The sequence below is a fragment of the Manis pentadactyla genome, chromosome 12, assembly GCF_030020395.1.
Source record: "Manis pentadactyla isolate mManPen7 chromosome 12, mManPen7.hap1, whole genome shotgun sequence".
Lineage (NCBI taxonomy): Eukaryota > Metazoa > Chordata > Mammalia > Pholidota > Manidae > Manis > Manis pentadactyla.
This window is the reverse complement of record NC_080030.1, coordinates 101,549,687-101,838,044: the sequence shown is the minus strand read 5'-3', so window position 1 is coordinate 101,838,044 and position 288,358 is coordinate 101,549,687. Positions and strand designations below refer to the sequence as shown.

Genomic DNA, 288,358 nt, shown 5'->3' with positions numbered 1-288,358 from the left:
TACCAAATACAAGTCTAAAGATATTGAGATCTGGCAATCTGAAATACTCATTTTAAAACAAGAATGAAAATGGTGTTAGTTGAAAGATGCTCTCAGCATCATAAGCTTATTTCTTTAAAAACACATTAGGCAGCACTTCCTACTTTGCCTGGTAGAATTGTCCCATTTGAAAAGAACAAGAAAGATTTAGCTGGGATACAGAAATCACAAAGAAATGGTGTTTCAACTATTGAAAAGGTCTGTCCTAAGGAAAGTTTCTGCCCAACTTTTAAAGTCTTGTCAGTTAGATCTCCACATCAAAGAATAAAGAAATACTGGGTGTTTATCTGAATAATCAGATAATATCTCTAATCTAAATATGAGATGTGGACATTTTGCTTTGCTTCTTCCTCCTGCAAATTGGGGGCTGAAATAGGAGGAAGAGAACTGATGGGCAAGATTAAAAAGGGGGGACCAGTTTTCAGTAGGTGTCCTACCTGATTTTTCTAAGATTTCCCCTTCCATGCTTTCACTTCCTTACCTTTCAGCGTTTTTTGGAGGGAGTGGGGGAGGAGGGTCTTTTAAAAACTGGTTAGAATTTTCTAACAACATTCTAACTCTACCAGCTTTTTAGAAAATAAATTCAAACAATCAATTCTATATTCTAGAGATACCAAATTCACAAAGAATGGCGGAATCTCAAGATTCCTTTTTCTGGAGCAATGCAATTAGCCGGATTTTCCAGTGATTAAATCAGTCATCTCCTACAAGAAATGACTGCTCAGCGCATAACATTTTACTTCATTTCATCAGAGTGACGCTCAGGTGCAGAGAGCTCCTCACAATGCGCCCTCTGCCCAAAATGAAGGAGAAAGGAACGGAGAGTGAAAACTCCATCAGTTTCCGCTTTGGATTTTTCAGCCCCCTTGCAAAACTGACCTCAGGCGTTAGCAGAAACGCAGATGCTGAGAAGCCCGGCAGAGACCGGGACTCTGGGGATCTTCCGCGGCTCTGGCCGAGGCCCGACCCCTGCCGCCGAGGGCACCGTCTTAGTCCTCGGGCTGGGGCCTGGGGACGCCCGCAGCGAGGGCCAGAGGGGCTCCACCACACGGCCGAACCCGGGCGCAGACGTGCGCGCGGCGCCCCAGGGAACAGGAGCGCTCGGACTCCCGGGGGCTTGCAAAGCACGGGCGCGAGGTCCCTGTGCTCTGCTCCTGGGGTTGGACCCGCGGGCCGATCAGGCAGTTTTCCCGCGAAGGTGGAAGGAAGCGCTCGCTGCAAACCTCGGCGCAGGACCCCTGCCTCTTCCCCTGCACTGCTCACCCCGCCTGACGCCTTCGTGGCGGCTCGCGTCGCGGTGGCCCTGGGACTACGCGCTCGTGGAAAGCCGCGCGCGGTGACCGAAGCGCTCGCGGACGCGTTCCCTGAGCTGCCCACGGAGCTGGGTGGCTGGTCTGTGGGCCCCGCCAGGCCCTGCGCTGCGCTACCGCCCGGAGCGCCGCTTCCTTGCGGAGAGCAGAGCGCAGCCAGCCAGGCTTTCGGGTCCCGAGGCTCGCACAGCCTGGGGATAGAGAAGGGGAAAGGCGGGTACGCGGGCGGAGCGGGTGCCGAAATCAGAGCCCGGCACGTGGCTGTACCAGGCTGGCATCAGACTCCCAAAGCAGGAAGCCTTTTAAAATAATCGCATTCAATCCTTTTTACTTATAAAGACATCAAAAATAATAAATGAAAAGCAAGAGCTCACATTCAACCTGTAGAAATTAGAGTAACGGACCTGTTGGTGTGAGCACGCTGTGTTAATTTCAGGCGTTATTCATGCTTTCCATGAACATGAAGGGCATTATTGGGCAGCTCTGTGGATGCTTCACAAGGATCATTCTAGGCCGTCCCAGGTCCCTTCAAATATAATCTTCCCCCACGGTTTCAGGAGCATTGCAGTAACTGTTACACAGACAGTTTTCAAAGGTCTGTAGAGCTTGGTGACCATTACAAAAATAGGCATGGTCACGCCCAGGGAAAGGTTGTCCAATTCACTCGTGTGGTCTCAGGTTCAAGTTCGAAGTCAGGCCCAGGTTCTGAAGCTTGGGAGTAAAGACACTCAGGTCAAAGGCTTGGCGCCTGTCACTCACTGCCCAAGAAGACCAGGAAGACTCCAAAGACTTTTATTACACTTACAGGGTATACACTTTTTTTTTAAAGGTTTGAATACATAAAATTAATTCCATTTAGTGAAAGATTTACAGCCACAGCTGAATAAACCTATCCATAATATAAATATTCATGTCCTAAGAAAAAATACAGAAACTCTATGACTGATTGTAAAGGGTAGTGATTGGTTTCCTGTGTCCATAGTGGGCAATATGATTCCGTATCTTATGAAACACAAACCACGCTTATCAAGAAGGAAGACCTTTTTCTTTTAGAAAATTTTGAAAGCGAAAAATGTTGAAATTGTTGAAATATCTGGTGAAGTCTAACATTAACCTGAAGGGACGAGAGGGCACAGACGCAATATTCCTCGTGGGAGATTAACGCTTCCTCTGCTAGTCGTCCCTCCCACCCCCGCCCGTACTCGCCACACGACAGTGTGGCTGGCAGCCTCTGGGGATGTCCGGCGTAGTAACTGGTTGGCAGGTTGGCAAAAGCTGACCCTGGGAGAGGGAGACCCACACACCGCGCTGTTCGGGGCCTCTGCTTCCCCTGCCGGATTCAGCGCGGCAGCCACCGTCCCGCCTCCGCGGCTCTAGCAGCTGTTTAGGGTTTAAGATGCGCATTTCAAGTGCTCTCGGGAATCCAGCCCGCGAGGCCGGCCCTGGGCACTGCGGGTTTCTCTGGCTCCAGCTAAAGCAGAGGCTTGGAGAGAAAGCACCGCAGCGGCGGTTTACTGTGTCCCCCCCGAAGCTCGAGGAGGACCCCCAGCGCCGCGCGCAGCGCCCCAGCGGCCCTCTAGGCTGCGCTCCACCCGCTTCCCCCGGCGCCGACCCCCGAGTCCGCGCCTCATCTGCAGAGCGGTGAGGCTGAGGTCGCAGGGAAGGATCTGGGGTTTCCTGAGGCGCGGCTGCTATTCTGGTCCGCAGCCGGGGAGGGGAGCACAGGGCTTCCCGGAGCCCCGCAGGCCTGAGCCGCAGCTGGGCCGACGGGGCAGACAGGTGTGTGCTGCCGAGCCCGCAGCACTGGGGGGCCTCTGGGAGCGGGGGTTCCTCTGACTCGTAAGCCGCTCCCGGGTGCGTTGCTGCACAGCAAGTAGATCTGCGCGGCAGGAGCCAGAGGAGCAGGACCCGGACCTGCATAGGCCCTGCAGACGCGCAGGCCACCCAGCGCCGCCTGGCGCTGCTCTCCGCCGTGAGTGCGGAGTTGGGTAGAGCCCTCCGAGCGTCTGTTTTTGTTGTCTAGCTTCGGCCTCCAGAGTAAGTGCAGTGCCGCCCTTAGCTCCCTAATCTCAGCTTCCTAGAGCGGTGCCGGCACGCAGAAGAGCTCAGTAAAATAATGGTTCCTTCATTTTACAAGTGTTTGTTGAGCGCCCACTGCGTGCCAGGCAGCGGTACAGACGTGTACACCACAGACAAGGCATCTGGCCTCAGCAAGCTTTTATTTCCAGTTGGTTGAATGAGTGAAAAAAGGTTATTAGGAGCAGCTGTGGAAATGAAGATGCCACTTCTGGGCCACCTTTCCACTGTTCACCTCAAAAAGTACAAGAAGGAAAAACAAGGCCAGGGATATGGAACAAAACCTCCCCCCCCCCCCCCGCCACTCTGTGTTTCTAGGGAGAAGGAAATAAAATTAAGGATGACTGGAGGGGTCTCCTGCTGCAGTCATCAGTTCTGCGTGCTATGGGCAAATTACCTACATTCTTACGGTATTTAGTGTGATTGTCTGAATGTTCCTGCCCTCCCAAAACTGATATATTGAAACCTAATGTCCAGTGTGATGGCATTAGGAGGTGGGGTCTTAAGGAGGTGCTGAGGTCATGAGGGTGAAGCCCTCATGAATGGGATTTGTGCTGTAATAGAAGAGACCCCAGAGAGACCCCATCTCCTTCCACGTTGGGAGGACCGAAGGACCAGCTACTAGGAGCCAGGAAGCAGGCCCTCACCAGACATCAGTCTGTCTTGATCTTAGATTTCCCAGCCTCCAGAACTATGAGAAAGAAATGTTTGTTTTTATTAAGGCACCCATTTAATGGTATTTTGTTACAGCAGTCTGACTGGACTAAGATGTTGAGTGTATTTTATATGCGAGGGAGGAAGGTCTATCTCTAGTGCCATTCCAGTCCCATGGAAGAACACTAAAGAAGCCAGACTTAATAAAAAGGTAGGGGTTGGGGAAGGGAATTAGGAGAAAGCAGTCCAATGATTAAAAACAAACCAAAAGAAAGAATGGGGGAGGAGTGCAGAGAGCAGCTCCACAAATCAGCTGAACCTGAAAGGAGTGGATGAGGAAATTAAGGAAAACACAGAGAAAGATGTAAGAAAGACACAGAAACCAAAGTTGGGGATCAGGAAGCCCACTGACCACTGGTGGTGGACAAATGATGCAAATATTTTTGTTGTTGTTGTTGTTATAATTAATCTACAATTACATGAAGAACATTATTTTTACTAGGGTCCCCCCTTCACCAAGTCCCCACCACAAACCCCATTACAGTCATTGTCCAACAAATGATGCAATTTCATTTCTGAGCACAGCTTATATAGACAAGCTAACAATGACATCACTTCCGGGATGATCTCATACCCAGTGCTGTCACTTCCACTTCCAGTGATCTCACTTCTGGTGATCTTCGCTTCCTGGTGCCTGGATCCAGTGATGTCACTTTTGGGGTGACATCACTTCCGGGGTGATATCACTTCCCACCCTCCACAGAGGAGGCTAGGTAATGTTATGCTATTGTCTCTTCTCACAAAGAAAGCATTGTGAGTTGAAAGCAGATGGACTCTTCACTGTTTTTAAAATAGATCAGGGACTGCCAATGAAGGGAGTGAGAATCCTAAAATAAGTACATCCTGACAACCTCACCCTGAAGTGGAAGTCTTAATAATACTAGTTACTCCACTTCTTCCTATACTACTTTAGCTTATGGCTCTGAAAAGACCTGCTGAGTCCGTGTTCTGGGCTGATGTCTCAGTTTATAAAAGTGACTTGAGTGATGACACAGAGAAGTCAGTGCCATTGAAATAAAAGTTTAATGTTAGTCACAGCCCCGCTAGAAACAAGAGGTGGTGCTCACCATACAGGCCTCAGAAGGAACACCAGGTTCTGTCAGGAACAAGTGATATATTTAGGCCAGAATCTTTTATTAGGGTCCTGAGGGAACGGTAAAGCAGAGCACGGTGAACAGTTTAGAACTGGCTGGTTTAAATAATTTTCTGGGATTTTGGGCTTGCCTGGCATGTGGCCCTGGGATAAGGCAGAGGATTATTGCCTCCTAAGGTATATGAGCCAGAAAGAGGAGGTACAGCTCCCAATCAAAGACATGTCAGGGCTGGGCTCTGTTCAACTCTCTAAGAATTGGCTAGTCTTCATAGAGACAAATGTGTCCCCAGCCAGACAGATTTTTTAGATGTCAAACATCATAATAGACAGGAACTTAGAAATATGATTAATATAGCCTAGGGTAGGAAAAAGGGGCAGAAGGTTTACATGTTCTTTGAACAGAATTTTTTGAACCTCTGGGCAGCCCACTTTCTTCTCTTGAGCTCCAGAAAATGACTTGGAAAATATGCTCATTAGTTTCGGTTGGAGGGGTGATGGAATAAAATGAGAAAATCATAAAAATAGGTTCAGAGAAGTAGGATCCAATGAAGGAGTGAAGTTATTAGCCAGACTTACAGTGGGATGTGGAACTAGGTTTACACTCTAATCAAATCTGTGTAGTAGAGGTGGAGCTGGTTTTTCCAAAGGAATGGATCCCTGTCAATGGGCCTCTCTGGACTTAGAATTTGACACTGTACAGTCTTTCATTTGTTCAACAAATCACATTGTCCAAAGAACTTTTCCATGTGTGGTCCCAATATGGGGAAGCAGGCCCAGCAGGTGTTGTTATTCTGATTTTAAAAATGAGCCTCAGTGAGATATCACCTGACACCAGTTAGGATGGCCAGTATCGAAAAGACTAAGAACAACAAATGCTGGTGAGGATGTGGAGAAAGGGGGAACACTCCTACACTGCTGGTGGGAATGTAAGCTAATTCAAACATTGTGGTAAGCAATATGGAGGTTCCTCACAAAACTAAAAATAGAAATACCATTTGACCTGGGAATTTCACTCCCAGGATTTTACCCAAAGAATATAAGTTCTCAGATTCAAAAAGACATATGCACGCCTATGTTTATTGCAGCACTATTTACAATAACTAATATATGGAAGCTCAAAAAGACATATGCACCCCTATGTTTATTGCAGCACTATTTACAATAACTAATATATGGAAGCAACCTAAGTGTCCATCAGTAGATGAATGGATAAAGAAGATGTGGTACATATACACAATGGAATATTACTCAGCCATAAGAAAGAAACAAATTCTGCAATTTGCAACAACATGGATGGTGCTGGAGAATATTATGCTCAGTGATATAAGCCAGGCGGAGAAAGACAAGTACCAAATGATTTCCCTCATTTGCTGGGTATAACAACGAAGCAAAACTGAAGGAACAAAACAGCAACAGACTCTCAGACTCCAAGAAGGGACTAGTGGTTACCAAAGGGGAGGGGTGGGGGAGGACGGGTGGGGAGGGAGGGAGAAGGGGATTCAGGGGTATTATGATTGGCACACATGGTGTCAGGGGGATCAGGGGAAGACAGTGTAGCACAGAGAAGGCAAATAGTGACTGTGGCATCTTACTACACTGATGGGCAGTGACTGCAGTGGGGCATGGGGGGGACACAATAACAGTGGTGAATGTAGTAACCACATTGTTTTTTCATGTGAAACCTTCATAAGAGTGTATATCAATAATACCTTAATAAAAAAATAAGTTAATTAATAAAAAGAAATGAGCCTCAGGTAATTTGTCCAAGGACCCCTGGTTAGGTAATAGAAGAACCCTTGTTAGCATCTGGGGCTGCTGTTTAGCTCAGTGATCTGCTCATCATTCCTGAACGATATAGTTATAGTTCAGCAAGGGCATTAAAAAGAATTAATCAATGTGTATTTATTGAGGATTCACTAGTAATTAGGTGCTTAGTACTATGCAAGGGCCTGTGGGAGTGTGACATTTGCTCATCGCCATGTTCAGTGTTGACACATTGCTGGTTAGTTCCTTCTTAGTGGGCACTATTAGTGTCATACGGAAGCCATACGCACTCCTGGCACACAGACTGATGTTGTGTCCTGGTTCCATCACAACACACATGTAAACCTGGGCTCTTTATTTAACCTTTCAGCCTACATTTTCTCACCCATAAAAACAGTGTAATAACACCTCCATAATGGGCTTGTTAATAAGACTAAAGAAAATAGGTACCTGTAGCTATTATTAACTATGGTAATATTTCAGGTGGCTGACTTTGATTTCACATACATCAGGAGTTATTACCCAGCAACTGAATAAGGATTTCTATATTCGATGACGTGAATTTAAAAGCTACTCATATTAGAAGAGTTTCTAATCATTACTAAATTACAATTTTTGCAAGAAGAGATAGCATAAGAGCATTAGTTCACCAAAATGAAGCCTTTTCTGTTGCAATTTGACCAAACCATAGCTTTCAAATTTTTATTAAAGCAAAATTTTAAATCAACTTATACAAGGCATTTCTCTTACTGGCCATGTGTGCCTGAATATTTTGCCTCCAGAGTTGCCACAAATAATCTTTCTTAAATAAATGGTTCCCAATAAGACCATCTAAAGCCTTTCACTGTAGTCCATATTCCTTGATTTCTCTCTTCCTATCACAACAGAAAGAAAAGAAGAAAAGAAAAATATGATGTTTTTCTTTCTCCATTTTTTTTCCTACTCTAATCTACCCATTTTAACTATTAACATAAAAAGTTATTTTCCAAGTTTGGTTCCAAAATTTTTTTTAAGTTGTAAATTTAAAGAGATCATACTATCTTTCCTTTTCAGCATTTAAAATGTCTTTGAACAGAAAAGTTTTGGAGCTATTACTTCCAAGAATATATTAAAAGTATAGTATGTGCTTCCTGATTTCAAGTCACTTGCAAATAAGTTTTATTCTAATTTCTGAGAAGCAGAATAAAGTCAGTGCAGGTTAATGCGAAGGAAATGCCCAATTGAGCATTTCAACAACACTGTAAGTTATTTTTTGGACTTCCCAGAGCAAGTAGAATTTCAGTAGTGTTTGTACCAGATTGACCATTTTCCTCTGCCTTTAGACAGCCTGTGCTTATAGCCCCACCACATTTTTTGTCCTGCTCCTTCTCTCTCTCTTTCTATGTCAATTAGGATGCTCTTGTTTGTGAGCATCAGAAGTGGCAACTGAAAATTGTTTAAACAATGGAGGGACTTACTATCTCACCTAACAAGATGTCCAGAGGCAGGTGCTGAAGAGTGGGTTAGTTTAGTGGTTCCACTGTGATGTCCCTATGCATCAGTTTTTGCCCTATGCTTCACTTCAGTAAATCCTCAGCCTGGCCACTTTGTCCTCACAAGCATAGCACATCTGACACACGACACTTACCACATACAGCAATTTCTCAGCCTTGGCCCTGTTGGCATTTTGGGCTGGACAGTTCACTTGGGGGGAAGCTGTCCTGTGCACTGCGGAATGTTTAGCAACCTCCCTAGCCTCTACCCAATAGATGTGACAGTAGACAGCACCCTCCCCACAGTTGTGACAAGCACGGATGTCAGACATTGCCAAATGTTCCATGGAGGTGAAAACCAGCCCCAGTTAAGAAACACTGACATACAGACACAACGGTCATCAGCAGCAATGGTACTGATTTCTTTTCCCTCCAAATGCTTCCATTTAAGACTTTGCCTGACGTGTTCCCTGCTGCATTGGCCAGAACTGTCAGATGCCTGTGCATAAACCAACTACATGCAAGGCCAGTGGGATCCAATACTGCCCTTAGACCCAGTCACATGAGATGCTGCCCCAGCCCATGCCTCAGGGGCCCAGAGCATATTTGGAGTATATATATATATTTACAATAAACCTTTTATTTTGGAAGAATTTAAATATACATTAAAGTTGCAAGTTCTTATGTACCCTTTACCCAGTTCTCCCTAATATCAACATCTCATATAATTATGGTATTTTTGTCAAGATTAAGAGATTAATACTGGTACATTACTATTAATAAAAATGCCACACCTCATTGGATTTGACCAGTCTTTCCCACTACTGATGTCCTATTTCTGTTCTGAGATCCCACCCAAACACCACGTTACATTTAGTCATCAAGTCTCCATCATTCTCCCTGGTTTGTGACCGCTTTTCAGTTCTTTCTTGTTTTTGATGTTTTTGATTATCTTGACAATTTTTGGAGAGAGCCAGTCAAGTATTCTATAGAATGTCCCTCAGTTTGGATTTATTTGATGTTTTTTCTCATAACTAGGTATGGGGTTATGGGCCTTTGGGAGGAAAACCACAGAGGTGAATTGTTTTCTCATCATGTCATGTCAGGAGCATATACTATCAACAGGCCTTAGCACTGCTGTTAACCTTAATCACATAGTTAAGGTAGTATTTACCAAAGGTCTCCACCATAAAGTTGCTATTTTCCTTTTCCATGATCTAATCTTTGGAAGCTAGCCACTAAGTTCAGCCCATACTCAAGGGGAGAGGGATTAAGTTCCATTTTATGGAAGGGCAAGTCTTTACAGGTACTCTTTGGAATTCTTCAGTAAAAAAAATTATCTCTTTTTACTCATTTATTTGTTCTATCATGTATTTATATCAGTATGGATTCAGGTATATTAATTTTTAAATTTAGGTTATAATGCTACATTATTTTGTTACTGTTGTTTTTGGCAGTGTTGCATCTTGTGCTATTGGGGTTTCTTTCAGGTTGACTCCTGTATCCTTTTGACATCTTCTCATCCTTTTGTTTTTGAGCACTTCCTTCTTGGTAGTATAAGATGAGTTAGAACCATCTCATATTTTCCCTGCCCAGTCTTAAGTTTAGGCATTTCTCCAAGGACCCTGATTCCTTTTATTGGAGAATGGTATTTAGAAATCATGGTTTGGGTGTGACTGTGCTGCACTGCAACTGGGGTGTCAACGCTTCCAGCTCTTCTCAGCACACAGACCTATGAAATGGATGTGTATACTAATATATGCATACAAATTGTTTTCTGTATCTATCTGTAGATATATATATGAACAGAGTTAATTCTGTAATCTCTGACTCCAATCCATCACTGTAGAGTTCATTCTCTCTTTCTCCCCTTGATGATTTGTAACTTCTTTCTATGACAGTTAGAACTTGGCTCCCATTATCTACTATCCATTTACTAATTTGTTCAACCTCAGTATCCATGTAAAGCAAGTTTATAAGTTTACACCCCTGTGAGAAACAAATTTACAAACCATAGTACAATGTTTATGTACACTCCATTTTGTCTTTAACCTTACAGGTTCCAGGAGAACATTTTTAAATCAGAATGTTTATAGAGCAACATTACATAAACAGAATGTTTACACAAAGAGACCCCACAAAAAATTTTGCCCAAGACTCCACACCCCAGCAGTGGCCCTGTTCTAGTTTTCTCACTAATCCCATTATCATTTTAAATGTCTTGATGCATATTCTTCCACATTTTTCTCCTTGCTCAAACATAAATAAGCACACAGGCATATGAACACAGGTATATGTGTATTTGTTCTACAGAAGACCTGGCAGGAGAGTTTGAGAAACAGAATATTTTAGAAGCAATCCAAGTAACTCTAAAGTATAATCAAGGTTAAGGACCACCACCCCAAGTTAATCATGGCCATTCTATTTAGGGCTGCCTCTCGACAATATTTTTGTGTGTGTGACCTCTTCTATGTAAACAAACAAGCAAAAAAACAGTAGAGAATGAAGTAGAGTGAAATTGACTGAAGTTGAAAGTTCATAATATAAAGAAATGCTGAAGAGCTTACGAACTAAAATTACAGTTAGCAGAGACTATGACTGTGGAGAAAGTCAAAGTTCCTATGGCCAGGATTCTCACCTGACCCTGGTCGGCCGGCTCACTACACACGTGTGGACCATACGTTGTTATTGACTCTGTATAAAAGGATGTAATGGGAGAAGTTAGGCAAGCATCTAGTCCATAGCCAGATGGTGAGATCCATTCCGAGTTTAGGTTTGAAGAGAAAAATATATTAAATCGGAAGACCACAGTTATTTGGGAAGACCAATGAGACAGATGGACTTCCTTAGGATCTGGGGAGCTGGCTTTCATTTTTGCAGACTCAGAAACTTGAGCTGGCAGTTTATCAAGTCTAATACATCTCCCAGGTAGGGACACACAATAATCAAGCCCACAAAAATCCATATATTAAAAACACAATATAAACTTACTGACTTATAAGGATAATAATTGCCAAATTGAACAGATACTTTTGTTCAGTGTTCAGAGCATTATATTTCTATAGACAAATCCATGTGGAAAGCCAACTTATTACTGGATGATTTCTTGGTAAGTATACAATTCAAATAACTAGGACTTAGTTAGGGTTAGTGCTATCAAGTTATATAGCACTCTGATGCCTCCACTTCTATTCCAAAAACATACCTGCTGAAAAGCCCAAGTCTGTGGGCAGAGCCACTGAACAATCTGAAGGCACTGCAGGTGTCAGAATAATGCCACCCTCCATCTGAAGATGCCCACATCCTAATGCCCAGAACCTGTGAATATGTTAGGCTACATGGCAAAGGGGAATTAAGGTTGCAGGTGTGATTAAGGTTACTAATTGGTTGAATCTAAAATAGACAATTCTAAATTATCAGGTGGGCCCAATGTGGTAATCACAAGGCTACTTTAAACATGGAAAAGGAAGGCAAAAGAGTCCATGTCAGAGAGATGCTATGTGAGAGTCAAAATTGGCCATTACTGGCTTTGAAAATGAAAGAGGACCATGAGCCAAGGAATATGGGAGCCCCTAGAAGTTGGAAAGGGTGAGAAAAACCAGTTTTCCTCTTAAGCTGTTAAGAAGGATGTGGATAAAATGAAGGTTCCCATGGCTAGGATTCTCACCTGGCTCTGGTTGGTTAGCTCACTGCACACATGTGACCAATGTGTGGTTATAGACTATATATAAAGAGCTCTGCCCAGTGCTCTGGGCAACACAGTGGCATGGCTGCAAGGCTACAGAGAGCAGAGCAGAGGCTGAGGTGGTGGCAGCACCTAGGACAGAGGCCCAGAGACCAGCTTGCTGCATGCAGACTCGCTCTGAGTGGATGGGATTTTAGTGATTTACCTGCCACCATGGAAATAAAGTTGGATATAACCCTTTCACCCCAAGAATGTTCTACTGTCATTTCTTTGGTCACACTGAATTCATAGTGAGCTTGCCTGGTGCTAAAGCCATTGGCAAGACAAAGGAACAAAGTTCTGACTCCATGATCTTAGCCCAGTGAGACTGACCCATTTAGGACTTCTGACCTCCAGTATTTTAAGATTTTTAAAAATGTTTTTTTAAGCTCTTAAATTTGTCATAATTTATTATAGCAGCAATAGAAAACTCATACAGTCACCTTGTCAAATTCGACCTTTCTGGCCTCCATTTATATACCCCATGAATTTCCCTTCTTTAAATAATTTCTTTTTTAATTAAAATAATGCAATAATTTGAGGTAAACTTTCAGTACAATCACAATCCAGACAGGCTTCCTAACTTGATCACCTTAACTGAACTTAAGGTGTTTACCAATTATTTGGACATTTTTTTGTTGTTCTGGGGAATCTTAGAAATGGGCTGTTTCTTGGTCCTCAGAATCTTCAGACAATAAGAATACTGGACTCTGGTTCAAAGGTTTCTTATTAATATGCTATTTTTTCTCAAAGGCCCTTTCAGACTAATTGAAACCAGTAAGTGAATTCTGGAATCCCCTAAACTGAGGATTCAGACCTAGAAGTGTATAAGGCAGAACAAATGCCTAATGGCATGAGTAAACTGGCACATTGTAAATTAACACATTTGATTATTGTTCTTTGTGGGGTACAAATGCACTAAACTGTCAGGAGCCACTGTTATGAGGTAGAGTATGTCTTTGTATCAAGGTAGCACTATTTTCCTTATCTCTGAAAGCAGAGTTCTAGATAGTCCAAACTGCAGAATCTAAACTTGTTTTAAATAATAAAAGCTAAGAATTATTGAGCTCTTACCATGTACCAGGCACTATTTGAGTTTCATTTAAGGTTCATTTAATCCTCACCTGAACCCTATAACTTAGGAACCGTGATTATCCCTATCTTATCGATGAAGAGACTAAGGTTCAGAATGGCTAAGTAGTTTGACTAAAATGTGTCTCCCACAAATTCATATGTTGAAACCCTATTCCCCAGTGTGATATTATTTGGAGGTGGGGACTTTGGGAGTTAACTGGGTTTAGATGAGGTCATGAGGGTGGGGGCCCCCAGGATGGAATTAATGTCCTTATTCTCTCTCTGTGCCATATGAGGAAGGTGGCCATCTGCAAGTCGGGAAGATGGTACTCACCAGGAACTGAATATGCTGACACCTTGATATTGGACTTCCCATCCTCCAGGACTGTGAGAAATAAATATAGCTGTTTGAGCCATTCAGTCTATGGTGTTTTTTTTGTTTTTTTTTTTACAGCAGTCTGAACTCAGGACTGCTACACAACTGGTTAAGTAGCAGAGTTATTACTTGAACCCAGTCAGTTTAATTTAGAGGCCGAGTTCTTGACTAGCTCTTGACATGTATTGGAGGTTTAGTCATCAATGAATACAGGTACCCAGCAATTAAAACAAATGGTGGCACAGTGAATGACTAGATAGAGGAGAAGATACTTTCACAATAAAGACTATTAGTACCAAAGCAAATTAAAATAATAATCTAAAAGTGAAAAGATAGTCTCTCATAATAGTGTCCTGGAAAAATGTGTTTACAGTTTAGTCATTATAGTTTTATTGAAGCTGTGTACTTGGGTGAAAAGATCACTATATTGGGAATCAGAAGAACTGGATTCTAGCTGTTCCTTCCATTTACTGGCTAAGTGAACTTGATAAGGCCTCTGAATTTCTGGGCTCTAGTTTTCTGAGAAATAGCATTCATGCTGGGGAGAAAGCATTGTAGGAAAAAGGATAAATGCCTTTTTGTCCCAGAAGAATCAACATTACCATCAAGAATGCACTGCTCACATCCCTATTTGTAAAGAACAAGGTAAATGAAAAATTAGAAGGTACAAGACAGATATCAGTATGTTTAAATTACGTGGTAGTGATGACTGAGAAACAATTCTCCTGGAATTGTAAAGAAAAGTTTAAAAAAATTCATCAATAAAATAAGCACACCCACATGGTTTATCATCTTTTGCATCCAGGTGAGCTGGGATATCTATGCATTTTAACAGCTTTTGTAAACTGCATTACTCCACCAGACATATCCTTAAATAAAGTTGACTTTTGGCTCAAGGCAATTCAACTCAACCTATATTTATAAGGTACCCTCAGAGACAATTTACCCTGAAACTAATGTAGCCTAAGCTTCAGATTCCTGACTTGCATGGTGGTTGAGAGCACCAATGGCTGCTGGGCATTTGGAGCTCTGGGTGGGAAGCAGAAACGAGGTTGCAGACAGGAAGCATTTCTACATAGCATTTTCAGTAAATTGCCTAAAAGAGTTCACAAAAGAAAGGGACCCGAATCTCCAAGACTCAAGTAATTTGTTGTGATTTCTTTTTGCATTCTAAATACTCACTTTTCAACCTAATTTTGTGTCCATTCCATATTCTTTTTCTTTAATCACTCTCTCTACCCCAATTATGTAAAAGTCAGGTTCAAATACCAATATGTGCTGTGCCTACTATGTGTTATGCCCTAAACTAATGGAGATAGAAAGATGAAAGAGCTCACAGTTTTGTGGGAAGAAGAGTCAGACTTGGGTATGAAGCAGAATGCTGGTCTAGTTGTAAAAAACAAAGTGTAATGGGGCACACAGAACAAAACTAATTTGTCACAGTATCTTTATCTTCTGGATGATGTCAGGCTGAAAACATCTGAGAGTTGAAGAAATTCTGAACTTCTGTTAAGTAGCCTATGGCCTGGTATTAAACTGCTGCCTTTCAAACTTTTTAGACTGTGATCTGCAGACTGTAGTGTTCATCAAACACACTCCATGCTCCCCTACAATTTCTCAGCCTCTCTTGCAGTTAAATCAGAGGCATGTGCTTATTCTGGTCAATGGGTCATGAAGGGAAGTGCCTGTGTTGTTTCTACCTCAAACAGGTCTCTTAACACTGATTAAGAGTCCGCCAGAGTCCTCTGCACTCTCTCTAAAAGATTTTAAGCCTGGAGGCATAGACCCCCAATTTGGAGTAGTTGAATGACAGAAATATGCTAGATCCTTGAAGATACAGAGGACACCCACCAAGGAGAGCAATCTAATTCACAGCAGACTTTGTGGGAGTGACAATATGACTAAAATACTTTTATGTTAAGCTGCTGACATGCATTTCACATCTTGGCCATATATATGTATATATAAAAAACTTTATCAAAATTTAAAAATAATACCCTCGTTATGTCTGATACTGTACTTCATTTAGGAAAATGTTTATCATACTTACTGAATTTCACCACACCCTAATCGCTTTCTACCAACAATGTGAAAAATACCTTTTTATAAAGTTACCTCAGAACATCTTGATCTTCTATGAACAACTTTGAGGTGTGTTTAATTTAGAAAAATAACTAGATGTTTTACAATAAATGCAATGTCACAATGAAATAGAAATGAGATTATTTCTTCTTGTGAAATTAAACTATTATTTTGGCTGTATGTTTCTATTTGGTACAATATATGTGAATATATATTCACATATACATGTATGCAATAATATATTCACATACATATATGTAATAAAGGAAAAATAGTTTTAGCTGTTCTGCAAAACTGGCAGTTCTCTCGTATTAAGAGAAATACTGCTACTCTGCGTTTCACTCTAAAAGAACTCCATTAATAACGTATTTGGCTTGGTAACGGCAGGTTTTGGTAGGTCTCTGAGGCTAAAGTAATCTCAATTTTTCTTTCTAATCGAAGGAGAAAGAGTTGAAGTCAGGAAGTCTTACACCTTAACACAATGCCATAGTGCTGCTTTGGCGGGCTGGAAGATGGAGTAACAAACCCCGGGCTGGGCTGCTGCCCCCGTTTCATTCCCACTCTGCTAACCGACGCAGCCCCCAGGAGCCCGAGCCGCGCGGGTTCTGGGAAGAAACCCGCGCGAAGCTCTCGCGAGGTCTCCCTCCAGCCGCGAGCCTTCGTAAGCACCAGTTCCCGGCCCGAGCGCCGTGAGCCCACAGGCTGTTTCCTCCCCGCCGGCTTCCTCCGCGACCGCAGGGCGGGCCGGAACTTTTATCCATAGGAACGGGTTTACACAGTAGAGTGTTGCCGGCCGGCGTCAAGGCGACCAGGGTGCCATCCTCTTCCTCTCACCGTCGCCGCCGCGGAGCGGAGCCGAGCACATCAGATCCAGGAGCGCGGTTACCGGGCGGGCTGGGTCTATGGTCGCTCCGCGGGCCGCTCCGCCGGCTGGTGCTTTTTTATCAGAGCAAGCTGTGTTCCATGGCAGGGAACTTTTGGCAGAGCTCCCATTAGTAAGTGGCCTTCCGCCTTCTCGCTGGGGGCTGGCGCTTGGGCGGTTGAGGACGGGGCCTGCCGCTCCCCGTCCTGGATCCCGGCCCTGGCCCGACGCCGCGGGGTCTCCGGGGAGGCGGCGGCGGCCGGACGCGGGATGCGCGTCTCTCCGTCGACACGCGTCCCGCGGTTCCCTGGCCGTGTTTCGGGGGGGGGGGGGAGGGGAGGGGAGGAGATCTGTGCGGAGGAAGGTGGGGGTGCGGGGGTTCAGTCCCCGAGGAACGACGGTTCGGGAGTTTAACTTGGGATTCTTGGATGAGCTAGGCCTGAAGGGGGAGGCGGGTGTCGGGCTGGGCTGGGCGCAGGTAAGTGGGAAGCGTGGCGCAGGGATGTGGAGCTGACTTTTCAGGACAGTTGTGGTTTACTTTTGCCTGGGATCTTTTCAGTGGGCCAGCAACGTAGTCTTTTGTCGTTCATCTATTTTGAGTGGATTCAGTGTTATTTCCAGGAGAGGATTCAGTGTTATTTCAGACTTGTTGATGCTTAACTAACCGCATCCTGCCACTACTTCATGCCTAGATGGGGCAGGTGATCTCAAAATTAATCCATTATTAGTCTGTGCCTTATATTTTGTCTGAATAGTGTATTTTCCAGTGACTTGGCCGATTTCTTTAACCTTTTGTGTGAATAAGTTTTTGTTGGGGGACCATGGAAGAGCTAGAGTAATATGAAAAACATTTTCCCCTAAATTCGTTTAAGGAAGGTGGGACTCACGGAACTTTGATTAGGCTTTCCACTGTGCAGCTGAAAAGATGAGAACCTGATAAAATTATGTTAGTGTAAATAATTTTTAATGCTAAAGGAACATAAGTAACTGTCATTTGAATTCTGATTCTGTGAAGAAGATGGATTCCTATTGTTCATTCTTTTTTAGCCCTCTGCATGAGACAGGAAAGAAACATGGGCTCGGGGACCTATTTCAGAAACGCAGTTATTTCCTTTTGCTGGAAAGTGACTCTGTGGAATAGAAATGCTATAGAAGCTTTACTTCTGGTCATACTTTTATTTTGCACTGTTTCACCCGCTGAAATATTTGCTTGGGCATAATTAAAATACAGAAAATCTGGGTAGTGGAAATGTATTCTAATAAACTTCGAAAGAAGGGGAGAGACTCGACAGGTAGCTAATTGCTGATTGTCAGAAGTTATAGCCATTTTTCGACTTGAAAAACAAAATCCAGCCCCCCATTTGATAAGCGTTTGTATTATACTTTCATTTCCTTTTGGCTTTTATTACTGTTGTATAAAATTTATATTTTATAAAAACAGTTTTATTTTCACTTCAAATATAAAATTATTGTAATATTAAATGTGCGTTTCGGGAACTATCCTTGTCTCACAATTAAAGTAGTTCTGGAGGAAGGGGTCACTTAGCCTTACAAATCCCTTAAGAATCATGACCTGCAAAAGTTAACAAGTATGAAAGACAATAAAATCATTTTGGGAAGAACAAACAAAAAGAATGAATTGCAGGCCATTGTTTCAGGTGATTTTGGTGGAAGTGGAAAATGTACATGAAATATGCTGTATTTTATGGCTTGAAGATTTGCATTTTAACATTTCTGAAATCATGGCAATTTATTTCTTAATAGCACGTGAAATAGGGGTGAATCTTACAATCACTGTAATCTTAAATTTGATGAAATATATTATTACAAGTGTTCTTGGTTTACCTCCATGCTACAGGCAGTAAGGAAAAACTTTTAAATATTTGTGAAATTTATCTTTTTTAAAACATTAAGTGACTGTGGAAATGAAATTGATGATAATTCTGGAACAGAGTGAATCATATTATTTTTTTAGAAAGTTGAAGTAGAGCACAACACGTTCTTTGACTAAGATGCAGAAAACCAGAAGGGCACTAAATACTTGCTAGTTGACTGAACTAAGGAACAGGTAACAAAAACTAAAGGTACAAAACCAACTCTGGATACTTTATTGTATCAAGTAGGAAACAACATACAGTTATATAGTATCAAAGAAATAACATAATGAGATCAATATCCATTCCTATGGGATGTTGCCAAAGCCAAACTTATAAATTAACATCCTGAGTAACTGAGAAAGAATGAAAATGAAATAAGTATTCTACTTAAGGAAGTTAAAAAGGAAAGGAAACAGTGGAGTAAACCCAAGGGGAAGAAAAGAGAAAGGCTTAATTAGGAAACAATATAAATACTATAAGAAAAAAATTGTCAGAAATTAGAACAGCTGGTTCGTTGGAAGTAGACTAGTTCTTTACACTACTAGTTGAATCAGGGAAGAAAAGGAATGATAAAAATAAAAAATTAGTAATGAGAAAGGTAAATAAACCTAGATGTACCTTTGGGTTATTTCCATAGTAATAAATTTGAAAGCCAAAAGAAACTGAGAGCTTCTCCTTCAGAAATAGTAGGCGCATACTATTTTGTGGGTAATATTTTTTCCATTTTGAAGAGGATCTGCTGTTGAAATTACTCCAGTTCACACAAAAAGAAAGCTTTCTAGTTTTCTTTCTGAAGCTATGATAACACTCATAAAGTCTAGCAAAGGTAACACTAAAAACGCTCACTTTTGAATACTGAACATCATAAAGTATTACCAGATGGAGTCTAACATTACATTAAAGTATAAAAATGACAGTGATTTTATTATAGAAATATAGTCAATATTATGAAGTCTGTTAATAAACACTTAAGTTGTCAAAAAGACATCTAATAAAATTAAACATCTATTCTTGACTAAATCTCTTTGTAAAGTAAAACAACTAGGATGCTTTCTTACCATGATAAAAACATATCAAAGCATCAACAGATATTTAGTGGTGAAACATTAGGAAAATTAGGGTGCCTGTGTAACATTGTTAAACATTGTTTATACTACTCAATGCAGTTGATAGAATGAGATACAAAAAAAGGGGGCAAAATTATGAATATGTGAAGATAGAATGAACTAGAAAATTCAGTTAATTGAAAAATTATTAGAAATAACAAAGGTTTAATAAGGTACCTGTAACAAAATGTGAAAATAAAAGGTTTCTTTTAAATTAATGATAGGAAAATATAATTTATGGTAGCAACAGAAAACATAAAATACTTAAAGAATAAATAAGAAATATACAGGACGTATAGAAAGAAAAAATTGTAATTCTGTAATAGAACATAAAGATTTTAATAAATGGAGTTTGAATTAAATTCTAGCATTGTAAAGATATCTTTTCTCCCTATATTGACCTATAAGTTTAGTGCAATTCCAAACAAAATTTTGAGTGAATTTGTTTTTTTGGGACTTACAGTGATTCTAACATTCAGTTCAGGTCTTAGAATCGTAATTGTAATAGAATAGCCAGAAATTTTCTGAAGAATAGTACCAAGGGGATGTTATCCATATTGGATTTTGATTATTTAACTTTAAATGTTTTAAAATAGCATGACATATGAATAAGAAAAATGTTAAAATTCAGAAATTGTGAAGAAGATCCAAATACATTGAGAATTATGCATCAGAAAATACTGCAGGATAATAACATTTGAATAACCACTTGACAAAACATTTAGCTAGATCTCTCACTCTGTACCAAAATTAATTCCAGATGGATCACAAATTGAAAGAAAAAAGCCTAGGGTATTAGAAAATATGAGTGAATGGTTTTCAGTTTTGTTTTCTCTTTTTTTATGATTTTATGTCAGGGAAGGCCTTCCCATCCGTAAAAGAAATAAAATCCAAGTAAAGTATGGGTAGATTTTAATAAAAATGTGATTCTGATTTCTTAATTAGAAGTAATAAAGTATTAAGAGATCATGCTAAATTTGGGAAATATTTGCAGCATATTTGACAAATGATTTATTATCCAAGATACACAAATTTTAGTTCAGAGGAATCTCTTAATCATAAAAAAGGTGACCATTCCATTAGGAAAATTGTCATATTAGAATTAGAGTATACAAAAGAACTATGTTTGGCCAATAAAGGCATAGAAAAATGTTTAACCTCAGAAGTAAATTAAAAACAAAACAGTAAGGTACTACTTTGCCTTTAAGTTGTGAAGTATTTAAAAGATTGACAGTAACCTATAGGGTAAATATTTTAAGGTAACCTCATGTACTGTTAATAGGAATGGAAATTGGTGTGATTATGGAACACAAGTTGACAGTGTGTATCAGAATTACCAGCAAAACTGACTCATCAGTTCTACATGTAGGAAATTATTCCAAATAATTATTAATGAAATATAAAAGGATGAATTACAGAGATATTCATTAAAGCATTATTTGTAAAGTGAGCAAAGAACCTCAGTGCCTATCTATGGAGATTACTTAAATAATGATCCTCCATAATGTTATGGAACTGTTTACAAGGATACTGAGTAACAAAATCATTGACATAAAAAGACTTCCAGTACATACTGAGTAACAAAAGCAAGTTGCAGAATAGTTTTTGGGGTTATGTCAATTTCATATCTCTGGTTATAAATAGTAGATTTGACTTGGCAGGAAGAGGGAGGTTATCAGTGTAATAAATTCTTAAGCAGCTTTTAATATCAGAATTTGTGAGGTAGGGATATTGGATACTTGAGTTACTCATGAACAACTGAGAAAAGATACACTTACTAAATTGAAGGCACCATCAGTTTGGTGCCAGATGATTTCACCATTTTTTTATGTATCACTTTGAAAGAATAAACATACTACCAATTAAAAGGCTATGGCATCCCTGATGATTAGTTCCATTTTTCTTTAAATTGAAGTATAGTTGACAGTATTATAATAGTTTCAGGTGTACAGCTAAGTGACTCAACATTTATATACATTACAAAATGCTCACCATAAGTGTAGTTACTATCTGAACCATCCCAATGTTCTTACAGTATTATTGACCATATTCACCATGGATATACCTTTCATCCCTGTAACTTACCTATTTTATAACTGAAAGTTTCTGCCTCTTGATCATCTTCACCTGTTTTGTCTATCCCTCTCCCTCTCCCCTCTGGCAACCATCAGTTCTCTGTATTTATGAGTCTATTCCTGGGATTTTCTTTATTGTTTGTTTTTTTTAGATTCTATGTATAAGTGAAATCATGCTATTTGTCTCTTGCTGACTTATTTCACTTAGGATAAATACCCTCTGGGTTCATCCATGTTGTTGCAAATGGCAAGATTTCATTCTTTTTTGTATGACTGATTAATATTCCATAATGTATATATACCACGTGTTATTGTCCACTCATCTGTTATGGGCAGTTAGGTTCCTTCCACATCTTGGCTATGTTAATAATGCTGTAGTAAACAGGGGTGCAGATATCTTTTCAAATATGAGTCTTAGAAGCAGTGAAATACAGTTGAGCCTTGAACGATACAGGTTTGAACTGCGTGGATCCACTTATACTTAGAATTTTTAAAATAAATATATTGGAAATTTTGGAGATTTGTAACAATTTGAAAAACATTTTCTTTTCTCTAGGCTGCCTTATTGTAAGAATACAGTATATAATACATATACAGTTTATGTGTTGATTGACCATTTATGTTATCAGTATAGCTTCCAGTTGACAGTAGGCTATTGGTGGTTAAGTTTTTGGGGAATCAAAGTTACACACAGATTTTCACCTGCACAGGGCAGGTTGGGGGGGGTGTCAGTGCCCCTAACCCTGCATCGTTTAAGGGTCAACTGTGCAGTATAAACTAGTGAGAAGGAGAGACAGAAGGAAATAAAAGATGAGAATATTTTTTAGGGCATATTTTCATTTATTAGGTAATTCTCAGTATTGAGGTCTCAAGAAATGCGAAAAATGCTCTCTCAAGGTTACTGTACTTTGTATTTCTCAAAATGTTAACAGCCTGCTCAGTCTTAGAATGTTTTCTGTGACTTTGTTAGTTGATTTTCTGTAGCATGTCTTAACATCTTTGCTTCTTCTAGTTTGCAATGGATTTTGGATAAACAAGATCTGTTGAAGGAACGCCAAAAGGACTTAAAGTTTCTTGCAGAAGAAGAATATTGGAAATTACAAATATTTTTTACAAATGGTAAACTTTTAAAAATTGGTTGAAATGGTACAACTTGTCTCTGAATTAAAATGTTTTTGTATGGTAATTTGTGATGGACTGTTTTAGTCCCTACTTAACATTTTTATTTATACATGTATTCTTTATACAACTTACATTCATTTACCTTTCTTTTTAAGTGATCTAAATAAAGTCTTTTGTGAATCTGATATGTCAGACACTCAAGACAATTTGAAAGTGGTCTTTAATATCCCAAAGTCTTTATATGCATTATTAAGCCCACTTTAAGATTGGCTAAAGCAAAATACTGAATTTTTTTATATGATATAGAGGATAAGTGATTCTTTGGATTGACATTCTGTACTGGTCTTTCCTATCTTACAAGTTTCCTTTGGAGGGAAGGGGATTTGGAGTCAGGAGATCCTTCCTCTGCCCTGTGGTGGCTTTGATCTTTCTAACCCTCAGTTTAGTCTTCTGCAAACGTACCTCTCTGTTGTTTTGATGATTCATTATGGAGTTCTAAATAAACTTTATAAAGCAGTAGTTGTAATTAGTTGATAGATATCTAATATTTTCTTTTTATATTCTAAAGATAATTTGGAAAGTATATAAACTACTTAGAAGATAAGAGGGTAGACACCCATCATTCAACCTCCTTAGTGCAAGAATAGTGTTTGCTATGGGGCAATTTCTGGGTTTTTTTTTTTTTGTTTATGCACACCTGTAAGTTTTTTTTAACAAATTTGGTACTAGAACACTGATCAAAGTAGAGCTTTACAGCATGTATAGGTTTTTCCCTTTGTTGAGAATGAATATAGTCATGATTGAACCATTGAACCACATGGAAATTATTGTTCAATGTTAATGTTGTAATGATACCAGAAGGCACATTTAAATTTTATTATTTTTCTTTTAGTTATCCAAGCATTAGGTGAACATCTTAAATTAAGACAACAAGTTATTGCCACTGCTACAGTCTATTTCAAGAGATTCTATGCCAGGTAGGACTTTTATTTTGGGAATATGTTATGCCTGTTTGAAACTCTTACTTAATGTTGATGAACCTTAGTACAAATGAATTATGTGACTGTCATAGAGTTATCTTGATGTTTTTTTCCAGTGTGTTTTATACATGAGTGACATTTAACTTTGTTTTATCATATTTTAGGTATTCTCTGAAAAGTATAGATCCTGTGTTAATGGCTCCTACATGTGTGTTTTTGGCATCCAAAGTAGAGGTATGAAATAATTTTCTGTTCTTCATCAAAGCATAATCAATGTGTATTGGCTAATCTGCCTCAGTTTTCACATTACCAGTGTAAAAATACTAACAGATAGTGATTTATGCAAAATGCTGAAATTCATATAAAAATCAAAATAAGTAGTACATATGCTTATTTTATATATATATCTATATATTATATATATATGTCATATATAAAGTATATACATATTTTATATATCCATTTAACAGTTATATACCACTTACTATGTACCAAATGTTATTCTACATTTTTTTTATAACTAACTGATTTAATCCTCATAAAACTATGGGGTCCTCATTTTATAAATGAGGAAACTGAGGCACAGAGAAGTTAAGAAACTTGCCTAAGATCATAGAACTGGTAAGTGGCAGAGCGAGTATTTGAACCCTGGGAGTCTGGCTCCTAATCCCATGGCTCTTAACTGCGTTGCTCCGCTGCCTTTAAGACATTATTGTTTGGCACTAAGTAGTATTCCGTAAGTGTACAGCTTCTCTACCATAACCTGAGTTGTAGTCCTTCCTCCCGTGACCCTCTAGCTCCACAGGCTTCCTTTGTCCTCCTGTGTTCCTTCCCTGCCTCTGGGTGACTCGCTACCTGCCAGGACCTAGGGGAAGCCGGAGGGAAGGCGAGGATTGGGTGTGGCTCCGGCTATACAGGTTCTCATGATAGTTCGTTAGGGCAGTGGGGGTAGAGAAATTAGGTGAGGGAGAAAGAGGGGAGTTGGGAACTTGCAGCTGAGACCAAAGCTCTGTTCACCTTTATTTACATTTGCACTATGTTTGAGAGAGCTCAGCTAAAATCCCGACAATAGTAGCAGATACTGACTGGTTTTCATAATAATCCATGCAATCTTTAGTGTTATGAAGCCTTTTATATTATGTTTCTATTTTCAGGTGCCTTTAGAATGGTAATCTTATTCATGAATATCGAGTGTAATTTAAACCTAGTAAGTTTGCATTGTTTTTGGTACTCATTTTGGTTTTGTTTTGTTTTAGTCGTTATTTAGGCTTATTCATGACATCTTTCCCAACTGTTACCTAAAATAATGAGAATTGATCATTAGAAATAATAGTAAAACAAGCTTTCTATAGGTTTAAGGTTTTCAAATTCTAAGTGGTAGTTTAAGGAGGCAAAACCAGTCCTATTGTATGGAAAAGAAGGTGTTTATAAAAGGCCTGAATTATAGGGCAGTTTTTCCAAATATTACCATGTAATTTTCTGTACCTGAAGCACATCCAATATGGGAAACAGACAAAAATCTTTATAAACTTTATAAACGTATACTCTTTTGCAGACTAACTTGGGGATTTTAATTTATCTTGTTAGTTAAATATCTTTGGTTAAATGATTTACTGCATGAAAGTTTTAGGTAAGGAATTATTCAAAAGTGAAAGAATTTTGGATAAAGAATTATTCCTGGAAAAAAATGTACCCTTTCATATTTGGTTATAGCATTTAAAAAAAAAATCTTTATCTGTGACCAAATCTTTTGTGTTTTGTACACTTGTGCAGGAATTGTATAGAAAAGGCATTTAGGAATATGTCAGGCAGTTACTTTTTAGTTTCATTTAATATGATTTGAGTTTTAAACATAAATATAAATATACATACACGTACACACTCCCCCACACACAAGATAAGGGTGCAAGTTGAAAGTATTTGAATAGACTAGTTGGATAAGGAGCCAATTCTTGATTTTTTTTGTTTTAAAATGAAGTAAAGACATAAGTAATCTTAAGACTTTAATCAAGTTAAATGATACAATGTACATAAGGTGGATCACCTCATAAGTTTTAGTTATCTTTACAGTGGTGGCATATAAGTTCAAAGTGAAAATGGGAACTGACATTAGAAGTCTTATACTATAATGATTACAAGATTTGTTCCAAAAAATAATTGTTCGTATGGGCTTTTGAGTTCATTTGGTAATACTAAAGTTTATCTTCAGAGATTCAACTGATTTATTATCAAATATCATAAAGTACCTGTTTGTTAGTCCAGATTCAGTTGAATAGGGAGCACTTAGTACTATTCTTGCAATTAAGTGTAGAATCTAAAAAATCATGGAAATTAATTAGAGTGCAAAAAACTGATGCTGTCACTTTAAGGCTTTGTTTCTAATTTGGTGTTAAATTATAAAATTAGTTGAACATTTGTCTTAAATTGTAGCAGTTGTAGAGATTTAAGTACTTCATACCTCAAGTAAGCAGATGAACAGACCATAAACATGGGAGAACATAGGAAATTCTCCATTCTGAGGACACCTCAGGTACCCTTGGATTCATTGGGTTACTGTGTACCTGATCGTACCCATTTTTCTTTCCCTAGGAATTTGGAGTAGTCTCAAATACAAGGTTGATTTCTGCTGCTACTTCTGTGTGTAAGTGCAAAAAATGTATCCTGCCTTAAGGATGGGATTCTAAAAAAGCTCCGTAAGACCGAAATGTGTTTCAGTTTATGAGACCTGTGAGAGATTAGTTGGGTTTATTATATCTCCTGAGGCCACCTTTATAACTAGTATATTTGGCTAAAAATAAAGTTAAAATACAAAAGTTTAGAAAAACATGGTTAGTATTATTTCTGAGACATTACTTTTAATATTAAAAATGGATTGTAATTATTGACCCCAAAACATCAACTCAGTGGTTCTTAATTTTATAATAGGAGTATAGAAAAACCTTATTTCCCAATTTTATTTAATTGCTTCCTAATGATTAGCCATTGTGTTGTTCTTGTGGGTGGAGGAACCTATTTCTTGAGTAACTGTAATGTATGTCTTAGGGAATTAGAAGTATTTTCCCTCCACATTGAAAAAGACGGTGCTGGAAAGCAGTGCTGTTCCGCAGTCAGTAGAGCTGGTTCTGAGCCCCAGCTCTGTCTCAGAGCAGCAGCTGCGTAACCTTCAGCAAGTTGCTTTACCTTTTGGCTTTAGTTTTTCATCCAGAAAGATGGGGTTTGGCTGCCTGTGAGTCATGACATTAAAGGAAGTGACTTTGTAAAGTAGCAGCTGCACAGTGTTGCACACAAAGAATTAACATGATGCTCTGCACCATCTTCATAGGTTAAGCAAAAGGCAGTCACCTAATGAAAGACGATTCAGATCATTACTATTACTTTTTTACTTCTGTAATCTTGTACAGAAGAGGCAGAGAATGCCTGTCATGTTAAGTTTGTGAGGCAGACTAATTTTCATGTTTTTGAGTCATTCCCCTTTCTGCTCCATACACATCCAGAAGATGTCATAATTTAATTCATCTTTTCTGTGTCACATCTTAATTCTTTCAGGGATAGAAAAGTAATAATCAGTTTTGCCATAGAATTTAATATACCAAATACATTACATTGATAAGTATTGAATTGCCCTTTGGAAAACTGAATTATTAAAAAATGGAAATGACTGGAAAGGGAAATCTACCAGAATGTTAGCAGTGCTCATCTCTGAGTAGTAGGTCATAGGTGCCTTATTTTTCTTCTTACATTAGTCTTTGTTTTCCAAATTTTTTAGGAGGTGTATATTATAAAAAATGTAAAATATCTATTACCAATGTTTATTTCTTATGCAAAGGCTTAAAGGTATATTCATAAGACTGTTTGGTTATCCATGAATAGGAAAATTTTCTGATTGACTATTTTATTTATTTCATAAATTTTGTAGTATATTATATAGGCCCAGACAGCAAAGGTTTCAAATTATAGCTCTGTTCTTTCTGTGTGGTAAATCAAGCAAAATACAACCTCAGTGTCAGTTTCCTTATCTGCAAGGTGAACATACTGTGTCATAGGGTTGTTATGAGGATTAAATGAGTTACTAGTGATAAAGCTCTTGCCTTGTTTAGTGTATGAATTTGGTAAGGCTGCCATAACAAAGTGACAGAGACTGGGTGGTTTAAACAACAGAAGTTTATTTTCTCACAATTCTGGAAGTTGGAAATCCAAAGTCAAGGTTGCAACAGTTTCTTCTGAGACCTCTCTCCCTTGCTGGCAGATGGCCACCTTCTTGCTGTGGCCTCATATGGTCCTTTTCCTGCATGTATGTACCCCAAGTGTGTCTTCCTCTTCCTCTTATAATGTTTAGGGCCCCACCTTTACGATGTCATTTAACCTTAATTACTTCTTTAAAGGCCCTATCTCCAGATCAGTCCCACTGGGGATTTAGGGCTTCCAACATATAAATTTGGGGGTGGGGGGGTGGGACACAGTTCAGTCCGTAGTACTCAGTAAACTTCAGTGGCAGCTCTCATCATCATCAGCAACAGCATCATTAGCAATGCATGCCGTGGTGGATACACAGATACATACAAGGAACTTAAGAACAAGAGATAAGACATGGATATCCAAATATTAATCCCGAAGACAATAGTGGCGGAATTCAGTGATTGTTTTGAGTGGGAAAATATTGTTAGATCAATCCAGAAAGGCTTAAATAGAAATTGGTGAAAAAACAGAATTTTAACCTGGGTAAATGTAGGCAAAAGACAGCCTAGAAACACTGAACAGTTTGGTCAAAAATAGGGAAAACTAATGAGTTACTAGTGAATAATAAGTAAGAAAATAGTGGGAAAAAGCCCTACCTGGCTAAGGCCAGATAAAAGAGTGCCCTCAGTGAGGAATCTGCAATTTGTTCTCTTGACAATGATAGTACCTTTGAAAGCTTTGTTTTTCAACATGAGGATGATGCCATAACTGTGCATTAGGAAGACAAATCTGGCAAAATTAGTTTAAAATGATTTGGAGGAGAGTGTTAGTTGAATAGACACAAATTTTGAAATTTTTCACATGTTCCAACAGGAAGAACCTTGAAGGACATTATGTTAAGTGAAATAAACCAGTCATAGAAAAATACTGTGTGATTCTACTTATATATGAGGCACTAGAGTAATCAAATCATCAAGGTAGGAAATCCACTCTGATGTCTGCCAGAGACTGGAGGGAGGGGATGAAATGGGAAGTTACTGCTTAATGAGTAGAGTTTCGGTTTTGCAAGATGAAAAGAGTTCTGGAAATGGCGCTGGTGATGGTAATGGCCATACAACAGTCTGTGTGTTTACTTACTACTACTGAACTATATGCTTAAAAATGGTTAAAGATGGTAAGTTCTATGTAATGTATATTTTACCATGATTTAAAAATAACCAAAAAAAAAATTAAAACCCTTTTGAAATACATATAAAACTGCAAACTGTAGTGGGTGCTGTCACCACAGGGTGCTATGAGAAATAAAAGCTAACAAATTTAAAGTAGAACAAAAATTTTTTGAAGTTATTGAAATAACCCAGATGAGCACCAATGATGGATTAAAATGTTTTGGCAGCCAGCAAGGAGAACAGGCAAGCTAGGTTTGAATGATCAGGTCAGGAGGACTTTTGAAAAGCAAGGATTTAAGAAGAATTGAAGATGATTTTTGAGGTGTCATGCTTGGCCTTTGGGGAGCTAAAAGTGGTGCTTGATGAGAATAAGTGGATTCTGAAACTAATTAAATTTATCTTGGATATTCTAAATGTAAATGTATCAGTAAAACATCCTCTTAGAAATATGAGGCCAGTGATAGAAATTTAGTACTTGATAAATTTTAAGAAAGAACAGACACATCTCAGGCAAGGGAAACAAAATAAAAAATGAACATATGAGACTACGTCAAACTGAAAAGTTTCTGTACTGCAAAGATACCATCAGCAGAACAAAGAGGCAACCTACAGTATGCAAAAATTTATTTGTAAATGATTTATCCGATAAGGAGGTAACATCCAAAATATATAAAGAAGTCATATACCTCAGCACCAAAAAAAACAAATAACCCAATCAAAAAATGAGCGGAGGGCCTGAACATACATTTCTCCAAAGAAGACGTACAGATGGCTGATAGGCACATGAAAAGATGCTCCACATCACTGATCATCAGGGAAATGCAAATCAAAACCACAATAAGATACCATCTCACACCAGTCTGAATGGCCCCCATCCCAAAGACAAGAAATAACAAGTGTTGACGAGGATGTGGAGAAATGGGAACCTTCCTACACTGTTGGTTGGAATGTAAATTGGTGTAGCCTCTCTGAAAAGTAGTATGGAAGTTCCTCGGAAAACTAGAAATAGCATACAACCCAGTAATTCCACTTCTAGGAAATTACCAAAGAAAACAAAATCCATGATTCAAAAGACATATGCACCCCTGTGTTTATTGCCACATTATTTGCAATAGCCAGGATAGGGAAGCAACCAAAGTGTCCGTCAATAGACAAATGGATAAAGAAGGTGTGGTACAAATACACAATGGCATATTTTTCAGCCGTAAAGAAGAGATCCTACCACTTGTGACAACATGGATGGACCTAGAGGGTATTACACTAAGTGAAGAAAGCCAGGCAGAGAAAGTCAAATACCATATGTTTCACTTACTTGTGAAATATAAAAACAGCACAAAACAAAATGAATAAAGTAGCAGTAGGCTCATGAGAAGTGACTAGTGGTTGCCATGGGGAAGGGGCTGGGGTGGGTGGCTGGGGAAGGTGAGGGGGATCAAAGGGCACAGTAATTCTCAGTCATAGTATAAGTTGGTCATGGGGATGGTAGTGCAGCATGGAGAATATAGCCAATGATTCTGTAATGTGTTTCCTATGTTGACAGATAGTAGCTAAACTAGAGAGGGTGAGGATTTAGAAATATGGGTACCTGCTGAACCACTGTGTTGTATACTTGAAACCAATATAAGATCGTATATCAACAATACTTCAGTTTTAAAAAGTCTATTAATAAAAATAAAAGTTGTAAGAAGTAGAGTTGCATAGAGTCTTGTGCTGCCTTCTGCCTTCTCATGTTTTCATGTGGCAGAGAGATCTCTGGTCTCTCTTCCTCTCTAACTTGCCTTCAATGGCCCAGCAGGCTAATTGAGGGGCATGAAATGGGAGGACTGGGTGGCCCCAGTGCCAGGCTGGCCGTGCTGCTTAGGCTTTTAGGTGATGGAGGACTTGCCCAGGTAGTGGCCAATCGTGTCAAGCTTGATTTGCACCGGGATGAAGGTCTTGCCATTGTAGACGCCCACCATCTCTGGCAGGAGGATCCTGTCTCACAGGTGTGCCCTCACCACCTCAGCCTTCCCCGTGGGCGGCGGCACCTCCTCGGCCTTGCAGAGGTCAAATGCCTCGTACACCTCAACACCAGCACAGTGAGTCCTGCTCCCAGGAGGCCGAGGGTCAGCCGCCGCTGTACGGCTGCATGAGCTGCTCTGAGGGCACGTCCGGCAGCTGGTTCAGGTCCTTCCCGTGGTAGTGAACTTGCTGCTGCTTCTCCACTTACGCCATCTAGTGGGGTCTCAGGCTCTCTTCCTTCTCTTTGAGGACGCTAACCCCATCATGGGGGCCCCACCCTTATGGCCTGTCTAAACTTAACGACCAAAGGCCCCACCTCCAAGTACCTTCACGGGGTGTGTAAGGGCTTCAACATAAAAATCTATGGGGAAATAAACACTCAGTACATAATAGGGGGTATATGGGAAAAGCTATTATCTCCTCACTTTTTCTGCAAATTTAAAACTTCTAAAAAATAAAGCCTACTTAAAAGCAGAAGCATATAATTTGGTGGTAGTTTTATTTAGTTTTGTTTTTAGGGGAATTCAAGCATATTAGTGAGTGGATAAATTTATTGGAGGAGCAATGGTTAAAGGTGTAAAAAAAAAAAAAAGGAACCAGCAGTTGAGTAGATGAAAGCAAATGCATAAATGGTAGGGGTAGCAATAAAGAGGAGGGATGCACCTTCCTCCAAGTGCGAAGGAAAGGGCTAGAAAATCGAAAATCAGAATGCAAAGCAGTATTATCATAGAGTAGGAGGGAGGTTGACAGCATCAGGTAAATCTCATCTCAGTAAGTTAGGTGTCAAAGTCCAAGGATTAGGGATGTAGATTTGTTTTATGTACAGAGATAATTTTACCTTGTTGATTGGTTACCATTATATAAATACCTGTTTTACTTGTACACTTTACATCTTGTTTATATCTGAAAGATTTGTAAAACTCAGAAACGTTAGTAGGTATGTTTTCTAATTAAAGGAGTAGGGAAGGGAGAGATTAAGGATACATTTCCTAATGTCAAGTTTAAATAGTTTAGGTTTCAAATCTTGGTAGATGTTACCTATTTCAATTAGCTGTTAGGATACTCAACTTATAAAACTGGAAAACACAGTGCACAGTGAAGTTTTTAAATATCTCTGAGGTTACTTGGGTTTTGTACAAATGGAAGAGATCACAGCACAGATCCTCTACATAGAACCTGTCAGTAGTCACATGATTGAATGAAATTATACATTGTAATGACTTGAATACAATTTTCTCAAATAGTACTTGAATGTATACACTCATACCATTTTGAGGAGATGGAAGATTTGGTAACAGGTTTTTCTTTTGTATTTCTGTAGTGACTAAGAAGAGTAATAACTGTATCTATGTGTGTGTGTGGTATGGAAAAGTCCTAGAGACCTTTGTACACTTTTTCATGCTCTTAATTAAAAGGTATCTTTTGATAAAGCAACAAGTATTATAGAAAGTACAAATTAGTAAAAATCCTTAATCTCAGAGATAACCATTGTTAACATTTTTTGGTGTATTTATTACCTTTCCAATTTTTATATGTACTTACAAATGCATATGTATATTTGTGAACACATATACAAGCTGTATTCTCCTAAGCTAAATTACTGAAGACTAGAATAATACCATCCTAGAGCTGGAAGACCTTTTAGAGTTGATAAAATCCAGTCGTTTTTTCCCCCCAAATCCCTTTATTTTTAAGCAGGCAGAACCCTTAATGTATTAAATATGTAATCAAAGCTCTCTAATTTAATTTATATGGGGGTCTAGGGCTTCCTGCCACTCAGTCTTTCCACTTGCCTGAAAACAAAAAATCTGGGTCCCTATGTTAAGGTATTTGTGCTTAATTTACTTTCCCATTTTCTTAGTTTAAGTTGTTCTTTGTTTTCTGCAGTAAAAACTAGATTTTCATATGCCTTTCCAAAGGAATTTCCTTATAGGATGAACCATGTAAGTATATAGTATAAAATAAAATTACCTGTCAAAGTAGTCTATAAACTATCTTCATTTTATGTTAGAATAAACTAAATAGTTTCCTAGAAATTGCAGTTTCAAATACTATAAGAATATAGACTTTAATTCTAAATTAAGGCTAAATTGCTTCTTTCGTTTATAAAAATACTTCATGGCAGTGGTTATCAACCCTGGTGCCTGTTAAATCACTTCGGGAGCTGTTTAATAATACTGATGTAGGCTCTATCCAACCAACTCAGTCAGAATTTTCAGTCTTGAGGCCCACGGCCTGGTATTTTCTCTAATGTGCAGCTGGGGCTGATAATTGCTGTTATGGAAGAGTATGAAAAGCATATTTGACATTTTGCATTATTTTAGAAGATGAATTTCTATTAACATTTTAATAGTATGTTCTTTTTCCACCTTGCAAGGGATTTTGTCATTCTGTTTAAAGTGCATTTTAAAATTTCATTTTCAGTATTTGTTCTTCCTGATTTATAATATAAATAACATTTAAGTGGAGATAATTTCATTTTTGCATTTGTTGAGTGGAAGGTGTATTGGAAAATCTAAAGTTTATACCAGATATTTAAAATAAAAATAAATAGTAAGAATGCTTATCTGAGGCTGGATTTCCCTTATAAGGATTAGAATGTTTTATAGTAATAACTGCATGCATTGTGTAATAGTAAAATAATTTTATTGCGTATGTTCATTGTATTATAAGCTACTGTTATTTTCTTAATTAAAAAACCAGTAAAAATTGGTGAGAAATCACTGTAATGTCTGAATTATGTTAGACTTAAGACTTACCTAATCTGGCTTCATGTTGACATTTATAATTTTTTTAACAGATATTAGAATGTGAATTCTATCTTTTAGAATTAATGGTAAGTATATTTCTTCTCTGTGATTAGTAGAGTAAAACCTACTTTCAAATTTAGTGAAGTCAGGAATTATTTTAAAAAATTATTTGTAGGGAGGTGCATTTTAAAACCATCCAAGTGGTACATGATGGTAACATCATAGTACTTAGCATCATCAGCTATATCTTCTCCAAAGTCTGTAAACTTTTTTGTGTATCCTACTTAGGATGAGAAAAATTTTCTGCTCTATAGTAACAATAATAAAAGGATTACAAGCAAACCAGTCAGGACATTAAGCCACTGTAAATTATTTGCACAATTTGTGTATGTGTGTGGTGTTATTTAAAGATAGATTATGTCTTTGGCAGAAATCTGCTCCTCCAGTTGGGAATTACGGATTTATAGGCTAATAAGAGGTTTCAGTGTGTTGCAGATGTGACACTTTGAGTCTCTAAGGGAATGGATGCTGACTGACTGCCAACCGATTTTCCAAGGTATATTCCAGAGAGAGCACTGCCTTCACTATTACAGTAGAGTTTAGGGCTGCCACACTGCTTGCTTAAGAGAATAAGACGGAAGCAAGCATGAGTTAGAGAAATACATTCTGAAATTCACAACTACAAATCAGTTGGTTAATGATAAGGTTTTTGTGTTGTAATAAATCTGTTTTTATACATACACATTTTTTAAACTGTTTCTAGGATTGTTGCTTGATAGTGTATCATCCTTATAGACCTTTGCTCCAGTATGTGCAGGACATGGGCCAAGAAGACATGTTGCTTCCCCTTGCATGGTAATTAGAACAGAAGTTATTCATAGTGTAACATGTTATTAGCTAGGAAGGCTGACAATTAAATGTGAAGTTTAGTATTTCTAAAGTAATTAAACCAATGCCCCAAGATATTTTATATTGAACAAAATATCTTTTGCTGAATTTTAATAACTGTATTAGTATACAAATGCTAAAATGCTAAGAATATCTATTTGATTAGTATTTCCATTAAAATTTGATTCTTATAAAAAGACTACATAAACATTAAGATGTTATCTTTAAAATAATTAGCACTTTTGTTGATATTCAACAATGTCAACTAGTTTTCTATTTGATTTTCTACTTTTTGAAAAATCAGAAAAATGTTTGTAATTTATTGTGGGTTTTAAACTTTAAAATATATTTAGCTGGAACTTTACTCATTAAAATATGCTTATTCATTGCCAGTTTCATGTATCCATCTTTTTTCCTTGCTGTTTTCACCTTTATGTTTGTGCTTCCATAATATGAAAGGAAAGGTGTAGAAAGTTGGGAGATCTGGCCTCTCTGGGGGGAAATGTACACTCGTAGGGGGTGGTCCTGCTTTTGGTAACACTATGATTTACATTTGCACAGGAGGATAGTGAACGATACCTACAGAACAGATCTTTGCCTGCTGTATCCTCCTTTCATGATAGCTTTAGGTAAGTAATTGTGGTGTGCCTTTGTTAGTGAAATCGTCATAAACCTAGTTAGGTCATGCTTAAAGAAATTTCACCCTATGATACTTTATGTTTTTATGTTCCATGAAGTGATAGAGTAATCCTTTCATGTGCACTTTCAATAATATGAACTGCAACTGTTACAAATTGGGATTTTTGTCCCCCCAGTCCCCTTCTTTGGTAGTTTTCTTTTGAAATTATTTGAAATAATTTTAACCTGTGTGTGAATAGAACTTTTTTTGTAGGGGGCAAAGTTCAGAGTTAAATCTGCTAATATCAGTTGTAAAATAACTGGGCCTGTCTTTTATTTTCTAAGCTCAGTTAACCCTTCAGAGGTTCAGTAAAGGAGCTTCTGTGGTCCTTAATGCCTTGCTGGAGGGAGAAATTGACTACCATTCTATCTGTGGAAGGCAGAACTATAACGGGTTAGAACACACTCTTTGGAGCTGTTAGTCCTAGGTTTAAACTTTGCTGCCTTTACAATTGTGGGAGGATTACCTAATATTTCTGAATTCGTTTCCTTAATTATAAAATGTTGAGGATACTAATGACTCCATGCAGAGCTGTGGCAAGAATTAAACGAGATATCTTGTAGAGCACCAAATACTGCCTGCCATGTGTTAGGCACTTACTAGTTTCTGTTCCCTTTCTTCTCTTGATTTCTGTAACATTATCCTCTTGATTTTTCCCCTCATTCTTTTACCAGTTCAGACTATTTTCACTGGTTTCTCTTTTTTCAGTTATTCCTTAAATGTTAGTGTTTCTCAGCCTTCTTACATCAGGGGTGGCAAATAGGTTATACGTACACTTTTGTAATATTAGAGGCTCCCTGGAAGCACTGTATTTGGAAGGATTGTGAAGTGGCATCTGGGGTCAGCAGGAAGGAGTGCTGGGATCTGCGTGGGTGGGACGGAGGGAATGGGCCGTGTCTTTGTCCCTGCTGTCTTTGTTCTTCCTGGGTTGTGTCCCTGGGCCCCAGGACTTCTACTGTCTCTTCTGTGTTGAAACATTAAAATTTCTTTAACCAAGATTTTGCTCCTGAGCAGTGGTTTATATCCACCTGCCTTTTAGATAGCAGCACTTGGCATCTTACTAGTACCTGAGACTTGTGATCAGGACTGAATTCATCACTTTGTCAAAAAGGTGCTCCTTTTAGTGTCTCTGCTAGCTTGGTGAAGAGCATAAGTAGGTCCCTTAGGGAGCCGGCAGTTGGGCTTTTTCATCTCCCTCAGTACCTACAACTACTTGGTACCCAATACCTGTTGTGCCTTCTCTTTGGTTGTCCTTCGGTAGTCTCAGAGCCATCTTCTCGTTTCTGCCCAGGTTGGCCACAGCAGTCTCCTCACTAGCCACTTGGCCCCCAGCAACCCTGTCCTCCGAGATCCAGTGTGGCCGGCAGGCCAGAGCTAGGTCACTGGTTCTGGCTGGGGAATTTCATGCCCAGGGCTCTTTGGCAGTGCTGGAGAGGGTTTGGTGGTCACGGCTGGGGTGGGGTAATGCTGGCCTTCAGCGGGGAGAAGCCTGGGTGCTGCGCATCCCGCAGTGCACAGGGCGGGCTCAAGATGTGTCCAACCCACAATGTCGGTAGTGCCAAGGCTGAGAAGTCCTGAGGTAGAAAGAACTTTTAAAAAGGCAGAATTTATCTCCCAGTTTCTGGGTAAAGTCCGCAGCTTACTTTTACCATTTATATACATACCATTCTCTGCACCTACTCATCTTTTGGTAAGACTTGGCTCAGGTATCCCTTTTCTGATGGTGCCCTCCCCACCCCAGGACTCCCCACATCACTTCAGTCTGTGTGTAGGATGTCTCCTCTGTCTCTTATTTACTCCATGTGTGGCTGTTATGGCAGTTTTCACTGTATTTTAATAACCTGCTATTACAGTTTCAGTCGGTTGGCCTCTCAGTCCCTCTTGGATCTAAATCCTACTTTATAGTCACATTTGACTTGGGGCAACCAGAATGTTGGTTCACATTTGAGTCACTGTTTGCTCAGAATGTCATCCTTAGCAAAGTCATATGGGTAACCAGACCAGGGACATAACTTTTAACAAGCTGGTGTGGGATCAGGGTAGCCAGGCTGCTCAGTAGGGATTATACTAGGCAAAATTATGATGTAGAGTGTCATCTTTGGGCTCTTTTACTATCTCTGTTAGTTTATATTGTATATAAGTACATTTTTCCTAATCTCTGTTTGATTACTGAATTCTGTACTGGGGTGCCCAGTTTTCAGTGATTACTTGCTAAATAATTTAAAAGCAGAGGCAACAATGCTTTTGATTGAAATATGAAAATGGTCAATTTTGTTGAAATTTATCAGCATATTGTTTTTTTTCTTCTTCTTTTGTCACACTCACTTTTGGGTACACTGTTACCACTCCTTTGTATCACTGTTTGGGGATCATTTCCCTACCCTAGTTCTCTTAACTGGATTTTTCCCCTCTAACATGACCTAACTCAAGGCAACTGTACCACAACTAGCACACAGTGAGGAGCAGATGTCAAGAACCTTAATATAGCCTACTAATTTTTTCTCCATATGAGGTCAAATTGATGGGATGGTCAATGGTAACTATTATGTGCATGTATGTAATTTTTAAAAAATAATATTGGAAAATGCATATGAATGTTTTAAGTGGAAATCTTACCTGTAGTTCTGTGTCCAGGCATTCTATATTTACAGTTAAACATGGGCCTTTGTCTCTCATTTTCTTCCCAGCTTGCCTACACGTAGCCTGTGTTGTACAACAGAAAGATGCCAGACAGTGGTTTGCCGAGCTTTCTGTGGATATGGAGAAGGTATTCTTGAAAAAAATTACCTTAGTTGAATACACATGTAAACATTTAAAAATTAAAGTCATTACTTATTTATCCCGAGCCTAGAAGTCTCATGATGTCTACCAGACTTAAGAAGATTTTCAGTAAAAAAATATCAAGAAATGTGTTTGGCAAGAAGGCTTGATGTTGACTACTCAGATTATATTTCCCTTTTCAATTTACAACTAAACAGAATTGTGGACTTCTGGTTTGTTTGCTTGGCTGCAAAGCAACCTCTCTAATTTCCAGGATTATTTTAAAAGCTACCTAATGTCCACCTAACACTACTCCTGTAACACAGCCTATTGCCTGGCAAAGCGGTTTTTGCCCATTTTTCTAACTTTTCTGTTGATCCGTTGAATCGAGCCAAGGTTAGGACTACGCAGGTGAGGAAGAAAGGCTAATTTGGGAACAGTATGGAAGAGATTTGCAGCTGACAGTTTATGAGCAACTTAACTGATGGTGTAGAATAGTCAAGAGTCTTTTAACCTCAAAGTCTTTTCTGCACTACCTCCCATTAAATGGTGTGAAATAATTGGCATTAGAGGAGTGTACTCTATAGTGGCATACTCCTTCATGATTTAGACCATTATTCCTGGTACGTCACTCTTTTGTTTTGGTTTAAGACATCAGCAGATAGAAGGAAGCCAGCCGCAGAGGTGGGTAAGGTTGGACAAGGCACACGAGAGGGTAGGAGCAATAGCCTAGGTGGCAGTGTAGTGAAAATACTGCTTTCATGTATAGCAGGGTTGTCTCACCTGAGTACTGAAGGAGAGACCGTCTTTTCACTGTTTTCTGAGGGATGCCTCGCACGTGACCTGTCTTCTGCGTATACTAAGTGTTGTTTGATATTGCCACAGAACTTTTCCAATATTTCCTTCTAGATTTTGGAAATAATCAGGGTTATTTTAAAACTGTATGAGCAGTGGAAGAATTTTGATGAGAGAAAAGAGATGGCAACTATTCTTAGTAAGATGCCAAAACCAAAACCTCCTCCAAACAGGTACTTTTAGATTTCAATTACTGATTTCATTTAATTATATATTTCATATTTATTACCCTGTTTTTCCATAGATTATGTTGTTTTATCTTCTTCCAAAACTTCATGATACATGTTCGTTTTTTTAAAATTTGGGACTTGATAGAGAATGTCTCATTTAAAAAAAAACATTAATCTGATCTATTAACTTTTCCTTATGCAGTGGAAGGTCTATTACAGGTATCCCTCAACATATGGCTACATACTATACATAAATGTAAACAGAGCAGAATGAGCCGAGTTCACCCGAAATGCAGGGATAAAGAATTCTGTAGTAGTTCCACGTCAGTTTGATTCTGTGCCATCTCCTCCCCTCCCCCCAACTATTGGCTATTATCCTGCTTTATAAGTTTCAGTAGCAGTTTTCAAAAACTTAGATGATGATCTGATATTGGAAAGATAAATAGGTTTGGCTTTTGAGTGACCTGAAGTTCCTTGGCACACAGTAACATAATTTTGCTAATATGAGTCACTTGTGTTAAGAGGGTTTTTTGTTGTTAAAGAGTATCTGTTCATTTAATTCAGTGGTTCTCAGCTCTCACTGTACATCAGATCATTTGGGGTAGGGAAAAAGATCAGAAGGGAAATTAAGAAATGCTATTCATCTTAACTGTTATCAAGAAAAGTAATTAAGCCATGTAATGTTAAGATAGATTTGTAGATCTGATAAGTTAATGTTACCATTTGGAAAAAAATTATTATTTGACTTAAACAAGGAGCTGTTTAAGCAGTCATTCAAACAGCTGCCTTTGGATACATTTTTTTCAGAAATTCCCTGAGTGAGTCTCCACTAGTGGCAGGGCCCGAAGCTGCAAGATGATGATGGACAAGATAAGGCAATAGTCCTGTTGCCACAGTTGCTGGTATTTTCAGTTTTAGTTATTTTTATTTTAATATTCAGTATTTTCCAGGAAATTATCATATTTCTTTCTTTCTAATTAAAAATTACCACATAATATAAAAGTCTGATGTATTTCATGTGATTTTATTATGCCTTTGGGCAGTAATTTCTTTTTGGGAGAACACTTCTTCACTTTCATGATTAGTAGAAATAAGATTTTATATGTAAGATTTAATTTTAAAGGTGATTTGTTCAGAAGCTCTAATCTCTATGTTGAGTGATACCTGTAATGACGATGAAATCCCATACCCCAATTCAAACCTTCTGAGTGTATATGGACACCAACTTCCAGAGTGCTTATGTGTGAATGCGCCAAGTTACGTAAGAATAAAAACATAAAACCAAACGTTAGTCTTTTGGATTTTAATTTTTCCACATCTGTATTTTACAGTCAGGAATGTCTTTGTTTTTTAGTTGTACCACAGAGTAACTAACTTTAAAAATCAGTAGGCTTCGCAGGGTTTTGAAAATGAGTCTTTTAATTGGTATAAAATCTCTTTCTTCCCCACTTGAACAGTGAAGGAGAGCAGGGTCCAAATGGAAGTCAGAACTCTAGCTACAGCCAATCTTAACACATTCCGAAGAATCCGTAGTGGACCAGTTGGAAATAAACCATTGGACAGATTTCAGTAATGTCTTCAGTGGAACACAAATGAAAATGAATAGCTTGTTTCTGTCAAGCATATTGGGAAGTGATTTTATTTTTGCAAAATAAGTTTTTCCTTAACCTAATTTGATTCTAGCACATAATTAATTAAAACCTCTTGATTGTTAAAGTTTGGAAAGGTTCTAAGGGGACCTACAGACAGACATACATAGACATTTCAAAATTAATAGTTTTTGTTTAGTATAATTTTTCTGAATTCGGATAACAGAAATTGTAGCTTTTTATTAAGCCAAGAAACATGAAGCATAATTTGTTAAAAATTCTCTTTGGTCATTGAAGGACCAAAAAAGGACATAAAAAGTCAAATATATGAGGGTTTTTTTCCCTCCTTAAGTTAAACTTTAAACTGTATTTAAGGAATCAAATCTTACAAAATCCTGGAAGATTTTGGTAATGATGTTGATAATTTCAGGGAAATTAATCAAGTACCTATTGATTTAAAAGTATTTTATTCAATAGTTTTAGTATCTTGCCATGGAAGATACTAGCCCAGCCTAGCAGAAAAGTGCAATATGTATAGCATACGTTGACATTTTAAAAGTTATATTAATTCTGTAACCATTTTGAAATGCTGGGCAAACTTAAAAAAAAATCCTACATGAAGTTACTTGCATTTGATTCACAGTTAATAAGGCATTTTGAAAGCTAATTGGATAAAACACCATAATATGGTTGAAATTTGGTAACATTTTAATGTTAATTTTTACTCTACTGTGAACAGTTTTTTATATGGCATAAACACCCTACTTTATTTTTGTGTCTTAGTGTGGATTTACAAATTTACTACAGGTATCCTGAGCCAGGAACACAGTCAGGTTTCAGGCCAGTTTGATACTGGCTATTCTTAATTCTCATGTGAGTATAGGACTTCAGACTCAATGTTATGTCAGTGGGACTGTGCTGTCTGTGGAACTTAATCATTTTCTTCAGACTTGAGGGCGAGTGATAAAATTTGGAGTCAAGGATATTGATGTACAATTTAAGGATTAAATTTTTTTATAAATCAATTGTGAACAGTGGATTATTAAATGTTGACTTCCTAGTATAAAACTGAAAGAATAAAATAAGTTCTCCAGCTATATTGACTAGTGTCTCAAGTTTATCTTTTTGATTCTGCCTTACATTGTTTTCTGAGACTACCACTTTTTTAGGTAAGTATTAAAGCCTCATGTAGTTTGTCAAGTGGATAATTTCAAACAGCTATTCCACAGACTTTTGTGTTCTGCTTCCTTGTGGAGAGTAACAGATAAGCTAGAAAGGCTGATTACACAAAAAGTCAGTACTGATAACAAAGGTCTTCTTGGCTTTATGGGCAGGATAAGAAATAAGAAAAAAAGCTCTCCTCAGGTGTGAAAGAATTAAGGTTGGGTTTGGGTTGGAAGGGCACAATGATTATGTCATAATCATTGACTTAACCCTAATTTTTCCTTTAATCTTACCTATATTATTTTTAAATCTTATTTTGAAAATTACTACATATGACTTGGAGTTTTGTTTTCAGCCTCTTACTGTAGAAAATTTAAGACGTGTACAAGAGTGGACAAAAGTAATGAACCCCTGTCGATGTATCACCCATCTTCAACAGTGATAAATCTCAGTCAATTTCATCTAAACTCCCTCCCACTTGCCCCAACATGCATATTATTTTGAAGCAAATCCAAGACATATCATCTTTTTTTAATTATGGTATCATTAATATACAATCACATGAGCAACCTTGTGGTTACTAGATTCCCCCCATTATCAAAACCCCCCCACATACCCCATTACAGTCACTGTCCATCAGCACAGTAAGATGCTACAGAGTCACTATTTGTCCTCTCTGCTATACTGCCTTTGCCGCGCTCCCTCCCTTTCCACCCACCCTCCCCAGGCCCTTTCCCTTTGGTACCTGTTAGTCCATTCTTGGGTTCTGTGCTTCTGCTGCTGTTTTGTTCCTTCAGTTTTTGCTTTGTTCTTATACTCCACAGATGAGGGAAATCATTTGGTACTTGTCTTTCTCTGCCTGGCTTATTTCACTGAGCATAATACCCTCTAGCTCCATCCATGTTGTTGCAAATGGTGGGATTTGTTTTCTTCTTATGGCTGAATAATACTCCATTGTGTATATGTACCACATCTTCTTTGTCCATTCATCTACTGATGGACACTTAGGTTGCTTCCATTTCTTAGCTGTTGTAAGTAGAGTGGTGCTGCGATAAACATAGGGGTGCATCTGTCTTTTTGATTCTGGGACCTTGCATTCTTAGGGTAAATTCCTAGGAGTAGAATTCCTGGGTCCAATGGTATTTCTATTTTGAGTTTTTTGAGGAACCTTCATACTGCTTTCCACAATGGTTGAACTAGTTTACATTCCCACCAGCAGTGTAGGAGGGTTCCCCTTTCTCCACATCCTTGCCAGCATTTGTTGTTGTTTGTCTTTTGGATGTAGGCCATCCTAACAGTTGTGAGGTGATATCTCATTGTGGTTTTAATTTGCATTTCTCTGATGATTAATGATGTGGAGCATCATTTCACGTGCCTGTTGGCCATCTGAATTCTTCTTTGGAGAAGTGGAAGACATACCATCTTATCCATAATTATTTCAGTAGGTACTCCTAAAAGATAATGGCTCTTCAAAAAAACTTTAAAGTATCATTGTACCTAAGCAAGTATTGAGTCAAAACAATTTCACAGTATTGAATATTCAGTGTCCAAATTTTAAGTTATACATATCATGAAAACTTAAATAATATTTTTCTAGTCAGGATCTAAATAAGGACCCAACATTGCAACTCATTGATCAATCCTTTAAATCTTTTAAAATTCATGGATTCTTCTCACTTTTTAAATTCCCCTTTTTGATTTGCTTGTCAACTAAGAATTTGGATTTACTATATGATCTACTATAAGGATTCTGCTGATTGTATCCTTGAGGTGCCATTTACAGTGTTACTTTCTCCCCTGTATTTTCTATAAAATGGTAACTTGATCTAAAGGCTTGGTTCAGGTTCAGGTTCTTTATATTTTTTCTAATTTTGCTGTATAAGATGTCCTGTCAGGAGGCATGTCATAATCGTTGTCTTCTCTTTTTGTGATTGGCAGCCACTGATGATATATTGTTTTTAAAAATCATTTATCACCATAGGCTGCACTGTCCAATTTGATAGCCACTAGCCACATGTGGCTGTTGAATACTCCAAATATAGATAGTCTGAATTGAGATGTACTGTAAAGGTAAAAATACATGTTGGACTTCAGTACTTAATACAAAAACAAAAGAATGCAGAATATCTAAATAATTTGTAATGATTACATGTTTTAAATGATTTTGTGGTTACCTAGGACTAAATCTACCTTATTAAAATTAAATTCACCTCTTCTACCTCTTTAAGAGTAAGAAAATTAAAAATCACAATAATGGCTTGCATTGCAGTTCTATTGGATAGTGCTGCTAACGACATGAGGAACACGTTAGACCCTGTCCCATTCTCACTCTCACTTCTTCCCACAGCAACGTGTAGCCACTTCTCTGTTACTGTTACTTCCACATTTCCAAATAACATGCCTACAATTAGAGCATTTATTGAGCACTTACTATGTGGCAAGTAGGTTCTAAGCTCTCTGCCTTATGAAGTTATTTAATTCTTAGAACAATTATTTTAGAGATGAGGAAACTCAGGAACCTCAAGTGAAGTAACTTATCAATCACAAGTCAAATAAATGACAAGAGCTTGGATTTGATTCTAATTCTAAAAACCTGGGCAGCTGGGTTCCAAGGCCTATGCTCTTAAATACTTAACCATACTGCCTCTTCTGTTTACCCTCATTTCATTTTTTTTCCAATTATAAGTACTTACCTAATAATTTCCTACTGTGGAAGATAAAGATTTCACTTTCTAGCACACCTCCCCTTTTCTGGCTCTTTGTCCCCATCCCGGTTCTACACTGAGACTACTCCTATCATCTTTCCAATTTTATAACTTTTATGAAATTCATATTCGCCTTATATTAAGGGCATGCATGTAATGTAGTGTTCTGTAGTACACTATGTTTACATTTACTTTCTTTTAGAATTTTTTTCACTTTCTGAAAGTAGTAATTGCCTTGGCTGTAATTTGCTCAATTTACTTTGTATCTTTTCATCCGTTATCATCAGGATCATTCTTTTCTTCCCCAGATAACTCACAGGGAGAGATTCCTCCTCAAGTCCTTCATCTTTTTCTTTAGGTATCCAAGATGTGGAGAATCTACTTTTTCTTTATGGCTTTGTTTTAATGGAGTTACATCCTTTAGTAGCTTCTTGAGAAAAGGGGAATTGGAGGTTCCTTTTTCTTTTAAGTAGCACCTGGTTCTTGTTTGAGAATGCAATGTGTTTTCATCATCCTAAAAATACTAATTTAGTTGTTTTCTTCATGCATGAATTTTTACTGGCGTACTATACTTGTAGACTTGAATTTTTTCCTGAAGTATTGTTGATACACAATCTTACATTGGCTTCAAGTATACAACACAGCGATTTAAGTTACCCATATTATTAAATCCTCACCCCCATAGTGCAGTTACTATCTGTCAACATAGGAAGATGTTATAGAATCATTGGCTATATTCACCATGCTGTACTAACATCCCCATGACCAACTTAAACTGAGAATTTTTGTGCCTTTTTATTGCCCTCACCCTCCCTGTAAACCCACCCTAGCTACTTCACCATGGTAACCACCAGTCACTTCTCAGTGTCTGTGAATCTACTGCTATTTTGTTCATTTAGTTTTGTTTAGTTTTTAGATTCCCCAGATAAATGAAATAACATTGTATTTGTCTTTCTCTGCCTGGCTTATTTCACTTAGCATAATATCCTTTAGGTCCATCCATGTAATCACAAATGACAAGATTTCTGTTTTTTGTTTTTGTTTTTTGTGGCTGAGAAATATTCCATTATGTATATGTACCACCTCTTCTTTATCCATTCATCTATTGATGGACACTTGTGTTGCTTCCATATCTTGGTTATTGTAAATAATGCAGCGATAAACATAGGGGTGCATATGTCTTTTTGGATCAGGAATTTTGATTTCTTTAGTAAATTCCTAGAAGTAGAATTACTGGGTTATATGCTATTTCTATTTTTAGTTTTTTGAGGAACCTCTATACTGCTTTCTACAGTGGCTGCATCACTTTACATTTCAACCAACAGTGTAGAAGGGTTCTCTTTCCTCCATGTCCTCGTCAACACTTGTTTTTTGTCTTTTGGTTGTGCATTCTAACTGGTGTGGTTTTGAGTTGTATTTCCCTGATGATTAGCAATGTGGAGTATCTTTTCATGTGCCTGTTGGCCATCAGTTTTCTTTGGAGAAATGTCTGGGTCCTCTGCCCATTTTTTGATTGGATTATTTGTTTTTATGGTGTTGAGGTGTGTGAATTCTTTATATATTTTGGATGTTAACCCCTTGTTAAATGAGTCATTTACAAGTACATTCTCCTATACTTTAGGGTGCCTGCTGCTGATGGTGTCCTTTACTACTGAAGCTTTTTAGTTTGATGTAATCCCACATGTTCATTTTTTATTTTGTTTTCCTTGCTTAAGCAGATGTGCCTAGGAAAAAAATTGATCATGCTTATATTCAGGAGATTTTTGCCTATGTTTCCTCCTAAGAATTTTATGGTATCATGTGATCCATTTTGAGTTTACTTTTATATGGAGTTAGACAGTAATCCAGTTTCCTCTCTTGCATGTAGCTATCCAGTTTGGCCAACACCATTTATTGAAGAGGCTGTCATTTCTCCATTGTATATTCATGGATTCTTTATCATAGATTAATTGACCATATATATGTGGGTTTATATCTGGGCCTTCTATTCGGTTCCATTTATCTGTGGGTCTGTTCTTGTGCCAGTACCCTATTGTTTTGATTACTGTAGCTTTGTAGTATAGCTTGAAGTCAGGGAGTGCTTTGTTCTTCCTTCTCAGGATTGCTTTGGCTGTTTGGGGTCTTTTGTGGTTCCATATGATTTTTAGGATTATTTTCTCTAGTTATTGAAAAATGCTGTTGGTATTTTGGTAGGGATTACATTGAATCTGTAAATTGCTTTGGGCAGGATGGTCGTTTTGATGATATTAATTCTTCCTATCCATGAGCATGGGATAGATTTCCATTTATTTGTGTCTTCTTAATTTCTTTCATGAGTGTCTTAGTTTTCAGAGAACAGGTCTTTCACCTCCTTGGTTAGGTTTGTTTGTTCCTAGATATTTTCTTTTTGATACAATTGTAAATGGAATTGTTTTCCTGATTTCCTGTTAGTTCATTATTAGTCTATAGGAATGCAACAGATTTCTGTTAATTTTCTGTCCTGAGACTGCTGAATCCAGTTATTAGTTCTAACAGTTTTTGGTGGAATTTTTAGGGTTTTCTATAATTAGTATCATGTCATCTGCAAACAGTAACAGTTTTACTTCTTCCTTACCCATTTGAATGCTTTTTATCTCTTTATCTTGTCTGATTGCCGTGGCTAAGACCTCCAGTACTCTGTTGAGTAAAAATGGTGAGAGTGGGCATCCTTGTCTTATTCTGAATCTTAGAGAAAAACTTTCAGCTTTTCACTGTTGAGTATGATGTTAGCTGTGGGTTTGTTGTATATGGCCTTTTCATGTTGAGGTACATTCCCTGTATATCCATTTTATTGAGAGTTTATCATGAATGGATGTTGAATTTTTTCAAATGCTTTTTCAGCATCTTGAGATGATCATGTGGCTTTTACCCTTTTATTAATGTGTATCTTGTATCACATTAATTGATTTATGAATATTGTATCATCCTTGTATCCCTGGAATGAATCCCACTTGGTCATGATGGAGGATCCTTTGATATATTTTTGAGTTTGGTTTGCTAATATTCTGTTGACTTTTGCATATGTTCATCAGGGATATTGGTCTATAATTTTTTTGTAGTGTCTTTGATTTTGGTTTTATTAGAGTGATGCTGGCCTCATAGAATGAGTTTGGAAGTATTCTGTAGACTCTTCTACTTTTTGGAATACTTGAAGAGGGATGGGTATTAGCTCTTCTTCAAATGGTAGAATTCAGCTGTGAAGCCAACTGGTATTGTGCTTTTCTTGAGAGTTTTTTGATTACCAGTTCAATTTCATTGCTGGTAATTGGTCTGCTGAGATTTTCTTCCTCGGTCAGTCTTGGAAGGTTATATTTTTCTAGGAAGTTGTCCAATTTTTCTAAATTGTCCAATTTATTGTGACTGTTCTGTTATGTTTCTCATTTTATTTGTGTACTCCCTTTTTTTTCTTGACAAGTCTGGCTTTGGCTTGGTCTATTGTGTTTATCTTCTCAAAGAATCAGCTCTTAGTTTCATTGATTTTTTTCTATTGTTTTATTTTATTTTATTTATTTCTGCTCTGATCTTTATTATGTCCTTCTTTCTACTAACTTTTTATTTGTTCTTTTACTAGTTTTGAGTTTAGACTTTATTTGGGATTGTTGTTTTCTCAGGGAGGCCTGTATTGCTAATGTTCTTTCCTCTTAGAACCAGTTTTGCAGCATCCTACAAATTTTGAATTGTTGTCTTTTCATTTTCATTTGTATCCATGTATTGCTTCATTTCTACTTTGTTCATTGAGCTATTGATTATTTAGAAGCATGTTGCTCAGCTTCCACATGTTCATGGTTTTTTTTGTTTTCTTCATGTAATTTATTTCTAGTTTCATACCATTGTGGTCTGAGAAGTTGTTTGATACAATTTCAATATTTTAAAATTACTGAGGCTCTTTTTGTGACCTAGTGTGTGATCATTCTGGAGAACATTCTGTGTACACTTAAGAAATACATGTATCCTGCTGCTTTTGGGTAGAATGTTCTGTAGGTATCTGTTAAGTCCATCTGATCTAATGTTCAGTGCCTTTGTTCCCTTATTTACTTTATGTCTGGTTTGTTGGTCTATTCATGTGAGTGTTGTGTTAAAGTCTAAGGTGAATTAAAGTCTATTTTCCCCTTAAATTCTGTTAGTATTTGTTTGACATATTTAGTTGTTACTGCATTGGGTGCATAGATGTTTATAATGGTTATGTCCTCTTATTGGACTGACCCCTTTATCATCATGTAATGTCCTTCTTTGTCTCGTTACTTTCTTCATTCTGAAGACTATTTTGTCTGATAAAAGTACTGCTCCTGCTTTTTTCTCCTTGTTGTTTGAATGAAATATCTTTTTTTTCCATCCCTTCACTTTCAGTCTGTATGTCTGTAGGTCTGAAATGAGTCTCTTGTAGGCAGCATATGGATGGGTCTTGTTTTTTACCCATTCTGCCACTCTGTCTTTTGATAGGTGCATTCAGTCTGTTTACATTTAAGGTAATTAATGATAGGTATGTACTTATTGCCATTTTATTATTTTCTGGTTGTTTTTATAGTTCCTCTGTTCCTTTTTTCCTTTCTTACACTCATCTCTTGTTATTTGATGGTTCTCTTTAGTGTTGTGATTGGATTTCTTTTTTTTTATTATTTTTTGTGTATCTACTATATAGGCTTTAGGTTTGTGGTTACCATAATGTTCATGGGTAGTTTTCTAAATATATAACAGTCTATATTAAGTTGATCACTTAGTTTCAAACAGTCTAAAAGTGCTTCAGTTTTACTCTTCTTTCTCCACACTTTACAAAATTAGATGTCATAATGTGCATTTTTTGTGTGTATCCCTTGACTGATTTTTGTGTAGAGTTGATTTTACTACTTTTTGCTTTGTTGTAATTTCATATTTGCTTTTTAAGTAGTTGGACTACTACCTTTACTGTGGGTTTATTTGCACTGGTGAAAAATATTTAGGCTTAGGAACATTTCTGTCCACATAAGTTCTTTTAACAAATCCTGTAATGCCAGTTTAGTGGTGGTGAATTCCTTCAGCCTTTGTTTATCTGGGAAATTTTAAATCTTTCCTTCAATTTTGAATGATAACCTTTCTGGGTAGAGGATCCTTAGTTGAAGATCCTTCTGTTTTGATACATTAAATATGTCCATTCTGGCCTGTAAAGTTGAGAAATCTGCTGATAGCTTGATGGGGTTTCCCTTATGAGTAACTTTTTTTTTTCCTCTGGCTGCTTTCAGTACCCTCTCCTTACTTAGTCTTTGCCATTTGTAATTATGTGTTGTTGTTGTTTTCCTGGGGTTCCTCTTGTTAGGGGCTCTCTGTACTTCCAGGACCTGGCTGTCTAATTCCTTCATTAGATTAGGGCAGTTTTCAGCAATTATTTTATCAAGGAGACTCCATACCCCTTTTTCTCCTTCTGGTACCCCTATTATGCAAATATTTTGTTTGGAATGGTCACAGTTCTCTTAGCATCCTCTCATTTCTAGAGATTCTTTTTTGTGTTCCTCAGCTTCATTGTTTCCTGTTCTCTAATTTCCATCTTAGTGACTCTCTGCTGTACTTGGAGCAATCTGTTATTCCTTCCTTCCTTTGTATGTTATTAGTCCTCTCAGCTTTGTCTGGTCTGCTTTTAAACCCATCTGTTATCTACTGACTTTTTAATTTTGGTTATTGTATTTTTAAACTCTAGAATTCCTACTTGATACTTTTGGGTAGTTTTCATTCATCTAATTTTTCCATTTTATCTAAGTTATTGAATCTATAAATCAGTTATTTTAAAGTCTATTTCTGAAAACTCCAATTGTAGATCTTCTGTGGATTTGTTCCATTGTGACTTCCTTTTTCTCTTATTTTTTCCATCATATTGAAAAGGTCCTACTTACTGCTATTTCTAGAAAGTTTTGATAGAATTCTCAACATTGAGTATGAAAAACTGGATAATTTGTGACTCTTGCTCAGGGTTCTGCAAACTATGCCCCATGAGCCAAATCCCACCTGCCACCTGTTTTTGCTTGGCCTTGGGGCTAAAAATGTTTGCTATATTTCAAATGGTTGAAAAAAATAATTAAAAGAATGTTTGGCAACACATGAAACTTGCAAAAAATCAGACCTAAGTAGCCATAAATAGTTTTATTGTAATACAGCCACATTCATTCCCTACACACTGTCTGTGGCAGCTTTTGTGTTATAGTAACAGAGTTGTGTAGTTGCAACAGAGACCTTACAGCCCACAAACCTAAAATATTTACTGTTGCCAACCCCTGCTCCAGCTGGATAATGATACTTTTCTCTAAAAGAGGATTTACTTCTGGTAGGCCCTTAGGTTATTAGGAAGATCAACTTAATTCATTCAGAGATTCAGCTGATTCAAAACTGGCCTTACATTTTTATGAGGGCTGGTTAATTTCTGGTTCACCTCTACCGGGGAATAGTCACTCAGGGGTTCCCTCTGAAAGCCCAGTGTATTACCCAGCTTCCTTGTATTTCACTAGGCCCAGTATTTCAGTGCTGGTTCATTCCCTAAAAATTTCCTTCTCTGCGAGATGTGGCTTTTCAAATCCTCACTACCTTAGAATATTTGTCCCAGTATTACTTGCTTATACAAAGAAAGAAAAACCCATTTAAAGGCATGAAGGAAATACTAAGGCAGTGAGGGTTTGAAGAGCAGTGATCCAGAGAGAAGGAAAGCTGTAGAGGATGAACCAGGGCTGAAGAGTAGAGTATGTGTCTATTTTCCAGCTCTTTTAGTGTTTGTAGGGATTGGCTCTGCTAGGACCCAAAATGAAATGATCAGAAATAGAAGTTCAGAGTGATCACAACACATTCCTACCCCAGATTCTCCAATGGCTTAGGATGAACCAAATACTTCTATTACCGGAATCACTACATTAGCACTTAATCTGAATCACTTCATAAATTAGACTAAAAACAGGTGGGTCTGAAGAAGCACAGATGGAAGAAAGCACAAATTTGTTTTACCACCAGTGTACTAGTCACTAACCGGTGTAGGACTTAACATTATAAATGAATATACTCATTTGCTAGTGGGAGTTATTTAAATTTTTTTCTTTTCATTAATTTTTGAGATATAACTACAGGACATGGATATTCTTTTAAGTGTCCATCTCAATGAGTTTTGATCCTTGTATGTACCTAGGTACCAACACCTCAGTCAAGATGCAGAGCATTTCCATCACCTTAGAAATTTCTCTCCTTATCTTTGCCAATGAATCTTCCTTCCACAGAAGCACCCACTGTTCTGATTTCTGTCCCCAGATATCATATTAATTTTTTAAATAGAAAATTCTAACTGTTGGTCATAACACTGCCATCAATCTGTGGATGCTGTTAATGTATTTCCATTGTTCATATTTCACCTTCATTTCCGGATACCAGGTTCCTGGTGTTTTTAGGTCAAGTCTGTTAATCCATGAGTAGTGCAGAGCCTCTTTGATGAATAGAAGCTGTGCTAATGTAATGGTTATACATTATGATTAAGTAATACATATAGCCTCATCTTTTGGAATACTATTGAACTATACCAAATTATTTAAAATTTAATTCCTTGAATTCCAACCCATGTATTTCCATGGCAAGTCACATTATCTCAATCCTCAATAGCCTTTGGAAGTAAGCAGGGGGAAGTGGTATTCGCACTTTATAATTAGAATAAAAGAGAAAAATACAATAAATAATTGACTTGTACAAAATTCTCTTTCCATTAGTCAGTGGTGGCAGGGCTAGATTTTTATTTTGTGCTCATTCTACTACCATCCTAGGCTGCATGTACACAAGCAAAAAGCCAGCTTGTATTCCAAAATTCAATTTCCTTGTTTCTTCTCTGAAAACTCACAGGTTTCCCATTCCTTCCATCCTCCAGCATAGTGTTGGGCACTGAAAACATGTCAAACAGTTAGTGCTGTTAACATTTTCTCCTGCTTTATAACACAGGCCGAAAAAGGAACTTCACAGAGATTTAGAGATGCAATGGCTGTTTACCATACTATTTAGACTTTGAGCCTATATAAAAGATTAACTTTTGAATAGGATGATAGAAGCTCTTATCCTGCCATTATTCACATAGTAGTTATAAGAAATTCTTTAGTAGACCAATAAAAATGTAATACATACAAAACACTACAATATACATTCCTTAATCCATTTTTATCCTTTATCTACACACCTGTGAAATCCCAGAGATAGTGCTGTGTACAGAGCCTTCTTGCTTCTCACTCCAGCTAAACAAGAAAACACTACACTGTCAGATTTGGATGGCTGTACTTCTTTGTATCTCTGTTTGAAGTCTTCCGCATTCATCTGTAGAGCTTCACCTACCTCATCCACTGAAAGAAAACATTGAGAATTTCAATTTTAGATACAGTAAACTACTGAATATATATTTCTGTAATGAATCAGTTTAAGACAGATGTCACTTACATGGTATATTGATAGACCCAGGGATTTTTCCATACACAAGAATTTCCCATCTCTCTCTGACATCAATTAACATAATTTTTTTGGAATTCAAGAGGTTTTTAAGCTCCTTATAAGTGACATCTTTAAAAGCAGCAGTACAAAAATTGTGGCAGCTTCCTTTGATTGACTTCAAACCTGGAAAGAATAAATTAAGTGCCTTCAAAATGACACCACTATTAATATCTGGAAAGAATAGTTCAAAGGAATTCTAGTTCCAATTAACAAATGACAGTTGATCTTTTGACTGTACCAAGCTGTGTATTCAATGTATATATTTTGCAAACAACCTAACTGATTTGAGGGATGCAACTTTACTTTCCTGCCCTGCATGCTTAATGGCTGGCCCCGTGCCAGCTCCACTCTGTCCATCTTGGACATCTACTCTGTCCAAGCCCCTTAATTAGGGTGAGCTTGTAATCCACGTTCAGCATTTGGTAACTGAATTGTGCGAATAATTTATAAATCTAACCTTAATCGAAGTTACAATATGAGAAAATTTTGATTTCTACTTGCAAGCAAAGATAAGCCATAAATTAGATGTGGGGACCTTATATTTGAAACTACACTTGTAAGTATTTATGGCACTATTTCTATCTCTGTTAAATAACTGGTAACATACTGTGGCACTGAGTAATAACACAAAAATCCATGGGCCCATACTAATATAATATGTGCGTAGAATAGATATGTGCATAGAAAGGGGTTATTTCAATTGATAAATGTAGAAGGGACGATGGAAACAAAAAATCATCCTTAGGTAAACACCCCAGTAATAATTGTTGCAGCAAAAACCATTGATAGATGCTAGAGGCAGTGGATAAAAGTATGAGAAATGGAATAGTATCTCCCCAGGAAACACTAATTACAAAGGGACACACTGCTTTCCCAATACCAAAGATACCAATTTCACCAAGGATCTCTAGTAGGAAGACCCGTTGGTAACGTGTACCAGCTGATAGGATGCAGTGATATGAGCACATCACTTAGTGTTCTTGCCAAAATGCACACCCTGAACCTAATCAGAAGGAAGACAAACTCTACAAAACAACCAACACTTAAAAAATGTTGAGGTCACAACAGACAAAGACTATAGAACTGTCAACAGAATGAGGCAGACCAAAGAGTCATGGCAACTTAGTAAAATCCAAGATTCTGGATCGGATCTGCGACTGTAAGAGACAACAGTAGGAAAATGTGAAATTTAAATAAGGTCTGTTAATCAGTTACGAGTATTTCAATACTAATTTCCTGACTTCAGTAATTGTGCTGTGTAATGTGTTCACATCAGGGGAAGTTGGGTAAGAATAAAGGGAACTCTATTTGACTTCTGCAATTTTTCCATAGGTTGAACCCATTATGTTTTAAAAAATGAAGGAAAACCTAAAAGATTTTAAAATAAAAGCAAAAAAAAAAAAAGTAAGGCCTCATATTTCACAATAAAATTACCACTTTAAGGTAAATAATAGTGCTTCAAATGTTTAAAATATATTATAAATGAAAATTAATTTAAATTGTGTAAAACTGGCATAGGAAAAGGTTTAAAAAAGGTCTAGGTCCCAGAAAAAGACCCACAATATGCCATCTATGAGAATTCAGTATTTGGTAACAGTGACATTTCATATTAATGGGAAAATTACATTTTATTCAAGAAATATGGAGGGCAATGAATGAGCTATCTAGCTAAGTGGAAGAAACTAAGCAGGCTGTTACCTCTTTCCTTAGATGTAAATAAATTCAAGTTTAGAAGCTGGTGGCATCCTGAAAAGTACTAATAGAAAACATGAGCAGATAATTTAAATCATGGGCAAAAAGGCCATTCTAAATATTACAAAAAAATCAGAAGTCATAAAGATGTGATCTCAGTTAAAACGGAATCACTGGGAGAGGGAGTGGGGGAGAGGGCGTTAAGCCAGGGCCGCCGCTGTGCCTCCATACATACAAGTGCTCAAGCACGTGTCAGCATGTGCGGCACAAAGAAGGGACTGGAGGCCTGCCCTGAGCCGCGGACCGAAAGCCCTCCGCCAACCACCTCCGCCTCTCGGGCTTCTGCCTCGCCATCTGTAAAAGGAGCCGCGCTGCATGTGCGGCTCTGACACGTTACGGTCCTAGGAGGCCGTCCGTCAGGCGGGAGAGCGGCCCTCCAGCGGGTCACGTGGATAACCCGCTGGGCCCCTTATCTCTCCCTCGGGCCGGAACCTGCCGTCCAGCTCGCTTCCCTGGGTCGCGAACTGACTTCCTTTACTCAACCAACGCCAGGAACACTTTTATAAACGTCTCCCCAGGCGAGCTCCCTGGCCAATGCTTACCCCTCTCCCCGCGTCCCCCAAGAGCCTCCCCAGGCCCCAGCGGCCCGGGATGTGTCGGAGCAAGAACCGTAGAGGGTGCGGCGTTCCCAGGAGCCAAGAGTAACGGGTCGGCCTGAAGAAGCGAGCACCCTCCCGAGGCCGTGCCTCCCTTGGGCCCGAGGTTGGGCGCTCTGCCAGTCCCCGCGGAGCACCGAGCTCACCCCAGAGCGCAGCCTCCGCGGCCCCGCGGACGGTCGGGCGCGCCTGCCCGCGCAGCAGCCGCTGCAGCACCATCGCCACCTCGCGCGCGCTGGGCACCCGGGGCGCCCGGCCGCAGCCTTGTCCCCGGCCGCAGCCCCGCCCCCGGCCGCAGCCCCGCCCCCGGCCGCAGCCCCGCCCCCGGCCGCAGCCCCTCTCCGCCTCCTGCTCCTGCTCCGGCCTCCGGCCGCCGCTCCCGGCTCCGCAGCGCCCTCCCACCCCGCGCCGGCCCCGCCGGGTACGGCGGGGGCGTCCGCCGGGGACACCCGCTTTAACACGTAACATAGTTGGGAAAGAAACTAACGGTTGGGCTTGCTTTTCTGTTTCTGATGATTATTTCTTTAGGGAAGGACGAAGTTTAAAAGATGAAAGTAGAAAATATACCAAAGATAGCATTTAAAGATTTAAAGTAAAAGAATTTCTCCAATGTATAACAGGACTGTATTGGATTAGTTTAAAGCAAACTACATGGACGCTTTTCTAAGAAATACTCTGAATTCTAACACCTGGTTCGACTGATGTCAATATTAGAGATAACCTCATGTGGTTGTCTGTTCCCCGCAACTTGAGATATGAGAATATTCCATGATAGCTTTGTCAGGGTTAGGGCCAAGTCTTTTATAAATGTGTTAGCTTCCAATTGCTATTGTAACACATTACCACAAATTTACTAGCCTAAAACAATTTAAATTTATTGTGTACAGTTCCTTGGCTAAACTTAAGGTGTCTGAAGGCTCTAGGAGAGAATTTCTTATCTTTTTCATCTACTAGAGGCTGCCTGCATTCCTTGGCTAGTAGTCCCTTTCTCCATCTTCAAAGTCACTTTAGCATCTTCAAATCTCCAACTCTGACCTCTGCTTCTGTTGTCACATCCCCTTCTCTTCCTCGAACCCTTCTACCTCACTTTTTAAAGGACTATTGTGGTGACTACACTGGGACCACTCAGATTAATCCAGGATAAGCTCCCTATCTCAAAGTTCTTAATTTAATAATATCTGCAAAGTCCTTTTGCAAAGAAAGGTAACATATTCACTCACAGGTTAGATTTAGAACACCTTTGGGGTTGGGGGACATTATTTGGCCTATCCCATAGTTTCTTGTTACCTTGTTTTTCATTAATTCTCAATTTGGTTCCCAAACACAATGACAGCATTATTTAACTGCAAATTGATTGACAGTGAAACATTTAAAAAAAATCTAAATGGTATATTAAAGTATATGTCCAAGGAATAATTTCATTAAGCATGTATTCTTATGTTATTCAGTTTTCAGTAGTTTAATAATTAATAAAACCACTTCAGATTTCTATACCAATGACATCACTTATACTTATGTTTTTCCTAATCATTGGAGTTTAACCATAGTCTCTGTGTAATCCATTTTGTGGAGTAATTTTGAAGATGTCATTGTATATTGTAGATTCAGGTAAACCCCATGACATCCCCAAGCTGTCCTGAGTATGCATCTTACACCACAGGCCATATGGACACAGATGTGGAAACCATGTACTTGGCCTCAATGAATCACTTTTAATGTGCCTTATGCTTTTACAAGAGCACATATTACTTAACACTTTTTCCAATGTTCATGACTAATTATTTGAGAAATATTACTCCATAGGATTTTTTTCTGAGGTGACTATGTTCTTGTGTTCCTAGCACAGTACCAAACTTGGTTTATTTAAAAGTCCTTAGAACAAAAGGTCTGTCAAAAGAGGGTCTTGATCATTGCTCTTTGGACAAGTGTCCAAGTTCTTCCTTCAGAGAGAGCCAGCAATGCTTAAAGTGGGACAAAAGTAGAGAAATAATCTCTCTCTTCTGGGAAAGTTGACATGTGTTAAATTTGTACAGATATTTATTTCTTGATGAGATTAATAATTAATCAATTAATTCTTAGCTTACTGTTTGGCAAAATGCAAGTGAAAGGCAATTGGAAAGGAGGCTTTTTTTCCCATTTCTTTCTAAGTCCACTTCAAGCTCCCAGATATTAGGTAAATAAAATGAATAATAAGAAATGTATTAACTTTCATTGAAAAGAATTCATTAAATTCTTCTTTTTTTAAGAATTTCTATCAAAACTTAAAATGAAATTTTGTTGACTCAGCTTTTCCATTGCTAATAGTCTATTTACTGAAAGTACTTACGCAAGAAAGCAAAGATAAAAAATGTATACTAATAGGACACTAATTTACTACAAAGCGATTTATTATGCAAATTAGAATTGCTCATTTGCATCTTTTTTGTCCTTCCATGTTCTGTTTCATATCTGATGTTAAAATAAATGAAAACTTTTAATTTATGTTGTAGGCAATTTTGGCTTCAAAATTACACCACAACACAATCTATTCTTATTTGGGGAATATTTTCTTTTTCCCTTGGAGAAAAATTTGCCCTAATCCAAACATGATTATGTACCTTATACCTAATACAGTGACCATCATTCTTGTACCCAATTATATTTGTTGAATGGTCTCCATATATACAATCTAAACCTCTAGTCATTTCCTTTGCTAAGTTCTCTTTAAGTCTTTTGTAAGAAATGAATTAGTTTTTAAGGGAAAACCAGTTTTCGGATTTATCTCTGGTATCTTTGACCCACAAGCCAAAGATCTTATCTATAAGGCCACACCTGTCTCCTGCCTGAAGAAGAGTGAAAAATAACAGGATGAAAAGTTTATCCATAACTAGTGTTGTTTGCAATATCATTGAAGGAAAACATTTTCAAGCAAACTACTTTTATTGAATATATGTGATTGCAGACCACTTTAACAGATAATGAAGATTTGGAGAGATATAAGTGTGGGTCAAGAAACTTGCTGTCTAATAAGGAAGTGTGAGTGACAGGATAACAGTAATAATGAGAAAATGCAAAGCAATATGGGATGACTGTCAGATGTGGCTTTATTGAACTGAGCGGGGTGGCAGAGGGAAGCCGGAGGCTGTGCCCGCGGGCGCGCAGCAACAGGTGGGACTGATCCCCGACACCCGGAAGACGCCAGCGGCCACCACTCACACCAATTGCGAGTCTATTTGCCGTGACTCTGAGATGAGCAGGGCCTGCGGGCCCAGTCGGCGTCGGGGACGCAGGCGCGACGCGAGCCGCCCGCCCTGTCCACGCCCCACTCCGGGCACGCGGCGCCCAACTCGCCCGGCCTGGGGGCGGACCCCACGAGCCCCGCCCCCGTCGGCCGGCACGACGCCCGCGCAGGCGCAGTCTCTGCAGGTTGAAGACGCGGCGGCTCGACCCGGCCAGGTGAGTCCGGGCTGGGGCGCTGGGGTCGCCGTCGTTTCTGGGTCTTGGCTTCCGCGGCCCCGGCCTGCTGCGGCGCGACTGCCTGGGGAGGGGCTCCGTGCGCGCCCTCGCCCTCCCGATCGCTGGGGCGCCGTGCGGGCACGGAGGGCCGCGTGCCCGGGGCGGTTGGGGCGGTCCGGGCGGGAGGGGATCGCACGGTCCCGAGTCCCCGCGTTACCCGGACCGAGGCGCGCCGGCGGCCCGACACCTTTCTGGCCTCGCTGTAGCGCTCTCTCCTCGCAATGCATTTTCACTTCAGAAACTTGGGATGTTGTTAGTGATCAGAGGAAGCGTGTCTAACCACGGGTTTCTGACAGCATCGCGTGTCTCAGGAGCTCTGGAGACGTACTGGCCGGATCCAGCTCCCCATCCACCACATAGTGGCCTCGGGACCTCTGCAGGTCACTTAACCTCTGTGTGTCTCAGTTTCTTCTACTATAAAATGGGGGAAATCATAGTAAGACCTCTCTCTTACGGTGATTGTGAGGATGAACTGTGTAAGCATCTTTGAAATGCTTATAGCTGAGCGTGATGTACAGATAAAATAAGTGCTGTTCATCTTTTCGAGCTTGGTATCTAAAAGGAGAGTTTTGTCCTTCCTCTCACCCCTACCCTGCCGAAAGTAATTGCCCAAGAGTACAAAGGTAGGGAAAAATGATTGCTTTTTCTTCTTTGAGAATATGGGCTTTGATTGCATGGCCTATTTTTAAAAATTAAATATTTCTTAACGACTTGGTTGCACAGCCTACAGTGAAGAAAAGACATGTTAGAGTAATGTTGCAGTTGAAAACTGAAAAGTTTTGTTTGGAATACCACGTGAGGAAATGAGTTCACCTAGCAGGCCTGAGACTGCTATCGATAAAGGCCTGCTTGCAGGGTTAGCCCTTATTTGGCATCTGGGAACAATATGGTTCATGCTGCACAAATATGGTTTATGTAGAAGTTGCCAGCCCCCCACCCCCACCCCCCTGTAAAAATCCTGAGCCTGCAAGTCTGTAATGGGTTTCCCTGGGCAGGAACTTTTCCAGACATTGCTGGATTTTCCTTATGGGAAGAGGAGTGTGCTCTATTTGATCCTTTCTGGGAGGGAGAGTACCTAAAGAAGCCTACACATGGATTCCTCAAGTCTTGTGTCACTAGTGTCTTTTTCCATTATGGTCACCCTACCACATTGCTGCAGTAAACATTAGCCATTAGTACAACTCTATGTTGAGTCCTGTGAATCCTTCAAATGAATCTCCAAATGTGAGGGTGGTCTTGGAACTCCCCAGACATCATATTGATGATAGATTGAAGCTCTAATAATTGGACTTTAATTTTGTCTCTTTTTGCCTTAAAGGGGAATTGAGAAAGAGACAGTTGATTGCTAAGTGGTGGGTTACTGTGCAAAATGATTTTGCACATTTAGACATACTGCATATGTCCAAAATCACTGGAAGTCGATCTACATTATCAACTTATATTTGAGTCAGTGTTTTTGAAAAAAGATACAGGTCTTTTATAGATTCTAGGTCTTTGCAGATACCTGGTTCCTTCTGTTATTCTGCCAGGATTATCTATGTGTTATTGCCCATCTTTATCAATAGTTTGTGCAGTTGGGGAAAAATATCACCAGTTTTTCATGGACCATTTTTCCTGGATTCTGCTGGTTATTCCTATCTCTCTTCAGGACATCAAGTAAAGCTAGTTGGAGATAAGTCTGGGAGTGGAAAGATCAGGTTTACCATCTGATTATGTCTCTTTTTCCTCAGTAAAGTAGAAGACTAGATATAGCTTGAGAATTAGAGAGATGGAGGAGTTAGAGGTTTGGGAGTGAAGAAGGTTTTAAATGTGTGAGGAGTAAGTAAGTTAGTTTACCAGAAGGTGTTAATAGATAGTGGGATGTCTTGATCCATTTGAGATTGTGATATGAATTTAGTGGATCCAGTTTGCTTTCTTATCAGACTTTCTGCAGCCTGTGTGGATGCAGACATGGAGAAAGTAGTCAATTGGGTTCATCTATGATTGACATCCTGTTAGAGGGGTGATGTAGTCAGTAAGTCTGTACATACATATTCTCTTCTTTCTGGGTACATGGTAGGGTTGTACTTTGTGTAAACAGCTCCCCCCCATGTTTACTTGAAGCTAAATGTGGCTGTATGGCTTGCTTTGGCCAGTAACATATGGGCAGATGTGACCTGTGTCACTTCCACGAGAAGCCATGGGAACCAGCTTTACATCGGCCACTTCCCCTTCTCCCTACCCTGCTAGAGTGATCATGAAAGCAGTTGGTGCGATGAAGCTTCTTGTCAGCCTAGGCTCTAGGGCATAGGAGTGGCTCATCAGGCCAGCTGGAAGAATTCTAAGTTGTGACCAGTGCACATAGCACTTGAATTAGTGATTTTGCAAGGTGAGATTGTAGGGGTAAGTGGATGAGGAAGTTTAGAGGGAAAAGGCAGCCAGGAATGAAGTGGGCAAGGGACTTGGAGGCCTCGAGCATCTCTTTTAACCCCGAAGGCCTTAATTTGTTGCAGCTCAGGTCAAAAGTGAAAACCCCTGAACATAAAAAAGTGGTTCTTAAAATGATTAACTCAGAAGTTCCCTTATGGGGAACATGGTATTACTAAATCAAGACCCAGAATTTATTATTGGACTATTGGAAGATTCTCCCACCTTGATCAATTAAAGCAAATAAACAGATAACCATGCAATTACAGTGTAGCCTAGCCATGGAGAAGGATGATATTAGGTGAGATTTAGGCTAAGCTACTTTAACGGAGACTCCGAATATACAGGGATTTAAAAAAATGCTTGACTTGTATCTAAAATCTTTAGGATTAACTTTCAGTTTTTAAGAAGTATGAGGGATAGAGGTAAATAACCATGAAGAAAGAGACAAATTCGGTGTGGGGCATTATACAACCTTGCTATAGGAAGTGTGGTCTATGAACCCCCAGCAATGGCTTCCTGTTGGGAGCTTGTTAGACAGGCAGAATGTCAGGTTCTGTGCCAGGCTCGCTGAATCACAGTCCACATTTTAACAAGATGTCCAAGGTGACTCAGATGCACTGTTCTGATCTCTTAAAAAAAAGTCAGTGTCTTAGGAAAGCCAAAGATAGGAAGAATGGTTGTAGATTAAAACACTAAAGTGACATAACCAGTACAAGGTACAAACCTTGACTGAATATATGTATTTTTTAATTGTATGGAAGACACTTTTGGGTCAGCTGAAGAAATTAGAATATGATGGGATATAAGATAATATTGGGGAATTATTGTTAATTTTCTTAGATGTGATAATGATGTGATTTTGTAGGAGAATGTCATTCTTAAGAGATACATGCTCTTGCAGCTTACTTTCAAATAGTTCAGCAAAAACAAATATACTTGCATACATGTATCTATGTCTCTCTATATACATACTGATATTTAGATATCCATATGTGGAATGTAGATAGTATATGGGTGTTCACTATACTGCTCTTTTAACTTTTGTGAAGTTTAAAATTTTTCATAATAAAAAAGGGGTAAAAAGCATTAAAAAATGCAGTAGCTGAAAAAGACAGGAATGTGTTTCTCTCTCAGTAGTCGAGCACTAGGTCTCACGCCCAGCGTGGTGGCCCTGCGTGGCTCTGCTCCCGGTCCGTGGAGGCTTTGCCAGCTCCTACTGTCTCCTAGCCGGTGGATGGGCGGCAGGGCCGGGGGAACACATGATCCCGAAGCAGCATGTACACTGCTGACCACAACTTTAGTACTTTGTTCACCTGGACAAAATAGGGAGACGTTAATAAAAGTTGAACATAATGTGCCATTTGTATACTGGTTTAATCAAGGTTTCTTTGGAGTCCTCGGGTAATTTACTAGACCAGTTAAAATTGGAATCACTTCAGTTTTAATGTGCATTCAGTAAAATACATAAAATTGTAATTTTGAGGCACACAGTTTACATTTTTCTTCCCAACCTTCTCAGTAACTAACAGATGCGGGTGAAGGAGCCCAGCAGAGCCTTGCCTGCGAAAGCCAGAAGGAGTAAACGGCCTGCTGCAGCTCAGGATGAAGGCTCCTCAGATGGCCCTGCTGGTAAGCTGTGCTGTCTGGCGTCCGAAACGGTGTTGTGGAAAAGAAAGAACATGTTTTTAATTCATAAATCCTTTGCTCTTTATTTTTTTTACCATTTTCTGCGTGCACTTCAGAATCCACTTGTCTAGTTCCAAAAAAAAAAACACCCGTTGGTGTTTTTAACTTGAGATTGTGTCGAGTTTATAAAGTAACTTAGAATCGGCACCTTTTATGTTAAAGCCAAGCCTTCAAGCCACCGAGTCCGGCAGGTGGCTCGGGGGAGCTGCCGCTGTGCGACTGGCTTTTCTCCGTGGCCTCCGTCCTCGGTTTTGGCCCCGTGAGAATTTTGCTTACTTTCTTACCAGTTCAGCGCTCCACTTAACAGGGTGTTTTTAATATATTATTTCCATTTCTAAGTGTTTTTTAACTTGGCCCCTGTTTCAGGGTAGCTCGATTGCTGCGGTGAAGGAAGTCCGAATTATATCTTTAAATGTTCTGATCTGTGCGTGTGGTTTTCTCAGCGATTCCCGTTATGGTCTTAACTCTCCTTTGCCTGTTGGGTCGTGGTCACTGTAGGTCGTGGTCACCGTTCCTCAGCTCCTCTAACGCTGCTGTTTCCGGTTTGCACGCTCCGCTCACCGTTGGCATTACTGTGTTCTCAGCGGGGTCTGCCTCACCTTACGCCCTTTTTAGTTTTGCCTTCGTTTGGGGGAGTTTTTTTTTTTTTTCCTTTTACATCTTCCCTGATCTCTGCCACTTACCGTTTTTCCAGCTCGTGCCAAGTATTTGTTTCTGTTTTGTGTCCTTATTTCATCGGCCTGATGGCCCTGCCGTTCGTTTTTCCTTTTCGTCCCTTGCCTTTTCTTACCTATTAGCGTGGCATTTGTGGCTTTGGTGTTTCTTTGATGACCCATTTTTTGATGTAGGGCTGCCTTTCTTGGGCCAGTTTGTTTAGAGGATTTGCACAGAAGGAGGGCCACGGCCTGTTGAGACCGAACTGGACTTTTGAATTTGAGCTCATTCAGCCCTTTACTTCTTACCAACCCACAGGATTATAATGCCTCGGGTTTTTTTCAGAGTCCAAAGTACCCCTACTCCCCAACTGCCGTAGAGACAAGACTCTTCTTGGCTGCAAATACTGCTCGCTTTTTTGATTCTCATTAGCGAATGAGAAATCACCTTCTTTTGTTTCTTCTCAAAACACAGTTGGATAGAGGAAAGCTCCTGCCACGTTTGTTGCAGCCCAGAAATTTAGGTTTTGCTGCGTATCTTTGGAGCCTTATGTTGCTCTCTGAAATCTGCAGCCACTGTATTCTCTCCGTTCCCTGTGCGCGCGTTCCTGTTCCGGCGCTGCTGTGCTGGGGTGGGACCCTTCTGTCTTACTCGGGACATGGGGCTTCAGCTGTCTTTTGGTTTTTCTGAAAAGGGACCTTGTGTTTTTGTCTCCTGTTCTTGTCGCACTTGGATAATATCTAGGAGGAGAAAGGGGAACTGTTGGTTTTATGCAGCCATTTGCAAACCAGAAGGACTCCCTTTATTTTTTTAGTATTAAGGTATCACTGATATATGCTCTCATGAAGGTTTCACACGAAAAACATTGTGGTTACTACACTCACCCATATTATCAAGTCTCCCCCACCCCATTGCAGTCACTGCCCATCAGTGTAGTAAGATGCCACAGAGTCACTACTTGCAGAAGACCTCCTGTTAAAGTTTTTATTCATATTCAAAGCAGAAATCATGGAGACTTTGGTTCTTGTTTTTGATCTGTTCATATGAAACACCTAGAGACTTTAATACATTCTTATATTTTATACAGGAATCTCTAGAGGACCTATTTGTCAGATGAAATTTGGACAATTATATTTTTAAACAAATTATAGGAAACTTTTTATATTCCCCCACAAACGACAGTGAATATTTTTTAAATGTGGCTTAGCTCCTGTAGGAAAATGTCAAACTTTTTAATTTACTTAATCACACAAAAAGTATATGTTGTTGAGACATTTATAAGCTAATAGATTTAATTTAGGGGGCTGGAACCTTTTTATCTTGAGTCACTTGTCACTTGAATCATAACAATTTCAGTTTTATAAGTCTGAATTATAGAATTAGAGAAAGGTTAAGTTGGGCAGAACCCACCCCAGAGATGATACAGGTGTGTGGCAAGATTTTTCCCTTAGGATTTTAAAATGCAAAAACTCAGGCAAAAATGACTTCTTCACTCATCTGCGGAGTATAAAAACAAAGCAAAACCGGAGGAACAAAACAGCAGCAGACTCACAGACACCGAGAAGGGACTAGTGGTTACCAAAGGGGAGGGGATGGGGGAAGGCAGGTGGGAAGAAGGGAGAAGGGGACTAAGGGGCACTATAATTTGCAATCACAATACAGGTTGGTCACAGGGAAAGCAGTGCAGCAGGGAGAAGACAAGTAATGACTCTACAGCATCTGACTACGCTGATGGACAGCGACTGCAATGGGGGGCGAGGATAATCCGGTGGATGTTGAAACCACGTTATTGTTCATGTGAAACCTTCATAAGATTGCATATCAATGGTACCTTGATTAAAAAAAAAACAAAAACCTCAGGCAAAGCAGAGACTTTCTGTAAACCATTTCTAGGGCCTGAACCTGTGTGGCCATTTATGAGTCTTCCCCTGAACAACCCTTTCTTTAATGGCATGCCTCCTTACTTTTCAAACATAAGACTTCAGAATGATTCCTTTTATGCCTATTATAATCACTTGCTTTTGGTGTAAAATTAAAAGTTTTAATCTTTTATCAGATTTGCATATTATTTGTGTTGATATTTTACTTTATTATAAATAATTTGTCAGGAATCACATTTTTAGTCTTCAGATTGAAATGGAACTAATACTTAGCCTCTCTCTAGTGAACTAGTAGGTGGAAAGGAATCCTTTGAATTTAGAAAGGAAGGTGGAGAAAAGTGAAACATATGTACACCTTCAGTTTCCCTCGTCAAGGATCCATCTCCGCCTTTGTGGTTGGATTTTGGCGGGAATCACAGTTTCAGGGTTTGGATGCTTGAGGCAGAGCAGTAGGAAGTGTTCAGGTCTTTGGAAGAAATGGAAGTGATTTTGTGCCCTCGGGAGAAGAATATGGTTATCTGAAGAATCAAAAACATATTTGCTGATTTTGGCCATTTGTGTCCACACAATGCACAGAGTGGGAACCTGTTGTAAAACGTGATTAAGGGCCGTGCAGAATCATTTGTTATTTGGGATTATTCATTACGGTGATTCTCAGGATTCTTGTTCCTGTAGCCACTGCCATTGCTTGTCCCTGTTTCTTCCTCCCACCAACGATGGGAACAGCATCATAGCAGAAGAGGTCTGTGTGGAAAGCTTTTCTGTGTGTATCCTCACGGAAAGAAAATACATTCAAGATGCTTGACACATTTTGTAGCTGTGCAAGCTACAATAAATAATCTTAATTTTTTCATTGCACTTTTTATTTTTGAACTGACTGTGTATTAACAAAAGGTGCAGAGAGGTATACAGGGAAATCCCATTGGCTCTCTTCACCTAACCTCTCCTTATTTACCATCTTGTTTTTCAGTGGCATAGTATTAAAACCAGGAAAACGACATCAGTACCATCCTTAGAGTTTATTCAGATTTCACCTTGAGTCACACATGCACTCAAGGGTGTGTGTCTGTGTGTAGTTCTGTACAGTTTTATTACATGTTTAGCTTTGTTTAATCACCACAATCAAGATACCTGACTGCACCATCACCTCCCCAAGTGCTGCCCCTGTTTATACAGCCACAACCGTGCACGCCATCCATAGCCCCTGGCAGCCCCTAATCTGTTCAGCAACTCTGTAATGACTTCATTTCATGGATGTTTTAGAAATGGAACCAAGCAGTATGTTTCCTTTGTAGTTGCTTTGTTGTTTGTATCTCTGTGCTTTTTAGTTACAGAATTTTAATGCTATTGATTTTTGCTTACTGATGGTAGCACTTTGGTTTAGCAGAGAAGTTGTTCAAATTTTGTTTTGTTTCATTCAGTAGGTTTCACTTGCCAGCACGTAAGTCACGCTGTCAGTGTGAACCATGTGAAGAAAGCGGTAACAGAGGCTCTGTGGTCCGTTTGTTCTGAATGTTTAAAAGAAAGAAGAGGCTCTGATGGGGAGCCAGTACTGTCTTCTGATGTTTGGTTGTGCCTCAAGTGTGGTTTTCAGGTAAGAAAACGTTCTTTATGTGCGCATTTGTCTTAAAATATTTTTCCTTAAATGCTTCCTGTGAGTTACAGTGTTGAATGCTTAGAACTCAAGATAACTTTAGATAGAACTCTAAAGTTTAGGTAAAACTCTCAATGCTGAGCTTAGAAATATTTGTTAAGATAAAGTAAAAAAGGTTATGTTCAGAAAGTAATCATTTGTGGTTTATAAATAGGTCAGAAGGGAACACACCTCACTCTCAGTAGTTCTCATTTCTAGACCTGCCTTTACCTGTTTGTAGTCACTTAAGAAACAGATCCAAGTTTTTTCTTCAGCTTTTTAGATTCTTTTTTCTTCTCTCTAAGAAAGGATTTTTATGCGTTTTTTTTTTTTTTTGCAAAACAATTTCTCTTAACAGCTTAGATGCAGTTGTTATTTATGATAAGGGAATTCTTTAATAGGATTAAAAGCATAAGCATTTGTTTAAAGTAAGAGGAATCTTTATTATCTCACATAGACAGCCTAGAAGTAGGGCCAATTCTGGGCTAGTGAATTTAGTGAAAAGAACATTAAAAGATGAGATTTCTGCTGTGCCATCCTCGATTTCATGGCTGCAGGATGGCCAAAGATGTTTCCTGCTTTATGTATCACACAGCAATCCCCAGAGGCCAGGAAGAGGGCGAAAAGCGCATCCCCTCCCTGTTTTCTTGTTTAAAATAAGTACAACTTTTTTGTTTGTATTTCTGTGCTTTTTAGTTATTTAGCCACCTTTGTGGCTATATAAACCAGAAACATGCAGCAGGCTGCTCCTTACGTTGCATTGACCAGAATTGCATCTCATGTCTCTATCTGGTGAGGGGGAGTACTGTGGTGGGTCTGAGTCTCACTGGTTCCCGGTGGGGTTGGGTGGAGGTGTGCTCAGTGGTAGGAAACGTGTGGGGAGCGGGGAGCGCCCACCGGCCCCCGGGGATGCTCAGTGTCCCACCATGCGCAAGACAGAGAGTGCATACATTTTTAAACTACAGCAAAATAAACTTGCCTCATGACTGTTTTAGGGAAATTCTGTATAACAAAAAGCAAGTTGGCCTCTTTGCAAGAAATTAATGAGAATCTACATTGCTTTCCTACGCTCTTCCTTCCTGCTTGAAATTAAAAAGAAAACTTTTCAGTATAAGTTGGAGTTTATGATTTAAGTTCTGATTAGTTTGAAAAAAACCCTACATGCGACTCATACAAATAGCATCCTGTTCATCTTCAGGGCTGCGGGAAAAACTCAGAATGCCAGCATTCACTGAAGCACTTCAAGAGCTGGGCAACAGAGCCTCACTGTATTACAGTTAGTCTGAGTACATGGATTATATGGTAAGTTAGATTTTGTTAGTACTTATGTGCTCTATAAAAATACCTTTTGCCTTGAGCTTTATGAGTTTATAAATATATATATATATATATATATATATATATATATATATAAAATATATAAAGATGTTATACCAGCTTATGCTTTTTAGCCTGACCAACCTATGAAATAATTTAAGAAAATGAACATTACCCATGAATGTAAAATTTAAATAGGAAAAAATTTAGTGATTCCTCTAACAATTCTAGTGTACAAGAAAGAAGCACTGTGGCTAGTTGATTTTGCGTAATAAACTTGCTAATGCACAATTCCAGAGTTCCAGAGGAGGAAACCACTTCAGGCAGTCAGGTGCTTTGGGAAAGGGGAGGCCGAGGCATATGTGGTTTATACAAATTCAGGTGATCCTCCTCTTTAGCCCTGCTTAGGAACCAAGTCCAGTTTCCTCATTTTACATAGTAAGACATTAAGTATCATTTACCTTTTTTGTGGGTTACAAAGTAAAAATCCAGGAACTGAAACAAGTCTTTCGGTCCCCTAGTCTCTTACCAGCGCACCACACTGCTGCTTAGCCACAGTATAAGTGGATACTGTAGGAAAAGTTTTCCCTATATTTTACAATGAAAAATTTCTAACTGGCATTGTAGGGTTCCTTGAGTGAATTCTCAGAAGTTTTCAAGTTTTCTTTTAGACAAAAATATTTTAACTTTATGTTTTCACTTCAGGGTTCTAAAATTAATACAAGGATATTTGGGCTTATGGAAGGGATCACCACTATATAATTTAATTCAGCCACAGGGGCCGGCCACTGGCTATACCAGTTTTCCCTATCTCTGTACTTGGAAACTCCATCACTTAAGTATTCAATCCAGAAGCCTGGCAATGATTTTATTCCCCTTTTTATCTTATATTATTTTGTAACCTTTAACAAAAGTAAACAAAATGGGATAATGAATTTCTGTGTACCCATCACCCAGCTTTAAACATTACCAACTCATAGCAAGTCTTGTTTCCTTTAGACCAGGATTTCTCAGTCTCAGTACTAATGTGTTTGAGCTGATGATTCTTTGTTGTGAGAGGTCACACATTCCTGTACATTGTAGCATCCTGGCCTCTACCCACTGGATGTTTTCCCAATTGTGACAACTAAACTATCTCAAAACATTGCCAAATGTCCCTTCCAGGGCAAAGCTGCACCTCCTTGCGAACCACTGACATACCCTCACCTATTTCCTCTTTCCCATGGCAGTTATTGTGACACTCACCTCCCCCTTTTCTTTTATACCTAATTCTTGGCAGTTTCTACCTGAACATACATAAGTAAACAAATCTATTCATTTCTTTCCAGATCCACCACTTCTTTCCTGATCTGCTTCTATTTCTGATGTCCTCCAATCTGTCAGGGAGATATTTTTAAATGTAAATCGAACCATACCACTTTCCTACTTAAACTCCCCACTCCATTACCCTTAGGATAAACTGCCGAGCTTTAATTTGAATGATAAGGCTCTGTCTGTGTGAGCTGTCCCCTGCTTAAGTCTCTAGACCTCCCTGGTGTCTCACCCTGTAATACCTCTTGCCCGATAATATAAAGACAAAAGTAGGTAAATACCAACTTTATTACCTGATGTGCAACATTACTGAAGATGTTTTCATAATATTTGCTTACATTTTGTATTTTTTCAGGTGTTATGAGTGTGGTGAAAAATTATCAACACATTGTAATAAGAAGGTTTTGGCTCAGATAGTTGATTTTCTCCAGAAACATGTCACTAAAACACAAACAAGTAAGTTAAGCAGTCTATAAGGAAATCTGTATTAAAGTATAGTATTTTTTATTTCATGTAGAGTTCATCAGTTTGTAAAGAGTAGCTTAGGTTTTGCTGTGACCTCTCAGGACTGGTACCACGCCTCCTTAGGTAGCAAACCTGTGACATCATCTTGCTACCCCACCACTATGAGGAGCTGGAGAGGGACTAGGTCCTTGGCTTTTGAGTCAGACAGTACCTAGTTGGAATTTGGCTCCTCTTAAATCACTTACTGTCCATGTGGCTTTTACTCCTTAGTTTCCTTACTTAAAAAAATCAGAATGATAACTCTATCCTGTGGGGTAGTTGTGAGGCTTAGAGATAATGTTTTCTAAGGATCTTGAAATGTATCTAAAACTTCTGAAACACGTGTTTATGAAATACTGTTATTTGTTACATAATTGTAGTACAGTTCTGACACTACCTACCTGGTGTTAGGCAAACCTTGCAAATAAAGGGGTCCATCCACAAGATTGCCCTTACTTCCACAGACACCATCTTCACACTTAGGGTCTCGGACCACCTGCATTTCTGACCAACTGGCTACAAATTCTGGCTTCCCACCACCCTTGTAGGTTTAATAATTTGCCAAAATGACTCGTAGAACTCAGAAGAGTGCTTATACTTAAAATTGGTTTATTATATTAGAAAAAAAAAGATACAAATCAGAATCAGCAAAAAAAAGAGACCCACAGGGCGCATTCTGGGTAAGTCTGAAACATGAAGCCCCTGTCTGCGTCCTATGGAGCTGGGACACGTCACATTCCCTGCCCACTGATGGGCAACAGTGTTCACCAGGAAGGCTCACTGGAGCTTCAGTGTCCAGAATTTGTACTGGAATTTCATTGCACAGGCATGACTGAGTGAGTTATTGGCCACATAATTAAACTGTCCCCAGCACCCCAGCCCTGTAATCACACGGTTGGTGTTTGGGGCGTGGCAGGCTCCCGTCCTGAGTCATCTCAGAGCATAAACTGTCCGAGGGCTCACTCATGTCACTCTGGAAGTCCAGGGAGAAGTCCAGGGTACTCAGGAACCTGGGACAAAGGGTAGCCAAACCCTTTATTGTACATGAGTTTTCCCTATGTACACATTATATGCTTTGTTACCTAACATGTAAGCAGCACATATGTTAACATAAGTTAGAGTATATAGAGAAGCAGTTTCTTGATTCAGAAATATGAGGGGCCTACCATAAGTCAGGTTTTATAGTTTTTTCAATATATAGTGGTAAAAAAACAGTCTTATCTTGCCTTCTTGGGGTTTAGAGTATAGGGGGAGAGACAAGAAAATAAGCAAATATAGAATAGTATCTGATAAGTGCTACAAAGGAAAAGAGCAGATTGCAATAATGGGTAATCTGTTGGTCACAGTGATCAAGAAAGGCCACCGTGGCTGGAGGTGGTTTTCTGGGAAAGAGTAGAATGAGATGAAGTTAAGAGCTGGGTGGGCAGTACCATAAGGAATTCCACAGTAAAGAGTTTTTATTTTATTGGAAGTGTAGTGGAAACTATTAAAGTGTTTTAGCAGGGGAGTAACAGTCATTTCATCATTTTAAAGTAAAGGTTACTCTGCTGCATGGAGAACAGACTCGGGGGTTAGGAGTGGAGGGGGGTGATCAGTAAGAAGGTGGAAGGAGGTTACTGTGCTTAGAGCAGGGGAGGCTAGTAGAGGCATGGTGGATGGTAAGTGGACTAGAGGTGCGTAGGGGGAGTGGGAGGAATCGTACAAAGCTCAGGATCGTGATTAAGCAGGTGAACGGGCGTGTATGGACATGATAACTTTTAAGTGCTTTTAGAGCAGAACTGTACTGTTTAGTAGGGGGCATCCGAAACTGAAAATTTATATAAAAATATGGTTATCGGCTGTACTTTTTGTAGCCCAGTATACAACTGTGTTGGCTAGCTATTGCTCTGAGACTGTCATGGTCAAGAAATTGGAGGTGGAACTGGAGGAGGCGAACTCAGGGTCCTGGTCAGCAGGAGAAATGATTAATTTTATTTCTCATTCATTTATTTATTCAACAAACATTTATTGAAATCCTACTGTGTTCCAAGCACACTACCTATAGCTCCAGTTCTGCTCAGAGAAAAAACCAGAATGATATGGTGGCGATAGACATCTGGCGCTTCAGGGACCTGTATTGGTCTTAATGCATCTCCTGAAAACTGCACATTAAATTTGCTCTGTTGGTCATAATAAGATATGTAGGGATATAATGCCCAGCATGGCAGAAAGCACAGTGGTAGGAACCATTTTCCCTGGGTGTTTTACGTTAGAGTTTCCTTGAGGTCAGGAACAAAGCCAGTCTGATTCCATTCAGTTTTACAGAGCTCTAGGATATTTCTTACTACCCGGCCTGTAAGGTAGGGAGCATGGAATGGTGCAGGAGAAGGAACGTGGGCCTGGAGTCAGGGGGGGGGTCTGGCATTCAGATCTGACCCTTCCATTCACTGGCTGTGTGACCTGGGGCAGATTCCAGTTTGAGCCTCATCTGCTTCAGCACTTTCTCCCTCTTTCCCATGGTGCTTCGGGGACTGGAGGTGAATAAGACCATTCCTAAAGAAGTTGAAGATCTAAAAGAAGGAGTGAGATAAAAAAGTAACGATGATATAGAAGCAGAATAGAATCTGTGCTTTGAGTGGCGTTCAAACAAAGCCCTTCAGATAGTGAAAGAGGGATGTAATATCCAGTCGAAAAGAACTCAGAAGGATTCGTGCATAGCTGGCTTTCCAGCTGACCCTTGAAGGGATGAGCTTCGATAAGCAGAGGTGGATGAGAAACCATTTCTGGTGGTGGGAAGCTTTAATCGTGCTTTTGCAACCATGCCTAGCACCTGGAACTGCCGAAACAGATTTTTGAGGGAGCTTGAGAGTACAGAGAGCCTTCAGCGTTAGGGAGAGAGTTTTGAATTCAAGGTTTCCAGAAGTTCTAGGGCAAAATGTCATTATCTTTGTATTCCAAGCTACAGTATCTCTCAGGCAAGTTTGATTTAAATTCGATCCTTTGGCATTCAGAAGTCAGTTTGTGGGGATCGTAATCTGCTGTATCTTTCTTGCATGAGGCTTTAGCGTCTTTTTATAAAATATTTAAAAAATCAAATATGAAAGTTGCTATGAGGTTTGTAGTTTTACAGCTATTTTAAGTGATAATTCTGAAGGATGTAGAAATGTGAAACTATCGGTATATGGTAATTCAAAGGGAACGTGAAACTGTCTATATTGTGTTTTGGGGGGTGGAATAGAATGATTTTAAGAGATTCATGTTGTGTTTTGCACTAAGTAAAAATAACAGAGGAAAGCCTATAAAACTTAAACATGTTTTCAAGTTATGCAGTGCCTGAGCTAATTTGTTGTCTCCTACATCTAATTCAGCTTTTCTACATGAGAAATAAAGAATCTGGTGCCCCCTCCATCTCTAAAAACAACGAGCTCAGTGAATCTCAACTTTTAATCTCAGTAGCCCTTTAGACTCTTAAAAAATTATTGAGGACTTACAGAGCTTTGGTTAGGTAGGCCACATCTATCAACATCTATCATATTAGAAACTAAAGCAAAATAGTTAAAATATTTATTAATTCACTGAAAAGCAGTAATTCCATGAGATAACACAAATAACATATTTTTAAGAAAGACAACTCATCCAAAACAACACAAACTTAATAAGTGGCATTGTTCCACATTTTGACAGATCTCTTTAATCTCTTAATAGAAACAGCTGGGTTCTCATATCTACTTCTGCATTCAATCTACTGTGACAGTACGTGACAGGTAGTCTCCAGAAAACGGAGTCATGTAATTGAGAATGAATGAAAAATTTTTAAAAAGCAAAGAACATCTTAGCCGTATATTATGGAAATACTTTTGACCTTGAGGGCCCCAGAAGGAGGAGGATATGTCTTCAGATCCACTTTTAGAACTGCTGAGCTCCCACATTTCTGTCTGTATTTTCTTCCTTCGGCCTTACTGCCCTTAGGCTCAGCTCAACTCCTACTTTAGGGACACCTTCCTATTCCTTTGTCTTATCTTTTCTACCATGCAGCATACCTTAGAATGTAAGGACACATGGTTTTGTGGTGCTTAACTGTCATGTGTGTAGGTGTCTCATTTATGAAACTGTGTGTTCCTTGAGGATTGTACACTGGCTTATTTTCTTTTTGATTGTCATGCAGCAAAGCAGTAAATACTTGCTGAATTGAACTGAACCAGCATGTGACCAGGTTTTACTGAGGAAGTAGATAAGCTTTGCATTTTCACCAAAAAAAAATCCTGAATATTAACATCAAACTTATTTTTGTTATTCAGTTTGAGTTTCTACCTTGTACCAGATCCTGTGCTAGAAATTGGAGATGCAGTAATTAATGAAACAGACCTATTTCTCATTTCCTACCCTCATTTAGTGAGGAATATTGACACATCACATTTAATTAGAATTATTTTGTTTAAATAATGCTGTGGCCTAGCACAGAGGATTCTAGAACACTTTGGAGTAGTAGCCAGCCTAGACTGGATGAGCCAGGAAGATTTTATTTAGAGGAAGAGATTTCCAAGCTGAGAGCTGAAGGTCATCTAGGAATGATCCAGGCAAAGAGGGAAGGGGTGTGTTCCAGGCAGAGGAAACACCCTTCAATGAGGGAGCTGGGAACGCTCAAGGAATTCTGCAGAGCTGCAAGGTTGAGTTTTGTGATGTTGGGGGAATGGTGAGAGGTGTGACTCTAGAGGTAAGTAAGAACATATATTGAAGGGCCTTGTAAGTTTAGTTTGTCCTGTAGGCAGTAAGGAACCACTGGTAGATTTTAACCGGAGAAGTGGAAGGTGAGTTTCATGTTTTAGAATGGTCCGTAGGCTATCGTATGGAATTAGAGAAAAATGCCTTTGTATGTATACTTGCCCACATATGCGGCAATATCAATTTATTATAGGGCTAAATAAAGATTTCTAGGGCTGATGGTTAACGTAGGAGTTAGTAAAATTTTGAGAATAAACAGGTGAATTATTTTTGGTTCCAAAGTAGAAAAGTAGTGGGACAGCAAGCTTTTTTCTTATTACTCATTCTTTAAAGATTAAACTTCTCAGCTGTAGAAATGGTCACATTACATTAATACTACATGACTGGTTTAGGTAATTGCATTAAGCAGTTGAGGAAATCCCGGTGCCGGTTCCCAGAAGAATGCTTCCAGCTGTGTAGATTTCACATCTGATGCTAGGATTTGTTTTAGGAAAAAAAAAAAATCCCCTTTGCGCCCCCACCCTTCAAACATTTACCGGAAAACTAAATACAAATAAAATCCCCATGTAATGAAAAGGTTATATATAACACAAGGTTGAAAAAGAAAAGAACTTCCTTATGAGACCCAGAAATATGCATTATTAAAAAGCGTGCCAATGTTCTCTCAAAGGCTGATGAGGTTTGCCACTTTGATAGTCTTATAAATGTCACATAAGTATTCTATAAACACTTACAGAATACAGGAATTCCTGGTGAAATAATATCGTTGAATATTGGTTTGTTTTTTGTGAACTAGATGGATGATTGACAATCCCTATTCTTTTCTAAACCAGTAAATTTGGCCCATAGTTTTAATACTGGTGGGATGCCATTTTCAAAGAGCTCAGAGGGCATAGAATATTCTGTTAAATTCCTTAAGCTTATGCTCTTGATGTAAAAAGACATGAGTTATGTTGGTTATTTTGGTTTTAAGTGTAAGGTTCTTGTATCTTTTTCTGAAATAAGAAAGTAAATAGTACATTTGGGGTCTGAACAATGTATCCGAGGATAATTATTGTGCCCTTTTACAGTAACAATTTGAGTGTGATGTAATTCTTTAACTTTTTTTATAAAAAGAGTAATACATTTTGTTTTTCCATAAAGTGAAAGTCTTATGCCTACGAAATTTGCATTTTCAAAAATACGTACTAAACATAGTTATCTCCATGTGAAAATGGGGTTAGGGACAAAAAGATATTGGATATTTAAAAAGCAATTTGTTGTTTCCTGAGATTTAAATCCAGGGTTCCTCCAATTCACAGATCTGAACTATAGAATAGAAAATTGAGTGACTTATTTTTTCAGCCCTTCTGCTAACTAGGACCCTTCCAGATACATCAGGAGAAGTGAATTACATACAGTGGGTGCCTGGAGCATTAGGGCTTAATTTTTTTAGCATCCCTATGAGAAAGGCTGCTGTAAACTGCTTAATAAAGTTATAAATGCACACACCAAAGATATCCAGCAATTGATTACATCCAGCTTTTGCTTACAAATAGTGGCCTTTTCTTTCAAACCACCACTAGCATTGCGTTAGTGTTTTAAGCCATCATACTTATTAACTTTATCATCCATTATTATATAGACAGATAGTACATAGAGGTTAAGTGTGTGGATTCTGAAACCAGACTTCGTGGGTTTGAACCTCCCTGTCGCTAACTAGCTGTGTGTCTGGATCTCATCATCCCTACAGTGGAGACAGTGCTAACTGGGGAGATAATGCTCTCAAATGCTTTCTTTATTTAATTCATTTTTTATAATCATTATTTTTATTGAAATATAGTTTATATACAATATTGGTTTCAGATGAACAACTTAGTGGTTCGTCAATTACATCCGTTATTAAATGCTCACTGTAAGTGTAGTTGCCATCTGCCATCACACAGACACTGCCCTATTATGAGCTATATTTCTTCATCCCTGTGACTAAGTTATTTTATAATTTGAAGTCAAACTTTCTTTAAATAAGCATACTGCCAAATAAGCTTACTTTCCCCAGGCCTGTGAAAACTCAGGAAGCGCCAGTGTTCTTCTGGTTTAACCCAGGCAAATCACAAATATTTATACTTCTGTGAAGAGAGAGACACGTAAAAATTACTTGGTTGCATCCACTGTTTGTTGTTCTCAGTTTTCTCCCATGATAAGCAAAGCTTCATTTCTGTGTATTTGTGTATTTTATTTTTGTAGGTTAAAATTTTTTGCAATTTCTGGCCAATATATAAACATGTCTTAAGTTTTTATTACTTTTGTTAAACTCTCCTCCAGAAAGATTACGCAAAAGGTAGAGTTGACGAGAATACCCATTTTTTCTGTACTTAACTTTGCTTACAGTTTTAGGTTTTTTTTTTTTCTTTTTCAATAATGAAATTTTTAATGTTATCACTGCCAAGCCTACTAATCTTCTCCGTAATGTTTTTTTTAGCCTTTGGGATCGTGCCTTGCAAGTCATTTGTATTCTAAGGTTATAAAGATATTCACCTAAAATTCATGGTACATTACTTTTAAAAATATTTCTGATTTAATATCTGTAAGCTTTTTTAAAAAAAATGATAATTATGGGATATTTGTATTGGAGTCATTTTTACTATAGAAAAATTTGAGATAGTTAGAATTATTTTTTAGACAGTCTTAGTCTTAACCAGGTTGTTGAGAACATTTTTTCTTTCTTTGCTGGTGTTTCAACCAGTTTCCTGGTTTGCAAGACTAACAGTATGTACAAAACGTGTCAGGTCCACTCAGTTAGCCAGCAGCTCTTTGAGTACTCAAATTAGAGATTTCAAGGTTAACTATGGAGCTAGAAAAGAGCTTTAAAATGATTAAAAAGTTTTCTCTCCATGTTCTTTGCATTCTGGACTCTGTGTTATTTTATTATATAAGTGCACTGTCTGATGACAGTGTTGGTAATATAAAGAAGATAAGTAAGGCGAGATAAACACTGTTTAATAAAAAACCTTCTAACTCTGAAATTCTGTGATTATTCTTTCCAGTTATGGGCATTTTATGGCTTCCAGTAAAACTTGAGAACAAAACAAATGATTGATAATTAAAATTTTGTATAGTTTGTCCTTTTTGTCATTGTGGTAGCCATGTCCCTTTAGTTTACACTATACTCCAGAATATCAGCAAGTTCAGCCCGCAGCACGTCTGGTTCTGTGTTTATAAGGGAAGAGTTCTTCAAGCAAATACGATGTAAAATCACTGCCAGGCTGAGAAAGCTCTGTTGTCCCTAAAAGTGAAACGATCAGTAGTCATTCGTAATTAGAAGTAATACATTGTTTTAAATTAGTACGCACATACCTGCTTGTGTGTCGAATAATTGAGAGACTGATGCACACAGCCTTGTTGTAAACTAGAATCTTAAACTCTCGGCTGACACTTTTCATAGTGAGCAAATGTACATGTGTACCTATTTTCTAAAATTTTACTAAGATGTTATGAATTTAAGGCTTTATATCTCTCTTGCTGTTCACTGTCAATTCCTTGTACTCTAATCATAAATCATCAGCAATGAGGTATAACTAATTACAGATAGTGGTTCATAAAGGACCTGACACACAATGGACATTTGATAAATTGATTGAATTTGAATTGTTATGTTTTATAAATGTGCTATTCAGTAAAATGAAAAGCTTGTGCTTTAAATAAAACACATTTAAATAATTCTTGAACATGTCCTAGTTTTTAAAAATTATGTGAGCTACTTAATATTCAAGTCTAAGGGGATAATTAATTTTGAATATATTCTCCCAGACTTACATGTAAAAGTCAATAAACAGACCCTCACCACTTGTGTGAAGTGGCTATTTAACCATGAAATAAACGATTTTTATTGCCGCTGCCGTGTGGATATGTTCTTTCTGGCAGCACTGTCCATATTTGGTGGCTTTGCATGGAGAGCCAGGTGGTGCTGAAAAGCGTCACACAGTGAAGCGTGGATATATCTGGGTTCGACATTTGTCATCCCTTACTGCTGAAGGGAAGGGCAAAATCTGTTTTTCCATATGTTTATGCTTTTTTTTTTGCCTGCAGGTTTGTCCAGATGGTCTTATGAACATTGTTTACTTTAGGATGCTTTCCCAGATGTTTTGAAAACTGATGAGTAAATATGGTTTGCATGTGACAGTTGAAAAAATACTATTCTTTTAAGAATAAAATACAATTTATTCTTGGAAGTATTTTCCCAAGTGGATTATATATATTCATATATTTATTTATATATAGTTATATAGTCTATATAGTTTATTTCCCCCAGCAATTCTGTTTTCATATAAATAAACTAAAAAATATTAAGGCAACACTTATTTAGAATGTTAACTAAAGGAAATAACTTTTGAGGAGTCATGTATCTTCAGGGTTGCATACACCCAAATCTGTAGGAATCTTGCCTTACTATTTTTTTTAATAATTCTTCTCATTATACATAAATCACCGAAGAGAAATTAAGTGGTAAAATGGCAGTGGACGTATAATCAAAAGGTTATCATGTGACCTTGGGCAAATCATTAGATCTGTTAGAGACGAGTTTTGTAAATGTCAAATCTGAGTAAGAGCCTTGCTCAAAAAGATGGAGTGATGCTTGAATTTACTTACTCTATCATCTTTAATCACTGCAGAATCACTAGGAAACCATCTAGTGCAACATCTACCAGAGAGCCTGACACCTGCTGATTCTAGGCTCCAGTTGGAATCTCAGATATAAGTAAAAGGGGGACTGCTTCTGGGCAAACCCAGCCACACCCCTGTAGGGCTTCCTCTTGTCATGCTGTGCCTTTTAAGCTTCTCCATTTGCTCTGAACGTTTACTTGCAGGTTTGAATGCTGTCTGGCCTTTTCCTGCTTCTCCTTTTTACAATGCCTGGCCTTTGTACTTCAGTGACCTTCTCACTGATTATACCAGCCTCTGCCCCCAGGCTCCAGTATGGGGTTTAATTCTTGTCATTTGTTCTATCTGGAGGACAGGAGAAGAGGTCTATCTTGAAGATTCTTTTCTGTGTTACCTAAGAATTTAAGGGTTAGGAGTTTAAAAATATTATTCAGTATCTGGAGAGCAGGCATCCAGCAACAACCAACAATGTTTACAAAATCAAACAGTAATAAAGGGAAAAAACAGGTAATAGGGTTTATGACAAAGTATTGCATCACAGAATAGATGAAGGGGTAAAGAGGTACAAACATCCAGTTAAAGAAAAAATTAGTCACAGGTATAAAAAGTACAGTAGAGGAAATACAGTCAATAATATTGTAAACTTTGTATGGTGACAGATGGGAACTACACTTACCATGGTAAGCATTTTGTAATATATATAATTGTTGAATCACGCTGTTGTCCACTTGAAACTGATGTAATATTGTATGTCAACTATGCTTCAATTAAAAATAAAAGTATATTACATCACAGAATGAAAGTTAAGACTTGAAAGAAAAATTTTTTCCATGCAACAGATTTGCTTAGTGAGAAAAATATCTTAGAAACCAGTTCACTTTTCTCAATAAGATGTCTCCATGTGTTAAAAAGAAAAGCCAAGAAATTGCAAAGACCTCAAAGTCAGTATAAAACAAAACACAATAACAGTTAAGAGAATCCAATGAGAAATAAAGAGAGAAACTTGAGAAAAAAAAAAACCATAAAGTACAAGAAATGATTAAAGAGAAAAAAAGTGAGAGCAGATAAACAATGGACATGAAGGATAGCTTGTGAAGATACAGGATTTGGGCATAACTAACAGTTTTGGGGGCCTCTCTAGGCTGTTTTCATACTTACATAGTGTGAAAAAGGTAAAATACCAAGAATATGGGACATAGGTACATGTTTTGGGCTTACTGGCTTTGCAAATAGAACTCATTTAATCTTAAGAAAATCTTATAAGAAAATGTGTTGATAGTCCCACTTGATTGATCCTGGAGCTCCGCATCTACATGCCTTTTCTTTGGCAGAAGTCACAGGTGGCGGCGGGTCAGGCCTTATCCGAACCAAAAGGATGTGTGTAACATCCATCCGCTTACACCTGAAACTTGTTTGTCTTTATGGTGTTTGCCCCCGGCTCCTGCCCCTGAGAATGGGGCCACCTCCACTCCTGTTCATCTGAATGCTGTTGTTCAGAAGGGCAGGATGGGGAGGGGATGTCTTATTTCTTCTTAGGAGCTCATCAGACCATAGAGGGCTAAGGTGCTACTGGACCTGGTGTCTAGTCGTGTAGGTTTTCACTAACATTGAATTTTTACTATGGATGTTTTCCCCAGCATCACAACTCCCCTGTGAAAGAAAGAAGTGGGAAGAGACATCTCCATCAATCTGTTGGAAGAGACGGCTGAGCATTTAAAAGTTTTTAGCAATGCAAGGCAATATGTCAGTATTAGATAAATATAACTTAATTGCAGAGAAACTGTAAAATCTGAGAGTGAAAGGAATTTAAAAGAACATTCTGTTTAAAAGATTTGAGAACTTGGGAGTTTCCTGTCAAACTTCAAATTATAATTTTGATTCAGAAAGTAATATGCTGTTAAGTAATCATGCTCATTCATAAATATTAGACACTGTTCTAATATTAAATTCATAGTATAACTTTCAAATCTGTATCAATTACACAAATCAGGAAGCCTAAAACATGTACCTGTGTACCATATTCTTAGGTATTTTACTTTTTATATTATAGTTGTGTTCAATTTTTTCAACTTTTTTTTTTTTCAACTTTTTATATTGACAATTCTAAACTTACAGAAATGTTCAAGAACAATACAGAAAATATTGCCACTCTATGGTGATTTTCTAATTCCATCATTTCTTCTGTTTATTAGTTGGCATTCTCTTATAAAGAAGAGAATTCTCCCCATCTCCCACCTCCCTAACCTCTCATTTTAAAAATCTATTAATTATCGATTCAGGCTCATGCTCATGTTTTTCAGTGAATAATAATCTATTCCTGCCCTTCCTTATTTTGAATTTCAGATTGTCCCAGATTGGACCAGTGGGAACCCATTCAAAGTGGCACCTGTTTTTGACATACTCCACTTTTTTGTGTGTATTTCCTTATAGGCCCATTTTGTCTCCTTGCTGTCCCAGGTTTAGAATTAGCCTTTTCTTCAATGAGTCTTCTTTCCTTTTAGTGGGGAATGGTATTTAGAAACCAAGATCTGGATGTTTTCCACTTTATTCATTTAGATTTAATTTTTAAAGTCATCTGTAATATATTCTGCGATGTGGCATGAGGTACAGATCTGTTATAGTGAAAGGAATTAATTGCTTTAGCCGTAAGGTACAAAGCCAGAGACATTTGTTTGTGTTTGTGTTTTTGACCTTCTGTAACACTAATTCAGGGGGAAATAGTATTTAATTTTAAGTAAAATAGTTGATTATATGAAATGATAAATATTTAATTTTGTATCTCACATCAGTTATGTTTTCTCTAATGTAGGTGCATTTGCTAGAGTCGTAAAGCTTGGGGAAGAAAAATGTGAAACAGGTGAAAAAAAGAAAGGAAGAACAGCCAGCAGTGTGGCTGCTGTGAAAGGAATTATGAATTTAGGAAATACTTGCTTTTTTAATGCTGTCATACAGGTAAGAGCCATCAGAAATATTTGTAAAATGTAAAAGATTATTTTAATTCATTTGTATTTATCAGCACACCTGTAGATGGTCAAGCGACTGCTACACATTCCTGTAGGAATTTCTGTTTTCTTTTTTCTTGTGTTAGACGATCTCCAGTCATTGCCGCACCCATATACACATCTATTTCCACAGGGCTTCGGAAAGGTCTTGTCTGTATTTCACCATGGCTCTGTCAGTAATGCTGGCGCTTATTAAATGTAAAATGTATGCAATTAGATTTTTTTAAAGCTATAACCCTTCCATAAAATCAGAGGCATATTACAACGGAATCAGACGAGTTTACTTTTATTTCCTTTTAGAACTTGGCACAGTCTTACATTCTCATTGAACTGATGAGTGAGGTGAGAGAAAGCGGTACAAAACTCAAGATTGTTCCTTCTTCTGACTCTCAGCTGGTGAGTAGAGCTGTGTCAGTAAGAGCTCTCTGCAGATGAGCCCCTGATGGTGCCAACGTCTATCTTTCCTGTTTTGCAGAACTGTTAGCTGAGGTGGTAGTCAGAATTTGGAAAAATAATGTCAACGCATCTGGTGAAAATACACAGTCAGATTTAAAACTTCTAAAATTATGACTTTAAGCTGTGTTATGGCTCAAACATAGCAGGGGTCAAACACAATACAAAAATGTTGAGGCAGCTTTCAAACAAACATACTGGAAAAAGCAAAAGGGGTTTGACTTTTGTTGAGAAAAATGTCTAGGACTCCTGTTTTGTAGTTACTGATGACATTTGCTTAAATAGAGCATTTTTGTTCCTTATAGATGGGTTTAATTTTAATAGCACTGAAAGGGATTTTTTGGAGCCTAGTCTGATACTGGATTTTTATTCTAGTGAGAAACAAAAAACAAGAGCAGCCCCTGACATTCAGAAGCTGGCCCGGCGCCCACCGCTAGGCCCTGTTGTTCCAACGGTCTCGCAGAGTAGCAGCCTCAGGCTAGGTTATTCTGAGACTGATAAAATGAGACAAAGCAAGCCCGCCTCATAATTTTGTCTGAACACAGACAAAAACAGGATTACTGTACCACTTAGAAACTGCCAAATGCCCTCTCTCTCTCAGGCAAAATGAGTGACTGCTACTTTTTTACAATTTGTAGTTTTGTCCTCATTCTAGTCTCCCCACAAAAGGTAAGATTTATCAAGATACCCAGTCTTTGAATTATTCCACTTTCTAGTAAAACAATGAAGCAAAACTGAAGGAACAAAATAGCAGCAGACTCAGAGACTCCAAGAAGGGACTAGTGGTTACCAAAGGGGAGGAGTGGGGGAGGGCGGGTGGGGAGGGAGGGAGAAGGGGACTGAGGGGTACTGTGTTTAGTACACATGGTGTGGGGGATCACGGGGAGAACAGTGTAGCACAGAGAAGGCACATAGTGACTCTGTGGCATCTTGCTGCACTGATGGACAGTGACTGCACTGGGGTATGGGTGGGGACTTGGTAATATGGGTAAATGTAGTAACCACATTGTTTTTTCATGTGAAACCTTCATACGAGTGTATATCAATAATACCTTAATAAAAATTAAGAAAGAAAAAAGAATTATCCCACTTTCTGACAGCATCCAGTTGAGAGCAGCCCTCGGCTTCTTTAGACTCTCCCCCAGGTTACCCAGCCAAAGCCCAGATCCTTTCCTGGTTCTTCGGATCCCCTCTTCCTGAGATACCCTGTGGTTTCTCCAGGGCGAGTATTCTCTCCATGCAACAGTAAACCCACCTGGTCCGACTACCGTTGAGTTCCTTCTGGTCTTCTTGCTGGAAGGCACTGACACTAGTAATAATGATTTTGGTTAGAAATTGATTTGTATTTGTGCGTTTTAGAGGAAAAAAGAGGGTGTTTAGCTCATGATCTGCCTTGTGAAAACACTTAAGAGAAGTCCCCCAAATTCTTGGCTCAATTTTGTAATCTTAGATTTTTCTTTCAAGGGGGCCATTTTGAAAGACAGTATTGTGTTTTTTTTGGTTTTTGAAAAGTCAGTCTGTAAGCCCATTGCCTGTTCAGCCCCTTAAAATGTTTATGGTAGATCCCAGTGCTGTCTTCTCAAGTGCAGTGAGTTAGTGAAGAGTACGGAACGGAAGTTAATGCTTAGTTATTTGAAAAGAGTTCCTGTTAAATGTGACTGAATGTTAAGTATTTCACGTGTGGACTGTGTCTCAAGATTACTATATGGCAGTTCAGTGTTATAGCCGATCATTTTAGGTTTGTGTCATTCTAAGAGAGAAAGTTTCAGTCTTAGGTCTTAGGTTTTTAGGACATGCAGGCGACCTGAGCTGTGGGGCCGTCCTCGCAGATCCCTGCTGTGAATCACCAGTTTTACTTTTGTCCTTTGTAATGTGCCTTTGGTTTCTCGAAGAGAAACTGTGCTAGCTTGAGCCCCTAGTAGCATGGATAGTAGAAGTGATGAGAGCAAACATACTTGCCTAAACACTCAAATTAGGAGAAAGACATTTAGTCTTTCGCTATGATTAGGAATGAAGTTAACTGTAGGTTTTTCATAGGTGTTCTTTTTTTTCCAGTAACTGCAAATTTGCACTTTTTGACTCCCTTCATCCATCTTTCTCCATCCTCCCATCTCCTACCTCTAACTACCACCAATCTGTCTCTGTGTCCATGAGCTTAGGGTTTTTGTTTTGTTTTGTTTTATTTGTTCACGTATAAGTGAAATCATATGGTATTTATCTTTCTCTGTTTGACTTTATTTCACTTCACATCCAAGGTCCATCGCAAATGGCGAGATTTCATTCTTTCTTATGGCTGAATAATATTCCACTGTGTGTATGTGTGTGGAATATTATTCAGCCTTAAACTGCATTTTCTTTATCAATTCATCCTTCAATGAGCACTTACATTGTTACAATATTGGGCCTATTGTAAAGAATGCTGCTGTGAACATGAGGGTGCAGATACCTTTTTGAGTTAGTGTTTTCATTCTTTTCAGATAAATACCTAGAAATTTAAAAGTTTATAAAGGTAGAGTTTCATCGTGAATGGATGTTGAACTTTGTCAGTGCTTTTTCTGTGTCTGTTGAGGTTACCATATGGTTTTTCTTCTTTGTTCTCTGTTAATGTGGTAAATTACATTGATTTTTTCAAATGTTAAACCTATCTTGTATTTCTGGGATGAACCCCACTTAGTTATAATATATTATTCTCGTATGTTGCTGGAATCAATTTATTAATATTTCCATGCATATGAGCAATAAGCTTGCTTTCAAAAACTTTTCGTTAAACTGAAATATTCACACAGAGAGGTGTATGTCCATCCTAAGTGTATAGCTGATGAATTTTCACAAAACGAACACACGGAAGTGAAACCAACTGAAATGTTCTCTGCTCAAGAAACAGAAGAGCAGCTGGACTTCCCTTCAGGTCGCCTTCCGTTCACCGCCTCCCTAGCCCGCAAGGACCCCTACTCACCTGGTTTCTAGCAGGACAGATTAGTTTTGCCTGTTTTACTAGTATATACAAATAAAATCACACACTATGCACACTTTTGCATTTAGCTCCTTTCTGTCCAAGATGAAGCTTTTTCTTTTCTGATGAACGTGTGTGAGGTTCGTCCATGTTGCATTCCTCATCAGTAGACTTTCTTGTGTTTTTGAAGTTTAAGTGTACTTTTAAAAACCAAGGTTATTTCCTTGCTTGATCATGAAGGTTTTTAATGTTGTCTAAAAATGCTTTCGTTGGGAGTAGGGGATACGGCACCTTAGTGCTTGAGCTTTGAGACTGCTTTGATTTTGCTTTTGACCCTTGAAGTAACTTCTAATTTATTTAACATGGTGAAGAACACTTTTGATATTCAAAAACTATAGAAAATTATAGTCTATCCTTTCTGTGGTGTTAGCTAGATGGTGGGTTTTTAAGGTTAGTTGATATGAAATATGTATATATGTAACAAGGATTTTATGAATACATGAATGACACAACATATTCAATAATTGTCTTAGAAGATAACATTCTGTAATGTTCCAAGATTATATTTGGGATCTGCTTTTTATTCATTTTTCGTAAGGAGAGGGGGTTACTAGTGAAGATAATATTTAGGAAACAAAACTTGATGGGGAAATAAATTCTAGGATAAAGGGGTTGATTCTTCACACAATTTTAGCTGTTTTTGTCAAGCTTTATGTCTATCCTTTAAGAAGGGGAGAATGATGTACCACTTTTGTGACATAATTTCCCATTCTTTATTTTACGAGTTACAATATCTGGGGGAAAGAACTGTATGGAGCTTTGCTAATAAGCATAATTTATGATTACATGTGAAGATGTACAAATATCAACTGGATGACTGATTTTACTTTTAGGAGAGTACATTAAAGGACAGTAAGGAGCAACTAAGGATTGGTGGTTTCACTCTTAAGCTGATAGTTTATTAAGTCCAGGGCAGGGTATATGAGAAAACCTGTGTTTTTCAAGGTAAGGCATTTAATTCCACTTTCCATCTTTATATCATTTATATATGAGGGAATAAAGGTTCTTAGTATACTTGAGGCAATTTACTTGACATCTTTAAAAAAATGTGTTAGATTTTTAATAACATGTTATTTTAAAATCGTGTATCTCTGAAATAGAATTGGTCATGTTTTTAAAGGACCCGTTAGTGGTGGAACTCTTGAGCCCTGGACCACTGACCTCAGCCTTGTTCCTGTTTCTTCATAGCATGAAGGAGACTGAAAAAGGACCACTTTCTCCTAAAGTTCTTTTTAACCAGCTTTGTCAGAAGTGGGTGCATCTATATTCTTAAAATAAGTAATGATGAGTTATCAAACAGTAGTATAGTTTTACTGTAACAGTGATATTATTGCCTAGACTATCAAGAGAAAAATAATTTGTTGCAGCTGTATGCTTTATATAAATTATATCACATAATACTCAGAAGTGTTTGTTTATCCCCATTTTATGTATTAGAAAACTTAAGAGATTCACAAAAGTTTAATAGGGTACCTAGTTCCATAGTGACAAAGCCAGGATTCAGTAGCAGTCTGTCTTGCCTTAGAAGGCCATGATTTCATACCATAGAGCAAGAAAAATTAAAGAATTGTAAAAACCTAAGAGGCTCAATAATAGGGTATCTAACCTAGTTTCCTTATTTTTAGAGATGAACTTTGAGACAAATAGAACTTAAGTGAATTTCTCAAGATATTTTAGTATGTTTAAAAAGAAAATCCTTGTGTGCTTGGAAATAAACACATACCATAAAGGACATGACTTAACTTTAATATATTCATTCATTCCTTCATGTAGAAAAATTGATGAATCTAGCGTACTTATAAGGGTGCTTACTAGGATCCAGGTGTACACAATATATAATATATTAAAAATGGACCCTGTATGGAGCTCATAAGCCAGTTCAGTCCACAAGTACTGAAATATGTAGAAAAAAATTCATTAAATGTACACTTGTATTTTTGTATATCTGCAAACTTTAAAGTTTCATTTTAATTTACACTATTTATCTGTACCATGGCATATTATATTATTGAATTTTATCTCATCGAATTGTTAGCAATGGTAATATCTTTTTTAAATTCCAGTTTTATTGTGGAAAGGACACTTAACATGAGATCTACACTCTTAAAACATCTTCAGTGTGCAGTAGATGATTGTTGAGTATAGGTACAGTGCTGACCAGCCGATCTGTAGAGCAGGTCCACCTTGCTTGACTTCGACTTTACGTCGGGGGTTTAGTCACTCCTTTCCCCCTCCCCCCAGCCCCTGGTAACAACCATTCCACTTTTCAATTCTTTGACTTTAACTATTTTAGGTACCGCATGGAAATGGAATCACGCAGTACTTGTCTTTCCATGACTTACTTACCTTAGCTTAAGGTGTCATGGTAGTTTACATGTAGTCCAAAACATAGAACGTTTATTATCTTTTTCACTTGCTTGGCAAATGCTATTTTTTCAAAGCCTAAGGAACAAAAAAGCCCTTGAGAGTCTCAGAGATATGTGTGCCTCATAGACTTCAACAGGTTTTAGGACATTGTGTGCCTTAGAAATTTGTTTTTTGACTCTGCCCAAAATAGCTTTGTTTTTTATCCTTTTTTCTGGTTTTATAAAGACCTGGAAGGATTTTTTAAATTAGAGTTAAAATAATAGGTGCTCATAGATAAAAGTTCAAAGTACTATTATCTGTTCCTTATTCTTTTCAAAAGTGATTATGCATACACAGATGTGTATACAAAGTACTCGTAACTTGCTTGTTTTGCTTAATGTATTTTTTACATCTTTCCATTTAGGACATGTGAATATAACTTACTTGATTTTACATAAGTAAATTTGTGTGTGAGTGATGTCTATATATGTATATAACTTGTACTTGTGAGAGTACATCTGTGGGATGATAGAATTATTCAATCAAACATTATTAAGAAACACTTAAAATTGCATTTTCTTTTAATTTATTATGTTTATTTTAAAAAAGAGATATATATTGGGAAAATGATTTTATTAAAAAATCAAGTGAAGATTTAAGCCATTTGTGTCAGGTCTATTTTTGGACTCTTTTTCTGTTCCATTGATCTGTATGTCTATCCTTACTCCAGTATTGCACTGTCCTGATTACTGTAGCTTCTAGTAAAGTCTTGGAATTGGATAGTGTGAGTCCTCAAAATTTCCTTTTTTAATTTTTTTCAAGGTCCTTTGCCTTTTTATATGAATTTTAGAATCAGTTTGTCAATTGGGATTGCATTGAATGTGTAGATAAATTTGGAGAGAATTGACATCTTAACAATGTTGGGTCTTCCACTAGTGCATGATCATGACATCTTTTTAATTACTTAAGTCTTTGATTTTTCTCATCAATTTTTTTTGGTTTTTAGCCTACAAATCCTGCATTATTTTGTTAGATTTGCCCTTAAGAATTTCATGTTTTTAATTATTGTAAATTGGTACTTAAAAAATTTTTGATTACCAATGATTCATTCCTAATACATAGACATACACTTGACTTTTGTATATCGACCTTGTTTCTTGCTGCTTTTTCAATTCACTTACATATAGTAGTTATAGTAGTTTTATGTAGATTCTTCAGGATTCTCTATACAGACAATAATGTCTACAGTAATCAATAAATAAAGACCATTTTAGTGCTTCCTTTCCAATCTCTATCCTTTTATATATATTTTCTTACCTTATATCACTGGCAACAACCTCCAGTACAATGTTGGAATGGTAAAGTGGGCTTCCTTTGTTTTGTTCCTGGTATCAGGGGCAAAGCATTCAATCTTTCACACCTAAGTATGATAATAGCTGTAGGTTTTTCATAGGTGCTTTTTATTAGGTTGAGGAAACACCCATTCCCATTTCTGAGAGTTCTTATTAAAAATGGGTATTGGTACACCTTGATTCCTGGCCCAGAGAAACCATAAGATAGTGAATGTTTGTTGTTTTCTGAAGGAAAAAAAAAAAATGGGTATTGAATTTTATCAAGTGCATTTTCTGCATCTATTGAAATAATCATGTTTCTTTTTAGCCAGTTGAAATAGTAAATTGTATTAACAGGTGTTTAGAATAGCTTTAGTGAAATATATTTGACATATAATAAATTGTGCATGTTTAAAGTATATATCAAATAAGTTTTATATACTTTATATACTTACAGTAATATATACACTTGTGACACGATTGCCACATCAACATGATGAATTTACCCATCACCCCCAGAAGTTTTCTTGGTCCCCTTTATAATTACTCTCCCTGGACTCCCTCCCCTAAGCCCTGTCCTTGGGCTGCTGCTTACCTGTTTATCACTATAGATTAGTTTGCATTTTAAAAAAATTCTCTATATAACATATAGTCTTTTTTTTTCTGGCTTCTTTTGCCAGGCAGTCTTATTTTGAGATTCATCCATGTTGTGTGTATATATTGATTGATATTTAAAAGTTGAAACAATCTCTTGAAGTTTCTATATAATGGTGATTATCAGACACATTGGCCACTTGTGGTGAAGTTTGGAGCAAATTCTTCAACTTTTTTCTGGCCTTTTTTTTCCCCTCCAATATCTTGTTATTTTGCAATAGTTTTAAGACTCACGTGAAGTTGCAAGAGGAGTACAGAGTACCTTTGTGCCCTTTATCTAGCTTCCCTCTATGATAATATCTTCTATAACAACAGTACGTTATCAAAACCAGGAAATTGACATTAATGCAATCCTATCAACTCTGGTTCAAATATTACTTGGGTTTTACCAGTTTTTACATGCACTCTTCCTTAATAGGTTCAGAGATGCTGTAGAGTGATTCTATTTCATCATTCTCACTATGTGCTTTTTTGTTCCTTTACTCCTTCTTGTTGCTAACTAATATTGATGTGTTGAGCTTTCTTTGCATTTTGTCCATGAGGAAATATATGTATATTCCTAGTTTTGTGATATTTTGTGGTGTGTGATATGCTTAAGAAGGTACAGTGTACTATAGTATTCTGACTATGTTCTTCAGTATTATCTTCTAATTTACTAATTCACCCATCAGCTGTGTAAGGTTGAGTTTATCCCATCTTTTGTATTTTTATATCTGTGGTTCTATTTTATTATTTCTAATATTTTTAATTGGCTGTCTTAACAATATCTACATGTTTAATTTCTGCTATTTTTCTTAGTATCTAGGATTTTATTAGCAGCTATGCCTTTATGTTCTTGGACATTCTCAACATACTTTTAATGTCTTTAGGATGGTTCCATAAAATTTGGAGTAAAGCAAATTCATTACATTTGTTGATTTTTTAAACTTTAAATTTCTTTATCTGTTTTATAATATTGGTTTGTGGGTTCCTTTGAGGCTGAGGTCTTTCAGGCCCAGAACCCATCAAGTGCAGGTTTTTCTACTATTTTATGTTCTATTTTTGCTCTGTGGGACTTATTTTGTACTGAATCCCACTTATGCCTTTTAGTTTAATTTTCTTTTGTTTTTTCTTTTGTTTATATGTTTGGAATAGAGTTTTTGGATTCTCAACAGACTAATTTGTCTTCACCTAGAAGACACTGCCAGAGGGTCTCTCTTTGTACATTTCTTTTTCTTGACAATCTACTCCTGTTTTATGAGTGTGCGTACATTTTCTTCTTACAACTTGAGATTTTAGAAGTTTCTTCCTCTTTCCCACAGTAACACTTTTCTGAGGTACATTTCCTTTGAATGTTTAGTGTTCCCTTTATTTGTATAGGGTGAATCTTTTCATATGTTTGGTGATTTTTCTCTTTTTAGCCTGTTTATCCTTGTTGGTCTGTTGGTAGCTCAGATAAGCTCCAGTAGAGATTCTGTAAATCATCATACGATTCCCACCCCCTCCCCCGCAGTCTAGGTAAGAAAAAAAAAAAGAATCTAGGTTTATTAAATTTCCTTCAGTGCTTTAGAAGGCAGTAAGTGCTTTGTGCATGGTTGAGATGGAGCTATAGGCAGAGACATGGTGGAGACGGATTCTCTTTTTTGAGGACCAGTTTCCTTCCGGTGTAAATGCTTTAAAAGCCATAAACTCACCTCACCTGGCTGGTGAGGATCTCTGTAGGATTCCCGATTCCCCTTTCAGTCTTCTACCTCGTGACCCTCCTTGATACCTTGATACAGCACAAGTGTAATGTCACACAGTTTTTGGCCTTTCATAGATTCCAGCTGTGGAGGCCCAAATAGGGTTGGAATTTATGTCCATCTTGGCTTCTGTCCTCCCCTCTGATGTAGGAGGTGGGCGCTATCCACCACACGCAGAAGGGGAGGTCCGTCCGGGGATTAACTGAACGTGTTCTCAATGTCTTGCAACTCTTGGCTTATTGGCAGGTATTTGCATCTTGAAATGATGGTTCCAATTTCAGGCTGGATTCACTACCAGTTCAGATAGCTTTTTAGCTTCAGGGACTCACGTTAGTGTGTTACCAGGATGAATGTTTATCATGTGATAATGAGGAATAATACTTACAGTACTAGACTCAAGAGTCAAAACGCCTGGATTTATGTCAGTGGCATAGCTTGTTCTTCAGTTCTTTCAAGGGTAAAATGGATCTCATAGTAGGTATGAGTTCCTAAACAGCACTGTTGTGTATATCAAATGAGATATGTTGTATATATCATAATGAGACCATCATGAACTTATCTTGTACTACCATAAGATATTCTTACTATGCTGACAAAATTCTTTCTTCATCTTGGATCACAGCACTTTCTAAATTTACTACTAGTTTTCATTAAAGGCAAAAATGTTCATTTTACCTTTGGAGTTTATTGCAAAAAGTATTACTTTTTAAAGTTGAAGCTGAAATGGAACTAAATATTTGCTGTGTTGATGTCTCCAGGAATAGCATCTGTTCCTTTTATGTAATTAATACACAAGAAATCTGTCAAATCCTTAAATACATTGACAGATATCAATTTATAGTTCTTTAATTTAGTATAAATAAACTTGCTTTTCTTTTTGTTAAGTTAGGAAGATAATAGATCAGAGTGGCTTGGGTTTGAATGCTTGTTTTTTGCTTGCTGTGTGACCTTGCAAATTGTTTAAATAATCCCTCTGAGTCCTCATATAACCTGGGGAAAATAGTACATTCCAAGTTTATTTGAGGATTATGTGACTTAATATATATAAAGCTTAAGATATGTACTGTCCTTGGCATGTATGGTGCTTAATAAGTGATAGCCATAGTGTTCTCGGGGCACCTGAGATCTCATGCTAATTGGAATGGTAATCACATTTTGTCTTTCTGTTTAGCAGAAAAAGAACTAAATTGAATAGTTGACTATATGCTATTTCAAAGTGGTTTTATTTTTATTTATTTATTTATTTATTTTTTGTAGATTATTATTTTTTTATTGAAGGGTAGTTGACACACGGTATTACATTACATTAGTTTCAGGTGTACAACATAGTAATTCAACATTTATATACATGACAATTCTAGGTGCCAGCTATCACCATACCAAGCTGTTACAATATCTTGACTATATTCATTACATCCCGGTTACTTATTATTTTACCATTGGAAGTGTATACTTTTTTTTTTTTTTTTTTTTTTTTGTGTGAGGGCATCTCTCATATTTATTGATCAAATGGTTGTTAACAATAATATAAAATTCTGTATAGGGGAGTCAATGCTCAATGCACAATCATTAATCCACCCCAAGCCTAATTTTCGTCAAAGTGGTTTTAGTAATAAAATAATAGTAATATATTGTTGATGAAATGATCATTCTTTTTTTTTTTTCTTTCCTGTTTTGTCTTTAAACCACAGGGCCCCTCGATTTAAAAGTTTCCAACAGCAGGACAGTCAGGAGCTCCTGCACTATCTGCTGGATGCAGTGAGGACAGAAGAAACAAAGGTCAGGTTTCTTTATGCTCCTCACATACGCCCTTTAAGAAGAGGGTACAGAACTGAAGGAATTAATTTCTACCATAATCTTAATGTAAGGCTAGGAAGTAATTGTTTTTCTAACTATTCTGTTTATTCTCCCCTTTTTTCTTACTCTTCTTCTATAAGGTTACTTTCCTTCAACCTTTCACAACCCTATCATCCTTTGTTAGTACTGTTTGCTCCTAAATTACAGAAATCAATTCAAATTAGCTTAGTAAAGGAAAGGGAATCTAAGAACCTGGTGGAGGGTCATCTAGCTGGGAGTATGGGGACAGGAGGGTCCTCAGGAGCCCGGGAAGCATTCTTATCCCCCTGCTCGCTCTGGCTCTGTAGATTTCTTTATTCATCTCTCTGTAGACTCAGCAGTTTCTCTGTTTGTGTCTGGACGGTAGCACATGACCGCCGTAGTTAGCATGTTGCAGTTGTGCAGATATGAAAATGAAACTGGCTGTTTGTGAATCTCAATTCTAAATTCCCATGAGAGAGAAACTTCACTGTCCCATCATGTTGGGTTAGGATCCAGTCTGGAAAGGTCTGTCGCTGTGGCTACGGGAGTGGGGTCCCAACCTCCTGGGTCAGGGAGTGTTTCCAAGAACGGAAGGCATAGCTCATGGATTGGATAGATCCCCCAAACAGTGTTTTTTGTAGTTCTGTCCCTTAATCGATTTGTTGTTTGTTGACTTTAGTATTAACATACTTAAATTCAGCTTTTTTGATGGGGTCCACTGCTGATAGGGTACAATTTTTCAGAGAACATGCAAGATATTGAAGATACATAGCACATATCTTCCACTTCCCCCTTTCTCACTCAAAGCAGACATTGCTGACCACTCACAATAGTCCTGATGAGCTCGATTCAGCCTCCAAATCATTCTCAGCATAGCGCTGTGGGCAGCCCTTGTCCATCTGAATAGTCATATTAGGAAAAATCCTATCAAATGAGTTGAATTCAACTTAGGAGGCGTCATTCCATTTCTGCTATCACTCTACTTTTATATATTTTGATTATGAAGTCAAATATTTCTATTTCTATTTAGATGTATGTCTTTTTGCCTCTCTTAGATTGTGATCTCCTGAAGGAATGGTACTGTGTGTTACCTCTATCCTGTGTACCTCGTACATAGTTGGTGCTCAGTTAATGTTTGTTGAATAAGTTGTCTTTGCTTAATCTTTAAGTGGACAGTTTCTACATCATCTGTAAGCTTAGAAGCATCAACATGCATTTACTATTCATAATACAAAGACAGAGTCTCTCTTTTCACCTTGTTATCTTGTATTGACCCCCTCAACAAGTTATCAATATACCATAGTTACTGGATCAGATTTAATACTTTTTCAAGTAGTGAAATAACTATGGTTAAATTTTAAATAGTAAGCTTTAAAGAAAATATTATTTGTACTAGTCACTAATGAAGGAGCATTAAAACTAAATTTGAATAAGCAGTATTGTATAGAATTAGGAAAATCATTTGTTTAGTAGTTAAGATTTGAACTGGGAAGAAAAAACAAACAGTCCCTTAAGTAAGTTATGCTACTTTTTTGGAGACTTGTTATTTTGAGTAATTATAGTTTAAACAAACTGATAAACTGAGTAGATAATACTGTATTATATTTTACCTGTAATTTGTTTTTAAAAATCAATTAAGAGATTCATAATTAGTTAAGTTTTATATCTTTCAGTTGTGTTTTAAAGTTTTCTTCATTTAGATTCTTACACATTTCTTAACTTATTAATGTGTTTTATCTCTTTTACTTGCTGTTTATTATAAATTAGTTGCTGTATAAAGGGCATTTTCTTCCATATCATGTCATTTCTGTGGGTGTGTGAAGGCTTTTGGTTTCATTATATTTATATACCCCATATGACATTTTCTTATTATTAATATTAGTTTTTTATTTCAGCTGGTTCTTTTGACTTTCCCAAGTAAAAAATCTTATCATCTGTAAATAATTTTATCTCCTCTCTAATTTTCATACCTCTGAGATTTATTTTTCTATTAAATGCATTGACTAAACCTTTAATACAATGATAAATAACAGTAGTGAATAGGGAATATCAAGGGATTTGATTTTATAATCTATTTCTCCTTACATCTGTTGATATGATGGCTTATTTAGTGGGTTTTCTAATATCCCTGTATTACTAGAATAAAAATCTCTTTGCCATATTGCACTGTTCTTTTAACATGCTGCTGTATTCTGTTTATATTTTATTTACAAGTTTTTGATAAGTGACATCAGTGTGTGTGGTGTACACTCTGTCAGGTTTCGGTACCAATATTAGCCTTCATGAAAATAATTGGTAAGTTTCCCTTTTTCTATACCCTGGACATAGGCTTAGTGGCATTCCTCTCTGAAATTGTTATGACTTGGAGCTTTTGTAAGGAGTACTGTTGACCAACATTCTCCCCTTCAATCCCCCCATGGAAGCTGAAAGATTTTCTGTCTCTTCTAAGATTAATTTCCTGGGAAATTATCTTTTTTTTTTCTTTTCACATGTATAATATGTGAGAGTTGAGCAAAGTGGTCTCTCATGGTTGCTTAACATGTCTTTAATTTTGTTAGTGGTTTCTTTTCTTAGGTGTGATGTTTGCTTTTCATCCTTATCTTGACTAAGATTAGCTAGTGGGTTTCTTTACCCCCACCCCCCAGTGGGTTGACTTCTACCCTAGCCAAAGAATCAGCTTTTGATTCATTAATTCTCTTCAATTTCTACTTTTATCTTTATTAACTCTTTCTACTTTTGTTCAGTTTTGATATTCTTTTTTCTAAGTTTACAAGTTGGCTGTTTAACTCATTTGTTTTTATTCTTTTCAATTGATTTCAATATTTAAGACTCTGAATTTTCTTCTGAACAGTGGAAAATATCTTGGATTCCAATATGTGATATTTTTATTCTTCTCTGGGAAGCCTGAAATTTGGGTTTAGTTTCTCTCTGACGTAGTAACTTTTCAGCAACAGAATTATGTATCATTTTCACACCAGGAAGTCCAGCTCAAATAGTGGTAAAACATATGAAAACCTGTGATTAGGACTTTACTTAAAAAATCTTTTGAAGGTTAATTAACAAGCTTTCCTCTCACCCCAAGTTAAAATGTGAATTAGAGAAGGTTAGATTCATCCACTAATTAGGGACATAATGAGTATAAAAGATGATAATTTATTATCTTAAGTCTTTATTCTTGGAACATAGTTTTATTTCAATCTGAAAGTTTTTTATAAGGGTGATCTTTTCTAAAACATACGTAAGAGAAGTGGAAACTTAAACCTTGTCATTCACTAAGAGCTGCTAAAGACTTTAATACATTACTATTATTGACAACTAAATGCAGATAAAATGAAAATTAATCAAGATTTGGAAGATTCTTTTTGCTGTGGACATTAGTTGATATTCTGGACTTTAGTCATATGTATATAAGTAAACTCATCTACATGGAGGTTATAGTGACCAGTTTCATAGTTTCTTATATATTAAGAATTTTCTTCATAGATGAGAAATTTCATAATGTCTATGTCACTTTTTCTCCTGATTAAGGAATATGTCATTTTAGGGACAGAGTAGGGGAGAAGAAGGGAAGAATGGGGTAATGGGAAGAGAAAGAAGAGCGTGAACTTACTCTAAACCTATAAGAATAATGGGAAAAATTCTTTGCACCCAGGAGAGAACCTAAACATAGTGGCTTTGACTCTGATTTGGAGGATTTGGCATTAGAGAATTGTTCATTCATGGAATTAGAACTGGAAGAAAGGACATATTTAATTTTTTTAAAAAAACGTAGTCATTTTATAGACTAGGGAATTGAGATCCAACATATCTTGCAGTTGCAAAGTCCTCCTATTATTAAGAGGATGATGCTTGAGGTAACTGTCACTAAACCAGATTCTACTCAGAGGAACACAAAATCTTTGAAAGAATACATTCTAGTATAGATTCTTATTAAATTCTTCTTAACTTTATTTTACAGAGAATACAAGCCAGCATTCTAAAAGCATTTAACAACCCAACTACTAAAACTGCTGATGATGAAACTAGAAAAAAAGTAAAAGGTATGTTGACTCTTTCACTGTTAAAACTTTCCTTTAGAGGAAAATAGTAAAAGTTCCTTTTTAGGGTAAAAAGAATGAGCATTATGTGAACAAATATTGTGGCCTTAAAGAGTAGGGTATCCTTCTTCCAGTAGCTGCAACATAGTTTGGTGAGTCATAAAAAGAAAATGTTAGAATATATCCATGTGAATATTGAAAAACAAAACTAATATTGAATATTCAGGTTGGCACAGATGTCCTTACGTGAGATATTCTAAAGGAGACTTGAAAGGGTGTTCAAAGTAGCAACCTCATTTGGAAATTGAGTTTCATCATATTGTGTCATTTTGTAGTTGCCATTGTGCTTGGATAAGTGGATTTATGGATATTATCTAGTTTTAACTAGACAAAATGCTTAAGTGTTCAGAAGATTTCCTGTAAGGAAACCATCTATTGACTAAAGTACTAATAAATCAAACATATGTGTCTACTTGTACTGTTGGCGTGTCATCGGCCAAAATATGAGGCAGAAACAATGATAAGCTAGTCAAGGCCGGTCGTTTATAATTATTATATTCCACATTATTAGTGATTTAATTTGTCCCAAATGTATGTTTTGTCTTGAGATACTAATGGTAATGTGAAGTCATCATTTTTAGAACACATTTTAAAATGCTCCTTGTATGTTATCTATTCTCTTTATAACTTGTTTGTATAGTGTTATATGTACATACTGCATGTCTATAATTTATAAGCAACTGTACATACACTGTGATTGTACCTTCCAAGATTTCATATGCACATAAGGGTTCAAGATTTTTAAAAATGCAGGTTCCCAAGCATGTTCTTTGTACTTTTGTTTTGACGCAGTGCCATCTAGTGCATGCTTAGAATCACTGCCCAGTTTTTCTTTCACCCTTTCCATTTTGTGATCTTTTCTATTTTCAACCCCTTGTGTAAATTTTTTAATGAAACATCTTAGTTTACCCTAACTTCTAAGTAGTTAGCATAATTAATAAGTGTGTATTGATATATCTAGATATAAGCCAGCTCGGTCATTCAGTGCTTCAGGTTATGTTTTTAAATGATTTTAAATGTTGCTTGTATGAAATTTGAAGGTAGAGACCCAAAAAGGACAGAAGAGAAATTTTAAAGAGGAGCGAATTGGTTTTTTAAGGTATCTGCTGCCCCTCCCCCACTGTCCGGGTTTGCTATGGAAAATGTCAAACTTCTATTAAAATAGAAAGAATAGTATAATGAAGCCTCCTAGGAGGTTATTTATGAATCTACCCATCATCCTGCTTAAACTACATTAAATTCATGGTGTATAATGTTTCATTTATTTTTCTCCCAGGCCCAGATTTTTTTTTGAAGCAAATTATAGGCATAATATAGGCAAAATTATGTCTATAATTTGCAAATTACAAATCCCAGTGTAAATATTTCCCCCAAAGAATAATTTTAACATTTTTAAATATGACTGATCAGTTGTATATATACCTGAGTTATTAATTGCCCGTGTTAGTTTTTTGCTCTATGCTGTGTTTACTTGTCTTTTACTACTCTGTTGTTTACGTAGTGTTGGTCCTGGCATCCATGGCCCTAAAAGTATTAATTTCCTTTCCCATCCCTCTGTCTACCTCCAGGTTAGGCACAGAGGCTTTAAAAGGGTGGAACAGGAGAGGGCTGTATGGTTTGAATAGTGGTTTTTGCTCTACTTATTTTACCTCTTAAGTTGAAGAACTGTTGGTTATTTCTTGGAGACTGCTGTTGTTGACACCCACATTTTCTCAACAGAATTTATAAAGGAGAAAGACATTATAACATCATATAGTAGAATGTATGATTAAATGTTGTACTGGACATCTGCCCCATTCAGATTTCCTTTGAATCAATTAAAAAAACCATGTTACATTGTTAGGTTGATGGTTGACATGTGTTTTGCATTAAAAAAAGTATTATTATTTATAGCATATGGAAGAGAAGGTGTGAAAATGAACTTCATAGATCGCATCTTTATTGGCGAATTAACTAGCACAGTCATGTGTGAAGAATGTGCAAATGTAGGTATTTTGGAAATCACATCCGTTGGAATAAATTATAATCACATCATTTTTATCGTTTCTTTCACATATAGTCATCAGTGGTCATTTGTTTTTATTCATGACTACGTAATATATTTTGAAAGTCTTTTTAAAATATATCCTTTGCTCCTAGGAGGTAATTTATAATTATAATTTACAATTTTTAAAAGTATGTTATTTCATTTTTCTTCTTGACAAACCTGTGAAGTCCTTTCAGCCTATTTTAATGTGTTCGAATGTGTTAGCTACTTGCTCGGATTGAAACAAATGAGAAACTTCTGTGAAGAGAGTAACTATGCATTATCCTAAAATGTGATCCCAGTAAAAATAATGTAGTGACATGACAGGGTGATTTACCACATAAGACTTAAAGTTTATAGTTATGGGACTTATTGAAGTTTTTTTGAAGTAGACTTGACTCATTTTTTAATTTAGTGATAATTTTTTATTGTTATCTGTACTTTAACAACTTTTTTATAGGTTTTTAATTGCTTGGTAAAGAATGTTTCTGAAAGCATGTGACTTAGGCTATGATAGGTTTAAGCTTTGTGAGATGTTAATCATAAAAGAGAAGGCCTTTATGTCCATTTTCCTGTCCTGGATTATGGAATATCTTTCTGTCCTCTCTAGTCTTGCAGAGTCAGGATTGTATCTCCCTCTGGCCTGTCATATTGAAGGATAGAATGTGCCAACATGATATTACTTAAATTTCTGTTATATTCAACACAGAAGTTGATTTCTCTCTCACAAGCTAGAGACTATCTTTTAAAAACAGAATTATCCTAAAGAATCTACAAAATACAGCCAAGCACTCTGGCTTTTCCTTATCTTTCATATTTTATTTGTTATGGCACCAATTTCACCAATATGCTTATATCTTTAGTTAGTTTGATTAAACACAGCTTATTTTGAAGTTACTTTAAATATTACAGGTTCGTCACTACCAACAACATGACATTCAGTTGGGTAGCATTTATTGACGTCTTAGATATCTTGTATTGATGAATAATATACCCACTTAAATCACTGTTGTCCCGGGGACATTTTTTAACTTAAAGTTTCAGGTTGCCCAGGAATTTTGATGTATTTGAGACTTTACAAAAGTACATTGGTTGTATTGGAATTCTAACAGGTTCTCAATATGATTTCCTTTGAAGATCTCCATGGTGAAAGATCCTTTCATTGATATTTCACTTCCTATAAAAGAAGAAAGGGTAAGAAGAAAAAAGCTTAATGATAACTTTTTTATGAGGGCCATTTATTCGTTTATGTGTTTAGATGTTTGTTGAATGTATTATCAGTTATCAGAGTCATTATTTTTCATATACAACAGTTGAGTTTGTACAGTGTATTTAGTATGGAGATTTGCATCTATATGCATCAAGTATTTGTTATTCTCAAGGAATTGAAATCCTATGTTTTGTATTTTGGGAGCTAATGTTAAGGAAGTTATCTGTATTTCAAATGAGTTAGAAGCTTTGAAAGGTAGATGATGCCAGGATGACTTCCTAAAGAAGTTTCTGCATGACATCTGTTTAGATTTCAAAACCTGCTCTTCTGGGAAGAATGAGTAAATATAGAAGTTTGCAGGAGACAGACAATGGTCAGTACAGTGGCCCTGTTACTACAGAAAATTCTCATCACCGCAGAGCCACCAAGAATTCTTCATTAAAAGACAAGGTAAGATTATGTGCATTTGTGGGACATCTCTTTTTTAAAAAGTTTTTACTCAGGAACTTTAAAAAAAGGTATATAAAAATAGAGAAGATAGTATAATTATTCCCTTGTACCCATTTCTCAACTTTCTAGTTATCTGCTCAGGGCTAATCACATTTTTTCTGTATCCATCCTCCATTCTCCCCTTCCCCATCCCAGGTTACTTGGAAATAAATCCCAGATACGTTATATACTTCAGTTTGTATCTCTAAAAGATAAATAATCTTTTTAAAGATATAACCAGAGTACCATTATCATACCTAAAATATTAATGATTTCTTAATAGCCTGAACATCCCATCATTTAAACTTGTGCAGTTGTCTCATAAATAATTGTTTTTGCTTTTTAAGGTGTGTTTGAATTTAGGATCCAAAAAGGACGTTGATTGTAATCTCTCTTAATTGCATGTTTCTTGAATCTTTTTGATCTATAGATCCGCCCTCCCATCCTCCTCCTTTCCCTTTGCCATTTGTTGAAAAAATCAGCCATTTTTTTCAGCAGTTCCTTACATGTCCACATTCAAGGGTAATTCACTTGCTATTGTACCTCATGGTGTGAACTAGTCCCTGTGTCTCCTTTATTTCCTCTAAAGCAATTAGATCTAGAGGCCTAATTAAGTTTCATTATTTATTTAATTTTTGGCAAGAAAACTGGTAAGTGGTGGTATTTACTTTCATCAAGGAGATGCCTGTGTATGATGTTTCCTATTCCATGATGCCACCAGTCACCGATGACCACTGTCTAGACCCATTATTTCACTAGTTGAATTAGTTAAAAATGTAAAGAAATCAGGCTGAAGCTGCACTTCATTGCAAAAATTTTTTTTAATATGACATGATTTGTACTAACTTGGCAGGTGGATATATTATCAGATTTACTCTTTTAGAAGTCTCTCTAAGTGGCAAGGCTGCAGAGAGTGCAAAAGCTTGCAGTTAAAAAGCCTGCTTCACAGCCTCCTTCCACAATAGTCCTGTTCTCTGCAAATACGTAACTGCTGTTGTTGGTTTCTTGTCTAAAGATTTACTTTTAAATTAGAACTACTTGTTAGTATATCTTCTATTGATTGTAGTTTATGTAGATTTAGGAAATAAATTGCAGAGGTGCTAGAAATAATATTTATTTAATAATTGTGGAACGTTTAAAAAAGATTTATTGGCATTTATTTCCAGTAAGGTCACAAGATTCTTTTCTCTAAAAACACTGTCAACTTGCAGAATCAACTAGTTCATGGCAGAAAACATGTAAGAAAATTGTCATCTGAAGAAGATAAGCTTGTCATCATATGCCGGAAAAACGAAGACCTTGAGACAAACGGGGAGTCTTCTGTGCTTGTAAGCAGGATGCACACCGAGTCAGCTCTGACTGAAAGTCCCCCCGACGTCAGTGAGAAAGAAGCCGGCCGTTCCGAAAGCAGTGCTGACGCCGACAGTGAGGCTTCAGAGTCCGAAAGGGCTTCCGGGCAGGCTGTGCCATCGGGGTTCAGCAGGGGCTGCCGTGTGCCCGCGAACAGCCTCCTTTCCCGTCCAGCAGCACGGGCGCCCCCCTCCAGGGACCCTGACAGCGCTGATGAGGGAGTGGCCGGAGCCATGGCTCAGCTTCACTTGAGCAGCCCTGTGAGTGGAGGTAGAGATTTTGACAGAGAAAATAAGCCACCAAATGTTCCAAGTAGTATATGTGTTTCAGAGGAGAAGCAGATGATGTCCCACAGCCCCCAGAGTGCTTTTCAGACCCTTTCTCAGAGCTACGTAACTACCGCCAAAGAGTGTTCCGTTCAGTCCTGTCTCTACCAGTTCACGTCCGTGGAGTTGCTGATAGGGAATAACAGGCTGCTCTGCGAGCGCTGCACTGAAAAGAAACAGAGGCGCCAGAAGCAAACCACTTCTGCAGGTACTTACTGAGCTTAAGGTTGTTTGGTTCAGTATTCATGGGTTATCTGATAGTTGGTGACGAGTGGGTGGTAGGTCCCAAATAGAGGAACCCAAGAGCCTTATCTCCCTATCCGAGCTGCTTGGAGGTGGGGGTTGTCTTTTTCATATTTGTGCCTCATCTTGAAGACATTGACTGGGCAGAGTGAATTTTCAGTAGACTTTTGTTGAAGTAAATTGAAGAACAGGAAGTATTCATCTCTGCCTTGGAAATGCATATCTACATAATCTTATTTCTGGGGACTAGCTATCTGAAATCTTTCCAGAAGAAATTTCTCTGAAATTTACAGTGTGTCTCTGGTGAGATTAATGTGCACATTCCATTTGTCTAGTATGAAGTCATAGCATAAGATATAAGTTTGAAGATTTAAAATAATTGTATGTCACAAAGCTAGCAATGTAGTCACTATGTTTAGTTGGCCAGATAAAAGTGGAAAAAAAGCAGACTTGTCCAGGAAGAAATTTTTAGTATATTTCTAGCCTTGGAGAGAATACTCTGATTCTTAATGATTAGTTGTTACAAAATGTAGATTTTATTATTTCTTAGGCATGGTGAAGCCAGCAAATGATTGCCACTGGAAAGGTAGTTTATTACTTTGATAGTTTGTTGCTTAGAGTTCACAAGATATGGGGGCGAGCTAAGCCATGCCACATAGGGCCACCTGGGGAAGGACCAGGACTAGTTGGGAAGCAGGGGGAGCCAGCAGAAAGCATGGGTAGCAGCCTTTATTGCGGTTTCCATGAGAAGGAATGGGTGAGGTAGGGTAAACTGGTGTAGTACTGACTGGTGTTGAATAATTTCAGCGGGCTCTGGAGCATAGGGGCTGTCTCCTGTCTGGTACCGGACCCTGGTGTGATTAGGGTAGGGGAATAGTGGCCCAGAGTATAAGGGTCCTGGAAAGGAGGTAGTTGGGGCATAGGCTTTCGATTTGTCAGTTTGCATGTGAAGGCGCACTTAGGTTGTTCACTGTGTCTAGGACTTGGCTAGCTCTGGGGTCAGGGGCGGGGAGGGGAGAGGGGGCCTCAAGTGTCAGTGAGGCCCCAGATGTCAAAGCATGAGCATAAAGACAAGCTTAATACACTAGTAATGAAAGAAATGTCCAGATGGGAGGAGAAAATACCAACCTACATTAATCATTAATCCAAGTTAAATATGCAATTGGCCATGTTCAAGTCCTCTCACACGTCTTTTCTAATAACCGCTTATTGAAGTGCTCCGTGGTTCCCATAATATGTGATCTTTCACTGCAGGGAATAATGACTCAACCCAAGTTTTTCAACTACGGGTGTTTCTGGTGTCCTTGGCTGGAGAGTATTGACATAGGTCAGTGCTACTCCATCTGCTTTCCAGCTCCGCAAATTTTGTTGCATGTTTCTCTTCCCCTATGCTTTGTCCTTATCAGTGTGTCCCTTTTTAAAATTCCCTTTCATTTTAGTGGAGTTTTGAAAAGAAGTATAGACACCCTGCAACCATTTCTTTTTAAATATTTTTTAAAATGGTGTATAATACTTCTATATAAATGTTTACTCTGTTATTTGATAGATAGTGTATAAAATGATATTTTATTATATTTTATGCAGGAAAAAAAACAGAAGGGGTTTATACTAATGCCAGGAAGCAACTGCTCATTTCTGCTGTTCCAGCTATCCTAATTCTCCATCTTAAAAGATTCCATCAGGTAAAAGTCCCTTGAATAGAACTACGATAATTTTCCTATTTTGCAGAGCCTTATGTCTTACGAAATACTCTCAAGGATTAATTTACTGAATTTAGAAATTTGTCATATGGGATTTACTGCTTTTTCAGCCATAATAGTTTACAATATTTTTCTAATTGTTTAATTAACAATATTTAAAGATTAAGGTGGTAGGAATCGGAGAGACATGGGTGCATGTGTGTCAGTGGAAAACAAGGTTTATTAGGAACCCTTAGGAGCAGCGAAATAGCAAAGTGCACATAGCTTTCTAAGCTCCCAGGATCCCAGTGAGATGGGTGAGTGGGCTCAGAAGGTTGGCCAGGACTAAATGCGAAAAGGGCTGGAAGGCAGTAGGACTCTAGTGGGGGGAACCTAAATATTTTTCATGTGTCAATTCTTTCTCCAGTTATTTAAAATTTTGATCCAATGCCTGGTCTCCATTTTTTTTTTGCATTTGCTAAAATGATTTTCAAGTTTCTCTGGAAGTTTGAGGAAGTGAAAAGACTTAAAAAGAGTTACAAGGGATGATTTTTTGATACCAGTTTTATATGTAGTGACATTATACAGTATGTATGGTTAGAATCGTCAGTACATAAGAATACATGAGTAAAATTTAAAGCTATTTTGTTATGATAAAGGAAGAATCTCAGATCATTTGGAAAGAGGGCTGGATTATTCAGTATAGGATCCATCACCTGACTTTTGTGCAGAAGATTTCCTAAATATTAAACTCATGAAAGAAATCTCAAGGGAAAAGATTAAGAGCTTTGATTATATAACTGCAACATTTCAGGTGTGCCACAGTTGAGCAAGAAGAGATATTTCTTTATACCCCAATCCCTATTCACAGAAAGATTAGATTATAAATAAATAAATCTTGATTTCCTGTAGCCAAGATTACAAATGACTCAGTGGGAATGAAATGGCCAGGAAAGCAGAAGTAGATGTATTGTATCTCTTTACATCAGAGTGCCTAATGCAAGGTGTACATCTGCAGTGTGTGAACGCTGTGTGTGAACAACAAAGCGTTATGCCAGATCTCAGACACTAATTCCATGATGTACCACAATTATTTTATATTTGACACTTGCATCCCTATTTAGGAACAACTTATAAAAGAATTCATGCCCTTACAGGGAAATGTTTATGGATAGCCTGATCCCTTCTTGTTCTCTAGCTGAATAAAATGTCAGTAAAGCCTCATTTTCATTCCCAGGGACTGAAAATTATAGAGATCAGGGTCTGTAAGCAATGTCCCTGCTTTTAGTTTTTTAATGTGCTGGGCAGCCTTTTTTCCTGTACTAACTTTAGAACTGTATATCAGAAACATCCACAATACTGAAAGGCAAATCTTAGGCAAGATAGAGATCTTTGTCATAAACATGGCAAATGATTAATACCATAAATATATAAAGAGCGCCTAGAGATCAACAAGAAAAATATCAAGACCCTAATAATAAAATGGTAAAGATGAATTGACAGTTCATAAAAGAAGTAAAAATTCCAAGAAAGCATGAAAAAAAGATCTGTTCTTTCCTGCGAAACAAATGCAAAATAAAATGACAGACTCATTTTTGTAACCTGTCCAAGTTGACAAAGATATATTAGTGTTAAGGATGAAATGAGATATGGGTACTCTCATGTACCAGCAGTGGGGATGTAAGTTTGTAACACATAGAAAGATAGAAAGTAGTTTAATAATATATATTGAGAACATTAAGTGATGTTTTGAATAAAACATAATTTTTGAATAAAAGTAATTACTTTTTTGACTAATTCCACTTCTAAGAACCTGTCACAAAGAAGTAGGGATATACACAAAAATGTGTATCCCAGTCGTTATAGATCATGCCAGATCTGAGGCCTAATGTAGCTGTCCAATGTGCAGGACATCAGCTTTATATTTTAAACACATGGGAAAAATACTTAAGGCGTATCATTCTTTCGGTTAAAAGAAAAAAAGAAAAAGGCAGGAGACTGCATATGCCAAATATAAGGCAAGATATTTTCCAAAAGTTATCCCTAGAAAAAGAGATTTATCTTTTGTTAAAACCCTTTACAAAGCCCTCTCCTGTTACAGAGTAATTTCTCAAAGCAAAGTACTGTTAGGGGAGGACAATTAGCTAAATGATCTCAGATAGTGTGGGTATCGGTGCTTATAGAGGTCCCAGGATGAGGAAAAAATAGGCAAACAAATTAAATACAGATTAAGTAATGATTCCTGGGACATCACCTCATTATGTCAGATATCATGTTATACCTTCTATGATTACTTGAAAAAAAACATCAGTCAGTGGCTATATGTTTTGGTCAAAATTTTTTATTTAAAAGGTAAGAAATAGGCAACAGATCTACAGTACAATTTTGTGATTGGTATGCAAATGAGAAGTCTAGTTGTTGACGTCATGAAAGCCTACATGAAAGGTTTTTGTCTCCCCAAACAATTCAGATTTAGGTATCTTCTCATTCCATCCGAGTCCATGGCAGCTTGTGAGTTTTCTATCCAGGACTTGTATCAGCTGTTTTTATTATCATTACATAATGCAAAGTGTACATTTTTCAAGGTCTGCCTTTAGAAATTAAAAATAGAGAAAGAAATAGAGTTTATTTAAGGACATGAAGGTTTATTTTTATTTATATAATATATAACATTTACTTTTATTGATAAAATGATTTGAGTGTTCAGGCTTTTTTCTTGTTAATGAATGAATAGCACTGACTCTTAGAACTGAAAAGGCCCTAAACTTACTGATTTATATCTACGTTCTGCCTTGATCTAGATGAGGTTGCACAGAGCCGATTTAACCAGACATTGAGTCGGCCCAGAACACCAGGCGCCTGACTCAGTTGAGTACATGGTCATGCTGGCCTCTGTGTCAGTAGCTTAGCTCCTATCACATTGAGTTTACTTTTCCTTAACTGTTAAAAAGCTACAGTGAAAGTAATTATTCCCACATTGTTTATGGTAAAAATGCCCATGTAAATAAATGAATGATCTTTGTAGTAACAGTTAATGAAACCTAGTAAAAAGCTTAGTCATGTATCAGTTTTGGACTGTTAGTCATGTTTTTATGTCTGTGAAAAAACTAACTTCCAGGATTCCTCTTTTGGTTTTAATTAACAGTGATATAGATGAACTCTGTTGCATTAAAAGTTTTTTCTCTTGATCTTTTTAAGGCTGGCTTGAGTCTTCGCAAAGTAAACAGACATGTAGATTTTCCACTCATGCTTGATTTAGCCCCATTCTGTTCTGCTACTTGTAAGGTACAGTATATTATTAAAATATTTAAATGACTTGCAAACAATATGCTTAAACATGTCCTATGTATATTAGGCCTTTTTTTTTTTTAATAAGCTTCTCCTCTGGAAGGGATTTTTATAGTTAGTGAAGTTAAATCAGTAACATGTGGGACATTTAACACACTGAATATGACTTTTGTCCTTTGGGAGACAGAGTAAGGGAAAGTCGAAGAGATGCGTAAATCACCAGGCATTGATAATCATGAAGAACAAAGCTACTTGTAAATGCTGCTAGAGGCAAATAGTTGCTGAGCAAAGTAAGCAGAATTTATACCCTCTTCTCTTTGTGAATGACACAATATTGGCAGTAGTTTTAGCACTTTAGTTTTTAGTATTTTAGTTCTTTATTTTTTGTAAATCAATATACCGATGTATTGTTTTTCATGCCATTTCTTGTACACTACTGAGAATAGTGTACTTGTCAGCTGTATATGATACTTAAAATTGCTCATACTTTAATAACTAGGTATAGAAAGTAGACTGGTTTATACTTGCTTATACAAACTTGGTAGGTGAAATTGATGACTTTGTCTTGCTTGAGGGAACCAAACAGCTGTGGACTAACACATGACCCTGTTCATGATTACTGATTGGCACTCTGGGTTTTGTAGTATGAAGCATAACAGAATGCTTAATGGATGTAGCATTTTCAGTACACTGATGAATCAAAACAAAATATCTTGAATGCAAATTTTTAGTGAATCCAATTCATCTGCTATGGGATATCTGTTAATGGCAACACTTATTATTCATAGAATTTGATAATTTGGTAAACGAAATAAAATTTAACAAGCTCTGTATTACGTTTATGAGAACACATTTTTTAAGATTAGTTTCCAACATGCGCAAAAATAGTTAGAATGGTAAAGTGACTCTACAGCATCCATTATCTGAACCTAAAACCTTAGTTACATGGCCAGTCCTGCCCCATCCACGTGCTCATCTCCTTCCTCCTCCTATCTTATTTTGAAGCAAATATCAGGCATCATTTCATTCTTAAATAATATCAAGAATTCCTTCATAGCCTCTAGTGTATATATATTTCCAGTTATCTCATATATGAAGTTTTTAAAATGAATTAATCTAAGGGCTACACATTATGATTGGATAATGACTTTTAGTCTTTTAATATACAGTTCCCTTTCCCGTGCTCTTCCCATCTCTCTCAACTTGCAGCTTATTTGTTGAAGAAACTGGGTCACCTTTCTGGTAGTTTCCACAGCGTGGATTTTGATGATCGTTCCTCTGTCTTCCTTATTTCCTACAAACAGGTAGTTGGATCTAGAGAGGCTGGAACAGATTCAGGTCTGAGATTCCTTTTTTTTTTTTTTCTGGTGACACTCTTTGGTAGGGATTGTCCTGTGCTTTCTTCAGGCGGCACCAAGTGCCTGCTGTCTGCTTTTTTGTGATATTATATCAGCAACCGGTGATGCTCATGCTAGATCCATGAGTCCACTAAGAACTGCAGAATGGTGATGTCCTGATTCTGTCATTTCTTCTTCATCTGTTAGCTAGAATACTTCCATAGAAAGAGGAATTCCTTTCATCTTTGTAGTTATTTTATGATAGAGTTCTTATGATAGAGCTCAGTCCTTCCCTTACCCTCCTTTTAAACCGATTTTCAGAATAACAACTTAATTCACTAGCATCCTCGAAACTGTCATCAGTTAATTTTATCATGAATTCATGGATTGAAACAAATTAGATTTGTTTCAATGTACTATACTTTTCTTTTTATTCATGCTCTAATGTATTAGTCTTGCGGGTCCATAGTTAGCTACTGAAAGCCACTCAGATTGGCTCCTGGGTTCTTCTGAGATAATTTAAATTTAAATTTTAAATATTTTGTGTAATAATGGCATAAAAATATTTATGTAGTTCAGAGTCAACTGAATCAAATGTACAAAACAAGGTAAATTCAAACAAGTGTAGCTTTTTCCCAGGTCTGTTCCACCTTTTCTTCTTTCCCCTTACAACGATTTAAAACATCTTCATTCTTCTATTATTTTTTAATATAAGAAGATAGGTATCTATATATTCCTCTTCACTCTTAAATAAGCTTGGCCTACAATATGTATCCTTTTTGCTACCTTATTTTTAACATTATATCATGGAGATTATTTTATAGCAGTATTTGCAGATAGGATGTAAACCATTATTCAAGCAATGTAATACTCTTTGTACAATACATCATAGTTAATTCAACCAGTTCCCAGTTTATGGACATTTGGGTCAATTCCAGTTAAAAAATTTAAAAAATTTTTTTACTTGACATTAGTTTCAGTTGTACAACATAATGATTCAACATTTATATACATCACAAAGTGATTATTATAATAATTAGCTACCATCTGCCACCATACAAAGTTTTTACAATATTAACAACTGTATTCCCTTTGCTGTACATTGCATCCCCATGTCTCAAGTTTTTGGTATTATACATAATCCTACAATTAATAGTCTGATGCATGTCTTCTAGCATTTTGCTTATGTACCTATGAAATAGAATCCTACAAATAACACTGATTAATCCAAGAGTAATACATATGTAATTAACTATATAACATGAAATACAGGGGTTTGTACCCCTTTGCATTCCCACATGCAGTGTGTGTGTGAGTACTCCTTTCCCATAGCCCAGCTAACAGAAAATTGTCATTCTTTTGTATTTTTCCAGTCTCATATATGTGGAAAGTATTTCAGTATAGTTTTAGTAGGCATTTCTCTTATTTGAACCAGGATGTACATTTGACTCAATTTTCCTTACAATAATATCACACTTTCACTAAGTATTTCTAATTTGGCCTTTTTCTTTGTCTTAAAGAATGTAAGTGTGGGCGATAAAGTTCTCTACGGTCTCTATGGCATAGTGGAACATAGTGGCTCGATGAGAGGAGGGCACTACACCGCTTACGTGAAAGTGAGGACACCCTCCAGGAAATTACTGGAACATATCACTGGAAAGAAAAATGTACCTGGTATGCCATCCTAAGTTTATGTTATTCTTAAAGAACAAATGAATTTATTCTTCCTTTTCTGGAAGAGGTACGTTATTTCATGGATACCTTAAGTGGATTCACTTTGTTCCTATTAAGTGAGATATACCTTTAAGAGTACTTAGTCTTAGAGAGTAGTAAATATCATAAGACTGTACCTGTCAAGATGATGTGAAGTGACATAGTTTTTCAGGGTGTTAAGTCATTGTTGTACTGCAGTGGAACAGCATTTTATTTAATGATACCGAAAGTGTCGGAAGATGTACCGGGTCCTCAGAGAGAGCTGGAGTTGAAAATTTGCTGGCTTAGCTTATAGATAAGCAAGCTAACTTTTTTTTCTTTCTCTTTTAGTGAAAATGATTTTTTTCCTTGAACAAATTAATATTTACAAGACTATCTAATATTTCACTAGATGTTTGAAGTGATTCTAATATTAATGCTTTGAAAGAATTCATTTTGGAAGATGTTTAACCCAAGAAGAATCACTTAGGCAATAAAATGTAGCACTAGGATAAATATAGTTTGTGATGAATGTATTGTTGCTTATAAAGTAGAGTAAGAACTTACCTATTGTAAAATTATACTTCTTTTTGTTTTGTTAGATTTTAAAGAAACCGAGAGTGAATCGGCAGGCGAGTGGGTCCATGTTAGTGACACTTACGTGCAGATGGTTCCAGAATCAAGAGCACTTAGTGCACAAGCATACCTTCTTTTTTATGAAAGAATATTATAATTATTTGTTAAATAGCACTGATAATGATGACTTAGATGACTTTTATTTACATGCTCTAGTGATAACCATAATATGCCAGGTGCCTTGTAGTTTGTCTTCTCCTGTAGGAATAGCATCTCCCTCAATGCTCTTGAACATTTTTTACCATTTTGGTGAATCCTTTTAAAGTAGATTATATTTAGTCAACGCTTTCAAATTTATATTCTTAAAATAAATGTATACACATATTTTTTTTTAAAATATTTGTCCTGGAAAAAAAACCCAGAATTTACAGTGGTAAGAAACCCCTATATGATGTGGCTGATTATTACAAACATCCAGAAATGATAGTGGCCAAGCCAAATCATTCCTCAAAACAGTGTTTCCCAAATAGGAGTCACATGCCACCTTACTGAGCTCATATATATACGCATGCACAGATCTCTTGTGCCATTGTTTACTTATTGTTTTTACCCTTATTTTTTACCCTTTTTAAAACATAGTCTTGTATTGAGCATACTCTACATAATGTGCTAGTTATATTTTTTCTAAGAAACATTAAAGTAGATATATAACTACTAAAGAAAAATTGCTCATCCATTTGCACTCCATTTAACATCATCTCAGGGAAGTTCGGTAGTATATGCGTATTGCTGTGCGGGAAACGTTGCTGTAGCATATGTACAGATGCAATTGGCATAGTGACTTCATCATAGTTTGTATGACTCAGCCATATAAAAAGGTACCACTATAACTTCAGGAATATGGGTTTACAAATAATATATTAATTAGCTTATTGCTTCCAGGTTTTGAGAACTAGAAAAATACTGAAATATTTATCACCACTTTATTTGCGGCCTATTCATGGTAGAGTGAGGATAATTTGCACGTGATTAGCCAAGGTCAGAATATAATTATAGGTCATCATAACATGCAGAATTGGTAAATAGAATTTGTTAATCCATATGGGACCATAGGATACATTTCAAATATAAATTGCCAGTTTTTATTTGTAAATGATAGAGAATTATACTCTTGTACAAAATAGGGAAATGGAATATATTTTCTACTTCCGTAGATCAGTAAATATTAATCATGGTTTTGGAGTTTGAGATCACTACTTTATCTTCAAGCATCATGAAGTTCAAGTGGGTTTAGCTTTTATTTTAATGGAGCATAAAGATGGTATTTCTGATTTTCTTTTAAAATAATTAATAGCACAAATATAATTTTTCCCCTTAAAATACAAATCATTAAGCTATCAAAATACAGCCTGAAAATACTCCTATTACATAGACTTAAAATTTTAAACATAATGGTGGCTTTGGTGTCACATTCTTGAATCAAAACACATAACTGCATGGTTCAAGCACTGTAATCATTAGTGCCAACAAATGATACTAGAGGCAGTGCTGGGTAGATGCCGAGTCCCAGTTCGGTCTCCTCTTGGAAGGCAGGGTAAGACTAGTGGCTGTAGATAATGTGTAGAAATATTTCACCAAGACTTTGACCCTTTTGACATATGGATGAGTGGAATTGTGATGGTAATAATATAGAAATTGCAGAGTTTAAATATGTCATTGCACAAATTCTATTTTTAAGGTTTTAAAATCTCAATAGTAATGCTTTTCTTGATTTTTAACAGTAAAATGATGGGAATATATCTTTATAAATTAATCTGCAAATTCAGGCTGTGTCCTATAAAAGGTAGTTTAAACGGTATTTAAATTAAATAATGTTCTTTGTTTAATTGTAACCTACGAACATTAAAGATTTTAGTACTAGAGCAATAATTTTTTAAAAATACTTAATCTCTTTATTCAAGTCAGCCATCCTAGTAATGACAGTTATCATCCTCTCCCCCAGTGTAAATATTAAGACATCTCATTATTCTCCTAGAAAAGATACTATTAAGAGGCATGTACTTTTCATTGAATGGTCACCTGCTTGTCTCATTGACAGAAGGATAGATAATGTTGTTTTATTGAGAGAAGGATAGACACAGAGAGAGAGAGGGAAGGAGAGGAAGAAACCGGGAGGGGAAAGAAATAAAAACATTCTTTTCTTTTGCCTCTTGGCTTATCCCTTACACAGCTAAAGTCAGACCTGGTGAGTGACAGGGGAGGGCAAGAATCAAGGAAAGTGCCGAGGTCCTCTTCTCATTGATAGGATGCCAGGCAGTGTACCGGGGCCATGCGCATCAAATAGGAGATCTTTTAAGCTTCATTCTGAGTACCAATGGAGACTGGTTTTTCACTGAATGAGTGAGACAGTGGAGCTTCAGAATATTACCTCACCATTTAAGTACTGCAGCCATTTTTATGCTTAACCTCACATTTATTCATGAAATACATATTTATTGAATACCTGCTGTGTATGAGTCAGGCACTGTGCTGACACTGTTTTTAGCATGTTTTAAAATGGAGAGGCCTATGTAAGTTTTAGACATTATTCTAGAAGTAACATGAAGATACTTTTATTTTCATTTTTATAATGTCAAATGAGCTAAGTCTGAAATTTATTTTTTTATGGCCTACAGTTTACAAATGCTTTCTGGGTTGATCATGAATTTGATTTCGATACCTAAGAATTTACTGAAGACAGCTTTTGTAGTAGTCAAAGTATGTTAAGTTAGACATGAGTCTACATTAAAATTTCTGTTTTCATTTTGAATAATTCCAAAGCACATTTGCAGGGGTACTAAATTGTGAAGTTACTAGAATAACAGTAGTTTTCAGATGACCTCAGGAAACACTACAAATAAGTGAGAGTATTTACAGATCCTCAAAACACTAACATAGTTGTTTGGCCAAATTAATTTAAGAAGAAAACATGTTTCACTAGCTTCACTGAGAAACTGTTTTACAGGGTATGTCTAATCCAGTTTCTTCTAGCTTTTCCATATTTAAAATAAAAAATTTTGATTATGTGCCAATTATGAATTTCTGACCTAACCAAATATGTGTCTGTACTTAAGATTTTGTCATTTAATGTTCTTAAAACTGATGTGAAGACCACCTTTTTTGGGTAACCAAGAAGAGTGGTAGTTCGCATCTATTCTAAGAGTAGTTGATACCTGTTTTCTTATTGCAAATGTTCCAACAGAGCTAGTTGACCATAATATATCTAATAGCCCTCAATGCATGTGTAATTATTTTAGTCAGTGGTTTTATATACAATGGCTGAATAAAATTTCCTGAAGATTAAGCTGTGAAATGTATTACCTTCACCTAACTTTTGTAGTACAAAATAACATCTTGCCTAATTTTCTGAAATTCATATTCATAGTTTGCATGTTACTTGATCAATAAGCCTAAACCAAATATATTATGTGCAATAAAACTGAGCTTTTATGTATCATTTAGTGCATTAAGAATTGTATATTTTTAGATATATAAACTTTTGGGTTATGTAGAAATCATCAATTCAAATCTGTTTAAAAGATAGAATACTATATTTTCAATTTTGAGTACTGGTTATATATCATTCCTACTGTTTTATCTTTACTGTTTTTGCAGTGTTTTTAGAAAATAGCTGTGTAACTTATTGAGCATTATTTTGATGTTACTGTATAAACATGCAAAATGATTATTAAATTCTTATTTACTTTGTTTCAAGATTGGTCCTGGAGTTTTTATAATGCACATTATTTACAGAATATTTTATCTGTCAATACTGCATTTGCTTACTTAGCTATATTCAAAATAGCCTTCAGATTTTAGAAATTCATTATTTCAGAACAAAATATCTTCTTTTGGGCCACTTTCACTCAGTTTCCAATACCTACTAAGGGTGGCTCTTCATCCTTTTAGAAGTTTCTCAAATGTTCCAGTTATTTAGGCAGGATAATTCATTAGGAAATATTTTGCTTACCCATTTGTACTTGTCCTTTTTTGCATCATGAAGCTTTTTGAAATTTTGATGAAAGTTACAGACCATCTTTCATTTGTTCAGTAATTTGGTAAGTATTTATTGAATACTGCTGCATGGTAGGCGTCAGTGGTACAGCACTGGACACAAGAGAAATCTGTAAGTGAGGAAATAGATATTCTAAGGAGTGAAGAATAAGGAAAAGATACATTAAATGGCAAATGATATGGACAAGAATCAAGCAGCATTACTCAAAAAGCCGTATAGTAATTAAGGTCCATTGGGTGAAGGCTGTTCTAGGGATAAAAGGTGTCACCATATTAGTCCTGGTAGTCCCAAAGGAAAGCTGTGAGTGTTGGGAAAAGAGCAGGGTTCTAATTCTGTGGCCTTCTCTTTATTCCCACTAAAGGCTGGAAAGGGAAATCTTGACATTTGTATCTTCTCAGAAAAATATATGCTCCAGATTTTTGTATGTAATTTGAGAGGCTCATGGGCCCTGTGAAGCCATTTTCAAACATTTAAAGTTGCTCAATAAGAATTATCCAAAATATTTGCACTCCCGTATGTATTAGGATTGGCTGGATTATCCTGCAATAACAAATAACCCCACATCCCAATGGCTTAACACAACAAAAATTTGTATCTTCCTCACGCAAAGTCCACTGTGAGTCTGGACAACCTGCAAACTATTTTCCAACTGGTGATTGTAATCCAGACTGATGGTCTTGTGTCTCTATCATTTTAACACTAGGCTTCCCCATGTGGCAGGGGAAGAGAGCACTAAAAGATCTTGCACCATCAAATTCATTTTGGATTTGCCACAACCCCTTGGCCAGAAGTCACATGGCCCCAATTGCAGGGAGGGAAGGGTAGGATGGTAGAAAAGAGTAAGTTTCCCTTGGGCTCAGAAGAAAGGAATGGGGTGCACAGTGCACTGGAAACCTCTCACAATCCACCCTCCGGTCCCCAAATACTCAGCTCACTCTGTTCTCTACACACGGGACACAGCGACTCCCTTTTCAAGGGGTCCCATCCAGGCAAAGTTTTATTCTCCAAGACCAGGCTCCATTGAAGTGCTATCAGGTCTGAATGTTGGAAACCCAGAAACAAAAGCATATGTGTTACTTTCCACACTTACTGTGCAGTGGTGGAACCAGTAGAACCACTACAAGAAAAGTTCTCATTCAGAGAGTGGAAGATGAATGGAGATACTGTCGGGATCCCTTGCCCTGGCATGGAGAGTGTTCACGGTTAGTATTTTTTCTGTTCTCTAAGAATTTCATTCTCCATTCTCTGTGACTCCAGAGGCCAAACTCTGGAGTGATCTTTTTTATTGTCCCCTTGACTTGTTATATCCTACATATGAATGGCTACTGAGGAATATGCCATTCTTGGGAGTGGCACAGCTTTTTCCCAGCCTGTTTCCTAGATAATTGGGGCTTAAGTTTGGAATACATTCTTTGCTAAGGTTTACGGTTTCTCTTCCAGTCCAACTCTTAACAACTCGGCAGGCCTCTTACCTGTTTCCAGGTCAGATATATATGCTAGTAACCATACCATTTTGGGGAGACAAGTAGTTCTTGGGCTGCTATATTTTTTGCTATATTTGGTTTCCTGCTTTCCTGACTTTATGGCAATGACTTTCTGTTTATACTGTTTATTAGCTTTGATGAGAGAGCTATCCTCTTATCCACATTTTCAAACTCAGGTATTTTTTCTTCAAAGTGAAAAAAAGATGCACTCTTAATCCATTGAAAAGAATTCCAAGGTAACTATGAAGTCTACCACCCTTAGCTAGGATCTTTGCTGCAAGGCTGAGTTTTAACGATCCTTTGTCACTTAAAGGCTTTCTTCAGTGTTTCTCTACTGTTTGGAGTTGAAAAATTCAACCATGTGAGGCTCAGAATTTATGCTTGCCTCTATTCCCTTGTCTCAGCTTTTACAAGTCAACTATTCTTTATCTTGCCAAATGCACCCAGTAGCACCCAACACATAGCACACACTCATATTTTCCACCTCTCCCCCTAGCTCAAAGTTCGTTATGTACATTTCCTGCCTCCCAGGCTATCATGGGTAACAGTTATGTCAGATGTTTTACCACTGCGTAATGTGAAGTGTCATGTTTCTAGCTTCCAATGTTACTTTTCTACGTATGCCCACCAACTGCTAAGTTATTGCCGCAAATTTAGGTTCTTTGAGCAGCACCCTACTCCTCTTACCAACATCTAAATTTGTCAGAATAGGATAGGCTTAACAAGTGACTCTGTGGTCATTTCAAAGTCTTTTGTGAATTTGGGGCTCTTTCTGGCCACTTTTCCTAAGAAGTAACTCAGTGATCCAGGCTCAGAGAGATTTATCAACCTGTAACGGCATTATCTGAAATGTATTCTTCTTGGTTGACATGACAGTGCATCAGGTCTTGTAACATTAGATCCCAGAAACGATAGTCATCACTAACCCACAGCCCCATTGGCCAGAACTATTCCACCAAGTCCTAACTCGAAGGGGTCTTAGAAATGCCATTTGTGTGTGCTGTTAAGTCTGTAGGGCATCAAATACTGGTGAACCCTGCTACTGTATACCACATCATACAAATAAATTAGTACAGAAAGAGTAGTTGAATGACACGGGATCTTGAGTAAGAATATGCAATCAGTAGCCTAGTGGGTTTACCTTACCTTCTCCAGTCTGGTCTAAATGGCCATTGCCTGCATAAAGCCCAGTTAGGTCCACTGTTAAATAACTGAAGTAATTATTATTTTAGAGCCTCCTCGTATTTCATTATGCCAGATACTCTCACTACTTTCTAGGAGATGCTTAAGTAACAATATTAAGAATTAAAAGTTGTAATTTCCAATGATTTGCTTGTGTCATAATAGCTTTATCTTCCATTGTATTCATTGTGGTAAAATATATATAAAATCTACCATTTTAACCGCTTTTCAGTGAACAATTCAGTGGCATTAAGTGTACTCACAATGTTGCACAAACATCGTTCATCTCTAGAACCCTTTCCTCATTAAATAGTAACTCCAGCCCCCAGCAATCGCTATTCTACTTTCACCTCTATGAATCTGCCTAATCCAGGTACCTCATATAAGTGAAATTACACACTTGTCCTTGTGTGTATACCGTGTTTCACCTAAGCATGTATCAGAATTTCATTCCTTTTTAAGGCTGCATAACATTCTATGATATGCATATATCACAGCTTTAAATCACTTTTATTCTTAAATTTTAAGATGGGTGTGATATGGAATTTAACACTGTAAAAATCCGCATCTCAAGAAGCAGGAATACTTCCTAATCCTTTGTTTTCTACAACTCATTTAGCTTTTTTCCATTTTACCTTGAGAATGACTTGTTTCCATAATAATGCACAGTACTGACTTGAACATATCCTCCCCGTGAATTTCCTTGAAACACTGCAAACAGGGCAAGTTAATAAAAATGTAAATTTATGAAGTCCCCTGATTGTGAGCCATGAAGATAGCGGACTGGCGAGAAGGTGGCTGCTAGAGCACTTTCCCAGCAAGGTGAAGAATGTCCGGACTGCAGCAGGTCGTGTATGTGACGAGACACTTGAACCGAGAACACAGTTTGAGAAAGTTCGGTGTTCAAATAGATATATGTATACCTGACATCTCCTTCAGACCATAACATTATAGTTAAATGCTAGACGATACTGGGAAATTCAGACCATAACATTATAGTTAAATGCTAGATGAAAGGGAAATGGAACTGTAAAATTCGTCAATAGCTTTCCAAAATGGCCTATATTGGTGTCACTGCTCAAAATATTAATTTGCTTGTTGGATAAACGCAAAACTTTCTGTGCAATAAGCAGTATGCTGGCCAGTTGGAGAGCAGAGATGGGGGTGAGGGGCGTTAGGGCTGGAAGTCCAAGGGTGGGGGCTACAAAAAAAATTGCTTCAACTTTGCTAGGGAAACAAGCAAACAATCACAAGATTATTATAGGAAGCAGAAACATGTAACGTTTCATTAGGACAATCAGGCTGCACATTGAAGATACAATGTTTCTCTGATTAGAATGTTTCTGAGAGAGAAAAACTTGAAAATCCACTGGCTATGCAAAAAAAAAAAAAGAAAATTTTTTTAAGAAAAAAATCACACAGCAAAATGTCCTTCCAATTTTTGTTCCATAAAGTGCTTTAAAAAGGCATATTAGAATGTTGTGTAGGCCTTTTTTGCTAAGTGGAAATGAAGGGAGAAGTCGAAGGAATGGAACTTTCCCTTTTCCTGCAGTATTAACTTCATGCGCTCCGGTCACGGTGTTGGCAGCTGTCATTAGTGAATTACAAATGCAGTTTTATTTCGAGGGCCACTTGGACTTGGGATCAGCAGATCCTTAGTTATTGAGAATTTTCTTATAACGCTAATCCAGTAGTTTCTGGGTTGCAGTGTTTTATTAAGGAAGAGTGAATTTCATGCAAACATCTGTATTCTCACATGTCTGTATCTTCTTTATTTAGATGTACTCTTGCTGTTTTATTTCTACTGTACTTGTTACTTTTGCACAATTTCCAGTGAAACAATTTAGAGACGTGGCGGACTCTAGCTGCACCAAAGTTTCATGTTACTCTCCAGGAAGGCACTTCCCCAAAGTATAATAAACAAATGTATCTTTGAAACATTTTTTTCTTGTAACTTGCATCTCCTAGCCTGGAAATGGATACTTTTGACCCTTGAACGTCCTTCCTGTGAAAACACCGTGGAATCAAAGTATTCTATTCGAAGAACTGCTGCCAAAGTCTTCTGGGGAGGCCATCTTGTAATTCAGAGGAAGGAGTAGCAGCACGGAGACCGGACTTCCCCACTTTTCCCAAAGGGTCACGGGGAAAGATCGAAAGATCGAAAGATCGGAACTAACTGTGCCGCCGGGCAAGTGTCCCCGGAAGGAGGCGCGGTGGTTTGCGGGTCACGAGAGCGCGACGGCTGCGGGGTCAGCTGAGGTCGCCGCTACCGCTGCCGTCTAGCCTGGCCGCTAACGTCCGGTCTCGCTGAGGCGGAGGCCCCGGCCGGGCTGTGAGCCCGAATCCCGGAGTTCTCCGCAAGTTCCGACCAGATTCTGGCCTGCCGGACACGCCTCTCCGGGCGCAGCGAGCAGCCCTCAGAGTTGGCTCGGGTTCATCCTGGGGCCCCTCTGCAGTCTGAAAGCGCCGCGAACTGAGCCTCCATTTCCGAAGCGAAAGCATTCCTACGGGAGAACTACCACCTCTTGAAGGAGGACCACGTTGCTAAAGGGAAAAATGTGAGGGCGCTCTGTACAGAACACTTAAGCTCTTGGCTTTTTTCCCCACTGTAAAGGTGAAAATGGGGTGGGCACGGTGCTGGTTATTTTAAGAGGTAACGTACAGGAACATTCACACACTTCCATGATGTTGATTACGCGGTGAACGTGGGTTTGCCCACAACAAAGATGGCGTCCACACATGTTAACCGGGTGCGGTCACGTCCTCATAGACCAGGATGCGGGCCTGTATGGCTTCAGATGACAAGCGGATGTAAAAGCTCACTTCCGGGTGGGACCAATCGGGCGCCATCTTGTCTTGTTCGTGAAGAAGTAGAAGCATCGGAAGGGTTGGAGAGGTGGCGACAGCGGTGTTCGGAGCCAGTGTGGGTAAGTGGTGGACAACAATTAATGTGTGGCGGACTTGCCGGGCCATTACAGTCTTTTTGATGCCTGCGGCGAAGGTAGCATAACTTAAACATGTAGGCTGCGTACGCTGCTTGGCGCGATCGCTGGAACCTCATCCCCTTAAAGCGGTGCTGTCCGCCTGACTTGGGGAATCGAAGCGGTGCTCTCGGTGAAAAGGAAATGTTCTCATTAAAGAGAATGAGCAAGCTCCCTTCCTCTTAAGTATGAGAGTTGCCTCTCATGTGAGTAGAGACTAATTGTTGGGCTCCTGACGGCCGTTAAGCACTGCGCGTGCGCGGTGGGAACCCCCTTATGGGGAGGGGGTCTGGGGCCGCGGAGGAGGTGGGGGCCCGGGGCCTGGACCTCCGCCCTGGGCATCTCCGACTACGCAGGCGCAGCCAAGGGCCAGTGCGTCCTGTAACTACGATTAGGTTCTCTAGTTTGTATTTTTCTTGTTTTTATCCACTAGTGGACCTTGTATGTTAAGCTTCACGAGAGACAGAGGCAGTATCCAATATTTCAGTTGTATTACTCGCTGGTGAATATTATCTGAACTTTACGGGCACTTTGATTGTGGTTAATTCATAAAGGAGCAAAATAAACTTGGAATTTCTGATTTGAGTGCAGTAAGGCAAAACCAACAAAAATAAACCAGAACACTAAAGATTCGCCTGTGGGACTGTTAGTAAAGTGTCCTGGAGCTATAGGGAAAGTCACAGTAAATCAGCTCTTTTAAAATGTTCTTGAGACTCTGTATTTAAATGTTTTGTCAGTAGATATTATATTTTAGAACAATTTTTTTTAGTTTACAGAGAATTTGAGCAGATTGTACAGAGTTCTCATATGTCCCCCCCACATAGTTATTAACATGCATTAATATAGTACATTTGTTAAAATTAATGGACTAAAAGATACATTATTATTAGCTAGAGCCCATAGTTTATTCATATTTCCTGTTTATTTTTTTAATTTTTTTTTTATTTTGGTATCATTAATCTACAGTTACATGAAGAACATTATGTTTGACATATTTCCTGTTTTAACTGTCCTTTTTGTGTCCCAGGGCCTCATTTAGGATGCCATATATCTTAGTTGTCATGTGCCCTTAGTCTCATCTTAGTTGTGACAATTTTTCTAGCTTTCCTTGTTTTCCACGACATGTTGAATTGTGCCCCTCCAAAATCTATATGTTGAAGTCCTAACTTTAGTACCTCAGGATGTGACTGTGTTTGGAAATAGGGTCTTTAAAGAAGAAAATGGGGTCATTAGGGTAGGCCCTCATCTATTATGACTGGTGTCCTTGTAAGAAGAGGTTAGGACACAGGGATGGTCCTGTGAAGAAGGAAGATACAGTCCTCTACAAGCGGAAAAGAGAGACTTCTGGGTGAAACCAGCCCTGCTGACATTTTGATTTTGGGACTTTAAGCTTCCAGAACTGTGAGGAAATAAACTTCTGTTGTTGAAACTACCCAGTCTGGGCTACTTTGCCGTGGCAGCTGTAGCGAACTACTATAGTGTCCTTGACAGTTGGAGGGGAGGGTTGTTTATATTGTAGGGTGTCCTGCTAATTGGAATGTGGTGGTTTTCTCATACGACTGGTCTTAGGGGCTTGGGGGAGGAGGATCACAGGGGTAAATGACTTTGTCATCACATCCTATCAAGGGTACATGTGAATGTCCCTTATGAATGTGACTTACCAGGTTGATACTGACCTTGATCACCTGCTTGTAGTAGTGTTTGTGACGTTTCTCCACTGAAAAGTTACTCTTCCCTTCTACCTTCTCTTTTCCATACTGTACTCATTGGAAGGAAATCTCCTTGCATAGTGCACACTCTGGCTTGGAGAGTCAGGCTCTCCCTCCTTTAGGGGACCTATATAATTTATTTGGATTTCTTCTGCATGAGAAATTTGTCTCTTCCCTCCCCTTTATGTCAGTATGGACTCACAGATACTTACGTCATAATTTGTGTTATGATCCCATACTACGTTATTTAGTTGCTCAGTGTGTTCCAGCTTTGGACATCGGGAGAGACACCCCCGCCCCCCGCCATCCTTTTTGTTGAGCTCTTTCTTCCTTCTTGGCACTACAAGTTGGTCCAGGGTCATTTTGTGGATTTCTTGCACCAGTCCTAAAAATCAGCCCTTTCTTTAAGAGTCCTGGACTCGTTTTATTGGAGAATGGCATTAGAATGAAGGCTGGTTTGCTTGTTGCTATTGGGGTGTCATTTCCTTTTCTATATTTTTCAGTTGTCACTTTTTGGGGAGGGATAGCTATAACCAAATACACTCCAGTACTTTTTGAATACCCCTCTTGATCTGCAAGCTGCAAAGTATTTCAGTGTGTGCTAAATGCAGGTCACATCATGTAGCGAAAACCTTGTCACATTTCAAATGATTACCAAGTTAACCTTTCCTGCTGCCATTTCTAATCTAAACTGAATTGAACAAATCTTCCTGATTTTTAGGTCAGTCACCTGGTGGGTAGGGCTCAAATGGCAGGGGAGAAGAGGATTCTTGGCATTTTGTGGTTTCTGAACTTAGTTTATGTGAGAAACATTTCACCATATGTATCAAAGGATAGGTGTGTTTCTGTAGCTCTGATTTAGCAATTGATGCTTAAGGGCTGTAAAATGCTACATTTTCATTCTCCTCTTTTTGTCAGTCTGTGAGGTGACTTTTGCAAATATTAATGATTGTCATTTAAGCAAGTAATTTTAAGAACCTCAAAGCAACGAATAAAGCTCTCCTAAAACAATCATCTAAGAAATGGGTAATATAAATGATGGTCATTTCTGGTTGTGCTAGTTTCTTAGTGATACTGTAACAAATTACCACAAACTGAGTGGCCTAAAAAGACAGACGTGTATTGTTTCACAGTTCAACAGGCCAGAAGTCTGAAGCCAAAGTTTCCAGTGCCTTGCTTGTGGGTGGGCGCCCTGCTCCCTCCCTCCCTCTCTCTCCCTGCTCCACGGCAGGATCCTTCCTTGCCTCTTCCTGGCTTCTGGTGGTTCCCAGCCCTCCTTGGCTTTCCTTGGCTGTAGACACATCACTCTTGTCTCTGTCTCTGGTCACGCAGCATTCTCCCTGTGTGTGTCTGTGTCTTCTAAGCACACCAGTCATATCGAATAAGGACCCCCCTTAGTCAAGCATAACTTTACATCAGCAAAGACCCTATTTCCAAATAAGATCACATTGGCAGTTTGTGGGGATTGGGTAGGACTTCAGCGTCACCTTCTGGCGGGGGTCACAGTTCAGTCCATGCAGTGGCCATGGTCATAAGCTAGATCTCACTGCCGGGTGTGATAACTTGTATGATCTGAAGCACACCATGGTCACCGATCTTCCTGTTCTTCCCCAGGCCCAGATGTCTCCAAGGAAATAGCCGTAAGTTTAACCCCATAAAGGGAAAGTCTTGCAGCCTGGCTCATCTGTAATAAAATGTCTTCCAGCCTGTGAAGTTGAGCCTAAAGATCTTTAAATTAAAGCTAAAGGAAGAACAATAGGGATTGATTTTGGATGTTTTATTTAAAATCAGAGTAGCAATATTAGAATGTCATTTTCATCATTGAATAGTAATGTATTTACTTGATAATAAATTTCAGGGACTGAGTAAAATATTTCACTACTTAATGTGGGCAAAACACTGTGGACAATTCAAATATAAGACATTTCCTGTGCCTTCAAGAAGATTCTTGTTTGAGCCAAGACAAAAACACATGAAAGTTCAATATAAGTCCCCCTATAACAAGTACTCTGTGTCATCTTTAACTTTACTGTTATGGAAGTTTTCTAACAGTGCAAAAATAGAATATAGTGAACCCTAATGTACTTACCACTCATGTTTAACAGTTACCAGTATTTCCCAAATCATTAGTAAGCCCATGTGTAAATGTCATAATGTATGGTACAAGGCTGTGCTATTTCACTGAACCACAATGAAATTAAAACTTTATTATTGCCAGATGTGTTTTTATATTCCTTTTGTTTTCCAAATTTTGCATTTGTTATGTTTGTTAATCAGTAAAGAAGATTTTATGGTGAAGATGAAGGAATAAAGAGCTTCTAAACCTTTGCCATCAAGTCATAATCTTGTTTGTTAGTGAAACCCTTTATCAAGCATTGTATGCTGAAATATAAAATTTTATATTAAAAACTTGAGTATATCAACTCTTTCCTTAAAATCTATCCCTTTACAAAACTCAGTGTAACTAAATTTCATTGTCATGATCAGAGGTACCTACCCTTTTTGGACTAGGTTACAGAAATGTACTCAGTCTTTCATAAGAAAATGAAAGAGAGATCAGGGAATTTGCCCAAAGTCTCATAGTTATAGTTTGTGTAATTTTGTTGCCTATGCCAGTCATTATGGACTGTGCTCATCAGCTTCCATTTGATGTTCGTATCTTTAAAAACCTATAGATTTATTTTTACAAATACATACTCATGATAAATAATTCAAGGAGTACAGAAGGGTATAAAATAAAAAGTGAGAAGTTCCCTGAACTGTTTTTGCTACTCAGAGAGTACCAGTCTTAAGATATTTTTTTTGTAATTTAGGAATTGTCTATACTATTCTTTTGTGACTGTGACTCCAGTAGGCACTGTATAGAGCTAGTTACCTACACTGTATGATGTTTACAACCTATGACAGAAAAATCTGCATATCACATTCTTAAAAAGAAAAAGACCTGGAGTGCATTTTTATTCATGTTATGTATATTTTATTCATGCTGTATTTTTTTCACTTAATAATACAATTTGTACATCAATATATCTCAACATATAAAAGTTACCTTAATCATTTTGATGGCTTAATAGGCATCCATGGGTGGCTCACTTTTATAAACTAACCTGTTGCCCTTTAATTGAGTGTCACTAAAAGTGGATATTCGCTGTTAAAAACACAGTGCAGACTTTAGTTATATGGTAAGTATACTCATCCATGGCTTTAAGACTGTGAAGTGAAATGGCTGGTCAGAGAGATGTGCATGTACAAGTTGATAACATACTGTAATCCAAAAAGACTCATTTGTTGTTTTACATATAGCCTCATTCAGCACTGATCCTCTGTAGCCAAAAAAGTTTCTCAGCTGCAGATTTAATTGGATCATTTTATTAAATAGTTCCTACCTTCTTACTTGACTTTCACTGTCACCATCTTAGCTGTGTTTTTATTCTGCTCTGCTCATAATTTCACATCTCTTTTTGTATTTTTCTTAGCCTAAGTATATCAAACACTGGATGTGAGTAGTGTCTTCCATTAAAACTTTGGAGAAAAAAAAATCTTTGAAAAAAAATAGTAAAGGTAGAAGTGGTTGGTTTTAAGAAAAAGAAAAATGGCTACAAGTAGTACAAATCAAACTTGTGAAAATATACAAACAAACCCCTTTGTGCATGGGAAAACTGGATTGTCTTAATTTTTTTTAATAATAAACTTCAATACACAGATGAGAAAACCAAGGACTGAGAGAGAGTAGTTGATTTGCCTGTGTTCACATAGCTTGCCAGTAGTGTAGGTAGACATCATGAACCAGAGGTCGTGCTCTGAAGTCTAGATGACAAGTGATTATCAGAAAACCTAAAGGAGAACTGAGAAAGTTGTCCATGACAACCATTAAACATGGGTAAGTGAAGGAAACTTAGGTGAGAGTGATTTCTAGGAAAGTAAATCTGTGTATGGAAGTGACGGTAGTGAGTCAGTACATTTTCATCATTAAAGTCCTTTTACTAAGTGCACGTCTGTCTGTGGCTCCGGTAGGCACTGTATAGAGCTAGTTATGATGCCTGCATTGTATGGGTTTACAACCTATGACAGAAAAATCTTAATTGAACTCTGAAATGTCTTAAGAGCTTTGGAAAACACAGCAAACTGCTCATGCCCGCTTTTTGGTTCTCCTCAGTATAGGTCAGCCGCCTCCTTATCATTAACTTTTATTTAAAGTACAAGGAAGGAGCTACAGACCATTCTGTATTCGTTTGGTGTTGATGCCTGCTGTGTGCAAGAGGCTGTCTTGTATCATATGCAAGGTAAAAAGATGAATAGATTTGTCTTTGTATTAACTTTGAGAAGTTTTTGATCTACTGGGGAGAAAATGAAAACCTGTGGGGGACAAACTGTTCTCTTTGCTGATTCTAATTTTTAAACAAGTCCATAGAAAAATCAGAATTAATACATTTTATCATGTTTTTACCATTTAAACAGGTGGATGAGATCTTTCAAATGTTTCTTTTTTTCACAGCATGTGTGACAATCTCTACATTGTTTGACATTATACTGTTAATTGTTCAGGTAACTAAAAAAGATATTTTGAAGAAAAAAAGGAGAAGCTTTGCCTTCTCATTTCTTATGTATGTTTCCCTTAACTTTCTCATTATTAAGTGATTGGGAGAAAAAGATCCAAGTTCATTTGCAGATGATCACATTTTCATGTTATATTTCTAGAATTTATTTTTATTAATTCTAATAACTTGGTAATCTAAGTGCAAACATACACTTTTTTCTTTTCTTTTTCAGGGCATAAGTAATCTTGTTGCTATGCTTCCAAGCTGTAGCCTGAATCAACCCAAATTTTAAACAGAAGGTGAACCTCTGAGGTCAGTCAAAATAACATTTGATATTTCTTCTGAGTGTTTCCTCTGTTTATTTGTTGCTTTTTAATTAAAGTTTTAAGTGAAGTCACTTTTTAAGGGCTATAATGAGTCATTTAGCTTTTAAAAGGCTTTAAAGGTATAGTTGTAAAGAGGAGAGGGGAAAAAAGAAAAATAACTGAAGAAAGATTAGAAAAAGGAGTATATATAGTTTGGAATTGATACCCAACCCAGCTGTTGGCCTCAAGTATGGTACTACTTAGTGCCTATTTCTCATATTCTAATAATGCCATTATAATAGTACATTAAATGCCTTTAAATTAGTACAACTAATTTAATTATCTTAGTACAACTAAGATAGGTGCACTTGACTAATAAGTAAATCAAGCAAACAAAGGAATATGTCTTCCCTAACGCATAGTGTTCTTCAGTTGAGAGGCCAGGATCTGCCATTGATAGAATTATATAACATTTTGTGAATGCTGCCAAGACTGGAGTTGCAAATTCTAAGAGCCTGAATGAACTCTTACAGCCAATTGTCCTGTTTGAGTTGGTCTCTTACGTCAGTGTTACCTGGCTTTCCTACTTTTTGTGATCCTGCAATAGTAAGACTGGCTTTTAAAATAGAGGAATGGATCAGCTAGAAGGATTCACTTAGTAAACATTTATTTAATGTCTGCTATATATTAAGCGCTGGGTATAATACTGAAAAAATAAGCCCTTCTTACCATGTGTGTCAGTGGTTCTTGAACAGGGCTGTGTATCAGTGTTGGATAAAGTAGGTATTAGCCTTGTAGGAATTTTAACTTTTTTATTGTGAAAGTTCAAACTAGTTTACAGAAAAGTAGACTAGTGTTATAACTCCCCCATACCCATCACCTAGATTTAATAATTAAGTGTTCTCTCCCCCCTTCTTTTCTATGCTTATTTACATGTTAAGTAACCTGGTCTTGTAGACTATCGGTTTCTCTGCTTGTTTCTTTGATACTGTTGACCTCACTCCTATCTCCTGTAATTATTTCAGGCTGGAAGTGAGTTCCAGAAGCTTAACAGATTCAGTGAAACATTTTTTGGTGGAACTATTGCTAGTGATTCCAGGTACATAATTTTGAATAAAGGTATCTCATAGGGAGACACCTAATAATTTGTAGGGGTGATATTTCAACAACCTTTGGATTTGTGATTTCCCATCAACTTTTTTTTTCTAAGATTGCCTGAATCAATTGTTTTATTAAGTTTGGTAATATGAAAGTTTTCTAAATCTATTCTACCTTTTGCATTCATTAGCTATGATTATTTATAATGAAGAGTTTTTCTTCATCAGCTAGAGCTGTTTGGTTACCCTCAAAGAGTCTTGGCTGGGGGAGATTAAATCACTTTTTTCATACAATCTTCAAAATAATTACAATTCCAGCGATTTAAATGGGGAAAATTAGGTTCTCCCCTCCCCCCTTTTTGAGCTAAATTGAGTGGAGCTGTGCTTGTCCCCAAACTCTGACACTGGTATTAACATGAAATTTCTTGCTCTTGGTTGCCAACCGGAAAATTCCAGTTGCCTCTGGCAATCTACTGACTACAATTTTAGAGTTCTGATTGCATAAATGTATCATCATACAATAATTTCAGGTTGGAACTCTAATTTTTTTTAAATGTGTTTATTTTGTTGTAGATAGAAAGTCAAGTATATGTAAAAGTCAGGATGTGGGACCAAGGAGGAGGACAGCCTTGGCAGCAGTGGCCCCTGAACCAGCAGCAATGGATGCAGTCATTCCAGCACCAGCAGGATCCAAGTAAGGACGCATTGCACTTGGAAGGTGGGACACGGGATATAGAGGGATGAGTGGGAGATAAGCGCTGGGGTTAGGGAGATGGGATTGGGATTGGTTTGTTGGATAATTTTATGGTCAATTTAATCATTTCTCATAATAATCTTGCTGTAGTATATATGTTAGGGAATAGATTTCCCTTTGGAAGATTGCCTCAGAGGGTAGAAAACTTTATGAAGATTTTACCTTTTAAAAACTGATTAGTTCTTGTTTTTCTAAAGAAATAGGTCTTTTAGAATGCTTTAGGATGCTTAAATAAAGCATTCTCTTGTTAATTCTGAATTTATAATTCTATATAGATCATAGTTATGCTATATCATTTAAAAAGTTTTCTAATATGAAATATTTCAAGCATACACAGATGTAGAAAACAATATAAGGAGCTTCCATTTATTAGTTAGCTTTAATAGTCATTAACTCATGGCCAGTTTGTTTCATTGATATGACCTCTTCTACTGCCCTGTCTTTATTGGGTTAATCAGCTCCTATTCTTCTTTTAATAGTCATAGCATTCTGTTTAGGACTGTACTATAATTTGGTAAATTCACTTTTGCATGACTGATTGTAGCTTTTTACTTTTTGAATGAATTACAGTTACTGTAAATTATATGCATATATTATTTGTTTGTCCAGTTATTTTCTTAGAAAAAATTCCAAGAACTGGGTTTGTTAGATCACAGTTGCGCATTGGAAAAGTTTTAGATACATGTTGCCAAGTTTTAACTCCACGTGAGTTATGTCACCAGAAGGTATGAGAATACCTGATTCATCTTTACTAAGCTGAGATGTGGAAAGCTGTATCTTATTCTACTTTGCTTCCCTTATTAGATCTTAAAATGTTAAGTATAGATATTTGAGAAGCAAAAGAGGACTTTAAGATAGTGAGGGCCATGAATTTTGAATAAAGAATAGCCACAAAGTTTTTAAGAAGACGTATTTCTAGAAAAGGGAGCCTTAACTGAAGAAGGGTGAGAGAGGAAGACTAGGGATAGACAGCTCTCCTCATCTGAGGTCTGGAGGACCCAGTGTAGGCCTGGCTGGGACCTGTTTGAGGAAGAAATGAGGAAGTTTGATCATTTGTTTTTATAGGTGGTTAAAAAAAAAAGGCTTTTTAAAAGCTCGATAAACTAGTTACAGATGATAAATTTTTATGAGTTAATGCTAGTGTTTTTGTGGACTCTCTGAAAGTCTTAAGTAGTTTGTATTATAGTCTGAATATGGGTTATTTTCTAAGTGTCCTTTCTGTAATATTTAACTGTAACATAATGTAATATTTAAAAATCACAAAGTAAGGAGTAATTGAGATGCTTGTTTTACATAGAGGCACTGTTATTTTAGCGTCTACTTTGTGAATGCTAAATTCTGTGTTAAATTATGCTAGGCCAGATTGATTGGGCTGCATTGGCTCAAGCTTGGATTGCCCAAAGAGAAGCGTCAGGGCAGCAAAGCATGGTAGAACAGCCACCAGGGATGATGCCAAATGGACAAGATATGCCTACCATGGAATCCGGTCCAAACAATCATGGGAATTTTCAAGGAGATTCAAACTTTAACAGAATGTGGCAACCAGGTTTGTTACTTATTTTTTCCAAATTTTAGTAGGAGTATTTTTTTAAATGATTCAAATTAAATTATTTAATTAGTTTAGTTTGTGACTTCTTGAAATTAATGTTCCTTAAGGAATAGGTAATTTCAATTAGATTTGACCTTGAAATTTTGTGGTTAAAATTATTCTGTTCTCAGTCTGCTAGCATTGTGGCACTCGGTTTGATTCTTTTCTTGGTTCTTCATTCCTAGGCTGACAGGGGCTGGGAACACTGGAAACCTCACTTGTCATCTAGGGCAGAGAGCATTCTATGTCTCTCTGTTGCAACCTCTGGCCTTTTCAGAAGCAGCACTTGCAGAGCAAAACATGTGTAGCCTCTAATGAAAAACCGTGTCACTATGTGACAAATTAATCTGTCAAGTATACTCTGCCCCTCCCACCCACCCATGTTTTTCTCCCCTTTTTTTCTGCTAGTGAAGATCTTCCATAAGTTTTATGTTTCATTTTTTGTTTGTTTGCTTGCTTTTTTGCTTCACAAGATGATGTAGAGTCCTTGATGCTAGTTCAGTTTCCATAACTTGTGTTACTGTTTCTAATAGTAATTTCAGATAATTTATAGAGGAATCTTACATTTCAGTATGCTGATGGTACAGGTATATCTCCCTTTCCCTATTTATTATTGCTGTTTCTCAGTGTAAGAATGGAAAACTCAGGAAATAATCCTCTAATACCATTTTTAAAGAAGAATGAATATTCTCATTTCTCATCTTTGATACCTAGAGGTATCAAATCATTTCCGATTTTCTTGAAACTAAACCAAATTTCCCCAAGTTTGAGAATGTTTTGGCTCCCAAGTTCCAAAAATGACCCACCCTAGCATCCCCACTGCCGCAATTACTTCAGTGACTTTCTTTGTGACCTGGGAAAGTGATTTACGTCTGTGTGCCTCAGTTTTCCCTCCTGAGATTGGCAGAAATAATACCTGATTTCTCCCTACCTCACAGGGATGTTGTGAGGATAAATGTGATCATGGAGGAAAGAAATTACATAAAATCTCAAGGTATTATTTTCTGGCGTTGTTACTGAACACAAATAGAAAAATTCAACAAAATTGCTTTGGATTTTGTTATTTATTAAAAATAATTTTGGGCACTTGTTTTCCGTTTGCTTAGGATACGAATTAGACTGGAGTTAGTGTATTTGAATTATTTATTAGATTAATTCATTGCTTATTTTTAAGATATACAAGAGGAATTTGACCAAGAAGTCATAAATTTTAAATCTATTTCTTTACTGAAAAATCTGTCTTGAGATCTTAAAAATTTGTGTTGATTTTGTTATAACCCCCTGTTGAATGTTTTTATGCCTAAATCCTAAATAGAATGGGGAATGCATCAGCAACCCCCACACCCCCCTCCAGATCAGCCATGGATGCCACCAACACCAGGCCCAATGGACATTGTTCCTCCTTCTGAAGACAGCAACAGTCAGGACAGTGGGGAATTTGCCCCTGACAACAGGCATATATTTAACCAGAACAATCACAACTTTGGTGGACCACCCGATAATTTTGCAGTGGGGCCAGTGAACCAGTTTGACTATCAGGTGAAAGATATTTTGTTGCTTTAATAACGTAGATGTGCACGTAATCCATGCTTTGGAAGTGTCTCATCAAGAGTACCTAAGATATGTGTTTCACTTTTCAGTCTTGTACAGATAAGCGCATATTATGTCTCAGAGAAATCATCAATATTTGAGCCTTAAAATTACTAGATTTTTATTTTCTGGTTTTTGATTTGCTTAGGAAACTGGCATGAAGGATTGTTAGGGAAAAATTTGGACAAAGTGAAAAATGTGGAAGGGCAATTGCTATATGATTTGTTTTCTAATTTCTAATTTCAAAATGGTATTTTTAAATGTTAAATAAAGTTTAGAAAATACACAGTAGTTGAATACATTATTTATCTATAATGGATTATTAAGACATGAATAAAATACATGAACATAGATCATCTTCCTAAATGCAGTTCTTCTGCTGTGTAGAGTTAGGACTTTTTCTAGTGTTGTCTATTTTTTCCATTCTGACATGACATGTTAATGGAACTCCACATAATTTCCTTTTAGCATCTAATTCATTCCTAGGGACATAGAACTCTATGGGGAATAGGTTCATTATGTGGGTCTTTATTTTTTCTAAACACTTAGCCAGGGTATCCCCCTAAATTATTATGCTAGGTATCATTTTGAAACAACTCACTACAATTGTTCGCTTGTAAACTGAGCTGTCATAATTTAAAATTTTGAAAAAACCCATATGTTATTTCACTAATTGTATGGATAAGTGACACAAATGTAAATAGTTTTCACCTTGAGGCAGTAATTCTTATTCAAACATATTTAGATACTAGTTATATCCTAATACTAGGTATGCAAATATGACAGTGTTTGGTTGGTTGTGCTTTTGAAGAAACGTAGTAGCAGGGAGCTTCTGCTTACAGCACATTTACATGGTAGATCTCCATGCTAACAAGACAAAAGAGCTCTTTCGGCAACTGGCTTAGAAGAGCTTCTGATAGTGGCAAAATTGCAAAAAATATTTAATGATTCTGTAACTTATATTTGGTTAAAATAGATTTTTCTTGCAAGATTACAGAAACAATTGAAGTTCACAAGTAGGTAAATAGAATTGGGAAAAAAATTCCCTTTGTCTTCTGACTATAGAAAAAATGACTTGATTTTTTGATAGTGGAATGATTAATCTACAAATGAATTCAGAATGAGAAAGTTCATATACATGTCTTTTTCTATGCTTCTTAAAAATAGTGTATCAGTTGGATTTTAGACGTCTTTTTATATTTACATTGGCAGAAAATCTTTATCTTTCTTAAGAAAAGTAAGCCTAGGTTTTTGAGGCTACAGAAATTTCGAAGGATATTAAAACCATGGAATTCTTGGATTTGCTGCACACATGGATTTCTACTGTCCCAGTTCATAACACACGTGTGTCCCAGGAAGTATATTGTATTAATGTGAAGAAAAATAAACTGCAATACTCTTTCAGCATGGGGCTGCTTTTGGTCCACCGCAAGGTGGATTTCATCCTCCTTATTGGCAACCAGGACCTCCAGGACCTCCAGCACCTCCCCAGAATCGAAGAGAAAGGCCATCATCATTCAGGGATCGGCAGCGATCGCCTATTGCACTTCCTGTGAAGCAGGAGCCTCCACAAATTGGTAGCTATTTAAGTTTAGTGAACCAAAATTGGCATGATTTCCTGATCATGTGATAAGGATGTCTGGTTTTCTTAAATTGTTCTGAAACCTCCAATTATGTTAGGAATTGATACTTTACAACCATGTCATTTTATAGTCATAAACTTGAAAATTACAGAAGTACTGGTCCAAAATATTAAAAGTTTTGAATAATTTTCTTTAAACTCCAGATTTTGTGATGAAATAATAAATTTATCATGGCTATAGCTTTGTGGTATTTTTTTCATTGTTGACAGTTTGGTAAATTATGCCAATATGTGCACAGTTTCCCCCTTTAAAACATCCTAGTTACTCTCTGTCTCTGGTCTCTTTCCACTCTCATTTCAACTGAAACATTGTTGCCAGATTAATTTTCTTTTGATTATTTCACTTCCCGTAAGTATTTTGGCAGAAAATTTCAATATTTAAATAACATTTTAGAACTAACCTACTTCAGTGACAAGTTACATATTTATGCTACTGTATATCTGGAAATCCATATCCAATACTTAATGGACCAGGATATTTAAGTCTCTCCTATTTAACACGAAGACATTTTAGGAAGATTACAACTTATTTTATAACTTACAAAATAAGAACCTGTTCAAGTGAATCCTCAGTGTGAAAATGGCATTGTGCTACTCTGTTCTGTGTTCTTATTTCAGGAGGCAGAGTAGTATGAGTTTTAGTCTACATTGCCACTTAGTGGCTTTGTAACCTTGAGCACACCACTTCATCCCTTAGCTCAATATCCTCATTTGTGAAAGAGGGCAAGTAATAGTAGTGATCTTGTAGGTCTTTTCTAGGATTAAGTGAGATGATATTTAATGTGCTTTCATAGTGCCCTGAACATTGTAAGCATTATGACAGTGTTCACTGCTGCTACAAAAAAATGAAGATTTTAAAGAAAAGCATGATGTCTAATGGCTTGTTCTTATTATCATTATCTTGCTGAAGAATGATAGTATTTGTTGTAAGTACTCAAACGGCATCCGAATTAATTTTTTAAATTTACTCACAAAGTTTATAGAAATTGAAGAATAAGGAACTCAGATACTTAGGATTCTTACTTAACTAATGTATTAATATTTTTTCCCATGTGAAATAGATGCAGTAAAACGCAGAACTCTTCCAGCTTGGATTCGAGAAGGTCTTGAAAAAATGGAACGTGAAAAGCAGAAGAAGTTGGAGAAAGAAAGAATGGAACAGCAACGTTCACAGTTGTCCAAAAAAGAAAAGAAAGCCACAGAAGATGCTGAAGGAGGGGATGGGCCTCGTTTACCTCAGAGGAGTAAATTTGTAAGTAGAAACCCCTGACATCAAACTCCATGTGATGGTATCTATGTGAAAAGTTTATTGAAATATATAGGTGTTCTAGCCTGCAGAGAATTATTCATGTTCCTGAGATGATTTTCAGTTAAGTATATTAGGGATTCTGGTTTTATGTATGTCTTACTGAGGGTGGAGTAAAGGGGTAGCAAGTTTATAAAACATTTTATTCCAGAGAGAACTTATTCGTTGGGATGTTAAGATTAAGTGAATATCTGGACAAACCTATTTTGTGTGGTACAGCTGACTCCCTAGTGGTGAATGATAAAACAAAACTAAGTCAGAACAGCAACAGAGATATAAATCTGCCTTTTTTGAACATGTAAATATATACTTATGCCAGAAGCTGTAATAACTAATGGTTTTTTGACATGAGCTCTGAAAAGTAACAAAGTTAAATCTTCAGATCTTCATTAAGATGACATGAGCGGCTTAGGAATTTTTTGATTCAGCAGTAATGTCTCCTAGCTGGTAAGACAGCTGCAGCACTGGCTGGTGGGCACCTCTGGAAAGGGGTCCTCCTCCCAAGACCATTTTCTTCTGTAGATATAAGTTTCAAGTAGAGTGAGGTAACTAGATTTAAGCGAACATTGGTTTTGCTTGAATTCCATATGCCCTAAGTTACTTTTATTTGTTAACAACAAAAAGTTGCCAGAAATGTGTTTTTAGTCTGGTGTTATGAAGATAGGGAAGAACAAACTGCCACTACTGATGTTTAACCTTTTTAAAAAAATTTTTTTTTAATCTTTAGTAGTGGATTTCCAGATTTTTTTTATTTATTTTTATTAACAAAAAATTGACTATCTTGGCTTTTGTAAATAATGCCTCCGTAAACATCGAGGTGCATATGTCTTTTCAAATTGGTAATTTTGTTTTCTTTGGGTAAGTGCTCAGAAGTGGAATTACTGGATCATATGGTATTTTTATTTTTAATTTTTTTGAGGACCCGCCATATGGTTTTCCATAGTGACTACACCAATTTATATTCCCACTGATAGTGTACAAGGGCTCCCTTTTCACCTAAGTGTCCATCAGTAGATGGAAGGATAAAGAAAATGTGGTGTGTGTGTGTGTGTATATATATATATATATATATATATAATGGAATATTACTTAGCTATAAAAAGGATGAAATCTTGCCAGTTGCAACAACATGGGAGGACCTAGAGAATATTATCTATGCTAAGTGAAATAAGTCAGAGAGACATACTATATAATTTTACTTTTATGTGGAATAAAAAAAAGTAAAATAAAAAACAAACAAAATAGAAATAGACTCATAAACAGAGTGAATAACCTGGTAATGGCAGTAGGAGTAGGAGATGGGCAAAATAAATAAGAGGTACAAACTGCCAATTATAGTATAAGTCTTGGGGATGAAAAGTACCGCTTCGGGAATATAGTCAGTGATTCTGTAGTATCTTTGGATGGTGGCAGACGGGAGCTACACTTACCGTGGTGATGATTTTGTGATGTATATAATCATCAACTACTATATTATACACCTGACACCAATATAATGTATATCAACTATACTTCAGTTAAAAAAAAAAACATGAGAAAAACTTGTTTGGAGATGCTCTTCCCTCTCCTCCCAGCTGCCTCTGGGCTGTGTTCCAGGCATTCCTTCCCTGGTTCAGTCGTCTTTGCATAGTGGTAATATTTAAGGGAGCACCTTGTTTTTCACTTAGTAGGGTTGTTAGAGTGTCAGTGGAATACTTCTCTGCCCAAGAAGAACCCACTTTTTACGGTATGCTCTCTGGATACCTAAAACCTGAATACCTGAAAAATGTCTGGATACCTGAAAACCTAAAACCTTAGAGACAAACTGCTAGCATTTCCTTCATCTGAAGTAGATTTCATTTCTTTACTGTCCATTCTGTGGCTAAAAAGAAGTAGATTTCACTGAGTTTTGGGGCCAGCTGAGATCTGCAGACTAACTGCAGAGTTTTCATTTTAATTCACACAGTTTTAGGTAAATAGCTTAAATTTACAGCTGTAAAAGTTATGCTGAATAATATGAATATGGTTCATTTATCCAAAGTTCTACAAGCTGCAGGTTTCAGGACCATCATATACAAGGAATATTAGTTTAATCAGTCTGTGGGCATGATGTAGTTTTGGTTATTTATAAAATAAGGTCAGAATTGTCTAAGAAAAAAAAATAAAAAGTAATTAAAATAATTGATTCTTGTAAGCTGTTTTTATAATCTTACATTCCCCTCAGGTAACATTTTAAATTATGAAATGAAGTCTATAGTACCAAAAGGGAATTTAGAGAGAAATTTCATTTTTATATATCTGTTTCAACGACTTTTTAATTTGGGATTCTGAAATAAACTAAGTGCTTTTACATTACAAACATGAATTTGGGGTACCCACACTACTTTTTTTAGGACAGTGATGAGGAAGATGAAGACGCTGAAAATGTTGAGGCTGCAAGCAGTGGGAAAGTCACCAGAAGTCCCTCTCCAGTTCCTCAAGAAGAGCAAAGTGAACCAGAGATGACTGAAGAAGAGAAGGAGTATCAAATGGTAAAATGTTAAATTTCTTACCATGTACAGGATTTATTTTATTAAAGAAAAAATTTATTGAGGTATAGTTGACATAGAATATTATACTAAATAATTTGAAATATTTTAAACTACTGGTTGTCTGTCTTAAAACATTTAAACTGAGAATTCATGAAGTAGTTACATTGTATATTAATGTATAGATTTGCTGGGCAGTAATGTCTGCAGCCAGGTGGCACGCAATCACTGGCTTATAAAGCAGACCCTGAACACGTCTCCTAATACTGACGCTGTTAACAATGTTTTACTGTATATGAGACCTGAGGGTACATTTGTTGATCTATTATTTTCTAAAGTGTGTTTTTTGAATACTGAGAAAGATTAAAAGACTTCATAGAAGTATAAGTTTAGGAAGCACTGGGTTAAACACAGTTAAACTATTTCTTCAGTGGAAGAATTTCCAAAACCTTTAGTATCTGTAATGTGATTGTCATTTTTTAAGATTGGAAATACAACGTGCTGGTTTCTTATGTTGAAAGACCAGTGGTCTTTGAAAAGTGCTTGGAAGTTGCTGATGGAGTGTACTCGCATTTTAATAGATAAGTAATCTTGATCCCAGAGAGGCTAAGGAACTAGTGGTCTACATTTGAAACAACTATTGGTAGCCAAACAAACCAGTTCTGGAATCCATGTGTTATTTCATTCCTAATATACTCTGTATTATAGTACTCAAGAAAAAAAGGACTTCATCTGATAGACTGGAATAACGGCCTTTTCCTTATTTTCCCCTCTCAAATTTTACGTGGACTGAAGGTTAATGTAAATTCCTATGGGATTTAAAGAACTAATCTGTGCTGCTTACTAATAATATTAAATGAGGGGCTATTCCTTTCAACTTACAACACCTGTGGAAAATTTTATAATAGGAACTTTTTAAAAAAATATTTTCTCTCTAGAATTAGAATTCAGTGTCTACTGTACAGATAAATTCATATTTTTCTTTAATCCGTATGATTTTGAAATATTTTAATGTTTTGATATTTTAGAATAATTTTCAAGATACACTATTCCTTGGAATGGCTGAGCTGAACTCTTTTAAGCCATGTTTTATAATATGGCCTTGCCTTTAATTTTTTTTCAAAAAATGTTCAACTATTAGTAACTATGATAATTAAATTAAGAACAATATATAAAATATCCTCCTTTAGATGATGCTGACAAAAATGCTTCTGACTGAAATCCTACTGGATGTCACAGATGAAGAAATTTATTATGTAGCCAAAGATGCACACCGGAAAGCAACGAAAGGTATATGTGGGTGTTCTTGGTTTTGTTTTTCTGGGGGTGTTTTGGTTTTGGTGGCTATTTTGGACTTTTTTTGTTGTCCTTGGTGAATTACTGGTAGATGCTTGAATATTCTTGCATGTTTGAACTATTTGGGAAAGATTAGCTTGTAGGCGCCATATTAAACTATACAAATATTTTTGTTTTATCCAGCCTTTCTGAGCACACATTAGCTGTTATGCTGGTGTTCTCTAAAATGTATTGTGGAGAATTCTTGATCAATTTATTTCATCTGATTTTTTTTTTAATGGATCCCGTGGTATTGGTGTATGACTTCTAATACAGTTTAGTTTGACTAATGAATTGAATTACAAACTTGCGGAGTTTTCACTTTACCACTTAGACTTCTTGCAGAAGCAAGTGTTATCCTCACCCCTCCTACCCCAGTAACACTTAAAAAATTTATGGAAATCAAACTTTAAATTATGGGCCATACCTCAAAAATAAAAATACTGACATATACTGGTCAACACTTTTTCTCATTATAAACCAATTTCAGCTCACATCAGGGTTATAATTTCAAGGCCAGACATGCTACTAGTTTAAAATGAATGTTATGTTTTTAATGTTTCTTCTCTCCCCAAAAAGCAGCAATAGTAGTAGATTTAACAATACCATAGACTCATGACTATGAAATCGTGGCTATTTGTGTTAACATGTTGTTCCTGTTGTTGATGTGATACAAAGCTCCTGCAAAACAGCTGGCACAGTCCAGTGCACTGGCCTCCCTCACTGGACTCGGTAAGTGTTCTCCTGATTTGTGAGAGGGCCTTAAAGGGAAAATCACACTTACCTTGTCTCTCTGTATGTTCTGTTTTGAAACTGTACTGTTCCTACTCAATTTATAAAACCTAGGCCTTAGGGTTATATCATTCTCTAAAAGGTTTGCCTTTTTTTTTTTTTGATAAAGCATTCACAGTGGGATTATGATAAATGTGGTGACTAATTCATAGTTTATTGGGGCAAAGCTGTCATAGTTCATAATGTAGCCATGATAGTATTTAAGCTACTTTCACAATGGTTGCATACATGCCTTAGGGAAGAACCTAAACAGTATCGCTTTTAGGGACCTTTATTTAGATTGTGTTTCAGCAAGGCAAGTTTTAACATAGAGGAAAGGGTCTGTGTTGTCGTAGTATAATAGTAGTTATGTGTTCATAATTTACTCTTTGCATGATATATTATCAGGTATATGAAAGCTTGAATTTGCCTTTTCCACATCTTCATTTCAAATTAACCTTTGTGAGGATTGACAGAAACGGGTAGAACCAAATGCCCATGTGATTTTCTGATGATTACTGTTTAGAACACTTCAGGGTGGGGAGTAGTTTTAGCACCATATCATTTTTGTGCCAGTGGGAAACACAGTATCTATAATTTTTTTAGGGAAAAAAAGTGCTTAGCATACTACCTTGGATTGAGTAAATTTTAGAAATACTTCCAGGATCATCATAAAATTTTTTAAGTTAGTTGAATTGATTATAATTAGTGAGGCTTTGTTACTACCCTTTTAACTGTTTTTTGTTGGTTAGTATGGACAGTAAAAAAAGCAAAACAATTCCTTTATGGTGAGAAGTATTCCAGAAAGAATAAGATACTAAGTAACAATTTTCATGAGGGTTCTATGAACTCCTTAAGCATTGGCATTTATACTCCTCCCCACCCCGAATAAGCATATTCTTCCAAGAAAAGACAATGAAAAAAATGACCTTTCTTCTCAGACCTTAAAAAGTTTTTAGTGCATAGAATATTTTTCCATATGATAGATTGGGCTTTATGCACACAGGTGGACTGGGTGGTTATGGATCCGGAGACAGTGAAGATGAGAGGAGTGAGAGAGGCTCCGAGTCATCTGATACTGATGAGGAGGAATTACGGCACCGAATCCGGCAAAAACAGGAAGCTTTTTGGAGAAAAGAAAAAGAACAGCAGCTGTTACATGATAAACAGATGGAAGGTATATCTTTGAGAGTCGCTTAATTTTTGTCCAAGTTTGATTATATTTCTTTTTATGTTTCAGTTAACCTAAAAATATCAAAGGGTAGAATTAAGGCAAGATTAAAATATTATGTGATAAAACTGAAATGAAGATTTTTGGCTTATTTTCAATTTTTTATCACTAAAGTAAAAATTAAGTGTAGCATTCAAAATACATAGTTTATAAAAAGGTAGACTGTTTTTTGTTCTTTCTTTTGGGAGACATTAATTCCAGTGGGTATAAGTTAAGCTATCTAGTGTATTTTTATTTCTTGCTAAAGTTCTTAAAAAGAAGACTTTTGAAATGGGGGAAATAAATACATTTCAAAACTATGGAGAAGTAATTTGTAGCTAGTATATTTAAGGATAATACAGGACTTTTTAGAAGTTCTTTTTAATGTAAAATACATGAATGAGTACCAGTCTTAGTTTCCGTAATGATACTAGGAATAAAGAAGAAACTATTAGAATATCTTTTTTGAAAAATCTTACTTGGACAATTTGAAAGATAATGAGTTGGCAGCCAAAAGTTCCCTGTAAATTACTTCTTTTCTTTAAGTTGTTTTGTTGGACAAAAGGGAAGTCTTACTTGCTTCACGTGTACCTCTAGGCTTTGATACTCTATTGCTATATTGACAGCATATGTAGCCAATGAGCATTTGAAATAGTTAGTTAGCCCAAATTGAGATGTGCTGTAGGTATAAAATACACTAGATTTCAAATACTTCACAAGAAAATAAAAGGCAGAAATTCTATCTCAGTATTCTTTTAACTGATTACATGTTGAAATGGTAATATTTTTGATATATTGGGTTAATAAAATGCTAAAATTAATTCATTTTTTTTTTTACTTTTAATGTAGCTACGAGGAAATCTTGAATTGCTTATGTAGCTTGCATACTATTTCTATTGAACATTACTGCTGTATTTTTATAGTTTGATAGCTTTACGTTAGGTAATGTAGGAGTTTTTTTCATTGTACATTTGACTTTTCTTAGTATATTTTTGTCTTTTTCTGTTTCAGAAGAAAAGCAGCAAACAGAAAGGGTTACAAAAGAGATGAATGAATTTATCCATAAAGAGCAAAATAGTTTATCACTACTAGAAACAAGAGAAGCAGATGGTGATGTGGTTAATGAAAAGAAAAGAACTCCAAATGAAACTCCATTAGTTTTAGAACCAAAAAAAGATCATAAAGAGAAAGAGAAACAAGGAAGGAGTAGGTCAGGCAGTTCTAGTAGTGGGAGTTCCAGTAGCAATAGCAGAACTAGTAGTACCAGTAGCACTGCGTCTAGCTCTTCATACAGTTCTAGCTCAGGTAGTAGCCGCACTTCTTCTCGATCTTCTTCTCCTAAAAGGAAAAAGAGACACAGTAGGAGCAGATCTCCAGCAGTTAAAGCCCGACGTAGCAGGAGTAGAAGTTACTCTCGCAGAATTAAAATAGAGAGCAGCAGGGCTAGAGTCAAGGTTAGAGATAGGAGGAGATCTAATAGAAATAGCATTGAAAGAGAAAGACGGCGAAATCGGAGCCCTTCCCGAGACAGACGTAGAAGTAGAAGTCGCTCGAGAGAGAGGCGAGCCAATCGGTCCACTCGCAGTAGGAGTCGAGATAGGCGTAAAAGTGATGATCAACGTGGAAATCTTAGTGGGAGCAGTCATAAGCATAAAGGTGAGGCTAAAGAACAAGAGAGAAAGAAGGAGAGGAGTCGAAGTGTAGATAAAGATAGGAAAAGGAAAGACAAAGAAAGGGAGCGTGAACAGGATAAGAGAAAAGAGAAACAAAAAAGGGACGAAAAAGATTTTAAGTTCAGTAATCAGGACGATAGGTTAAAAAGGAAACGAGAAAGTGAAAGAACATTCTCTAGGAGTGGTTCTATATCTGTTAAAATCATCAGACATGATTCTAGACAGGATAGTAAGAAAAGTGCTACCAAAGACAGTAAAAAACATTCAGGCTCTGATTCTAGTGGAAGGAGCAGTTCTGAATCTCCAGGAAGTAGCAAAGAAAAGAAGGCTAAGAAGCCTAAACATAGTCGATCGCGATCCGTGGAGAAACCTCAAAGGTCTGGTAAGAAGGCAAGCCGCAAACACAAGTCTAAGTCCCGATCAAGGTAGTATACTTTTTAAAGTATTTGTCTGATTTTTAAAAAAATTTGACTGAATTTATTCAAAGTTGAAAGTGTCCTTTCTCTCTCTCTTTAATAAACTCAGTTTGGTACTTGATAAATGATCATAGTCTTAAGTAATCTTAGAAATCCTATATAATAATACATATTTTAAAATTGCAGATTCTTTACTTTAAAATACATTTTTATTTTTATATTTCTCTTTTCCCTTTTTTTTGCAGATCAACAACCCCTCCCCGTCGAAAACGCTGAGGAGTGATGTGGCAAGAATGCCATGATGTTTAAAAAATTCCATGAGTTTTAAGGGCTTGTCTCATTATAGAGGCACATTGTGGCTGTGTAGGTGAAACCAGAATCTTTTTTTTTTTTTTTAATCTGTAAATAGGTGTACTTTTTCCAAATGCTGCTCCAAGTTACTTAATAGGATTTCTTTGTATTACATTTTTTTCAAAAATAGTGCATAATAAGACTATAAACATGCCATTCTCTTTCAGCTGTAATGTTCTTAAAGTTATTCTTGAATGTACTGTGATGTCAATAAAGCTCTTTAGTTCATTTTTGTTAACTTCTTGCACCTTAATTTTGATTTTAATCTAAGGAACGTACTTTTTTATAAAAAGGCAGCTGGAATTTTGTATAACAGGTTTCAAAGGTACTTCCTCTCATCTCCCCCAAAGAAAATGGTTTTAACTTAATAGTTTGTCAAAAGTTTGTAAATTGTACCCATGGATTTTTGTCAAATTCCAACTTTAAGGGTGTGGAAGAGGGCCAGAAATAGATCTTTACTTTCTTGGGGGAAGCACTTGACATATTTTTAGATTTTTCTTCCTATTTTGGGGATTTCAAGTAATATATTCTGTGTGTGTGTAAAGTATGGTTCATCTCCTGTAAAATGAAATTGCTGGAATCAGTCAAGCCAATGCACCATTAGAGTTTTTCATAAGAAATGATTGTGTGTGACACTAATAGTCAAATCTGGAACTATATTCTGCAGTTACCCACTTCTGCTTTAGAAGCATATTTTAAACACTTGGGGTTTATTATAGAAATAAGACTCACAATTCAATATATTTATATTTTTAAAGTTTAATATGACCTCAGCTGATTGGAGGAATGCTGTGTTAGCAGGTTTGTGTCAGTTTCATAACACTAAAATGGTTTTGTCGCTTCTTAAAATCATGGTGAGTGGTCTAGCAATTTAAAGCGGTCATGACTTCTAAGTAAAATGAGGCTTTGCAGGCATTTAAATGCTCAGTTGCTTTGAAGGTCTGTTTCTATATGAGTAATCACTTATCTCACAATAGTTAAATGTCTGAAAACAAGTGCTTTTAAATTTTAATTTAAAAAGAAGAGAGCAGGTGCAGGTCCCAGAAAAGCTCCAAAGTATGTTTTCTTACCAGCAATATTTCATTTTAAAATAAGTCAGATTTTTGCCAACATTAGTGTTTCCTCAAAATGAAGATAGAATAGATTTGTATAGTGTGCTCTTGTACCTCTACATAGGTTCTTAAATAATTTTGAGCAGTTATGCATTTATCTAGAGAAAATGAATCAACTGTGAATAAATGCATGTTTACCAAAAATGGTTGTTTTACAGTGCATTTAGTTCTGATATTTATAAAGATGACATTCACAGAATATCTTTTGAATAGTTTGGAATTCTATATAGTTTAGATATCAGTCACATCTGGAGACAGGAAAATGTGCAATATTTTTTATGTAGGTGAGCTATAATGTACTTAATCGCAGAATTATCCAATTAATTTGTAATAGATAAATTGTATAACATTTTCATATCTTAAAGTGTTTTTTAGATCAATCTTCAGGTAAAATGATATTTTCAAAATAAAATTCTACAGAAAAGTTCTGCTGGCTATGATATGCACATTTTTGGGCAAAATATGAATAGAGCCAAAATTTGACAGTTATTTACTCTGCCATAATATGCAAGCTTCTTATCACTTAAGTCTGTAGATATTTTTTAAAGCACAGCCATGATGTGTGTTATTATTAGTAGATACATCAATGTTAAAATTGGGTGTTTTGGTTTTTTATATTTTTATGGGTAATTAGAGAATTTGTCATTTCATTGACATGTAATATATGTTTACCTTGAGTGGTAAGATTTTTTTAAAATGGGGCTTCCGTGATTGGGGATGTGAATGCTAAAACTTACACAGAAGTTAATTAGATGTATAATATGGTCATTAAATCTTCTAAAATGACACCACCAGAAAAATAATATTCAGTTTTTGAGATAATCATTGGTCTGGCTTGGTTAATAAAAACTGTCTTAAGAGGTTTGCCTTTTGAATATTTCTAGTGTGTTAATCATACTCGTTTTTGTGGAATGGGGTTAATAAACCACACCACCAAGAAAATAAAATGTAATTTGGAAGAGGTAATTAAGATTTGTTTCAGGCCCCAAAATATAAATAAAGATCGGTGTGGAATCTCAGTGTCTATGTGTTCTGCCATTGTAAAATGTCTATTTTAGCATGTTTCTAATGGTACGATACATAGGTGAGCCTCCCATAGTCTCTTTTTAAGTGTCTGGGTTCTTCAAAGAAACACATACCATGTAATTAGTAGGTGAGATTTTTAAATTTCACGTGGTATTTTTACAAAGGAATTGTATAAGGTCCAAAGTCCCTGTAATACTGTTTTATGAAAACTTTTACATTTAGACTTAGTTTTTCTTCTCTTACATACATTAAAATTAATTTAGTGAAATTTCCAAAATGTACTAAGCATGGTTTAATTACATTCATTGGATTGTCCTGGCTCTTATACTTGGTGTGTTTGGACAAATCATTTAACCACTATCGGCCCCAATTTCTTCAAGTCTAAAAGGGTGGAATTAGATTATCTCTAAAGTCTCGAACACTTGTAACCCTTAAGTTCTTCAGTTTTAAGTAGAATTTGGTTGTAATGTCTAAACCTAAATGAGAAGATGGGCTTTTTTTTTTTCTTTTTTTGCATATTTGATAAGGATTTACTGAGAATGAACTCACATCCTGAAATGAGAAACAAGATGGGCTTTTTATTAGCTCTTTAACTCATACGTGATGAGTTTATTTGACCATAAACGTTTATTGGGTGTCATCCAGTTTTCCTATAAAACATATAAAGGTTAAACCTCCACATTCTTATGGTAGTGTAAGTTAAAATTATCGTACGTTACCAGTTTATGTGAAATTTTATAAATAGGAAAACTTGGGAGTTACTCTGAACAGTAGTATATCATTTCAAAGGGGCAAAACTGTTGGCTGTAAGGGAGCAGTTTACCCTTAACTGGAATGAAAATAGTTTATATAAAGTTGTAAAATTGAGTTTCAGAATATTAAATAGACATTCAGTTTTAATAGCAAAGTAGATTGCAGTTATAGGTGACCTTAGTGATGGTTTGGAAAATAAATTCCCAACAATGGCCACATACCACATTACAACTGCTAGTCCCTCCAAAAGAACTCATGTTTAAGTATCATTGGAACAAAAATGGATAGTTTGTAGAGAAAAATGCTATAAGCTAGTTTTGTTTATCTGGACCAAACAAGTGGCTTTTGTTGGTATTAAGGCAAATCATTGAACTGAAAATGGAGTGGGAAGTCCCTGAAGCCCAGTGAGGTGGTACATAAAAAGAAAGTACGTTTATTTAAATGAAGCTCTTAAAGCTTTATTTAATCATACCTGCCCTTTGCTTTTCCCTTGGATCTGTCATTCCAGCAGGCATGTACAACATGCCAAATGTTTGTTTGTGCAGAGCCTTCTGCCTTCAGTTGAAAAAGATGGTTGTATCTTGAGAACTCTGAAGAGGACAGTCTGCAAGTGAAAAATCTGCTGCCGCTCTTAGCAGGAGGTCAGTAGTTTACCAAGAAGCCATAAGTGACTGCTACTGAGCAGTAAATTTCACTAATGAAGAACCCTTCACAGATTGGACACTACCTGTTGAAAAATCACAATTATTTTTGCTTTTAAAGTTGGAAATTTATTACTGTTCTTAACCAAGGAAAGGTTTCCATAAATTTAGAAGTAAAAGGTTACCACCGCACTAGCTTTAAGTTTGCCTAGCCTGAGAGATTATTAGCCACTTGCTGTGAAATACATGCCTTCCGGAATACCGGGTCACTTGGAGAATTTACGTTTTCACTTTAGACTCCGGGCGCTCTGTGACCTAAGTGCCTGGAAAGGAAAAACATTTCTACCTTCAGGGAAGAAGTGCTTCAGTACTTTTCGTGATTCCAAGGGTCATTGGCTTACAGGAGTATAAATGTCCTTGGGAGACACCTATTAAATATGAAATAGAGCTGCATGGGAATAAAAATAGTAGCACTACGTAGCATGACTGATAGCTACTTTGCCCATGAGACGAGGTGGTAGTGAAGGAACAGACAGAGGCTATTGTAGTTTGCATATGATTACAGAAACTCTATAGTTGAGTTACATGCAGAATTTGACATAGCATCAAGAGTGAGTACAGCCACACATACAGAACACCCATTAGCAAGGCAACCGTGATTCGGTTGGATCCAGTCGGTACGAGAGATCTCGGAACCTTTCTGTAGAGGGTATTTTCCGGGAGGGACCGGAAAAGAGGAGGGTCCTTTGTCGCGATGTGGGGAGGCCGCAAGCTGAGCTCCTCCGGGAGTCGTTTCTTAGGAGTGCTCAGGTTTGGGTGCCGGGTTACACAAGCCGACTGTCCTCGCCTCTCCACGTCGGCGGGTGAGAGTGTGTGTGTGTCCGTTGCAAGCAGCTCCCCCGCGCTGACCAGCTGCCGTGCGCAGGCGCGGGAGGGGGCGGTTGGCGCCAGGCCTGCCGCTGCGGTCCTGTCCCTCGCTGGCGGCGGCCGGCCCGCCCGGGCTTCCGCTCTTCCCTCCCCAGAGGCTGGGACACCCCGCTGGGCCCCATGATGTCGGCCGCGGAGAGCGCGCTGTCCCGCTGGGGGCTGAGCTGCTGCCGGCCGGACACCTGCCTGCCGGAGGCCCCCGGTCGCGCGCTTGCCGCCGGCGCCGCCTCCTAGTGCCCGATGGCGTCGTATTTGGGTTTCGTTTTCACAAATTTGCCTTTTTCTTCCAGAAAGAATTTAAGGCAAGTATACTACTTTCTGATTAATAGGTTAAGTCAACAGATTGTTTTGGCGAATAAGATCAAGAAAATAACGCACGAACCTGACGCTTGTAGATGAGTTTGATTATTTAATTCCCAGTATTAGCCAGAAAATTAAGTTCATCCTTTACCTTAAACTCATCTAACAAATACTGTGTGCCAAGCACTGGGAATTTTTTAAATGACTGGTACCTCAGGAATCTCTTTTTAAAATGTTAGGATAGATCTAAGATTCAGGATATCATGAGCAAAAAAGATGGGGAACTTGAAGGCCCACTTACAGAGTTTGTAAGTTGGTACTCTCAGTACAATGAGAAACCGTGCAGCCAATAAGAATGATTTCATGTGTATCCACATGGAAAGATGATTGGGATATAGTGTTAAGAAAGTAAATTACAAATCTGAATTATGACCTTAGGACACAGACGAAGATATCTGGAGAGAATGGAGGTACATAAAAATTTTAGCAGGGGTTACCTGCGGTGAAGTTGGTGCTCTATCGTTTTGTCATTCTTTATACACTTCAGGAGCTTTATTCTTCAATAAGCATATGTCTTTTATAATCAGAAATTTAGAAGAAATACAATATAAGTATTTACAAATTTGGGGAGTGAACATAAAAGGAGCTGATCATATTTGGGATCAGGAAGACTTTAAACAAGGTATTTCGGAGCTGTGAAGAGTTGACAGGTTTTAGAACCAGTGAAAAGAGCCAAAGGACCAGCGAGCCATATGTGCATGATTTCTGAGAAACTGCAGTGTTCCTTGAAGAGCAGAGTGTGGATGGAGGCCCGAGATGCAGGGGGAGACCTGCAAACGATGAGACGGGACACTTTAGGCTGTGCAGATCCATGAAAGGCTATGTACATCTGAGATTGATTTTATCTTGACAACAGTGGGAAATTACTGAAGGAGCAATGTAATCAGAACTTGTGTTTAAAAAATAACACTTGGCAGCTGTGTAGAAAGGGAGATGGAGTCAGGCAGCAGTAGGTTTAGGGAGGCCCTCGAGTAATCCAGATAATAATGACTTCAGGAAAGTAAGGTATTGGCAGGAGAGAGGTCTTGTTCGCTGTCAGCATGGTACCTTATAGGCACTGGGTAGATTACTTCTTGAATGAATTAAAGGGAAAATTTCCACATTCCCCAGTCCCCAAATGCCACAATGATCACAGATTCAAGGTAGAGAAGGAATTGGTTACATTCCATTTATAAATACAAACTCAATGAGATTTTCTCTGGTGTTTTGAGGTGGTTTTTGAAGTGTTTGAGGATTCTGGCAGTACTGATCATTGAGGGACTAATTTTTCAGAAATCAGGGGGTATCTTGCCATTGGGCCTCAGCCCTCCGCAAGTTCACTGTGGATTCGATGTGACCAAAGAAATGACAGAACGATTCTTTGGGGTGAAAGGGTTTATTACCCGTCTTGTTCTTCTGGCAGTAGGTCAAGCACTAGCATCTCTGCCTCTGCCCATAGCACTGGGCTGAGCTTTCTATATAGAGCAATGATAGATTATTGTCTAAAGGTATGGAAGCGATGGTCTAGCAACAGGCCAGTTACATCATCAAGTGGTTTAAGTTCAGTGAAGATCCTGGCCATAGGAACCCCAACTTCCCCACAGAGGGTAAGAAGAAGATGGGGTCGTCACTAAGTAGAGAGCAGGGATTGTGTTAAAGTGTTTGAGGCTCAGTTTCCTAATAATACCTTATATATCACAGTTTGCATAATTCTCAAATAATAGCTCATTTACCTACCTAAACTCATAAAGGAGATGATATTTGAATAGGGTCTAGGCAGTAGAGATAGAAATGGTGGAAGAGAAAATAACATGAGCAAAAGCCCAGGAGCACAAACTTTTTTTTTTTTTTTTTGAGAACATTGGAATGGATTTGGGCCAGAATGCGAAGGTCCTATTAAAAAATAAGACAAATAAACATAAAAAGCTCAAGAGAAAAATGTTCAGAGATTATGAAAAGACAAGAAATAGGAATGACCATTTGTTTTAGGCCATTCGAACTGCTATAATAAAATGCCACAGACTGGCTGGCTTATAAACAACAGAAACTTATTTCCCACAGTTGTGGAGGCTAAGAAGTCCAAGATTCTATGTCTAGTGGGAGCCCACTTTCCGGTTCATAGAGGGAGCCTGTTTGCTGGGTCCTCAAGTGGCCGAAGGGGCAGCTACCTCTGGGTCTAAGGTCACTAACCCCAAGTATGAGGGCTCCATCCTCATGACCTAATCACCTCCCCAAAGCCCCACCTCCTAATACCATCACCTTGGGGGGTAGGATTTCAATATATGAATTTGGGGGGGGGGACACAGACATTTGGACCATAGCATCATTAAATTTAAGAAAGGACAGTTAGCCTCACTCATGATATGTTAAACTACACTGAGATACCTAATTTGCCTATTGGATTGGCAAAGAGAAAAACATTTGATAAAATATTACATGGGTGACTATCAGTGCATTGTCGGTGTGGAGAAACCAGCACTAGAAACTCACATGTTATCCATGGGCTTGCAAATTGGTTCAACATTCATGAGTGGCAATTACAGAGTTATAAATGCACCTGCCATTTGACACAAAAACTTGCGAGATTTTTACTTACTCTCAAAAATAAGTGAACCTACCAGTGTAATTCAATCTCAAGTTTTTGGAATAGCAAAAATTCAGAAATAACCTAAATAAATGTCTATTAATAGGAGACTGCTTAAATAAGTTATGGGATAGCCATACAACGAATTACCATGCAGTCCTAAAAAAAGAAAAGGAAGTTCTTTATGCTCTGTTGTGAAAAAATCTCCCAGATACATTGATAGGTGGAAAAAGCAAGGTGCAAAACAATGCATATAATGTGCTGTATTTTGTAGAAAATAAGAGAAACTGGTACACAAAAATGACATGTATAAAATATCTCTGGGAGCTTACATATGAATCTAGTAACATTGGCTGCATGCAGAGGGAAACTGGATAGCTAGAGTCAGTGGTGGGAGAGGTACTTTGTGACATACCATTTTGTATTTCTTACTTTTTTTTTTTTTTTTTAGATAATTATTTTTTATTGAAGGGTAGTTGACGCACAGTATTACATTACATTAGTTTCAGGTGTACAACACAGTGATAAAACATTTATATACATAATTCTAGGTTCCAGCTATCACCCTACCAAGCTGTTACAATATCTTGACTATATTCCTTATGCTATACATTACATCCCGGTTACTTATTTATTTTACCATTGGAAGTCTGTCCTTTTTTTTTTTTTTTTTTTTTTTTGTGAGGGCATCTCTCATATTTATTGATCAAATGGTTGTTAACAACAATAAAATTCTGTATAGGGGAGTCAATGCTCAATGCACAATCATTAATCCACCCCAAGCCTAATTTTCGTCAGTCTCCAATCTTCTGAGGCATAACAAACAAGTTCTTACATGGAGAACAAATTCTTACATAATGAATAAGTTACATGGTGAACAGTACAAGGGCAGTCATCACAGAAACTTTTGGTTTTGCTCATGCATTATGAACTATAAACAGTCAGTTCAAATATGAATACTCATTTGGTTTTTATACTTGATTTATATGTGGATACCACATTTCTCTCTTTATTATTATTATTTTTAATAAAATGCTGAAGTGGTAGGTAGATACAAGATAAAGGTAGAAAACATAGTTTAGTGTTGTAAGAGAGCAAATGTAGATGATCAGGTGTTTGCCTGCAGACTATGTGTTAATCCAAGCTAGACAAGGGCAATGAAACATCCATGTATGCAGAAGATTTCTCTCAGAATGGGGGGGTGAGGTTCTAAGCCTCACCTCTGTTGATCCCCAATTTCTCACCTGATGACCCCCCTGTGACTGTGCCTGTCTTAGGTTGTTCCTCCCTTGAGGAATCTTACCCGTCTCTGGCTAACCAGTCATCTTCTGGGGCCATACAGGGAAATGTAAAGTTGGTAAGTGAGAGAGAAGCCTTATTGTTTGAAATGGTTAGCTTTTTATTTCTTTGCATATTTATGCCCTGTAGCTTCTATGCCCAGCGTTTGTCTTGAGGTATCTTTACCACTTGGAAGAATTATGATACTCGGTAAATTTGATATGAGGCACGAATTCTATTTAAGGGTTGTAATTAGGAAGGAAGAAGAAAAGCTATAGAAGTAGCAGGCGGAAGAAAACATGGGAAGATTGATTATTTCTTTGACATATCTTCTTGTAGAGTAACTTCAGCATGTATAGGTTTTAAGCTACTACTTAAATTGCGCACACACATTAACATAATAGGAGTATAGTTACATAACCAAAGCATATCTGTAATTACCAGCCATCTCCAGTGAAACCAAGAAAACCTGTTAGGCACCCTAGGCATTTGTGAAAACCCATCTATGATATGGTGGATATTGTCCAACTGAACTTGAACAGTCTGAGAGAAATCAGACAAATTAAAACAACCCATTCCTGGGGAATGTTCACATCCCTTATGTTCTTTTAACAGTAAATAGTCTGTAGTTGTAAGATTTTGGAGCGCTACAACCTGCACCTCTCCCAACTCTTGGTTGAGTTCCAACAGTATAGATCCAGTCAAATTTGTTGTTTTACTGTATGCACAGGCCAGCTTAGATATCTCCTTCATTCCCATGGCAAGTCCAGGAGCTGGTGGGATGAGTGCATCTACAGCTGTAGCAGTGCGTGGATCTTTGTTGGGGTTTTTTGATGATCATCTTCTGGCATGAGTCTTCCAGAGAGTGCCAGTGTTGGAAGTTCTTTTTCATATCGTATATTAGTTCATTTTTGGGGTAGCCCAATTAGGCTTTGATCTTCTGTATAAACACAAACAGACCCTTTGCCCACACTTTTATATGCCCTTTATACCCTTGTGTAGAACTCATTGGAGGTTACCACACAGGAACTGCCCTTTTTTTTTTTTTTTTTTTTTTTTGTTTTTGGTATCACTAATCTACACTTACATGATGAATATTATGTTTACTAGGCTCTCCCCTATACCAGGTCCCCCCTATAAAACCCCTTTACGGTCACTGTCCATCAGCATAGCAAAATGTTGTAGAATCCCTACTTGCCTTCTCTGTGTTGTACAGCCCTCCCTTTTCTCCTACCCCCCCATGCATGCTAATCTTAATACCCCCCTACTTCTCCCCCCCCTTATCCCTCCCTACCCACCCATCCTCCCCAGTCCCTTTCCCTTTGGTACCTGTTAGTCCATTCTTGAGTTCTGTGATTCTGCTGCTGTTTTGTTCCTTCCGTTTTTCCTTTGTTCTTATATTCCACAGATAAGTGAAATCATTTGGTGTTTCTCTTTCTCCGCTTGGCTTGTTTCACTGAGCATAATACCCTCCAGCTCCATCCATGTTGCTGCAAATGGTTGGATTTGCCCTTTTCTTATGGCCGAGTAGTATTCCATTGTGTATATGTACCACCTATTCTTTATCCATTCATCTATCGATGGACATTTAGGTTGCTTCCAATTCTTGGCTATTGTAAATAGTGCTGCGATAAACATAGGGGTGCACTGATCTTTCTCATACTTGACTGCTGCATTCTTAGGGTAAATTCCTAGGAGTGCAATTCCTGGGTCAAATGGTAGGTCTGTTTTGAGCATTTTGATGTACCTCCATACTGCTTTCCACAATGGTTGAACTAACTTACATTCCCACCAGCAGTGTAGGAGGGTTCCCCTTTCTCCACAGCCTCGCCAACATTTGTTGTTGTTTGTCTTTTGGATGGCGGCCATCCTTACTGGTGTGAGGTGATACCTCATTGTAGTTTTAATTTGCATTTCTCTGATAATTAGCGATGTGGAGCATCTTTTCATGTGTCTGTTGGCCATCTGTATTTCTTTTTTGGAGAACTGTCTGTTCAGTTCCTCTGCCCATTTCTTAATTGGGTTATTTGTTTTTTGTTTGTTGAGGCGTGTGAGCTCTTTATATATTCTGGACGTCAAGCCTTTATCGGATGTGTCATTTTCAAATATATTCTCCCATACTGTAGGGATCCTTTTTGTTCTATTGATGGTGTCTTTTGCTGTACAGAAGCTTTTCAGCTTAATATAGTCCCACTTACTCATTTTTGCTGTTGTTTTCCTTGCCCGGGGAGATATGTTCGAGAAGAGGTCACTCATGTTTATGTTTAAGAGGTTTTTGCCTATGTTTTCTTCCAAGAGTTTAATGGTTTCATGACTTACATTCAGGTCTTTGATCCATTTTGAGTTTACTTTTGTATATGGGGTTAGACAATGGTCCAGTTTCATTCTCCTACATGTAGCTGTCCAGTTTTGCCAGCACCATCTGTTGAAGAGACTGTCATTTTGCCATTGTATGTCCATGGCTCCTTTATCAAATATTAATTGACCATATATGTCTGGGTTAATGTCTGGATTCTCTAGTCTGTTCCATTGGTCTGTGGCTCTGCTCTTGTGCCAGTACCAAATTGTCTTGATTATTATGGCTTTATAGTAGAGCTTGAAGTTGGGGAGTGAGTTCCCCCCTACTTTATTCTTCTTTCTCAGGATTGCTTTGGCTATTCGGGGTCTTTGGTGTTTCCATATGAATTTTTGAATTATTTGTTCCAGTTCATTGAAGAATGTTGCTGGTAGTTTCATAGGGATTGCATCAAATCTGTATATTGCTTTGGGCAAGATGGCCATTTTGACGATATTAATTCTTCCTAGCCACGAGCATGGGATGAGTTTCCATCTGTTAGTGTCCCCTTTAATTTCTCTTAAGAGTGACTTGTAGTTTTCAGAGTATAAGTCTTTCACTTCTTTGGTTAGGTTTATTCCTAGGTATTGTATTTTTTTTGATGCAATTGTGAATGGAGTTGTTTTCCTGATTTCTCTTTCTGTTGGTTCATTGTTAGTATATAGGAAAGCCACAGATTTCTGTGTGTTGATTTTGTATCCTGCAACTTTGCTGTATTCCGATATCAGTTCTAGTAGTTTTGGGGTGGAGTCTTTAGGGTTTTTTATGTACAGTATCATGTCATCTGCAGATAGTGACAGTTTAACTTCTTCTTTACCAATCTGGATTCCTTGTATTTCTTTATTTTGTCTGATTGCCGTGGCTAGGACCTCCAGTACTATGTTAAATAACAGTGGGGAGAGTGGGCATCCCTGTCTAGTTCCCGATCTCAGAGGAAATGCTTTCAGCTTCTCGCTGTTCAATATAATGTTGGCTGTGGGTTTATCATAGATGGCCTTTATTATGTTGAGGTACTTGCCCTCTATTCCCATTTTGCTGAGAGTTTTTAACATGAATGGATGTTGAACTTTGTCAAATGCTTTTTCAGCATCTATGGAGATGATCATGTGGTTTTTGTCTTTCTTTTTGTTGATGTGGTGGATGATGTTGATGGACTTTCGAATGTTGTACCATCCTTGCATCCCTGGGATGAATCCCACTTGGTCATGCTGTATGATCCTTTTGATGTGTTTTTGAATTCGGTTTGCTAATATTTTGTTGAGTATTTTTGCATCTACGTTCATCAGGGATATTGGTCTGTAGTTTTCTTTTTTGGTGGGGTCTTTGCCTGGTTTTGGTATTAGGGTGATGGTAGCTTCATAGAATGAGTTTGGGAGTATCCCCTCCTCCTCTATTTTTTTGGAAAACTTTAAGGAGAATGGGTATTATGTCTTCCCTGTATGTCTGATAAAATTCCGAGGTAAATCCATCTGGCCCGGGGGTTTTGTTCTTTGATAGGTTTTTGATTACCGCTTCAATTTCGTTGCTGGTAATTGGTCTGTTTAGATTTTCTGTTTCTTTCTGGGTCAGTCTTGGAAGGTTGTATTTTTCTAGGAAGTTGTCCATTTCTCCTAGGTTTCCCAGCTTGTTAGCATATAGGTTTTCATAGTAGTCTCTAATAATTCTTTGTATTTCTGTGGGGTCTGTCGTGATTTTTCCTTTCTCGTTTCTGATACTGTTGATTTGTGTTGACTCTCTTTTCTTCTTAATAAGTCTGGCTAGAGGCTTATCTATTTTGTTTTTTTTTCTCGCAGAACCAGCTCTTGGTTTCATTGATTTTTGCTATTGTTTTTTTCTTCTCAATTTTATTTATTTATTTCTTCTCTGATCTTTATTATGTCCCTCCTTCTGCTGACCTTAGGCCTCATCTGTTCTTCTTTTTCCAATTTCGATAATTGTGACATTAGACCATTCATTTGGGATTGCTCTTCCTTTTTTAAATATGCTTGATTGCTATATACTTTCCTCTTAAGACTGCTTTTGCTGTGTCCCACAGAAGTTGGGGCTTAGTGTTGTTGTTGTCATTTGTTTCCATATATTGCTGGATCTCCATTTTGATTTGGTCATTGATCCATTGATTATTTAGGAGCGTGTTGTTAAGCCTCCATGTGTTTGTGAGCCTCTTTGCTTTCTTTGTACAGTTTATTTCTAGTTTTATGCCTTTGTGGTCTGAAAAGTTGGTTGGTAGGATTTCAATCTTTTGGAGTTTTCTGAGGCTCTTTTTGTGGCCTAGTATGTGGTCTATTCTGGAGAATGTTCCATGTGCACTTGAGAAGAATGTATATCCTGTTGCTTTTGGATGTAGAGTTCTATAGATGTTTGTTAGGTCCATCTGCTCTACTGTGTTGTTCAGTGCTTCCGTGTCCTTACTTATTTTCTGCCTGGTGGATCTATCCTTTGGGGTGAGTGGTGTGTTGAAGTCTCCTAGAATGAATGCATTGCAGTCTATATCCCCCTTTAGTTCTGTTAGTATTTGTTTCACATATGCTGGTGCTCCTGTGTTGGGTGCTTATATATTTAGAATGGTTATATCCTCTTGTTGGACTGAGCCCTTTATCATTATATAGTGTCCTTCTTTATCTCTTGTTACTTTCTTTGTTTTGAAGTCTATTTTGTCTGATATTAGTACTGCAACCCCTGCTTTCTTCTCGCTGTTGTTTGCTTGAAATATGTTTTTCCATCCCTTGACTTTTAGTCTGTACATGTCTTTAGGTTTGAGGTGAGTTTCTTGTAAGCAGCATATAGATGGGTCTTGCTTTTTTATCTATTCTGTTACTCTGTGTCTTTTCATTGGTGCATTCAACCCATTAACATTTAGGGTGACTATTGAAAGATATGTACTTATTGCCATTGCAGGCTTTAAATTCGTGGTTACCAAAGGTTCAAGGTTAGCCTCTTTAGTATCTTACTGCCTAACTTAGCTCGCTTATTGAGCTGTTATATACACTGTCTGGAGATTCTTTTCTTCTCTCCCTTCTTGTTCCTCCTCCTCGAATCTTCATATGTTGGGTGTTTTGTGCTGTGTTCTTTCTAGGAGTGCTCCCATCTAGAGCAGTCCCTGTAAGATGTTCTGTAGAGGTGGTTTGTGGAAAGCAAATTCCCTCAGCTTTTGTTTGTCTGGGAATTGTTTAATCCCACCATCATATTTGAATGATAGTCGTGCTGGATACAGTATCCTTGGTTCAAGGCCCTTCTGTTTCATTGTATTAAATATATCATGCCATTCTCTTCTGGCCTGTAGGGTTTCTGTCGAGAAGTCTGATGTTAGCCTGATGGGTTTTCCTTTATAGGTGACCTTTTTCTCTCTTGCTGCCTTTAAAACTCTTTCCTTGTCCTTAATCTTTGCCATTTTAATTATTATGTGTCTTGGTGTTGTCCTTCTTGGATCCTTTCTGTTGGGGGTTGTGTATTTCCGTGGTCTGTTCGATTATTTCCTTCCCCAGTTTGGGGAAGTTTTCAGCAATTATTTCTTCTAAGATATTCTCCATCTCTTTTCCTCTCTCTTCTTCTTCTGGGACCCCTATTATATGGATATTGTTCCTTTTGGATTGGTCACACAGTTCTCTTAATATTGTTTCATTCCTGGATATCCTTTTGTCTCTCTCTATGTCAGCTTCTATGCGTTCCTGTTCTCTGATTTCAGTTCCATCAATGGCCTCTTGCATCCTATCCATTCTGCTTATAAACCCTTCCAGAGTTTGTTTCATTTCTGCGATCTCCTTCCTGGCACCTGTGATCTCCCTCCGGACTTCATCCCATTTCTCTTGCGTATTTCTCTGCATCTCTGTCAGCATGTTTATGATTCTTATTTTGAATTCTTTGTCAGGAAGACTGGTTAGGTCTGTCTCCTTCTCTGGTGTTGTCTCTGTGATCTTTGTCTGCCTGTAGCTTTGCCTTTTCATGGTGATAGGAATAGTCTGCAGAGCTGGGACGAGTGAGGCTGGAAGGACTTCCCTTCTTGTTGGTTTGTGGCCCTCCTCTCCTGGGAGAACAGCGACCTCTAGTGGCTTGTGCTGCGCAGCTGCGCGCAGACAGGGCTCTGCTTCCTGCCCGGCTGCTATGGAGTTAATCTCCGCTGTTGCTGTGGGCGTGGCCTGGCTCGGGCAGCTACTCCAAAATGGTGGAGTCGCGTTGGAGGGGGAGCTGCTGGGAGGCTATTTATCTCCGTAAGGGGCCTCCCTGCTCCCTGCAGCCCAGGGGTTAGGGTGCCCAGAGATCCCCGGATTCTCTGCCTCTGGATTAAGTGTCCTGCCCTGCCCCTTTAAGACTTCCAAAAAGCACCCGCCAAAACAAAAGAACGCCCACCAAAAAAAAAAGAAAAAAAATTTTTTTAATTAAAAAAAAAAAAAAAAGAAGGTGGTCGTTCGTTTTTCTTTATTCTCCGGTGCCAGCCTCAGGCCTCTGCTCACCGGTCTTTCTGCCCTGTTTCCCTAGTATGGGGTTCCCTATCCCTTTAAGACTTCCAAAAAGCGCTCGCCAAAGCAAGACAGCAAAAAAGCAAAAAAAAATGGTCACGCGCTTTTCTTATGTCCTCTGTCGCCCAGCCTCCAGTGCCCGCTCACTGTTCTTGCTGCCCTGTTTTCCTAGTATCGAGCGCCGTGCACTCTGGCCCGGATGGCTGGGGCTGGGTGTTCGGCAGCCCTGGGCTCCGTCTCCCTCCCGCTCTGCCTGCTCTTCTCCCGCCGGGAGCTGGGGGAGGGGCGCTCGGCTCCCCCGGGGCCGGGGCTTGTATCTTACCCCCTTCGCGAGGCGCTGGGTTCTCTCAGGTGCGGATGTGGTCTGGATATTGTCCTGTGTCCTCTGGTCTTTATTCTAGGAAGGGTTGTCTTTGTTATATTTTCATAGATATATGTGGTTTTGGGAGGAGATTTCCGCTGCTCTACTCACGCCGCCATCTTCCGCCCCTCCTTGTTTTCTTTTTCTTCACAGAGCAAGAGTTTTTAATTTTTATTAAGTCCAATTTAATCAATATTCTCTATTATTGATTATTGTTTTGGAGTTAGATGTAAGAATTCTCTTCCTAACCCTAAATCATGAAATTCTTCTCGTATATTTTATTCTAAGAGTTGTATAGTTTTGCATTTAGATCAGTGATCCATTTTGAGTTCATTTTTGTAAAAGATGTGAACTTTAGGTCAAAGTTTTCCTTTTTGTCTATGAGGTCCGATCGTTTCAACACTATTTATTGAAAAGACTGTTTAATCCACTGAATTGGTTTTGTACCATTGTTAAAAAATAAGTTGGGTGAACGTTTTTTGGTTTATCTCTGGTTTTTCATCTGTTCCATTGGTATTTGCATCTGTCTCAGTCCCTAACACTGTCTTGATTATTATAGCACTATGGCGAGTCTTAAAATTGAGTATTATGAGTCATGCAATTTTATTCTTTTTCATTATTGTTTTAACTCTTCTATTTCTTCTTCCTTTTCATAAAAATTTTAGAATTAGCTTGTCTTATGTATAAAAAAAGGATGTTATGTTTTTGATAGAAATTATGTTCAATATATAGATCAGTTTGGGGAAAATTGATGTTGAGTCTTCCAATCCATGAACCATTTATTAGGTTGTCTTTGATTTCTGTCAGCAATGTTTCAGATAAATGTGCAGGATACAGACCCTGTACATGTTAGATTTATACAACAGTGGTATTAAATACAGAAGTATTTAATTCTTTTTTGGAATGATTTTAAATGATACATATTTTGAATTTTGCCTTCCAATTGTTCATTGTTAATCTATAGAAACAACTGACTTCTTTGTGGGTTGACTTTATAATCTGTGACCTTGCTGAACCCACTTATTACCTCTGGAAGCTTTTTTTTTTAAAGATTCCCTGGGACTTTCTACCCAGGCATGTCATCTGGAACTAGGAACATTTTAATTTCTTCCTTTCCACTCTTTTATTTCCTTTTCTTGTCTTTTGCACTGGCTCAGATTTTTAGTACTATGTTGAATAGGAGTCATGAGAATGGGCATTCTTTCCTTGTTCCTGGGTATAGTTTTAGGGGTAACACATTTAATCTTTCACCATTAAGTACTATGTGTGCTATAGGATTTTATGGTTGCTCAGTCAGATCAAAGAATTTCCCTTCTATTCTGTTTACTGAGCATTTTAAATCATAAATGGATGTGGATTTTGTCAAATGTTTTGTCCACATCAACCAATAAGATTTCTCCTTTAAATTGTTAATATGGTAGGTTCATTGATTGTCTAATATTGAACTACTTGTACATGGCTAGAATAAACCCCACTTGGTTGTGCTGTATTATTGTTTTTATATGTTATTGAATTCTGTTTTCCAATTGTTAAGACTTTTTGGTCTCATGAGAGACCTTGGTCTGGGGTTTTCATTGCTGTATCATCTTCAGTTTTTATCAGAGTAATGCCAGCTCCATAAAGTGGGTTGGGAAGTGTTCCTCAGTCTTCTATTTTTTTTTGGAAGAGATTGCGAAGAGGACTTCTTGTTTCTTTTTTACGTGTTAGTCGAATTCACCAAGGAAGCTATCAGCTGAGCTTAGAAGTTTAGTTTTCAGAGGTTTTAACTATGAATGTAATTTCTTTAACAGTTATAGGACTATTCAGGCTGCCTATTTCATCTTGCATGGGCTTTGGTAGTGTGTGATTTTCATGGAATTAGTCCATTTTGTCTAAATTGTAAAATTTATCATTTTAATGTCTATTGGGTCTGTAGTGATATCCTCTCTTTAATTCCTGTTATTGGTCACTTAGGTCTTTTTTTGTCAGCCTTGCTAGAATCTTATCAATTTTATTGATCTTTGCAAGGAATTAAGAAAAATTCAAAATCAAGAAAAAAAAAAACCCTTTTGCTTACCAATTATAAGATTGCCAGGTAATTCTGGCAATTACATACATATCAGGGATTCAGATTGTGCAATGTTTTCTCCAAACTGTTAACTTTTTTTTTCAGTTTATACAAAGAATCAACTCAGTTGTGCTCTACAAATTAAACCATGGGTTTTCAATGAATGCATCATGTGGTTCAAGTCCTATAGAATGACTTTTGCTGGCTTGAATACAATGAAAAGTCACAAGTAAGTTTATTCATTACTATGGCAAATATTTACTATAATTATGTGCAATAATAGTTTAGTAGTGATTGTGTTTAACAAACCCCGTCAGTATGTCAGTAGCTCATATGGTTTGATTAAGGTAGCTTTTGTTTATTTAAATAATCTCATTTTTCCAACAACTTTTAAATTTGGAAATCCTCAAACCTAAAAAGTTGTATTACCATGTACATCCTGTGCATACCATTCATCCATATTCAGAGATCACTTCTATTTTTGAAAGACTGTATTCCTTGGAAAAGTACTTTTTACTTCCTTATAATTTAGTGCTTAAAATCGTAAATGATTTGGATGCAACATAAATATGATAAGGTGGATAAGTATATGTTCTAGGTAGTAAGATTGAAACATAGTAACATCTTTCTGTATTCATATTTTATAAACCAATTTCTAACCTTGTGAAAAGTAGTGCATAAGTTAAGGGTGTGAGCTGTTTTTAAGGCATATGCTTCTACTTGTAAATGAGCTAGCTCCTTTAAGATTTGGTGTATGTGAAAGCATTCTTGGTCAACTGGGCAACCACCTACTGTTACCTCTTGTAAGGCAATACTTGATTATCAAGGCTTTGCATGAAGCATGGAAAAGGAGGGTAATATTTGTAAGATAATACTTCAGAAGAGTGACATTTAACCCTTAAAAGGATAATAAGTCATCAGTATAGAGTGTACTTTATGTAGCTAAGAAAAAATATTGTAAAATGTTGAATGGCATTATCTATTCTAATATAACAACCTTATTTGCTTTTACCCAAGAAGGTTTGGAGGATTTTCCTATCATGTACTTGACATGGAACTTGGTGTACTGTCTGTCTGATCTCTGTTTATTCCTAATTGATTGCATTTGATTAAAAAGTTTTTTTAGGTGAATTACATACTTTTCTGGTCCTTCTTCAGATTATTCATTTGATAAATGTTTCCGGAACACTGTGTTCCAGGAACTATGCTAGTCACCAGGCATAAAACGGTAAGCAAGACAGTCCGTGCCTTGCTCTCATAGTGCTTATGTTCTAGTGGGGGATATGGTCAAATAATCACATGGCCCCAGGAAGAAGAACAAACTAGGATAGGAGTTCAGATGGGGAAATAGGATTCACTGAGAGGCAGGGAAGACTTCTTAGATAGCATTCCATTTAAATTAAGATGTAAAGGATGAGAAGGGACCAATTAGGTGTGTAGAAGGGAGGGAGCACGTGAGAAGAAGGGGTGAGGCACAGGAAACAGCATACACAAAGTACCTGAGGAAGGAGCAGGCATGGTCAGCTCAGAGAACAAAAGGGAGGATGAGGAGAGTAGCAGAGAGGGAAGAAACTGGGAACCACAAATTCAGAGCATTGTAGGCCATGCGAAGGATTTCGGTCTTTTTCCTAATGTCACTGGGAAGCCATGGAAGCATTTCAAGTGGGAAAATAGCATGGCCATATTCCGCACAATCACTCTGGCTGCACTGAGGAGAACAGATTGGAAAGGGGATGAGACAGGAAGCAGGCAGTCTAATTAGAGGGCTAGTACAGTAGTTCAAGCAAGAGATGATGGGAGCTTGGATGAAGATGCTAGCAGTGGAAATGGAGAGAAGATGGAGGCACCTGGGTTCAAGTCCCGGCTCCACCCCTTAATCTCTGAGCCTCCCTTGTTTCATCTGTGTATTAGGGATAATAACAGGACCTGCCCTCTAGAGTTGCTGGGACGATTAGGTGAGGTGACATATGACACACTGGAACTCTTAAACAGTACCAGGCATTTAGTAAGTGCTCAGTAAATGGTTACTACTCCTACTCCGACCACTAGTAGTAATACTGTTTATTAGATGTGACCCAGAAGACCAAGTTCTGTTATTGTTGTAACTTAGTTCAAAAGCAAATTAATTTTGTTTCACCTATGAAAAAAATTTACATAAATATATATTTATTTATAAGAAAACTTTTGAAGAATCAAATTTTTTGAAGAATCAAAAATGAGTGATACATGTATTTGGAATAGGAAATATAAAGTAGAATGTCTGTCTGTATCATATAGCCTGAGTTACATTTTCTTTTTTTTTTTTTTTTTTTTTAGGAGAGCAAGGTACAGGCTTTTTATTTAGAGATACAGTGAAAGGATAGAGCTCCCGGCTCACGCCAGGAGGGGACAAGAGAGTCCCTCAGTTTCTTAACAGAAGTAAAACTTTGTTGTTTGGACAAGTCACGAGAAACGTTTTTCTCCATTTTTCCCTCTCTCCGGTGTCTGCTGAGATGAGTTTCCACGTCAGTATGGATGGGACTGCAAAGAGTCCGGTCCTTACAGTCATCTCATTTTGGTTTCTTAAGAGAAGTAAAGCTTGGTTGTTTGGACAAGTCAACGGAAGAGTTTTTCTCCATTTTTCCCTCTCTGGTCTCTGCTGAGATGAGTTTCCACGTCAGTACGGATCATACTGCAAAGAGTCAGGTTCAGGTCCTCAGAGTCATCTCGTTTCGGATTCTTAACAGAAGAAAAACTTTGTTGTTTGGACAAGTCACGAGAAGTGTTTTTATCCATTTTTCCCGCTCTCTGGTCTCTGCTGAGATGAGTGAGTTTCCACGTCAGTACAGATCATACTGCAAAGAGTCAGGTTCATGTCCTCAGAGTCATCTCGTTTCGGATTCTTAACAGAAGTAAAACTTGGTTGTTTGCACAAGTCACTGGAAGCGTTATCCTCCATTTTTACTTAGCTTGGGTCTTTCCTGAGATGAGTTTCCACGTCAGTATGGATGGGACTGCAAAGAGTCTGGTCCTTACAGCCATCTTGTTTCGGTTACTTAACAGAAGAAAAACTTGGTTGTTTTGACAAGTTACCAGAAGTGTTTTCTTCCATTTTTCTTTTTCTCAGGTATTTGCTGAGATGAGTTTCCATTCCACTAATGATCATACTGCAAAGAGTCCGGTCCTTACAGTCTTCTCATTTCGGTTTCTTAAGGGAAGTAAAACTTGGTTGTTTGGACAAGTCACGAGAAGCGTTTTTCTCCATTTTTCCTACTCTCTGTTCTTTGCTGAGATGAGTTTCCATGTCAGTAGGGATGGGACTGCAAAGAGTCCGGTCCTTACAGTCATCTCATTTCAGTTTCTTAAGAGAAGTAAAACTTGGTTGTTTGGACAGGTACAGAAGTTTCCACGTCAGTACGGATCTGACTGCAAAGAGTCCAGTCCTTACAGTTATCTCGTTTCAGTTACTTAACAGAAGAAAAATTTTGTTGTTTGGACAAGACACCGGAAGCGTTTTCCTCCATTTTTCCTTAGCTCGGTTCTTTGCTGAGATGAGTTTCCGTGTCAGTACGGATGGGACTGCAAAGAGTCAGGTTCAGGTCCTCAGAGTCATCTTGTTTCGGATTCTTAACAGAAGTAAAACTTGGTTGTTTGGACAAGGCACCGAAAGTGTTTTCCTCCATTTTTACTTAGGTTGGGTCTTTGCTGAGATGGGTTTCCACATCAGTACGGATGGGACTGCAAAGAGTCCGGTCATTACAGTCATCTCATTTTGGTCACTTAACAGAAGAAAAACTTGGTTCTTTTGACAAGTTACCAGAGTGTTTTCTTCCATTTTTCTTTATCTCAGGTATTTGCTGAGATGAGTTTCCATTCTACTAATGACCATACTGCAAAGAGTCCGGTCCTTACAGTCATCCCATTTCGGTTTCTTAAGAGAAGTAAAATTTGGTTGTTTGGACAAGTCACTGGACGCGTTTTCCTCCATTTCTACTTTTCTCTGGACTTTGTTGAGATGATTTTCCACATCAGTATAGATCATACTGCAATGAGTCCGATCCTTACAGTCATCTCATTTCGGTTTCTTAACAGAAGTAAAACTTGGTTGTTTGGACAAGTCACTGGACGCGTTTTCCTCCATTTTTACTTAGCTCGGTTCTTTGCTGAGATGAGTTTCCACGTCAGTATGGATGGGACTGCAAAGAGTCCGGTCCTTATAGTCATCTCATTTCAGTTTCTTAAGAGAAGTAAAACTTGGTTGTTTGGACAAGGCACCGGAAGCATTTTCCTCCATTTTTACTTAGCTCGGGTCTTTGCTGAGATGAGTTTCCATGTCAGTACGGATCTGACTGCAAAGAGTCCAGTCCTTACAGTTATCTCGTTTCAGTTCTTTAACAGAAGTAAAACTTTGTTGTTTGGACAAGTCACGAGAAGTGTTTTTCTCTGTTTTTCACTCTCTCTGGTCTCTGCTGAGATGAGTTTCCACGTCAGTACAGATCATACTGCAGAGAGTCAGGTTCAGGTCCTCAGAGTCATCTCGTTTTGGACTCTTAACAGAAGTAAAACTTGGTTGTTTGGACAAGTCACTGGAAGCGTTTTCCTCCATTTTTACTTAGCTTGGGTCTTTGCTGAGATGAGTTTCCATGTCAGTACGGATGGGACTGCAAAGAGTCAGGTTCAGGTCCTCAGAGTCATCTCGTTTCAGATTCTTAACAGAAGTAAAACTTCGTTGTTTGCACAAGTCACTGGAAGCATTGTCCTCCATTTTTACTTAGCTTGGGTCTTTCCTGAGATGAGTTTCCACGTCAGTACGGATGGCACTGCAAAGAGTCCAGTCCTTACAGTCATCTCGTTTCACATTCTTTACAGAAGTAAAATTGGTTGTTTGGACGAGTCACCAGAAGCGTTTTCCTTCATTTTTACTTAGGTTGGGTCTTTGCTGAGTTGAGTTTCCACGTCAGTACGGATGGGACTGCAAAGAGTCCAGTCCTTACAGTCATCTCATTTTGGTTTCTTAAGTGAAGTAAAACTTGGTTGTTTGGGCAAGTCACTGGAAGCGTTTTCCTCCATTTTTACTTCTCTCTGCACTTTGCTGAGATGATTTTCCACGTCAGTACGGATCATACTGCAAAGAGTCCGGTCCTTACAGTCATCTCATTTCGGTTACTTAACAGAAGTGAAACTTGGTTGTTTGGACAAGTCACCAGAAGCGTTTTTCTCCATTTTTCCCTCTCTCTGGTCTCTGCTGAGATGAGTTTCCACGTCAGTACGGATCATACTGGAAAGAGTCAGGTTCAGGTCGTCAGAGTCATCTCGTTTCGGATTCTTAACAGAAGTAAAACTTGGTTGTTTGAAGAAGTCATCAGAAGCATTTTTCTCCATTTTTCCTACTCTCTGGTCTTTGCTGAGATGAGTTTCCATGTCACTACAAAGGGGACTGCAAGGATTCCGGTCCTTACAGTCATCTCGTTTCAGTTTCTTAAGAGAAGTAAAACTTGGTTATTTGGACGAGTCACCAGAAGCGTTTTCCTTCATTTTTACTTAGCTTGGGTCTTTGCTGAGATGAGTTTCCATGTCAGTACAGATGGGACTGCAACAAGTCCGGTCCTTACAGTCATCTCATTCCAGTTTCTTAAGAGAAGTAAAACGTGGTTGTTTGGACAAGTCACTGGAAGCGTTTTCCTCCATTTTTACTTCTCTCTGGACTTTGCTGAAATGATTTTCCACATCAGTATAGATCATACTGCAAAGAGTCCGATCCTTACAGTCATCTCATTTCGGTTACTTAACAGAAGTAAAACTTGGTTGTTTGGACAAGTCACCAGAAGCGTTTTTCTCCATTTTTCCCTCTCTCTGGTCTCTGCTGAGAACAGTTTCCACGTCAGTACAGATCAAACTGCAAAGAGTCAGGTTCAGGTCCTCAGAGTCATCTCGTTTCGGATTCTTAACAGAAGGAAAACTTGGTTTATGGAGAAGTCACGAGAAGCATTTTTCTCCATTTTTACTTCGGTTGGGTCTTTGCTGAGATGAGTTTCCACGTCAGTACGGATGGGACTGCAAAGAGTCCGGTCATTACAGTCATTTTGTTTCAGTTACTTAACAGAAGAAAAACTTGGTTGTTTTGACAAGTTACAAGAAGTGTTTTCTTCCATGAGTTTCCATTGTACTAATGATCAAACTGCAAAGAGTCCGGTCCTTACAGTCATCTCATTTCGGTTTCTTAAGAGAAGTAAAATTTGGTTGTTTGGACAAGTCACTGGAAGTGTTTTCCTCCATTTTTACTTCTCTCTGCACTTTGCTGAGATGATTTTCCACATCAGTACAGATCATACTGCAAAGAGTCCAATCCTTACAGTCATCTCATTTCGGTTTCTTAACAGAAGTAAAACTTGGTTGTTTGGACAAGTCACTGGAAGCGTTTTCCTCCATTTTTACTGAGCTCGGTTCTTTGCTGAGATGAGTTTCCATGTCAGTACGGATGGGACTGCAAAGAGCCAGGTTCAAGTCCTCAGAGTCATGTCGTTTCGGATTCTTAACAGAAGTATACTTGGTTGTTTGGACAAGTCACCGGAAGCGTTTTCCTCCATTTTTACTTCTCTCTGGACTTTGCTGAGATTGTTTTCCACGTCAGTACGGATCATACTGCAAAGAGTCCGATCCTTACAGTCATCTCATTTTGGTTTCTTAACAGAAGTAAAACTTGGTTGTTTGGACAAGTCACCAGAAGCGTTTTTCTCCATTTTTCCCTCTCTCTGGTCTCTGCTGAGATGAGTTTCCACGTCAGTACAGATCATACTGCAAAGAGTCAGGTTCAGGTCCTCAGAGTCATCTCGTTTCAGATTCTTAACAGAAGTAAAACTTGGTTGTTTGGACACGTCACGAGAAGGGTTTTTCTCCATTTTTCCTACTCTCTGGTCTTTGCTGAGATGAGTTTCCACGTCAGTACGGATGGGACTGCAAAGAGTCCGGTCTTACAGTCATCTCATTTCGGTTACTTAACAGAAGAAAAACTTGGTTGTTTTCCCAAGTTACCAGAAGTGTTTTCTTCCATTTTTCTTTTTCTCGGGTATTTGCTGAGATGAGTTCCCACGTCAGTATGGATCTGACTGCAAAGAGTCCAGTCCTTACAGTTATCTCGTTTCAGTTCCTTAACAGAAGTAAAACTTTGTTGTTTGGACAGGTCACGAGAAGTGTTTTTCTCCGTTTTTCCCTCTCTCTGGTCTCTGCTGAGATGAGTTTCCATGTCAGTACGGATCATACTACAAAGAGTCAGGTTCAGGTCCTCAGAGTCGTCTTGTTTCGGATTCTTAACAGAAGTAAAAGTTGGTTGTTTGGAGAAGTCACTGGATGCGTTTTCCTCCATTTTTCCTTAGCTCGGTTCTTTGCTGAGATGAGTTTCCATGTCAGTACGGATGGGACTGCAAAGATTCCGGTCCTTACAATCATCTCATTTCAGTTTCTTAACAAGTAAAACTTGGTTGTTTGGACGAGTCACCAGAAGCGTTTTCCTTCATTTTTACTTAGCTTGGGTCTTTGCTGAGATGAGTTTCCATGTCAGTATGGATGGGACTGAAAAGAGTCCGGTCCTTAAAGTCATCTCATTCCAGTTTCTTAAGAGAAGTAAAACTTGGTCGTTTGGACAAGTCACCGGAAGCGTTTTCCTCCATTTTTACTTAGCTCGGGTCTTTACTGAGATGAGTTTCCACGTCAGTACAGATCTGACTGCAAAGAGTCCTGTCCTTACAGTCATCTCATTTCAGTTACTTAGCAGAAGTAAAACTTTGTTGTTTGGACAAGTCACCGGAAGCGTTTTCCTCCATTTTTACTGAGCTCGGTTCTTTGCTGAGATGAGTTTCCATGTCAGTACGGATGGGACTGCAAAGAGCCAGGTTCAAGTCCTCAGAGTCATGTCGTTTCGGATTCTTAACAGAAGTATACTTGGTTGTTTGGACAAGTCACCGGAAGTGTTTTCCTCTGTTTTTACTTCTCTCTGGACTTTGCTGAGATTGTTTTCCACGTCAGTACGGATCATACTGCAAAGAGTCCGATCCTTACAGTCATCTCATTTTGGTTTCTTAACAGAAGTAAAACTTGGTTGTTTGGACAATTCACCAGAAGAGTTTTTCTCCATTTTTCCCTCTCTCTGGTCTCTGCTGAGATGAGTTTCCACGTCAGTACGGATCATACTGGAAAGAGTCAGGTTCAGGTCGTCAGAGTCATCTTGTTTTGGATTCTTAACAGAAGTAAAACTTGGTTGTTTGGAGAAGTTACGAGAAGCGTTTTTCTTTCTCTCTGGTCTCTGCTGAGATGAGGTTTCATGTCAGTATGGATGGGACTGCAAAGATTCCGGTTCTTACAGTCATCTCCTATCGGTTTCTTAACAGAAGTAAAAGTTGGTTGTTTGGACATGTCACCAGGAGTGTTTTTGTCTATTTTTCTTCTCTCTGGTCTGTGATGAGATGATTTTCCATGTCAGTGCGTATCATACTGCAAAGAGTCCGATCCTTATAGTCGTCTCATTTCGGTTTCGTTTTTTTTTTTTAAGTAAAGCAAGGTACAGGCTTTTATTTAGAAATACAGTGAAAGGATAGAGCTCCCGGCTCATGCCAGGAGGGGACAAGAGAATCCGTAAGTTACATTTTTTAAAAGAGTTTCTGCCTGGCTTTTCCTTTTGACCTCTCAGGTACCATTGGGTGAGACTGTACAGTGCTTCTCGAGCCACCGTGGACAGCAGTGAGGTAAAAACGTTCCTGGCCCTGGCCCACAGGTGGTGGGATGATCAAGGGGTGTATGCGCCTCTCCATTCCATGAATGACCTGAGGGTGCCGTTTATTAGGTAAGATTCTAGATAGTCGAGGTCTTTTAAAATGTAACTCTTTTCAGCAGCAGTTCATCTTCTTTTGAGTTCATTTTTTTTCGTGGTTTATACCTAGGCTCAAAATGCTGCATTTGAAGTTTGACTTAAAATTAGGGAGATTCTCCTCAACATTCATTATTTGAAGCTGTTGATTTTTCAATATCACCCAAATTCTAGGCTGCTTTCATAAATTCATTTGAAGCATTTTTAAACATTATCAGGTTAATTAGAATAGAAAAGTAACTAGAATCCAGTGGCATCAGGGGCATTTACAGTGACTGACCTTCAGGCCCTCCTGATAAAGGGCAAGTATTACTGAGACAGTTCAACAAATATTTCCTGAAAACTTACCTTGAACAGTGCTTGGGAGCCAGACTGTGTTAAAGTTACTAAGATGTTCATCATTTGAAACATATCCCAAGTACTTCAAGAATTTAGTTTGCTGTGGGAGATAAAAGCAAGGATTCATCAGACCTTCCATTTATCAGCAAATTTTTCATGTGTTCTTCTGTCCATTCATTTATTTATTCATTAAACATTTTTGAGCAGCTGATGTGGGGAAGGCAATGTAATGGACGTAGGACATCAGACTCAGATTGTCCTCATGGAACTTCCTGGTAGGTTTTTGCTTATTCATCCCAAATCGGGGCAGCAGACGGCAATATGGGCACCTTTCTATTATCACTAAATTAGTGGATCACTGAAACACTAAGGCTGAGAAAAGCAGAAATGTCATTCTGTCATTCTGTTAGGCTTGATCAGTGGTTCTCAAGTCCTAAGGCCCTGGGCTAGCAACCTCAGCATCAATGCAGAATTCTCAGGCTCACCCTGGACCTCCCGTTCTGGGGGTTCAGCAGTCTGTGTTTGAGCAAACTTCCCAGGTGGTTCGGATTCACACTGAACTTGAGAACTGCTCTCTCTATTCAAACTACCATGGCAGTGTTAGACATCACACTAAAACAGATCACTCAGGGAAGTACATGTTCGTTAGAAGGTTAGATTTTATTGTGAGCATAATTGGAAGCTATCAAAGGGGAGTGATATGATCTAAATTATGATATAAAGGAGCTTTTTTGACCTGTGTATGAAGAGTGGATTGGAATTTGTTTGCAATGGGTCCTTCACTTATATTATGACATTCTGAAGTTACCTACTTAACCACTATCTAGGTTGTTCTTAGAAATTAATTTAATAGCAATAAAAGATATCCTAAGATATCCTTATTATATATATATATATATCATCTATTTTAATATAATTAAAATTTATATATAGCCCAACTTAAAAGTTTAATTTACAGTAGAGCTACATAGATCTGTGTGTATGTGTGTGTGTGTGTGTGTGTGTGTGTATTCATATGTGTGTGCTTATGTTTGTGTATGTGGTAAAGTGTTACTATGATTATGTTAGAATTAAGTTTACTTGATTTCGGTGCCTGTTTACATGACCATGAAAACACCACTAACTTAGACGACTAGTAAGGACTCAGTTTAGAAGGAAATGTGAGCAAATTTTGAAAATACAGATCTCCAGCTGCTTTTTCTAAGCCCTGTAAAGTAATCTGTTTGTTGCTGACATGAAATGGGTTTAGCAAGTACTGATAATGTAGCTAATAGATGTCTTTGGTGACGTATCTCAAGCAAATAAAATTAGGTTAATCTAAATTAGATTATATAAAGTTTTCCTTTCGATATTTACTAAAGTAATGTCTGAATTATTACTAGATTATTTCAAGAGCCTTACTTTTAAACTTACGGCTTTTGATTATTAAAAATATCTTATAAACATAAGTCATTTCATGCTGAAAATGTTTACCAAAAAAATCAATAACCCATTTAAAATTAGAGTATAATATTTTCCTGAAAATTATGTACTTTTAGGACTTTATTGATAAAAAAAAATTAATTTGTTTTTATGTTTTGGTTTTGTAAAAAAAAAAGAGACAATCTTTTAAAAATAGTCGCTAATCACCAGCCAGGAACACCTTTGTCTGGGATGAAGATTCTTGATGTTGGCTGTGGTGGCGGACTGTTAGCTGAAGTAAGTGATTTACAACAACTCCTGCCATTTTCATGGGGAAAAAAAATTGAGAAGAACTGGGCTGGGCTTATGCCTCATTTATCCTTTTAACAAATAGTATTGTTCATTAAAAGCATAATACTGTTTATATTTTTATTGATATGCAGTCTTATTTTAGTTTCAAGTATACAACACAGTGGTCCAACAATTACTCATATTATTAAATCCTCACCCACATTAGTATAGCTATTATCTGTCAACATAGAAAGATAGTACAGAATTATTGGCAATATTCTCCATGCTGTACTACTATCCCTGTGACCAACCTATATTATGATTGAGGATTTTTGTGCCCCTTTATTCCCCTCCCCCTCCATTTCCACTCACCCTGGTTCCTCCCTCATGGTAACCTGGACCAGTCCCTCCTCAGTGTTTATGAGTCTACTGCTGTTTTGCTTTTTCTGTTTTGCTTTGTTGTTATATTCCACAAAAAATGAAATCATATGGTATTTGTCTTTGTCTGGCTTATTTCACTAAGCATAATACCCTCTAGATCCATCCATGTTGTTACAAATGGCAGGATTTCTTTTTATTGCTGAATAATATTCCATTGTGTATATGTACCACATTTTCTTTATCCATTCATCTATTGATGGACACTTAGATAGTGTCCATGTCTTGGCTATTGTAAATAATGCAGCAGTAAACATAGGGGTGCATATGTCTTTTTGGATCAGGGATTTTATTTTCTTCAGGTAAATTCCTAGAAGTGGAATTGCTGGGTTGAATGGTATTTTTAGTTTTAGTTTTTTGAGGAATTTCCATACTGCTTTCCACAGGGGCTGCACCAATTTACATTCCCACCAACAGTGTAGGAGGGTTCCCCTTTCTCCACGTCCTTGGCAGTACTTGTTCTTGTCTTTTGGATAGTGGCTGTTCTAACTGGTGTGAGGTGATATCTCGTTGTCGTTTTGATTTGCAGTTCCCTGATTAGTGATGTGAAGCATCTTTTCATGTGTCTGTTGACCATCTGTATGTCTTCTTTGATGAAGTGTGTGTTCAGGTCCTCTGCCCATTTTTTAATTGGATTATTTCTTTTTTTGGTATTGAGGTGTATCAGGTCTTTATATATTTTTGATGTTAATCCCTTATTGGATTAATCATTTATGGATATTATCCCCCATACTCTAGGTTGCCTTTTTGCTCTGCTGATGGTGTCCTTTGCTGTACAGAAGCTTTTTAGTTTGATGTAGTCCCACTTGTTCATTTTTTATTTTGTTTGCCTTGCCCAAGGAGATGTGTCCAGGAAAAAACTGCTATTTATTATTGATATTTATGTTCAAGAGATTTTTGCCTATGTTTTCTTCTCAGAGTTTTATGGTGTCATGTCTTACATTCAGCTCTTTGATCCATTTCAAGTTTACTTTTGTGTATAGAGTGAGGCAGTAATCAGTTTCATTCTTTTGCATGTAGCTGTCCAGTTTTCCCAGCACCAGTTATTGAAGAGGCAGTGTTTTCCGTATTGTATATTCATGACTCCTTTATCATATATTAATTGACCATATATGTGTGGGTTTATATCTGGGCTCTCTGTTCTGTTCCATTGATTTAAGGGTCTGTTCTTGTGCCAGTACCATATTGTTTTGATTACTGTAGCTTTGTAGTATAGTTTGAAGTCAGGAAGCATAATCCCCCCAACTTTGTTTGCTTTGGCTATTTGGGGGTCTTTGTGGTTCCATATGAATTTTAGAACTATTCTAGTTCATTGAAAAATGCTATTTGAATTTTGATAGGGATTGCATTGAATCTATAAGCTGTTTTTGGCAGGATGGTCATTTTGACAATATTAATTTTTCCTACCATGAGCATGGGATAGATTTCCACTTAATTGTGTTTTCTTTAATTTCTTTCATGAGTGTCTTATAGTTTTCAGAGTATAGATTTTTCACTTTCTTTGTTAGGTTTATTCCTAGGTATTTTATTCTTCTTGATGCAATTGTAAATAGATTTGTTTTTCTGATTTCTCTTTCATTGTTAATATATAGGAACGCAACAAATTTCTGTGTATTAATTTTGTGTATTAATAACCTATTAGTTGTTGTTCTAGTAGTTTTTTGGTGGAATCTGTAGGGTTTCTATGTATAAAATCATGTCATTTGCAAAGTGACAGTTCAACTTCTTCCTTGCCAATTTGGATGCCTTTATCTCTGTGTTTGATTGTCATAGCTAGGACCTCCAGTACTCTGATGAACAAAAGTGGTGAGTGGAAATCCTTGTCTTGTTCCTGATCTTAGAAGAAGAGCTTTAGTATTTCACCATTAAGTATGATGTTAACTGTGGGCTTGTCATACATAGCCTTTATTATGTTGAGGTACATACCTTCTGTGCCCATTTTGTTGAGAGTTTTTATCATCAATTGATTTTGAATTTTGTTAAAACCTTTCTCAGGATCTATTGAGGTGATCATGTGATTTTTATCCTTTTTTGTTAATGTAGTGTATGATATTGATTAATTTACAAATATTATACCATCCCCTTGCATCCCTGAATAAATCCCACTTGGTCATGATGGATGAGCCTTTTGATGTATTTTTGAATTTGGTTTTCTGATATTTTGTTGAAGATTTTTGCATCTGTGTTAATCAGGCATATTGGTCTATAATTTATTTTTTCTGTAGTGTCTTGGCCTGATTTTGGTGTTAGAGTGATGCTGACCTCATAGAATGAGTTTGGAAGTAGTCCTTCCTGTTTTACTTTTTGGAATACTTTAAGAAGTATGGGTATTAACTCTTCTTTGAATGTTTGGTAGAATTTGGCTGTGAAACCATCAGATATTGGGTTTTTGTTTTTGGAGAGTTTTTTGATTACCAGTTCAATTTCATCGATGGCAATTGGTCTGTTCAGATTTTCTGTTTCTTCTTGGGTCAGTCTTGGGAGGTTGTATTTTTCTAGGAAGTTGTCTGCTTCTTATAGGTTGTCCAGTTAATTAGCGTATACTTTTTCATAGTATTCTCTAATAATTCTTTGTATTTCTGTGGTGTTTGTTGGGACTACTCTTCTTCGTTTCTGATTTTATGTATTTTTGTATTCTCTTTTTTTCTGAATAAGTTTGGCTAGGGGTTTATCTATTTTTCTCAAAGAACCAGCTCTTAGTTTTATTAATTTTTGGTTTTTTTATTCTCTATATTATTTATGTCTGCTCTGATCTTTATAATGTCCCTCTTTCTACTAATTTTGGTTTTCATTTGTTCTTTTTCTAGTTTCTTTAATTGTGAGTTTAGACTGTTTATTTGGGATTGTTCTTTTTTCTTGAGGTAGGCCTGTGTACTTCTCTTTTAGAACAGCCTTTGCAGTGTCCCACAAATATTGGACTGTTGTATTTTTGTTTTCATTTGTCTCCCTGTATTGCATTTCTGTTTTAATTTGGCCATTGATCCACTGATTATTTAGAAGCATGTTGTTAAGCCTCCATGTGTTTGTGGGCGTTTTTATTTTTTGTGTATAATTTATTTCTAGTTTCATACCATTGTGGTCTGAGAAGTTACTTGATACAATTTCAATCTTTTTGAATTTATTAAGGCTCTTTTTGTGGCCTGGTATGGAATCTGTTCTGGAGAACATTCTATGTACATTTGAGAAAAATGTGTATCATGCTACCTTGAATAGAGTATTCTGCAGATGTCTGTTAAGTCCATCTGATCTGATGTGTTGTTCAGTGCCTCTGTTTCCTTATTTATTTCCTGTCTGGTTGATCTGTGTATTGATGTGAGTGGTGTGTTAAAAGTTTCCTAAAATGAATGTGTTGTAATCTATTTCCCCTTTTAATTCTGTTAGTATTTGTTTTACATATTTAGGTGCTCCTATATTGGGTGCAGAGGTATTTATAACGCTTATATCCTCTTGTTGGACTGACTCCTTAATCATTATGTAATGTCCTTCTTTGTCTCTTGTAATTTTCTTTATTTTGAAATATGTTTTGTCTGGTATAAGTACTGTCACTGTTGCTTTTTTCTCCCTGTTGTTTGCATGAAATATCTTCTTCCATCCCTTCACTTTGTTCCTGTGTATGTAAGTCTTTGGGTCTGAAATCAATCTCTTCTAGGCATCACATAGATGAGTCTTGTTTCTTTATCCATTCTACCACTCTGTCTTTTGATTGGTGCATTCAGTCCATTTACATTTAAGGTAATTATTGATAGTTATGTATTTACTGCCATTTTATTTATTGTTTTCTGTTTGTTTTTGTAGCTCCTTTCTGTTTCTTCCTCTTTTTTACTCTTCTGTTATTATTTGATGGTTTTGTTTAATGTTGCGGTTGGATTTCTCCTTTTAATTTTTTGTGTATCTACTACAGGCTTTAGGTTTGTGGTGACCAAAGATTCAAGGATAGCTTCCTGACTATATAACAGTCTATGTTAAGTTGCTAGCTAATTGCTCTATTTGGAACACAGTCTAAAAATTCTTTTTTTTCTTTTTCCTCCCACACTTTATGTATTAGATGTCATTATCAAAACTATTTGGCCTTAGGAATATTTCTATCTGTGGCAGTCCCTTTAACATATCCTGTAATGCTAGTTTTGTTGTTATAAATTCTTTGAGCCTTTGCTTATATGGAAATAGTTTAATCCCTGCTTCATATTAGCATAATCCTGTTACGATTTTAAAACTAATGCATGCACTTTATTTTCTTAAAAAATTCATTAAAATTTAGAAAGTAATAGTGAACGATTTGTTTTTTTACACAGAGCTGGGGCACTGGGCATTCAAATAGCTTTGAAAATTTTGTTATCTCTTCTGAAGGTGAGGTAGTCTCCACTGGTTGAAATGCCATGAGAAGCTGTCCTTTGCACTTGCATCAGTCTGCAAACCTAACAGAGTTCTGACTGCAGGGTGGCTCTTCCCTTGGTGCTGTAGAGCACATGGAAGAATGCTTGTTCTCCCTGTGCAAAGTATTGGCTTTGGCCTACAGTAAATTTATGCCCTGCAGTTTTATTTTATATTCTTCTATCAACACAGTAATTTTGTTCCAGTGCTGCATCCTAATTTGATCTTTGAAGGAAATATTAAGTAGTAGTATAGGATACAGATGTAAGGAAGTCTCATGGAATGTGGTGCTGTCACGTCCATAACAGCTGAGTTCCAGTGAGGCTAACAGAGGCCTTTGATGCATAGCTAAGTTTCCACAAGCACAGAAGATGTGTTCTTCATATAGCAGTGGGTTGGTTTCTTTGGACATCATTTTAAAATTCCAGGAAATGTAAAATAATGTGAATATACATCCCTTAGAATCAAGAATATGTGGTACATCAAATTACAGATGATTCAGATTTTGCTATACATGTCCTAAATCTTCTCAGTGTGTTGTTACAAGTCTTATGTTTCTGAAATTAAAATAATTTGATTTATACTTTTAATTTATTGACTAAATAGTTACAAAATAAACACTATGCAACCTTTGTTCAAAATTAAGACTGTATTTAAAAACTTGAACATGTCACAGGAAGTGACTGAATTAAAAGTTGAAAGAAGAATTAGCTATGAAGAATCATTTCTAGTCAATCACAGAAAAAATTGAGGAAAAAATTGTTATTTAGAAAATCAGGGTATCAGAGATTTTTGCTGTTTTTACAGTATGTTACATTTATCACACTTAAAATATGCTAATACTGTACTATGTGTATGTAAATGTGCCAAGCGAATATTGACAGAATTTTTTCTATTCTCAAGCAGTTCTTGGTACTGTTTTTGTTGTTATTATTGTTTTCTTTTAAGCTTTTTATCATGGAAATGTTCAAACAGGTACAAACTAAAGAAAATGGTGTAATGAACTTACATGTGCCCATAAATGATCTCCAATAATTACTTCCTCTTGGTTAATCTTGTTTCCTTTCTGATAAGCTTTTTATTGCTAATATGTGTTCTGTTTTCTTCCTGAGGGTAACAATTTTTTATACCATTAGCCTCTAGGGCGGCTTGGGGCTTCAGTTACTGGAATCGATCCTGTGGATGAGAACATTAAGACAGCACAGTGCCATAAATCATTTGATCCTGTCTTGGAGAAGAGAATAGAGTACAGAGCATGTTCCCTGGAAGAGATTATGGAAGAGACTGCAGAAACATTCGATGCTGTTGTAGCTTCTGAAGTTGTTGAGCATGTGATTGACCTGGAAACATTTATACAGTGCTGCTGTCACGTGTTAAAAGTAAGACTACAGTGTTTACTTGTTTGGTTTTTATTTTCTTTCCATGTGGGTATATCCATAGCAATAAATGTTTCATAATCCTTGAAACCAGGAAGTGAGTAGTAGGGGACAGCATCTCTGCTGGAGATTATGTTTACCTCTCAGCTTGTCCTCAATATGGGGGTTTTCCAGATATGGTGTCTTGATGTATAGGGATCTTGAAAAATGTTGGTGCTGAACACTGTATTACAAACAACGGATTTGTAGCAGTGTTTTTCCACTGGTGTAGTCTGGATTAAATACCTAATAGATACTGAATGACAATTACTAAGAAATTTGATTTGGATTACTACTTTAAAAATAAAATAAAAGCCATTATTAGCATAAATTAACCTAGCATTTATTAAGTAATTATGTGATTTGTGTAACAGTTTTTAGCTTATAAAATAATACTTCATACATATGATCTCACTTGCTATTACCTACAACCAGGTGAGGAGGGTAAGGCAGGCATTGTTATGATCTCCTTGGACCAGTGAAGACTAGATGTCAAAGGTTTTTTTATTTTATTTTATTTTATTTTGGTATCATTAATCTACAATTACATGAAGAACATTATGTTTACTAGGCTCTCCCCTACCCCAAGTCCCCCCCAACAAACCCCATTACAGTCACTGTCCATCAGCATAGTAAGATGTTGTAGAATCACTACTTGTCTTCTCTGTGTTGCACAGCCCTCCCCTTTCCCCCACCCCCCCATTATGCATGCTAATCATAATACCCCCCTTCTTCTTCCCCCCCTTATCCCTCCCTACCCTCCCATCCTCCCCAGTCCCTTTCCCTTTGGTACCTGTTAGTCCCTTCTTGGGTTCTGTGCTTCTGCTGCTGTTTTGTTCCTTCAGTTTTTGCTTTGTTCTTATGCTCCACAGATGAGGGAGATCATTTGGTGCTTGTCCTTCTCCGCTGGCCTATTTCACTGAGCTAGATGTCTAAGGTCTTTCACACAGAGGCCCCTAGGCCCTGACGTAGGACTCAGGACTGCATCCTTTGATTTCAAGTCGGCTACTTCCCATTACATTATTGTGGTTACATAATTCCCCATGTCTGAGGGTGGTTCCAAGTTTTCTTTTAATAAATATCCCTCAAGTATTTATCATTATTATTATTACTATATTGGCTCTGTTATTATTCAAGAGATAAGACCCTAAGGTCAAGAGCTAAAAGAATGAAATGCTTAGCCCTTACCTAAATAGAGCTTTTTAAAAATACTTAAAAAAAAAAAACTGCAGACCTATAGAAAATTTGCAAAGATAGTACAGTGTTCCCACTTACCCTTCATTCCATTTCCCCTGTTTGCTAACATTTTACATAATAAGGGTGAGCACCAGTGTCACGAAGTTGAAGGAGGCCCTCACTCCTTGGGGCCAGCCCTGCATTCGCACATCCCACAGAGTGAGGCTTCCTTCAATGTTGTGCCTCATTGGCCTCACTGTAGTCCCACCCCTGTGTATAACCCATAGTCAAAACTAAGAAATTCACATTGACATTATTCTATTAACTATACTACAGACCTGTTAAATTTCATTAGTTTTTCTACTAACGTCATCTTTCTGTTGCAGGATCCAGTCCAGGATCCTACATTGCATTTAGGTGCCATGTTGCCTTAATCTCCTTTGGTGTGTAATAGTTTCTTGGTGTTTCTTTTTAAATGAATTTTATTAGGCTTATCTCCCATTTTCTAAGCAAAGCTCCTCAATGATTACTTTTATGTTGTGTGTATAAATGAGGGTTCTTTCACATTTATGAAGAATGCTGGCATTGTGGAATTTAAAACTAATTTTTGTTTTATAGCCTATTAAAAAAAAAACGACCATTGCTCACAACTATTTCCTTACAATAAGATTTTAGAGAACACACATTGCATATTCATTGTGTTTTTTTCCCCTACCTCTATTGAGAGATAATTGACATATAAGTGATTCTTAAGATACTTTAGGATAGTAGAGTTTTATAGAGAAAATTACAGTGTGTGATGAAAGAGTGTCTGATATTTCAGTTTTAATTTAAGGGCACATTTCAGTATTTCAGGACCTCTTATTTTTTTATTATTTATTTTGGGGTGATATATTTTTTTTTTGTAGATAATTATTTTTTATTGAAGGGTAGTTGACACACAGTATTACATTACATTAGTTTCAGGTGTACAACACAGCGATTCAACATTTATATACATGATAATTCTAGGTACCAGCTGTCACCATACCAAGCTGTTACAATATTTTGACTATATTCCTTATGCTATACATTACATCCCGGTTACTTATTTATTTTACAATTGGAAGTGTGTACTTTTTTTTTTTTTTTTTTTGTGAGGGCATCTCTCATATTGATCAAATGGTTGTTAACAACAATAAAATTCTGTATAGGGGAGTCAATGCTCAATGCACAATCATTAATCCACCTTTTGGGGTAATATTTGAGATATGCTCTCTCCATCTCATTCTCTCATTCTCTCTCTCTCCCTCTCTCCAAATATATATGTGTGTGTATATATATATATATATATACAGTTGACCCTTGAACAATGTGGGGTTTAGAGGCATCAGTGTCCTCTCTGCACAGTCAAAAATCTATGTATAACTCTTGACTCCTCAAAAACTTAATAGCCTACTGTTGACGAGAAGCCTTACCAAAATGCAAACAGCTCGTAAACATCTATTTTGTATGTTAAATGTACTATATACTGTATTCTTACAATAATGTAAGCTAGAGAAAATAAAATGTTAAGAAAATCATAACGAAGAGAAAACGTGTTTAAAATACTGTTCTTTATTTACTGATAGCATAAGTTTATGTTGTCTGTTTACAAGATTGTCAGTACCTATATCAATATTATTTTATATGATACAAAACACTGTAGATGTTATATGTATTACTAGCACTAGACATAAAAATGAAAAGATAATGAAAATGAAAGTCATACTTATTTACAGGTATAAGAATTCATGCACTGATAATGAAGAAACAGAAATAATGATTGCTCTTTGGTAGCCTAGTGTATGCGATACGATTACTTCATGGTATCCTAGCCCACACACTGACGAATGAATTGTCATAAAGTTATTATGGCATATAGTATTACGGTCATATTTATAATTCCAACACAGTATTGGAAACATTGTTACATTTTTTTTAAATCACTTACCTGTGATGATAGGCTAATAGGCAGTTTCTCCAATTACGAGAAAGAGAGGCACATTGTGCAATAATAAGTAATACAAAACAAAGCTTTAAAACAGTAAGGAAACTAACACATTATTAACTTTATATTAAATATCACTCGCCTCATGCCTATGTAAGGCTAGGCTATCCACTTCCATGAAGTGTTGCACACAATGTTCTACACAATGGATACTTGTGCAATGATAGTGATGACCTAAAAAGTCTCACGCAGTTCTCGCAGTAGAGTTATTAGATTTCCACATGAAGACACATACACAACAGAAAAGGTTATTAACTATACAGCATGATGAGGATTTACTGTTCATTAGTGGAAGCGGATCATCATGAAGGTCTTCATCCCCCTTGTCTTCATGCTGAGTAGGTAGGGAGGGGTTGGTCTTGCTGTCTCGGGTGGCGGAGGCAGAAGATGTGGCGGAGAAAGAAGGGAGGACGGGAGGTGGGCACACTGGGTGTAACGTAATGGAAATACGTGATTTCTGTCTTTTTTGCTTTTTCATTTCTTTAAAAACGTTCATTCCTATCTGGGATCAATCCTCCTACCATTTGCTTTAATTTCAGTGCCCGTGTCATGGAAGGGTCCATATCATAAAAGAAGTCAAAAGCAGTCTTGAATCATTGGAACCCTTCTGCCAGATTGTCTAATGTCAATTTTTTTCTAGCTCTGCTTCTTCTTTGTCTTCCTCCTCTTCATCCAACACTGGTTCAGAAGTATTCATCCCCATGAAGTTGTCTTCTGTTAATTTTTTTGGTTGTGGTGTCTTTTATCTTTTTATTAGTATTGGATTTCCTCAAGATGCATATTTTGAAAACCTTCACTCTCCACCTTTTTTGCCATATCCACGGTCTCTCTTATGATTTCCTTAACTGGCTCTGTTGTAAATCTTGTGAAGTCTTACACAACATCTGGACACAGCATTCCCCAGCACAAATTTGTTGTTCTGGGATTCATGGCTTTCATGGCTTTTTTTATAGCAATGATGGCATCTCAGTGGTATAATCCTTCCAGACTTTAATGACATTCTATCAGAGTTCTTGTCTATAGCTTTAACAATCCTTTCCCTTTGAGAACTGTGTGTAATGAGCCCTAAATCTCCTTATGACCCTCTGATGTAGAGGCTGAATTAGAGATGTTGTGTTTGGGGCCAAGTAGACCACTTCAGCACCTTTGGTGTTAAACTCATGGGGTTCTGGGTGACCAGGGGCATTGTCCAATATCAAAAGAACTTTAAAAGGCAGACCCGTACTGGCAAGGTACTTACTGACTTCAGGGACAAGGCATTGATGGAATCAGTCCAGAAAAATTGTTCTGGTTCAGGCCTTCTTCTTGTATAACCACAAGATTAGCAGCTGGTGTTTACCCTTCCTCTTCAAGGCTCAGGGTCAGCTCCTTCATAAACAAGGGCAGCCCTGATCATAAACCCGACTGCATTTGCATGAAACAGTAAACTTAGCCGATTCCTTCCTGCCTTAAATCCTGGCACTCACATCTCATTCTTGCTAATAAATGTCCTTTGTGGCATTTTTTTTCAGAATAGGAAACAAACCTTTCATCTGCATTAAAAACCTGTTCAGGCAGATATCCTTTCTCCTCAGTGATTTTCTTAATTCTGTCTGAGAGCTTGTCTGCTGCCTCTTGGTTGACAGAAGTTGCTTCTCTTGTTCTCTTGACATTTTTAAGCCAAACATTTGTTTAAAGTGATCAAACCATCCTTTGCTGGCATTAAAGTCTCCAGCTTTAGATCCTTCACTTTCTTTTTAAGTTATGATGTAATGACTTGGCTGCTTCTTGAATTATATTGAAGTCTACAGGTAGACTTAGAAAAGCTGTAAGTAGTCTGCACTGTACTACCACACCCACATAAAAGCTGCACTTTCGGTAGGTGAGTAAATGATGGAAAAAGTGCACAGTTTTTGTGCCTGCAGGTATAGCTACAGCAACAGTTTCATGAATTTCTTTTCCTTTTACAAGGGTCCTTATCCTGGATTCATTTATCTTTAAATGGAGGTCAACTGCAGTACCTTTCAAGTAATTCAACTTTTTCTTACAATGTCCTGAAATGCTTCTTGGGAGCACTTCCAGCATCACTAGTGCCACTTGGTATGGGTCCCATGTGTTTTTAGGGTTTATGGTATTGCACTAAATACAATGAAAAATATGGGAGAACCAAGAGAGATGGCTTTTTACTGGGATATGCAGTTTAGTGGAGAGATGAACTACTCAAGTAGAGATTAACATCACATGGCATTTTAAGCGGTTATCTGTAACACTTAAGCTCACTGCAGTACCAACAGGAAGTGGCTATGAAATTGTTACAGTAGAATAGTATTACTACAGCTAATTTTGTGCAGTTGTGATTTAATACTGCATTTGGACATTTGTTAACATTTATCTCCACTGCAGGTGGTACCATGTACAGTCTGTACGTGTTTAAGTTTTGGTAAATTTTAACCTTTTATAATAGACTTGTGTATATTTGATGGTAGTAAATGTTAAAGTAGATTAGTAACTGCATATATTCTATGCCTTCGTGATACACTTAAGTTTTTCTTAACGTCCAGGCTATATGATTTTTCTGCAGTTTTTTTCAAGTTGTTGCAAATCTCTAAAATTTTCTCCAATATATTTCATTGAAAAAAGTCTGTATATAAGTGGACCATGCAGGTCAAACCCATGTTGTTCAGGGGTCAACTATACATAACAATGTGTCTTTTTGGGAGGGAATCTTTGGCATTTCATCCCCCTCAGGCAAATGCAAATGTATAAAAGAGGGAGGAGACATTAATATCCTTAGCCATTTGTGAGAATAAATGTAGGAAACACCATTAATGCAGTCACTACAAAATGGACTAACAGTCCCATAAATGGTTTGTATTCATCTAAGTGCTTATCTTGATCTCTTCATATCTTCATAGTAATAAAATGAAAAGAAAACTTTCCAACTTTAATCATTAATGTTTTTTTGCCAGAGAACAAACACATTTATCGGCATCGTTTTCCTGCACAAGCTGTGGAGCCGTATGGTATAGCAAACAGGTTAGACAGGCTCTGAACTCAAGGAGAGAACAGTGTTGACGTATGTTAGAATGTAAGTGTGGACGTGTAACAAGGAAAAGGAGCCTAATCTCATTTCTGTATTATAAAGTGTTTGATATGTACAAAAGAATGTATATAATAGAAATATGTCATTATAATGTGTGATTTTAAGAGTTGTAAGCACTGTTGCATAAACTCAGTGGGTGTGTAGTATATTGCCTTTAATAATGATTTCCCAGAGAACAAATCCTATTTTGGTAATTTATATTTTATTCATACTTAAGTATCTTAAGTGCACTGACATTCTTTGGAAGGAAGGAGGAGGGTGACAGAAGCCAAGCCTTTACCTGACTGACATTCCTGACATTTAAAATTTTACTTCTACACATATATTTTTGTAGCCCGGTGGTTCTTTATTCATTACTACAATCAACAAGACACAGCTGTCCTATGCCTTGGGGATCGTTTTTGCAGAGCAAATTGCAGGTATTGTACCGAAAGGTACTCACACGTGGGAGAAGTTTGTTTCACCTGAAAAGCTAGAGAGCATTCTGGAATCAAGTGAGTATTAAGAATTTTTCCAGTTTTCAAGGCCTAACTGAATTTGAAATATACTTATAATTTTTAATCACACAACCTAGGACTTAATTAAATAGGCCACTATTCTTTGGCTCTTGGTTCCCCCTCTTCAACTAGATCATAAACTCCTTGAAGTTGGGATAGAGACCTAGACGCTGTTCCCCTAGCCCAGGGCCGGGCAGATGGTGGACGCTCAGTGGGTACCTCGGCCCGTTCAGTGCGGGCTTGAAAATGAGGTACAGATGCCTGCCTTACAGCCTCAGTGTGTCCCATTGAGGCTCTGCCTGTATCAGCTGCTGTGCATATTATTTTTCTTGATTTCTCCATACTCATTTATTTTTAAATTCTTTGCACTTTTTATATTTTATGGCACTTACAGCATACCTGATATTATGGTTATTCTGGTATTTTTAAGCCTCTTTCTCAGCTATCAGCTCCTTGAAGGGAAAACTATGTCTCCTTTTTGTATTCCCTACAATGCCTAGCTCTGGTTTACACATCAGGAGCTCTTGATATATGTGTTGAATTCCTTCAAGCAACAACATTTGTCAGGTCATTTATTTGGCATTTGGTATTCCTGTTGAGTACATAGGCTCATGTAATATTTCTTAAACAACATGGGTTTGACCTGCATGGTCCTATTCGATAAACTTGATTTTTCTTGGAATATTATCAGTTCAGTGCAATGTAGTACTAAGGATTTCTGCAAGTAATCTTATTGAAAATAGAGTAGAAAATATGTTAACGATATAGGCACAGTCACTTGTTGGCAGGTGTTTTCTAATAACAGCTACTGTTCGTTGAGTACTTAACAAATTCTAAGCACCGTGCTATTTTACATGCATATCTGAGTCTAACAATTCTACAATATATGTTCTGTACATGTTTCTGTGAGAAAACTCAGATTCAGAAAAGTTAAGTGACTTGCCCATGGCTCCATCTAAGAGGTGCTAGAACTGGGATTTGAACCCAAGCAGTTGGCTTTAGAGTTTTTGTTCTGCCCTGCAGTACAAAGTGATATTTACATGATAACAAAATATTTTTGCCCATTGAGTTAGTTAGGAGTTCTTTTTTAATATGGAGAGTTGCATGGGACTCTTGGCACTTGGAAGGTAAATATTTATTACATTTATTCTTTCTGATTTTTTTTCAGATGGTCTGTCTGTTCGGACTGTGGCAGGGATGCTCTACAATCCCTTCTCAGGTTACTGGCACTGGAGTGAAAATACTAGCCTTAACTATGCAGCTCATGCTGTGAAATCCAGGGAACTGGACCACCCAGTGCCTGCTGAGTTTGTTTTAAAAGGGGAAACAGAAGAACTGCGAGCCGGAGCCTCCATGAACCCAGGTGTGCGGGAAGAGCTGAAGAAATGAATTGTTTCTAACGACTGTAGTAATGTGGCTTGAAAGTCTGATGTTTACAGATACAAAAAATATACAATTTATCTTTTGAGATAGGATCATGAAGAAAAGAAAGTCAGTGAAAAAAAAGTTTTGCAGCTTATTGTGTGATCTATAAGTTTAAGTTCCTCAGCCTTTGTTATATAAATAGGGTTTGCATATTTCACTTCATTTTGCAGATTATTTATATTTCCAATATGCATGCATATACATATATGATGTATGTTTTAATTTAAAGCAATATGTATCATCTGTGTTCTTTATTTGGTTTTAAAGGCAGTATATACTGCTTATATTTGGGAAGATACAATGTATTTTTTCCTTTACATTTTAGTTTGGATGAAAGCATATGGATTGTTAAATATATGCTGGATTTGGATTCAAACATTAAAATCAGTAAGCTTAGTTCCATAAAGATTTTATGGTGTTTTTTTTTTTCAAGTAGAAAGGGTTTTTTCATAACTCAATTAAAAAATTCAGTTTTAGAAATTTCCTTTTTCAGCTATTTTTTTATAATTAAAGGGACTGACTTGAAATATATTTTTATGCCTCATGAAGTATATGAGTCTCTGGCTTTTTCTGAAAGTCCAGATGCTGTATGAGGACATTCATAGAGTTTAGACCAAATGTGACAAACGTGGATTTAATGCACGTGACCTATGCAGAAGTTTAGCTTTTACTTGCCAACCTTTGTCACTTTTAAGCTCATGTTTTCTGTGTTCCTTTGGCAATATCTGTGGGATTTGGTTCCTCAGGCAGACACTTTCCAACCATCTTAGCTTATCATTTGCTTATTCTCTCTGGCATTTCAGGGGATAAAATTAAAACAAATCTAAAGAATTAGCATAGAGAAGTTTTAACTTCCATTGGTAATGTCTAATTAGAGCGCTAAAAATTGTGAGCTGTCATTGGCTTCCATTTAAAGGTCTGATTCTCAGTCTGAATTCTAATAGTTTTATTATCAAAACAAAGCTTCCTCATTCTCTTTTGTAAAAAAAAGTGTTGATATTAATCTAAGAACCATGTAATAGAATTGATTAAAAAGCAGTGCCCCAAACTAAGTGCATTTGTTTTGGAAGGAAAGCTCTAACTTTTAGCTATTAAATATACATTGTTAAATGCTGGGAATTCAGGATGATTCAAGAATGGTTACATCCGTGTTTTGCTTTTCTTCCTATAGAATGAAGAGATGAAAATGTCATGCCTCTGTGTGTAATCTAATTTGATCTTTCAGGCTATTTCAACCTAATTCCAGGGGAAATAGACTTTAAGAGGACACTACAGATATTTTTAATGTCTATTTGCAGAGTGAGGATTGCCCAGATGAAAATTTTTTATTTTGTGATGTTAGAAATGCCCTCACATTGTTTAGCCCCTAAATCATGCCTGGGTGCTCTGCTCTCAACTGAAAATTTCAGTATCATTGCAGCTGTGATATTAGGAAACTTCCTGATTTTTGATGATCACGTTTGGATTTGGAAAACAGGTGCCCTTTGGATAAATACTAAAGTTGAGCATCTTGTTTGGCTGATTATGATTTAAGAGGCATTCTGTAGATAAGCTTAGACTCCACAAAATCATTTTTTGTCATTGTGTTGCTTTAGAGGATTTGTTAAAGGTGTTCCCATTTGTCCATTTGATTCCACAGTAGATAACAGGAAAGCTAACAGAATGGAGTTTGCCCTATCTTTTCCCTCCCCAGTGAAGCCAAACATATCAAAGACTTGTCCCAGTTTTCTCTCTTTACTCACTGTGGTCTGCCTTCCACCGTCATTGCTGAATTGAAATAGTTCTCATCCAAGTCACAAAGTGACCAAGTGAAGATACCCAAAGACTGTTTTCAGCCCTTATCTTACTCATTTGACATTGCTAATTACCCCCTTCGTTTAAACATTCCCTGTTTCCATGACTGCCCTCTTTGACTAGCCACTCTTGGTCAGCCTAAGGCCCCCTTTTCCTGCCCTGCCCACCCACCTGCTGGCTTTAGTTGGATGGTTCCCTCTGCCCATACTTTGATAGTCTCCTGTACATGAACGTTCATCAAATTGTCTTCTTTTAAATGTGCCATCTGTTTCCTGTTGGGACCCTCACTGATAAACTGACCCACTCCCAACTTTTTCTTAAAACCTCGTGATGGTTTCTTTTTGGTTCTAAGACTGAAGGGCAAAATCCCCTATCAGCTGCCAAGTCTGACACCCTCTGGCCCTGCCTACTTTTCAAACCTCATAGTTTTATAAAATAATTTCAGACTTACAAAAGAAAAGTTCCACAAGTAATCCAAAGGTTCCCATGCAGCCTTCACTCAGCTTCCCCAAATGTTAACATCCGTCACTACAGAACAGTAATAAAAACCAGGAAATTAACTTTGATACACTATCATCTAATCTATTATCCTTATTTAACATTTTGTTAATGGTCTCACTTGTGTGGTTTTTGGAAACCAGATCCCTCATTGCATTAAATTGTCACGTCTTTTTAGTCTCCCTTAATTTGGGACAGTTCCTCAGTCTGTCTTTGTCATTCATGACTTTGACACTTGAAGAACACTGGATATTTGTTTAGACTGTACCTCAACTTTTTTTCTTCTTCTCTGACTTTTCTTCAAAATTAAATCCAGGTAATGCATTTCTGGCAAGAATACCACAGAAGTGATGTTGTGCCTGTCTGCATCCTGTCAGGAGAAGAGCGGTCAGCGTATCTGTTACTGGGGATGTTAAGTTTGATCACTTAGCTAAGGTGGTGTCTACCCTGTTTCTTCACTGTAAGTTCCTATCTTTTTTCTGCTTCAAAGTGAATGAGTCTCTTGTGGTGAGATATGTTGAGAATATGTAAATCCTCCATCAGCATATTTTTGCCCACTAGTTTTAGCATCCATTGATGATTCTTGCTTGAAACCATTATGACTGTGGTGTTTGTTTAGTGGTGATTTTCATACTTCTTTCTACACTTAATAGAATTCTCCTGAAAAGAAGAGCTGCCCTTCCTCACCCATTTACTCATTTGCTTGTTTATATCAGCATGGACTCACAGACATGATACTCTATGGGTTATAATCCATTGCTATCATTTTCGTTACTCAAATTGTCCCAGATTTGGCCTTTGAACCCCTCCTGTATTTTCATGTCCCTATAATTTTTTGAGCATTCCCTAACTTTCTGACATCATGAGGTACTCCAGGCTAAACTTGTGTTTGTCCTGACCCAGCCCTGGAATTCAAGGAGCCCCAGTTCCTTTTATTCGGAGAGTGGTACTTAGAAACCAAGATCAGAACAGTAAGTATCCGCATAACCATTGCCCTAGGCCCCCTGGGTAGACAGCTAGGAGATAGATGAACGCATACACATCCACACATCTGTGCCTGCTTATCTCTCTTGTTCTCTGCTCTCTCAGCCCCCAGGTGGGTAACCATGGATTGTTCATACTGACACCTCTGATTGCAATCCAGCACCAAAGGGCTTATTTCCAGCATTCTTGCGTTCGCTATTTGCTCAAACCTAGCATACTCATAAAGCAGTTTCACCATTGCTAACCCACACCCTATGAGAGGAAAATTTAATTTAGCCTCAGCAGATACAGTTAAAGTGCTGTTTTCTGAAGTTATGTTTGGTTAGTTCTTTTCTGCCCCATCCAATGTGGTTATGTTTTTTCCTTTGTAATGCAGTTAGGTTCATGTGGTTTGCTCCTTTTGGGGTTCCTCCCCCACAACCTGGCTGACATAAATTATTTACTTTTGGAGTCTGATGCTGTTACCTTCTGCTGCTGGAGCCCCTGCTCTGTCCTCCCTCCAGCCCAGCCCTGGAAGCCCCGGCCAGATCCCCTCCCCACCCCTGCTCAGTTCACTCCGCCTTCAGACCTCAGCCCTAGCCTCACCTCCTCTGGGAAGCTTTCTCTGAGCCCCCTGACTGGGCAAATACCCCTGCTGAACTTCATGTCACGTTTCTGTTGTTTGTAGCACTGAACACAGTCACAGGTTTAGGTTTACTTGTGTGACTCTTTGACTAGAATCTCTCATATTCACACCATGTGGGCTGGGACCGTTGTTCTGTTTCACCCAGACCCAGTTCAGTGCCTGGTGCTTGACAGGTGTTTTTTGAATATAAAATGAATGAATGAAGGAAGTGCTGCTAATATATTTGAACAAAATTGCAATACACTCAAGCAGTCTGGATACCCAGCAGACCATCCCCTGATCTTTTTCTCAGTCTGCGGTCTGTTTTCATCTTTCTGAACATTCCCCTGTGGCTACTTCCAGTGCCTGGAGAGCTTCCTGTTTTGTTCCCCACGAAGGGCTTCTCAGCAGCCCCGCTGACCACCTGCCTCTGTAGACCAGGCCAAGGCTGGCGGATGTCCCCTAAATCCCTTCCTCCCTTCTCCAGCCAGACAGCGCCTCACTGGCTGCATTTCTGAAGCTTCCTTGTAGCTAGCTGCGGCCTTGTGACTTCGTTATGGCCAAGGAGATGTGAATGCAAATGGTATGTGTCACTTCCAGGAGGTGTCATTAAACAGAGTGCCCTTTTCTTTCCCTCTCCTCTTGACTGTAGCACAGGCACGTGAGAGAGAGAGGGAGGGAGGGGCTGTGAAGAGAAGGAGAGAATATCAGCTTGTTTGAACTGCTGGTTGGGTTTTCTAGCACTTACAGCCAAATCAGATCTTGATTTATTATGGTTTGCTTCCTCATAACATCCAGGCCCAGAGCCAGCATCACCGCCTGGTGAGTAGGGGGAGAAGTAACCTGAGCGAACATTTGTTGAACCGAGGATCCCACACAAAAGAGAGCAAGGATTTAGGGATCCTGGTAAGAGGGGCCCACTTTAGATCTAGGGAGCCGGAGCTACAGGGGAAAGGGGAACCAGCGAAAAGAAACTTAGCACTAGGGAAAAGCCAGACAAATCCCAAACGTGAGATGTTCTACACATTAACTGACCTAAACTGGGATGTAGGCTAAAGGTTGCCGGCGAAATGCAAGAAGCTAGACTAGGTTCTGGACAGAACATCAAAAATAACGGCAACAGCAAAACAGCCATACAATGTTTTTTAGACAATTGCATAAATTTGAATAGGACTGGATATGAGACAACTATGGAATTACGAGTTTTCTTATGTGTGATAACATGATGTTTATGAAAGAAAATGTCCTTAGTCTTAGGAACTGCATGTAGTTCAGAACTTAGGAACTGAAGAGTGAGATATCTACGCCTTATATTCAAAAGACTCAAAAATGAAAACAGGCCATATTGTTAGAAAAGGATAAGGGGAAAGTGAGGCTAGTTAGATAAAGATAGATTAAGTACTTCTCGGAACTTCAAGGAAAGCTGTATTTATTTAGGTTCCTGGGAGTGTGTATACTTGTGTATAAACAAAGTCACTATGGCAACATTTACTTAAATACTTGGTGAATTTGGATGAAGGGCACACACAGGTGCTCGTTTTCCTATTCCTTTTCTGTAAGTTTGAACGTTTTCCAAATAAAAAGGAGCAAACGTTAGAGAAATTGTGATACTGCATTGGCCTAGAACAGAAATTCTGTATCAGGAAATAGAAAATTCTGTCTCATATTGCTTTTTAAAAATAATTCATAAATAATTATGGCCATCGACTATCCCCCTTTGCATTTATGGGGTGCCAGGCGCAGTGCTAAGTGCTGTGCATGCATTAGCTCGTTTACCTCTCACAGCAGCCTGCAAGGCAGGCACCACCCTTCATTCCATTTCACAGAGACGTTCCATATGTTGAACAGCACACAGCTAGTAGGATGCAGCCAGGATCTGCATGCAGGCAGTCCAATTCCTGATCCTGCGCACTTGGCCACTTTCATATTTGTACCCAAGTCTGGGCCATTGTATGGCCATAGTAGCAGCATCGCCATATACAACTGGATCATCAGCGCATGTTTGAATTGTCTGTATGCACGGTAGCATCTCCAGAAGTATTTACAGCAGAGCTCGAAGAAGCCTAGCATTGGGGCTCTTTGCCTCCATTCTCTTAGAGCTTCATTGCCCTTCGAGGACTAAAACAACCACATGCTACTAATTGCAACTTAATAAAATGCTTCAAAGACCCTAAATAAAATTATATCGTTACTTTATTATAGCTTCAGGTTTTGCTCTAGGATTAATGATCAATTGAAGAGAAGTATTGAGTTTAAAATACTACGCATAAAAAATTATCCCAGGAAGCCAAAAAGCCAAAAATGTTGACGGTTGGTAGAGACCCTTATGAGGGCTTCTGTGCCACCATTGACTTTGCACACACAATACTGAGGTGCATCAAAGTAGAGAGACTGCTTTGTAACCAGGCACAGGGGCCAGCCAGGCAAGTAAAAAATACTACAAGTATTTTTAAACCTGGACTGTTGAGGTCCCTCCAATTCCATAAAACATATTCATATTTACATCATTATAGGCTTATAAAAGTAGGTCCAAAAATCTAAGATCCAAAAAAAATTGTTGATACAGAAATGAAGATGGAAACAAGATCAAATGTAAGAAAGTTTGAATACAGCCAACACATAATTGCCTTTGTTTACTTAAAATGTGACTATTACAAGGGAGAGTCTTGACAGTTACTCATGAGATGCAAATAACATTCAAAAAACATCCTGACATTGACAGCTTGCATGAAAATCAAGCAAAAGAATTTATCGTGAGATCAATAAACCTCTTGTATCCCAGTGAGAAAAGGATACAGCATATATAAATGAGCTACTGTCTAGGAGCTAAAAGGCACCAGTTTCACCCAAGATAAATAAGTTCTCAAGATGATGTGAGCGGGGCTGAGCATGTGGGTGGAGAGTTAACAAGGTAAATACAGATACCAGATATTTCCACTTCTCTAGATCTGGAGCCTTGTTTCTTGTTGAATGGACATAAAGCTCACTGAAATCACGTAAGATCTCCACTCATCTTTCCTGACTCTTAAAACAGGCTGCGTGTTCAGCAACCAGGGACAGGTTTCTGAGGTTCCAGAAACCCTCCTGAAAGAGGGACCAAAACAAGGTCCCAGATTCAAACAGACATATGCACCCCTAAGTTTATTGCAGCACTATTTACAATAGCCAAGATATGGAAGCAACTTAAGTGTCCATTAGTAGATGAATGGATAAAGAAGAGGTGGTACATATGCACAATGGAATATTATTCAGTCATAAAAAGAAAATCCTCCCATTTACAACAACATGGATGGAGCTAGAGGGTATTATGCTCAGTGAAATAAGCCAGGCAGAGAAAGACAAGTACCAGATGACTTCACTCATCTGTAGTATAAAAACAAAGCAAGACTGAAGGAACAAAACAACAGCAGACAGACAGATTCCAAGAAGGGACTAGTGGTTACCAAAGGGGAGGGGTTGAGAAGGGTGGGTGGGGAGGGAGGGAGAAGGGGCTTAAGGGGCACTATAATTAGCACACACAGTATAGGTTGGTCACGCAGAAGGCAGTACAGCATGGAGAAGACAATGACTGTAGCATCTTACTACACTGATAGTGACTGCAATGGGGGGGAGGTGGTGAGGACTTGATAATATGGGTGAATGTTGAAACCACAATGTTCATGTGAAACCCTTGTAAGATTGCATATCAATGATTAATTAAAAAAACTAATCAGGAGGAAATACAGAACACAAGAAGAAAAAAGGAAAATCCATGGGTTTTTTAAAGGTGCTTGCAAAAAAGAACTGATGGAGTTTAGCATTTATGGAAAATGTTGGATGGTAGTTACAAAATTATATATGCATATACACGTGACAGTTATAAATATAAAGAATGGGGGTGAGGGGTGAAAGTTAAATCTCTGTGTTATGTATTTGAAATCATCAAAAGATTGTATACTGATGATACTTCAATTTAAAAAGAAGTGTTGAGATCTAAATCAATATGACAGCCCTATTCGTAAGACAAAACGTCAAAGGAATTATTAACCATCTGTGTACATCATGCCTTATACTGACCCTTACCCAAAAGGTTTTATTAAAACCCAAACTCTAAACTTTTAAGCCCACCTCTCCTCTGAGGTTGCCCACACTCCCCTTTCTTCATGGGTGCACTTGGCTTTAACTAAAACCTTCTTGCTGCTTAGCCTATTGTGTTTTGTCTGAGTCGTTCTAAGCTTCTTGGGAGGTTAGTAAGAGACCCCTTTCCTACAATGGTGGTGTCTGTTACTTCGCTATTTCATTCACTTTTCTAGTCTTAAGTGCAAGTTTTTTCTTTATCCCTGAATAGGAAAGCAGCTGTGGGGACCTCTGATTTTGGGGCTTGCAAGTTCCCGTCGCTGGGGTGACCCAGATGGGACTGCGGCCATAATATACTCTTTGGCAGCCTGGCCCAATGTCTCCTTTTCTTTGTTTTGGGCAGTTATAATAACATAAACTCACTCCATCCAGTGTCCCAGGGCTCCCCCAGTTCTGGGGTGGTAGGGATGTAATTCCCACACCATTGCAGATCCAAGTGGACACTGGACACCAGGTGACCCCGGCTTTAGGAGTCGGCAAGGGCTTTGCCCTATGCCGAGCAGTTCAGAGACCTTTCCTTTCTCCCCTGTGTTCTGTCTTGCTGTCCGCCGCATACACGTCTGCACAAATATATGGGCTACCCTTCCTGGCACTGCTCAACTTTGATATGTGCTTTTGCTTTCTAATAAATTCCTTCTTACTTGCTCTTGTTCTTCGTGAATTCTGTCTTGATCCGAGTCAAGGACCCTCTCCTGGGTTGAGGTCTCACCTGGAGCGCAGGGAGCCCTCCGCCGAAGGGACTGTCCAGCAACATCTTCACCCTTTGCAACCTGCTCACAGGAAGGTTCACTTCCCAACACACATAGACTGCCTCCTGAAAGGTCATGTGCACATATACGGCAGTGGTTGGGACCCCTCGCCTGCCGGGGCTTCCGGCATCCGCCTGGTTGGCCCCTCCACTTGTCTTTCAAACTGGCCACTAGCCCACGGTCAATGATATGAGGGAATCACTGCCGGTTGTGAGGGGCTAGTGTGGTAGGGCACGTAGAAAGGATGGGAGAGTCCCCTCCACCCTCATCTTTGCTCCGTCCCGCAGGCTCCCTGTATCCATCCTTGACCTTAGGAGTGGTAAACCCCCACCTGAATTTTCTTTCAGCTCCTCCAATTAACTAACTAGAATTGATACAGTCGTATGTTATCAAGTATACAACAACGGTTCAACAGTTACCCATCTTGCTACCTCCAAACAATTTTAGACTATCCACGCTCTTGCTAAAATGTGTGTGTACATCAACTTCTAGGAAACACGGTTCTGATGTTTGTACCTAGGAACTTTTCAAAAATGAAGTTAAAGGAAAATAAATTGATCACGCACACGTTTTGACAGGTTTTCTGCACCGAAAAGGAAAAAGAACACCATCCATCACCGATTCCCTGGTAACGATATCAAAGGGGAAAGGCGAGCTGGCTCTGCCGGGGGTGGGGGGAACCTCTCCAGGGTGCGTTGTTGTCGTCGTCAACCCAGACATCCCCGCACCTAGGTCGGGGCGTAACGCGGCAGGCCTGTTTGGAATCAGCGATGCAAACCCGCAGCGCCCTCCCGGAGGCCCGGACAGCCTAAGCCCGGCCCGCCGCCCGGCGCCGCCGCAGGTGAGTCCCGCGCGCTCCGCGGGGCCGCGGGCGGGGCCGGGGCGAGGCGGCGGGGCGCGGGGCGGGCCGGAGGCGGGCCGCGGCGGGGGAGGGCGCCCGACAGCGGGCCCGGCCGCAGCTCCCGACGCGCGGGGCCGCCCTGCCCCCCGCCCCGCAGCCCCGGCCGCGCCGCCTGCAGGCGCGGAGCCCGCGGGTGCGGCCGGCCCTGCAGCTCGGGCCGGGACGGAGGCCGGCGGCCCGCGGAGATGCGGGGCGGGGGCAGGGCGCGGGGTAGGTGACTGTATCCCGCCCGTCCCCGGTCCCGGGGAGCAATGACATCACGCGGCCTTCTCCAGGCGCCGGCACAAAGAGCGGCGCGGACAGGCCGCTGCGGGCGGAGCCGGCGGCCGCCGCCGCCCAGGGCCCCGGGGCCCCGCCGGCCAGGCCCGCCGCCCGGGGCGTCCGCAGCGCGCCGCTGAGCCCGGGGAGGGGCGCCCGCAGCCCGCCGCGCAGCATGCACTGGGGGGTTGGCTTCGCCGCGTCCAGGCCGTGCGTGGCGGATCTGAGCTGGAACCAGAGCGTCGCCTTCTTCGGCTGGTGGGCCGGGTCCGAGGAGCCCTTCTCCTTTTATGGGGACATCATCGCTTTCCCTTTGCAGGATTACGGTGGGATCATGGCAGGGCTGGGCTCCGATCCCTGGTGGAAGAAAACACTTTACTTGACCGGGGGAGCTTTGCTGGCCGCAGCTGCGTATCTGCTCCACGAACTCCTGGTCATTAGGTGAGCCGGAGAGAGGGCCCCGCTCAGGGGCGCCGAGAGGGGCACCTGGCCGGGCCGGGCCGGCGCGAGGGGGACCCCTGCCAGCCCCTCGGCCACGCCTTCCGGATGCCCAGGACACCTGTCCTTACCTTTCCCCAGAGGCAGTCCGTGGCCACCTGGCCGTGAGGGGCAGTTCAGAGATGCTGGGAGAATAAAACCGGTGCTGGGAGGGGGAAACATCTGCCTGCCAATCTTCCAGTGCTAAAAGCAAAAATTCTCTAGTTTGTTGCAGCGTAAAACAGACTGTAACGAGATGCCCTTACGGAGAACCTAAGTGCACTGTTTTTGCAACAGTGGAATTAGGCCCTGTAGAAAATACTAAGTTACACTTTTATGAAATGCCTTGTTTGTTTCTAGGTAATACTGCTGGAATATAGCCACTATCCTTATTTTGTACTTCAAGGTTGGTTCTCCGCTCTCCTCCCTCCCTAAATGTCAACATGATCGAAAGGCTGAAACTGCAGAAGCTCCGAGACCCCCTGGGTGCCTGTTAAGAGGCACGGCCAAGTGTAGGGGTGTGAGTTTTGATGCAGCCTCAGCCGGGTTATCTGCTAATCTGGTATTTAAAGTTTAGCACCATTTTCAAGTTTAAATGCCTTTGAGCAGTAGGGCTGGGAGGGCAAGACTAGCACAGGGGCGAGTGGACGGGAACACGGGAGTCGCCCAGGGCTGTAAACACTTGAATCTGCTGCCTGCCGCAGAGAGCTTACAGGAGGGAACTGCCGACACCAGAAAATGGAGGCTCCTGCTCTTGGTGCATCCGGAACGACAGGAGATCTTTGTCCGAGTCGAGTAGTGCCGTGGACTGCCGGCATGGTCGTTTGGCTAATTGACACATCAATTTATGGTTAAAATTTCTTGGCTTTTGAGCCCTCTGTCACGGGGAGATGAGCAGAAGTGAGGAGTTTTCAACAGCTCAGAATGTGCCTCTTGGCCAGTATTTTGTGAAGAGTGAGAAATGTGTCCGCGCTGCCTTTTTCCAGTGGGGAATCCTCTCTAATTGGTTATAAACAAAGACAGTGATAGGTGACCTTTAACGGGCCTGAGGGGATTCTAGGAAGACATTGTGACAAGCTAACTTAGGTATTTTGAATATTTCTGGTCTCTGAGAGGGTGGGAAATCATTTAGGTCTGGAGAAACGTTTTGGCTTTCATATTATTAAGCCATAATTGAGAAGTTTTATTTTAAGCTTTATTATACATTGGATTCTCTCAGCACAGTGCCTTGAATCTGGTGAACCAAATTAACATTTTTTAAGTAAATTCTCTCTCTAGATTATGTTTTTGCTAGTTTTAAAACTATTTCTAGAAGTTAGGTTTCAAGCTATATGAAAAAAGGGAAATATTTGGGAGTAAATTAAATAGTAACCCGGTTGTTTCTCAATCACAGTCCAGTCTGAAGCCTTTTCAGGATCCTGAACCATGTGGCTTTTCACCAGTTTTCCACTTTAAGGAGACAGCAAAGCTGTGCCTTTTGCACGGAACTGAGTCCAAACCTTGCTTAAATGACCTTCCAGGAAGAGCAGGGAGCTGGGGAAGCTCCCCCTGGGAGCGGGCCACACCCTGATAGGTGTGGTCGCTGGACACAGAGGAACCTTTCTCCCCTGACTGTCCTGCCCACTCAGAAGACTACTTGGATACTTATTTAGATTAAGACATTTTAAATATTTGCTCTATTCACTTCTGTTCTTGACACATGTTTAAGTTGCATTGGAAAACTCTGTTATTATTCAAATAATAAAAACGGCTGCCCGTTTTGAGCCCTTAGTAGGAGCTCTGCATAAAAGTGCTTTACTTGCTTGCATGCATTTATTCCTCACTGTCATTGCATGTTTGATCCCATTTCACAGATACGGAAATTGCAGCTGAGGGAAGTTGAGCGACTTGCCGAAGATCACACAGTAAGGGTAGTAGGGTCCAGATTCAAATCTGCGAATGTGTGTTGGCAGAGTGTGAACTTTTTGCAGTCACTTCCTACAAAGTCCCAGTTCTGAAGGAAGTTTTGATGGGGGGAGAGGAAGAGAAAGGTAGAGAATTGGGACATTCCTCAGGAAATACATCCCTGGGGCAAGGACCTGAGTTTTGACAGCCTCTAGGGGCCCAGAGGGATGGGGAATAGACTGGGAAAGGGGGACTGAGATTTAGAGGTTACATGTAGACACCTCCACTTAACATTAAAAGCTAAGTTTCAGTGGTCTGTGTAGTTTAGGTAAAAAGCAAAACAATCCTAAATATGCAGGATGGAAAATAGTCCTTGAAATGGCTATACTGAGTTCACTGGCAATCTTAAAGTCTTTACCACCCTATTTGGATTTTCTTCTGCATTGACTTACCCTTAGTCTATGTCTATGTGTGTCTCCAGAGTGGAACGGAAACTGGACAGGGGATAATTTTTTAGGAAGTTTAATTAATGAGTATAACCAAAGTAGGTATTTTGGATTTTATGCATGCTTTTTCCACCAGAGTAATTTACAATAAGTATTTTGTCAACCCTCTGCTTTATTTTCCCTGAGTGGAGATAGCCTAGCAGCTATCTTAAATTCACTCTGGCATTTGGAAATGTGTTGTTTTTGTTAAGTTGAATGACTAAGTAATGACTTCCTTCCTGGGAGCTCATTTGCACTTAGGCACGCCGGGTGTCCTGGAAAACAAGCAGAGCAGCCCATGGGGGGCAGTGTCTGACCTCATCAGCCATGCACAGAGGCATGGTCACCCGTCCTGCTACCCTATAGATTTTCTCTTATACATCTGTCATTATAAGACCACTTTATAAAACACAGCTGTCCTGGAAACAGCTTGCCCTCTCCTCTGATTCTAAGTTAGAGGTTCCTGAGGTGTAGGGGGAGAGAGGTGCAGAGCCAGATTGGCTTCAGATTCACTCCGCTTTTAACCAACCATGTAACCTTGGACATATGAGTAAGTTTTTTGGCTACTCAGTATTGTCATCTGTGAAATGGAGATGAGAGTAGCCTTGCTCGTAGAGGTGATTGAGGTAAACACGTGTGAAATATTTAGAACAGAGTTTGGCATGTGAGTGAACAGTCAATAAAAGTTGGCCATCGTTAGCTGTTATAAACTTTCATCAGGAAGTTACAGTCTAGAGTGGCCTGAGTCGAATTGGCTGTTTTAACAGTCAACTGAGAAAATTTCCCATTTCGGTGTAGCTGAAGTGCTTAAAAGCTCGGACCCTAGAGCTAGGAATGACTTGATCTTAAAATGATACTCTTTGGGCAAGTTATTTAGCCTTTCTGAGCTTTGGTTTCCTTATCTGCTGTAAAATATAAGTATAGTATAATACACTAAATTTAAACAATATCCACTCTGTAGTGTTACTGTTGGAATGAGATAATATGTATGATGTAGACAAACTCATTGGCATGTGCTTGTCACCTCCATTCTTACTAAGACATAGCCCAAGTTAACCACTAGAATTAGATCCTTCTGGCCCAAGGAGCAGGGGATTTTATATTTGGCTCCTCTCCTTTCAGTTCTTGCAGTTTTGCCTGGTGCGTGTACATGAAGAGACCACTCTGCAACTTGAACTATGTGACTGAACAAACTCAGTTAATTGTCAAATGCATAAGTTTGCAATCTCTAGCAACATAGTCTAAGTGAGGTCCCATTTTAGAATCTGACCTCCCAAACATTTCATCTAAATGAAAACCTTTGTTTTATAAAGAATATTGCTAGAAAGCAGATTTTTTTTGTTTTGACTTGACCGGTATTTTCAAAATGAGTCATTCTTATCTCTTTAAGCATAATCGGCACTCTGGTGGTAAACTTCTCCAAAAGACTTTGTTTTACTGAATGGAGGTGCTGCAGCAAGGGAGCACCTGTGGGATGGGGGTGCAAAGGGCTTGCCCTTGGCAGAGAGGAAGTAGGTGTGGCATTAACCAGGATGTGAGGGAGCCGGAGGCACAGGAAGGCCAAAGGGAAGAATGAGTTTTATCTGACTGGGAAACAGTTGGGTAGAGTGGAAGAGAGAAATTGCACAACATTCCTGGGGGACGGGCAGGGGGTGGAATGATGAGGTTTTGTAGTTTAAGGGGTAAAGACTATGTCTGTATGAGAACAAATCCCACCACTCTTAAAGAATGCTCAGTAGCTTGCCAAATGTTTAGAGATTACTTAATCTTCAGGATAGTCGATGCAGAGTCGGTATTGCCCTCACTTCCTGTGTGAGAGGAGAAGAAGTCTAGGGTAACGTGGCCAGTAGGAAGCAGGGCTTGGACTTGACCCCAGGGGTCCACACTTGGGATCTAGCATTCATTCTATTACACGGTGTCTACTGAAAAACCACCAGGGAAGTCCTCACCACCCAGAAAAGTAGATGAGGGGGAAGATGGGTGTTCGACTGAGAGAGAAGGAAGGGAGAAGGCCGGGATACCAGGATATGTGCTGTGCGGTGAGAGTAGGGCCCTGTGAAGGCAAAGAGGCCAAGGAAAGCCCAGAAGCTGGGCTCCTGGGAACCACAGGTGAAAGGCTGGGTGAGGGCCCGATAGTTTGCAAGAGGGACCAGAATATTCCGAGTCTCAGATGCCCTGCCGACTTGGTTCAGGGCCGAGTAAACCTGCACTGTTATCCCCGGGTCCTGTGGCTGCACGAGCTGTTTCACGGGACAGTCTAGTGGGCCAAGCATGTGGGCGCTCACCCCCCCGGTTCAGTCCAGGGGCTGCCGGGTACCAGCAATGTGACGTCGGGCACGTTAATCCTCTGCATCCGTTTCCTCTTCTGTAAAACATGGGTAACAAGAGTATCTCTGTCATCGGGTCATTGTGAAGATGAAATGAGATAATCTTGTGCAGCCCTTAGAACAATGCCTGACACCTCAGAAGCACGGGGTGTCGTTTTATCCGTCCAGCCTGTCGCTGGCAGGTAAACAGCCCGCTGGAGGAGAGCTGGGCCGGTACCAGAAAGCGCCCTTCCAGCCCGTGGGCTACGGGGACTAGAAGGAGGTTGACAGGCAGTCACTTTTCTGAGCCCCTGGGGTCATGGGGAAAGCAGAGTGTTGAAGGGCCTCTTGCGTTTTGGCCGAGCTTCCACTCTAAGTGCTTCTGGGTGAGCTGAGCCCTGTGCCAGACGGATCTGCCTGTTCACTGGGGAGCTGCAGCCGGCCAGGGGTCTCTGAGGAGCCCAGGCACCTGAATGTGTAACACGTGGCTTGTTCTTTATTTCTGTTTTGGTTTCGACAGGAAACAGCAAGAGATTGACTCCAAAGATGCAATTATTTTGCATCAGTTTGCAAGACCTAACAATGGCGTCCCCAGTCTGTCTCCTTTCTGTTTGAAAATGGAAACTTATTTAAGGATGGCTGACTTACCCTATCAGGTACTTGCGGGCAAACGCGTTTTACTTCTCCGACAGCAATAGCAGCTGGCGGGGTTATTTTTGATTTCACAGGGCGGGAAGGGCTTGCTCCTGGCGCCGGAGGGGCAGACGAGGGGCAGACGGGGCAGATGCACCGGGGAGGTGCCCAGGCCTCAGCAAATACTGCCCGGGGCTGTTGATGTTTACATCCAATTTAAAAAGGGATCAGAGGGTGAGGACTTTGGTAGGATTCAGGGCCCTGCTATGCTTTCCTGACGGTTGACTTGGTTACATTCGGGTGGGCCGCCTGGGTAGCTGTTCAAGAAGGTGGGTGTCCTGTTGCCCCGAAGTGGTGTGTTTCTTTAGGTGTCGGTTTATTGACAGCCTTACATTTTGTCTCTCATGAGTCCTGGGGGCAGAGCACCCAGCAGGCCACCAGGGGATAGTTGATTTTGTGACAGCTTTTCCACCATGTGCCGTGTTGTGTTGAGTGATTTTCAGGGAACCCTGTGCTCATTTCAGCGTTTGAGAACAAACAGGAATGTATTTAAAGGTATGTATTTTTCTGAGTACTGCTTGGGCTGTGTCTCATAAATCTGACAAGTTGTGTTTTCATTGTCCTTCAATTCTATGTATTTTGCAAGAAATTCCCCTATCTTTTTATTTTTCACCTAAGTTTTAACCATACGCATTTGTTTGAAAGTTTCGATTTTTGTCATTGTGTTTAATTTCATGATCAGAGCAGACAGTCTCTGTGATAGTCATTTCCGAGGCTTCAGCCTAGTGTCTGGCCACTTTTTATAAATGTTGAAAATAATTATGTATCCCCTGGGTGTAGACTCTTTCCTTGAGCACGTTCAGTGTATTATTTAGACCTTCTGTATCTCAGCTTATTTTTTGTTCCTCTGCTCTAGCAGTTCCTGAGAGGAGCCGGTTAAAATATCCAAGAGGACTTGTTGATTTGTCTTTTCCCTGCCCTTCTCTCAGTTCTTGCTTTATGTATATATTCGAGGTTATGTGGTTAGGTGCATATAATATGAAAGATCCTATCTTTTACTCTTTTATCTCTTTTTCTAGTATATAGGACCCATCTCTGTCCCTTATGACTCTTTTTTCTTTAAAAAAAAACAACAAAAACAACTTGGATTCTATATTACCAGATCCTGAAATTGATTCTCCAACTATCCTTTGGCTCTTATGTTTGGGATATTTTTCTCTATCCTCCTCCTCTATTTTTGTGTGTATTTGTCTCTCAGGCAATGTGTTATTTATAGCCAATCTAAGAGTCCTTAATTGGTGAGTTTAATCCATTTGCACTTAAAATTATTATTTATTAGGACTTACACAGTACATCTTATTTAATGTTTTTCTCTTTACTATACTTTGTTTTTATTTTTTCCAATTTCTTCCTTTCTAATGGATAGATAAAAATTGTTTTCTATTCATTTAAAACATTCTGTTTTTGTTGTTATGGGGGTTGCCCTTAAGATCCCAGACTGGGTTTATTTATCCCTATTCCTTTCTTGAAGGTATCAAATTCTGTATTTGGCGTCTGATATGTTAGCAGATTTACATGAACCTTTGGCCTCTTTCTTCCCAGCTCTCGTCTGAATTGGCTAATGTTTTTTTTTTAATTTATTAATTTGTATTTATTTTTTGAAAAATAGTTGATATGCAATCTTATATCGATTGCAAGTGTACAACAGTGATTCAACAGTTACCCACATTATTAAATCCTCACCCCACTAGGTACAGCTACTATCTGTCAACATCTGAAGTTGTTACAGAATCACTGACTATATGCTTCAGGCTGTCCTACCACCCCCATGACCATCCTACAATTACTCTGTTGTCTTTTTTTGCACTTTTGTTGCTATTGAAAAATTTGATGTTAATCTGATTCTTTTTCTTTTTTTCTCTAGAAGCTTTAAGATTTTGCATTAATCTTAACATTCTTAAATTTCACTACAATGTGCCTTAATTTGGGTTGTTATGGATCTTGTTTGATCCTTTATAAACTCTTTTAACCTGAAGTCTTCAATCTCTTTTTAATTCTGGGAAATTACCAATTTGTCCAAATATTTCCTCTTCATTTTACTTGTTTGATTTTGCGTTCTTTCCTGTTCCCTACAATCTGGACACTGAAATCTGAACGCCCTCCCCCATGCTCTCCTTTCTTCTGGGGGAAGTCATCTCTCTGAGCCTCCATAGCAGCCCTCTGTATTCATCACAGTATTTATTGCTTCTTTTGTGTTCAACTGTTAGGTTTTTCTTCTTAATAGTTCCCCTTGGTTTATATTATTACAGTCTTTTCCTTTATCCCTGGGAGGATATTTGTTATAGTAGTTAAGTGTTTTGGTTTGTCCCAGTAATTCTGCTTCGTGTCCTCTGTCACCCTCTGGCACAGTAGTTGTGGCCCTCAGGTGTCCGGCTATCTTGGCTTGGGATCTGCTTTTACCCCGGTTTCCCTGCCTGGGAATCTGTACGGGGCAAGACTCGACCTGAGGCCACAGGTGTTTGCCAATGAGGGAGTTTAAGGGAAGTAGGGTCCCCGAGCCCCTGTGGCCCCTCTGGTTTGCTGCCGGTCCTCCAAATGGCTCCCAGCGGTCAGGGGCGCCTTTAAGCCCTTACACTGCACAGCGTGGGTTTTCTTGGCTGGTAACAGAGCAGCTGGGAGGTGAAGAGGAGGGCTCCTCCCCTAGTCAAGCTCTCGGATGCCCAGACAGTGGGGTTACTCCTTCAGCTCCCGCCTCGCCGTGCATGGCCTGGGCTTTGAGCTACTTTCTCTGCAGAAGAGGGGACGGGGAGGCAGGGACCCCCCCAGGCAGTGCTGGGCCAGAAGAGGGCCACGCCGTCAGCTCGCAGTTATGGGGGGCCTCTGGGAACGTGCTGGCGTGGCACCAAACCTAGACTTGCAGTGGGCCTTCTGGGGGCGCGTGGGGTGTTTGGAGGACAGAAAGAGGGTCTTGCTGACTGGGAACTGGAATGCAAGGCCTGAGAGCGACTGGAGGGAGGAGCACGGGGCAAATTTTCAGGACTTTGTAAGCCAGCCATGCAATAGAAAGAAAGTAGCAGTAAAGCCCACAAGGCTTGGATCCTCTAAACGCAGAGATCGGATGTGAAAGGTCACGGCTCAGCGCGGCGCTGGCCCTCGGTGCTGGAAGATGGGTGTCAAGGAAGAGATGGCCGCCCGGCAGCCTCCCGTTTCTCCTGGCGTCCCCGGTCAGACCGCCTCATTTAGTCGTGGCAGCTTTGGGGCGTCGGGGCCCCACGCCTGAGTTCCGGGCCGTCCCTGGCGGCTTCCCGGGGCTGCTGTGCACCCAGCCTTGGTGAAGCAGCCGTGCTGTGTGTGCGGGGCTGCCAGGCTGTCCTGCCCTTTCCTCCCTTGCCCCTGATCGCCGCCGCCCCGTCTTCCCCAGCAGCCTGACTCCCTTTGTTCACGCACCAGAGCGGGAGCTTCTAGTTAGTGACCCTGGAGCTGCGGACCTCGCCGCGAAGCCTGAAGCTGTTGCAGATGCCTTCCAGAAGGGGACCGCTGACCCCCTTCCAAAATCATTCTCCCTTAAGTAGGGTTTTTAAAAAAGGGATGGTGTAGGAGTGCTTTTTCTTCTGTGATGTCTCTATGGAAAATAAATGGAATGGGTGTTCAGTGGGGGGCAGGGAGTTAGTTAAAAGATAACCGGTTCTGTGGCTTAGAAAGGGATGTGCTGTGCCTGCCGGGGCAGCCTTGAGGATTTGCACTGATGCAAGTGGTCCCTGGACGTACCGGCGGCCTCAGTGCTTGATGCAGAGAGGGGCTTTGTCCCAGGTCCAGGGAGCCCCACCTGCTGCCCTTTCTTTGCCCTGTGCCTTTAAAAAAAAAAAAAAAAAGAAAAATAATTAAAATGCCATGTTCCTGGGAGCATGACTTTATATTTGAAGCTCTTTTATTTTTTAACCTGAGACTGGAATAAATATTTGATGACCATTCGTAGGAACTCATAAGTTTTTAAAAAAAAACCTGATGTATTGGGCACAGTTATTATCTTTTTAAAAATCAGGATGTAAATATTGGTAGGGCAATTTTTGAAACTTCTCATTTTGTAATAATTAGAGATACAAAGGAAACAGCAAAATGATGTACAAGAAAGTGCAGCAGATAGGCTTAATTTTTTTTTTCAAGATAAAAGTTGCTTCACTATTTTTTTTTCTGATTACATATAAATGACATGGTCCCAATAAGAATTTCAAACCATATAAAAAAGTGTAAATGGAAAATGAAAATCACCTGACATCCTACTAGCTAGCGATTACCATCTCTAATACTTCTGACCATTCTTCCATACATGTCATTAAACATCCGTAAAGACACCCACATCATTTGCCAAAACTGGTTATGTGAGGAGTGTGTATTTCACACAATAGTTCTTTTAAATATGAGAAAGAAAAAAGAAAGCAAAGGGGACGCTCTGCTTCGGTAGTCAGCCCTAACTTTGGGTATTCTGTTTATTTGCTGATCTTGTCTGTTTTCCCTCTATGTTTTGTTTTGAACTTTTTCTAAGCTCCAGACAAGTTCAAAGAATAGTAGACTGAGCGCTCGTGTGCCCTTCACCTAGAGGCGCTTGTTGCCATGTTGCCTTCTTTGCTTTATTTCTCTTTATACCTTTATCAACAATTTCTTGGTGAACCATTTGATAGTGAGCTGCAGAAATCGTGGTGCCCCTCCGATCTTCTGTGTGCATCTCAAAAACAAGGCACTCTTTTACAAACCTGCAGAACATAGTCGTGAAGGGAAGTACTCAGTTTCCTTCCTATGTTGGGGCAAACCCAGTTCTTCCCTACTGTATGTTTCTCCCCTGTGTTCTCTTTTACTGCTCACATAAAACACGTCCTTTCTGATATTTCTGATGACCAGATGCATGGAAGTTTTCCCTCACACCAAGCGATTCTCTGTGACACCAGTTGGGTGTCTTACAATTTAACCTGGAGATAGTGTCAGATCCCATAGGTTAGGGGCTCAGGCCCACAGACTGTGTCCGCATCTCCCCCTCCACACACATGTCTGATGCCAGTTGCAAGCCTAGGTTTTCGCCTGTGCTCTGACCAAGTAGCCATAGATTGGAGGTTCCAATGCCCCTCCTCGGGTTTGATTAATTTGCTAGAACAGCTCATAGAACTCAGGGAAACATTAATTCCATTTACTTGTTTATTAACGGATATAATAAACCATACGGATGACAGCCAGATGAAGAGATACATAGAGCGAAGTCTGGCAGTGTCCCCAGCTCAAGAGCTTCTGTTCCTGTGGAGTTGGGGTGTGTCACTCTCCTGGTCTGCATGTCCTCGTCCACCCGGAAGCTCTCGGAATCCCATACCACTGGGATTTTTGCATCGGTTGTTCACTCTGTCCCAGCCCCTCTCCCCTCTATGGGGAATGGGGATGGTCTAAAAACTTTAAACATCTAATCACGGCTCAGTCTTTTGGGTGACCAGCCCTCATCCAGGAGCCCAGCCCAAGTTGCCTCGATAGAGTAAAAGATGCTCTTTGTTCTCTTACCACTTAGGAATTTGTAAGGGTTTTAGGAGCTGTGTGCCAGAAACTGGGGGCAGAGACCAGTATATACATTTCTTCTTATTTCACAATAGGGGATGCATGGGGTTTCTTTAGTGTGTTATAGTCCACAAAGTTGCTCAAATTATCTCGGAGTTAGCCCTTGGGAGGCCTTTCAGGGTGGCTGCAGAGGAGCAGTGGCTAAAGTGGCTATAAGTTTAACTGAGAAGTTGGGGCACCATGGCCAGTATAGCAGGTCAGAGGCCCAAGACACTGGAATCTCTCTTAAAATCCAAAGTTCTCCATCCCAAAAAGGTGACAGTGATTTTAATACTTCTGATGAAGGCATTCAGTCAAACACTTCATGGGTATTTTCACATTTAACCCCCACAACTGTTATTATCCCCATTCTGTAGATGAGGAAACTGAGGTCCAGGGAGGATTAAGGGAGACCCAGGTAGGTCCAAGGTCAAACTGAATAACTGATGGGGCCAGATTTTTTTTTTTTTTTAAATAATTATTTTTTATTGAAGGGTAGTTGACGCACAGTATTACATTACATTAGTTTCAAGTGTACAACACAGTGGTAGAACATTTATATACATAATTCTAGGTTCCAGCTATCACCCTACCAGGCTGTTACAATATCTTGACTATATTCCTTATGCTATACCTTACATCCCGGTTACTTATTTATTTTACCATTGGAAGTCTGTCCTTTTTTTTTTTTTTTTTTTTTTTTTTTTTTGTGAGGGCATCTCTCATATTTATTGATCAAATGGTTGTTAACGACAATAAAATTCTGTATAGGGGACTCAATGCCCAATACACAATCATTAATCCACCCCAAGCCTAATTTTCGTCAGTCTCCAATCTTCTGAGGCATAACAAACAAGTTCTTACATGGAGAACAAATTCTTACATAATGAATAAGTTACATGGTGAGCAGTACAAGGGCAGTCATCACAGAAACTTTCGGTTTTGCTCATGCATTATAAACTCTAAACAATCAGTTCAAATATGAATATTCATTTGGTTTTTATACTTGATTTATATGTGGATACCACATTTCTCTCTTTATTATTATTATTTTTAATAAAATGCTGAAGTGGTAGGTAGATGCAAGATAAAGGTAGAAAACATAGTTTAGTGTTGTAAGAGAGCAAATGTAGATGATCAGGTGTGTGCCTGTAGACTATGTGTTAATCCAAGCTAGACAAGGGCAATAAAACATCCACGTATGCAGAAGATTTCTCTCAGAACAGGGAGGGTGAGGTTCTAAGCCTCCCCTCTGTTGATCCCCAATTTCTCACCTGATGACCCCCCTGCGACTGTGCCTGTCTTAGGTTGTTCCTCCCTTGAGGAATCTTACCCGTCTCTGGCTAACCAGTCATCTTCCGGGGCCATACAAGAAAATGTGAAGTTGGTAAGTGAGAGAGAAGCCTTATTGTTTGAAAAGGTTAGCTTTTTACTTCTTTGCATATTTATGCCCTGTGGCTTCTATGCCCAGCATTTGTCTTGAGGTATCTTTACCACTTGGAGGAGTTATGATACTCGGTAAATTTGATATGAGGCACGAATTCTATTTAAGGGTTGTAATTAGGAAGGAAGAAGAAAAGCTATAGAAGTAGCAGGCGGAAGAAAACATGGGAAGATTGATTATTTCTTTGACAAATCTTCTTGTAGAGTAACTTCAGCATATATAGGTTTTAAGCTACTACTTAAATTGTGCACACACATTAACATAATAGGAGTATAGTTACATAACCAAAGCATATCTGTAATTACCAGCCGTCTCCAGTGAAACCAAGAAAACCATTAAGGCACCTTAGGCATTTGTGAAAACTTATCTATGATATGGTGGATATTGTCCAACTGAACTTGAACAGTCTGAGAGAAATCAGACAAATTAAAACAACCCATTCCTGGGGAATGTTCACATGCCATATGTTCTTTTAACAGTAAATAGTTTGTAGTTGTAAGATTTTGGAGCGCTACAATTTGCACTTCTCCAAATTCTTGGTTGAGTTCCAACAGTATAGATCCAGTCAAATTTGTTGTTTTACTGTATGCACAGGCCAGCTTAGATATCTCCTTCCTCATTCCCATGGCAAGTCCAGGAACTGGTGGGATGAGTGCATCTACAGCTGTAGCAGTGCGTGGATCTTTGTTGGGGTTTTTTGATGATCATCTTCTGGCATGAGTCTTCCAGAGGGTGCAGATGTTGGAAGTTCTTTTTCATATCGTATCTTAGTTCATTTTCGGGGTAGCCCAATTAGGCTTTGATCCTCTGTATAAACACAAACAGACCCTTTGCCTACCCTTTTATATGCCCTTTATACCCTTGTGTAGAACTCGTTGGAGGTTACCACACAGGAACTGCCCTTTTTTTTTTTTTTTTTTGCTTTGTTTTTGGTATCACTAATCTACACTTACATGACGAATATTATGTTTACTAGGCTCTCCCCTATACCAGGTCCCCCCTATAAACCCCTTTACAGTCACTGTCCATCAGCATAGCAAAATGTTGTAGAATCCCTACTTGCCTTCTCTGTGTTGTACAGCCCTCCCTTTTCTCCTACCCCCCCATGCATGTTAATCTTAATACCCTCCTACTTCTCCCCCCCTTATCCCTCCCTACCCACCCATCCTCCCCAGTCCCTTTCCCTTTGGTACCTGTTAGTCCATTCTTGAGTTCTGTGATTCTGCTGCTGTTTTGTTCCTTCAGTTTTTCCTTTGTTCTTATATTCCACAGATAAGTGAAATCATTTGGTATTTCTCTTTCTCCGCTTGGCTTGTTTCAGTGAGCATAATACCCTCCAGCTCCATCCATGTTGCTGCAAATGATTGGATTTGCCCTTTTCTTATGGCTGAGTAGTATTCCATTGTGTATATGTACCACATCTTCTTTATCCATTCATCTATTGATGGACATTTAGGTTGCTTCCAATTCTTGGCTATTGTAAATAGTGCTGCAATAAACATAGGGGTGCATCTGTCTTTCTCAAACTTGATTGCTGCGTTCTTAGGGTAAATTCCTAGGAGTGGAATTCCTGGGTCAAATGGTAAGTCTGTTTTGAGCATTTTGATATACCTCCATACTGCTTTCCACAATGGTTGAACTAACTTACATTCCCACCAGCAGTGTAGGAGGGTTCCCCTTTCTCCACAGCCTCGACAACATTTGTTGTTGTTTGTCTTTTGGATGGCAGCCATCCTTACTGGTGTGAGGTGATACCTCATTGTAGTTTTAATTTGCATTTCTCTGATAATTAGCGATGTGGAGCATCTTTTCATGTGTCTGTTGGCCATCTGTATTTCTTTTTTGGAGAACTGTCTGTTCAGTTCCTCTGCCCATTTTTTAATTGGGTTATTTGTTTTTTGTTTGTTGAGGCGTGTGAGCTCCTTATATATTCTGGACGTCAAGCCTTTATCGGATGTGTCATTTTCAAATATATTCTCCCATACTGTAGGGATCCTTCTTGTTCGATTGATGGTGTCTTTTGCTGTACAGAAGCTTTTTAGCTTAATATAGTCCCACTTACTCATTTTTGCTGTTGTTTTCCTTGCCCGGGGAGATATGTTCAAGAAGAGGTCACTCATGTTTATGTCTAAGAGGTTTTCGCCTATGTTTTCTTCCAAGAGTTTAATGGTTTCATGGCTTACATTCAGGTCTTTGATCCATTTTGAGTTTACTTTTGTATATGGGGTTAGACAATGGTCCAGTTTCATTCTCCTACATGTAGCTGTCCAGTTTTGCCAGCACCACCTGTTGAAGAGACTGTCATTTCGCCATTGTATGTCCATGGCTCCTTTATCAAATATTAATTGACCATATATGTCTGGGTTAATGTCTGGATTCTCTAGTCTGTTCCATTGGTCTGTGGCTCTGTTCTTGTGCCAGTACCAAATTGTCTTGATTACTATGGCTTTATAGTAGAGCTTGAAGTTGGGGAGTGAGATCCCCCCTACTTTATTCTTCTTTCTCAGGATTGCTTTGGCTATTCGGGGTCTTTGGTGTTTCCATATGAATTTTTGAATTATTTGTTCCAGTTCATTGAAGAATGTTGCTGGTAGTTTCATAGGGATTGCATCAAATCTGTATATTGCTTTGGGCAGGATGGCCATTTTAACGATATTAATTCTTCCTAGCCACGAGCATGGGATGAGTTTCCATCTGTTAGTGTCCCCTTTAATTTCTCTTAAGAGTGACTTGTAGTTTTCAGAGTATAAGTCTTTCACTTCTTTGGTTAGGATTATTCCTAGGTATTGTATTTTTTTTGATGCAATTGTGAATGGAGTTGTTTTCCTGATTTCTCTTTCTGTTGGTTCATTGTTAGTATATAGGAAAGCCACAGATTTCTGTGTGTTGATTTTGTATCCTGCAACTTTGCTGTATTCCGATATCAGTTCTAGTAGTTTTGGGGTGGAGTCTTTAGGGTTTTTTATGTACAGTGTCATGTCATCTGCAGATAGTGACAGTTTAACTTCTTCTTTACCAATCTGGATTCCTTGTATTTCTTTATTTTGTCTGATTGCCGTGGCTAGGACCTCCAGTACTATGTTAAATAACAGTGGGGAGAGTGGGCATCCCTGTCTAGTTCCCGATCTCAGAGGAAATGCTTTCAGCTTCTCGCTGTTCAATATAATGTTGGCTGTGGGTTTATCATAGATGGCCTTTATTATGTTGAGGTACTTGCCCTCTATTCCCATTTTGCTGAGAGTTTTTAACATGAATGGATGTTGAACTTTGTCAAATGCTTTTTCAGCATCTATGGAGATGATCATGTGGTTTTTGTCTTTCTTTTTGTTGATGTGGTGGATGATGTTGATGGACTTTCGAATGTTGTACCATCCTTGCATCCCTGGGATGAATCCCACTTGGTCATGGTGTATGATCCTTTTGATGTATTTTTGAATTCGGTTTGCTAATATTTTATTGAGTATTTTTGCATCTACGTTCATCAGGGATATTGGTCTGTAGTTTTCTTTTTTGGTGGGGTCTTTGCCTGGTTTTGGTATTAGGGTGATGTTAGCTTCATAGAATGAGTTTGGGAGTATCCCCTCCTCCTCTATTTTTTGGAAAACTTTAAGGAGAATGGGTATTATGTCTTCCCTGTATGTCTGATAAAATTCCGAGGTAAATCCATCTGGCCCGGGGGTTTTGTTCTTTGGTAGTTTTTGGATTACCGCTTCAATTTCGTTGCTGGTAATTGGTCTGTTTAGATTTTCTGTTTCTTCCTGGGTCAATCTTGGAAGGTTATATTTTTCTAGGAAGTTGTCCATTTCTCCTAGGTTTCCCAGCTTGTTAGCATATAGGTTTTCATAGTATTCTCCAATAATTCTTTGCGTTTCCGTAGGGTCCGTCGTAATTTTTCCTTTCTCATTTCTGATACTGTTGATTTGTGTTGACTCTCTTTTCTTCTTAATAAGTCTGGCTAGAGGCTTATCTATTTTGTTTATTTTCTCGAAGAACCAGCTCTTGGTTTCATTGATTTTTGCTATTGTTTTATTCTTCTCAATTTTATTTATTTCTTCTCTGATCTTAATTATGTCCCTCTTTCTGCTGACCTTAGGCCTCATCTCTTCTTCTTTTTCCAATTTCGATAATTGTGACATTAGACCATTCATTTGGGATTGCTCTTCCTTTTTTAAATATGCTTGATTGCTATATACTTTCCTCTTAAGACTGCTTTTGCTGTGTCCCACAGAAGTTGGGGCTTAGTGTTGTTGTTGTCATTTGTTTCCATATATTGCTGGATCTCCATTTTTATTTGGTCATTGATCCATTGATTATTTAGGAGCGTGTTGTTAAGCCTCCATGTGTTTGTGAGCCTCTTTGCTTTCTTTGTACAGTTTATTTCTAGTTTTATGCCTTTGTGGTCTGAAAAGTTGGTTGGTAGGATTTCAATCTTTTGGAGTTTTCTGAGGCTCTTTTTGTGGCCTAGTATGTGGTCTATTCTGGAGAATGTTCCATGTGCACTTGAGAAGAATGTATATCCCACTGCTTTTGGATGTAGAGTTCTATAGATGTTTGTTAGGTCCATCTGCTCTACTGTGTTGTTCAGTGCTTCCGTGTCCTTACTTATTTTCTGCCTGGTGGATCTATCCTTTGGGGTGAGTGGTGTGTTGAAGTCTCCTAGAATGAATGCATTGCAGTCTATATCCCCCTTTAGTTCTGTTAGTATTTGTTTCACATATGCTGGTGCTCCTGTGTTGGGTGCATATATATTTAGAATGGTTATATCCTCTTGTTTGACTGAGCCCTTTATCATTATGTAGTGTCCTTCTTTATCTCTTGTTACTTTCTTTGTTTTGAAGTCTATTTTGTCTGATATTAGTACTGCAACCCCTGCTTTCTTCTCACTGTTGTTTGCTTGAAATATGTTTTTCCATCCCTTGACTTTTAGTCTGTACATGTCTTTGGGTTTGAGGTGAGTTTCTTGTAAGCAGCATATAGATGGGTCTTGCTTTTTTATCCATTCTGTTACTCTGTGTCTTTTGATTGGTGCATTCAATCCATTAACATTTAGGGTGACTATTGAAAGATATGTACTTATTGCCATTGCAGGCTTTAAATTCGTGGTTACCAAAGGTTCAAGGTTAGCCTCTTTAGTATCTTACTGCCTAACTTAGCTCGCTTATTGAGCTGTTATATACACTGTCTGGAGATTCTTTTCTTCTCTCCCTTCTTGTTCCTCCTCCTCGATTCTTCATATGTTGGGTGTTTTGTGCTGTGCTCTTTCTAGGAGTGCTCCCATCTAGAGCAGTCCCTGTAAGATGTTCTGTAGAGGTGGTTTGTGGAAAGCAAATTCCCTCAGCTTTTGTTTGTCTGGGAATTGTTTAATCCCACCGTCATATTTGAATGATAGTCGTGCTGGATACAGTATCCTTGGTTCAAGGCCCTTCTGTTTCATTGTATTAAATATATCATGCCATTCTCTTCTGGCCTGTAGGGTTTCTGTTGAGAAATCTGACGTTAGCCTGATGGGTTTCCCTTTATAGGTGACCTTTTTCTCTCTAGCTGCCTTTAACACTCTTTCCTTGTCCTTGATCTTTGCCATTTTAATTATTATGTGTCTTGGTGTTGCCCTTCTTGGATCTTTTCTATTGGGGGTTCTGTGTATTTCCGTGGTCTGTTCGATTTCTTCCTCCCCCAGTGTGGGGAAGTTTTCAGCAATTATTTCTTCTAAGATACTTTCCATCTCTTTTCCTGTCTCTTCTTCTTCTGGGACCCCTATAATACGGATATTGTTCCTTTTGGATTGGTCACACAGTTCTCTTAATATTGTTTCATTCCTGGAGATCCTTTTGTCTCTCTCTATGTCAGCTTCTATGCGTTCCTGTTCTCTGATTTCAATTCCATCAATGGCCTCTTGCATTCTATGCATTCTGCTTATAAACCCTTCCAGAGTTTGTTTCATTTCTGCGATCTCCTTTCTGGCATCTGTGATCTCCTTCCGGACTTCATCCCATTTCTCTTGCGTATTTCTCTGCATCTCTGTCAGCATGTTTATGATTCTTATTTTGAATTCTTTTTCAGGAAGACTGGTTAGGTCTGTCTCCTTCTCTGGTGTTGTCTCTGTGATCTTTGTCTGCCTGTAGCTTTGCCTTTTCATGGTGATAGGAATAGTCTGCAGAGCTGGGACGAGTGACGGCTGGAAGGACTTCCCTTCTTGTTGGTTTGTGGCCCTCCTCTCCTGGGAGAACAGCGGCCTCTAGTGGCTTGTGCTGCGCAGCTGCGCGCAGACAGGGTTTCTGCTTCCTGCCCGGCTGCTATGGAGTTAATCTCCGCTGTTGCTGTGGGCGTGGCCTGGCTCGGGCAGCTGCTCCAAAATGGTGGAGTCGCGTTGGAGCAGGAGCTGCTGGGAGGCTATTTATCTCCGTAAGGGGCCTCCCTGCTCCCTGCAGCCCAGGGGTTAGGGTGCCCAGAGATCCCGGATTCCCTACCTCTGGATTAAGTGACCCGCCCTGCCCCTTTAAGACTTCCAAAAAGCACCCGCCAAAACAAAACGCCCACCAAAAAAAAAGAAAAAAAAATTTTTTTAATTAAAAAAAAAAAAAAAGTTTTTAATTAAAAAAAAAGGGTGGTCGTTCGTTTTTCTTTATTCTCCAGTGCCAGCCTCAGGCCTCTGCTCACCGGTCGGTCTTTCTGCCCTGTTTCCCTAGTATTGGGGTCCCTATCCCTTTAAGACTTCCAAAAAGCGCTCGCCAAAACAAAGCAGCAAAAAAGCAAAAAAAAAAAAAAATGGTCGCGCGCTTTTCTTATGTCCTCTGTCGCCCAGCCTCCAGTGCCTGCTCACTGTTCTTGCTGCCCTGTTTTCCTAGTATCGAGGGCCCTGCACTCTGGCCCGGATGGCTGGGGCTGGGTGTTCGGCAGTCCTGGGCTCCGTCTCCCTCCCGCTCTGCCTGCTCTTCTCCCGCCGGGAGCTGGGGGGAGGGGCGCTCGGCTCCCGCGGGGCCGGGGCTTGTATCTTACCCCCTTCGCGAGGCGCTGGGTTCTCTCAGGTGCGGATGTGGTCTGGATATTGTCCTGTGTCCTCTGGTCTTTATTCTAGGAAGGGTTGTCTTTGTTATATTTTCATAGATATATGTTGTTTTGGGAGGAGATTTCTGCTGCTCTACTCACGCCGCCATCTTGTATTTACTCTTTCTGGGGCCAGATTTTTAAACCCAAAGCCTATGGCTTTCGCTTCTGTGCTAATAATGTGATATACGTGTAAGTGTATTAATCACTTAGGACAGACTTGCAGGGGAAACATCAGCTTAAAAAAAAATATAGAGCATTTACCTCCCATCATTCTTCACAAAATGACTTTTAGAAACTACCCTCATTGGGCCGCCGCAAAGACTCCAATTGCTTAAATAAGAATAGACCAGGAGTTCTTTGATATATTTAAGAAAGTTAAGGAAAATTATGTATTATCTTAAAATGTGTGTTTGTATTTCAAAAATACTATAACCACATTCAGAAAAATTGAAATTCAAGGATAAGATCACCTGCCTCTCACCCCACAGTCTTGCCAATTACTTGGGATATTTTTTTGTTTTTCTCTATAAAATCTTTTGAATTCATCAAATATTTAATAGATAAAATCAGTGTGTCTCTAAAATGTTGTCTCCTGCTTTTTTATCCAGTAAGCAAAATAAAATTTTTGGTGATGAAAACCTACAAGAGCTTTCATTTCTTTAAAGAGTAGATTACTAATTTCTGTTACTCTGATTTTAAAAAGTAGACTAGATAAATATATACCAAGTGCTCAGGGAGAGGGTGGTCTAGAGGGAAAGACAGATGTATAAACAGTCATTTGATAAGGGGAGGGGAATATGCACTGTATACTGGAAGCACGGAGGAAGGCAGGTAATAGATGCATCTTGGGGAGGTGGTTCACCAATAAGGTGAACTTTGACCTGACTGTTTTAGGATGGATATGACTTTGTAGAAGGTGGGAAAAGGGCTTCTTGTAAAAGGTGAAGAGTGTACAGAGTCAGAGAGATGGAAAAGATCTCAGCTTGGTTAGGCGTGGGCATTTGGAATTCAGGAGACCAGAGGGACTGGTAGCAAAGAGGCTGGGCAGGTTTGAGCCTAGATTGCTGTGTGATCGGGGTTAGAGTAGATCAGTTAAAGCCATTGGATAATTTTGAGCAGTAGAGGTCTTGCATTTCATTTGTGTTGCAAACAGTTTCTTCCGATGTCAGTGTGTAGGATAGAATCCATCTGCAAAAGATAGGAGTCCAGAAGGGGATGTGTTAGGAGGTATGAGTGGTATCAAGAGAAATCTGAAATAGGTGCTATGTTACATGGTAAATTTACATCTTTAGTGTACACATTGCAAGAATGTCAGATGAACTAGCAACTTTTAGAGGTACATGGCATTTCTCTTCGTTTAACATCAGAGGTTATGTTTAGGGTTGCCATGTGTGGTTGTGTAGGTCATTCACTGTACAACAATTCCTGGCCAGGAAGTAGAGGCAAAATCTACATACAAGCTGTGAATGCTGGCGTGAACTGTATCCACCCAGAGGAGGTTTCATTTTTTAAGTTGCACAAAAGCAATATGGTTTTAGCTCCAGTAACTCCATTTTCCAGGCTAGGCCCAGGATAAAGTGTCTAGACACCAGGAAACGCAGACCAGTTAAAGTCCCTATTATTTTCTACTATAGTGAGCAACATTTAGCTAATACCTGCTCTGCTTTTCAGCCTTGAAAAAGGTGATATTACCTCAAGGCTCTGAGAAGCCTGGGACTGTCAAGCATAGTCCAACCCAGTCCTGGGAGCACAGATAGATGAGCAGCTGTCTTTAAGGGCTATGACATTCAGCTATAATCCTGATATCTCGCTGGAGACCAGTTCAGTGGCCAGGGATGCCTAGCATCACACATACAACATGCACACACAATCCCTAGGCCCAGAGAGATTCAACTCAGACATTTTGCAGCATTCCATGTTTTATGTCTTATGGTGAGATGCACTTTTTGTTTTGGGGAAAGACATACATAAATCTTGGTGTGATTTAGGTCAGAACAACTAGGATAATAGTTAGCTTTGTTAATCCCAGTGGTTTCCCACCAATAAACAGTAGTTTTTTCATTTCTCTGCAAATTTTGGTTTCCAGCTAAAACAAAGACCTCCTAAAGAGAGGAGTTGACCAGGGGTCTCCTAAAATGGGGCCCTCACGGTTTCCTGCCGCCATACACCTAATCAAGTAGGTGTCTTGTTGGCCAGGGTTTGATGCAAATGGTTATTTAAGGTTAATTTTGTTTCTCTAAGAGGGGATGAGGGCTGACGGATACCCTTAGAGTGGAAGTCAGCAGGCCTGTGAGCTAACAAGGATTTTTACATTTTCAAATAATTGAAAAAAGTAAAAAAAAAAAGAATATTCTTTTATATTATGTTAAATTCACATTTCAGTGTCCATAAACAAGTTTTTATTGTGAGGCTTTTTCATTTTTGTATTGTCTGTGGCTGTTTTCATTGCTGCAATTAAAAAGTTGAGTCTTGTGACAGAGACTATATGCCCTGCCTAAAATTTACTCTCTGGCCCTTTATAGAAAGTTTGCTGACCTCTACTCCCAAGAGACAGTTTAAAGATGTAGAGGACTTAGGTACTTAAAATTTATCTAATGTTACCTTTTCACGAAAAAAGCAACTTTATTGGGATATAATTGGTGTACTATAAGGAGCACACATTTAAACTGTATAATTTGCTGAATTTTCACGTGAGTAAATACTCACGATACGTTACCACAATGGGCAGTGATGTATTGATCCGTTATCCCCTGAAGTTCCTTGTGCCCCTTTATAATCCTGTCCCTTCCTGTCCTCCGTCATCCCTGTAGCAAACACTCGATTCGCTTTCTGTCTCTGTAGAGTAGTTTGTTTAATCTAGAGTTTTATATACATGGAATTCTACAGGAAGTCTCCTTTTTTGTCTGGCTTATTTCACTTAGCCATGTTATTTTGAGATTTTTCTACGCTATTGTGTGTATCAGTAGTTCATTCCTTTTTGTTCCTGAGTGGTATTCCATTGTAAGAATGTGCTGGAATTTGCTTATTCATTTTCTTCTTGAGGGCATTCATTTTTTTTTTTTTTTTCACTGTCTTTGACTAATGCCGATAAAAGTTCTATGAGCGTCTGTGTACAAGTCTTTGCGGGCATGTGCTTTCTTTTCTCTTGGGTAAATACCTAGGAAGGAAATGGCTGGAGCATATGGCAGGTACATATTTAACTTTGAGAAGCTGTCAGTTTTGAACGGGTTGTCCCACTTTGCTTTCCCACCAGTTTGACTGAGATCTGCTGTTCCTGCACAGGAGCCAACGCTTACTATTAGCCAACGGTGTCTGAACTGTTGATTCGCGTGAAGTAGGAGGTCTTGAGCTTGCCATAATCTGATTAATTTAGGCTGTGTAGACCACCAAAAAATTGATTCAGACTTAAAAATTAACCTTGGGCTCTGAGTCAGATTTACTGAGAAAAGTGGTTGAATAAATGCCATCATTGCCACAGAATCCATCAGTGGGGCAAAGATCTTGACTTTTTATACTGTAGTGAGCAGAATGTCACTGTAATTCTCAGCGCTCATGAAGTGTGTGATACCCGCGCCTCATCCCACCCCGTCTGGGACCAAGTCCTCTGAGACCCTGCGAACTTCTCACATGGGTATAACGCAAAGGGGAGCTTGGCAAAAACACAGAGTTTCTGAGCACCATTCCCAGGGTTCTGAGCCGGTGGGCTGGGCTGAGGCCCGTGGACCTGCATTCTGACAGGCACTGGAGGTGTTGGCTGGATGCAGCGATTTGCTCCGCCCCCTAAGCGTTATGACTTCTGCCAGCCCGCGTTTGCCCTGTGAAGCATGGGTCACGGGTCAGCTGCTGGGTCTCAAGCGAGGTCTTTGATTGGCAGCCTGGTCAGTCTGAGCCTCCTTGGGGTTGTTTTCCTTTGTGCAGTTGAGGATGTTCACACATTACAGGTGGTTTGACCGTTACCAGGGTCATTTCAATACCCACTTTCTTCCCTGGCCTCCTTTTTTTTTTTCCATCTAACAATATGCCAGAGCCCATGATAAAATCTATTGGGAATAAAGTATTATCTTTCTGGGAGGTAAATCTTTTCTTCCCCCAAGAGTGACCACTTATCCTCTCAAGAGTGCTGAGTTCATCCATTTGGATGGCACAGTCACTTTCAAAGATGCGGCTGAATTGTGTGTCTCCGTTAATTATACAGTGAAATTTAAATAAAACGTTGCTTCTCTCTTTTTCACATTTACTCTGCTTAGAACTATTTTGGTGGAAAACTCTCTGCTCAAGGGAAAATGCCTTGGATTGAATACAATCATGAAAAGGTCTCTGGCACAGAATTCATCATTGACTTTCTGGAGGAGAAACTTGGCGTGAACTTGAACAAAACCCTTGGCCCTCACGAAAGAGCCGTCTGCAGAGCGGTGACCAAGATGGTGGAGGAGCACTTCTACTGGTGAGCCTCCCGGGTGCACCCCCGTCCTGGACAGTGAGCCCCAGATTCAGTGTCACCTTTCAGGCCCTCCCCCAACGTCCTCAAGTCCCCTTCTACGTTCTGAGCGATGAAGGGGTCAAAGTTCTGGCTGTCAGGTTCTGGGTCTCTCCATACATCTTAGGCTTTGCAGGCCATGTGTCTGCCACAGACAGAAGCAAAAGCAGGCACAGACGACAGGCAATGAGGGAGTATGACCGTCTTTCAGTAACACGATAAGAATGCTCACATTTGGGTTTCACTTAATACAAAATAGTATCGGATGTTTTTCCCCCATTTAAAAATGTAAAAGTTTCTTAGCCCATGGGCTGTAGTTGGCGGACCCCTGTTCTAGACTGGAGCTCAGTAAGGGGAGGGGGGCATTCCAGCCGGCTGGGCTCCTTACCAGCACATGCTGCCGAACTGCAAGAGGCTTACATCAGGTACACAGAGCAGGGAATGAAGACGGGGTCAGGACGGCAGGCTGGCAGGGTACAGGTCACGGCTCTGTAAGAGCGTTGTCGGTTTTCCTGAGATGACGAGAGCGTCTCCGTGTTGCAGGACGAAAGCGTGCTCCTGCTTTCTGAGGGTCTTTGCCCTGATGGGCTGACCCCTAGCCTGCGTTCCCTGTGTCTCAGGCATCACACACGCTGTGGCTGTGAGCTGCCCGCTTTGCACGTGGCGTTGTTCTGGCTGTCACAGCCTGTCAGTGAGACACACATGGTTCTTACTGCTTTACAAACTCATTGTCATGTTTTTTTTTTTCCTTTTTCTTTCATCCATCTCCTGGAGCGCTTTCTGTACATCCCAGGAGATATGAAAAGTTTTCTCTGATTTCTGCAAACTTCTCCTATTCCAAAGATTTGATTGAGAACTGTTCAGCTCACTTTTTCGGCATTAACTGTCACCCCTGGGTCAGTTGTTCACCCACTAGCTTTCGCCTCCCCTGCCGAGAGAGGTACTCAGTGTGGGGCCAGTACAGAAGGTCCCTCCCCATCCCCTTCCTGTTTCATCCTTTTGGCTCTCTGAGTGGAAAACTTGCTTATTCTTTCCAAATGGAAAATTGGCTGTTCCCCCTCTGGGATTTTAAGTGACCCTCTATTTTTCTTTTCCTCTTTCTACTTGCATTTCTCACCCAGGCTATTCCAGGGGTGACCGGAAGCCCCACTTCTGTTAGCCCCTCACTACAGAGGTGCAGGGGGTGGGGGCAAGGAGGGACCCAGGCAGAGAGGGGAGGCAGGATGCAGGTCAGTGTGGGAGTGATCACCGACTGTTTGTGGAAGGAACCCAGGCCTTTTCCTTATATGACCAACGAGAGCTGTTGGACCTCCCATCACAAAGAGTGCAGGGGTTGCAGTGTGGACCGAAATGCTTGACTGCTTGTGGTGAGCTTAGCCTCAGGGCAAAGCCTTGTGGGGTGGTGCCATCTCACTGGGCTGCCAGGTTCCAGTTCCCTCTTTGAAGCCATCAAGGGAAACAAAGGACCAGCATGGGGCCACCCTGACCCTCTGCACCTTTTCTTGGAGTAACTCTCCAAGACCTCATTGACCGATTGGCCCGTTGATGTGGAGAGCTGTCACTTTGTTAGTTGGCTGGAAAGAAGCTGAGCACCGTACATTTTAGTACAACAACTTTTTGACTTCTGTAGTGTTCATAAATTTATGTTCTGGTCAGGAAGACTGAGCCAGCAAGATTGCCAAGAACCGCCTGTTACGGCTCCTTGCTCTGGGCGGGTGGACGTGTTACACGCTTCCTACCAGTTAAGTCCGTCCTCTGCTCTTGCCTCTCCTTCTGTCCCGACACCAGCTGTAGCCAGACCCTGCTGGGGGGCAGCTACAAGGGCGGTGGTGGGGGGGGGCGAGAGGGAGGGTCGGGGAGGGGGTGCCGTGCTGGGGAAGAATCCTAATTTTACACACTGCAAACCCCCAAGTGCCTAAGTCATACATACACTCTTCTAAGGATACTTTTATTTCTCTAATTCACCGTTTAATGACAAAAATGCTTTTACTGGGGCTTAGCTACTATTTCTCATTTGTGTCTCCTCAAGGGTTAATTTGCAGAAGAAATAGTGATGTTGAGGGGTCAGGTCTTGATCAAGAGGCAAATACCCAGTGAACTTCCGAAAAACATTCCTAATTTCTCCAGTTCCCTTTAGTCCCTAGTCGCAGAAGGAGAAACCAACCCCTCTCTGTTTCACAAGTTTGTCGAAGCAGGAGCCAAATCCTAGCTTTGGGGAGACCCTGAGTAGGCTTTCTAAGCACTCTAAGTCCCAGTGAGGGACCCCCCTGTTCCCTCAAGGTAAGAAAATGCCTGCGGCCGGGAATCGGAGGACACTCCTCCCACAGGCTCCTCTCCTCCGTCCCCGGTTCTTGTCCCAAAGACCACGCAGAGAAGGGCACCCGTGGGAACCGGGCCAGCCAAGGGAACTGACCGCGATATGGAGGAAAATGCTTTGAGCATAAGCTTCTGAGGGAGCGTGTTGAAAATTGTGTCTATACTGACAGCGGTGGAAAAGGTGAAATCGATTGTTTGATTCAATTGACTCAATTATCTGAAGTTTTCAGATAGCGTTATTTTTGTCTGAAAGCTTTAAAAATACCCCACATCAGGTATACTTTTCTGAAAAACAGTGACAATGGAAAGCTGGCGTTATTACATATCATCATGTCATTCTGAGGCTCTGTTTTGGGTCTGTTCAAGGAAGCGCACTCAGCTATGAATTGGTTTTCCTTGCACTTGAAATCGGTACAATTCTATCCCACTTGCATTATAAAGCTATTACTGAAGATGAAGAGGACAGGTTGTTTTTTTTAATCTTCTTTGTTCCACTGAAAGCTTACATTAGAGCCACTGCAAGGAAGTTAGTATCAAGGGAAGCCTGACGGCGACAAGGTCAAAGTACCGAAATGAAATTGAGTTTGGGTAACGGACCCTATTCTTCCTTCTGTATGACGTTCTGCTTCCTGGGGCACCAAAGAGGATCTTAAAAGTCTTCCAACCCAACAGGAAGCACTCAAGGCACCACTGTCAAACTTCCTAGTCTCACATTTTCACCCTATATATGTATAAATATATATTTACATAGGGTGAAATGTATATGTATAAATATATTTGTTAGACTAGGGAATTCAAGTTTGCTTCTAGGTGGGCCATAATTAAAAAATTTTGAGCTTGGTTTTTGGTATAGCTTCAGTGAATGGGGGAAGTGGAATCTTTAATACAATGACTTTCCCAAGATCTCTAAAAGCCAGGAGAATCTCTTTCTCTGATTACAAGTGGATTGCCTCTTTTCTGGCCCCCACAGGCCCAGTTTTAGACATAACGAAGGCTCCTATTTGGAAGGGCTACTTAGTGCCCTTGAAACGTGAAATGATACATGTTTATCATGTATTGCTGCACCCTATGCATTTAGAGGACAAGCAAAAGATGGCAAGCAGGTAGCATGAAATGGAAAAGACATTCTTGCAGCTGGGGAGGCTGCGTGCTAAGACTCACTCATAAAACTGTAGTCTGCCATGTAGAGTTTGCCTTTCCCACATAATAATTTTCCTTTCTGCTATGGGCCAGGCCTCCTGTTCAGTTATAAGGAGAGGGATCTTCATTCACACATCAGGGGCTGGCTTTTCCTGTCTTCTTGATCTTCTTTCAAAATGTCTGAGCAGGATTTATTCTGTTCTAAGAGAATCAATGTTTAAAAAAATCCTCTGACCCCATTTTGCAGGAGAGATCGGATACATCAGTTGCGATAAAGTGAACATCGACTTCTTGGAAGAGGCTCTCAGAATAAATTAGTTGAATTGCTCAGCCTCATCTAGTTTCCAAATTGGCCCTCCCTGCCCTCTCCAGTTAATAATTCATGACTGCTTGTCCAGAGGGGGTGCCTCTTCCCAGTGGGGGGGCGACACAGACCTCAGAAGAGAACAGTGCACCCCTTCTTCCTTTTCATAGGTACCCTTTCTCTCCATTTTTCTATTTAAATAGGGCCCCTAGAAACACTGCTTAGCAGTAGCTGGCTCAGAAGCGAAGCCTTTTTGCACTCAATCAATAATTCATAATTTCAGTAAACTCAACGAATGACTGCTGGTGGCCAGGCACCATGTTGGATGGGGACGGGGGAAACAAAGCACTAAGAAGCGGTCTCTGTCCTTAAGTGACTCGCAGACTAGAGGGGACGTGAGCCTTCATAATGGTCAGTGCTGAGGGTGGGGTCTGAAGAGCTGAGGAAAGGCAACTAGCCCCTGCTGGAGAGAAGAGGGGGGGTGCTTCTCAGAGGAGATGGGGTCCCAGCATCACCTAAGGATGATCGAGTGCTGGGTGCAGGTGGGCGGTAGGGGAAGATCAGGATAGCCAGGCAGGGGAGCCGCTTCTCCCTTTAGATCCATTTAGAGGCAAGAGAGAGCATGTGATTCTGTATGGCGGGCGCCCAGGGGTGGGAGGCAGTGCCAGGTGATGGGGCTACAGAAGGGCTGGGCACAGCTGGGCCAGACCATGGGGAGGGCCAAGCTAGGGAGCGCTGGGGAGTTCATGAACGGCTCTGAGAAGTCGTGTGATACGATTACGTTTGTGTTCCGACGTTCTTTGTGGCTGCCTTGAGGCAACTGGGTTTCTGAAGGGCCTCCGGGGATGTCAGGAGACCTTCCAGGAAGCCACTGTCCTCAGGGTCGAGAAATGCTGAAGGGCTGAAGTGCAGTGTTAACTGAGTTGGAGGAAAGGGCACATTCACAGGGCGACCAGCTGTCAGGAGGGAGGGTGGGGAGCGGCGAGGAGTGGCTCCGGGGATTCTGGCCTGGGGAAGCAGGAGCAGACTTGAGGGGAACGAAGGTGATGAGTCCGATTTTAGAAATGTTGGTTTGCAATCCCTGGGGGTCCCTCGCACGGGTCCCTGGATCTCGGGACGGAGAACTGGGCGGGGTGTGGATTTGGGAGACGTCATTGGTTTGAAATCACAGGTGTGAATTAAATCGCCCCATGCAAGTGGAGTACGTAGATAGGAGGAATAAAGGTGAAAAATCTTGGGCATGTGAAAGAGGTGACAGGAAAAGCAGTAGAGATGTAAGTCAAGGGAGAGTTCTAAGGAAACCACTAATGGTGTCATATATTTTGTGGCAAAGAATTAAAGAAAGATGAACATAGAAAGTTTTTTTTTGGATTTTGCAACCAAGAGGGATTGTTGACCTGGATGAGGGTGGGTGGTGTTGGTGACGTGTGGGTAGAGTTGTCAGGAAGCTTGGTCCCGGGAGGAGGTGAACTCTTGGTTGTGATCACATGGAAGCACGCACAGATGACGTCCTCTGTCTGTAGTATTTGCTTTAGGAATCCATAAGGCACCAGTTCTTGGTATTGAAGGTTTATACCCACTTGACAGGACTTGAACCTTCCAGAGCCTGCCTGGCCCTCACTTCCTTCTGTTCCCCACCACTGGTCTGCAGACCGGGCACAGGGGGTGAACAAGGAGAGAAATCAAGAGCAGGGCAGGTCACCTCTAGCTGCAAAATTCCTCATCGACCCAGGGCTCCTTCTGTCTCTGACGGCACAGGGAGAGAACCTTGCTCCGCTGCGTTGGTGACACCTCTGTGAGGCCCGGAACAGCTGCCTCTTCCGTCCTCACACATTAGTCTCTGAAAACCCTCGCCCCGTTGCTACGCCCTCCTCTTCTGCACCGGTCCACGTTTCCTGCTGTGCCGAGGAAACCATCAGGCAGGAACTGTGAACCTCTTGGCAGCCCTCACCTCTTCCAGCACCTTCCTTCCGTCAGTCTCTGAGAAGGCTGTGTCCCTGCTTCTCTCCAGGTTGGCCCCTCCTGCCTGGCCTCCTCATCTTCTAAGTTGCCCCTGACTGTGGTTTCCCCAATACCGCTCCTCACCCTAGAAACGTCCTGAGGTGACCTCTCTTCTCTCAGGGCCACTGACATGCCCCTGCCCACAAGTTCTCTATGTTGACGCTAAATCTTTCTCCTGAGTTCTCAACCTTCTGGACATCCTCACATGGCGGGGGGAGGGCGGGACGGGTGGTCCATGAGACCTTTAGTCACGGCAGGTTAACCTAAAGCTGCTACACCTGGTATTTGCTGGTCTTGGTTTATGGCATTTGCATCCACTCAAGCCATCAGCCTGGGAGAAAATACCTCACTTTTCCTCATCCCTAATCTTGCATATCCATTGGCCGGTAGACTCTTTTTCTCGTATCTTGGTGTTTCCCTCTGCATTCCCTGAACACCATCCTGTCTGCCTTTACCTCAGCTCAGCGCTTCCGCTCCTGCCTGTCTTGCTGTGGCCTTGTAACCAGCCTTCCAGGGCTTCCAACTTCCAGCCCCTCAAATCGCCACAGATCTGGTTACAGTTCTTGTCTTCTCAGAACCTTTTAGTGGTTAATCTTTGCTTTCAAAATTAAGTGTGGCACCCTTTGCACCAGGCCTGCGTGGGCCCGATCCTGGCCCAGCCTTCCAGCCCCCACTCTTACTTGCACCCCCAGGCTTCCTGTTCCCCCTGCGTGGTCCTCGAGTTCTTGGAGTCCATCGGCTGGCCAGGGCTTTCTTGCACACGCCTTCTCCCTCTCCTCTGCATGCTGAGCTTCTGCTCATCCTTCAGGGTCAGTTATGCTTATGGTAAAACCTGTATAATTTGTCTGCAAAGAATGCATTTTTTTTCCACATCACCCTGTCAGTTTAGAGCCACCAGATCCCTCGTTTTTATGCTTTAGATGCTTCCTGGATGCTGTTATTAACTGGTCATGCTTAACTTAGAATAACTTAGCTTTATTCTCCCATCAGTGACTGCCAAAATAATGAGGGATGGTATAGCCCTTTTATTGTGCATTTTGATCCAGTACAATTAGAATCAAAGTGCTGAATTACTCTAATGGAATGTGAAAATTGACACCTTAACTACAACAGGTGTAGAAGAGCAAATAGAAAAGCATTTAGTTTGCATGTTTATAGAGAATTTACTGGAATAGATGTGAGATTTTTTATATTGAAAGATTGAGCTCTGATCCCTTTGTACATATTAGTTGCCATTGTGATATAGTTTTTTCTATTTTCAGCAAAACCCATCTTGACTCATCCATACCTTATTCTGAGAGATTTAAATAAAGAAGGACATAAAGCTTTGTAATAAGATTTGAATAAAGAAGGACATAAAGCTTTGTAATAAGATTTGTAGCCATTCACTTAAAAAGATAATAAAGAAGAGTTATGGTTGCAATATAGAAAGTATGTTGAAATTGGCTGTGGAAATTTTCAGTAAAAATCAGGAGTGATTAAAAAATTGTAGAGGAACCTTCTGTTTCTTATTTTCATTTTTTAGATGAAAAAGCACTGCAAAGAGCAGAACTGTATAAAATGATCAAAATTTCAGGCCCCCTCCCACCCCTTTTTTTTCTTGAGGTAGAAATTAGCTACAATTCACCTCTTGTATTCTCTCTATAAAAATAGTTAACATTCTTCTGATTTTTTTCGAAGTGGCCATGACTGCTATTATCAGTCAACACTAGGGGTAGAGATGATTGCCAATTCATCTTTTATTGCTCATTCTGGGGAGAAAACTGAAATATCTTCTGTCTGTACGCCCACAGCTCCATTTTTCTCGGGCTTCATTAGAAAACCCTTTTAATTTCTATCTGCCAATGCTATTAGCCATGAAAACATTCCTGCAATTACACAGGTCCAGGGAACAAAACCAGCAGAGACCAGGGTATTACAGCCAGCACAACACACACACGCTGAGTAGCTGCAGAGCGGTCCTTAGGGATTCTGTAGGAACAGTTGGGTGGCTGGGTCTGCCCCAGGCACCACCCAAATGGGGAAAGGGATTCAACCAAGTTCCTTTGGTATTTGCATTCACTTTAGAGTCCTGGAGCAGAGAGTTGACTTTCTGGACAGCAAATCATCAATTTACGTAGTTTATAATACACATGGAAAGGTTTATCTACTCCCTAATCCTCGGTCAAAGAGGCAGAAAGTTTAAAAAAAAAACTCTTACACTGTGAAATATAAAGGAAGTGCACACACAAAATACACAAAACAAAAACTTGCAGCTTCACTAATTAACACAGAGCGTATACGTGTGCAGCCATTACTTAGATCACGAAAGAGAATAAAACCAGCTCCCGGGTCCCTGCCGTCCCCGCCCAGGGCCCCCATGGGTATGCTCTGTCCTGCCTAAGAGCCTCTTAAAGTGGGTTTCTACCTGTTTTCTATGGGGTTGCCTGAGAGGAGGCAGAAACACAGTGTTGGGACGTGGGGAGGGGGTTGGGCCTGAGGGCAGGTGCCAGGTACGGTTTGGTGGAAATGTTGCATGGCATCCTTACTGGACTGTTAAAGTTTCTCTCACGGCCCCTCCATCGGAGCATTGACTAGAGCCTGTGGTAATATCTGCCATGCAGGCTGTTTTTAGTAAAAGCTGCAATGATTCGGGCCCTCCAGGGTGTGCTAAATTTTGAACCACTTATTGGAAATGAACTCTGGAGCTGATGCGTGTCTAATGCGTAGTCGTGACTCGTTTCCACACTATTCCAGGACGTTGGCTTACTGCCAGTGGGTGGACAATCTCCATGAGACCCGGAAGATGCTGTCCCTTAGTGGCGGTGGTCCCTTCAGTAACCTGCTGCGGTGGGTCGTGTGCCACATAACAAAAGGAATTGTGAAGCGCGAGATGCACGGCCACGGCATTGGCCGCTTCTCGGAGGAAGAGATTTACACGCTGATGGAGAAGGACATGCGGTCTTTGGCAGGGCTCTTGGGTAAGGCACCTGCTTTCTATTGTCTGTTTTATATTCTGAACCTTTTGCATGATTACTAAAGCACTGTGAGTTTACTAATGGACAAGTTTTATTTTGGTTGGTTTCTTCGCTCCCACGTGCACATAGTAGTTCCACCATTTAATCGAATTGCCTGACTTTCAGGAGCAACCGTCTCTCCTCCTGATCACTGGCATGTGACTGTGCTTAGTGTGCCAGGCCCCATGTGAAGAGCGTGCACCGTGCCATTACTACCCGGCTGCCAGTGTCGCTGGCAGTCTGAGTGGGTTGTGAGCCGAGGGTGATTCTGAGCAAGGAAGCGCTTGTATTTCCAAGCAGGCCAGGCAGAAAGGCCCCTTAGGAGGAGCCCACCGAGTACCCGATGGCCTCAGGCTAAGCGCCATGTGGGCAGGACTGGCTCTGACCCACTGGGTGTGCACGGGCAGCGTGTCATTTTCTCACTCCTTCTCTTTCCATTTGCAGTGTTGGTCCTCTTCTTGGTAGCATGTTTTACCAACTCCGATTTTGCCCTTACTGCACACAGTGGGTGTACCTGTGCCTGGGAGGGCCTGGCCTTGCTCCCTTGGGTGCCTGGAGCTGGTGGGGCCACTGATCCTGTCCTGGGCGGAGCCTGCAGCTTAGCTGTGACTGTGTGAACAGATCATTTGGAGTCGGAGCTTTTATGTGTGAGAGGATGGCTTTCCCGGGGACAACTGGTGCTCAGGCAGCCAAGCCTGGGGCATCGTCTGGGGCAAGTGGGTTTTCATGGCTGTCTGCCAGAGCCCTCATCTCCATTCTGGAGCACAGGAGGCCCCTCACTCCTCTAGAAAGCGGGGCTTGGAATTTGTTTTTTTGAAACCCACCAGGTGCTCCAGGCACTGGGGGCTGTGCTGGGTCTAACCTGCCCTCTGCAGGGTGATGTGCCCAGTGGCTCCTTCCTGCTCCATTCTCCAGACACTCACTGGGCCTGGAGTGTCCCCCCCACTTCCCTCCCCTCCCCAAGCCCTGGGCGCAGGGCAGAGCCCAACAGCACATCCAGCTCTCCCTCTGCCAGCTTTGTTTTTGGGGTGTTAGGCCTGGTCGAAGCCTGATGCCATCTGGACCACTGATGCTTTGTCTCCCTGCACCCAGGAAAGCCTGCCTGTTGGAGGCATGAGTGGTATTAGCCTTGATTCCCTTGGAAACTTAGTGCTGGACTTGGCCTGTCAGCGCAGGCATGCAGGGGGCCATTTCTCCTTGCAACAGCTCTGTCTGCTCCTGTCTCTCTCCTTCCTGTCCAGCTCACACCATGGGAGGCCCAGCAAGCCAGGTGCTGAGCCCTCGGAGACGACAGCGATGAGCCCAGTAGAGCGCGGCCCGCCTCTAACACCTTAACAGTGCTGGTTCCCTAAGCAGGGAGGGGTGGGTCGCCTGGGCTGGGAAAGCCAGGGCGGGGGGCGACAGCGATAACAACTCCCAATAACCAATAGCAGCTGATGTTTAACGACAGAACAATGCTTTCTCCCAGTTACAGTGAGAGGGGAGATAAACAGATGATTGAGAGCAAGTCTGGATACCTGGCAAGTATTCAGAATAGCATCAGAAGTCTGATGGATTTCTGCGATGAGCCTCCGAGTGGGTTACTTGAAAAGCTGGAGCTCTCTGGCATTACCTCCTGTCGGGAGTCCCAGGGAGCAGCGGGGTCTCTCCTAGGAGAAGCACTCTTCCTGCATTTGGGGAGGGAGAGGCTCTTTGGCTGAACAGCGTTGTTCTTACTAAATGAGGCAGAAAGCATCTATCTCTTTTGTCACCTGGGGATATGGCTTACTTTTAATGCCCAGATGCCTAAGAGTCTCAAAATACAAAACGGGTTTTTGTTGAAATGGTTCAAGATTTGGGGAAATTATCTAGGGATGTATTTGACTCATTAGGATGATTCATTATTGATGTTTTGGTTCAGTTGACTTCAATGGTTGAACATCTTTTATGTGGCAGGAGCTGGGGAATAAAAGGTGAATTAGAGATTGTGCCCTGTCAGGTAGCTTGCAGCCCAGTGGGAGAGATGAACCTCTAAACCTGGAGTAGGCAAATTACAGCCCATAGCTGGGGGCCTGTTTTTTTTTTTTTTTTTTTTTTGTGGGCGATGGGCTAAGAATAGTTTTTACATTATTAAAATGTAAGGACAAGAAATGCAACAGAGATCAAATATGGCCCAAAAAGCCTAAAATATTTACCATCTGACCCTCCACAGAAGAAGCTTGCTGACCCCTACCTGAAATGAGTAACCTTGTACAAGTCAGGCTGTGGCAGGTCCCAGGGCAGAGGTGTACGCTTGGTGCTCCCGAGACAAAGCAGAAGCAGGGGCGAGATGGTGGGGAGAACTCAGGAGCGCCTGGAAGAGGCCGTTGTGTTGGCCCAAGAAATAAACAGTGTCCCAGTGAAGAAAATTGGAAGGATCTTCCAGGCAAGTCCTGGGAAAGGAGTCATGAGTGAGGGGCACTTTGAAATCATGGTTAAAATGAAGGTTAAAAGGTAGCTTGGGGCCATCTTATGCAGGGTAATAATTATGCTGAGAGATGTGTACTTTATCACACAGAAAGCATAGAGGTGGTACAGATTTCTGGGTGTAAGAGAGAAAAAGCCATGTTTGTGATTTAGGAAAATGTCTCTGCTGGTGTCAGAGAGGGTGGATTGGGCCTTAGTGTAGGTAATAAAGAGACACTGAAGATGGGCAGTGAATCTCAGTGGAGGTAGTTTTAAAAATCCTAATAAATTTCAAATTAAAATAATTAAATTTAAACCAAATAAAAATTAAAACATTTTAAACTACATAAAAATCAGTTAAACAAAATTAAACAAAATTTTAATTTTGTTGTACTAAAAACCTATACAGCTAGACCAAGTAGAAAGAGTAGAAATTAAGAGCTGATGATATAAAGAGACAAAACACATTAACAGTATTTATTAGGAATAGCTAGAAGGAAAAAATCATAATTATCTCAACACTGAAATGCATTTGATGATCATTTTAGTATCCATCCCTGATAAAAACTCTTAGTCAAAGAGATTTAAAGACTCGAATACATGTTACTTGTTATGATGAAGTGGTGTTGAGCCAACAGCCAATGTCATTCTTAAGGTTGAGTCACTAGAAGCATCTCCAATAAAACAAAACACCAGATGTGGATGCCTGCTCTTGCTGTTCTTTCATGTTGTCTTGGGAGAGCCTGACAGGGTAGTTGACAACATGAAAAAAGGATAACTCCTTGTTGGAAAGGAGGGGAAAAAATTTCTTACAGAAATTAAGAGATTATATAGCTAATGTAATGGAGCTTTAACTCAAGTTATTTCAGTTAATGGGAGAGTTCAGTTAAGTTTACAAAGGTTACAGACATGGAAACTCAATCTACAATTTTCTTGCTTTCTCAAATAACCAGTTAGAAGATACACTTAAAAAAATTCCATTCAGAATGGCAACAAAATAAAAAATATTAGAAATATGACTTAGGAGAAATATTCGGGACCTATAGAAATAAAAACTAAACAGTCCTAATAAGAGATAGAAGGCATTTTTTAGGAAATGGAGAGTATACCTTCATTCATTCATGCATTCATTCATTTGAGAGTGATGATTCTAGAGCCAGAGTCAAACCCAGCTCTGTCACTTACTAGCTTAGCTGTGTGGCCTTGGGAAAGTTTCTTAACTTCTCTAGGCCTCAGTTTCCTTATGCGTAAGATGGGGACAATAATGGTGAGAAGAATAGCAATACATATAAAATGCTCAGGAGACTGCCAGGCACATAGGAAGCAATCAGCTAACAATCAGAGGTAAACTGCACCTGTGACAGGGTCCGGAAGGGGAGGTTCGTGTTGCTGTGAGCGCTGATATGGGGGTTGGCTTGCCTAGGGGTTGTTGCTAGTGTCTACTTAGTTCTGCATGTTCCTAAGTCCACCTTGAGAAGGTGCATGTGTGTAAAGCAGAGAAACTGTGTGGGTAGCAGATGTCTGCTTTCCACCACATGCAAGAAGTGCATACATAGTCCATTTCCATCCCCCTCCCAAAGGGAGAGAGTTAAAAAAGCATGGCTGACATAAAAATCAGGAACAAAAAAGTTAGGTTTTGGGGAAGGAGCATGCATGGAGGCAGGAAGCCTAGCGGCCGGCACAGGAGAAAGCATATTCTGCAGTCAGAGGCCCTGGACTCATACTTTGGTCTCCACCTCTTCCCAGCTGTGTCACTTCACGGGAATAGCGGGAGCTTCCTCATTTGCAGAATGGGGCTCAGAACAATAGCTGCATCACAGAGGGCGGGGACTAAATGAGAGTTTATGTAGTGTACTTACTGCAGTGTCTGGCACCCAATGTATGTTAAATAGGTATTAGCATTTCCATCCTCACTTACACAGATTTTGTATCTAACACCAGCTCCAGCAGGGACTTTGTTTTATGGGAAAAAAAGTGTCTTGATGAAAAACCTCTTTTCTGATTTTTAAATTTATTAGTTAACTGTAGAAATTTGGGAAAGCTCAGAAGGGCACAGAGAAGGCAGATAAATCCCCATAATCTCATAAGCTATTGCTAACCACAGTTATCATTTTGATGCATATGTTTTCAATACTTTTATGCATAATTTTGAATTGTTTCCAATATTTTTATGCATAATTTTGAATTATATATAGATGTGCATATATACATATTTGTGTAAACACACACACATATAATTTTCATCCTGTCTTTTCCTCACGTGCTATATTGCAACTATTTTCTTCTATTATTAAGTATTCTATTCCATGCAGTCCCATGTGCCTGGTACCACACTTGGTGCCCTAAAAACTGACATAAGACTCACCAGCCGAAACACCTCTTTGCCTTCTGCCACTTTTATGTTTCTCTTCTATTATTAATCCTGAGTCTACAGGTATGAACTTGAAGTGGAAGGGAAATAAAACCAGCTGAAAATAAGAAACATACAGATGTACCCTATGTTAGCATAGAGATCCCTAGCTTGGTCATTAGATGTGAAATTGAAGTAAAAATAGAAGATGAAATCTCACACAAAGTCAAAGTAATACCACCAATGTGGCAGACACAGAAACTGAGACACGGAAAGGTTGGGTGACTTGCCCACTGTCACACAAACAGTAAGAAGTGGAGCCAGGAATCAAATCCAGGCGGTCTGACTCCAAAGCGCTGCTCTTTTCTGGCCCAACAACTACCCAAAGTTCCTTTCAAACTGTGCCTTAACGTGGAATTGGGTTATGTCAGGATGACTCCTTTAAGAACGTTTCTGAAGTTGCCAGCAGTTTAACTGGCAAGTTAAAATATAGTCTCAAAGGTAATTTAAAAATAAGTGTTTTTATGTTGCTCTCGGAGGTTGAGTGCAGAACTAAATATGGAGTGATTTAGATTTCCTGGGCTTTGTGAGTTGAAGTTATACCTGTCCTTAGAGGCTTACTTCCCAACAAACAGGTATGTTAAGGCTCCAGGCTGAAGTGCATAAATACTTGCAGATCTCTCTTTTAGGAGCGGCTACTAAAAGGGCCAAGTAATAAAGTGGAATTTGTAAATGGAAGTGAGAAAAACAAGCTGATTTCCAGCCAACTATACTTGATTAATAAAAAATGTAATGCACTTTCTTTCTCCCTGTCTGCAGCCTTCTATTAAGTTATAAAAATGATTTGGGGAATCTTTATTTTTCAGAGTCCTTGTTGACACTGGCTTGGCAGGTGTCAAAGAGCCAAATCTATTGGTTATTTTAATGAACTTCAGTGTGTGATCTTGACTATTTAATTAAGAGTGAAGAGAAGCAAAGTAGTGCTTCCTTTCAAAGGCAGCACAAGTGCGTCCCTTGCTCTGGGTGTTCATGTCATCCTTTTCAGCATGTGCCGTTACAATGGGGTATAGTTTTCAGAATGATTGTATTTTGCTGTCGAATTAAAAAATAATTTTGTTTTTCAACTACATAGATATTTGACTGACCACTTAGTTCTTTGTTAAGTAGTATAAAGAAGATTCAAATAAACTTTTGTGATTAGTACTAAAAAGTCTCTAACACACTCTTGACCAGAAATGCTTTTGGGGTGCCGTCCCTCCAGACTGGAAAGTCTCGCTATGGCGCAGAAGAGGTGATGTGGTTCAGGAAGCAGATGGGCTAAGGGAGAGTCAGGGGCAAGGCGAGAGGGCTGGTATCAGGGAAGAGGTAAAAAGAACATGGCCGCAAGATGCCTGGAAGTCAGGGCAGAAATCTTTGAAAGGCAGGGAGCCACTTTGCAGTCCACCTTACACCTCTGCTGAGAGAGGTGCTCTCAGTGAGCTGGGACGCCAAAAGGAAGCTGGGCTGTAGGAGGGGATGTGAGGCGAGAGCTGGAGCTGCAGCACCCTCCTTGGGGTGTGCCTGAAGTTGTCGCCAGTCCCTTTCGGTGGTTTGATACTCTCCTCGTGGTTCTCAGACCTCTCCCAGTCACAAGATTGCATTGTGATGCCTTTTGGAAAGGTTTCATAAAGTTGGCTGGTGCTGAGTTTTAAGGACAGTTGAGGCCGCATCCCTTTGTGTATGGGCTTGGCGTGGCTTGATGCTGGGCCTGATTTTCTTCTCTATTGACCCCTGGGGCTCAGGCTGGGTAACAGGCTACAGGATGGGGGTGTAACCTGTTAGAAAGGAATCTTAAGGAAGTTGTGCATTTATCTGATCATGAGAGGCAGCACAGATTAGTAAAATCTAATGGTTTTTTTTTTGCTTTTAATTGAGCTTTTATAGACCTTGCGTGGTGACAAGTTTTCTCAGGGGAAAAGCAAATGAATTAATTACTAGTAAATAGAGCTGGCTTGGGAGAGAGAATCATGCAGGGGGAGAATAATAAAAATATGCTTTCAGTTATGAGGCTCGGCTATGCACCATTGATGAGCAGTAACTATGTGTTGGATGAATGAAGGAAACACTGAGTGAATGAATGTCAGGACACATTTAATAGACAGCCAACCCTGCACTCCAGGATCTGGGCATCTGGGAGTACTTTTTGAGCAAGAAATTAAAGTTTGTGAATGCATTGAAGGGGGAGAATCAGAAATAGTAATGGGCTCTCCAGGTAGGACCTGAAATGTACTATCAAAGAATGTTCTTTTCAGCCCTGGGTAGGGATCTTAAGAGGAAGAGTTTATTTGTAATAACGGGAGTTCAGACAGAAGGGTAATAATGCCTTTCACTTAGGACGGTATGAGTCTGATTGCAGCGCTAAACGTACAACAATGTGCTGGGCTTTTCGTGTTGGGCTGAAGAAATGGTGATTTACAAGCTGGGTACAGCCGTGAGCTATTAGAGCTGAGCCTGAGGGAGATATTGTCATAAATATTTATAAAATAGCAACACTTTGAGAGGTGCCACGTGAAGGACTAGGTGCAGTGAGGGCATTTTTGCAGGGGAAACTGCCATGATCGGTTAGGTAAGGCCTCTTTGAGGAGGTGACATTTAAGCTGGGCTCTGAAACATAAGCTGGTGTTAGGCAGGCGTGTCTGTGGGGAAGAACAGGGGTGGGACAGGGAGAAGACTGAACAGAGAAGGAACATCATATGGGAAGGCTCTGCAAGAGAAGCAGCTGGGGACTTTGAGGAGTGAAGAGATGACCGGTGTGTCTGAAAATTGTGTAAGAGCAGAAGTGTGGCACGGCATGGCATAGAGGTGGGCAGGGGCTAGATCACACAAGCCTTATATGTCACCTCAATAATTTTGGGCTTTGTTCTAAGAGCAAAGGAGGTCATCAGAGGTTGCAAGAAGGGAAGTGGCCTGGCCTTATTTGTATTTCATGTGCTGGAGGGGCCAAGAGTGGATTCAGGGGCCCAGGGAGGAGGCTGTTGCAGTCCAGGAAAAGACAGGGAGGCATTTGGGACTACATTCATGGTGACAGAGTTGGGCAAAAGACGATGGATGAGAGCTGTATTTTAGAGACAGAATTGACTAAAATAGAGTGATGTGGTCCGTGTGTGTTGAGGGAAAGGAGCTGGTGATGGAGAGGGCAAGGGATAACCAGGGGCTCGACATGCAAACACAGTGAACGTTCGCAGAGCTGGAGAACCCCGGGGAGGAGGGGAGACCATGCATTCCGGCTGTGCATGTGCTGAGCTCCAGGGCCCTCTGAGACCGGAAGTTGAGTGCAGATGAAGGAAGTGATAAAGGCAGCCTTTCAAATCAGTGCAGAAAAGACGAATTGATTGAGTAAATGGTGTTGGGACAGCTGGCTAACCATTTGGACCAAAATAAGTACAATCCTGACTTTATGTCATACACTTGAATAAATTCCTAATGGATTAAGCATTTAAATGTAAAAAATAAGTCCATAAAGGTGTTTGGATAAACTATGGGAAACTTTTATATAATCTTGAACTTGGGAAAGTATTTCTAAACACGGCACCAAAATGGAGAAAGTATAAAAGGAAAGTTGAATTGCTAGATTACATGAGAAAAATAAAACAAACCTTCTGCATATAGAAAAATCAACATAAATAAAGTTAACATTGAAATAGTAAGATGGCAAAATATGGACATGTGCCAAAAGAATTAATATTACTAAATATGTGAAGAGCATCTACAAATCAGTAATAAAAGTGAATGCCTGATGGGGAAAATTGGGCAAAAGACATAAAAAGACCATTTGCAAAAACAGTACCAATGATGAATAACTACATGGAAAATGTTCAGTCGCTTTAGTAATCAGAACAATTCAAAAATTAAAAAATGAGGCAATCTGTCAATCAAGTCGGCAAAGTTTTTCTTTTTAAAGAGTGTGAAGTATTGGCAGGGGTGTGAAGGAGGCACTGACCTTCTCTGCTGGTAGGAATAAAAGCTGGTACATACTTTCTGAAGTTGATTGCCACAGTTTCAAAAGTCATAAAATCGTACATATTTATTTATTCAAGAATTTAACACTAGCACTTTTTTCCTAAGAAAAATATGACAAAGATTTATCTATGAAGAGGATTATAATGCTGAAGCATTGACATCTTATGGTTATTAACCGTGTGGATTTTTTTTGTCCGAAGTCCCTGGTTATTGTTGGAGGTGTTAACAGGACACTTAGGGTACTTTAGGCACTTGCAGGCTCCCACCCCCCATATTGTGCACTTTTGCTTCTTTCAGTGGGGGTGGGGGCTGAAGGTTTAACCAGGGCAGAACCATATAAATTGGTATTTCTTTAGGTGCCCAGTAGTGGATCATTTGTGAATTGCTTGCATTTTCCTCTAGAATGAATGATATCACTTCATCAGCTCTCACTGGTCACAGACAGACCTAAAGAAATTACTATGACTGCAAAGCATGTTCTGAAGGGTTAAGCAGTGAGCTGTGGTGTAAGGGAGATATCCAGGGGACTGAGGTTTGTGGTTTATAGGACAGCCGAAGGTTTTTTGGTTTTTTTTTGGTATCATTAATCTACAATTACATGAGGAACATTATGTTTACTAGACTCCCCCCATCACCAAGTCCCCCCCACATATCCCATTACAGTCATCACTGTTCATCAACGTAGTAAGATGCTGTAGAATCACTACTTGTCTTCTCTGTGTTGCACAGCCCTCCCCGTGCCCCCCCCCCCCACATTATACATGCTAATCATAATGCCTCCTTTCTCCCCCATCCTTATCCCTCCCCACCCATCCTCCCCAGTCCCTTTCCTTTTGGTAACTGTTAGTCCATTCTTGGGTTCTGTGAGTCTGCTGCTGTTTCGCACCTTCAGTTTTAGCCGAAGGTACCAAGTTAAGTGATATCAAGGAGAAAGTCAAAACTCAACTCATAGTGTGCCTCAGTGTGGGTGAGTTGAAGTCCATGCTAGGGGAGGTCGCAAGAGAACACTTCAGTATTTTTAAACGACTAACAGACTAATGAGCAAACTAATTATTTGAACATTATTTTTATATTAGTTATGCACCAGGTGCAATGCTAGTCTCTTGGGAAACAAAGATGAATTAGATTGTCTCTACTTTCAAGAAGCTTATAATCTAGGATTGCTCAAGTTTCTAGGCTCAGTCTGAGGATGTGAAAGATTTCCATATCTTGGATCTGCGATTGTAATCTTCAGAAATGGGGGAAAGAAGAAAGATTTCAGAACATGGACATAGGAAATTGTCCCTATTTCCTCAAGTGGAGGGAGAAGTAGATTTGGATAGTGAAATAAAATACTAGGATGAATTACTAAGTAGGTGGTTCGTTTTCACTAAGGACTCTCATTGGTTTATTGTGAATAAATCATAGCAAAAAGTGACTACTGTGTCTTCTTGACTTGGCTGGACTTAACTAATTGGATAGACTATTTTTTGATCTCTTCACCAGGGGGCACCATCCCTCATGATACTCCTGCAGGCAAGGGGGCTGGTTTTCAAAGGGGGCTTCCTGGATGCCTATGGTGCCAGCAGGGATTCCTGAGTGCTCTGGTGGGGGGCAGGAGCAGCACCACCCCACTTCAACTAGAGAAGCTGCTCTTTTTATCTGTTTTCATATTGGAAATCGGTTGCATTTTGTCTGATTGAGAACTTCCCCAACCAAAGAAACATGTTTGAAGGCCCTGCATTAACTGCAGTGAATTCGGCTGTTGGGGAAACTGTAGCCTCACTGTGCTGATTAATGGACTGATACGCCTGATGAGAGCTCTCTAGGGACCCTGCTTTTGACTTTTCTCCATGACCTGTTGACAGCTTCGAAGGTATGCAATGGTTTTTGAGTGACTGGGTGGAAAGACAGCTAGAAATATTAGGAAAATCAGGAATCAAAGCTTTCAGCCTTAACAAGAAAAAACCTAAAAGGGATAAATATCAAGTTCTGTACTTAGGTACCCAAATTGAATTGCACAGACACGGGGTGGGGAGAAAGGTGAAAAAAGACTAAGGATTTTCGCTGATGTCGATCTCAGTATGTCACTAGTGGGATGGGCTGCCCAAGCAGCTAGTAAAAACCTAGCCTGTTTAAACAGCACAGTGTCTCTGCTTAAACTTTGTTTCAAGGAAACCTTTTGGGCACTTTCTCTCAGAGTGTGTCAGGCAGACCCTGTCCCATGCTCCCAGGCACTGGGCACCTTCTTCCTCAGAGCTTTCTTCCCCACGTCTGTCAGTGACTTGGTTTGACTGTCTCCTCAGCTGGATTGTGCACAAGCCTGGTGTTTCCTTTTCTGTCTGCAGGGCCTGACCGAGTGCCTGGCACACATCAAGCATTCAGCAAGTACTGGTTGAACAGAGGCGTGTGACGTTCAGTTCTGGGATTCATCTTTTAAGTGGAACTTGGCCAAACTAGGGTGTGTCCAGAGAAGGATGGCTAGGAAGGTAGTTAGTCTCAAAGTAATTTCCTGTGGGGAGCTGGGGGATCCTGGGGTGACGAGTCTGGAGAAGTGAAGATGGATGGGGTCATAGACTAGCTTTTTTCAAACACTGGAAGTGGATTGGTGACTTAGCTGTTGCTGCAGATGTTGATATATTTGTGGAGAGGAGAAGATGGAAGCAAGGTGAGGAAATGACAGCAGGGTAAGGCAGCCCTTTAAAAGAGACCTGTCCCAAGCCGGAAGGGCTTGCTTGGAAGCACCCCAAGGTGAGGTTGGTGACCACTGTCAGGGTAGCAGAAGACGCTTTGTACAGTCAGTGAGAAATTTAACTAGAGAAATCTCTGGGGAGCCCTTCCAGCTCTGATGGTTTCATGATTTTACATTCATTCTCCAGAGAGGAGAGCAGAGATGGTTTTCCACATTGTAAAACAAGGCAGACGCCAAAGTGAGGATTCATTCACTTGTGTGCTGTTTGATTTCTTGGATTACGGTTTATGTTTCGGCTGCCACTCATGCCTTCTGAAGTCACAGTGCTTTAACTAATCTGTGTTTATAGCTCTTGTTCTTAAAGTAAAAACAGTAGTTGGTTTTCAGTAAACCTCTCTTCTCATCTTCTACTTCTTTTAAAGTGATTTTTACTCAAAGGCATTTGGACAGTAGCAAAATTGTTTTTCAGCAAGCTTGGGAATAGGCTATTTGAAGAGCTGCGTTTCCTACCCTGTTCAATTATATCATACAAACAGCACTGCATTCACATGAGGTGCTCAGTCCTAGGCTGAAAGCCACCTGGGACTCAGCAGTCACCTGCCGTGCCTCCCAGTGAAAGTGACAGGGGAAGGACTTCAGGACGAGGCAGTAGGAAAGGATGAGAAACTCTGGTTATATCTGTGCACATATTAGCACATTTTGCATATGCTGAGTAACTGAACTGAGGGCAGAGGAGGAGAATAAAGACACAAAAGTAATTATGCCTGTCAATCTAAATAAGAGATGAAATCCCCAGATGAAAGATGAAAATGAAGGACACTAAAATGAATGTTCTGGAACCTAGAGCAGTGTTTCCTAATGCAGGTTCTAAACCCTTTCCAAATTACCTGGGCCTGTTTAGGACAGTGGTTCTCAGCCCTGATTAGTCATTAGAATCACCGCAGGGGCTTGGGAAGAGGTATTTTTTAAACCCAGCAGGTGATGGGAGCGTGTCTGCAAACTAACTAAGGGCAGGCTGGGGAGGACACAAGGGCTGGCTGGCCTGGACACCGGGGGCAGGATGGGGTGGGTAAAGAGGCATGGAGGGCTGCAAGATTTGGACAGGTACAGAAGGGGAGAAAGTTGTTTTTTATAAGGGAGGTGGTAAAATTCAGAACAAACCAGGCCTACTTCAGTTTTGTGGCGAGGGTGACCCTGGCTGGGTCTGTCCTGCGCGGTACTTAGTGTAACCCTTCTGTCCACATCAGGAACCTATTATGTAAACTGCAGGCGTTTTGTGAAGACACATTTTAGACTCTTTGACAGCATCTTGAAGATGTTGCAACTTACAGTACCCTTGAGAGCTAGTTATTTTATGGATGAGAAAACCAAGTGAGGGTCAAGAGACGCTAGGGAATGGGTGTCAGGCCTCTCAGCTAATGACAATCCTTTTCTTTTGCTCTGGTGCAATCTATGCATATTTTAATGATGGTTTGTTAAAATCACATGCAGGGATGGTAATAATTCAACTTGGGACCCATAAACTCTATTTTTACCTGTACTGACTGGGTTCCAGTGAGAGCCTTAGCTTCTCACAAGTCCATACTGGCGTCCTGTGCTCAGTGATTGAAGTGGAACTGGTTAACTGTGAAATGAAAGGTCTTTGCATATTATTCAGTAACTCTCGATGGCTCCCAGCTCACTAATGGAGAGGACCGATGGGTCTTATACTCAGAGAGCGTTAGCTCTTCTTTGCATGCATCCTCTCCATTCTGGACTTCCAGTGGGAGGAGAGAGGAAGGATGGCCTGGGGACCCAGATGTCGTGTCCCTAAGCAGCCAGGGATTGGTGGGGCAAGGCCTTGCTCATATTAACGTGTTTGCATCCTCATGGGGACTAGGCAGTTTCTGCCCAGAGATGTGACTTGTTTCTTTTGTTTTCATTGTAGTTATCTCATTTGGTAAAAATATGTTGATTATTCATGAAAACAAAAAAATTACTTTTGCAGAATAAAATTATATGCTAATCAGTATTGATTCTTAGAACTCTTTGAGGCTTATTTAGCAACACAAATTCGTTGGTATAATTCTGACAGAAGCGATCCGGTCTCTATCTTGGTGCATTCTAGCTGTTTCTTCCTTTGAGAAATGTGACTTTGACTTTAAATTTTCAGGGTTCCAACTCCTGAATGAATAGAGTAAATAGAAGAAAAATTCCCAAGGTGGCAGACAGGACATGCGGCCGGCCGACCTCTGCCCAGGCCCTCACAGCTGGCAGCGCAACCCGCGCTTAGCCCACCTCGCCCCCACATGGGACCGCTGACCACCTCCGGACCTCAGCCGTTTTCTCCTTCACCTCCCTGCACCCCGTCATCTTGTGAGCCCCTTCCCTGTTTACCTCCCTCTCACTGAGCCTAGCCCGGGGTCCATCGTGGAAGCGTCTTCCCCTCTGGACCCCCGTGCCCGTTGCTCTCCTCACCCAGCAGAGCTCAGCTCTGAGCCTCGTCAGCCCTCTCCTGCCTCTGCTGAGCCCCAGTCCTCCGCCCTTCCCTCCGCAGGACTTTGCGTTCAGATTCTCTCCTGTCTTCAACCCTTATTTCTTTACAGGCTCCTCCTACTTAGCGTATAAGTCTCTCCCATCTTCAAAAATGCCGTTCCAGTTCTGTCTTACCTCTTGCCCACAAGCTTCTTTAAAATGTCCCAGCAGTCATGCTCCGCTTGGCCGCTGGCTGCCCTGCGAGCCTCTGCAGCCGGACTCCTGGCCCCCACCCCCACCTTGCCCCCAAGTTGCTCTTGAAAGGGTAAATGACACCCTGGTCTTCCGGCCAGATCTACTTAAAAGCCTTATTTTTATTTTAGTTTTAAATCTCAGCCTTTAGTTTCTCTTATTTCACTTGTTTATTTTGACCTTTTGGAAGGTGGACCCTGAGAGGCTTTGAGGCACCCCTCACATCTGCGGCAGGGCTAACGGATCGGAGGTTTCTTGGGTGGGTTGAAGTACAAAGGATGCAGCCCTTCTCTTCCCCAGGAAGCTACACCCTCCATTTTTTCAGCTCCACACATTTCCAGGCCCCCCCTGAGGAGGCCTCAGTCTGTTGCTGTTTTGGGTGACACCCCGCTGTTTGAGGGTACCCTCTTAACACTTGCAGGCCCTTACTGTTGATGGGTCAACTCCGAGTGCTCACGGTGATGCTTTTCATGGGCAATTTCGGCACAGAGAGGTTCCTTGCCCTGGGACGCCCAGCTAGCAGGTGGTGGGGCTTGGATTTGAGCATAAGCAGTGCAGGGAAGCCAGAGGTCTGTGCTGACACCCCTTAGCCTTTCTCTTTCTGGCTCTCGCTGCTTCTCCTCTCCTGCTTCGTCTTTGCAGTTTCCTGAAACAGTGATGGTTCCTAGGAGTCCATCCACCACCTTCTGTTGGTCTGAATCTCGCTGTTTTCTTTATCTTCACTTAGATGATGTGAAGCCAGCTCACAGCCTCCTCGAGCTCAGCACATCCCCACGCAGAACTTCTCAGTCCCCCACCAAACCAGCATCCCGTCTGTGACCTCTCTCTCTGAATGACGTCATCATCCAGTCAGCTCCCCAAGCTGGGCGCCAGAACATCTCTCCGTATTGCTCCCTGCCCATTGGTTTTCACCTGGCTTTCAAACCTGTACTGCCCGGACCTGCCTTCTTTCCAGTCCCACCGTCACCAGCCCTCTTACCCTCCTCTCCCCTTTCCCACTGTACGCCAGCCACACCGGTGCTCTCTCTGCTTCACAAACTGTCCAAGCTTATTTCCACCTTAGGGCATTTGTCTTACCTAAAATTCTCTTCCTCAAGATCTTTGTAGTGCTAGATTCCCTCCTGACATTCATCTCTCTGTGTAAATATCACTTCCAGGGCCGGGGCCTCCCCGACTAAGGCAGCCAGTGTAGCTGGTAGTCACCCTCTGTCGCATGCCTTACTCTCATTCTCTGCCTAGCTCTTGTCACTAGCCAATGCTTTCTGATTGATTGATCATCTCTCCATGAGATACAAACTCTGTGAGAGTGGTGGCCTTGTCTGTTCTGTTCCCCCCTGCCTCCCAGAGCTGGGTCTTGCGTATAATCAAAAGAATATTGATAAGAGTTGACATTTATGGAGCATTCCAGTGTGCTTGAGCAAATAATAATATAATATATAATACTTAAACTCATGTGGTAATACCTACCTTCGTAATAATATACACAGTGTATATTATACATTGATTGTATAATATAATATATATTATATATGATATATAAGTATGTAATATAAAAGACCCACTATATAGAATGTGTTTATATAGTATGTACATATATGCATATCTGTGTGTGTGTATGTATCATGATAATATAATAATACCCATTGTTTTTTCATTGAAGTATTGTTGATATACAATCTTTTGTTGGTTTCAAATGTAATAATACCTATTCTTTCATGGTTTTGGTGAGAATCACATGAGTACCTGCTGTGTGCCAGGCACTGGGCTGGGTATTGGGGGATATAGTTTCAGTGCTCAGAAGTATTGCTCATCATTTATTGTGATTTCTTTCTTCACTCATTTCACAATCTAGATAAAATCACAAGGAACCGTTCTGCTGAGACTGTTTCAAGAATTTAAAAAAATTTTTCGGTGTGGCAGTATTTTAAAGTAAGGCAGGTATATCGTGGCATTCGACCTCCAAACACTTTTGAATGTAGCTCCACGTTTTCCTCCCGTGGCAGGCCGCCTCCGGGAGGACCCCGCTCGGCCCCTGCCGTCTGGTGTTCATCCTGTCGTGTGGTCCCCTCCCCTTGGGTCACTGGGTTTATCGGTTTGCTTCTAACAAATAGAACATATGGCAGAAGCAGCAGGACCTCCCTTCACGATTAGGTCACAAGAATCCTGTCGCTTCCTCCAGGGCGAACTCCTTCTCCCGCCCTTGCTCTGAGGGAAGCCAGCGCTGTTGTGAGCTGCTCTCCGGGGAGGTCCATGTGGCAAGGGCCTAGTATCTCTAGCCAAGAGCCAGTGAGCATCCGAGGCCTGTGAACATCCATGTGAGTGGCTTTGGAAACACAGCCTCCCCCAGTCAAGCCTTCAGATAACTGTGATCCTGGCCAGCATCTGGTTGCAGCCTGTGAGGGGCCCTGAGCCAGAGGCGCCCGGCTAAGGCTGCCGGAAGTCTTGACCCATAGAAACTGTGGGATGATGGATGTTTGTTGTTTTAAGCTGTTGGGTTTCGGGGTAGTTTGTTATTCGGCTAGCAATAACGAATACACCTATGTAGCTCCGATTCTCTTGTTTCAAGGAGGGGACCAGCTGCTGTGATCCGTGAGGAGTACAGCCAGGCTGTCAGCTGGGGAGAGAATACTCACCCTGCTGGGGCGGGTGGCAGGCGTGGATCTCAGTTGCCTCAGGTTATTTAGATAAAAGGTTTTATATTTTTGCGAAGTATAATCTTACCATTCAGTCTCTCCAGGGACATATTTTTACCGTTTCTGATTCCAGCAGGCGTATTCCCATCTTGTCTGTAAAGAAACTTGGTTCGATTCCAATTTGATCGACAGGAGGTTTCTGTCTCTGGATTCAATGCTCTTTCAGAAAGGACTCCGCCTGTGGGGAGAGTTGTGTGGGACATTTTGAACCATTTACAGGTCAGGATGTATGGACAAGCGCACTCAGTGTGGGAGTAGTAATATACCCCCCACGGAGTGGTGTAAAGACTCAGTCCTGCACTTGCAAAGAAGCCTCACACAGAATTTTGATGCGCTGTCCAGCTTACTCACGGGTCTATCGTCTGAGAAGCTACGGGGTTCCCAGTTTAAGATGACGTCAGTAGCAATTTGATTTCATCCCGGGAACCTGTGCCTGCCGAGTCAAGCTGAGTAAGGCCCCCCACTGCGGGCAGTCCCTAAATAGTTCTGGTGATTAAGGATGACCAGGTTTTGTGCTCGCCCACATGCTGAAAAGTGGTTGAGGATCCTGGATTCCAGTTAAGGTGAAACTTGGGGTCTGTAAAGTGAAGAAAAGTCTTTCAGGAGTATGGAATCTGCCTGCACGGCCCTGCTGGCCAAACACAGAGCCTTCCATTAGAATCTGTTACTAGTCGGCTTTCATAAAGGAAGGGTAAGTCTGTTATACAAGGGTTTGAATTTAAATTTCAACATGAGTTCTTTCTGACGTGTTGTTTCATTAACCAAAGCAGAATTTGGGGGCTACCAGATGGTCTTCATTGAATAAAAAGAGATGGAATGGCTGGTTCTTGGGATTGGCCAGAGACAGGGAGGCCAAGACAGAAATGAAAGGAAGGGCAAAACCCTCCCCCGGGAGGTCATGTGAGTTGAGTGAGTGCTTTGTATTCTTTACTTGGGAAAGTGACCCTGGCGAGACCCCTGCCATTTATGCCCCTCAAATCTCAGCACTTCAGTCCCATGTGCAGCAGACTCAGAAGCGGCAAAACTGCAGCAACTTCAAGGAGAGAGAGAAACCAGCAGGCGCATCATCAGTGAGTCAGCACTGAGTCATCCTTAGGGATGTTAGCTGAGGTTCCTTAAGACTTCCAGGAGCAGCTGTTTAAATGATACCAAATTATAAAAATAAGTGAGTCTGAGCAGGCATTTACCTCCCCCTGAGGAATGTTTTTCCGTGTATGAATTAGATTATACGAAGTTTTTCGCAGCAGGCGCAAACCTTCCATCCAAGTTTTTTTTTTTTTAATTACAGTATATGCCCATGGAAGCTTTGAGTGTGTGGAGGTCAAAGGTGCTCAGACATTACTAGGAGAACTGAAGTAGGGAAAGGCGAGCGCAGCGTGTTCCTTGTAGGGGGATGTACTGCCTTGCCCCATCCGCAGGGACGTGTACGAGCCGGGCGTCAGCAAAGAGACGATTGGGAGGAAGGGGCAGGTGACTGTATTGGTGGTCCGTGGGGAAGGGGTCCAGATAGTGCATGCAAGCCGAAAAATGTTCTTTCTTGTGTGTTCTTTCCAAGAATGTGAAAGGCAATTGTAGGAGTGTGTAGTTGCAAACCAGGATGACATCTGAGGAGGGATTAAGTTGAGGGGCTCTTCTGGTGTGTCCCCCCATCTTTATCTTTTCCCAGACTATGAGCAGATTGGTGCAACTAGTAAATGTCAGAAAATTGTCAAAGGCGGTGATTTCAATTCTGAGATTTACCCATAAGTCCCTTTAATAACCTCACATATAAGGTATCATCCCCTTTCCCCCCATACTCAGTGTATTAAAGGGGAGAAAGGGGCTATTAGAAATATGAATGGTATCCACATTTCCTTCATTGGAATGATCTGCATATAAATCCTATAGGTGGTCAAGTTTACAGAACTCAGTGTAGGTGAAACACAAAATTACTCTGTTTCTTAGTGTTCAGTGTTTCTTATTTCCAGGTGCTTGAAGGCTGGTGTCTGGTGGAACATCCCTCACGGCTTCTCATGTACCCTGGGTCCCTCACCTTCCAGGTTTTTTGATATTTTCAGCCTTCCTTTTACCTCACCAAGGGTTCCAGTCCACACTCCCAACCTGGGGGCTGCTAGGGAGCTATAGGTGCTCCAATACCCCTGAGCTGCTTCTGTCCATTCCTACAAAAGCCTGGGGGGTAGTTCCCCAACTGAAAATGAAGCTTGAGTTGCCTCTTCACCCAAGCTTGCTCCTTCAGTGCTCTTCAAAAGTCCCTCAGTGTTTCGTTTTTGCTAAACCCCTCTGGTCAGGAGATCTGGGACCATTTGGTGAATTCTGGGAATGCTGCAGACTTGAAACTCTAGCTTGGCCTCTTCGTCTCTAAGCAGAGTCAAATCTAAATTCAGTTTCCCTCTTAAAACTACTTCTTGCCAATGTCCGGAAGGCCAAAGCTGGGACAATTGGAGCAACAAGATAAAAAATGGGAGTACTGGATTGTAAGCCATGGAACAAAATAAGGAATGCATACTTGAGTGCATATTTACATAAATAAATACTTGAATTATTAGTACATGGGGATGAAGTGAATGGTAGAATTCTAATCAATACACGTAGAAGGAATGGGAGAAATAGAACATCCTGGTTAGGCAAACGGCACAGTAATGATTGTTCCAGATAACATTTACCAATGGATGCTAAAATCAGCGGGCCCAAGTTTTCAGAGAAATAGGATATTCATACAGTCTTAAAATATCTCTCCCAAAATTATTAATTGCAAAAGGAAAAATAGTATCATTACAGTGAAGAAACCTCACTAACACTACCTTTGCTTTGATGGTCAAGGTCAACATGACCAATGTTAAGACATGGACGTTACAGACCCTTTAATGTGACACCTTGAGATGTATTAGGTTCTCCAGAGAAACAGACTGGTGGGGTGTATGGAAAAGGAAATGTATGTCTATTTAGTATGAAGATTTAGTGTAAGGGATTGGCTCAGGCCCTTATGGAGGCTGACAAGTCCCAAGATCTTCAGGGTGAGCTGGCCAGCTGGGGACCCAGGAGAGCCGATGGTGTGGCTCCAGCCCAAAGGCCGGCAGGCTCGACACCCAGGGAGAGCCGGCGTCTCAGCTTTAGTCTGAAGGCAGGAAAAAGCCCCTGCCCCAGGTCAAAGGCAGCAAGGCAGTAGAAATCCTCTCCTACTTGGGGGAGAGCCAGCCTTGTTTTCTATTGAGGCCTTCAATTAATTGGATGAAGCCTACCTACACTAGAGCGTGTAACTTGCCTTATCCAGTCCACCCCTTCAATGTAAATCTCGTCTAATAACAGCCTCACCGGAACACCCAGAATAATGTTGGACCAAATAATTTAGCACTCCATGTCCTAGTCATGTCGACATGTAACGTGAACCATCACAGAAGGACACTTTATTACTTCTGGGGTATTCTGGCCAAAAAATGCATGCCCTAATCTAATTATAAAAACCTTAGACAAACCCAAATTGGTGACCATTTTACAGAATAGCTAGCCAGTATTCTTTAACAGTGTCAAGTTTATGAAAGACAAAGAAAGCCTGAGGAATCTTCACAGACTGGAGGAGAATGAGGTGACATGACAGATAAATGCAGTGGGGTTTCCTGGACAGGATCCTGGAACAGAAAAGGACGTTAGTTGAAAAATTAATAAAGTTTGAATAATGTCTTTGGGGCAGTTAATAGTATTGTATTAACGTTAATTTCTTGGCTTTGGTAAATATAATGTGGTTATATAAGATATTAAATTAGGAGCTGGTTGAAGGGTATATACAGGAACTCTATTTTTGCTACTTTTCTGTAGGTAAAAAACTATTTTACAATAAAGTTTTTTAAAAAGCTTCTTGCCATTGGGTAGTTCTGAGGATTTTTAATAGAGGATAGATATTTTTTATATTCTTTAAATTTGTAACTGTCACATGTCTATGCATATATAATTTTGTAACTACCATCCAGCATTTTCCATAAATGCTAAATTCTACCAGTTCTTTTTTGCAGGCACCTTTAAAAAACCCATGCGTTTCTTTTCCTTTTTCCTTCCTATGTTCTGTATTCCCTCCTGACTAAAGCAGCTTTTTTTAAAAATTAAAGTGTCATTGATATATGATCTTATGAGGGTTTCAGATGAACAACATTGTGGCTTCAATATTCACCTGTATTATCAAGTCCTCACTAGCCCCCCACATTGCAGTCACTGTCTATCAGCGCAGTCAGATGCTATAGAGTCATTAGTTGTCTCCTCCATTCTGTACTGCCTTCCCTGTGACCAACCTGTATTGTGTGTGCTAATTATAGTGCCCCTTTAATCCCCTTTTCCCTCCCTCTCCCCCCACCTTCCTCAACCCCTCCCCTTTGGTAACCACTGGTCCCTTCTTGGAGTCTGTGAGTCTGCTGCTGTTTTGTTCTTTCAGTTTTGCTTTGTTGTTATACTCCACAGATGAGTGAAACCATCTGGTACTTGTGTTTCTCCACCTGGCTTTTTTCACTGAGTGTAATACCCTCTAGCTCCATCCATGTTGTTGCAAATGGGAGGACTTCTTTTCTTTTTTTGGCTGAATAATATTCCATCATGTATATGTCCCACATCTTCTTCATCCATTCATCTACTGATGGACACTTAGGTTGCTTCCATTTCTTGGCTATTGTAAATGGTGCTGCGATAAACATAGGGGTGCATATGTCTTTTTTGAATCAGGGATTAAAGCAACTTTTCATAAACATTCAGAGTTCAACCCTCCTGCTGTTCCTTTATCTCTGAGGTGATGCCCATGTGGGTTGTTGTGCAGAGTGAAGAGCGTCAGGTGGGGAGTCAGGGGACCGGGTGCCAGCATTCTTCGTCTGCCTCTGTCACTAACTCAGTGTCCTTCCAGTTTTGGCATTTGGAGGCCACATGGCAAATTTGGGCTGAATACTCTTTGCACTAGTCGATGTATAGATTGAAATGGTTATATTTTTCAGTATTTTTTTCTTTTTATGAAAGTCCTATGTGCCTTATATTTAGCTTTCCCCCAATTTTAAAATACACATATGTTTTTCCTCCTGCTCCCCAAGTCTGTGGATTATACAACAGACTCAGCACTGTATGGACTTGATTCTGGCTTTTCCCTCAGACTCTTTCTTTGTAGCAGTTTAAGGAGATCAACATTTTCTTTCTTTTCCTTTTCCTCAGGAAGCCATTGTAGTCCTTTTCTATCTTCTCGTCTTCTCTCTGAAATGGTGTGTAGCTCTTCTAAGCACCCACATCCCTGTGGTGGCGTCCACTTTGTGGTCCTGCCCCTGCTCAGGCCTTGAGTGGGCTGAGCCCTGGCCCTCAGCCCCCAGCCCCATAGGGAACCCTGGCCGTCATTCCCCCTGCCCTTGCCTGGTGGCCTGAGGCCTCTGGGCCGGGGTCCCTCTGCCTACTTGGAGCACCAATGCCAGCAAGATGTACCACTGAGATGTAATTGACACTCTTGAGAACAAATGGTACACCCCAGTTTTCCTTCATTATTTTCCCCAAGCAGTATTGGCCCCTTGTATTCCCAGCACTTGAGTGGTGGGCTTAGATCCCAGGGTAAGACTCACCAAGGATGGAGGCATTGGTGGACCCTGGGAACCACCTGAAAGCTCTAGCGGACAGCCTGCTGGCCGCCTAGAGGACAGCGTGGTGAGCGTCAGCCCGTTCCCCCGGCCTAGGCGCTTCCTTGGTGTCTGTGGGATATAGAGGAGAAAGGATTCTTAAGAATCACCTCCAGCCCCACTTGTGTTTTTGTTGTCATTTTTAAAAATTTATTTTTTAATTGAGATATGATCACCATATAATGTTTTGTAAGTTTAAGGTGTTCAGCATGTTGATTTGAGCCATTTATATATCACAGTATGATTAGCATTGGCAAACACCTAACACCTCCATCACCTCCAGCGTCATTTGTGCGTTGGTCTTTTAACTCCCATTCCCAGGGCAGCCGTTCCTCCAACCCCCACAGCTTGCCTGGGCCTTGTCGTTGCTTACTCAGTTTTCTCAGCTTGCCGCTCAAGAAGAGAGAAATGGCGGTATTTGCAGAGCCCAGCGTTTAGGACGGAGCCCAGCACGAAGTAAACACTGTATTAGAGTTTTTATTAAAAATAAGAAATGACCCTCCCTTTCAAACGGCTTACCTTTAGTTGCAAAGCTGAAATGTACAAATGAAAAAACAACCAACGCACAGAGCAATATGGAAAAAGCATCACCGCAAAGGCGGGGCAAGAAGAGGCAAGACCCCCTGGCCATGTGTCTTCCGCATGGCGCGTCAGTTATTCTTCTCAACAACTAGTGATTCTCCCATTTTGTGCTTCAAGAAATTTAAAAGCCTCGAAGTGCTGTAAGGTTGTTTGTGTAAGAGTGAGATTTGAACACAGGGCTGTCTGAGCTGAAAACTGCCCCTGCCGTCGGATACTGTACACACAGCAAGCTTTAAAATGAAGCTTGTGCCGGCCCTCGAAGGACGGATGGAATTTATCAGATGGAGAGAAGTGGGAGGACGTATAGGTTTTGCAGGGCAGGGAAAGAAGTGGGCACAGTACGAGCGACGTGTACCAGTGGGAAGCAGAGAGGGTGCGGGGGCATGGGGGGTGTCCTCCAGGTTTGCTAGAGTAAGGGAAGAATGAAGGGTAAAGCTGGAACGTGGGGGGGAGGCAGAGTATAATGAGCCTTGAATTCCCAGTTGAGTTTGGACTTTATTTCATAAGCCACTGGAGGATTTGTGGAAGGGTGGGACGTGATGAGACGGAAGCTCAGGTGGGATATGGAGGGGACTGCAGAGACGAGAGGGGCTGTCAGGAGAGCTCATGTTGGTTATTAATGACTCAGCGTTCACTGGGTGACGCAGATAGGGGGCTAAGTGCGTCACGTGCGTTATGTCATTTGTCTTTACAATAGCTCTAAGAAATGGGCACTGTTCATATCGTCCCCATTTTCCAGCTGGGTAAATGGAGGCTTTGAGGGCTTAAGTGGTGACCAGGCAGTGGCGTCAGGATATGAACTAGGTGTATCCAGTACCCCCCGCCCTGCCTGTGTGTGTAAACCGTGCCTGACAGTAGCCCTGGAGGCAACTCCGGGCGGTTTTAGGTCAGATGCGGTGGTCCCGGGCGACAAGGCCTGAGGTAGGTCGGGGGATGGAGCAGCAATGAGAAACATCCTGGGCTGGAAGCCTGACCCCGGGGCTGGGCCTGTCACTCTCTGGCTTCTCTGTATGCTTGTTTCCCGTGGAGCTGGTACTTGGTGGTGAGAACCTTGCCAGACTATGCTGACAGCACGGAAACCTTGTCTCCAACCTTCTCAAGGAGCTGAGGTCTCTGTTTTTTCCTGAGAAATGTATTAATTTGATAAAGTAAGTGCTGAGTGTGCATGTGCTCGGTCTGGCTGACTTTAGAGACGGTCTAAGCTGACTTCATCTGTTCTCAGGCATCTTAACCGTAACTACTGGAGTTTGGGACACGGAGGTGCCTCCAGAGAGGTCTGTGGGGGATCAGTTCTTCCTTTTTTCCAGGACCCTCTTCCCTCATCTGCTTATCTTGATAAGTTCCCAGTTGCTTCCCTGCTTTGCCGTTGTATAGGTTGATACATCACAGAAGTTTGTTTTGTTTTCTATTTTTTCAAGAAAAAGAGGGTGTGTGCATTTTGACTGCAATACTTGTGATGCACAGTCAGATGAGCATATAACGTGAGCGTGCTGAGAGCCCTTGGGGCGCAGCCCAGGCCAGCCCAGTGACCTCTCTGCTCTGTCTGCTGCAGGTGACAAGAAGTACATCATGGGACCCAAGCTGTCCACTCTTGACGCCACCGTCTTTGGACACTTGGCACAGGCCATGTGGACCTTACCTGGGACGAGACCTGAGCGGCTGATCAAAGGCAAGCCCTACGTACCTCTTGAGGTTTTGGGAGTTGCTGGGGGGTGGAGGTATGGGCAGCACAGTGGAGAATTCTAGCCCAGTGCCTGTGAGCTTGGCTGGGTTCCTGCGGCCAGAGCCAGAAGGCCTGGAGGAGAGACTGGGTGTCACCTGCCCTCTGGTCCAGATTATGTTCTTAGCAAAGCTGACACCAGGGCCTTTCTTCCAGCTCCTTACACAGTGGACTTAATACTTGTTGCTGAAACAGGGCTTCCGCTCCAGCTAGTGCCCGTGTTTTGTTGCTCTTCCTTGATTTTCTTTGGCCAGTGGCCCTGCAGCGGCCAGGCTTGGGTGGGACTGAGGGGCTTGCTGCTTGTCTCAGATGCCTTGTTTGAGCCTGAACTGGTCTCAGATATTCCATAGGTAAGTATGGGACATAAACAGTTCTGTGCCTTCTGGGTTCAAAGCACTTCTTTTTCCTATTCTAGTTGGGTGGCTATAGATCATACACTGAGAGGAGAAGGGCTGGGAAGTCCAAGATTGTGGGAAAAGGAGGAAATTGTCCACAAATGCCCAGGCTATGCAAAGTATTAATATTATTGTTTGTACATTTTGACCAAAGGAAATACAGTCTTGGAGCTTTGTTGTGTGATATTTGCTATAAGGCCTGTCAGAATTGTAATTGTTTTGAGTCATTCCAGTTGGAGGCAGTACCTGAGTAAGTGCCTGTGGGCTGGGGATGTGGGGAACAAGGTTCAATATTTAAGGTTTGGGGAAGGGGACTGACAAGAGTTAGTCAAGGTGTTTCTGCCCCAGCTGAGCAGGCTGGGGTGTCGATCAGATCACCAGTGAATAACATATACAATGCTCTTAATTAATATTGGATGGATGGATGGATGGATGGATGGATGGTTGGATGACCAAGCCGGGAAGAATCATGCAAGAAACTGAGGGAGGTGAGCAGTCATGTGTGGTGGTCAAGGGGGGATGAGTGGGAGGTTGGCTGGTAAAGGCCATGGCTGTGTGTGTGTGTGTGTACTCATATGCATGTCCAGAAGGTCAGACCAGGCAAAAGGCAGCCGGAGTAATTCTCCGGATCTCCTGTTGGTGGTAGTGGGACCCCAGATACATTATCAGACTCAGCAGGAGTGAATCTGGCAGTGATGGAAGGTTTTCTGGAACTTCAGCTGAGTGGCCCTGGGGACAGTACGTGCTGATATTTAATTTAGTAAGTGATCAGAATGGAGATGTATTTGGCTTATACCATGTGTTGGAACTTACCTAAACTGAATGTGTTATTGTATTGGTCATGTTCGTAGCATTTAAAATTGTTTCCCTTTATTTTAATCAGATTTTCCATGGTTGTCTAAAAGATACTGATTCCTTTTAGTTCATTGAAGGGTATGTTTTATATTTACTGTCTCTTTTCTGTTTCTCCTCCCTCCCTCCCTCCATTTCTCTACCAAACCACCTTTACACACCTATGAGTACACACAAGCCCACACCTACTCACACACTTCTGTGCATACCCCCCTACACACTCACTTGTATACATATACTTCTATCCACTGGTGTGCATGCACACACACACACACACACACACGCATGCACACACACACACACACAGTCTCACACACACACACACACACGCATTCACACACACACACACACACACTACTGAGGCCATCTGTTATTTTAGTCAGAAGCATTTCGACAACCTATTATCAGTAGAACTCTCAGATTCTACCAAATCCCTTCCTGCAGAAATGAAGCATTATTGTTGATTTACTGGCCTCTTCCTCTTTTACTTCCTGGAAGGACTTAGTGCCTTTTGAAAGGGTAATCAGCCTTTCTGGAGGATTAGTTTTGAGTCCCACGCTGAGACACACGCACATGGGGGAGTCTGGCGCTCTCATCTGTGGGGGACTTCTGGCACATGGTCGCTTACACTTTGATTCTTTAAACAAGCTAGTAGCTTCCAGCTTTCCCTGGGGACTGGTGTGGCATCTAGAGAGAATCTCTACATCTTCTTTCATTCATTAGTTCTGTGGCCCTTCCAAACCTTTTGATTGGAGCTGCTAGGACTTGGGCAAACTACTCATTTGATACTAGCTTCTTCTTCTGCCTTTCTGTGATGAAGACTTCCCTAAGAAGTCACAAGAGGAAGGAGAACTAGAAACAGCCAAGAGCCTGGATCCGTTAGAACTGGCTCAAACCCAGGAGCTGAGTGGCCTGGATTGGGCAGGTTTCTGCATTAGCTTTGGAATAAATAGCAGGGCCCTGTTGGCCATGCCACACGTGTGTGTGTGTGTGTGTGTGTGTGTGTGTGTAAATACAAGCTTTTTGGTCTTAGATATTATTTATAATACATAGCCACCCAAGCTACTTCTGGAACCATCTAGAACAGTGAGAAGTTTTCCTTAATTTAGGTGAGTAGGAGGACAGACTTTGAACATCCAGCAATTCTTAAAAAAATATATATATGTGTGTGTGTATTTGTCTATATACCTATATCTAGGTAAAGATACATGAAGTGTTATTTCCTTTCTGGAGAAAATTCCAAAAAGATAGAAAAGTCTAAAAAAGTAAAAAATGACTTGAGACCCCATCACCCACAGAGAACTACTGTACTGTGGTGGTGTGTATCCTCATCTTTTATCGAGTACATGCATGTGTGTATTTTCACAAATTGGGATCACGGTGTTGATACAGCTATAACCTGCAGTTTTTAAAATTAACTGTATTATTGCCATTTCCCTTGTTACTAAATATTTTTTAAATCAATGTATTTAGTAGCTGCAGAATGTCTTGTCCTGTGGCTGCACTGTAATTTATGTGATTAGTCTGCTTGTTGGACTTGGGAGTTCTTTCAAATAATTTGTATTAATATTCTATGATGAATATTGTATAAATATATATCTATTTTCCTGCTTATCTCTGCTTATTTCCTTAAGCTAAATTTCTAGTTGGGGAACTGCTGTCTCAAAGGGTATAATCTCTTGGTCTATATGGCCAAATTGCTTTCTAGAAAAACCAAAGCAGTTTATATTCTCCTGAGCTGGATTCGGAATAAGCAAAATTCAGAAAGCACCTTGAATTTTGTTCCTCAGTTATGGTTGAGTATAATTTCTTTTGAATCTTTTCTTTGCCCATTTTACAGTGAAAGAGAATCTCAGTTTTATTATCAGCAACACTTCTTTTTATTTTTTAAAATTGAGGTATAGTTGATATATAATATTATATTGGTTTCAAGTATACACAGTGATTCAGCAATTGTGTACATTATTAAATCCTCTCCCCAACTTTTATAGTTTCTATCTATCAACATAGAAGTATGTTATAGAACCACTGACTCTATTCTCTATGCTGTACTTTCATTCATGTGACTAATTTATATTGGGATTGGAATTTTGTGCCTCTTTATCCCCTTTGTCTGTTTCACCCACTCACCCCAACCCTCACTCCCCTGCCCCCCCTCACCATGGTAAAACCAGTCATTTCTCAGTGTCTGTGAATCTACTGCTGTTTTGTTTATTTGTTTTGCTTTGTTTTTAGATTCCACAAATACATGAAATCATATGGTGTTGTTTGTCTTTCTCCACCTGCTTTTATTTCACTTGGCATAATACTCCCTAGGTCCATCCATGTTGTTGCAAATGGCAGGATTTCTTTCCTTTTTATGGCTGAATAACATTCCATTGTGTATATGTACCGCATCTGTTTTATCCATTCAGCTGTTGATGAACACTTTGCTTATTTCCATATCTTGGCTATTGTAAATAATGTGGCAATAAACACAGGGGTGCCTGTGTCTTTTTGAATTAGGAATTTTGTTTTCTTCAGGAAAATTCCTAGAAATGAATTACTGGGTCAAATGGTATTTCCATTTTTAGTTTTTTGAGCAACCTCCATACTGCTTTCCACAGTGGCTGCACCAATTTACATTCCCACCAACAGTGTGGGAGGGTTCCCTTTTCTCCACATCCCCACCAACACTTGTTAGTTCTTGTCTTTTGGATGGTGGCCATTCTAACTGGCGTGAGGTGATGTCCCATTGTGGTTTTGATTTGCGTTTCCCTGATGATTATGATGTGGAGTATCTTTTCATTTGTCTGTTGCCTTTTGTATTTTTTCTTTGGAGAATTATCTGTTCAGGTCCTTGCCCCATTTTTTGATTAGGTTGTTTGTCTTTTTGGTGTTGAGGTATATGAGTTCTTCATATATTTTTGGATGTTAACCCCTTATTGGCTACATGATTTATGAATATCTTCTCCCATAATGTAGGGTGCTTTTTTGTTTATTAATATTCTCTAATGAATATTGTATAATTCCAAATTTGCTGTAATGGTGTCCTTTGCTGTAAAGAAGCTTTTTAGTTTGTGTAGTCCCATTTGTTTATTTTTGCCTTTGTTTTCCTATCCCAGTGATATGTGTCCAGAGAAATATTACTCATGTTTATATTCATGAGATTTTTGCCTGTGTTTTCTTCTAAGAGTTTTATGGTTTCATGTTTTATATTTAGGTCTTTAATCCATTTGGAGTTTACTTTTGTGTATGGGGTTAGGGAGTTAATCCAGTTTCATTCTCTTGAAGTAGTTTTCCAGTTTTCCCAAAACCACTCACTGAAGAGACTGTCTTTTCTCCATTGTATATTCATGGCTCCTTTGCCATATATTAACTGACCATATATGTGTGGGCTTATATCTGGATTCTCTATTCTGTTTGATTGATCTATGGGCCTGTTCTTGTGCCAGTACCATATTCTTTGATTACTATACCTTTGTAGTAAAGCTTGAAGTCAGGGAGCTTGATATGGCCAGCCATGTTCTTCTTTCTCAGGATTGCTTTGGATACTTGGGGTCTTTTGTGGTTACGTATAAATTTTAGGATTATTTGCTTCAGCTCCTCCAAAAATGCAATTGGTATTTTGATAGAAATTGCACTGAATCTGAAAACTGCTTTGGGCAGGATGGCCATTTTGACAATATCAATCCTTCCTATCCATGAGCATGGGCTAGATACCCATTTATTTGCATCTTCTTCAATTTCTTTCATCTCCTTGGTTAGATGAATTCTTAGGTATTTTATTATTTTTGGTGCAGTTGTAAATGGAATTTTCTTGATTTCTCTTTCTGCTAGTTTGTTGCTAGTATATAGGAATGCAACAGATTTCTGTATATTGATTTTGTATCCTTATCAGCAATACATTTGATATTTTGATTAGATTATCCTTATTAAAGAATTGCATGTGGATTGGGGCACTCTTTGAAACAGACATGGAGACTTGGAGAACCTAAAAATGTGGAATTGAAGCAACAGAAGGGAAAGAGTTCTATAGCCCATCTGCACCCCTTTAGAGCCCTCTCAAAACCGCATAACCTAACAGTTTTCCTGAATTTGTAACACAGCCTTTTGTGTTCTAAGAAAAACCTTACTAGCAGCTCTTTTATTACCAACCGTTATTTATTGCACTTGGATATTTTTTTGCCTATTATTTGATAGATTAAAATGTGGAAAAAGTGCTGAATATCTTGGAAAACATGTAAGTATGTCCGCATCCGCACACTCTTACTGGTGTGTATCCAGGAGTGTTCGGGGAGAGGTTGCTGTGGGGAGCATTTGGGTCTCAAGAAGGGGCTGGCTCAGATCACCTTTGAGGGTCTGGGTATTTTGGAATCTATGAAATAGTGTCCTTTAGCTTCGAGGAGAGGAGGGGAAGCAACAGCCTTCAAGTCTGTTAAGAACTTTTCTGAAGAGGAAATGCTCAATCCATCCCTGCCCCTGTGGTAGAATCCTGAGGGAAACAGCCAGGGGCGGGGCCAGGGCAGGCACAAGAGCAGGACAAGATGGTGCTGGGTGAGTTCCTGTAGCCCGGATGTGGTGTGTGGGTCTCGGCCCCATGTGGTCCTAATATCTGGCAATGCCCGAGTGCTGGGCAGGTTGTGCTGGGGGACCCTGGCAGACCCCTCATTCCCACCGTACCCCGTTGGCAGCTGGGAGAAACTGGATTCTGGATTCTGGGTCTGGTTGACAGTGTTTTCAGTGTCAAATTGTCCAGAATGTTTCTGAGAATTAGTGAAATGGTAGTTATACGGGAAAAGAAAATGAACTTCTTTTTTCAAAGTGCCGTGGGGGTATTTGCGTTTGAGAAACTCCAAGACAAAAACTCTGTTTTCTGTCTGGGGGTGTCTTCTGAGTAGAGGGCCATTCAGCTTTCTGATAAATATCCTCTCAAGCTGTCCGACAATATCACTAATCAGTCAGTATTTTACTAATATATTTTCTTAGATTTTTTTAAATTAAAGAGGTAATACATGATTATCACCATAAGTTGAATTATACAGGTACTTTTTCATTTTTTAAAATTAAGGTATCATTGATTTACAATCTTATGCTCAGGTTTCACATGAGCAACACTGTGGTTACTACATTCCCCCTTATTACCAAGTCCCCACCACATCCACACAGGTACATTTTTAAAGATTTATGACTTCCCCCTCATCCATGTCCAATATCACCCCCATGGAGTAATGAATTAAGGATATGGAGTAAATCCTTCTGTGCCTTTCTCCGTCATGTACAAATTTACACACATGTATATAACTGTTTTGGTTTGTTTTTACTATTTTTAAACTAAACAATAGAATTATACACATTGTTTTATAACTTGCTTTCTTCACTTAATAAAATATGCTTTTGAACAGCTGCACAATATTTCATACAGCTGATACACCATAATTTATCTCATCAGACCCTGTTGATAGAAATTCAGACTGTTTCCATCTTCTTTTTTTTTTATTAACATATAATGCTGCATTTGACATCCAGATACATATATCTTTACATACCGAGGTGCTTATTTTAGTGGAATAGAGTAGTAAACATAGAGTACTGTAAGTAGGGGGCCAACAGATATATGCATTAAAAATTTTAATGACTAACATGAGATTACTTTTCAAAAAAGGTTTTGGTAATTTATGCTTCCACTAGTCACATAGTACCATGCCTGACCCTCCACATTGGACGTTATCAAACTTTAATTTTTACCAGTCTGACAGGTGAAATTGTTACCTGATTCTTGAGTACATTTAGAAAAAATGAAGTTTTTCTATTATTTCACAAAGTTGGCACCTTCAGTATAAGCATTTATGAATGTTAACACAGGCATATCACCCACACGCGCACAAACACATGTTACACACAACCTGTTTCTACTGCCAACTTGTTCCTGTTCTTTTGGCTGGTAGCATGTAGTGTGTCAGCTGATGGAGCATCTGGGAACAGGAAGGGATCGGCGAGGTCAGAGAAAGGTAAAACTCAGGTATAAATTTTGATTCTTTGCTTCACTCTTTTTATAAGGGGCAGGGTATGAGGATGGGTATGTGAGCTCCCAGCCCGTGCTTAATCAAAGCAACCCCTGTCTTGACTGCACGATAGAATGATGACTTCTTTCATGACAACTCATTATCTTTGAGGGGCAACACTTGCTTCCTGCTCATTCCTGAGATCCCAGAGAATTACAGAAAAATATTCTGTGATAGCTATGACTATATATATATATATATAATATATAAAATATTCTGTGTGCAGCTATGAATTCCCAGCCCAGGCCAGAATTCCTCAGTAGGCAAGCACAGTAGTTAGGGCGAAGGGCATAGGGTCTGGCAACTGCTTGAGTTTCAATCTTGGGTCTTCCACTTCTAGCTGTGTGACCGCAGGCAGGGTAATTAACCTCTCTGTTGCTTTAGTTTTCCCATGATAAATGGGGATAATAGTGTTCCTGCTTCTTAGGTTTCTTGTAGGGACTATGGGAGTTAACATCAATTCAATAGATGCATAAAACACTTCAAAACAGTGTCTGGCACACAGGACTATATCTGTGTTTGCTATTATTATTATTCATTTTTATTATTGCACACTGAGGCGCTATTAATGTCACACGGTCAAGAAGGGGGCGACTCTCCTGGAAGAAAGGTGAATAAACAGGCTGTAGAAAGAATTACAAGGAAGTGGATAGAGTCCTACAACACGGAGGAGCGGCGGGTGTGCGAGTAGGTTCTGACCCTGGCTGTTCCCAGGGAGCAGCTCATAGGGCGTGGACGTGACCGAGGCACCCAGGGCTGTCCCCAGGCCCTGCTGTGAAGCGGCCACAGTCCGTCCTTGACGCCCCGCCTCCTCCTGCCCTGTTGCATCCTCCACATCTGCATCCAGGGCTTGGTGACCTGTGGCCGGCAGCGTCTGGCGAGGTGTCTCCTGGCGGCTTTCTCGAGGGATGACATAAGTAGAGGCTTGTCAAAGTACACGCATCTTCTCAACAGGACTATGATGTTGGCTTCTCAGCAATGGCTCCTGAGCGTATGCGTGCCATCTCTGAGGAGGGGGCGGTCCGAATGGACTCTTCCATAACGTGAGGTGAACATTTATGATCTGAGAAGACTGAAAATGGTGACCTGGAGGCAACTCATGTCCACCGGTTTACAGGGCACGAAGCGTGGGGGGTGGTGCGGTGTGATTTTATGTTTTGTAGGGGTTGTGTTTATTTAATGGGAAAGTGTTTACCAGAATGTTACAGGAAGGCATAGGTAATAATGAGAAATAAGGAGAAAAAAATACTGAAAACTAATTATACCAAAATGTTAATTATGATTACCTTGGCCTGATGAAATTGTAGGTGGTTTTGGTTTCTTCTTTATGTATTTATATGACTTTGAATTTTCCAAAATGAGAGTATACTATTTTCTCTAATAGAAAATAAAATAGAATAGTTACAGACTATAATCAGTAGAGCTATTAATATAGAAACAAACTAAATGGCTGTGATAGGGAACTGGTAAAAACAGAATTAAACCTGGTACATCTGCATAATGAACTATACTACGCAGTTATCAAGGTGGTCGTAGTTGAAATTGGGAGTCTTTCCTTTTATGTTGTTAAGTGGAAAAAATAGTATTGGAAGCAGAATATATACTAAGTGCTATATAGCAAATGTAAATATATGTAAATGTATATATAAACAGGAATTTCTGGAAGAACGTGAGAATATGATAAATGGGATTATCAGTAATTCTTTTATTTTTTGCTTATCTGTATTTTCTAATTTTCTGCAATAAAACATGGACAGCCTACATAACAAGTGAATGTTTATATGACTTTAAAAAATACACGTCCAAAGAGTATTGTTAAGGCGTTAAAGACCCGGAAGAGATGGTGACAGATTAGTATTTATAAGCAATGTTGCCATCTGGTGGATCAAAGTCAACGCTTCACCTTCTCTCTCCATTTTCCGTTTGGAGTTAGGAAATGGAAGCCAAATACTGGGCCGTGTGTCTGGCAAATGCCCGCACAATTTTAGCGACGTAACCAGAGTGGTCCTTTGATTCACATGAAAAATAAGTAGAGCCCCATCGTGGGTGCAGCTGTTGAATTTTATTTAAAAAAATTAAAAATACCCGTTTCACTACATGTTTTTGCAGGCACACTCCTCCAGGAAGACAATTCCGAGTTACCCGTTTTATGGATTATTTAGGGCAAAATTTCCATTCTAACATAACTTTTCAACTACGTGGCATAGTACCCAGCCCATGATAACCCTACAAATATTTGTGGAATAAATGATAACTCCTGGCTGACTTAAACCAGCTAACAGTTGGTGTAGTTTCATGGGTTATAAATTAATTTAAATATGAACCAGCTGAAGCACTAGTTCCCTTGATGTGCAAGCATCAAATAATAAAATGCTTCACAAAGCCAAATGGTGGTGGCGTAGCTGCCATTTCAGACAGACCATCCCCCTGCTCAGCACCCTGGGACTCACTGCTAAATATCATTCAGTCTGCTCACGGAATCTGACTGCTCCCCCTCACTTGGCTTATGATGTGTATATGAATCTAAATAACTTGATGGTACCTCTGTGGAAAAACACTGTGAATGTCCACCTCCCCTCATTCTTCCAAATCTCCCAGAAAGCCAAGTAGCCGGTAGATTGCTGCCTTTGAGGACCAACCCTCTCTTTGCTTACCATCCTGCAGGTGAGCTGATCAACCTTGCCATGTACTGTGAGAGGATAAGGAGGAAATTCTGGCCCGAGTGGCACCATGACGATGACAACACCATCTACGAGTCCGAGGAGAGCAGCGAAGGCAGTAAAACGCACACGCCCGTGCTTGACTTCAGTTTTTACTCAAGGACAGAGACCTTTGAAGATGAGGGAGCAGAGAACAGTTTTTCCAGAACCCCGGACACGGATTTCACTGGGCACTCGCTCTTTGATTCTGACGTGGACATGGATGACTATACAGATCACGAACAGTGCAAGTGACGTTTGGTCTCGCTGACCCTCTGATGCCGGCCCTGCCGCTTCCTGGAGTCAGTCCTGTTTCCCAGACAGAGATCCATCCAAGCCGGGAGGAGACCTTCATGCCTGGCAGTCCTGGCGAGCTAACTGGACTACAACAGCCTTATTCCTTTTTGTACAAACAAAACACAGAACCATTCAAGTGGCTCCATTTAAAACAAACAGGCAAAAAAAAAAAAAAAAAAGTAATGTCAGCATGGTTTCTGAAATCCATTTTTGTTTTCATTAGAAAACTAAGATTATGCAGAAGAGCAGGTGCAAGAACAGATTGTGCACTGACCACTCTTATGTTGATCCTCTTCAACCCAAGGGCTTAGTTGCGAGATGGATTCTTGAACATCTTCGTCCACCAAGGTTTGAAGTAATGAGATAGGGCGTCATCAGAGGAGATGTAGGAGATAAATGTTCTATGGTGGCTGCTTGTATTTTATGCGTGTGTATTGTATGTTGAAATAGAAGTAAAATAAAACCCATAGTTATTCAGTGAATACCTACTATGTGCAAAGCACTGTGCTGGGTGCTAATCAGTGTAAGTTTTATTCTAAGCCCAGCCAGCGACTAGCTATGCGATTCCGGGCAAGCCCCTTAATTCTTGGGTGCCTCATTTCCCCCACCTGTAGAGTGGGGTGACAATACTGTCCACCTACCTACCTCACAGGGGGTGTTGTGAGGATTCATATGGTAAATTCGGCGCTTTAAACCTCTTAGAAGAAGTATAACGTAACCACAATGTTTTATTCTCTATTGTGCTTCCTACATGTGGAGATGTGCGGGCCACAGAATCCCATACCCAGCCGACAGCAGCAGCAGCCACTCTCAAGCCAAGCTGATGGATGACACGTAAAGGCACAGTCAGGGCTCTGTCACCATCCCTCTTTGTCATCTTGCTTGATTTGAAACCTGTTGTCGAAAGAACCCTGAAAATATTTTTACGAATCATCAACAGCTACAAACAGTGTTCAGTTGTGTGTATTTGCAGAGAAGTCTTTCTTCCATGGCCTGAACACACACTGCAACGCTGTCCTTGTGGACTCCCGGTTGTTAAGTTGCCCAGATTTGATTTATTTGGAGAGAGCAAAGCTCAGGAATATGATGGGTTGAATGGAGGTGAAGGGGAAAGTGATGGATTGATTTCGTAAGCAGAAGCTTTCCAGCTTGTCATGTCTTTTTGAAAACAAACCTTGCAAGATGTATTGTGAAGAAGAAGTAGGAAGAGGATCGTGCTAGTAGTATTAATGCACGTTGTGCAGTGTGGACTCTATGCAGTTTGATGAATACAACTTTTCCGGTGTTCTCAGCCATTGCCCAGGGAGAGGAAGGCAACCCTGTGGACCAATCTTCCCGTTTCTTAAGGACCCCACCGTCCCTCCCCGTGCGCCCTCCCCAGGAGCACATGGACTCTGGGGCTTACTGTCTTTACTAAGGCACTCTATCCCTGAAGACAGTTTTTGTTGACATAGAACATTTTCCAGTGAAATATGCGGTGAAGATCCTGTGGTGATGGCCGTGCAGTTGGGCTAAGGGGAGTCAGCATTGAGATTTACAACTACGAACACATCTGCTTTGCACTGACTGCGTTATTCTTGAGGCAGTGGAAGAGGCGCTTCTTGAAAGACAGCAGTGTCTTCTGCCAAGTTCCTTTACTTTACTTGAAAAAGACTCTTTGAATATGGCTTTTGCAAAACAATCCTAAAATGCTGTGGGTTCACAAAGAGGCAAAAGGGAAGAACTTTTGAGGCAGTTTACCGTTTCAGCAACTGTGTAGGTCACATGTACCTGGGAAGAAATGCTGAAATTAAGACATTTTTTATTCCACAGAAAACTCAGTTGTATCTCACTAAAACCATTCGTCTTTGTGAGGACTGTTTGGTGCCTCAGGGGAATGTAAAGAAGATCTGAGTGGAGAAGCCTGTTTTGTTTCCGGTGTCAGCTGGGAGGATGGCTCACCTCTTTTCTCGCCAGCAAGGGTGTCCCAAGACCAGCCGGTGGTAGTTCTGTGTGACCGAGGGAGGCTCCTGGCCTGAAAATGGGAATGTAATAAACAGGTGGATTGTGAACGTGGCTCCACAAAGACTGTTGCCCTTTTCCCCCACACTCACCTAGAAAGAGCTGTGTTTGAAATTTTGCCTACAGTTTTATTCTTACTGTGTAGCACCAAGGGTGTTGTATCTTTACTTCAAGAATGGTTAAGTTATGAGTATGTAGATTCTCATCTATTTTTTATTGTGCATTACTTGGAAGGCAAGTACATGGAGAACGACTGATCAAAGTGAAGTTGGAAAGGGATTCATTCTATCCAGGTGCCTCCCACTGGAGTATGAATGGACGTTGCTGCTAGGCATCTTGGGTACTGGCCTGACAGCAACATTTCATAGGTGTAACTTGACTAAAACCCTAGGACATACCCAGTGTGGGTTACAGAGACAAAATAACTGAGACAAAAATCACTGCGGTGTGGATAACTTATTCAGTCTTATTGGGAAGGCTTTTTTTTATCGGTTCATTCTTAAGCTATCCAGACTTGAACTGTTCTCCAATTTGATGAACAGGTGCTACTTACAAGAAAAATAAGAAATTAGAGGATATTTTGGTGATCTGGCTCACTTGTTCAAGTTTCTGTATTTCTTTTTTAACTGGAAAGTCACATAAGGAAGTGTGATCTTTAATGCTAACAGGTGCTTTGGTTGGACAGAGGACCCGCTGACCACCTAGTCTTTCTTTTAACTTCTAATTGTCAAAATAAATTCTGCCCCTCTCTTCACCTCCCTTTGCCCCTATCCCCACTCATTAGGATTAATGAGCAGCAGCAGTGTCTTTACTTTGCATAAGTCAGTAGATATAAGGACAATATTAACTTATGCAGAAGCAAACTGTGTTGTCAGGGTTTACCACTTTGTCGTAACAATGAACTGTGAACATGGACACTAACCAAGGCCATGGGCTACCCAGCTGGCTGATGGCAGGCTTAGAACAATTTGAACTTGAATCACAAGTGCAGCCTGTTCTCATTTGTGCCCTGTCTGTGTGCTCCCTGTGTTAGGGTATGTTTTTGTGAAATAGCTAGGGTTCAAGGAAAGGAAAAGCAAGGCATCCTGGCTTCATGGGTCTTGCCTAAATTATTTAAGAGAAGGTATAGAGCCACAGGAATCTATGGCTAGGCCATGGATTAGCTCTAGAAAGCCTCTTACAAGAGCCGCCTTTGAGGTTACTGGCTCAGTGTCACATACACATTCATTCGAAGGGCAGGACCCCGAACCCAAGTCTCTCACCTTGCCTTAGATGGGTCTTGCTTTTACACCATTTTGACTTGGTTTCCTTTTAAAGCCTATAGTCCCTGAGAAAGCAGTCCATGCCATAGGACCAGCACACCCCCAGCCTCTCTCGCAGTGCTTGGAATCCCCCATTCTTGCTCCCCATGTCCGTTCAGGCCAGTCTAGCCCAATTCAAGAGATCTTCCGTCAGTACTTATTCTTTTCAAGGCACTGTTAGCCTCTGTGAATGATACCAAGGTGGTTATCCAGGTCCCCAACACACCCCATTCTTGGTTATGGATCTTTGCAGGAATCCATGCCCATGTGCTCACTGGATACTAACTAAGCACCTACCCTGTACCTGGCCCTGGGATCTACACTGGGTAGAAAGTGGTGAACAGAACAGACGTGGCACCCTAATTTCAGAGCATCCTCTTTTGCCTAGACTTCTTTGGTGGCCTCTTTTATACTCTTGGCTACCTCCCTGACCCAGTCCAGCCATCACCACCAGATTAATCTTTCTGAAGAGCTCTGGCCCTGATGGGGAGCCATATTGTCCCCGGGTGCAGGTCACTCCTTATGGCCTAGCCTTCTCACCTCTTTATTCCCCTTGCCTCCTGGGGCTCCGCCATGCGAGCCCTTGGTACATCCTGGTTGGTCTGTTGCCGCTGCCGAAACATGCCTCATGTGCTCCCTCTCGGCCTCTGCCCATGCCGGCCCCTCTCCTGAATCTCCACTGGCCCAGCTCCTGCCCACCTCTAAAGAGCCAGCTTTGTCAGTTCTGCAAGAAGACACCTCGGCTTGCTTCTCTTTGCCCTTCCTCCAGACCACAACACTCATTTCCTTCCCTCAAGGCTGCACGGGAAGGTACGCTCAGAAAGTGCTAGGAAGTAGTGGCCTGAGATTTTCTGTGTGTCAGGGACTCCATTGATAATCTAATGAAAGTCTTAAATCCTTCCCAGAAAAATACATATATGCAAGTCTACAACATTTTACATGTAAGTTCAGGAGATTTGGAGACCTGGAATTCCCCGTGGATTCCTGAGGGGGCTCATGGACCCCAGCTGAAGAAGCCTTCTGGAGTCTTTAGAAGTTACTGTTCCTGTTAGTGTTCAGCCTTTGCTGCCTTTACCGACCCAGACAGGAGCAAAATTGGTGTGGGATGTGCACGCAGACGTAGTAATATGCTATCTGCGCTGAGAATGAGTTGAGGGGCAGGGAAGGAAGGAAGAAGAGCTGTCTGACAGTGAGGAAACGCCTTTGTTTCGACAGGTTTGGCATTTTGAAACTGACGAGGTGCTTTTGTCTTTGCTGTTGTTACTGGTTATCTTTTAACCATCCCAAAAGTTGATTTATCAAAATCAGTTCAGGGCCAGGTGAACTTCCCTGCAGCCCTGAAACCCACCACCACCTCTGCCCGGGTGAGCCGGCCGGCCTGGGCCTTTAGGGGGGAGAGAAGAGGCTGGAAGTTTCCTCACAGGAGAAAGGTGTGCACAAGGTTTCCTGTGTTCATTCATTCACTCATTCATTCATTCATTTATAGACCGATTGTTGAGTATATTTTCCATAAAAGGATGGTGCCTTTTGTTGATAGGTAAACTACTCAGGTCTTCTCTGGCTTTTCTTTTTTACAGGGTGAAGTTACTTTTATTATTCCTGGCGGTGACCCAGAGTCCTTTGTTCTCCTTTGTAGGCGGTGCCGTTTCGGTCGAGCAGGAATGGGTGAAAGGACATTCCTGACAAGAACTTCTGAGTCTAAATGCTGAACTCTAGCAACTACCTTTAGGGATCAGTTGGGGGTGATTGTAGAGGGCTCGACCTTCATTCAGTTGCTTCCCGTGGTCTGGGTGAAATGCCAGGTTCAAAAGGATCCCGCTGGTGGGAGGAGCGGGCGGCACCTCCTGCCTGCAGTGCTTGCGCTGGTGCCCAGAGTAAGTGCAAACGTACAAGGCGTGTGTTCCTCATTTGAATTCCTTACCAGAAATTTAGGGTTTTAGTCCTTGACTTTAAAGAATGTCTTAAAGATATTTAAGGTTCCTTCACTTTTAAGATGAACCAGAAACATTTTGGTTTTGCCCTTGGAAATAGTTACAGAGGAGATTGAAAAATGGCTTAAAGGAAAGCACCTGAGCTGTCTTGGGCCTGAGCGTAGGGGCTCCTCAGCCACGCACTTCAACCTGATCATTTTAGTGGCAGAAACAAGTTCTAGAGCAAAGACTGACCCAGCACTCTGGCGTTCTGCACACAGTTAATTTCAGCAAAGAACTTGACGGTCTTCTTGAATTACTAAAAATTGCTGTTGTCCCTAATTACAGCTTTAAATATTTTGAAACAATCCGCTAACTGTAGAGCAATATGTATTTATGATCATGGTTAATTGTATGAAAGGTAATGTTGCTAAATGTGACTGATTTACCTCCCACCCCCATGGCAAACATATTTTTTTTTTCTTTTTTTGCTGTGTGGTCTGAATAGAGCAACTTTCATTTATCAGTAAGGTTTTTTTTTTCAGTATTTTTTTCCTTCTTCAGTGTTTTTTTGAAAGTTAACCCCATGGCTTTAAAAACAGTAAGATTTAGCTCCTGAACTGCCATGTTAATTAGTGATGGCTAAACAGATAGCAGAGGGAATATAATTGTTCATTCGAGGGCTAGAAGAGAGAAATGCTTCAAATATTTATTATCTTTCTCCTCTTAAAAAAAACCCTATGGACTTCTTCCCTTTAACAATTCAGAATTAGAAGTGTTCTCTCATTTGATTCTATGCCACCCCAATGGATCACATTTCAGTTAGTAAAACATAAATCTGGCCAAATGGTTGTATTTTTACCTTAAACAAATTATATCTGAACTTCTTTGCAGCAATAAGACAAGAGATAATGCTGAAATTTTGGAGGGATTTTGCTTTAGTAGGGGCGACTGTGTTTCTCCTGTCAAAATGATTACCTCCAGTAACCAGCCTCATGGGATCATGCTGATTGCAAACACGTGTTTTCCCTAGGGACCTGCATCATGCAGTGTGTCTGACAGCTCAAACGCTGATGGGGGTGAATTTCTTGATGGTGGCAGTTGGGAAGATGAGGGCCCTCATCCTTCATTTGGCGACATTAGAATGTCACTGAGTTGGAGGAGACAAGTTAAGAATAGCAGATACTAGGGCTTCAAGCCGCCGTGTGGTGTGGCTGTGGTGGAGATGTGTTAAGCACACCGTGTAGGTGGTGGCATCTTGGTAAAATAATGCATAGTACAGGTTTATAAATCGAACAAATGTAGTCTGTGCAGGAGGGTTGCCTGTGGATAGACAAGTGGTCAGTGCAGAAGGCACTGAAGTGACACTGAGCTTTGTCATAATGGGTGTGCTGGGTCCTGGATCGTCTCACATGAAGCTGGGCCTGGGGACTGGGGAGCCGCTGAGAGTGGTCAGCCCCAGCGTGTTCCGCCTTTGATACTCAACTTCCTTCTTGTCTCTCAACTGTGTGGCATTTAGTGTCCATTTTATAAACAAAGCATGTGCAGAGTACTGTGTATTTGTTTTCTAGAAGTCCTTCGAATGTTTGGAGACACCCCAGGTCATCCCTGTTTAGGCAGTGGTCTCTAAACCTTTGGAGGTGCTCTTCACCACGTCGGTAAAACTTCCTGAGCATAAACACCCTTCAGCGTATTTATTTTTTAACACAAACACACACACACACACAAACTGCCCTACTGATACAGTATGTATGTTAAAAACGTGGCAAACACAGGAATTTACAAAGAATATTCTTCTGTGCTTAATAGAGTTTAGAGAATGGGGCCGGGGATATTTAGGGGTGGCACCTCAAAGGCGGCAGCTGATGAGACAATGTGTATGTGACATTTGTGGTGAAGTGGTTGTACAGTAGGCACATGCATGCTTTCAGGTCAAGGTATTCATTCATCTTCGCTTAAAACAAGCATCTTGGGTTAGGGGAAGAGAAGAATGGATAATTAGATGTCACCTTTACAAGAGCTCATTTTAATTCTGTTTTGGGGACCACTTGATCTAGAATGTTTGGAAAATTCCTGAAAGATTTCACAGAACACTGATCGAAGCAAAACATGATGAAAGGAGAAAAAAAAAGTGATGCAAAGGCAGGATGTATTACTGGAGAATTTCAGTACCAAACTGAAAAGCACGTCTTGCTAATTCCTGACAATGACTGTATCATCGTCACGATTATATCTTTTCTTCTATTTGTTTATAACCCTATGTCTCTAAATGTGTGGAAGATATGCAGATTTATTTTCAGATATCTGAGATAGGAAAGACCAATGTTTGTATAATTCGAACCCACATTTCAGCTGCTTGCGGGTGATGGATGGACACTACTTGGAAACATTTACCTGCACCATCTGTTTTGCAAACACAATGAATAGCATCTTGCTGAATGAGGGCCTCAAAGTGGAGGTGGCGTTCCAGTGTTTATTTCTGGACCTATGAGTTACTTTAGCACAGTTGTTAGTAGTTTATAAAGCCATATTTAAACTTGTACACTTGATTGTAACATAGATTTGAATTGTGCATTATGTTCATTACTGTATATAAATGTGGAAATTCTGTATATTTGGTCTTAATGCTGTGTTTGATGTGTAAATGATAACTAATGGATATGAAATAGCTTGCTGTGAATGTCTTTATTGCAGTTTGCTCTCTTTTGCAAATTTGAATGTTTAAACTTTACAACCATGGGGAAAGTCTGAATTTTTTGCATCTAATATACTGATAAGTGGTGGTCTCTTAGCTGATTGGGAGGATATTTTAGTTGTAAAGCTCTTGTATAATTAGAACAGAAGTAATGAATTTTGTAGGCATATGACTTTCTGATAGAATTTCAAATGAATCTTTTTTAAGTAGAAAAACAAGTCTTTGAATATGCCATCTAACCCTGTCCTGACTGCTTCTTGCCAGGAGCAATAGGCACCCAAGAAGAGGAGGAGAGGGTGGGAGCAGAACACAAGTTAAGACCTTCACTCTCCCTACCAGGCCTGGTGACAGACAAGTTTCCCCTCCTATACATACTGTTTCAGTTGGTTTTTGTGCATCTTCAATGAAGTTATCACTATTCCCATTTTACAGATGAGGAAAGAGGCTTGGGGACGTAACTTAGGGCAAGGTGGCCAAGTAAGGCTCCAGTCATGTCTTGGGGCCAGAGATTCAAAGGGAGGTTTTGAAATACAATGTGTTTCCCACATATGTATGTGGCAATGAACCTGTAAGGACAGTGGAGCCTAAGAGCATATCAGGATTGCTAGAGGGAATCAAAATGTTTGAAATCCTGTCTACAGATTTGACCAACTGTTATCATATATTAGCTTCTTAATCATTTAGAGCAAATCATGATAAGGTAACACACAAAATTCCAAACTCCCCAATACATAGGAACATCTGCTAAGTGGAAAATGAGAGAACCTCCTAATTCCACATTCTAGAGATAATAGTTCAGTTTTTATCCTTTTAGATTCCCTTTTCACTTTAAATCCCAACTATTCAGCCATGCTTATTAACATAGACCCTAATTGGAAATACTTTGGGGCAAATCTATACCTAATTCAACTTAAGCTGGTTCCAGACCCTTCTAGAACGTGTGTGGGGCTCCTGGACTCAAGTTTAATTTCTGTTCCTGAGGGAAATTTTGCTCCGCTTTTAGGAAACATCAGAAGGAAGGGGCTTGCTCGCCTTCCCCATGAATTACGCTCTCAGAGGTGCTAAGAGAAATATTCTGCTGTCAATTGTAACACATATTCCATGACCCGATTTTTCCTATTTTTGTCCTTCTTTTCTTTTCCTTTTGGAGGAGAGACAGACCAGTTGGTCTCACTCTTTCAGGGACTATTTTGTTTGCAGATTCTGCCAGTGTCACCATTAAACGCTTCCCAGCTGGGCGGGTTCCCATTAGCCACAGACTTAAAAACAAAACAAAGCCTGCCAAGGTTAGAAACGCTTTCCCTTCAGATGAAAGAGAACTTAGCACAGAGGAAAGAGGCCCAGCTCCTTGGTCACAGTGATTACTGGGCTGCCCTGTGGGCCTCAGAGTCCCGTCTCTCCGAGTGACAGTGTTGTTGTTGTGAAGGCTGAGGGGTCATTTCCAGGTGAGGGGCCGGCAGGATTGGAGGTGTACCTACCCGGGGTGTGTTTGGCCTGGGCCAGTACACAGGGTAACTCATGCTCAACTTGCATCCGGGTAAACCCTGGATTAAAACCACATCATAGGCAGCTGGAAGGGGCAGGAAGGGCTGTGTGTGGCTGCGAGCAGCCCCGGGCGCCTTCCCTGCCCTTTTGTGTCCATGTGCCTGTTGCGTGGAAGCCCTGCTGCTTCCTTCTCTGCCCTCATGCACCTCCCTCCAACTAACCTGGTGCATTCAAAGGCAAAGCACGCGGATTTCAAGGACTGCTCTGGGGTGTCAAATAGTCCAGATTCCCTGGTGGCATGGTATAGGGGGGGGTAAGTGGGGAGAAAGGCCAGACTGAGGGAAGGCAGCCCTTCGGGAGAGAGCAGAGTTTTTGAGCAGGGGACTAACATGAGAAAGGAGTTTACATAAGATTTATGTCATGGCAGCCTGGATGCAGGACTAGCCGCGGCAGGGCGGCCTTGATCCTGCAGCGTGAAGTCAGCAGGGCAGGGGTGTCGTGGGACTGGGACAGGGAGATGGCAGCCACAGGGCACAAGGAGATGCTGAGACTCCCGGATGGGGGAGCCCTGGTGGGGGGAGATGGTGGAGGTGACCCTGGGAGACTGGGGACACGGCGGAGCTGCTGTCAGAGGCAGGCAGTGCAAGAAGGGGGACTGGTTTGTGGGGAAAGCCGTGTCTGGTTCTAGCCACACTAGTCTGGGATCCCAGGGGGAGAGGCAGGACTGCAAGTTGTGAAAGGGGAAGGAGCGAGGACACGGCCCCCAAAGGAACTGTGCATGTAAGTGGGCTGAGGAGAGAATGGAGATGAGTAGCGCCCAGCATTTGTGCGTTTCATGGTCTCTAAGGTGCCCTCGAGCCAGTGACCCCCTGACCGAGCCGCTTAACATCCTCACATACGGACCGAGGGCTCTTGCAGGCTGGTCTTTAGGACGCCTTCCTGCTGAAACCTCCTTTCATCCCTCCCTGTGACTGATGCCACTTCTCTGTAAGCCGACTCCACCTCCTGCCTTGTGGATTCTCATAGTCTTGAAAAGAGTTTATCAACAAAATCAACTAGGTAAGTCACAGGGCCGAGCACTGTGTTCTTAGCAACCTGCATATAACTTACGTGACCGTCACAACAACCCTGAGGTAGGTCCTGTCACTGTCACCATCATCTTCATCACAACTGCCTTCATCACGATTACCACCACCAACATCACCCCCACACCATCCCCAAGACCACCATCATTACCACCACCAAGACCACCACGACCACGACCACCATCTCCACCTTGCTGCCAAGCCATTCAAAAAGGGAAAGCCCGTCCGTGCTGCTTCTAAAGCTCTCAGGGTAAAGCGCGGCCCCAAAGGCATTCCGTGGCCCAGAACCTGCCTCCCTCGCCCGCCCTGTTTCCTCCACCGCCATCCCTGTCCACCCACCAAACTCCGATTTTGTTACATCGTTTCACCTGTCCGTCCACCCTGCAGGAATGATGCTGTTTTTCAAAAAACTTGTATTGGCCTCTTTGCCTCTTGCATTTACATAGATAACAAATGGTAGATTGTAGTTGGTTTTTCCTGGATATTCTGCTGAGTGCCTTCATTTCACCACAGTTTCCCCCCAAGGAGAGAGAGCTGAAGAGAAAGATGTTGTCTTTCATTTCTTTGATACGGCGGGTGATATGCCAATAAATCAGACACCAACCATACTCTCAGTGGAAAATAAGACACGAACACACAGAATTCTGATAAAAGATAGCTGCTGACAAATATAAGAGAAAGACAAATAAGGTGGCTTGGACCCCATAGCTGGGGGAGTCCTTCCAGCCCAGCAATGTGGGGGGCCTCCCGCGCCCTGTGCCTCTCCCTACTGGTCTCCGGCTCCTGCAGTACCAAAGATTAACTTACGTTTCCAGGTCATGACACCTCCAGAAGTGCCCTCTCTCACACAGAAAAGAGGAAACATGTCTTTCTCTGGTTAAAAAGACTTTCTGAAGCCTGAATGTCAAAGGCATGGTGGTCTGCAGACTGTGTGATCTGAAGTCTAACAAGTGTAAGGTTCTGCGCGGTCCTTATCTTCCTGACACGACTCCCGCTGTTAAGGAGTATCTCTCCGCCGTCGGCATCTTACACAGGTAAGTAACTCTAGCACTGAAGGGAGAAAGGCAGCAAAGAGGTGTCTTAAAGGGGTGCAAATGGCCGTGGAGTGAAAATGACTGGGAAGGACAGGGCATCACAGCAACTGCTCCGAGGCAGGCGCTGGGGGCTGATGCGTGCGTACGCTTGATGTGTGGCATCACTGACCCCTTCCCCTTAAGAGCGGCTTCCCTGAGTCACCAAGCAGCAGCTTTTTCCTATGAGGGGAGCCTTGGGGAACCGCTGAGACCTGAGGAGGGTGCAATCTGGGAGCCCCACCCCAGAGCTCTCACAGTCATATCCTCACCGGACATTTGTGTCCTTTTGGTTGTTCTGGTGGGTGTCTGCTCCCCAGGCGGGGCTGCCGAGCTGGCTGGCCATAGGATGTCTGATTTCTGGTGTTGGGTAACTCCAAGGGTTCAAAGTCTGCAGCAGCTGGGGGCTCAGAGGGCACCACACAACGTACTTCTTCCCACAGCATGGTACATGTAGTAAATGCTCAATAAAGACGGGTTACCCGAAGGGACAGATTCTCAGGTGAGGCAAATCGAATTGCAAAGAACTAAGCAGAGTCTGAAGTTTGACGTGACATACTGTGTGAAGGCAGCCAGTAAATTACTCACAGAACAACTGCTGGTGACTGAAATATGGGGTAGTAATTTTTGTAGGCTCCAGTGGTTTATGCAGTCCTCAGGATCCCTCAATGGAATTATAGCCCCATAATTCAAACAGCTCCTGTTTCCTTGACACCCATGTACCATGGATCTGAATCCCAAGTTCTGCTCATGTTTGGTGCTGCGTTTTTCTCAACGCCTGCACTCTTATGCTGTCCAATAAATTCTTTCATTGGAGCCTCTAGTGTTAGGCACATTCACCCACTCTTTGCATTATGTCATTTCTATATATTACAGGATACTTAACTCATGAGACTACAGACATTAAAATTCTATGCATAGTTTTCATCTGGGGGCTTGGAAGCTTATTCCTTTTAGCTGTCAGTTTCTGCATCTTCTAGGAAGCAGGTTGGCAGCAGCACATATGGATCTAGCCTGATCCTTGCACACAAAAAATAGAGGGAGACATTCTTGGTAGGTAGGAAATGGGTCTTCTCCTTTTACTTTTTTCTCCTCCTGCTTTAGCTCTTTCTTGATATTAGGAATTTGAATTCATAGTTTTAATTATTTTTTTCTATATTGTTTTATATATATGTAACTAATACCCTAAAAGCAGGTATGTCAGGTACAATTATAAAATACTAGTATTTTTATAACTGCCCCTTTATAAAGTCACTCTCTGGGGCTAGTTTTCCCCCTAGTGTTGAATGAAATTTTTGGCAACACTCATTGCTTATCTGCTTACGCTTAGACGGTGAAAGGCTGGGGATCACTTTAGTCCCTCAAAACAGGTGGTTCTGGTATTAACGTGTGCAGTCAAGGGTAATAACCAAAACTCTTGAGTTGTATTCAGCACTGCAGCTGCCGCTCTGCTCTGCCTGGGTCTCCACCAGAAGGAAGGCGTGGTAACTGTCATTGTCTTTTTTCCATCAACCTCCGTCTCCCATCTCGAGTCCTCTCCGACATGCCTTGGCTGTCCTTGGCTCCGGACCCTTCTAGGGTTAGAGCAGAGGGAGGAGTTTAGAGGGCATGGTTAACCTGACTGCCACCAGAATGGTTTCAATTTGCAGATGTTTAAAGATGAGTCTCCTGGGGGCACTTTCACCGATCCTTTGGAAACCTCCCCAGTGCTGGGGGTCTTCTACCTGACAGTTCTCTGCATCTCCTCTGGCTGGCCCTGTATGACTCCGCCATTGCCTCTGGTTGGCCTTCTGGCACTCCTACACAAGTCCCCAGGGGTGACGTCTCTTTAAGATGGTGCCATTATCTCTGTCTCTCTTTAGGCTAAAATGCTGACCACTCCACCAAAATGTTGAGCTCCCCACTGAGCCTCACTCACTAAGCTTGAGATGCCTGGAAACTTTCCCTGTCCTTCCCCATCTCTGCTGGCCTGCTTATGTGGTCTGAGACCCCCTGCAGAATGGGGCTAGTTGGTGCCTAGTGTCTCGGGGTCTCAGCAAAAGGTGAGGGCACAGTCCCAAGTTTATATTCTGTAGCATATACATGTAAAAGAGAACCAAGTAATTTTTTTAGGTGGGATTGATGGTCGTGAGTCTGTGGAGATGTCCTCATCCAGACAGGCAGGACTTGGTGCCTTCAGTGTGGATGTGGGAGTTTCTCCTGAGAAGGGCTCTGTCCCAAGCCTCTTCTTTCCCTGCTCATTGGCTCTTATTCCTTCCTTTATCAATGCAAAACAAGAGAACAGGAAGTTCTCATTAGTCCAGTGAACTGATTAATCTTGCCCTCCATTTTGTCTCTCCAGTGACATTCTGAGGTTCTCTGAAGTTGTCCCCTTGGCTATTTACAAATGTTCTTTTCCTTCAGTAACCTCGAATGAAACTACCACCCCTATATTAATAACCAATCACATATCAATCAGTGGGTATTTATTGCTCACCTCATGTTCTGTTCTGTAGTCTGGTCTGTGGTAGACTAAATAAGACTATTTTTTTTTATAAGGGAATATAAAACTGTGCCTGTGGGAAAATATATTGGACAAGTGGGCAAGCGGACCATCAGGAGGCCTGGATTGGACCAGGAGGGGAGCCCTTGGCCTTATGGAAAGCTAGCAGAATTTGATGGGAAAGATTTGTTATTAAGATTTTTCATCTAAAACCAAAAATGGAAAATAATTTGTTCACAGAGGTTCATTTCCAAATTATGATTCAGGGAAGTTGTTATGGTTTGTGTTTTAATTATGGCTGTGTTTAAGATTAGGGTTAATCCAAGATTTAACAAAAGATGGTAGAAACCCATACTTTCCAAGTCTGGGTGCTGCAAACTGTTGTGCCTCTTGGCATGCTACTGTCTCCTGGTGACAGTGTACACAAACTACAGGGGCAGTAATGAACAAAAACCAATCTTAAGGGCTGAATTTGTTTTAAAAAAATGTGGCAACTTTTGACATATTAAAATGATAAATGTTACAATAACAAAATGAGTGGAGAAGATTGTAGGTGCAGATGAATTCCAGTAAGTGAGGCCACTGTGGGTTAGAGTGATCATTGATGGCCCCTGGGAAGATGTCGACACAAGTTTCTGGATGAATTCGTAGGATTTAGGCAAAAAAACCCCACAAATAAACAATAGAGTAGAAAGGGCATTCCATTAGATTGTGGGTCTTCAAGAGGAGTCCTCTATTTTACCATTCCTTCATTTTCACATCCAGCACACAGCTGAGCACAGAATGTGTAAACCATAAATATTTGTTAATAATGAACTGTATGTATGCCAGAAGTGATGAACCAACTGGTTGAATGCAGTAGAGGGGGCCTGTTTTGAGTAAGTGACAAACAAATCTGTAACTAGATCTGGGCAAGACTGTAGAGCGGTGGATGCCAAGAGGAGTTTGGACTTTGTGTGGGATACAGTGAGGACTTCTGAGAGAGATTTGCAAGATGATAAAGGAAGCTTCATCCAACAACCGTGTGCATTACAAGGGAAGAGCAGAGCCTCCTATAATTTTGTCTCTTCCTTTCTGTCCACATTGTCACTCTGAACTTGGGTCCTTATTGCTTCTTATTGCAAGCAGGTCCAGAACTTCTTGCTCAGACACCTTTGATGGCTTCTCACCTTCTACAGAATAGTCTCAACTCTTTAGTCAGCTTGTCAAGGACTTCCGCTATTTGGCTCCTAAGGGTCTCATTTTCTGTTCTCCTGTGTGAAGCTGCCTCACATGAACTTTGTTCTTCACCCAGATAGCTGATTGACTCAAAATTGTGTCATACCCTTGGCTACCCTCATGTCTTGGTTCATGACTTTCTATCTTGGTTTATGACTTTCTATCTTGGTTCACGGATTTCTATATTGCTAGATTATCTGCACCTATCCCATGCATTATGGCCACATCAGATTCATTTTTCTCTGGGAAGTCTTCCTGCTCTGAAAGACAGTCCCTTCTTAATTTCTGAAGTAATCATGTTTCTTTTGTTCATTGAGCACCTAACATGTGCCTACATACTTTCCTATTCATCTCTTGTTGTTTCCCATTTCCTACTTTCTAGGTTAAAACTTCCAGAAATGAGAAAGGGGAACCCTCCTACACTGCTTGTGGGAATGTAAGCTAGTTCAACCATTGTGGAAAGCAGTATGGAGGTTCCTCAAAAATCTAAAAATAGAAATACCATTTGACCCGGGAATCCCACTCCTAGGAATTTACCCTAAGAAAACAAGTTCTCAGATTCAAAAAGAAATATGCACCCCTATGTTTATTGCAGCACTATTTACAATAGCCAAGATATGGAAACAACCTAAGTGTCCATCTGTAGATGGATGAAGAAGAGGTGGTACATATACACAATGGAATACTATTCAGCCATAAGAAAGAAACAAATCCTACCATTTGCAACAAAATGGATGGAGCTAGAGGACATTATGCTCAGTGAAATAAGTCAGGCAAAGAAAGACAAATACCAAATGATTTCCCTCATTTGTGGAGTATAACAATGAAGCAAGACTGAAGGAAGAAAATAGCAGCAGACTCACAAGACTCCAAGAAGGAACTAGCAGTTACTAAGGGGAGGGGTGGGGAGGGCGGGTGGGGTGGGAGGGAGGGAGAACGGGATTGAGGGGTATCACGATTAGTGCACATGGTGTGTAGGAGGTCATGGGGAAGACAGTGCAGCTCAGAGAAGACAAGTAGTGACTCTGGGGCATCTTACTACACTGATGGACAGTGACTGCAATGGGGTGTTGGGGAGACTCTATAATAAGGGTGAATGTAGTAACCACATTGTTTTTCTTGTGAAATCTTCATAAGATTGTGTATCAATGATATCTTAATAAAAAAAAGAACTTCCAGAAATGACACCTGAGTTCCCATATCTTTAAAACTTCCTCTGAGGCTTCAATAAATAAATGTTGTCCAAGGTGGGAACAGTGGAAATTGAGAGGAAGGAGACAGGTGCATGAATGATTTTGAAGGAAGAATTCGCAGAACTTTGTGATTCCTGACTTATCTAAACCCTCCTTGGGGACTTATTTTTATTTGTATGCTGTTCAAACTTTTGAGATAATGGGTTCCATATACATCCATAATCCTGTGCAAAGAAATTCTTCCTTTTATTTGTCCTAAATCGCCCTTTATACTGATGATCCTATTTAAAGCATAAGGTCTATATGACTTTTAAAGGTTAGGGCACTGTTTAGCCAGACACCCAAATATTTATATACTGAGACCTACACGAGTGTTGTCTGATTAATACCTGTCTTCTTGGGAGAGCTGTGAATAATGTCAACATGAACTACATTATTCCTGCTAAAAATTCATCCATTTAGTTTAACTTGTGTGTAATGACACCTGAAAGTCAGGAGCTGTTTGCTGAGCGCTGTTGCGATACTGTTGTAGCTCATTCATAACAAGCGGCGATGAATACCTTCAGCATACCAAACGGGAGAGCATCAGCATAAATGGGAAGTTTAGGGGCCCCCGGAAACCTTTAATGTGTGATGAATATAAAGGGAAAATGCAGTGGGTCTCAGAAAAGTCCTTGTTTGGAAGAAAAAGACAGCTTTTGTAATAAAATTGAATTAGGAGTTAAAACTATGGTATTAACCATCGATTACATTTATTAAGACAGCCAGACAGTAAAAAAGGTGGAGATGGAGCTATTAAATGGATCCACAACGGGCTGGAGAAAGAGAACTTCTCTGTTTTTTTATCTTGCTTTCCTCTTGCTTGATTCCTTCTTTCCTCTCCTGTTACATGACTCTGTTTTCGCTTTTTCTTCCCTCCAGAAAACTTATACTTCCCGGGTCTTTCATCAGCCTCCCTTCTTTGCTCTAGCTGCAGACTCTGCTCCCGTCTCCCTCAGATGGCCCGTTCTCTCTCCACGGTGAGGTTAGAGTTTTGCCATGTGAGGGAACTCGAGACCACCTGATTTTGCCTCATCTTCTAATAGTGAGGCTGAAAAGCCCACGAGACGGGAACTTACTCGTTCATGTCAGTCGCTGAGTGACAGGATCTGTACAAGAAGCACCACATCTTGGTATCGACGGGCTGGGATGGTGTCTCTGCCATCCATCCATCCAACGAAGAAGCACTTTCTAAAATACCTGGAAATATTTACCGTGCTGGACAATATTTCCAGGGAGGGTAGTCTACTTCTTGGTTAGGTGCACTGTTACATTATTGGAAAATTCTGATAGCTGTATTTCTATCAAATAGATGATCTGATAGATTAAATTCTGCCTTTCTGCAATTTTGATCCACTGTTCTATTTCCATCTACTTGGGTTTCAGTGAAGGCTTTCTTTCATGTGCTTGCTCTTTAAATGTATGATAAAGTAACTGGACTTTCTTAAGTCTTTCCTTCCCTAAACCAAACATCCCTGATTCTGTTAACGGGTCATGGCGCTTGGCTTGCACATCACTGAAGACCCTTCACCTCGGTGATCTCTAGTCACTGTCATCTTTACTGGATGGCAAAGATTTACGCACAACACTTTACGTAATGTTCAGTCCACACCAACTGTGGTCATTATTACCTATCGCCATCTGGAAATGTTGTCAGTTTGTCAATGTTCATCGTGTCGTGCTTATGTAGGGTCAGCTCATCCTGAGATTAGATTCAGTCGAAACCCTGTCTCTTCTACTTAACACTGCCAAGAAACCAGGTGTTTCTAGCATGTCTTACCTGATTTTGCAGAGGATTATAACATTAACTGAGGTCTAATTACTGTTCTTACAAAGTTTGATCATTTTGGCTTTGTACCATTTCCCTGGCTCTTTCTAGGTTGGTTGCTTTCAGCCATATTCCTGCATTTTTCAGTGCACGGGGTGCATGGGCAGCTTCCTCCTGGGAACAGCCAACTCTGATCAATGTGTACATTTATGTTAACCATAACTAAGTATCCACACTGCTTCATTGATATTTACCAGACAGAATGTTATGTGATGGTCCCTTGAGTGGAGTGGAATGGTTCATACACCTTGGCTCCTATCAGTTATGTTTCATTTGATTAAAAGCCATGGAAATCAGCTGAAAGAACTCTTTGTATCTCACTGAGCTGAAGCTAGAATAGGGCAACCCAACGTCAGAATGGGAAATTCTGTGTTAAGTGTTCATGATGTTTTCTAGAGGTGGGTCACTCCCACTTTCTAGGTCTTTCCATTTTACCTTTCAAAATTCCTGGTGGAAAAAAAATCTAGGTGCTAAGGTGGGTGAACCTGAGGTCGCTGGGACTGCCTTGGTGTCTGGCCTTCCCACTGTTCTGTGTCACCCTGCTCTGGGTCATACAGCGGAGCTGAGGTGCGGAACTTTGTTACCCGTACATGGAGCTGTGTGAATCCGTCTCCTGCGCCCTGGACTTCTGAGCAAAGGGGGACTATTATAATCTACTGAGCCCCAAGGATGCCTGCTGAGGGCACAGAGCATAACGAGAGGGCCAAAGAAAGCGAGTGTTTGCTGCAACATTGGAGAATGTGGCTTCATTTGTATGTAAGGGACTAGGTCAGGGCAGCAAGAGATGTTTTCTCAAACAACCACAGGATGCTGAAGGTAACTGGGGGAATGTGAGAGGTTTAAAGACCCTGCAAAATGCAGTTCTACTACGGGAATGATCCTACCGTCATGCGGTGGACCTGGTTTGCTCATGAAATAGCCACGAAACACGGACGTGCTTACCTTGTCCACGTGCTTGTCACAGAGGCTAGGGATGCCATAGCGAGTGAGACAGATGCAGTCTTGCTCCGATGGGGCTGAGGTTTTAGTGTGCGTGGGTGCACAGTAGATGAGGAAACAAACACGAACAATAGCTTCAAATAATGATGAATTGCTATGAGGAACAGAAAATGGGGTAGAGTGAAGGAGGATGAGTGGGCCTGGTGCACGGTCAGGGAAAGGCTTTCTGGGAAGGAGGTCTTCGAGCTGAGCCCTGGGCATCTCAGGACACTGCCAGGTACTGATCTGGGGGACTGAGGACATCTTACTTGCTTAGTATTGTTTTGAGTCCTTTAGCACCTTTAAATATCCCTAGTAATTCTAGTATCTGAAAACAGTTCATCACAAACACAGTGCGTCTGAGAGCCCAGCTGTGGGTGGATTTCCCTCAGGCAGAGGGACTCCTGACTTGGCTGTAGGAATCTGGCGGCTCTCTCTGGGGGCTTGAATGAGGCCCTAGTTCTTCCAGCTCTCCGGCTTGGAATGAATGGGGGAGGAATAGCAGAAACTTAGATTTAACCTCCTGAGGCTTCATAATGAAAAGTGGCAAGTTCTGATCCCCCAATTTCACTGCCCTGGGATGTCTGTCATTCTCCTGTTGGCTCCCTGCTTGGATGAAGGAGACAACTGGATGCAAATCTTCACTTGATAAATGAGAGAAACCGAGAGGTTTAACGTCTTGCCGAAGGTCGCACAGCTAGTTAGGGCAGAGCCAGGATTTGACCCCAGGTTTCCTGTTCCCCAGTTCGGTTCTCTTTCTCCCAGATCACCCTGACCCTGAAGATAGAGGAGGTGTTTTTGGTAACTGTATTTCAAACTAGGGTGGGGTCAATTTTAATTTTTTAAAATAATTATTTCACAAAATTTCTAAAGATAAAATTATTAAGAAAATATTTTATAATAAAAATATTAGTAAAATGTATTATGAAGAATAATGAACAAATTCTTTTATAAACAATTATAAACAGCTATGGACTTACTCACAAGAGGTGAATGAACCTTATAATTACGGGGTGGGGGAAAGTGACCTTGGAAAGCTGCAGGGAGACGCGATATTTAACCTGAGTCTTACGGGATGAGTAGTAATTGACCAAGGAGTGAAGTGGTGGGCCAGGGGGGTGCCATGTAGTGGGCATGCTTGGAGGCAGAGGCCACAGAGGAGGTACGAAGGTAGCTGGGACCAGCCTGTAAAGAGCCTTGTGTAACTTGCCAAAGATTTGCAACAATATCCTATAGAAAAGGACCTTTTGAGAGCATTTCCTGTGATTTTGGACATGTTTGATATTTGCACTAATATGGGAGCTACTGAGCACTTGAAATGTGGCTAGTGCTGTGGAGGGACTTTCATTTTAATGAATTAAAATGTGGATTTAAATAGACACCCAGGGCTAGTGGCTATATCGAACAGTGCAGTTTCAGAATATGTGAGGCCATAAGAGATTCTGAGTAGGTGAGTGATGCCATTAGATATTGTTTAATGATTCCTCAAGTGAAGGAATCATTAATGTGAAGCTGTATTTATGCAATGCTAGGAAGTCCAGTAAGGAAAAAATAAATTCATTGGTCGATTTTTGCATGGATCAGGCTTAGAATGAAAACAACAGTGATTTGGGGATGACGGACGCTCATAAAACAGGCTTTTCCAGTGTGAACACTGGTGGGATCAGAATGAATGCTGCTTTAAAGACACTGTTTCAGGAATAGTATAAGTAGCCTTTGTATTGTGTTGTATCAATGAAAAGATAATAGCAAGTAAAATACTGTTTTATTAAAGCTCCCTTTTCCCGTAGATTCTTAGAGTATGCTGTTATACTTCTGTAAGATTTCTGAAATATCATGTATATATTAAGAATGTAATAATTTTAAAAAATCCATTCTGGCTCATTTGTCTGTCACCGGTTAAGTCGCAAATTATGTGGTGGCTCGCAGGGCCATCTTCAGTCTTTCATTAGCACCTGGTAGTCTCCAGAGAGACTGTGACTTCAACGCGCATTCGGGATGTATCCCAAGGCAGGGAGGCTATCTTTCAACATTCCTGAAAACAAAACAAAAAAATCCTTTGAGCTCCCGGAGCGCGTCTTGGTTGGCCCTCCGGGGTCGGGACGCGGCTCTGCTGGGGGCACAGCGTCGCTCCCTGCCCGGGCTGCTCAGCGGGCTCCACCTCCTCTCCTGCGCCCCGGAGGTGGGTCTGGCCCACGCTTGACCTGGTCCAGGATTCCACGGTGGCCTAAGCCCCTGGCCTCAGTTACTCCAGGGAAGCTGTAACCCTCGGAACCAGCCCTGAAGAGCCTCGTCCTATAGCGGTTCCTCACCCTCTACCAACCTCGGCTGACCCAGGGGTCAAGTCCACACTTGTGCCGTAGCTGAATTGTAAGCATGCCGACAGGCCAGACCTTCAGTCGTTTCTCCTTTACCTTTTCCTCCAAGGCTGAGGATATGCCCAGACTTCCTTTGAACACCCCAAGCCCGGGCCACAGCTGGCCTGATTTCCAGGCACACACGGGATGGTTGGGTGGAGGGGCATTTTCCCAGGCCCTTTGCAAGGGTGAGCAGGGCTTCGGGACGCACGCCTTCTCCCCCTCTCAAGGGCTCCGGGCTGAGACGGAAGGCGCAGGTACCAAGTCACCCACTGGAGGGCAGCAACCGACTTCATTCCACGGTTTCTCTTCTGCAGAGCTTCCGATGAGTCAAAGAAAAACTGGAGACGGTGGGAGGAATGGGACCCGGGTGTCATTTCCTCCCGCACTTTTCCCGTGCATCCTTGTTAGTACAGCTTATTGCTGGAGTGTGGCAAGGCCTGGCTGGGGTCCCCGGGGCCAGCGAGGCAGGACGGGGAGGCCTGGGGGGCCCGGGGCCTGCCTTTCCATGCAGCTTTGAAGGTCGGGGTTATTGCGTCGAAAAGGAGCATCATAGGCCTGTGTTTAATAAATATTTTCTTGTTTCAACTTCCCTTGTTCTGAAACTCAGATTTTGCCTCTGTTGAAATTATCAGCTGCTGCTCCATTGCCAG

General features: G+C 39.9%; 6 protein-coding genes and 1 long non-coding RNA gene across 21 annotated transcripts; 5 read left to right on the top strand and 2 right to left on the bottom strand.

The window, feature by feature from the left end:
- The first annotated feature begins 16,503 nt into the window (after nt 1-16,503).
- CCNC (cyclin C) lies at nt 16,504-41,880 on the top strand. Of its 3 annotated transcripts, XM_036890381.2 has the most exons (13): nt 16,537-16,719; nt 22,657-22,763; nt 23,659-23,743; nt 23,911-23,980; nt 26,336-26,387; nt 32,980-33,035; nt 33,893-33,928; nt 34,606-34,697; nt 35,292-35,359; nt 38,097-38,176; nt 39,079-39,197; nt 40,002-40,096; nt 40,652-41,880. In XM_036890381.2, exons 1-12 carry the CDS (start codon nt 16,688-16,690, stop codon nt 40,051-40,053), a joined length of 849 nt encoding a protein of 282 aa, XP_036746276.1. In that variant the 5' UTR covers nt 16,537-16,687; the 3' UTR covers nt 40,054-40,096; nt 40,652-41,880. The 3 variants fall into 3 exon arrangements, with proteins under 3 accessions (XP_057345430.1, XP_036746275.1, XP_036746276.1); XM_057489447.1 differs by lacking the exon at nt 40,652-41,880 and having other exon boundaries at nt 16,504-16,719; nt 40,002-40,480; XM_036890380.2 differs by lacking the exon at nt 40,002-40,096 and having other exon boundaries at nt 16,505-16,719.
- On the bottom strand, nt 35,444-38,135 carry LOC118915000 (uncharacterized). The gene is made up of 2 exons (XR_005025842.2): nt 38,026-38,135; nt 35,444-36,983 (listed from the first exon to the last, which is right to left on the bottom strand). It is a non-coding gene; the product is annotated as an uncharacterized LOC118915000 (long non-coding RNA).
- Nucleotides 41,881-50,763: 8,883 nt separating the features above from the next.
- Nucleotides 50,764-55,756, bottom strand: TSTD3 (thiosulfate sulfurtransferase like domain containing 3). The gene is made up of 4 exons (XM_036890442.2): nt 55,631-55,756; nt 53,086-53,259; nt 52,832-52,991; nt 50,764-52,542 (listed from the first exon to the last, which is right to left on the bottom strand). The coding sequence occupies exons 1-4, from the start codon at nt 55,701-55,703 to the stop codon at nt 52,470-52,472; spliced, it is 480 nt and encodes a 159-aa protein (XP_036746337.2). The 5' UTR covers nt 55,704-55,756; the 3' UTR covers nt 50,764-52,469.
- Nucleotides 55,757-58,851: 3,095 nt separating this feature from the next.
- Nucleotides 58,852-116,119, top strand: USP45 (ubiquitin specific peptidase 45). Of its 4 annotated transcripts, none has more exons than XM_036890410.2 (18): nt 58,852-58,919; nt 62,908-63,017; nt 67,033-67,202; nt 68,440-68,543; nt 70,225-70,325; nt 82,525-82,667; nt 83,018-83,113; nt 87,304-87,434; nt 93,927-94,014; nt 98,012-98,093; nt 100,044-100,135; nt 101,314-101,370; nt 101,696-101,836; nt 103,087-103,759; nt 105,379-105,476; nt 108,672-108,758; nt 111,619-111,772; nt 112,393-116,119. In XM_036890410.2, the coding sequence occupies exons 2-18, from the start codon at nt 62,918-62,920 to the stop codon at nt 112,521-112,523; spliced, it is 2,448 nt and encodes an 815-aa protein (XP_036746305.1). In that variant the 5' UTR covers nt 58,852-58,919; nt 62,908-62,917; the 3' UTR covers nt 112,524-116,119. The 4 variants fall into 4 exon arrangements, with proteins under 4 accessions (XP_036746305.1, XP_036746304.1, XP_057345429.1 ...); XM_036890409.2 differs by having other exon boundaries at nt 67,030-67,202; XM_036890411.2 differs by lacking the exons at nt 58,852-58,919; nt 62,908-63,017; nt 70,225-70,325 and having other exon boundaries at nt 67,168-67,202.
- Nucleotides 116,120-121,427: 5,308 nt separating this feature from the next.
- PNISR (PNN interacting serine and arginine rich protein) lies at nt 121,428-145,097 on the top strand. 7 transcript variants are annotated; one of them, XM_057489444.1, is made up of 15 exons: nt 121,433-122,013; nt 127,933-128,059; nt 128,547-128,626; nt 129,645-129,718; nt 130,290-130,410; nt 131,828-132,016; nt 133,374-133,597; nt 135,054-135,225; nt 136,352-136,542; nt 138,969-139,106; nt 140,294-140,393; nt 141,117-141,170; nt 142,216-142,386; nt 143,431-144,517; nt 144,754-145,097. In XM_057489444.1, exons 5-15 carry the CDS (start codon nt 130,320-130,322, stop codon nt 144,782-144,784), a joined length of 2,448 nt encoding a protein of 815 aa, XP_057345427.1. In that variant the 5' UTR covers nt 121,433-122,013; nt 127,933-128,059; nt 128,547-128,626; nt 129,645-129,718; nt 130,290-130,319; the 3' UTR covers nt 144,785-145,097. The 7 variants fall into 7 exon arrangements, with proteins under 7 accessions (XP_036746356.1, XP_036746357.1, XP_036746353.2 ...); XM_036890458.2 differs by lacking the exon at nt 127,933-128,059 and having other exon boundaries at nt 121,432-122,013; nt 130,294-130,410; XM_057489445.1 differs by lacking the exon at nt 129,645-129,718 and having other exon boundaries at nt 121,432-122,013.
- Nucleotides 145,098-149,098: 4,001 nt separating this feature from the next.
- On the top strand, nt 149,099-188,425 carry COQ3 (coenzyme Q3, methyltransferase). Of its 2 annotated transcripts, none has more exons than XM_057489442.1 (7): nt 149,099-149,254; nt 162,822-162,945; nt 171,379-171,531; nt 173,493-173,592; nt 179,532-179,774; nt 186,432-186,591; nt 187,763-188,425. In XM_057489442.1, the coding sequence occupies exons 1-7, from the start codon at nt 149,146-149,148 to the stop codon at nt 187,981-187,983; spliced, it is 1,110 nt and encodes a 369-aa protein (XP_057345425.1). In that variant the 5' UTR covers nt 149,099-149,145; the 3' UTR covers nt 187,984-188,425. The 2 variants fall into 2 exon arrangements, with proteins under 2 accessions (XP_057345425.1, XP_057345426.1); XM_057489443.1 differs by lacking the exon at nt 149,099-149,254 and adding an exon at nt 149,329-149,620.
- Nucleotides 188,426-197,770: 9,345 nt separating this feature from the next.
- FAXC (failed axon connections homolog, metaxin like GST domain containing) lies at nt 197,771-266,545 on the top strand. Of its 3 annotated transcripts, XM_057489441.1 has the most exons (7): nt 197,771-197,875; nt 198,243-198,364; nt 203,596-203,731; nt 222,018-222,214; nt 230,745-230,968; nt 255,609-255,725; nt 265,732-266,545. In XM_057489441.1, the coding sequence occupies exons 2-7, from the start codon at nt 198,258-198,260 to the stop codon at nt 266,019-266,021; spliced, it is 1,071 nt and encodes a 356-aa protein (XP_057345424.1). In that variant the 5' UTR covers nt 197,771-197,875; nt 198,243-198,257; the 3' UTR covers nt 266,022-266,545. The 3 variants fall into 3 exon arrangements, with proteins under 3 accessions (XP_057345424.1, XP_036746289.1, XP_036746288.1); XM_036890393.2 differs by lacking the exon at nt 197,771-197,875 and having other exon boundaries at nt 197,911-198,364; XM_036890394.2 differs by lacking the exons at nt 197,771-197,875; nt 255,609-255,725 and having other exon boundaries at nt 197,907-198,364.
- Nucleotides 266,546-288,358: the final 21,813 nt, after the last annotated feature.

Coding starts and splice junctions, on each gene's coding strand:
- COQ3 (XM_057489442.1), top strand. CDS start 149,146: ATGTGGGGAGGCCGCAAGCTGAGCTCCTCCGGGAGTCGTTTCTTAGGA. Junction 171,532..173,492: donor CTGAGGGTGCCGTTTATTAG/GTAAGATTCTAG, acceptor TAAAAAAAAAAG/AGACAATCTTTTAAAAATAG. Junction 186,592..187,762: donor AGAGAGCATTCTGGAATCAA/GTGAGTATTAAG, acceptor ATTTTTTTTCAG/ATGGTCTGTCTGTTCGGACT.
- CCNC (XM_036890380.2), top strand. CDS start 16,688: ATGGCAGGGAACTTTTGGCAGAGCTCCCATTA. Junction 34,698..35,291: donor ATGTTGCTTCCCCTTGCATG/GTAATTAGAACA, acceptor ACATTTGCACAG/GAGGATAGTGAACGATACCT. Junction 39,198..40,651: donor CCAAAACCTCCTCCAAACAG/GTACTTTTAGAT, acceptor CCACTTGAACAG/TGAAGGAGAGCAGGGTCCAA.
- FAXC (XM_036890393.2), top strand. CDS start 198,099: ATGCACTGGGGGGTTGGCTTCGCCGCGTCCAGGCCGTGCGTGGCGGAT. Junction 203,732..222,017: donor TGGCTGACTTACCCTATCAG/GTACTTGCGGGC, acceptor TACTCTGCTTAG/AACTATTTTGGTGGAAAACT. Junction 222,215..230,744: donor GTGGAGGAGCACTTCTACTG/GTGAGCCTCCCG, acceptor ACACTATTCCAG/GACGTTGGCTTACTGCCAGT.
- TSTD3 (XM_036890442.2), bottom strand. CDS start 55,703: ATGGTGCTGCAGCGGCTGCTGCGCGGGCAGGCGCGCCCGACCGTCCGC. Junction 52,992..53,085: donor TGGGTCTATCAATATACCAT/GTAAGTGACATC, acceptor GTTTTCTTTCAG/TGGATGAGGTAGGTGAAGCT. Junction 52,543..52,831: donor CTATCTCTGGGATTTCACAG/GTGTGTAGATAA, acceptor ACATGTTTTCAG/TGCCCAACACTATGCTGGAG.
- USP45 (XM_036890409.2), top strand. CDS start 62,918: ATGCGGGTGAAGGAGCCCAGCAGAGCCTTGCCTGCGAAAGCCAGAAGG. Junction 94,015..98,011: donor TGAGGACAGAAGAAACAAAG/GTCAGGTTTCTT, acceptor TTTATTTTACAG/AGAATACAAGCCAGCATTCT. Junction 101,371..101,695: donor TTCCTATAAAAGAAGAAAGG/GTAAGAAGAAAA, acceptor ACATCTGTTTAG/ATTTCAAAACCTGCTCTTCT.
- PNISR (XM_036890459.2), top strand. CDS start 130,320: ATGTGGGACCAAGGAGGAGGACAGCCTTGGCAGCAGTGGCCCCTGAAC. Junction 139,107..140,293: donor AAGAGAAGGAGTATCAAATG/GTAAAATGTTAA, acceptor ATCCTCCTTTAG/ATGATGCTGACAAAAATGCT. Junction 140,394..141,116: donor ACACCGGAAAGCAACGAAAG/GTATATGTGGGT, acceptor TGTGATACAAAG/CTCCTGCAAAACAGCTGGCA.